The 222,645-nt window shown below is 42.1% G+C and overlaps 3 protein-coding genes and 2 non-coding genes across 6 annotated transcripts in view; 2 read left to right on the top strand and 3 right to left on the bottom strand.

Moving 5' to 3' along the window:
* Window positions 1-14,109, bottom strand: part of LOC145399652 (uncharacterized) — a 15,134-nt gene extending 1,025 nt beyond the window's left edge. The window contains exons 1-3 of the mRNA XM_080272231.1: window positions 13,986-14,109; window positions 3,297-3,364; window positions 1,393-1,587 (exon numbers count right to left, since the gene is read on the bottom strand). Of these exons, the coding sequence (XP_080128357.1) occupies window positions 1,393-1,587; window positions 3,297-3,364; window positions 13,986-14,109 (387 nt within the window). The remainder of the gene's footprint in view (window positions 1-1,392; window positions 1,588-3,296; window positions 3,365-13,985) is intronic.
* Window positions 14,110-44,918: 30,809 nt separating this feature from the next.
* On the bottom strand, window positions 44,919-60,426 carry Lrr47 (Leucine-rich repeat 47). Its single transcript, XM_080277175.1, has 7 exons — window positions 60,244-60,426; window positions 59,769-59,901; window positions 59,211-59,374; window positions 51,226-51,456; window positions 46,613-46,725; window positions 45,256-45,438; window positions 44,919-45,034 (listed from the first exon to the last, which is right to left on the bottom strand). Exons 1-7 carry the CDS (start codon window positions 60,424-60,426, stop codon window positions 45,016-45,018), a joined length of 1,026 nt encoding a protein of 341 aa, XP_080133301.1. The 3' UTR covers window positions 44,919-45,015.
* A 315-nt stretch (window positions 60,427-60,741) lies between these two features.
* LOC145418578 (5S ribosomal RNA) lies at window positions 60,742-60,860 on the bottom strand. The gene has a single exon (XR_013900715.1). It is a non-coding gene; the product is annotated as a 5S ribosomal RNA (ribosomal RNA).
* Window positions 60,861-64,557: 3,697 nt separating this feature from the next.
* Window positions 64,558-64,676, top strand: LOC145415946 (5S ribosomal RNA). The gene has a single exon (XR_013900187.1). It is a non-coding gene; the product is annotated as a 5S ribosomal RNA (ribosomal RNA).
* Window positions 64,677-74,614: 9,938 nt separating this feature from the next.
* Window positions 74,615-212,208, top strand: LOC145407535 (uncharacterized). Of its 2 annotated transcripts, none has more exons than XM_080279234.1 (12): window positions 74,615-74,640; window positions 77,741-78,003; window positions 88,549-88,634; window positions 92,860-92,976; window positions 98,198-98,320; window positions 109,490-109,612; window positions 124,210-124,377; window positions 124,626-124,774; window positions 138,379-138,518; window positions 138,753-138,931; window positions 184,208-184,306; window positions 208,969-212,208. In XM_080279234.1, exons 2-12 carry the CDS (start codon window positions 77,772-77,774, stop codon window positions 210,145-210,147), a joined length of 2,595 nt encoding a protein of 864 aa, XP_080135360.1. In that variant the 5' UTR covers window positions 74,615-74,640; window positions 77,741-77,771; the 3' UTR covers window positions 210,148-212,208. The 2 variants fall into 2 exon arrangements, with proteins under 2 accessions (XP_080135360.1, XP_080134850.1); XM_080278724.1 differs by having other exon boundaries at window positions 88,540-88,634.
* Window positions 212,209-222,645: the final 10,437 nt, after the last annotated feature.

Below are 222,645 nucleotides of genomic sequence, written 5' to 3'. Positions count from 1 at the left end.
CACTCCCTCTTCTGTCTTTCATTCCTTCATTCTTTCCTCTTCCTTCTGCCTGTGGGTGACTCTACACTGAGTGACAAGCCAAATGGTTTCCTGTACACCAGGAAACCATTTACTACGCTGGGTGGTAACCATATTACCAAATTTTGGCGCCTGGTGGTTTAGTGGGTAATTATTATGCTCCAATCGGATTGAGCCGGTGAAGGTTTATGTCCAAGGGATGGTTGGGGTTTATTGCTCACGTAATGCCACTCAGGGATGAGTGAGGCTGGTCACTCTCATCTTAAATGTCAGGATCAACTGCCTAGCCCCGGGTTCCTACGCTCCTCATGGGGCAACGTAGGACTGGATGACGGATGGATGGATAATGGTTTAGCAGACATCCAAACAAATTATCAAGTTTCCTTTTATCTAGTAGCCTATTTTACAGAATGCCTTTACAATCTTTCAGTTTTTCATAATCTGCCGTGGTTCCCCGACATTTTTATGTGGATTTTAAGCTGATAATCACTAGTAAAAAATCACGTCTCTCTCAGTCAGCTTTTTGAGCCTGGGTGAACTGAACAGACCCGTATGTTTTGACAGCACTCCTATGACTCTGTACAATGGCTTTACCTTCACTCAAGGATCTATTCTTGTTTTCATGCATGGATCATATGGGTGAATGCGTGTGTAAGGGGGGAGGGGGTAAGCTGAGTTAAGACAAATGCTGTTCGACTCGTCATCTCCCCTCCTCTCAAATTCCAGTAGATATGTGTCTTCACTGTAGTTCTGCACCACTGTCTCTTTAATATCGATATTACGCTGGACACTGCTCACTGGAAATCTCTGCCTGTATGCCCCCTCTTTTAAGGTAGGCACACAACACCCGTCTGGCTATACACAGATACATACACAGGCAGACATACAAGCACAGACATACGGAGACAGACTAAACACAGGCACAGGAGCAGACAGACAGGTACGTAGCAAGGGAGATACAGACGGGTCGGTCTTTTCACGAGGGCCACCGAGAGCCACTTTATTTTCCTCTTGTATGTTCGTTTTGTCTTTTTGGCATCGACGCACAGTACATAAATCACATTTAAAGAATATGAGTATTAACGTCTTGTTTGCAGAAAAAAAAAAAATGGAAAGGAAGGATCGATCTTTTCGCCGAGGACCACCGACAGCCACCTAAAAGGGTCGTCTTTTTCACCGACGGCCACCGGGAGTCACCTAACCTAACCTAAACTTGCTTTTCCAGTGGCCCTCGGTGAAAAGACTCACAGCACGGACACAGGCACAAACACAGAAACAGAGACCCGTGCTGTATATGCACACAAACAAATAAACAAAGAGGAAAAAGTGAAATTTTAAACACAAACACATAAACACTTCTCTAGCAAAACCCACCAAAACAGTCTGCTGGACGTTGACGAGCTGGAGGAAATAAAGGAGGAAGAAGAGCGGCGAGATCAACAGCGCCGACACCATTACACCGCCGGCAAAGAAATCCGCTGACGTTCCAATATCCACCTCGGTGTCGCTGGGGTCGCCAAATGTGAGCGGGACACCTTGGAACATACCGAAGGCCACTGATACGCTTACCTGTTGGACAGCGTAATAATATACAGAGTGGTCCATATATAACGCTCTTATTTCACTCAGCCGAGCGATTTCTGTTTTGCGGGGACGGCACTGTCAGCGTTATTAGCGTCTACATCGTTTATTCAATTCTTGCTCCTACTGCCACAGCAACAGACTAAGCCGTCTCCACAACACAAAAGATACCATAAGATGAGTTTTCAGTAGAGCGCTATTTACGAATCACCTGTTCTATAGTTCTTTCATCTTAGCTTAGCCCAATTTTTTCACCCCTTCTGCATCCTATTCCGCGTAGCTCTGTGACAAAATAAGGGCAAATTTCTTGTTCTACATCGTTTGCATAGCACTCTTCGTGAATAGCACCATATTCTAGTGTTAATTTATTGTTACAACTGAACATGCAAGAAAGGGAGACAGCAGTTTTGGGCCAAGCTAGAGTTCAGAGCACAGCCGTTTTATTTATTTTTTTTTAAATTCTACTCTGTCAAAGATTCCTAACCCCTGCAATCATACCATAAAATTCATTGGACATGCATGTAACCAAGGACATCCTTCCTGCCTCATAACTAAGGCCTATTACATGCAACCACGACTTAGTATTCAAGTTGTGGGAGTGGCCCAGTTCCGTCAGGTGAAAACAGGCAGACTGTATCGCTTCTTTTCATAGTTATCATTATCATTCACACCGAAGGCCACAGTTAGGCCTACATCCACCTTTTGGCAACAGTATTCAACGATGTATTTTTAACTTTCTCGTGGACAGAAGTCTAGTATTGTATTCTGTTGTAGTTAACTTTCAGCTGAGACTGAGTTATTGGGGTCTGGGTATTAATACGTACATTAACCCTTTCATGTTCGGGACAACTGTAGTAGTCTATCAAGGCTAATAACAGACGATTTTATTCAGCTGAGAGTGAGTCTTAGGATCGTGTGAGTTAAACTGGATTCTTGCTATCGTTACACGATTTTATTCATGTTACAGTAGACCACTTACAATGCAGGAGGTTAATTCTTTAGAGAGTAGGGTCTGCCCCAGCTGAATAAAATTTTCTGACAGCAGCCAAAATAAAACTGATGGTAGTAAGCGGGTCTCACGTCCAAAGGCTTTAACACCAAAGGTGCCAAGTCTTTCCCGAAGGTGATTACGAGAGAGGGTGAAGCCCTCGCAAGTTTCTCGTCAAGTAGTGGTATTTTCTCACATATGAGTGGCCCGACCCCGCCCGGCCGACCAGGCTTATATTTCAGTAACCACAAGGCTGGTCACTGCGTGGTTTGCACCATATGATAGCCCGATTCTTTAAAATTTGTTTTTGACAGGTTTTATCACATCCAGGCGGTGAGCGTGGCACGCGACACGGGCCAAGTGCAGCATGTCGAAAATCTTCAAATGAGGGCCACATGCCAGAGTTTGTCGTAAAGGCGTGAAACTTGGTAGGTACATAACCATCATTATACTCTAGGCATCCCCGGGGCGTAAGGCGACATTTCAGTGCTCTCGGACTGAAATGGTTTCGTCGCACCTCGCCAACAAGGCGTTTTCCTGGTTATATCGTTTATCGGGAGTCGTGAAGAAATCCTAGAGGGATGATGCGGTTGATGCTCTTACCAAAGTTGTCCCCCCCACATCTCTCTCTCTCTCTCTCTCTCTCTCTCTCTCTCTCTCTCTCTCTCTCTCTCTCTCTCTCTCTCTCTCTCTCTCTTTCCATACTTACTATCTCCAGTATCTTGAAGATCCCTGAGGCGCTACGTAGGTACTTCACCTCACACTTAGGCATCTTCTCTGCCGACAAATAGATATAATTCAGTCATTTTACTACAGTCGCCCAAATGCTCACCAGTATGATGTACAAAATGTTTTGGTAATTTATATGACGTGAACGATAAAATCCGCGTGTCGCAGACCATTAAAAGAAATGATTTAGCTGTTTTATAGGATAAGAACTTTCTATCAGAGTCACAAGTTAATAAATAAAATAGGCTACAGTATTTAGCTGGTTTACATAAATAATCTTCATTGTACGATTGTCTTATTTTTTCTTACTACCCCCAGATAATATTGCCTTCGGAAAGTCCTCTCTTCATAAATAATTTAATTCTTAGACTGAGATACTTTCCCATTTCCAAGATCTCGAGAACAGAACTGAACAATGGATTCCCAGCGCCATGTATTAAGGAACATATGGCACTAATTTTAAGTAAAGATGCAAGTCCTGGAACAGAAACAGGAGAGGAGAAAAAGAGATTGACAAGAAAAGGTAAAAGCTCAAATAAAACAAAGATAAGCACAGTAACAGCTAAGTCGCACCCCAGTTAAGGGTTAAAACTTGGCCGGTGATATTGTTATATTCTGACTAACGGCAAACTATTTTACTCGCTACTGGAGAGCTCCCGTGGTTTGAAGGCTAAGAAATTATCTCTGCTAGTAAAATCTGAACATCAGACATTTAGTGCCATAAGGTCATCTTTAACTCCTTCAGTCCTTGCCATCTCCAGACGTTCTTATTCAACTTACGATAGACTTTTCGAACTGGAGGGATTAGATACTGTCATCATTAATGCCACACCAATAAAGATCCTTCCTAAACTCTATTAAAATCATCTGAAAGCTGCTGGAATAGAGAGCAAAACACGTGATAGACTGAAGGGGTTAAGGATAGATGCTGGACCAATGACAGGTGGTGGAACAAGACTCGCAATACATTCAGCGTGGCAGAGATGAGTGAGTGTTTTTTTTTTTTTTTTTTTTTTTTTTTTTTTGAGATTTCGTAACACCTTTTCTGAAGCAAGTTCTTCTATACATTATAACTCTGTATCCATCTGTATGATACTGATGCAAACTATGTCAATGTGAAAACGAGATAAGCAGCGTACAAGAAAATGCAAAAATGTGGTATGTAAAATAAACTGCGTTGGAAGCACTGAGCTCTAAAGTATGGAGGGGCTATCTCTGCAGCGAGCATGTGACTTTGGCTGCCACAATGAAACACCCGCGCTCGTCGCCTCCACCATGGTAATGTAATTGGAACACTGTTCTTAACTTGCTGTTTCTGTTTCGCTGTTGCTCACATAAGCTGAGCAGTGGGTCATGGCACTACATTTTAGCTGCGCGGCGGACCATGGCACTATATTTTCCGAATTCATCGGCTGATTTCAAAAGGCGCGGGCTTCTGGTGTTGGGCATATAAAATTATCATCAGCGCCGTCGTGTGCTCTGGCGGCGGACACACAAACTACGCGACGCATGGGTAGCACCGCGTAATATATGTAGCCGCCGCCAGGGCGGCGCTGGTGTAGCGGCAGCCATGTTACACCACGCCTGATGCTTGCGTTTTTGTACTGAGCTGCTCTGTGGGTTTTTGAAAGCAGCCGATGATTCCGGAAAATATTGTGCCATGGTCCACTGTGCAGCTGACGGATACGAATATGGTCACAGAAATTCATCGAAGAGAGATGGCGTTACATATCACACGTAAGTGCTAGGCTACTGTCCCCTGGGGTGGTGTGGGAAGATTCTTCCCCAGTATCCCTGCATGAATGAGGCGACTAAAAGGGGCCCATTTATCTCCAGTCTTTCTCTCCATGTCCTCTTCTCATCGGTTCACACTCTCTTGTAGATATTTCCATGTTTCCTCAGGCCTTTATCAATCTGGACGTTCGGTTTCATGACACTGATAGTCTAAGGACTTCCCACACAATTTCAACACCATTACTTCGACGTAAAACAGCTTCAACATCACTATCATTCCAACGCTAATACCACACTGTCTTTTCCCTTTCTGCCATTACCTTTCTTTCCCTTAGTGCCATAAAGGGTAAATTCTGTACTGAAGCAACGTATGGCATTGTTTTATACTCATTGGCTAAATGTTGAACTAGGCCGAAAAAAAAAAAAAATCACAATCCACACATGGTATTATAAGAGGCGAGGTGTAGGTGTTTAAAAATGGCGCCCAAAATCACACGCTCGCGGCGGAGATAGCGTCTCCATACTATAAACCTCAGTGGTCGCTACCCATGAGAAAGCCACTCCATATTACAGAGCTCAGCCTCAGTGGTTGGAAGGTGCTACAAAACCTCCGATGTCGCTTTAAATGTGACGCTAATCTCTTCAACCCGAGAATGCCACTTCAATTTTATTCTTGCTATCTCCTGACGATGTTATATTTCTTAGGAGTGACTTTTCTAGAAAGGTTAGGTAAGGTCTTTATTAATCTCTTCAGTGACTGGATTTTTCATAGATGGAGGGAATTGCCTGGAACTAGTAAGAATAATATATAAATGACGTCACCGGACGGAATGGGCTATTGATGGGAGAGTGGCTACAGTTGTTCGTTTTCATGTGACATAGATCCCCAACCCCTATAAGCTCAGTTGACGGCCAAATGTAGTCAGATTAGAGGGTTGATTTGACCAGAAAACAAGATGACTCATTCCTGCCTCATAACACAGATTCCTGAAATTTCATGTAACCACGACTTAGCATTCAAGTTACAGAAGTATTCCAGTTTCGTCAGGTGAAAACAATCGGACTGTAGCCAGTAAGACTGTGAATCGACATGCATGCGGGGAAATCTGAATCCTCATTTACGATGATAATTTAAAGGTTAATGAATGAGAGGATAACTTAAAATCAATATAGTAATTAAGAGAATACAGTGAAGGCGAATGAATCTAAATTATTGGCTTAATATTGGGACCTTCAGAAACGACGACAGAAATGTAAGGGTTCGTAGATAAGAAAACAGCTTAAGATCAACACGGGAACTAAGAAAGTAATAGTGTAGGAGTCTTAATTTATGTTATTTATTTACTTACCTTTTTTGTGGAAGAGGGGGTGAGACGTAAACTTCGGGCCTCCAAAAACGATGACAAATGTAAGAGTTAGTGGATGAAAAAACAACTTAAAATCAACACGGTAGCTAAAAGTAAAAATGCAAGCGATTTACCGTGCCTGGTGATGATAGTGCCAGAGAAAGTGTGATGATGAGCCTCGGTCAGCTGATATAGGTGTACTCCCCTTTGTTGTCGCGTGATAAGAAAAAAAACATTGTATCTTCCTTTTGTCTCACTTATCAGGTTGTGATTTAGGTGGAGCGTGTTTGGTTCCACGAATGACATGAAATGCTGTTCTTGATGTCCATGGAGATTTGTCTTGGAAGGTTTGGTTGCAGATAAACAAAACTGCATGACAACAGTTGATTTTGACGTAGCTTGTGCGTAGACTGTCTGATGTTAAAATCGAATCACTTCATCCTTGCCTGACCCTCAACACCCCTAAAAAGTTTGGTTTAAATCGGATCAAAGATATATGGGTTAACCTTGCCTGTGACCTTGGCCTCAGACTTATCATTCTCAAAACTGAACAATTTCATCCTGCCTGACCCCTAATCCGTCCACTAATCAGATTAAAGTTGAGTTATACTGTTTACACACACACACACACACACACACACACACACACACACACACCGCTCGCTGGCTCGGTGGTAACGTTCTCGCTTGCCATCTGGTAGACGGGAGTTCGCGCCTCGCTCAGGTTGCGAAAAATTTCCCTGACGAATTTGATGGTTACTGTCCCCCTTGAGCAAGGGGATGGGTGTGTGCGTGTGTGAAGGTCACAGCCTTGGCCTTAGATCGGACTATATGAGCTCTCAGCTCCCTTCCGGGAGGGTAAAAGCTGACGATCACGACCACCGAGTGATCATGACCGACCCGGTGAATTGCACACACACACACACACGAGCAAGGGGATGGGTGTGTGCATGTGTGAAGGTCACAGTCTTCCCCTTAGATCGGACTATATGAGCTCTCAGCTCACTTCCGGGATGATAAAAGCTGACGATCATGACCATCAAGTGATCCTGACCGACCCGATGAATTACACACACAGACACACACACACACACACACACACACACACACACACACACACACACACACACACATTGACATAATTGTATTAAAAACATGTAAAACTTTTTATTCCAATTGTGATAAAAACCGCCGGCAACTTATCGTGAATTCAGCTGTTGTATGATTTTCGTGCATCTGATATCTTTAAAAGGGGTGTGGATGTACTGTATAGGCTACTCAGGAAGGAGTAAGTAAAATGCAGAGGTTAGTAAAACTTTCTCTGTACAAATTCCGTTTGGTACTGGCCTGAGTAAAATACCTCACTGTGTCTGTAACTGAGAGGGGTTAATCTAGTCTTTATTACCTTTAAACGCCTAATCTCCGAGCCGAACCAAATTCTCCTCTCCGTTACATACACCTCTCCATCTCATCCCTCCCGGTCATCCTCGATTTCCCCTTCCCCCTTCCACCCTCCACCTTACCCACATGCGCCCTCCCAGTCAATCTTTCATCCTCCACTTCAAGACAGCTCTCTCCCTGCCTTCTTCCAACCTCCTCTACCCGCACCGGCACACACTCTATTCTCTACTAGAACCATACTTCCCCAAATAAATTTATTCAGGTCAGATGAGAATCCTTGTAGTGGAGAGGGTAAAAATGAATGAATGAATGAATGAATAAATAAATAAATAAATAAATAAAGTTATGAGCGACATCCCGTATTCACCCCATTTACGTCCACCAATCATGAGCGTGGATTGGTACGGCCTCATTAAGTGGATGGGGTACAGTATCGTAGTAGAGCAGTTCCGTGTGAGTGGGAGTGAGGGTGACAACAACAACACACTGAGCTCTCTCCAACTTACTCCCTGCTCCATGTTCAACACACTAGAGCTCTGAACTACTCCCTACTCCGTCATTCAAGGTATGCTTAGTGCAAACTGATAGGTAATGCACGTTTGTTCTAACCTGACGAAGGTTTCTAACCTCCTGGTTCAGTTGATGGCCAAGTTTAAGTTAGATTGGAGGGATGATATGATTAGTAAGCAAGAAGACTCATTCCTACCACATAACTAAGGGTTATCGAGTTACCTGAGACCACGACTTGTTATTCAAGTCATGGGAATATCCATTTCCGTCAGGCGAAAAAAAAAAAATCAGACCAACTATACAGAGCAGTTACTCCCTCTCCTTTTCAAATTTAACTGTCACAACAAGGACGTATTATTTATGTCATCCCTATTAGATGCTGGAGAGGGATATCATCCTGCGGCAGCACCAATATACCCGGGCATCTCCACTGCCTGGTTACATAAACTTCCCTCAACTCACTCCCCATCTTCAGAAGGAAGATGGCTGACTGCAGGAGAATGATTACTTGGCTTGGAAAGGTCCACGGTCCAGTGAACCTAGGGCTACAATTATCATTATTTTTCTTGATATCTCCTGACGCCTTTATTCGTTTTAGGAGAGATCTTTGGAGCTGGGGAGATCAGTATAACCTTCATTAAACAACTCATAAACAGGAGGCTCTCCTAAGCTAAGTAAAATCGCTTGGTAGTAGCTGGAATATAAGATATACAGTATAAGATGTCCTTTGATGTCAACTCTCACTACAAGAGATTTTCCTTTCAAACTGTCTGGCGGTAAGAAAAATACATTTCAACCCTTTCAGTCCAATGTCGTATTTTGTGTTTTATTCTTGCTACTTCCAGACAATTTTATTCATAATGCTGGAGAATAGAAGGATGTCTAATAACTGCTCTTTTCTCTAATCCACTACAACGAGAGGTCATCATCAGTATAGGTAACATTGTCCAGCGGTGACAAAATAGGGTACAATTTATTCCCCTCTGTTCGATGTCTTGCTTTTTTTCTTTATTCTTACTGTCTCCTGATTATTTTATTCTGTTAGGAAAAACTTCTGTAGTGATAATGGAGGTTATGACTAACTACTCCTGTTCGAAAATGTTCTCCTAAGTTGAATAAAATCGTCTGTATGAAGCAAGAATAATTTTGAAAGATACGCCACCTGGTGAAAGAGTTAAGCTAATTATTACCGTGTTTACTGTACTCTGATGAAGATCTAAACCTTTTTTTTTTTTAGCTTCGTTGGTGGGTAAGTGTTGTCAGACTGGATAGTAATCAAGAAGACTCATTCCTTACCCATAACTAACTTTCATCGTCTTTCATGTAACAACGACTTAGTCTTCAAGGAACAAACAAACAAACAAAAAGATGGGTGTGTTCCGTCGAATGAAAACAAGGCGGCTGTGGTAGTAAGAAATTAAACACCACGTTCTACTTGTTACTTCATTATTCAAGATCCGGTGGCTCCAAAATTAACTTCCTTCACTACGGGAAGTCCTCCTTAAGCTGAATACAATCGTCTGTTGGTATCAGGAAGAACATGTGCCTACCATACTCTCCTCATCACTTCTGCTTCATTATTCAAGGTAATACTGGACAGACATTTATTGCAAGTGGTCTTCCTATAGCTGAATAAGATCATCTGGCGGTACCAAGAATCAAAAGATAAAGACATCATAACACTGAAAAGAAATTAAACCCCACAGTCTACTCCCTACCATCTTATACAAGGTAACATCGTACTCCTATAGTCTTTTTACCTTAACTTGGCCCAGATTTTCGTCCTTTTGCAGCTTATTTCACATAGTTCAGTGTTTGGAAAAAGCAATACTACGGCTCTACATCCTTTCTATAGAACTGTTTGCTGACTACATCATATTCCAGTGTTAATAATTGCTAGAGCTCAACATTCAAGGAGAGATGGCAGTTTAGTCCAAGTTAAAAGAAAATAGATATATGCTATCTCTCTTAAAATAACGTCCCTAACTACGAAACCTTTCGTAATGCAAAAGAAAATCATGTGGCGTAACAAAGATAAAAACAAGAAGCGGTGCCAAGGCACAGCAAACCCGTCCCCGGCTGTCATTTTAGTAATGTATAAACACAACAGGATATCTAGTCAAAGATGTCAAAATTTCAGATTTGGAGTAAATCGGATGAAAATTGATTTTATGCCCATTTGAAATTTTAGGCCCGATCCACCTGACATTGACCCCCCTACCGCTAACTAGAGGGTGACCCCCCTGATGTAATGAGGCATGTTACAGGATGCAGATTTGAAAGATGCACTTTTAATATTTGGTTTCATGTCGATATGACGAATTTGAAATGAGTTATGGCGAAAAAATGATTTTTTAAAAACATTTTTTGGGCCTACAGCCTGGGCCTTGGCCCAGTTTGGCCCAAAATTTAATCAGTTGATCCGAAGGTCATAGCCCATCATCCCTGTAATTTTATTCAAACTCCCACGAGTAGTAAAGTTGTTAACAGACAGACAGACAGGCATATAAACAAACAAACAAAGAAACAAATAAACGATCATACAAACCGAGTGAAAACAACACCCGTCACCGGACTGAAGAGGATGATGAAGGTTGTCTCTAACCCCACCACTTCAACAGTCTCATTTCACCAAAGTAAAATCGTCTGGTAAGAACAAAAAAATCATCGGATTGAAGAGGTTAAGCAAAGTGAATTGAGCAGACTAATGGATTCTTAGTTCCTGGGATCAAAGACCATATGACATTAATTCAAAGCAAAGATATATGGCCAGCAATGAAACACAAACGGTAAAGGAGACGTAGAAATGGCTTTCTCGTAGAAGTGGTTTTGGCGTAAAAAAAATGATCTTTGCATAGATGTGGGGTTGGCACTGAAATGGTTTTGACACTGAAGTGGTCTTGGTGTTGAATTGGTTTTGGCATAGACGTGGTCTTGACATGGAAGTGATCCTGGCATAGAAGTGGTGCTGATGTAAAAGTGGCCCTGGCCTTGAAGGTGGTTTTGGCATTGAGGTGGTCTTGGCATAGGTGTGGTCATGGCATACAAGTGGTCTTGGCACAGAAGTGGTTTTGGCATAGAATTGGTCTTGGCATAGAATTGGTCTTGGCATTGAAGTGGTCTTGGAGTTGAAGTGGTCTTAGCATTGAAGTAGTCTTGGCATTGAAGTGGTCTTGGCGTTGAAGTGGCCTTGGCATAGAAGTGGTCCTGATGTAGAAGTGGTCTTGGCAATGAAGGTGGTTTTGGCATTAAGGTGGTCTTGACACTGAAGTTGTTTAGATGTTGAAATGGTCTTGGCATTGAAGTGGTCTTGGCAAAGAAGTCGTCTTAGCATAGATGTGGTCTTGCAGTAGAACATGACGTAGAAGTTGCCTTGGCAATGAAGTGGTCTTGACATAGAAATGTTCTTGGCGTAGAAGTGGTCTTGGTGTAGAAGTGGTCTTGGCGTAGAAGTGGTCTTGGCAGAGAAATGGTCTTGGCATAGAAATGGTCTTGGCGTATAAGAGGTCTTGGCATTGACGTGATCTTGGCGTTGAAGTGGTCTTGGCATAGAAATGGTCCTCGTTTATAAGTAGAAGTGGTCTTAGTATTGAAGTGACCTTGGCATTTAAGCTGAAGTGGTCTTGGCATTGAAGTGACCTTGGCATTTAAGCTGAAGTGGTCTTGGCATTGAAGTGACCTAGGTGTTGAAGTGGTCTTGGCAGAGAAATGGTCTTGGCAGAGAAATGGTCTTGGCGTATAAGAGGTCTTGGCATTCACGTGATCTTGGCGTTGAAGTGGTCCTGGCACAGAAATGGTCCTCGTTTATAAGTAGAAGTGGTCTTGGCATTGAAGTGACCTTGGCGTATAAGTAAAAAGTGGTCTTGGCATTGAAGTGACCTTGGTGTATAAGTAGAAGTGGTCTAGGGATTGAAGTGACCTTGGCATTTTAGCTGAAGTGGTCTTGGCATTGAAGTGACCTAGGTGTTGAAGTGGCTTGGAGATGAAGTGACTTGGTGATGAACTGGCTGGCAGTGAAAAGAATGAAATGTTCAACATGTCATAGTACTGAAGATATTATCCCCTTTAATCTGAAGTATTTTATTTTATTTTATTATTATTATTATTATTATTATTACTATTATTTTGCTGCCATCAAACAAGAAAGATGTCTAGTGGTGGAGAGGTAAACGTAGGTCGTGTCTGAGTCACTCCAGTTCGAAGTCCCTCCTAACACGAATTAAATCATTTGGTAGTAGGAGACATAGAGAATGTGTTGTCAGAATGTTGGAGATAAGCACCACACTTACTCTATTATTCAATCTGTCCATCTGTGTGTTCTTACCTAACTGTTCTGACCTAATTGTATCTTTACAGGAATGAGTCGAGCTCGTACTGACCCGTGTATTAAACCATTTTTATCATACATATCCTTAGATTTATAAATAGTTTTGGCACACACTATTTCATTCGGTAGTGCATTCCACCAATCAATTGCCCTGTTTGGGAAACTGAATTTCCTTACGTCTTTATCGCCTCTCGTTTTATGTTTTTTTTTTTTTTTTTTTTTTTCAGTGTCCTCCTGCTGTTGCTTCCCCATAGGTTATAACTGTGTTCATTTATGTCTGTTTCCTCTTTCTCTGGGATGCATTTGTATAGCGTAATGATGTCTCCTCTTTTCCTTCTCTCCTGTAGTTTTGGTGGATTCAGTTTTTCTTGTCTTTCTTCGTAGCTTAAATCCCTTAAGCGTGGTACCCATTTTGTTTCTGCCCTTTGTGCTTTTCAGTCTTATCTATGTGTTTTTTTAAATGAGGATTCCAGACTACTGATGCACAGATAGTAACATTGGAAGTGTGTGTGTGTGTGTGTGTGTGTGTGTGTGTGTGTGTGTGTGTGTGTGTGTGTGTGTGTGTGTGTGTGTGTGTGTGTGTAGCCAGATGCTTCAATTTCGGAAACTGTTACGACAAACGACTCCCCTCCATGTAATTCTGCCCTCCACCTTCAGGTTTCCCTCTCATCAACTCACACACCCCTCACTCAAAATGCCTCTCAACCCCAACTGACCATATCATCCTCGGTTTCCCGCTTCCCTTCCCCCCCCCCATCCACCTCATTCTCGTTCACTCTCCTAGGAGGAGGAGGAGGAGGAGGAGAAGGAAAAAGAATGGAGAGATCAAAGACAAGTGAAGAAAAACGGCAGATATGATGGTGATGGAAATGGAAGGAGGCGAGGAGCGGGAAGGAAAGAGGAAGCAAGAGGGAAAGAAAAGTTTGAGGAGGAAGAAGGGGAAGGGAAAGAAAGTGGAAGAAAGAAGAGAAGGAGGCTGAAAGTGGAGGGGAAATATTGATGAGGGGAGGGGAAGGAGAAGAGAGGAAAGAAGGTAAAGAAAATAATGGGGGAAAGGAACGGGGAGGGAGGAAATTAAAATGTGGTAGTAAGAGAAGAGGAAGGGGGAGAGAGGTGAGTTGGAATGAAGCAAAAAGGGAGAGAGGTGAGATGGAGGGAAGGGAAGGGAAAGTGAGAAGGCTGAGAGGTGAAGGAAGGAGGTAAGCGAAAAAGAGAGAAGACAGTGAGAGAATTGGATCTGAGAAAAGAAGAAGGTTTAATTGACAATGCATGGGACACTGATGTACACATTCTGTTCTTAAAGTCCCGTCCTTCTCCCAGACTACGATACACAACCGTCAAGTTTACAAACCATGTCCCTTTTTCAGTTCTAGGTACGAACAGTCTGGAGTACTGAAAACCGTGTCCAGACTTTCCATGGCTGGTCTGGGACGCAAACCCAGGACTTCTCGGTTGCGAGCCGTAGCCAGTGGCATAGCACGGGAGAGCCAAAGTTGAACCAAGTCCTATTTTTTGGGACACATTGCTACACAGCGTGCACAAACCAAATTATCCTTAATTTTAAATACGGGGACCAGTGGTGGGCCATGGGTCTGACTAGAAGGGGACGGGTCCCCCGTCCTCCCCACTGCCCTCCCCCCCCTCTGTAAATTTATCACTGGGTATTAGGAAAGTTGATTGTCAGGCCACGTGGGAGAAAGAAGAGGAGAATGGTGGGAGTGAAAGACGAGGAGGGAGGGTAAAGACGAGGAGGAGAGAGGAAGCAGTGAGTGCAAGATAGGAACTACCGTTCCAGTGCAACAGTCCTAGTCCTTTTCCACTAACCCGACCTACAGTGATATATTCAGTCGCCACTACCCTGTTTACTGCAACAACAACAACAACAACTACTACTACTGCTGCTGCTACTACTACTACTACTACTATCACTACTACTACTACTACTATTATTATTATTATTATTATTATTATTATTACTGACTTGTGTAGTGTGCATATTCATGGACAGGACACACCACTAGACACGATCAGGCAATTGTGTACCGTGCAGAGCACTCCTTTTCCGGTATGAGATTCACAAACCAACATATGAATAATTCTTTGTCGTATCTTGGATTTATTTTTCGAGGAAAGAGAAACATGGAAAGGTCTGTTATATTCTTTCTTAAAATAATAATAACAATAATAATAATAATAATAATAATAATAATGCATCATGAATCTGTGAATGTGGGATTCTAATCTTACCCAGTACGATGGGTACTACGCAGAACCTATCTATCTGTGCGGATAGGCGATTTCTTCGTATCCACGGTAATGGTGTGGACTGGTGTAGGTTAGCAGGTAGAGTGGAGCGTGGTGCCCTGCCAGGCATCTCAGACTGAGTTTTTCCCTTTAAGTTTAGCTGTCTATCGTTCAACTGTTTGGAAAGGGCAGCTTTTGCAGGCGTTAAACCTGTGGTGTATTCTTATTGCATAAAAATTCTGTGATTGTGTGTGATGTGGAAGTGAGTGTGATTGTGTGTGGTGTTGTAGTGTGTGGTATGATTTTGTGTGGCGTTGTAGTGTGAGGTGTGACTGTCTATGATACGGTTGTGAACAGTGAAAGAGTGTGAGGTGTGTTTGAGAGTCGTGCGGCAGTGTGAAGTTTGGTTGTGATTGGTGTGGCAGGGTGTGGTTATGGGTGATGTATCAGAACTGTAACTATTAAATGTGAAAATGGGTATGGCGTGACAGTATGAGATATGGCAACATATGGTGTTTCTGTGCAGGAAGTGATAGGTAGTGTCGTTGTGTATGGTGTAGCATGTGGTGTATGAGGTGTGGTCGCGTGGAATGTTGCAATTTGAGGGGTATATGAGGTGTTTTAGTGTGTCATTGTGAGCAGGGACATTTTTTTTACGATGTACGAGACTCTGGAGCTGGTATGATGTTGGAGTTCTCGCTGTAGCCTATTAAGTGTTGGGTTGTGCACGAGTAACTATAGGGCAGCATTTCCCAACCACGTGCCAGTCATTGGTGATCGTATACTCAAATAATTTTAATATTTGTCAAAGTTCACATGTTTCAAACTTTGCAAATTTCCTATCTAGAATCATAGGCATAGCAATTCTGTGTCTTGATTTTTATCTATTACATAAAAGGATGCATATGTATAATAATAATAATGATGATGATGATGATGATGATAATAATAATATAATAATAATTATAACTGAAAGTGCCCACACCCACGGGAAGCCCAGGGAGGGGTGTCGCAACACCCACCCCAGGGAGGACCCACGGCCCAACACCCACCCCAGGAGGAAACCACGGGGAGGCGCACAGGGAGCGCTTAAGACCCGGACGAAACGGGCCATGTCCCTTGCGACCCTGCACCCCTCTTCCCCGCAACGCAGCCACCAGCAGGAACGCCGCCCCGGCAGACTACACTGTAGCCGGGCCAGCCCTCGCCTGGATCGGTGTGGGACTTGTCTCGGTACAGTCACAAGCAGCACCACGGTAGTGGTCACCAGCCGCAACGGGAAAGAAGAGAGGGCCACCACTCACACCGGTAAAGAAAAGAGGGCCACCAGCCTCTCTTTAGCTGCAGCCTCCTCCTCAACGAGCAGAACAACGGTGACAGCCACCAGCCGCACTGGGGAGGAGAAGACGGCCACCGTCTGCTCTTCGGCTGTTGTCTCAAGGGTCTGTGGAACTGCGGTGACGGCCACCAGTTGCACCAGGAAAGCAGGGACAGACTCCGTACGCCCTTCATCCACTGCTCTGGTGACTACCCCTCTGGAGTAAGTCCTTGGCTCAGCCTACCACCCATCCAGGGGCCAAGCGGGATGCCTTTTTCTCTCTCCCCACAGATGCAGTTCCCCTGAGCTGCAGCTGGAGGAGCTTTGGGGAGGGCCCATCACGAGCCTGGGGATCAGTGCCCTGCAGCCAGTGTGTGGGTGACGCCCTCAGCTGACAGACTCTACAAGGAAGGGACACCTCAGGCAGCTCTTGACGGCGGCTCGACCCAGCAGAGACCGCAGCCCCCAGACCCCCAGGGGTACCCCTAGGACTCTGGGGCGTGACCTCCCCAGCCCCACCAGCTGGCAGTCCTCCTCCAGGAGCAGGCGGAGGCAAGCACGCCTGCTTGCCCTGTTCGGTCCCAGCCCAGAGGACTGCCTTCCTCACAAAAGCCCCACTAGGGGAGGGCCTCTCTCTCCATGCCGACTAGCAGCCCATGCCGGACGACCCAGCCTCCAGCAGTAGTCCAATGCCTCCTACGGGAAGGCTTACCTGACAAGCCACCTCCCACGTCCGGGCGTCACCTGTAAGCAGCCCAAAGCCACAGCAGCCCAGGCCAGAGACAACTAGTCTAACTGTGTCCCCCTTAACCTGTTTGTGTATATTATTAATATTGTACTTGTTCTGATTGTAACTAAGGTAATATACGTGTAAGGTTGGTCAGCCGAGTTTTTATGCCCTCTTCCTCTTTTCGTGTATTCTAGTTCCGGTCCTGAAGAGAACCCCAGCGCAGTAGCTAGTGTTCTAAGGACGAGAAGTCGACCTAAGAACGTCTAGTATAACAACAACAACAACAATAATAATAATAATAATAATAATAATAACAGACCTGCGGGGCTCCTTCTTGCACAAGATCTGAGACTGTGGCTTGTAACCAGCTTCATTACGACCGTGTGAGGTGTGGTAGTGTGAAGCGTTATTGTGAGGAGTGGCAGAGTGTGGTGTGAAAGTGTGAGCTGTGACAGTGGGTGGTACGTCAGTGTGAGGCGTAAGCATGTGATACGTGGACGTGTGAAATGCGGCGATGTGTTGTGACTGTGATCTATGCATAAGATGTATTGGCGTGAGGCTTGACAATGAACAATGTGGCAGTGCAAGGTGTAGAGGTGTCTTTTGTTATACAGTGACTTTCTAAAGCACTGTTCATAAAGGTGGCCTGAAGAAAGGAAATCTTTGTTTTTATAAATAGTGTTTCCTGTGCATTGTAAAACAAGAAAAACGACACCTGCAATCTCTTCATCCACCCCAGCCTTATCCACCACCCCTACACATCCCAAAAGGTGTCCTTTATCTTTGGACATACTCCAGACTCACCCTAGATGCACACCACACGCACCTCAGACACAGTCAGACATGGACCAGAAGCACACTAGACACAACAGATATAGTACACAGTACTCCCCACTTCTCATGAACCCCCTCCCCGTGTGACGCTAATAAAACTCTGCGCCTCCAATTTGCTAGGTTTCATGCATCAAAACGGTACGTGACTCTGTGAATGATGGAGTGAGTGAGTAACAAAGTTACGGACACAATGGGTTTGGCCACCCCTGGGTGTACGGTAAAAATTGCAGGATGTATTTTTTAATGAAGAGGGTGAGGGTGGAAGAGATAATGAAAGAAAAGAGTAGGGGAGAGAAGAAAAAAACATACAAGAATGGTGATGAGGAAGGGGAGAAAAGATGAAGGGAGGGAAAATAAAGAAAGGAGAGAGGAAAAGTTCAGGCAGAAAAGAAGAAGGGAAAGAAAATGTGAATGGAGATCAGAGGAGAGATGATGTCGGTGGGAGACTGGGAAGGAAAGAAGAGAAAGAAGGGAACAGAAGAGGCAAGGGAAATGAGGAGAGTAATCGCGAAGATAAGGGAGGAAGAAGGGAAAGAAGTGCCGCAGTTAGCACTGTATCCCTACATCTGTGGGGGAGGACTTTAATAACACTGGTATGCCAGTACAGGGACAGCCAATCCTCACTATAAACTCAAGGATCTTTTCCAATATATGATAGCTTTTGGTACTGTATAATAGGACAAACTGACACATCAGCTTCACAAGTAGTGTTAGAATTTCAATAGGTGATCTTTCTGCAGCTACGGTAATTCATTATGGATAAGCAATACCAAAAAGGATGTTTATAAAGGTCACTTATGACAAGGACTTACTGATTAGAGAGAGAGAGAGAGAGAGAGAGAGAGAGAGAGAGAGAGAGCTATAGTACATTAACTTTAACTTGAAAAGATCTCTATCCCTTTTCATTTCATTTAATGACCAAAAGCAGTTAGTTTGGAGGATTGACGTGACACATAACCAAGGATACTCACTCCTACCTCATAACTAAGGGACGTCGAATTTCATGCAACCAGAACTTGTCAAGTCGTGAGAGTTGGCTAGTTCTGTTAGATATAAATAAAACTCATTTAAGGTCTAGGGTTTGCATGGGTCAAATGCTACTTTAAGTGTAATAAATTTGAATGAGGAATGTTTTAGATTCATGACTTAGGGGTTAAAAGCAACCTTACAGTATAGTGAAGCAAGTGCAACTTCAAATGAAATACAGTCGTTCATTCATTAGCAACTTAATAATGAAACAGCATTGAATGTAAGTGAAAAAAAAAAAAAAAAAAGCTGAGTTACTTGAAAACAGCACACGGGATTATGTGGAAAAACAGAAAGACATATGAGGAAGTAAAGGATGTGCTGGAAAGCCTAAGAAGTACCCTGTTTGGCCATGTGGAGAGAATGAAGAATGAGAGACTGACTAGAAGAGCGTACGAGTATATGGGTGAGAGTTAGGTGGAGAAGGGAGAGGAGGACGAGGAGACGGGAGAGGGGGCGGAAAAGACCAAGGATGAGATGGAGGGATGGGATGGGAGTATATGAGAAAGGGGGATGTGAGTTTGAGAAATGGTAGTCCAATGGCAGAGGACAGGATGATAAGGTGATTCATTGATGGGAATCACATCTGGCATAAAGGTGGCTGCCTATAGACAGATAGATAAGACAAAGGTGTTAATGCTTCAGCAGTTTGAATTAATAAAACAACTTCAAGCATACACAGATACAAAATAAAATATCATCTTTCTCACAGATGCAACAGTTGATGTGGGTATTCGTGGTGTTTGTGGGTGTGAGTTGCCTCCTGCACCTACAGTCCATAGTCCATGCCCGTCCCTTACCGCCCTCAGCCCATTCCCACCACTCGGATCTCTCTGTCCATGCCCGCTCCTCACACCACATCCAGGAAATGAAGGGGCGGAAGCTACTGTGGTTTTGGGTGAGTACCTTTTTGTGACAGTTTACAACTATTTTCCCCATGCAATACTAGTGAAGGAGGTAGGGTGATTATCTCCCCGTTAATCCCCACCACTTTTGTCTTACAGTCAATGCCTTCTCACACCACACCCAAGAACTGAAGGAGAGGCACTTGCTGTGATTTTGGGTGGGTAAATATTTCTGCATGGTATTCTTCGGTCTTAACCTTTTTAACTGCCAGTACTCTCACCATGTAATGCCACTCAGAGAAGCAAGCTGGCCTTATACCTTTTCATGTACTAGACTGACAGCCTAGTCCCGGCTAGGGGTTAAAAAAGGACTGGTCGTTAGTAATCATTAGTACTGTACCCCATCTGGAGAGGGAAATAAGGGTTGGGACGACGACGACGACGACGACGAAGACGATAATGATGATGATTATAATGGTGTCCTTTGGTTATACTATTAGTGCTGTTTTAGATTATGAATCACCGAGCAAGTATTAGGGAAGGAGGCCATGATGATGATGGTTTAATAATGTCTGGTGGGTGTATGTGCGGAAAAGCATGGGATCAGGAATATAACTGATGCAGAATAGAAATAGGTGAATGGTATGTACGGGATACGTATGTCAAGGGCTGTTCTAAAATTTGTCAGTCGGCAAAACGGTCCCTTCTGCACAGGTATTCCGAGAGTGATTTAAGCTGTTATGACCTCAGGCTCATCTGTATGTGAATCTGGTTGACTGCAGACTGAAACTACCTTTCTCCTGTAGCCCCCTGTCCTCTTCTGGGGGGATAGGGAAGGAGGTGAGGGACGTTTGTATAACCATGCAGTGAAACAACCTGGTTATATGGGCGCTACAGGTACCACATTAAGGTGTCTTTCCAGCAACTGACTTTTGTAGATAAAAAATATAGGAGACTTATTTCTGTGGGGTGGAGATGAAAGTATTTAAGGCTTAACTGATGACAGAATGGGATCACTTTACCAACTGTTGACTGGTCTACAACTTATTTACTCCCCCTTTATATATATATATATATATATATATATATATATATATATATATATATATATATATATATATATATATATATATATATACCCATAATATATGAAGACAAACGACACAAGGGAGCCCAAATAAAAGCGGTTCCTAAAGCAATATTAAAAACTTTCTTGATTTGAACAACCTCTGCATTGTTCCTGTATGAGTCGTATTGTGTCATTCATAAAGGCTCCATCATTCTTGCATTGTCGGTCTTGGTCACATAATGGCAGCTTTCCACGCTTTTCAGTCTCTGGTAGCCTCCCTGTTCAGTCCCTTACCTTTGAGGTCACATTCTATAACCTTGTTCCAGGTCATTTTTCGTCTGCTTCTTGCAGCCCTACCCTTGTTCACACCTTTCACCTTCCGCACCCAGCTGTCATCCTCCATCCTCTCAACATGCTCAAACCATATAAGTTTACTCCTCCTCATCACAACACCAGTACATTCAAGTTCTATCCTTCCTCTCGACTCTTCAGTCACAATTCCAAGCCTTGAATTCAAGGAGTGAGAACGGTGGAAATGAATTATTTGAGAGGAGCATGTGGAGTTACATGGAGAGACAGACTAACAAATGAGGAAGTGAAAGGAGCGTTATGGTGTGGATTTGGATGTGACAGAAAGTGTTAGGAGAAATACACTGAGCTGGTTTGGCCATGTGGAGAGGATGGAGAGCGACAGACTTCCGAGGTGAGTGTGTGATTGAAGTGGAAGGGGGGAAAAGGGAGGGGGAGGTCAAGGATGAGATGGGGGGATGGAGTGGAGATGTATGAGAGGGAGGGGGGTGAGCTGTGGGAAGGGCAGCGAAATGGCAGAGGACAGGGCGACATGAAGGGGATTCGTTTCTGGTCACTCCTTACGGGACCGAGGCGTTTGGCAATAGATAGATAGCATTCAAGGACACACTACACGTCTATCTAATCATTGCCATTTCTGTATGTTTGAGCCCACAACTATCTTCTTCCTCTACTGCCCAGGTCTTACTACCATACAGTAATACACTTTTAACACGTGACAAATATAATGATTCATTAGCACGGGGGGGGGAGGGGGCCTCCCAGTGTTAGGAGAGGCAACAGCACCTGAACTTTCTCCACCCACTCCTTAACATAGCTCTAGCTCCATCTCCAGCATAAACCATATGTCCCCTTAATATCAAAACTCCTCCACACACTCAAGAAATTCCCATTTCAGTCTCTACATGCTGTTCCCGACACACCACACGCACAAAATCAGCATTATTTTGCAGTCTACCTCTAATTACTACCTCTTATGCAATTACTACCTCTTATGCATCCACTTCTCACAAACACTGCACTAGATGTAGCGATATAGCACTTCCCATGTCAGATAGTTTTACTGGACTATGAATGAAGCATAGGAGCCCGAGTGTTTGTACTGTTGATTAACCCAATAATAACAAGGAAAACTGTAGTATTCTATTTTTTTCAGCTAATGGTAGACCATTTTATTTATCAAAAAGTTAGTCTAAGGAGCTTGAGTGTTGAAGTGAACCTGACCTCTCCCTAAATAATAAAGAACTTGAGCACTGATATATATATATATATATATATATATATATATATATATATATATATATATTAAAATGCAGTACAGTATCACCGAGAGCAACCCAACACCCCCAGAAGGAGCCCATAGAGGAGCAAATACAGCGCGACTGGACTCCGGGCGACAGGGACATAAGTTCACCCGGGCCGTGCGCCCCTATGACCCGGAACTCGCCCTCCGCCACCATAGCAGGAAAATGAGACTATCTTCCAGACGAGCCGACCACCGACAACCGCGAGGTGGAGCTATTACTATAGCTCCAGTCAGCACCCCTGAGACGGCCGGTAGCCACTCAACCCTCCTACAGAAGACTGCCTGCAGCTGCTCTGGAGGTAACAGGGAGACAGCCTCCGCTCCTGCCTTCGTCAGGAGACAGCCAGAAGCCACTCTGAAGGTGTCCTAAATGAGACGACCAGTAGCCGCTCGACCCTCCTACAGGAGACGGCCTGCAGCCGCTCCGGAGGTAACGAGGAGACGGCCGGTAGCCGTTCTGAAGGTGCCCCTCAAGAGATGGCCAGTAGCTGCTCGACCCTCCTACAGGAGACAGCCTACAGCCGCTCCAGAGGTAACAAGGAGACGGTCTGCAGCCGCTCCAAAGGTGCCCTTGAGTCAGCCTGTAGCCGCTCCCTTCCCCTGGCCACGGCCAGTAGTCGGGCCTTAGCCACGGCCGGTAGCCGCACCCCTAGAAGGCCACGGCCAGTAGCCGGGCCCTATGGCAGGAGACAGCTGGTAGCTGCTCCTCCATCAGGTGCTGACTCCTGTCCACAAAACTACAACCTGGAGGGGGACCCCAGCCTGGAGGAGTATTGGAGAGGCCCTGTAGTTACCACCAGGTTCTTCTTACTGCAGCCGGTTCCTGAGAGGACCCACCTGATGGACCCTGATGGAGGCCAACACCGCAGCTCACTCCTGACGGCATCCCCAACCGCCGGAGACCGCAGGACCCCTGGGCAGGACATCCTTTCGCCCAGACGCCGGAGACCTTCATCCTCTGTCAGGCACCTGAGCAAGAGGTTCAAGCAGCTTTTCAGCCCCACCCCTGAGGGCCAGACTCCTGCCCCAAGCCCTGAAAGTGCAGGACCCTTCGCCACCAGCAGCCCCAGACGAGAGAGGACGCCCTTACGCTTGATCCCGTGGCCCCTGAATACGGAGGCCCCTGGCGGAACTCAGCCCTGTCAGTAGTAAGGCTGAGTCGTCTCCACCGCCCTTGTACCTGACTGCCAGTACGCCCAGTCCCGACAGTGAGCGACAATGAAAGTACAGTGTCCGTGACATAGTGAAGTAACGGTAGAACAGTGAGTGTCAGAATATGGAAAGTCAGTGCGTGAAACATCAGTAATAATATAAAAGAAAGGTGGAATAAGTAAGGCAGCAGTGAAACAGTGAACACGGCAAGGCAGTGAAATAAGGGTCTATCTCATCACAACACCATCATATACAGGTCTCAGTGCAAGAGTAATTATTAACGACCCGACAGTCAAACCAGTTAGCCTGCCAGCAGTGAAAATAGTGCCACAAACTCCACCAGTATACAGAACCTAGACTTTCCCAGAATAATAGTGTTTAGCTTCTCTGCCCTAAGTGCTATTCACCTTACCCGATCGTGTCCAAAGTAGTATCCTGTGCGATATTAACACCCGATATCTAAGCCTTAGAATTATAATTCCCCCTGGGGGTACGGGGGGTTTTCAAGAATACTCCCCCAGTATCCCTGCTTGTAGCAAAAGGCGACTAAAAGGGTTGGCGGAGGGTTAGAGCCCCTCCCTGGAAAACAACTAACTAAAAAGACAAACAATAAGCCTCGGACAAGGACTGACCAAAAGATGACGACCAAGGACCGGACAAAGGACATGGTAATCGGAACAGGGAATGTAAGGGGAGCGAACGATGAGGTGAAAGAGAGAGAGAGATTGTCCCGGTGCTTGAGGGTGCGAAAGTTGATGTATGAAGAATAACTGAAACTAAATGGAGAGGTGAAGGTGTGAGAGACTGGGAGTATGGATGGGGTATATGTGCAGGAGTAGGTGAGAATGAGAGGGCAAAAGGAGGAGTATGTATAGTTGTGAGTAAAAGATGGAAGAATATCATAAGAGAGTATGGATCAGTTGGGATTGTGTGGGTAAGATTGAAAGCTGGAATACAAATGTGGGAGATTGTATGTGTGTATGCGCCAACGCAAGATCGTGCAAGAAGAGTGAGAGAAGAGGTCTGGACAAATGTGGAAATGTGCATGGAAAAGTTTGGATGGAATGAGAGAGTGTTTTTGATCGGTGATATGAATGGTAAAGTAAGGAATGTGAAGGTGGATGGAATAGTTGGTGAGTGGGGTGTGCCTGCTGAGATAGATGAGAATGGCAGTGCGTTAGTGGACATTTGTGCTGGGAGGGGGTTGGTGATAGCCAATACCCTCTTCAGGCACAAAATGATCCACAGGTATACATGGCAAGTGATGAGAAGGGTGGGTGGTGAACTGAATGAAAGGAAGGCAATGATTGATTATGTGTGTGTGGATGAAAGGATGCGAAAATGTGTAATGGATGCAAGAGCTTTATAGAGGTTGGGGGAGTGGACTTTCTGACCACTACTTGGTGGTGGCCAGAATCAAGATCCAAATAAGATGGAGAAATAGAAGAAGGGAAGGACGGGATGAAAGAGTATTTGTAAGGAGAGTGGAAAGGTTACAAGAGGATGAGAAAAAGGCAGAGTATAAGAGAGAAGTGGAGGAACGATTGGGCAAATATGAATTAGAGCAGATGAGGGACATGGAAGGTGTGTGCAGGATATTCACAGAAGAAATATGTGCAGCATGTGATGTGGTGTGTGGGATGAAGAGAAGACGGAGGGGGGTGCAAGGAACAGCGTGGTGGAATGAAGAGGTGAGACAGGCTGTGGCACAAAAGAAGAAAGCATACAATGAATGGGTGAGAAACAGGGGCGTGGAAGAAGTTGAGAGGCGGAAGAGAGAGTTATACGTAGAAAGAAAGAGAGAGGTGAAAAGATTAGTAAGAGAAAGTAAGAAGAGAGTGGATGAGGAATTTGGAAGGAATTTGAGTGTAAAGTGGCGGGACTGTAAGAAACTGTTCTGGAAAGAGGTGAAAAGAGCAAGACAGAGTTGAAGTTAGTAGGGGAGTGAAAGATAAAAATGGTGGATTACTAGTGGAGACGGGAGAAAAAGTGAGCAGATGGAGAGAACACTTTAAGGAATTGTTGAACATATAGGATGGAAATAATGCGAGTATAAGTGGCTGGGGAATGGCTGGGAGAAGGAGAGGTGAGAAGACAGGAAGAAATCAGTAGGATAGAAGTTGTGGAAGCAATGAAGAAAATTGGGGAAAGCCCAAGGAATTGATGGAGTGTGTGGTGAAATGCTGAAGCATGGGGGAGAGATAGTAGTAGAATGGATGTGGAAAATGTGCAGATTGGCCTGGGAGGAAGGTAGAGTCCCGGAGGATTGGAAATCAGGTATAATTATTCCCTTGTACAAAAGGAAAAGGGGAAAAGGAAATGTGTGGTAGTCATAGGGGCATTTGTCTTCTTAGTATAATAGGAAAAGTGTATGGTAGGATACTTATTGACAGAGTTAGAGAATGAACAGAGGAATTAGTTGGAGAACAGGGAGGCTTTAGGAAGGAAAGAGGTTGTGTAGATCAGATATTCATTCTTAGATCTTTAGCGGAAAACTTTTTAGAGAAGGGAATGAAGTTGTATGCGGCTTTCATGGATTTAGAGAAAGCATATGACAGGGTGGATAGACAAGGATTGTGGAAAGTATTAAGAATTATGGAGTAGATGGGAAGTTGTTGAATGCTGTGAAGAGTATGTATGATCGTGCTAAGGCTGCAGTGCTTATGGATGGTGAACTGAGTGAATTTTTCTCTTTGAAGGTTGTGTTGAAACAGGGATGTGTCATGTCTCCATGGTTGTTCAATCTGTACATGGATGGGGTAATAAAAGAGGTACAAGGTAGGGTAGTGGATGTTGGAGTGGCCCTGGTGAGAGAGGGTAGTGTTTGGAAACTCCCAGTACTGTTGTTTGCAGATGATACTGTGTTGTTGAGTGAAGACGAAGGAGAGCTGCAAGGCTTGGTGGATGAGTCTGGGAGAGTACTGTATGTAAGAAACGGAATCTAAAGGTGAATGTAGGGAAGCGTAAAGTGATGGTCTTTGAGAGAGGTGAAGTCAGTGAACGTACAGCGAGGTTGGATGGTGAGGAATTGGAAAATGTGAGTGCGTTTAAGTACTTGGGTAGTGTGATGAGTAAGGATGGAGGTTTGGAGGGTGAAGTGCTTGAAAGGGTACAGCAGGGAAGAAAGGTTGTTGGTTCCTTGAAAGCAGTGATAAGAAGCAGGGAAGTGAGCATGGAAGTGAAAAAGTTACTACATGACAGTATTGTAATACCAACTCTAACGTATGGAAGTGAAGGTTGGACGTTGCTGGAAGGACACAAGTCAAGAGTGAGAGCAGTGGAAATGAGTTATTTACGAGGACCCTGTGGAGTCACATGTAGAGACAGGCTGACAAATGATGATATAAACGAGCGTTGTGGTGTGGATGTGGATATGATAGGAAGCGTTAGGAGGAATACACTGAGGTGGTTTGGCCATGTGGAGAGGATGGAGGGTGAAAGACTGACGAAGAGAGTGTACTCGTATGTGAGTGAGGTGGAGGGGGGAAGAGGGAGGGAGAGGCCGAGGATGAGATGGAGGGATGGGGTGGAGAGGTATATGAGAGAGGAGAGTGTGAGTTGGGAGCAGGGCAGTGAAATGGCGGGGGACAGGGCGACATGGAGGCGATTTGTTTGTGGCCACCCCGAACGGGATTGAGGCGTCTGGTAATTGATAGATAGACAGATAGAATTATAATTGTCCAGCATAACTGTATTTGTGACATCTACCCGTTCCACTGTAGAATTTAGCAATACACATGTAAGGTTGCTGCCTTGAGTTTTTGTGTCCTACAGGGGGTATCACACTGTACCTGAAATCATGCTTTGCCGATGGAACGCGTTCTGATTTGCTGGAACCAGGTACAAACCCTATTACACACGTTCCTCGAACGCTGCCGATGGTTGGCAAAAATGTAAACAAAGCACACCAGAGTCTGTCCCACCGTCTCACACATATCAGATGCAACATGGCTTTTCTTGAATTTGCTGAGGGGAGAGTGATTGCTGCATTGGCTCTTGCAGTGGTGACACTTGAGAAGAAAGAAGTAGTGGCGGCCAAAACCACGAGAAGGTGGCTCCGCAGCCGCCTTCTCGTGACAAGGGAATGGCCTTAATTATTCAATAAGGGTGATTTCAGCAGCCCTTTTCCATACTATCTGCCCAGATGCCATCATATCTGCAGTGTTGAATGAATGGAGAGGTACATACTAAAATACACACCTCCGCCGCCACCTGACCAACCACCGTGCCACCCCCCACCCCATTACCGACCCGCAGCCCCACCACCACCCAAGGAGGACACCACGGCAGGCCAGGTCAAGTCAAGACTGACCCAGAGCGAGAAGGGCGCTGGGATGCCCCTACCTTGAGTCCCTCTTCCGCTCAACTCAACCATGCAGGAATGAGAGACGACCCTGCGAGCGGAGCAGCCTTCACCTGGTTCGGGTTGGGACTGCTCCAGGTACAGTCTCAAACAACACCGCGGTAATGGCCACAGTATGTGCTGGGGAGGGAGCGGCTACAGTACGCCCCTCAGTTGTTGCCCCCTGTAGCGCCGGCACAATGGCCACAGTACGTGTGGGGGAAGAAGCAGCCACAGTACGCCCTTCAGCTACAGCCACACTTGGAGATAGCCTCGGAGCGTTAGCTATTGAGTGCGCTCCGACTGGCAGAGGAAGGAGGAGTGGAGCCGCAACAATGGCCACAGTATGTGTCGGTGAGGGAACAGCCACAGTATGCCTCTCATCCACTACCTCCTCCTCCTACGGGAGTAACACCGCGGTAACGGCCACAGTATGTACCAGGGAGGGAGCGGCCACAGTACGCCCCTCAGTTACTTCCCGTTGGGCAGGCAAAGCCGCGACAATGGCCACAATACGTATCGGGGAGGGAGCGGCCACAGTATGCCCCTCATCTGCCTCTTCCTCCTTCGGGAGCAGCACCGCGGTCACGGCCACAGTACGTACTGGGGAAGAAGCGGCCACAGTACGCTCTTCAGCTGCTACCCTTAGGGACTGCAGAACCACCACAACAGCCACAGTACATGTGGGGGAAGGAGCGGCCACAGTACGCCCTTCATTCGTAGTATCTAGGGTTCTCCCGGAGGAGAAGGCTCACTACCTCTCGGCTGCATGGGACGCCCTTCCCTCTCTCCCTCCAGGTGTGGTTCCCCGGTGGTGCTTCTGTTCCAAGAGTGGTGGCGAGGTCCTGTCCCAGTCCTGCAGCCGACCCCTGGACGACACCGGCTCCTAACGGACACCCAGTGGAGGAGGCGCTGCAGTCCACTCCTGACGGCACCCCGCTCTGTAGGCGACTTTAGCACCCGGACTCCCAGGGCCAGTCAGCAGGCCCCAGAGCAGAACCACTTGGGCCCCACTCTCCCACGGCCCTCTGCCCGGAGTAAGAGGTGGCAGGCCCGCCTACTGAAGCTGTTTGGCCCCAGCCCCGAAGGCCACTTACCAGGTCAAGGCTCCCAGACAGGAGGGCCTCCCTGCACCCCACCGACAAGGCCCCAGCACGAGGGCCACCTATATCAGGTCGAGGCCCCCAGACGGGAGGGCCTCCCTGCACCCCACTGACAAAGCAGGCCCGGGCAGTGACGCCCGTGCGGGTGGTACATTGCCTCCTGTAGGAGGGCTCCTCAGAAGGACCCTCTCCCACGCCTGGGCGCCAACTCTGTTAGCCAGGGGCATAGTGGAGACTTCAACGCACCTCCTGAGTCGCGCCTAAGTAAGCAAAAGAGACAGTGACAGGAACCATGAGAACATAATATAAAGTGACGAACAGTGTATATCAATGCAAGGTCAGAAATCAAGGGTCAGTGAGCACGGATTGTAAGACAGTTGTGATATACAGAAATACTGTGACTATACTAGTGGCGCCCCGAAAAAGACTAAGTCCAGCCGGCAGAGGCAAACCCAGTGAAACTGTGTCGCCGCGCCATATGAAGTGTATATACCTCATACCAATTAATCTGGCCAGGCATGTATGGCAACACTGTTCCTGCCGAGATTCTGATTGGCTGGAGGTGTTTGTTCGATTTCGTTGTTGCTAAAACTGATACTCTTTTTATTATCAGATATGATACTGAGTTTGTCGACAGTACAATCGTCAAACGCAATAAGAAATCCGTTATATACTTATCAGCAATGAAATTTTCGTAGGAAGATAGAGATATGAGTCAACAAAGTATTATAACAGTCCAAGTCAAGGTCAGCATTCGAACAATTCCTTTAAATCTCCAACACTCCGTAATATAACAGAAAATTAAAGGAAACCTGCTTAGTCTAAGCGTTGGTATAACATTTAAATTTTAAGATCAGTCTGCACCCTTAAATCGTGCCACAACTCTGGATAATTAAAAATTCTAATGAAAAGACGAGTTCTGCGGGGAGGGAGGTCTGCTCTTTCCTCTTCCGTCTTTCTTTCCCTTATTCTTCCTCTTCCTTCTGCCTACAGGTGAATTTACACTCCTACTTCTGTCTTTTTTTCCTTCATTCTTTCCTCTTCCTTCTACCCCTTGGTGACTCTACTGTACATTGAGTGACAAGTCAAATGGTTTCTTTTACACCAGGAAACCATTTACTATGCTGGGTGGTAACCATATTACCAAATTATGGTGTCTGCTGGTGGTTTAATGGGTAATTAAGACGCTGCAATTGGATTGAGCCCGGCAGGTTTATATCCAAGGAGTGGTTAGGGTTTATTGCTCAAGTACTGACACTCAGGGATGGGTGAGGCTCGTCACACTTATATCAAATAACATGACCAACTTGCCTAGCACCAAGCTCCTACGCTCCTCATGGGGCAACATAGGGTTGGGTGATGGATGGATGGATGATATAGGTATCAATACATCTATATCTCTTGCCAGACGCCTTAATCCCTTATACGGGAAGGCCATCTATATCTATCATTCTATATCTATCTATCTATCTATCTATCTATATATATATAAAATAATGGAAGTGACAGGGTTAATAATAATTTACTGAGTTCAGCCAATATATTGTTTCAGAAGGATGATGAGGATGGTGTCACAGGAGAATCACAGTCCCTCACCACCAGGACTTTACCTTCAACTTCCACATCAGCACCCTCTTCCCTTATTACACCCTCCGCTACCACAGACAGACCCAGCCGATGGAGGTCGTGGCTTTCAAATGTGGGAGATAAGATCAAGGGGACAGCCAGTGTAGTCAAGGAAGGAATAGAAGTTGCTAATCAACCATTTGTTATGGGGTTTAATAAGGTTGGGGAAGTTCTCATTAGAGGTGGAAATGCCACTAGAGAACACATTGTTGGTACTGGACATGCTATCCAAAGTGGAGCCAAGAAACTAGGCTCTGCTATTAAAAGTGGTGCCCAAAGTGTAGGTTCTGCAATCAAATCTGGGTTCAAGAAGATTCGTCTCAAGTTTTCTGGAACTGGGGAGAAGTTTCGCATTGTGGCCAACCGACTAAGGGAAAAATTAGAAGCTGGTGATGAGAAAGCTTTTGAACTCATGAGGAAATTAGGAATAAACATTCACTTTGCAGGTAACAAAATAACTGGCTCAACAGTGGATGAAAATGCTCAAGATGTGACTGAAATTCTCAAGAATGAGGGCTTGCTGGCCAACAAATCTTCCTCGTATTCCAGCCATGCTGTGGAAGATGGTGAAAATGGAGACACAGCAGCAGGGACCCATACAGAAAATGGCGATAACATGTCTTCAGAAAATGCAGAAATAGTGCCAGAAACTGATGGCATAAATGGCGAAGATACAGAAGAGATTTACCACTCTGCTGAGGAGCATTTAGATTTAGGTTCAGAGGATGAAGTAAGTGGAGATGATGAGACAGATAATGGTGAATATTCTGATGATGGGAGAGGAATAGGGGCTGTATCAACCAAGACCACAAACATCAATCAACTTCCAACAACTGCACAACCAACCACACAATCAGTAACAACTACCATCCCTCCTCATGCACAATCAACAACTACTACAACCATTACTGCTTACAAACATACCACCACTACAACATCTATTCCAACTACATCAGTCAATGCCACCACCAACAATCCTATACCTATGGTACCAACTGCCAAATCAACCACATTAAAATCAACTGCCACTGTATCAACTGCAAGGACGCCAGCAACTACAACACCAGAGTCAGTAACCACTCAGAAATTAACAACCACTACTACGGTTGCTGCTACTTCTAAAACTACTACCACAGGACAGACAACCACATCTACAACCACCCCTAAAACAACCACCTTTGCAACTTCCCCTGAGACAACCACAGTGACAACAACAAAAACTACCAACCCAACTACAACCACTCCAAAGCCAGAAACTACAACTAAATCAACCATAACAAAAACTACCTTGACTCCAACAACTACTACTTCAGCGACAATGATCACTACTCCAACTACAACCACAAGCACTCCAAAGCCAGCAACTACAACTAAAACAACAACTACCTCAACTATGACAACCACTACCCCAACTACAACAAAGCCAACCACAATTACGATGCCCTTGATCCACACGGTCCCCTCCAACAATGATGCATCAACCCTCAGTCCTGATAAAACCATTGAGGAGCCTTACGAGCCTCCTCCATTCCCAGATGTGTTTAGTGACCACAGAGTCCGTGATCGACTGAAAGATCTATATGACAATGGGGACTTCAGTCATGCTGAGTTGGCCGAAATTTTTAACTTTGACGCTGAAAATTATGAGTACTATTATGACTATTAGGGAAGGAAAGCTAACCTTTGCACATGTAAATGTGAACATGATGTATAGTTAATTTTTATAAGAGGGGAATGCTTATTATTCTCCATATTATTCTAGCAAAGACAAATGTTCATGTATAGTAGCTTCGAATGGAAAGTTTGTCTCAACAAAATTAACCTCTGCTTTCTCTTCACTTCTGATGCAGTTCATTTATGTCTTACTGAAATACTGCCACTCACACCACCACACATTGGTTCATGGACTTTGCTTCAATAGTTTGGACAATTTCAGCATAACCTCAACAGGTGGCTGGGAGTGATTATGATTATGATGATGGTGATTATATATTGTAAACTAGAAAGCACCCAAAGGGCACATACCTCCGGTAACACCAATAAAATTTATGTTTTACTGCTGTAATTCCTCTTTCCTACCAGACGAATAGTTTTATGGTATCACATGGTCAATTACAGCCTTGTTTCATAATCTCAGAGTCCATATGTATGCCAACAACAATAAAATTTAAGTTAATTCCTGCATCTGGATCCAAATCCACCTCAAAATCTACTCAACTCTTCCTTGACCCACTACCCACCTATCCACCAGATTTCTAAGAAATCTGATAACAGCTTTTTGACATATCATGTAAACAGACAGAAACAGGTGAATACATAACTTCCACCCAATTTCACTGGCAGAGACAATAAATTCCCATTATACCAAAATCCTTGCCACTGAACCTCCTTCGATACTGGACAGGAGGATATCCACTGGACAATTTCCTACTATACTGTGATGGAAAATCACATCATGAGAGATACAGTATGTCCACACTTCACACCAAGAAGTAGGTTATTCTGCAATTAGATTGCTGCTGGACTGTCAAACATGTCCCTACAGGTCATGCATTTCATGTGACCCATAAACAGAAAATAAATCAATGTTTTTGTAAGTGATAGGTATCTCAGTGTAAGTTTCCAGCACCCAGGTACACTTTAGGTTACACATTTTTTTTTTTTCCCTGAGTGGGAAATTTTTGAAGTACCTCACAACTAGATCTCAGTTGAGCTTTTCAGTTGAGTTTTTTATTTCTTGACTGCTTAATACAGTACATATTTCTTTACCTTTGACAAAAAAACTTTGTCTTATAATATATATATATATATATATATATATATGGAAAATGTGCAGATTGGCCTGGGAGGAAGGTAGAGTCCCGGAGGATTGGAAATCTGGTTTAATTATTCCCTTGTACAAAGGAAAAAGGGAAAAAGAAGTGTGTGGTAATCATAGGGGCATTTGTCTTCTTAGTATAATAGGAAAAGTGTATGATAGGATACTTATTGACAGAGTTAGGGAAATAACAGAGTAATTAGTTGGAGAAGAACAGGGAGGCTTTAGGAAGGGAAGAGGTTGTGTAGATCATATATTCAATCTTACATCTTTAGTGGAAAAGTTTCTAGAGAAGGGAAAGAAGTTGTATGCGGCTTTCATGGATTTGGAGAAAGCATATGACAGGGTGGATAGACAAGGATTGTGGAAAATATTAAGAATATGTGGAGTAGGTGGGAAGTTGTTGAATGCTGTGAAGAGTATGTATGATGGTGCTAAGGCTGGAGTGCAGGTGGATGGTGAACTAAGTGAATTTTTTTCTTTGAAGGGTTGTGTTGAAACAGGGATGTGTCATGTCTCCATGGTTGTTCAATCTGTACATGGATGGGGTAATAAAAGAGGTACAAGATAGGGTAGTGGATGTTGGAGTGGCCCTGGTGAGAGAGGGTAGTGTTTGAAAACTCCCTGTACTGTTGTTTGCAGATGATACTGTGTTGTTGAGTGAAAACGAAGGGGAGCTGCAAGGCTTGATGGATGAGTTTGGGAGAGTGTGTAAGAAACGGAATCTAAAGGTGAATATAGAGAAGAGTAGAGTGATGGTCTTTGAGAGAGGTGAAGTCAGTGAATGTACAGCGAGGTTGGATGGTGAGGACTTGGAAAATGTGAGTACGTTTAAGTACTTGGGTAGTGTGATGAGTAAGGATGGAGGTTTGGAGGGTGAAGTGCTTGAAAGGGTACAGCAGGGAAGAAAGGTTGCTGGTTCCTTGAAAGCAGTGATAAGAAACAGGGAAGCGAGCATGGAAGTGAAAAAGTTACTACATGACAGTATTGTAATACCAACTCTAACGTATGGAAGTGAAGCTTGGGCATTGTTGGAAGGACACAAGTCAAGAGTGAGAGCAGTGGAAATGAGTTATTTAAGAGGAGCCTGTGGAGTCACATGTAGAGACAGGCTGACGAATGAGGATATAAAGGAGCGTTGTGGTGTGGATGTGGATGTGATAGGAAGCGTTATGAGGAACACACTGAGGTGGTTTGGCCATGTGGAGAGGATGGAGGGTGAAAGACTGATGAAGAGAGTGTATGTGAGTGAGGTGGAGGGGGAGGCAGAGGATGAGATGGCGGGATGGGGTGGAGAGGTATATGAGAGAGGGGGGTGTGAGTTGGGAGCAGGGCAGTGAAATGGCGGGGGACAGGGTGACGTGGAGGCGATTAGCTTGTGGCCACCCCAAACGGGATTGAGGCGTCTGGCAATATATATATATATAGATAGATAGATAGATAGATATCTATATATATTATATATATAAATACATATATATATATATATATATATATATATATATATATAGAGAGAGAGAGAGAGAGAGAGAGAGAGAGAGAGAGAGAGAGAGATAGATATAGATATAGATAGATAGATAGATAGATAGATATAGATATAGATATAGATATAGATATATACACATATATATATATTTTTTTTTAGTTTTACGCCGTCCCCCTTTTTTGGATAAGGGCTAAGGCATTGCCCCTGGGTAGAGGACTTTGGTTTGGAGTGTGTAGCATTTTATGACCAGATGCCCTTCCTGACGTCTACCAATGACTCTTTGGTGGATTCGACCCTCTGACCCTTCGGCCAGAGCAGAACGCTTTAACCGACTGAGCCACGGCTGCTACATATATATATGTGTATATCTATATATATATATATATATATATATATATATATATATATATATATATATATATATATCTATCTATCTATCTATCTATTGCCAGATGCCTCAATCCCGTTTGGGGTGGCCACAAACAAATCGCCTCCAAGTCGCCCTGTCCCCCGCCATTTCACTGCCCTGCTCCCAACTCACACCCCCCTCTCTCATATACCTCTCCACCCCATCCCTCCATCTCATCCTCGGCCTCCCCCTCCCTCTTTCCCCCTCCACCTCACTCATATACACTCTCTTCATCAGTCTTTCACCCTCCATCCTCTCCACATGGCCAAACCACCTCAGTGTATTCCTCATAACGCTACCTATCACATCCACATCCACACCACAACGTTCCTTTATATCCTCATTCGTCAGCCTGTCTCTGCATGTGACTCCACAGGCTCCTCTTAAATAACTCATTTCCAATGCTCTCACTCTTGACTTGTGTCCTTCCAACAATGTCCAAGCTTCGCTTCCGTACGTTAGAGTTGGTATCACAATACTGTCATGTAGTAACTTTTTCACTTCCATGCTCACTTCCCTGTTTCTTATCACTGCTTTCAAGGAACCAGAGATATATATATATATATATATATATATATATATATATTCTTTCATTTCCGGAACTGCATCTCCCTGGAACTCGCTTCCCCAGAGTTGTTTTCCTCCAAATTTCAACTCACAGCCGTTCAAGTCTAACTGTTACAGATATTTTATGAACAGAGGACACCAGTAATCTGGTGTATGGATTATTTTCTTTTATTCATTTATTTTTCCTTCCTCTGTTCTGTTATATATATATATATATATATATATATATATACTGTATATATATATATATATATATATATATATATATACACTCTGGCGGGGGACAGGGCGACTTGGAGGCGATTTGTTTGTGGCCACCCCAAACGGGATTGAGGCGTCTGGCAATAAATATATATATATATCCATCAATCCATCATCCAATCCTACATTGCCCCATGAGGAGAGTAGGAGCCCAGGGCTAGGCAAGTTGGTCCTGACATTTAAGACGAGAGTGACCAGCCTCACTCATCCCAGAATGGCATTACATGAGCAATAAACTCCAACCATCCCTTGCATATAAACCTTCACCGGCTCAAACCGATTGGAGCACCAAAACTACCCACTAAACCACCAGGCGCCAGAATTTGGTTATATGGTTACCGCTCCTAATTCTACTGACTATCAAAAATTCTTTGACTATCTTACTTCTACGATGGAACACATTCAATCCATTTCTCCTTTCTCTGAACTCTACATGCTAGGAGATTTCAGTGTTCACCACCACCTTTTGCTCTCCTCTCCTTTCACTGATCCACCTGGTGAACAAGCCTACACCTTTTCTATCCTTAATGACCTAGAGCAGCTTGTACAGCACCCTACCCGTATCCCTGACCGCCTTGGAGAGAGCTCCAACATACTGTACTTGACCTTTTCCTTACAACTAATCCTTCTGCTTACACTGTTAATCTTTTCTCTCTGTTGGGCTCCTCCGATCACAACCTTATCACCTTAACCTGTCCTATCACTACGATACGGCCTGCGGATCCTCCAAAGAAACTTAGTCTGTGGCACTTTGGAGCTGCGGATTGGGAGGCCCTCAGGCAGTACTTCTTTGATTTTCCCTGGAATGATTATTGCTTCCATGGCCCGGAGCCATCTGGGTGTGCCTTGCGCATTATGGAGGTTATTCTCTCAGGCATGGAAGCATACATTCCCTTCTCATAACCTTTGACTAATGCAAGAAAGCCTTGGTTTAATCAAGCTTGTTCTAATGCTGTCCGCAACAAGGAGAGAGCCCATAAAAGGTACCAGAGCCAACCCACCCCTGAATCACATCTTTTATATGTTTCTGCCCGGAATCGTGCTAAGTCTGTTCTTCGCTCTGTTAAAAATAATTTCATCCATACTAAATGCTCTCAACACTCTAACTCGAATTCTTCCTGCTCCTTCTGGCACCTTGCCAAAAACCTTTCTAACAACTTTACCTCATCATCCTTCCCTCTTATTTTCTACTCTAATGGCACTGTAGCTATTTCTTCTACTGATAAAGCAGATCTCTTCGCTCAGACTTTCTCCTCCAATTCCACCTTAGACGATTCCGGTGCTGTTCCTCCATCACTTCCCCACTCTGACTTCTTCATGGCTGACATTAAAATTTCTTCTGCTGATGTATTTTATGCCATCACAGGCCTCAATACTAATAAGGCATATGGGCCTGATGAAGTCCCTCCTGTTGTTCTCAAGAACTGTGCTTCTGTGCTTACACCCTGCCTAGACAAACTCTTTCGCCTTTGTCTATCAACTTGTACCTTTCCTTCTTGCTGGATGTTTGCTCTCATTCAGCCAGTCCCAAAGAAGGGTGGCCATTCCCAACCCTCTAACTATCGTTCAATTGCTTTAACATCCTGTATCTCAAAAGTTTTCGAGTTTGTTCTTAATAGAATCTTTTTGAAGAATCTTTCCTATCACAACCTTCTTTCTGATCGTCAATATGGGTTTCATCAGGGACGCTCCACAGGCGATCTTCTCACCTACCTTTCAGACTCCTGGTCATCCTCCTTTTGGGACTTTGGCGAAAGCTTTGCTATTGCACTTGACATCTCAAAGGCTTTCGATCGAGTCTGGCATAAATTTTTCATTTCCAAACTGCCCTCTTACAGTTTCTATCCTTCTACCTGTGCCTTCATCTCTAGCTTCTTTGCTGGTCATTCTATAGCCACTGTTGTAGACGCCCATCGTTCTTCTCCTAGATCTATTAACAGTGGTGTTCCTTAGGGCTCTGTCCTATCACCAACTCTCTTCCTTTTATTCATCAATGACCTTCTAAGCTGTACATCTAACCCTATCCACTCATAAACTAATGACTCCACCCTTCACCTTTCCATTCGATTCCCGCAACATCCATCTCAGCAGTTACTTCAACAAACAAGGGATGAGGCTATGGCACACCTGATGTCTGACTTGGCTCGTATCTCTGACTGGGGTAAAAATAATCTGGTTGTTTTTAATGCATCAAAAACTCAGTTTTTGCACCTATCAACCTGACAGAATCATCCACAGGTATACCCACTAATGTTTAATAATATTCAGCTTAATCCTGCATCATCCTTGAACATGTTTGGGGTTTCATTTACTCAGGACTTATCTTGGAAAGATCATATTACATGTATATCTCTTGTAAAATCTGCTTCCAGGAGATTGGGTGTGCTAAGCTGACTCCGTTCCTTCTTTATCCCTGCACAATTATTGACTCTATACAGGGGTTTTATCCGCCCCTGTGTGGAGTACAACTCTCATGTGTGGGGAGGCTCCCCACATACAGCTCTTCTCAATAGGATGGAGTCAAAAGCTTTTCGCCTCATTAACTCTCCTCCTCGTACTGACTCCCTTCAACCTCTGTCTCTTCAATGCACTGTTGCATCTTTATCTCTTTTCTATCCCTACTGCAATGGTCACTGCTCTTCTGAACTGTCTGCATGCATTCCCCCACCTCTACGACGGGTTCGTAGCACCCGTCTAGCAGCAAACTCTCATCCCTTTTCTGTCCAACTCTCTAATGCAAGAGTTAACCGTTACTCCCAGTCCTTCATTTATGCAACAGGTCAACTCTGGAACTGTCTCCCTCTGTCTGTATTTCCTGCTTCGTATGATCTCCAGTCTTTCAAACACATTGTGTCCAGGCATCTCGAAATGATTGGATCTTGAATTTGGCTCTCGCTTGTATTTTGTTTTTCTCTTGGAAGGAACAGTTTTGTAGGCTCGTTGCCTTTGGTTCCTCCTTCCTCTCATTAAAAAAAAAAAAAAAAAAAAACAGCATAGTAAATGATTTCCTGGTGTACTGTACAGTACCTATAAAAAATTAGTGTCAGATTAAAGAAGTGGTAAACATTTTGCTGAAATATTTTTCACCAAATACATAAGAATATTTCTGTTAATTTCCGGTATATGATATTCGGTAAATGTACACTTTACTCTAAGCAGCAGAAAGACCTTACCAATTCAATTCATATCCCTCCAGTTTGTTTTCTGTATTTTTCTGAACATTTTCATCATCATCATCACCATCTAATCCTGTGTTGCCCCATGAGAAGCGTAGATGCCCGGGGCTAGGTAAGTTGGTCCTGACGTTCAAGATGAGAGTGTCCAGCCTCACTCATCCCTATGTGGCAATATGTGAGCAATTTCAGGGTGGTAAATTACCTTTCCTTGTTGAAAAATGCCCCCCCCTCCCCCATTATTATCATCACATTCCTTAAGCTGTACCTATCGCTGTTTCCAGCACCATGGAAAAACTTACTCAATGAACTCAAAGGAGGATTTTGCTTCCCAGTTTTCCAACTGTAGGTTTGGTTAGGTTAGGTTTGGCTAGGTTAATTCATTAGGTACAGTTATGCTAGATTAGGTTAGGTTTAGTTTAACACACGGGTTAAGACAGTCCCTTTCACCATTACGTTGACAAATCAAACAAGAGTTGTCACAGCAACAGCTAAAAACAATGGGGAAACAGATTTAACAAGGAACGTTTATTTACCACCCCAGAAATAATCAGAAATCTATAACAGACTATCAAAAAGATCAGCTGATTTGGTAAGGTGCTTCTACTGTTTAAAGTGTATGCTTACCTAATATTTACAAAAATTAATTCTCAGCATAAGAGATGATCAGTAAATCAATAACTGCATGGTAATATACTTTGCATTTAATATTAAGAAATGAAAATATAAACAGAAACAAAAGTATGCACTAGAATGGTGACAATAAAAGCGATCTCTAAGGAATTATCAACATACACCTTTAGAGATGGTCTTGAGAATAGTACCACTTGGATTCTACTGTATAATCACAGATTAAGTACAGGTACATGATTTCTTTTATTGTTATGAAAACATTTTTATACTTAAAAAAAATATACATACATATTAGCAGGCAGTGTTATTCCATGGAAACCATAAGAATAACATGATGCTGATTATATACAAAAAATCTCTGCACAAGTTGTGCATGAAAAGGAGGTGGTCCCAATGTTTTATATAGTAGGAATATATGAATCATGCAAGTATGATGGGTGTTACATTTACACACAGTATAATCAGATACAGTACTAATACAGCAGTAGATAAGCATAACTATTGAAAAGTTTAAAAAACACCTCGCTGGTAAAAAAAAAAAAAAAAAAAAAAAAAAAAAAAAGCTAAACTGCATAAGTTCATAACAGTGTACTATACTATGAAAAATTATTAAAATATCAGAAGTAATTTACAGTACTGTTTTCTATACAGCAATCTCTTTGGTTATACTGATTTTTGTTTTAAATGCAAAATGAAAATCTGGACTCCTGCCATTACAGGGCATTTTCCGGTTGAAAAACATTATTATCGCACATCTAAGCTGGTTTCTATCAACAATGATATGTAGTATCTTTGATTTCTAATGGCCTTGAGGGATTCAAGAATGAGGCCCTTCTCGAGGAGTTAATTCCAGGTGATGGAGTCCACTGATGCTCCACCCCCTAGCCCGGAAACCCCTTCCCTCAAGCCCACCTCAAGTCCCTCTATGGTATGTTTGTTCCTTATTTTGCCCTTTTCATCACTCTATTAACCTAAACATGCATATGCGAGTTTCTGGTACTTACTATAGCAGTATGTATGTATTAAATGGGTCTAAATTGTTGTAAAAGGGAAAATTTTGTCTTGCACTCGGAGTGTTTGGTACTAATTAGGATAAATCTCATTGGCTGTGTATTTGTTAAAGCACAAGTCCAATATCTTGTGCCACATTTGGTACCATTTATGCGTGATAATCAAGGGATCAGTGAATACAGTATGTAAGAATTTTTGTCAGCCTGCATATACTGTAATATACTGCAATGTGGTGCTATATAAGCAATGAATGTGCCATTGATAAACACATGATGCATACTCATAAATACTGCAATGAAGTCATGTTATGAATTTAAAAAATATTTTAGATGCCAACAGTTATTGACAAGCTTTAATTTTCATGATCTAGTTCATGTATGTTGTGGTCATTAAAAAAAAAAAAAAAAAAGTATAATCATTCATCAAACCAAACTAGTAAGAGTTGACACCATCTGCTACAAATAAACACACACTTCTTCTATATAACACAAACAAACATGATGCACACATGAAAAAACACACACACTTTCTACTTTAAAGGCTGAATTTATCCGTCTATCTATCTATTGCCAGATGCCTTAATATCGTAGGGGATGGCCACAAACAAAACACCTCCATGTTGCCCTGTCCCCAGCCAGTTCACTCCCCTGTTTCCAACTCACCCCCCCCCCTCTCATATACCTCTCCACTCCATCCCTCCATCTCATCCTTGGCCTCTCCCTCCCTATCCCCCCCCCTCCACCTCACTCACATACATTCTCCTTGTCAGTCTCTTGCCTTCCATCTTCTCCACAGGGCCAAACCACCTCAATGTGTTTCTCTTAAAGCTTCCTATCACATCCACATCAACACCACAATGCCCCTTCACTTCCTCATTTGTCAGTCTGTCTCTCCATGTGAATCCACAGGCTCCTCTCAAATAACTCATATCCACTGCTCTCACTCTTGACTTGTGTCCCTCCAACAAGGTCCAAGCTTCACTTCCATACATTAGAGTTGGTATCACAATACTGTCATCAGCAACTTTTTCACTTCCATGCTCACTTCCCTGTTTCTTACCACTGCTTTCAAAGAACCAGCAACTTTTCTTCCTTGTTGTACTCATTCAAGCACTTCACCCTCTAAACTTCCATCCTTACTCATCATACTACCCTAGTACTTAAATGCACTTACATTTTCCATTTCCTCTTCATCCAACCTCACTGTACATTCAGTAACTTCAATTCTCTCGAAGACCATAACTTTACTCTTCCCTACATTCACCTTTAGATTCCATTTCTTACACACTCTCCCAAAATCATTCACCAAGCCTTGCAGCTCCCCTTCGTCTTCACTTAACACAGTATCATCTGCAAACAACAGTACAGGGAGTTTCCACACACTGCCCTCTCTCATGAGGGCTGCTCCAACATCCACTGCCCTACCTTGTATCTCCTTTATAACCCCATCCATATACAGACTGAACAACCATGGATTTATGAATGTTATACTGAACATAATTCACCTACTGCATAGCATATAACACATCAATATAACTGAATTCAATGCACAGAAGTTCAGGGACTACAAATATCCATTTCCTTTATAAAAATCTGACTACATAAGGTACATACACACCATATAAATATACACATGCAGTATACATACAAATTCAAGCAGCTATGTCTCCATTATATGCCAGGGAGGTGTTCTAAAACATCAACTTATTTGCATGCATGTGGCATTATAACCTGAGAGAAATTGGTAAATCAACTTTAAGAGGATGCAGTGGAACTTTAACAGGCCATCCATCCATCCATCATTCAATCCTATGTTGCACCATGAGAAGCATTAAAGCCTGGGGCTAGGTAAGTTGTTCCTGACATTTAAGATGAGAGTGACCAGCCTCACTCATCTCTGAGTGGCATTATGTGAGCAATAAACTCCAACCACCCCCTGGATGTAAACCTGCACAGGCTCAATCCAGTTGGAGCTTCTTCATTACCCACTAAACCACCAGGAGTCATAATTTGGTTATATGGTTACCACCCAGCATAGTAAATGGTTTCCTGGCTTGTCACTCAGTGTAAAGTCACCCATAGGCAGAAGGAAGAGGAAAGAATGAAGGAAAAAAGACAGAAGAGGGAGTGTAAAATCACCAGTAGGCAGAAAGAAGAGGAATGAATGAATGAAAGAAAGACAAGATGAAGGAAGGAGAGAAAAGGGCGGATACCCAGAGCATCACTACATCAAGTAAGTAGCTTTAATAGGCAAGTTTTGACAAAAGTACTGTGAACTTAAAATAATAAAAAATAAAAACAAAAAGGGCAACATAATGAGGACGTACGCATATATCTGCAATGCAATGCAAATCTACTCAAGTTCTGCAGAATTTTTCTAAACATTTCTTTGAGCATAGTGCAGCAAGGGCTGGGACCAAGGTGTTAAAGGAATTCCCTAATGCAAGGGCCGATGCTACTCTTTTTAAATCTAGTTGTATGCAGGCCAGGATGTGGGATTCATAACATATTCTTCCACACTGACACTTCAACCATGACTGAAGGTATGTTACCAGCGTAGCGGGTATGTCTCCTGCAGTTGGACGCAAGCTGGGAAGAGAAAAGCCAACTTCAGATGACTATCTATTTACCATCCAATCATTTATTGCTTCTTGAGGAGCATAAGGACCAAATGCCAGACAATGTAGTCCTGATTTTAAGGTGAGGATGACATGTAAAAAATTATCTAAGTTGCACTTATGATCAGCAAATCCCCAAATATCCCTCGGACACATCTGGTTGGAGTTCTTTAACCAACTAGATTAGGGGTTCTCAACCTTTCTCCCACCAAGTACCCTACGAGTTATCAGACCACTGACCCACATCCTCATAAATCTGATTATGAATACAGAATGGTAATATAATAAGACTAATTCTATGTACAATGGTACTAATATAGTATAATGGATATTATCAAATGGTTGGAAATGTAATGACTTTATTAAGCAGTTAAGCATTAACATAAATGTCAATGTACAATGAAACTACGAAGGGGTAAAACTGTAGCTGTTGTAGTTTATGAATAAAAAAAAGCATTAAAACTAACTCAGAGCACAACGGTACTATACTGGCTACTGTACGACTACAGAAATTATAATTACCATACTTCATTTGGCAAGTAAGCATTAACACAACGTTTTAATATTACAACCAGTAATAAACTTCCATCTGAAGGCTGTGCCAGTTTTGTGCACACAAGTTTCTCAATTCGAGGAGCAGTATTAGACAGGCATACTAGAAGGTCATGTATCATGTTATGCCGTGCCCAGATTTTGGTTTTCATGTTTAACAAAGCTGAAAATTCTTGCTCACACAGGTATATACTAGGGAACATCATCAAAGATCTGACAGTAAGATGAACTACATCAGGGTAAAGCTCACTCATTTTAGATCAGAAATTGGTCAAGGAAAGTGTTTCAAATGCATCTTTTGCAAAAGAGTCATTCCCCACCTCTAGGAAATCTTGCATATTATCTGGGAGAGGGGGTACATTAACAATGAATGGATTTATTCTTACTACCTACAAATGATTTTATTCAGCTGTCAGGAAACCTGTTGTTGTGATGGGGTAAATGAAGGCTGCACCTTACCTATCCACTTCAGTAAGTCCCACCAAAGATGACTAAAACTGTTTGTAGATAGAACAAAAATAGGTGGATGAAGACTGAAGTAATTATAATGGCTCACCTGCTTCTGACACAGAACACTGTCATGAGTTCCCTTACCAATGGCATTTTGTTTATGACCCCAGATCCAACAACTGACTAAACTGGCTATTGTTGTTGCTGATCAACCCCAGTATGTCTGGCCAAGCAGATCAATCAACTGCAGGCAAGCAACCACCCCTGCAGGGCCATCTTGTGCGGCAACTAGTATTCCCTTGCCGGTGACAGCACCTTGCCACAGTAAGGCATGGGGAAAAGTGTGGAGGCTTAGTTCCTAGGTGGATGCCGTGTCTGCATCTCTCCACCCAGTTATCAGGGGCAACACATCAGGCTCCACCTCACCCTGTAATCTGGTTATATGGTTACCACCCAGCATTATAAATGATTTCTTGAGTAACCAGAAAATGTTGGGCTTGTCACTCAGTGTTGTACCACCTGAAGTGGAAATAAGAGTAATAAAAAGTGACATGAAGGGAAGGGGGAAATAGGAAGAGGTGAGGAGACACAGAAAACGAGAATGGGGAAGGAAGAAGATTACAGTACTTCCCAAGTGAGTGGATGATGGTTGCCACCATCTATTGGCTACACAGCAAGAACAAAGCAGGACAAAAAATATATCGAACTGAATGAGTTAAAATAAAAGGACAGTGACTTACCCTCTTCTGATGCAGTACGCTGCCATGAGTTCCTTTAATTTAGGCACTTCTTCTAAGACCCCTGAGCCTATGACTCCAATCTTGCTGGTGAAGGGATTACCAAACACATCCAGGGTGTCAAGCTGGAGGCACATCATAGATGCAGGCACCTCCACCAGTCTGTTGTTACTTGCTGACATGGTTCTGAGGAGGAGGGAGCAAAAATAAGTTACAGGCAGCCTTCATTTAAATACAGTGGTGGATGCGTTCTAAAGTATGGCAACGTTCACTGACAGTGTTCTGCGGAGGAGAGGGCAAAATGATTTATAGCCAGTATTTCCTCTTCCTTCTGCCTGTGGGTGACTCTACACTGAATGACAAGCCAAAAGGTTTCCTGTACACCAGGAAACCATTTACTACGCTGGGTGGTAACCATATAACCAAATTTTGGCGCCTGGTGGTTTAGTTGGTAATTATTGTGCTCTAGTCGGATTGAGCCGTTGAAGGTTTATATCAAAGGGGTGATTGGGTTTATTGCTCACGTAATGCCACTCAGGGATGAGTGAGGTTGGCCACTCTCATCTTAAATGTCAGGTCCAACTGCCTAGCCCCGGGCTTCTACGCTCCTCATGGGGCAATGTAGGATTGGATGATGGATGGATGGATTCATTGCAAGCTGTTGATCAACCCCAGCCTGTATGACCAAGCAGACCCATCAACTACAGAATGCAACTGACCCTGAAGAGCCAGCCTGTGCAATGAACTAATGTTGCCTTATGGCTGACAGCCCTTCATCAGAGCGAGGTGTGGGGAAGTGTATGGACATTTAATTCCTGGATGAACACTGCATTTGCATCTCTCCACCCAGTCAACATGGGCATCATAGCAAGCTCCACTTCACCCCATAACGTGGTTTTAGGGGTACCACCCGTGTTGTAAATGATTTCCTGGGTTACATGAAACCAACAGACATCACTCGGTACAGAACCACCTGAAGTGGAAAGGTGCATATTAAAAAGTGACAGGAAGGAAAGGGAGAAGTAGGAAGACAGGAGGACAAACACAGCATTACGATGAGAGAGAGGTAGGAAGAAGAAGGCTGCACTGCATCAAGTGAGTGCAAGGTGGTCCCCACCACCTTCTTCCATCATTATAAGTATTATATATTCTAAAATATTACAATTTTTTACATACAACTGATAATTTAAATTAGGTGAAAACGATTAATCAGGTACATAAGTACTAGTGAAACAAAAGTTTATATTATAGTACTGAAGAGGTCCAAATGTAATGTTATTCATATACTCTAGATCAATACCATCCAATGGACTGAATATACAGTACTCCAATCCAAAATTAGTGACACTGGTACTGATACCTTAATTTGTTCAGCTTTCCTAGTGAAAAAGGGAGCCTTTCAAGCAGGTTCCCCGCCAACTTAAGCCTGGTGAGGGACTGTAGGTGGCCCAGGGTGTGAGGTAGTAGTTCAAGCTGGAAATGCAAGTGAGAGGTTAAATAACAACGCTACAGTGGAATTACGATATACAACATGGCAGTAATGGATGGTGGTCTCCCTCATCTGATTTTTTCTTTTTTACTCAGAATAAAATTCTAAAAAGAGAAATACCATTGAACAAGTTCATCTACGTCCACTGTAATATAAATAAACTAGGCTCCTCAGTTCAAAATTTCACCATGGTAACTGACTCAACATACAGCCATTAACTGAGATACCTGTACAGTCAATATAAGAGTTCTGACAACAACAATGATAAATAAATTGATGCATGGACTTCCTTTCTCCTGGATCCTACCCTAACCACTAACACTGAGCACCGCAAATGTTTGTTTATCATAAGGATGATGCTCAAGGTCAACAATTTTCCAGACATGCCTTTTCACATAACCTTTTGATGGTATGCAAAAGCATGGCATTAAGGTTACAGATGCAAATGAATAGATGCTTGATTAGGAAGGATAGATAAAATATCTGGCCTAAGTACTTAAGTACAGTGCAATAAACTCCTGATTACCGAGTGCGGCATTATCCGGCATAGCCAATGGCTGAATTAAAATGGTATCCGGCAGTAAGCGTAAAATCTTTGACATTATCCTGCATGAAGGACCCTTTTTTCTGGCTAAGAGTACATTATTATCTTGCATGAGTCAGTTGTTGACATCAAACATCCAGTCATAATCACAAAAAAATTGAAAAAATAAAAAAATAAAGAAATACACAAAAAGAATGGAGTTATATTGTACTGTAATGTGAAAGTGGTGGAGTGTTGAGGGAGGGAGGGAGGGTTGACAGTTTGTGGGTCTTGCAGCGAACGGGGAACATGTTGGTGGTGGGTAGGGAGGGGAGATCCAGTGGTAGGATGTACAAGAGTTCTGATTGGTTAAGGCAGGGGAGGGACAATTCTAATGCAGTTTTCATTGGCTGGCAGCAGGTACGCAGAAGTTCTCTCACTCTCCACTGTATTCCTCTGCTGCTATGCTGCTGATATACACTTGAGCCTACATTGCAATCCATGTCTCTTCCAAAACAGTACTGTTATTAAATGGCAACATTGTGATGGGTTTCCCTCCACCACCTGGCTGACCTTCTAGTGTTGCTGTGGCTCTCTGACATGTTGCATTGCTGCCCCCCCCCCCCTCTCTCTCCCGCCATGGAATTCCTCACCTTCTTTGCTGTTCCTCTCCTCATGCATCAGCTTCTCCTTCTCTGAAGTGTACATTACTGTGTTCTGAAGTGCACTGTACATTACTGTACTGCATTGTACAAGTGACTGTTAGATTTGGCTAAGGCACCGATGAACGTGTATTGAAAAGAAAAGCCGATTAAATTGTGTCACCAAACAAGAAGAGTTGATGAAAATGTGTTTATTCTACTAAACAAAATAATCATGCTACAAAGGAGTCGTAAACACAAAATATAAAATCATTTAGACAACTGTTTCTTCCCAAGTTAAGTCTGTCCTTGTACTATGTGATGACACTTTTGTTATGTTCTGTGGTGGACTCATCTACTAGAATTTCAGTCGATGAAAGTACTGTACAGTATGGTGCACACAGTACAGCACAGTGAAGCATGCTTCATTTTACTGATGTTTTTTCTTTTCTTTTTGATGTTTTGATTGTTTTTGGTGTTACTGTACAGTATTCTCCAATAATGTCTTCACCACCACCATCATCATTATCATTGCCACCATCAACAAGAAATGTGTTTCTGTACAGAATATTACAGATTACTTCAAAGTATCCTACAATATTTCAATACTGGGAATGTCTTTTAGCTGTCTTTCAATGATTTATAGTGTTTACAATGTGTGTGTTTATACAATACAGGCCTACCCCGATATCTGGCAGAGTTGCACACCAGTGGGAGTGTTCAGTCAGCAAGTATGTCAGATATTGAAGCAATTTTCCCAATAAGATACTGAAGGAAAGCCAGAGATGCATTCCAGGCCCAAACCCAAACTCTCATATACCTTACTCAATCAACAGACTCTAACACAGAAACACCATAGGTAATGTTATTATCCTCATAAACAACATTATTGCTAAGAAACACCACAGGTAATGTTATTATCCTCATAAACAACATTATTGCTAAGAAACACCACAGGTAATGTTATTATCCTCATAAACAATACTTCTGCTACAAAATGAGACACCAAACATCACATACAGTGCAGTAAGATGATGAGATGTCCAGTACTGAGATGCTTCAGGGCAATGACAGCCAGGCAGGCAGTTGGCAGCGCAACAAGCAGGAGTGGGGAGGGCAGGGGGATGAGGAGGGAGACAAGCAGGGGTGGGGAGGGTGGGGGGACTGGAGGAAAGTAAACTGGGTGGGGGAGGGAGACAAGTGGGGGTGGGGGAGGGTGGGGGGATGGGGAGGGAGATAAGCAGGGGTGATGGAGGGTGGGGGGATGGGGAGACAAGCAGAGGTGGGGGAGGGAGACCAGAAGAGGTGGGGGAGGCAGACAAGTGGGGGTGGGGGAGGGAGACAAGCAGGGGTGGGGGAGGGAGACAAGCAGGGGTGGGGGAGGGAGACAAGCAAAGGTGGGGAGGGAGACAAGCAGAGGTGGGGAGGGAGACAAGCAGAGGTGGGGAGGGAGACAAGCAGAGGTGGGGGAGGGAGACAAGCAGGGGTGGGGGAGGGAGACAAGCAGAGGTGGGGGAGGAAGACAAGCAGAGGTGGGGGAGGGAGACAAGCAGGGGTAGGAGAGGGGGAGGGGACAGGGAGAGAGACAAGCAGGGGTGATGGAGGGTGGGGTGATGGAGAGGGAGACAAGCAGAGGTGCAGGAGGGAGACAAAAATCCCAAACTGCCCTACTACCCCTCCCATCTCACTCACTCACTCACTCACTCATTCACTCTCTCTCTCTCTCACTCACTCACTCACTCTCCCACTCACTCACTCATTCACTCACTCACTCACTCACTCATTCACTCACTCACTCTCACACTCACTTACTCTCTCATTCATTCACTCACTCTCACTCACTCACTTTCTCTCTCTCTCTCTCTCTCTCACTCACTCTCACTCACTCACTCACTAACTCACCCACTCACTCACTCTCACTCTCACCTCACATACACACACACACACACGAGACATGCAGGAGTGAGGGAGGGTGGAGGGATGGGGAGGGAGACGACCAGGGCTGGGGGAGGGAGAAATGCCTGGCAGTGCTGAGCGTGGTGGGGGATGGAGGAGGGATGGAGGGAGGACTGGGAGAGCCTCATGCATCACATTTGCATTCAGACTCACTCGTTTCAAACCTAGGGAGGGGTCAAGTGTTTGGATTAGTGAATTAATGGTCGTTCCGACTGTGGGAATGTTCCCCCATTTCTTTTGTTCGGTCTAGCGAATCGTCAGCTAGCAATGTACTGGATCGCAGGGTATGCCTGTACTGCCAGGTGAAAGAAAATGGGTCTCCTGGCTGGGGGTACTTTGCTATTATCTGCACCATCAACATGAAATTGCTTCTGTATATAATATTACAGTGTATATACTTAACAGCACACTACAGTATTTTGTTATTAGGAATGCCTATTAGCTGTTTTTTGACATTTTAATGCATTCTGTAGGGGCTAGACAGTGGATAAGTGTTATAGGGCTGGGGGATAGGGGCCCTAAGGGGGGACTTTTGCATAAACTGGCATTTTGACAGTATTCAGCAAGCCTTTGGCTCACTTTTGCCAGATAATTGAACGTTTACTGGATATACTGTAGCTGCAAATAATCATGGTTGCACCCCCTTTTCAACCTTGTAGTCAATGGAATGACTATTCCAGGAGCGTGTTAAGTTCATCTGATTAAAAAATCTACAAAGAAATAATGTGTGAACAGTTTTTGCTTGTCAGATGGAACTAAGATTTCAATGGCCTGAATAACAACTGAACAACTGTGTGGCATATCTGATTGGATATTCTGTTGATAAGTTCTCTTTCTGTGGATTCTTCATCTTATTTCTGGATCATACCTTCCCACTACTGCATGGGTACTGTATTAGGATTAGGATGATGACATGAAATTGCATCTTTAGAAAACAATACAAAAATTAAATACTCAATTAAATGGTTAATGGGAATGTTTTGAAAGTGGATAATGCTATCGAATGTATCCAATAACATGACAATATGAAACAGATAAGAGAAGTGAACTTTAAAAACTCACTGGAGGATGATGACAGTGCAAATACATTTTTAGAAAACAACACAAAATTAAATAATGAAATGGTTACTAGGAATGTCTTAAATGTGGAAAATGCTATTGAAAGTATCCAATAACATGACAATATGAAACACAGACAAGAAAGGTGAAATTTAAAAACTCACTTGATGCAACTAATATACCAATAATTATTATTAATGATGTCTAGGAGGTGAGGAGTATGACAGAGAGAAATGGAAACATTGTACAGGGAATGCAAGTAAGAGAGCTACAAGGAAGGTGGAGGTGAGACACTTGACACCAACCTTATTATTAGAGAGATCTAGAACGTGGAGTGTATGTTGGACAGAACCTGAAAACACAGTATGGGAAATGGAAGTGAGGCAATTTGAAGGAAGATGGAGTTCAGTGAGGCATTTCATCTGTCCCAGTGACTTCGGAAGCTCACGAATCAAGTTCTGGCCGAGGTGGAGGTAGTGGAGTCTTTTAAGTTTGGTCATTCGTGCCTCGACCCATGTCAGCTCTATGTCATTGATCTGTTGGTAATGAACCCCTTCAGTACAGTTACATATTTTTCATTTCATTGCTGTTCTCCCCTTATGATTTTATTTAGTCTAGAGGAGACTGTCTGAACTAAAGGAGTCAGATACATGATGAATTAACTCTATTTTACAACTGAATGAAAACAGTGTGATAAAAAAAAAGGAAAAAGAGATGCCAATGTGCTGAAGCTCCCATATGTACATGTTGTTAACAATTCAACAACACAAGGAACTTAGAAAACTATCAAATGCTTTGTGCATTATGGTATCTAGGTTTGAAGGTCTATGCCAAAGACCAACTTTGTTAAGTAAACTAAATGATTCTTGCAGCACAATGATTTTTGCCACATAGGGCAGAATACTGGTGGCTATATTCAAAAGGTATTCTAAAAATGCCTCCACGAGCATGCATGAACGCAAGTATGCACACACACACACACACACACACACACACACACACACACACACACACACACACACACGGGAACTACAAGAAGAATGTAATATGCATCATGAATGGAGCAATATATGGCAAATGGAATTCAATGTGGACAAATACCATGTAATTAAGTTTGGTAAAAGTGGAAAAACACCAGACTGGGATAATAAGCTAGGGAGTTCAACACCACACATATCAAAGAAGCAGAAGGACCTAGGAGTGATTATCAATAACAGACTATCTCTAGCTGACCACATCAATGTAAAGGTACAGAACATGTATATGATGCTTACAAATATGAGAAATACCATTCACATATATAAACAAAGACATCCTGAGAAAGATAATAACATCATTCATCAGGCCAACCCTGGAGTATGCATCAGCAGTCTGGAATCCAAATCTCAAAAAACACATAGATAAGACTGAAAAAGAACAAAGGGCAGCTACAAGCTTACGGGATCTAAGCTATGAAGAAAGACTAGAAAAACTGAACCTACCAACATTACAAGTTGGAAAGAAAAGAGGAGACATGATTATGTTGAATAACTGAATTACTGGGAAAGAGAAAATAGACATCAGTGAGTATATATCCCATGGGGAAGCATCAAAAAGAGGACATTGCAAAAAAATGAATAAAAAGAGGGGTGATAAGATGTAAGGAAATTCAGTTTCCCAAACAGAGCAACTGATCAGTGGAATGCACTACTGAATGAAATAGTGTGTGGCAAAACTATTCATAAATTTAAAGATACATATGATACAAATGGTTTAATACACGGGACAGTATGAGCTTGACTCATTCCTGTAAAGATGCAATTAGGTAAGAACACACACACACACACATACATATGTGGAGCCAGAGCGAGCAGACATGTCTCAACCACGTCTGCAAACCTTAAGTAGTATTCAGGAATTATGTTTGTCCTGTCTCCTGTAGTCATCTCTAAGGTTTAAAGTATTGTCTGTTAATATAGTCTGCCAAAAATGCAAAGAGCCACTGTCAGTAAATATTTATGTATACATGAATGTTCACAGGAATCTTGATAACAGCTGTTAGTACTGTACCCAACCATCAAACATGGCTGACAATGTAAACACTGGGGGACCCGAATTTCCAGGATTTGACAGTGAAACAAGTGTGATGGATTTAGTTAAAACATTGATTATGAGAATTAGTGAACTGGAAAAGAAAGTGGAGGATCCAGTATCAAGAAACATGCCAGAAGATACCAAAAACACTATACAGAGTCTGATACAGGCCAATGAGACAGCAAACCAGGAGATCGCGAATTTGAAACAAGAAAATATCAAATTAAGGAGAAAATTAGAAGAAAGCAGTAACAAAACGGAGACGGTGAGTACTGTGTTCATCCATTCGTCCATCATCCAATCCTACATTGCCCCATGAGAAGCATAGGGGCCAGGGGCTTGGCAAGTTGGTCCTGACATTTAAGATGAGAGTAACCAGCCTCACTCATCTCTGAGTGGCATTACATAAGCAATAAACCCCAACCATCTCTTGGATATAAACTTTCACCGGCTCAATCTGATTGGAGTGCCGTAAATACCCACTAAACCCCTAGGCATCATAATTTGCTTATATGGTTACCACCCAGCATAGTAAATGGTTTCCTGGTGTACAGGAAACCATTTGGTTTGTCACTCAGTGTAGAGTCACCCACAGGCAGACGTAAGAGGAAAGAATGAAGGAAAGAAAGACAGAAGAGGATGGAAGGAAAGAAGGATGGAGGAGAGGAAAGGGCAGACACCCAAGAGCAGCACTACATCGAGTGAGTGGATGGCAAGCGCCTCCACCGTACTGTGTTTGAAGAGCAAAAGATAAAGTGGGCACATATGGAGGGAGAACGGAAAGAAGTGGTCAGCTTAAGGGAAATCATTCAGGAGGAAAGCGAAATGAACAAGAAAAAAATGGAAGAAAATGTAGTGACAATACTGAAGAAGAAAGAGAAAACAGTGAGAGAAACTGTAGAGAGGAACAGACGTCTGGTAATATTTGCAAACAGGGAGGAAGAAGAAAAGGTTAGATCTGTGAGATTCGAGAGAGACTTGAATCAAGTGAGAAAAATATTGGGCAAGATCGATCCTGAAGAAGGCAAGTGAGAAAAAGAAATTGAGGAAGTAAGGAGGATGGGCTGTATGAGAAAGGGGAAGGAAGACCAATGAGAATTCAGCTGTCATCAGAAAGTGTAGTAAACGACATACGTAAAGCGACCTGGAAACTAAGTAAAGTGACAGGGATGGAAAATATTATAGTATGAACTTTATGCTCCCTCTTCTGTCTTTCTTTCCTTCATTCTTTCTTCTTCCTTCTGCTTGTGGGTGACTCTACACTGAGTGACAAGCCAAATGGTTTCCTGTACTCCAGGAAACCATTTACTATGCTGGGTGGTAACCATATAACCAAATTTTGGCGCCCGGTGGTTTAGTGGGTAATTACAGTGCTCCAATTGGATTGAGCCAGTGAAGGTTTATATCCAAGGGGTGGTTGGAGTTTACTGCTCACGTAATGCCATTCAGGGATGAGTGAGGCTGGCCACTCTCATCTTAAATGTCAGGACCAACTTGCCTAGCCCCGGGCTCCTATGCTCTTCCTGGGGCAATGTAGGATTGGATGATGGATGGATGGATGGATGAAAAGATATGAAGGAAGAAGAGAAAGAGAAGTTCTAGAATCTTTGAAGGAACAAGTAAAGGAAAAAAAATGACAGGAGGAAAGAGAAAGAATGTAATTTTTTTTTTTTCAAGTGATGGATATGAAAGTAAAAAAGTGGTATGTGAGGAACTAGAAGTGAAGGAAACAAGGGGAATGGCTGTGAATATGAAAAAGAGAATAATGAGAAAAAAAAGGGAGGAAGTAAAGCTAAGAATCATGTACAGTAATATAGATGGGTTAATATCTAAGCAAGGAGAAATTGGAGACCTTATAAATGAAAAGAAACCTGAAACTGTTTGCTTGGTGGAGACTAAATAGCCCCGAGATGTTGATACAAAATTCTTTGAATGGAACAATTATACTATTTGGAGGAAGGACAGGGAATGCAAGTTTGGGGGAGGTGTCAAGATTTTAACTCGTACTGATTTAAGAGCAAAAAATGTAGAAATTGAAAATACCACGGCTGAACTTCTGGAATAGAAATAGAAGACTGTTTTGAAGAAAAACTTGATGTAATTATATTTTTTATGCTCCCCCAAACTAGAGCATGGACAAAAGAAGATTATGAGTTAATAAGAGAATCCATTATTAAGCTAAAGATGTTAACTGAACAAAGAAACAGAATAATAATCATGGGGGATTTTAACTGTTGAGAAGTGATTGGGAAGTATGGATGCTGAGAGCAATGGGGTATTATGGGAAAATAAATTAATGGAACTGGTGATGGAAAACATTTTAACTCAATTAATTAAAGAAAATACAAGAATTAGAGGAGACGACGAACCATCAAGACTGGACTTGATATTCACAAACGACCCAAAGATACGAAGAACATAACCTACCAATGCCGTTTTGGTAAAAGTGATCATCTGGTTATTGAAATGGAAGTAGTGGGAGTAAGGGAAGGAGAAAGAGATGCAAAACACAGAGAAAATAGATATAATTATGGGAAGGCAGACTTTGCTTACCTGAGGAACATTTTCCAAAATGTACATTGGAGAAAAATGAATGAGATCACAAATATTGATGAGAAATATGAGTTTCTGATAAAAATATATAAACCAGAAGTTAGTAAATATGTCCCAAATTCTCCACAGCAATGGAAAAGAAGAAAGAATGGTTTACCAATAGGTGTAAAATGGTACTTGAGACAAGAAAAAGAGCATGGAATAAAGTGAGAAGAAGGTATAATGAAAGGGCTTGGGATGAGTACCAGCAGGTAAGAAATGAATATGTACGGGTGCAGAGCTAGGAAGAAAGGAAATACAAAAAGATATTGTAACTAAATGTAAAAAAGAGCCTAAACTATTTTATAGGTTTGTAAATGGTAAAATGAAAGTCAAGGAAGGTATAATATGATTGAGGGATGGAAATGAAACTTAAAGAGAAGAAGAATTGTGCAAAATAATGAACAACAAGCTGCAGTCAGTCTATGTGCTGGAAGAGGAATTTAGGGAAACTGAAATGGAACCCAGGATGACGACAATGGTGGAAAATGCAATTAACATGAATGAGGTGCTACAGTTGATGAGGGACTTGGATGTGAGGAAAGTAAAGGGACCAGATGGTGTGGCTGGATGGATCCTGAAGAAATGTGCTGACCAATTAGTGTGGCCTGTTTATGTCATCATTAAGAGCTGTCTGGAAAATGGACAGATACCTAAGACTGGAGAAGAGCAAATATTGTGCCAATCTTCAAGGGAGGAGATAGGGAAAATCCACTCAGTAATAGACCTGTATCACTTACTAGTGTTGTTTTTAAAACTTGTGAGAACATTATTAGAAAAAGATGGATAAAGTATTTAGAAAAAAATGAAGTGATAACACCAAGACAATTTGGTTTTGAGGAAAGAAGATCTTGGGTTACTAACCTATTAAGTTTCAATATTAGAGTAATAGATGTCATACAAGAGAGAAAGGGATGGACAGACTGTATCCATATTGATCTCAAGAAAGCATTTGACAGGGTGCCCTATAAGAGACTGCTGTGGAAGTTGAAGACTATTGGAGGGGTGCATGGGAAACTAATAAAAAGGATGGGAGATTATCTGACAGGAAGGCAGATGAGAACAGTCATAAGAGACAAGGTTTCTCAATGGAGAAATGTGACTAGTAGAGTACCCCAGGGTTCTGTCTTAGCCCCAACAGTGTTTCTGATATATATAAATGATTTGCCAGAAGGTCTGAATAGTTACATGAGTATATTTGCACATGATGTTAAAATCATGAACCATATTAAATGTATTGACAGTTGTAAAATATTGCAAGAGGACTTGGACAAACTCCACAGCTGGAGCCAGACTTAGAAAATGGATTTCAATGCCAAGACGTGTCATGCATTAGAAATGGAAATGAGTGAAAAAAGACTGCACTGGACATATAAAATGGACAATGAGATAATTCGTAAAAGAAAAGATGAGAAGGACCTGCGAGTGATTATTCAGGATGACTTGTCACCAGAAAAGCATATAAACAGAATCATTGGAGGCACTTACAGATTACTAACCAACATGAGAGTGGCTTTTAATTATATGGATGAGGAAATGCTGAGGGAGCTGATAGTGACCATGATAAGACCAAGACTAGAGTATGCAGCTGTGGTATGGTCACCTCATTTGAAGAAGCACATTGATAAACTGGAGAGGGTTCAACGGCTGGCAACAAGGATACCATGCTTAAGGGAACCGACCTATGAGGAGAGACTAGAAAACCTGAAGTTACCAACACTGAACGAGAGAAGGGAAAGAGGTGACTTGTCACGATGTTTAGAAATGTAAGAGAACTGGAAACGGTAAATAGAGAGAATTTTTTTGTACAGGATGATGGAAAAACAAGAGGCCATGACTTCAAGTTGAGGAAAAACTGATGTCTTAATGATCTTAAAAGGTTCAGTTTACCGAACAGAAGCATAGGTATTTGGAACAACTTAGACGAAGAGGTGGTGCAGGCAAAAAACAATCATGTGTTTAAAACTCGACTGGAAAAACGTAGATATGGAGACAAGATAACACAAGCTTAGCTCAATTCATGTATACTACGAATAGGTAAATACACACACACACACACACACACACACATAAACATTCTTAATTCTAGAAATTTAAGAAAATTTTTTAGTCTACTATACTGATTAAAGATTCATGATTTTTTTTAAATTCAAACACACACACACACACAAACATTCTAAATTCTAGAAATTTAAGAAAATTTTTTAGGCTACTATATTGACTAAAGATCCATGATTTTTTTTAAAATTCAAACTACTGCAGTATCTTATACACTGATATATTTCAACACATACACTAATACTTCATAAAGTGTCCAATAATTCAGGCATACATTAAGAAATTAAATTGTGCAAATTTATATAGCATATATCCACACAATTCTAAACAAGTATGGTAATCTGTTCTTTTAGTCTTGAACTGGATCAAAACTTAGATTTTGATAAGTTAGTCAAGTAGGTAGGATTCTCACTTTAATAGTTCACAGTCCCAGATATGTAGTAGTAGCAACAGTAGTTGGAATCTCAGGTTCATTTGAAATGTGAACTGGGTGGACTGCAGACTGAAGATGCCCCTCACTTGCAGCCTGCCACTGCCCTTTCAAGGGGATAGGGAGGGAGGGGCAGAATGCTTTTACAACTGGACAGCCCCACCATCCAACTACAGCAGTGCCACCACATGAAGACATCTCTCTCCAGCATCTCCCCCCCAAGATATATAATGGATGTTAACCCCTTCTGTTTCATGATGTACTGTATTTTCCATTTTATCCTTGCTACTTACCGACAGCTTTCTTTCAGTTTAGGAAAGAGTTCAGGTGGTAAATGGGTTAGAGAAAGTTGCATCTAGCCCCTCCAGTCTAAAAAAAAGTCTCTCCAAAGCTGAATAGAATCATCTGATAGTAGTAATAATAAAAAAGACCACTGTATGGAAGGGGTTAAAACATGCGAACATCTTGCTGAACTTTACAGTACTCTTTTCACTTTAATCTGGCCTAAAATTGCTATTTTTCTACTCTCAATGCTCAGCTGTTCCAAGCAAATAATACAAGAATAGCATGCTACTCAAGAAGTGATATGGAGAGAAGTTAGAGCCACAGCATTGTCTTATTCTGCCACTTAACTATGCAAACTATGCTGGAAAATGAAGAAAACCTTGGCAAAGTTATGGAGAAAACATTATATTGCAATTAACAAAAACCAAGTGAAACAGACTCTCACTTTATCTGCTTAGATCCCAAACTCTTAACAATATATCTAATCAAGATACTAAACCCTACCTACCCAACTTTTTAGTGGGAAAACTAAGATGAAAAATGACTGATCAACTGATTGATCAATTGGTTGATTGACTGACTGATTAACTGGATGATGATGATGATGATGATGATGATGATGATGATGATGATGATGACGAAGATGACAACAACGACAACGATAACCATCATCATCATCATCATCATCATGGTGGTGGTGGTTGTCAGTATGATGATGAGTTACAAAGATGATGATGATGAGGATGATGGTTACAAAGATGATGATGATGATGATGATGATGATGATGATGACAGTGATGGTTACTGAGATGATGACAATGCTGAAAGTAAGAGCTCACAAATCAACATTACCCTGAGACTTTCAAGGGAATATGGGAAGGCAGTGGTGATGGGATATTCTTGCTTGGTTGTAATCACCATTTTTGTCTTCGGTCTCTCGACCTGACTCTGTTTCACTGGGGTCAGGCTGGAGAGGTGAAGTTTCTTGATGTCTTTATTCTGAATCCCAAGTTTCACTGCGGTAGATGGAAAGAAAAAAAAAATGGGTTACATAATGTTTGGACTGTTATGGAAAAACAAGCTTCTAATCTGTTTTACAACTTTACGGTTGTCTGAATTTTGAATATACAGTATAACAATACATTTTGAAAGAATTTTTACTCAAATATGGAAATCTGTTACAACTGAGAATGGCAGTATTTCTATACGCTGGTATAATTTTTCAAGTGATCACTTCACAGTACTGTGCAATTAAGATACATAATGAGCTTTACTTCAGGATGTGTTGTTCCATTCTGACAGTGGACTTATTCTTGTGTTGGATCCTGACCATTTTCTCACAAACTGAAATAAGCCTTCAGCTAGAGAAACTGAGAAACCATGTCTACCTGCAATAACATGTAAACCTACATGTGTGCAAGAAGCTCTTTGCTAACACAGGGTCAGCTTTCACACACAGGTCATGCTCTGGCACCTTGAAGCGAATGGTAAATTTTCCCTCGGACAAAAACTTTGTAAACACAGACTGTATGTTGCCTTCAACCTGTGGGATGGTAAAAACTTCAGCCATAGGTCATATGCGATAAAGAGATGCTATCTCAACACATAAATATATCACACAAATACTCGGCTGAATACTGTATAAGTACCATTATGCAATGCAAAATACAGTACAATACTTCCTCATTGCAAAACAAGTACAGAAAGATAATAAATCAACAGCTCCACATGATAAAACTTTTGCAAAGCATCAACATCCTAATAAATTATTTTACATCAACATCTTAACACATCTTAACACATCAACATCTTAACACTTCTTTGATCGCACTGGCTTTTCCCTATGTAAACATGCAATAAAGTAGAACACACTACAGAAATTAACCTTGTACTTTGTGCCCTGCTTATTCTGTGCAGTACACAAATGAATGAAGAGACTGGATACATCCACTTTTGATCCTGGTGGACAACCTATGCCAAGTGAGGAGCGAGTTCCACCACGTTTGTTGTTTAAAGAGAGTGATGGTAACATGCGGTTGCTGACCAGCACTTCACAATTGATCCTCATCTTGTCATCTTTAAAGGAATATGGCAGAAAAAATTCCATTAGCACAGGTGAAAAGCAAGACATCCTTAGGAGACCTGAAGTTGGTATTCTAATGGGACCTAACCTGGACATTAAAATGAGACCTACGGTAAGCACATTTTTTTATTTTCCCAATTCAAGATAAGTAGATGTGAATAAACCTATATGTGATAAAAATAATCCATCCATCCATTGCCAGACGCCATGTATCCCAAACGGGGTGGTCAAGGGCTTAGAGTTAATTGTTTTACAGGGAGGGGCACTAATCCTCCACCAACCCCACTTGACACGTAGGGATGCCAACAGCATCTGGTGTTCCCAGGCGGTCACCCATCCAAGTACTAACCAGACCCAACGTTGCTTAACTTCGCTGATCGGACGGGAAGCAGTGTACTCAACGTGGCATGGCCGTTGGCTATTTTCCTATTAAAAGCTGCCGATGTTGTGCTGATTCGGTAAATGGCCGGCAATTTGGGAATTCATCACACCGGCATATGATTTGGTCCCCTCTTTGAACAGCCAATAGGATTGAGAGAAAGAAGACACATAGGCAGGTACCGGTACTAAGGGACGCTACCTTAGGAGCCAACCACAAGCAAGCTCTCACTGTGAGAAAAAAATGGGAGACTTGTGAAATACTGAGTGATTTAAAGAGCTGATGTCTTGTGCTGAACAGCAGATACCTATACAGGGTAGATGCACAGTTTAGCTGTAAAGGACAGAGTTTCTCGTGGAAAACACGCGAAAACTTGCTTATGAACCATGAGGAACAGCTGATGCTGTGGGAAAAACAGGAAATACAGGTATCTTCCGGTGCATTTTCAAAATAATTTCCCACAAAATCCGCAAACCCATGAATAGCAGGGGTTGACTGTACGATGATGTAGGGGAAACCTGGCATGCTGATCCCATGATTTTTTTTTTTTTTCTCTGTATTGAAAAATACATGAACTGAACTCAGTAAGAAATGTTTGCTCATTTGTTTCAGCAATAATAATACCCAGTAAAAAATAGAAATTCATTCGATCCTCAAAGCAAATGCTTAGATACAGAGTATCAGCACGGTTTAATGAAAAAAAGTGCAATCTAAATCTAAAACATATTATGCTTGCATCTGCCAGATTCTGTTCATAAGGTAAGAATGAAATGAAGCCATCTGTTGTGGACCAGAACTCAAAGTTACATGCAAAGGTGCTGGGAAATTGTGCTTGGGTGACAAGACAAATGGCCTTGATTTAAATTTTTGGGATTCCCCAGGAATATAAGTAAATACAGCCAACTGCTGTGATGGACAATGATGCATGATGGTTAACCCCTTAAACGCGGCCGTGTACAGTCGCGTCCCCCTGAGTGGCGGGGTTGTATCGCGGTCTGAGTACCTGTAGGAAAATATTCGCCAAAAATCAGAGATTAACCCTAGAACATTATACTTGGTATGGCAGATAGTACTTACATTCAGCTTTCTCCAGAGACAGGTGTTGAGCCTTCGTGGACTATCCAAGGACTTGTGGAGACTTGCAAAGTTGGGTAACCAAATCTTCACTTTCACACCTCCAGCAACCCGGTTTCCCCTCTACCACAGCCTCATTCTGTCACAGTAAACTTTATACTACAACTTAAAGGTAGTTAGGAATCCGTATTTGTACAATAAGCACTGAAAATAAGGCTAAAATCAACGGAGCGTACGGCTGACATGCAGTGCGGCGGCAGTCTTCCCGTCACTCAACAAACATTTCTATTTTCACAGCTAAAAACATGTATACTACATTATTTTCAATCATATTACTTCCCAAAAGATCACCACAGCGCGCTTTTTATTCTGCCTTACGCTCGTCACTTTATTCTCGTTCCTGTCGGCCGCTTGCACTGACTCGGAAGAGCTAGAATTCGCCATAATGTCACTTTGAAAGCTTGCGGTAAACTGACGCTAAACAGGGGCAAACCATGAGAAAAAAAGCTAGTGTTACAACTGGGGAAACAAGCATTTCCTATTAGCATAAACTGCTTGTGAGAGGAGAGCGTAGATTTACAGTTCTGAGCACTCAGAGCACTGCCATGTATCACAGCCAGGCTGGCAGGGGTCGTGGTGGGGGGGAGGGACGGGGGAAAAACGCGATACTTGGCAACAACGGAGGTCAGTGGTACAAAGGTCAAGTGTGCTAAAAGTAGCTAAAGGGTGGTGGTACTGATAGACAATACCAGCTGGAGCCTGCCTGCCCGCGGTTATTCAAAATTTACTAGAATCGCAAACGCGACGCTCCACCGTTATGTCCTTTTTGCCGAGCGTTGCAAACGCGACGATCCGCGTTTAAAGGGTTAATGCACTGACAGATACAAGACAGCTTATTGTATAGCATTTTTTTAAACTAGCCAGGTGGTTGCCAGGATGAGTCATGTGATATGCTCTAGCCAATAATGTGAGGTCCTGTCTTGCAAATCAATTTCACTATGGCTTCTTTTAAGTACAGGCGGGTACCGATCTTACGAGCTAATAAGGAGCCAGGATTTTGCTTGTTAGCCAAATTCTTGTTAAACGAAGTGAAGAACTTATGGGGAAAATAGAGTTAGGGAGCAAGGCCTCTGAGAAACCACCTCAAAACCACCAAACTGGCTTTCTGATCATTTTAAGCTGGAATAAGGGGTTAATACAAGAAGGTACGGTAATACACCTAACAGCATTAGAAAACAGAAGAAAAACATATTCAACAATTTCTGGGCGACAGATAGAAAGCCGAGCACGCTTAACACTGGGAGCACTAGGGGTCGCATTGGAATGCTTAGAAGATATGGTGATAAAGTAATCCTGGTCACAGAAAAAAGGCACGCTTCAAGACCGACCATGACTGGGCAAGCTTGGCTGGAAGAATGTTTACGAAGATAAGGCGGGAAGAGGTTTGCAGAGCTAGCATGCTACTCGTTTCCTAGCTGCCGAGGTAAGCAGGGTGGACAGTTGCAGCACGACCCTCGTCTCGATTCTCGTAAGTGAGAATTTTTACCTGCTCGTTAAACAGGTGGTGGTGCAAATTCCAAGACCTCGTATTAGCGAATTCTCATTAAGTGATTGCTCGTTAACTGGGACTTGCCTGTGATGGTCTGAGTCTCTCCCATTCCTACTCTTGTTTTTTAGGAATTTCAGGACTATAATTAAGGTAAGGTTGGAATCTGTTTTGGTTAGGACTGGATTGTTCAGGGTCTCAGTTAGGTTAAGTGGAATCAAGTAGGTAAATGTTTAACCCCTCCATGGCCATGCCTCCGGAATTTGTCGGGACCCACAGGCCAACCATGAGGCCAATTTTTCAAGTTCTGAAAACATTTTTTTTTTCTTTGCCAAACTGAAGACAAACATCAGACATACCTGGCAGTGCAATTTTGAGCTTCCTAGACCCATCGTGAGCTGTGCAATGGAGCATGGAAGTTGAGCAAATTTACGCAGATGATATCAGTGACGAAGAATTTTTTTTCTTACAATTTTTTTTTTACACCTCAAAAAATTTCAATGGTGCTGAAATGGTTTGAAATGACTAGATATCTGTATTATGAACAAAATCAGTGCATAATATGGTAGGTTTCATTTAAAAATATATATATATTATTTTATTCACATTCTTTGATGCTGTGTTTATGCAAGTATTGAGTTATTTCTGTGGTCTGGGTGGTTTAGTTTGTGTCCAAAGAGAGGCAAGAGATGATATTTTTAGACTCTAACCAGACAGGTGCCCTCCTTTGTGTGAACAGGCCGAACCGCAAAGTCTAAAATTCGATACGACTCGTGATTATCACCTTCCACAAGGGAATTAGTATGATGGGAAGAGATAGTGTTACATCCATACAATCATCACAAGAACACTTCATTTCATATGTTGCTGAAATGCGTGGGCAAAGCAAGAAATATGTAAAATGAACATTTTCAGTAAATAATACATGTACCGGTACTTATAAATAAAAATATCATAATTATGAAAGTTTTCCCTCTTCTTTATGTTTTTATGTTCCCTACATGACAGCAAGTGGGTTGGCAGAGGGTTCGTGCCCCTCCCCGGAAAACAACTAACTAAAAATACTGTACAAACAAGAAGCCTCAGAACACTACTGATTAACAGGAAACGACTAAAGGCCAACGGCCATACCACGTTGAGTACACCGCTTCCCGTCCGATCAGCGAAGTTAAGCAACGTTGGGTCTGGTTAGTACTTAGATGGGTGACCGCCTGGGAACACCAGATGCTGTTGGCATAACGTTCTCCCTACGTGTCAAGTGGGGTTGGTGAAGGATTAGTGTGCCTCCCTGTAAAACAATTAACTCTGAGCCCCTGGCCACCCCGTTTGGGATACATGGCATCTGGTAATGAATGAATGAATGAATGACTAAAGACCAAACAAAGCTCATGGTACGGATTGCAACATAGAATGTACGAGGTGCGAATGATGAGATGAAAGAGAGAAAGATTGTCCACATGCTTGAGGGTGCGAAGGTGGACATATGTGGAATAACTGAGACTATATGGAGAGGCAACTGTGAGGGAATGGGAGTATGGATGGGGTGGGAGTAGATGAGAATGAGAGGGCAAAGGAAGGAGTATGTATTGTTGTGAGTAACAGATGGAAGGAGAATATAAAAGATTATGGATCAGTTGGCTCAAGGACTGTGTGGGCAAGACTGAAAGCAGGACTACAAATGTTGGCGATTGTGTGTGTGCATGTGTATGTGCCAATGAAAAAGCGTGCAAGCAGAGTGAAAGAAGAGTTCTGGGCAAATGTGGATGCGTGCATGGAAAAATTTCAATGGAATGAGAGTGTTTTTGATTGGAGATATGAATGGAAAAGTAGGTAGTTGGTGAGTGGGGTGTGCCTGCAGAAATGAGAATGGCAGTGCTCTAGTGGACATTTGTGAGGGGAGGGGATTGGTGATAGTCAATACCCTCTTCAGACACAAAATGATCCATAGGTATATGTGGCGAGTGATGAGACAGGTGGGTGGTGAACTGAATGAATGGAGGGCAATGATTGATTGTATGCATGTGGATGACAGAATGAGAAGGTGTGTAATGGATGGAAGAGCATACTGTACAGAGTTGGGGGATTGGATATTCTGACGACCATGTGGTGGTGGTAAGCATCAAGGTTCAAATGTAATGGAGGTATAGAAGGAAGGATGGACAGGAAGTAGTAGTCCATACAAGGAGAGTGGAGAGGTTGCAAGAGGATGGAAAAAAGGCAGAATCTAAGATAGAAGTGGAGGAGCAATTGGGTAAATACGATTTGGAGCAGATGGGGGAGGTGGAAAGTGTGTGCAAGATATTCAAAGAGGAAGTCTGTGCTGTATATGAGGTGGTGTGTGGGGTGAAGAGAAGACAAAAGGGAGTGCAAGGAACAGCATGGTGAAATGAAGAGGTGAGACAGGTTGTGGCACAAAAGAAGAAAGCATATAGTGAGTGAATGGGAAATTTGGGCATGGAGGAAGTTGACAGACAGAAGAGAGAGTTATATGTAGAGAGGAAGAGAAATGTGAAAAGATTAGTAAGAGAGAGTAAGATGAGAGAGGATGAGGAATTTGGAAGGAATTGGAGTGTAAAGTGGAGGGAATGTAAGAAATGAGGTAAGAAAGGGTGATAATGAAGTTAGTCATGGAGCGAAAGATAAAAATGGTAGACTGCATGTAAAGAAGGGAGGAAAAGTGACCAAATGGAGACAACACTTCCAGAACTGTTAAACATAGCGAATGAAATTGATGCGAGGCTAAGTGGCTGGGAAATAGTTGGGAGAAGGATGGAGGTGAAAAGAGAGGATGAAATCAGTAGGATGGAAGTAGTGGAAGCAATGAAGCAAGTCAAAATGGGTAATTGATGGAGTGTGTGGTGAAATACTGAAGCAAGGGGAGACACAGAAGTAGAATGGATTTGGAAGATATTAAGACTGGCCTGGGAGAAAGGTAGAGTCCCGGAGGATTGGAAGTCAAGTATAATTATTCCCCTGTACAAAAGAAAAGGTGAGAAAGAAGTGTGTGGTAATCACAAAGGCATTTGTCTTCTTAGTGTAATAGGAAAAGTGTATGGTAGGATACTTACTGACAGAGTTAAGGAAATAACAGAGGAATTGGTTGGTGAAGAATAGGGAGGTTTTAGGAAAGGAAGAGGTTGCATAACTCAGATATTCATTTTTAAAACTCCACCGGAAAAGTTTCTAGAGGAGGGAAAAAGTTGTATGTAGCCTTCACGGATTTGGGGAAAGCATATGACAGGTGGATAGACAAGGAATGTGAAAATTATTAGGAACATATGGAGTGAATGGGAAGTTGCTGAATGGCATGAAGAGTATGTATAAGGGGGCTAAGGTGGCAGTGCACATGGATAGTGAATTGTGTGGATTTTTCTATTCGAATGTGCCACTGAAACAGGGATAAGTCATGTCTCCATGGTTGTTCAATCTGTATATGCATGGGGTTATAAAAGAGATATACATGTATAAGATGCTACCCAAAAGTTTCAGTAATTTGAATATTGTAGGAAAATAAGTTACCTTACCTCCTAGTTCTCACTGTCGCCTTTGAAGCAGTCCCCCTGGGCATGTATACAGTGATTCCAACGTTTTTTCCATGTGTCCATGCATCCCTGGAAGGCTTCAGGTGTGATGGTCTTAAGCACATCCTACAATTCTGTCTGGATCTCCTCAATTGAGTCAAATTGACGCCTTTTCAGTTGTAATTTCAGCTTGGGAAACAGGAAAAAGTCGCAGGGGGCAAAGTCAGGTGAATAGGGTGGGTGGGGAATGACTACCGTATTAGTGGAAACCAGGAACTGCCAGACAACTGATGTGTGGGAGGCGGCGTTGTCATGATGCAGGACCCAGTCCATGTTCTTCCACTGTTCTGGATGTTTGCAGTGGATGTTCTCCCTCAGAAGCTGCAATACTTCGCAGTAAAACTTTCCGCTGACAGATTTACTGGGTAGGATGAATTCCATGTGAACAATCCCTTGGATATAGAAGAAAACGATCAACATCGACTTGACATTGCTGTGAATTTGACGGACTTTTTTAGGCCTCTCTGAATTGGGAGACTTCCATTGCGATGACTGCTGCTTTGTCTCCGGGTCATAACCATAAACCCATGATTCATCACCAGTTATGACCATGGAGATGAAGGTGGCGTCATCTCTGACCTGATTCTTCAGCTCCCTGAAAACTGCAATGCGATGTGCCTTCTGCTCGTTACTCAGCAGTCTTGGCATAAACTTTGCAGCAATGCCTCTCATGTCCAGCATGTCTGACAATCACACTCCCATATGACAGTCCGATATCACAAACATCATGGATAGTTTGTCTACAATCAGCAAGGATAGCCTGATGAACATTTCCGATGTTTTCTGGTGTTGTTGCCATTGACGGTCGTCCAGAATGGTCATCGTCTTCGATAAATGTTTGTCCTTCCTTGAACTGTTTATACCAGGAAAATGTTCTGCTTTGGGACATGGCATTGTCACCAAAGGCTTGCTGAAGCAACAAATGAGTTTCTGCAGCCGTCTTGTTGATCTTCAAGCAGAACTTGATGCAGGTTCTTTGTTCCGTGAGGTCTGCCATTGCAAAACCGCCAAACCACCTACACATCACGTTACAATAGTATGCATATCTCAACAACACGTCTGCTCACAGACATGGCCGGGACCACACTGACGCACAAGGGGTGCTGCTGACTCCTCCTAGCGGCAAATGGCAAAACTGCTAACGGATTGCTCCCTCTGTTCAAATTACTGGAACTTTAGGGAAGCACCTCGTATACAAGGTAGGGCAGTGGATGTTGGAGCGACTTTAATGAGAGAGGACAACTTTTGGAAACTCCCTGCACTGTTGTTTCCAAATGACACCATACAGTATTAAGTGAAGACAAAGAGGAACTGCACTGCTTGGTGAATGAGTATGGAAGAGTAAGAAACAGAATCTAAAGGTGAATGTAGGGAAGAGGAAAGTTAATGTCTTTGAGAGAAATGAAGTCACTGGATGTACAGTGATGCTGGATGATGAGGAAATGGAAAATGTGAGTGCATTTAAGTACTTGGGCAGTGTGATGAGTAAGGATGGAAGTTTGGAGGGTGAAGTGCTTGAAAGCATATAACAAGAAGAAAGGTTGCTGGTTCTTTGACAGCATTGATAAGAAACAGGGAACTGAACATGGAAGTAAAGAAGTCACTGCATGACAGTATTGTTTCCAGCTCTAAAACATGGAAGTGAAGCTTTGACCTTGTTGGAAGGACACAAGTCTAAAGCGAGAGCAGTGGAAATGAGTTATTTGAGAGGAGCATGTGGAGTTACATGGAGAGACAGACTGAAGGAAGTGAAGGAGCATTGTGGTTGTGGATGTGGATGTGATAGAATGCATCAGCAGAAATACACTGAGGTAGTTTGGCCATGTGGAGAGGATGGAGAGCGAGAGACTAAAGAGGAGAGTGTATGTGACTCAGATGGAGGGGGGGAGACGGAAGGGGAGGCCAAGGATGAGATGGAAGGATGGAGTGGAGAGGTATCTGAGAGAGGGGGGAGTGAGCTGGGAGCAAGGCAGTGAAACAGTGGGGAACTGGGCGACATAGAGGCAATTTGTTTGTGGTCATCCCTTATGGGATTAAGGCACCTGGTAATATATAGAGAAACAGATAGATAATGTTTATTCTTGTATGGAGTTATTTTTTTTTACTCTGGGTGGATTAATTCATATGGAAAGGGAGAATAAGGAAGCTGCTTTTAGTCTACTGTGAGTGCATGGGCCAAACCATCTCAACCAAGATTTGATATGGCCCGACATTTGCATCTCAAACAAGCGAATTAATGGGACGGGAAGTGAAGGTTTTACATCCATATATGATACTGTACTGTACTGACCACGAGAACACCTCACATGTTGATAGAATGTTTGTGCAAAACAAGAAATATGTAAAATGAACATATTCAGTACATAAAAATATTACAGTACTTGCCTTCAGCCAACCAGTAATGACCCAACCCAAACTGGCCATGACCTCTTGCTTGTAAAAAATGAGGGGCCTTTTCAAACATGTTGACATTGTGCGAAAGGTGCACTCCTGCACAGTGGGATACAGTCTGGCACTGTTTTATATCTCGGCAAGCCTTTAGTTTTTCCACGGTACGGTGGACTTGCACAGTACGCGTGATCACAGTGCGCGAATCGCATAGTACATGAGTGACCAAAAATTATAATCATAAAATGCATGAGTTTAGCCCACAATTAGTGAGGCAGAGGCAAGGAGTGGCCCAAACCCACTATTTTTACAAACTATGCAACCCCCCTCCCTACACGACACGCCCATTGTGTCTTAGAGGCTCATGGGGAAGTTGCTCAAGAGGAGTCTACAGTAAGATCTCACCAATAATGACCTCAACAATAATGTTTTCAGCAATAATGGTAAGTTAGAACAGATACCCAGTTTCTATAATAACATTTAGATTTATTTGAATAATGGTTATTTCGTGAATGCCAAGTTGTTATACTGCAAATATGTCCATCACAAGATGAGGAATGAAACAGACAAACAAGAAGAGATGAAGGATATTGCCAAAAATATGAGCAGTAGTAAGGAAGAGATGGAAGATCCTCCCCTCACCACCTCCCCGACTCACCTGCCGCCGTCCCCTCCACCTCCACTGCCCCACCTGACTCACCAGCCGCCTCCCCCTCCACCTCCATAGCCCCACCTGACTCACCTGCTTCACCTGGCATACCTGCAACCCCCACCATAATGACTGCTGATGCATTCTTGAAGAAATAAAACATTCGACAGGGTGTAAATTTCTTCATCAGAGCCTGGAATAATACAACACTGGCAACCGTTAAACACATGTGGTGCGAAAGGTGGTGCGGTGGGGGCACTCTAAGTGTGTTACTGCGCCTTGAAACCCCTGCTATTTAAGGCCATCAGGCCTGTTTTAAGGTCTATCTGCCAGACACCATAATCCCATAAAGGGTGGCCATTTGACTTTGAGTTATTTGTTCTATGGGAAGGGGCACTAACCCTCCACTAACCCACTTGTTGACACATAGGTAGCACGTATGGTTTGGTTATATGGCTACCACCCAGCGTTGTAAATGGTTTCTTGGTTTACAGGAAACCATTTGGCTTGTCACTCAATGTAAAGCTACCTGTAAAGGAAAGAAAAGCAATAAGAAGTGACAGAAAAGATGGGAGAAATAGGAAGAGAGGAGGGCAGGCACAGAAAAAGAATGATAAAGGCTAAGGAAGAAGTAGTGACTGACCATATTTTTGTTATTTTAGCTGTATCTGTTGTATATGTCTTAAAAATTTTCCCTTGATTATATCTCTAAGGTTAAAAAAATATAAAAGTTTGAGAGGGTCTCACCCATATGTTGTTTTTCCCATAAGATTATGTACTGTATTCACAGTGCGCGAAATTACGGTGTGCGAAGTCGTGGAGCACCCATCCACTCACACACTTTGCGAGCCCACTGCACTATACTTAGTGAGGTGTCCAAAGCAAAATAGAGTTTGCCGGTCAAAAAAGAAAGAACATTATTGGATAACACTTTCTTGGTTCCTATACCAAAGGAAAGCAACATGTTGTCTGTCTGAAATATGTGAATGCCTGGCTGCAGGCATCCTTATCCCCATCAATGATAAGTTGGATGAGTATCATGAAGCAGCAATAGCTCCCAAAGGAAGGTGGATCTCCCAGTTTGAGAGGTTTTCAAGGTTAGGTTCTGTTGTGGTCATAGGAGGGTGGGGGATGAGCAAGGCCCTCCCTTAATTATCCCAAAATAGGTATATATTTTTTTTTACAGTAACTTCTTGCATTCAAAATTCAACATTTAACTATGTTGCAGATGTACCGTACCAAAATTACTCTCCTTGAAATTGTGAGTTTGTTACAATATAGTTGGAATCATCACACTCATTTGGTAAAGAACTGCCGATTCAATTTTGTATTGACTTTTAGTGCCCAGCATATTAGCATATGAAACAGGGGTGTGTAATGTCTCCATGGCTGTTTAATATATATATGGATGGGGTTGTAAAGGAGGTACAAGGTAGGGCAGTGGATGTGGGGGTGGCCCTAATGAATGAGGGTGAGATTTGGAAGCTTCCGGTGTTGCTGTTTGCTGATGATACAGTATTGTTGAGTGAAGATGAATGAGAGTTGCAAGGTTTGGTGAATGAATTTGGGACAGTGTGTAGGAGGAGGAAGCTGAAAGTTAATGTAAACAAAAGTAAAGTTATGGTGTTTGAGAGGAATGAAGTCACAGAGTGTGCAGTGAGGTTGGATGGTGAGGATATGGAGAATGTGAGTGCATTCAAGTACTTGGGTAGTGTGATGAGTAAGGATGGAACTTTGGGGGATGAAGTACGTGAAAGGGTACAGCAGGGAAGAAAGGTTGTTGATACAATGAAAGCAGTGATGAGAAATAGGGAGGTGAGTATGGAAGTTAAGAAGTCACTGCATGATGGTATTGTGATCCCTACCCTGACGTATGGAAGCGAGGCGTGGACATTGCAAGAGGGGAACAAGTCAAGAGTGAGAGCAGTGGAAATGAGTTACTTGAGAGGAGCATGTGGAGTGACGTGGAGGGACAGGTTGACGAATGAAGAAGTGAAGGAACGTTGTGGGGTAGATGTGGATGTGGTTGAAAAGATTAGGAGAAATACACTGAGGTGGTTTGGACATGTGGAGAGAATGGAGAATGAAAGACTGACTAAGAGGGTGTATGCAGGTGAGGTGGAGGGAGGGAGAGGGAGGGGTAGACCGAGGATGAGGTGGAGGGATGGAGTTGAGAGGTATATGAGGGAGGGGGGGGTGAGTTGGGGGGAGGGGAGTCAAATGGTGGGTGACAGAGTGACTTGGAGGCGTTTTGTCTGCGGCCACCCTTTGCGGGATTAGGGCGTCGGGCTATAGATAGATAGATAGATATTAGCATATGTCAAAATATCAACTTTAAGAAAACTCACTACTTGTTTTTTATCTTTCAAATACCAGTAATCAGCAAGAGGTACAGAAAATCTTTGGGTAAATTTTCAGAAAACTACATTTCTCGATCCAGGAAATCTGACACAACCAAGTTGTAGACCATGTTATTCTGAATCTATTCTACTATACATTTGTTTTCAGAAATGTACATTTAAGGTAAAATTCTATATATTTTCTTGGATCTCCCCTCAGATTAAAACTTTTGCGTCGTTCTTTCTGCCTGTCACAACAGCTCCCGGGTGTGACGTCATTCCAATACAGCGCATGCTCAGATGTCACGGCCAATGAAATTAAAATCAGCCAAAAAGCGGGCCAATCAAATCATTGATAGCATTAGGAGATTTTCAAATTTCAAATATCCCTTACTTTAGTCAGTTCCACGATGGCTTCCACTTGTAGTGGGCATGCTGTGACTGAATAATGAGGCCATTGCTCATTTTCTTAAGAATAATCAGAGAAGTATGAATTTTTTTCACAGTCACGGTGTTCTGCCTTCCTCCCCGAAGTGTAAGAAGTGTGGAAGTGACCTACATAATAGACAGGACCTTCATCGATGGTACTCTAAGAATTTTAAGAGTTACACAAATTCAAAGAAGCGGAGGGCATGTGGGTTTAGAGGACTAAGGCAAACCCTCCTACCTCATTCTCCTCCAACAACATTTAAGATAAGGTATGGTTAGGTTAGGTTGGGTTGGGTTAATGTTTAGTTTGGTTAAGTTAATAATATGGGGGATCTGGGGGGGCAAAGCCCCTCAGTAAGGGTATATGATTCAACCCATGTCCTTGATTTCAAAACCAAAAATATGGTATAACTTTAGAAGTAACCAACGTTACCAATTTTCGTTATATTACGTCCCTGAACTATTCTAAGACTTACCACCTAGTTTGAGTTGGGGGAGCATATTGTGTAGGGGTAGTCATATAGTGGCTTATGTTAGGCTATTGCTCAGTAGCAGATGAATGTCGCGCCATATTGGCTGGTGCAGGCGTGTGCACTCGGTCTATGTCAGGCCCTAGGTTAGGCCTAGGTTAGGTTAGGTTAAGTTAGTTTGGGTTAGTTTAATGCAAAATAGTGTGATTTTTATTAATTCTGATCTTGATTTTGAGGGATAAACACTCTTTTGGAAATCGTACTCAAAATTCCAAACGGGGGATTTTCCCCCCAAAATCTATCTATCTACCTATCTATAGCCCAACGCCCTAATCCCGCAAAGGGTGGCCACAGACAAAACGCCTCCAAGTCACTCTGTCACCCACCATTTGACTCCCCTCCCCCCAACTTCTGAAAATTTACCAAAAATATTTTTTCTGGTCACTTTTAGTGTGATTTGAATGAATATGACCTTTATTTTTGTCGGAAATCACTCATTTTAGGGATAGGCTACCTAAGCCTATCTCCAAAACGTGACTTCTGACAAAAATGAAGGTCAAATTCATTCAAATCACACTAAAATTGACCGGAAAAAATATTTTTGGTTTCGAAATGGGAAAATGTAGTTTTCCTAAAACTGACCAACCTTTGAAATTATATAAATACCTAATGTCTCTCATTTACTGCAGCGCACATACTGTCCCCTCAAACTAATGTGCAAATATTCACTTAACACACTGCCAAGCAACAGCCAAATTTACTGTCTTCAAAATTCCTTACTACTAATATATAATCAGTCTGCACTTTAAAGAGAGCAACCACAAGCATGCATTAACACTCGGATGTAACCATCTGGATTATATGAGCATAATGAAGGATATCCATCATAAAAGCTTATATTTGGAACTTCACCTCATTTGGCGCTGTATCAATTTCTCCGGGTTATACTCGATACAGCAACTTCAACAAAATTTCAGTAAACCAGTAAAGTGCTTGACTAAATAAATATTATAAAAATTTATGAATTGCTTTGAGTAGTTTTATCGTTTTAAAGATAGCAATAATTACATCCACTTATAGAAGCGTAAATTAAAATAGATAACTAGGATTTAGGAATCTCTGCAATGTACAGTCTCACCGTAAACAAAGGAGATGTTAAAATAATAGCCTCAGAATTATTAATGAGCAAATATTACTAATGCAATGTATTTCTCACATTACACGACATAATTTGTGAAGAACGAAATCGAAAGTTTGGGTTATAAATGAAACCACCCAGAAACGAGATAAGCTGTATAGTATCCCGTCATACGTGCTGGGGACTGGAGGAGCATCGGTGTCAGTGTAAGTGAATTCCAACACGGATAATGTTATGTAATCGTTATGAAGACCTTGTTGATACCATTACACCACGTAGGTGTGGAGCCTGTTAGTGAGAGATGTAAAATACAATATACTGAGAGCGTGTATTAAAAGTAGCCAGCTGTGTAATTTAGCGATTATCAAGATTTTATAAGAATACGGAAGATATAAAAGACGTAAAACTAATACGGAAGATATAAAAGACGTAAAATAGAGAAAATATAAGTAACATATCGCATAAAAAAATTCCTTGTCCTGGTGGTTATGACACCTCAGTCAGTCACAGTGCAACTATAGGAGTATTATGGGGGTACAGTACAAGGACAGAACCACAACTTTGCATTTCCGGTGGATACCTTCCCATGAGGTTGTTGTTGTTGTTGCTGGCGCACTTTCCTGTCCAGGGGCCGGATACTCAAAACGAGCCTTTTGCCACGGTGCCAGTTGATGAACGGCGCCTTTTTGTACGGCAGGTCAAAGGCGCCGTTGGGGGCACACCCGACTTCCATACTCAAACATTTTTAAAGGCGCCGTTGGTGTGCCTTTCCGTGGAAAGGCAACTTTCCCTCAGAATACGCCTTTTGATACCCCAGTCAATCACAGAAGCTTTATAAATATACTCTTAGGAATTGTCTACCAATCGCAAAGCAGCATTTCCTCTCAGCTGACGAACGTAAACAAAACATGAAGTGAGGGTGCAGCGTAGTAGTCCTGGCATTCGTTTTCGTAGTGATATTTTGTGGGAATGGTGAATAAACAAGCTGGGATTCAGTCGCACTAACTTCAAAGTTTTATGAGGGACACATAACTATCTATCTATCTGTCTATTGCCAGACGCCACAATCCCGCAAGGGGTGGTCATTTGACTTTGAGTTATTTGTTTTACGGGGAGGGGCACTAACCCTCCACCAACCCACTTGTTGACACGTAGGGAGCACGTATGGTTTGGTTATATGGTTACCACCCAGTGTTGTAAATGGTTTCTTGGCTTACATGAAACCATTTGGCTTGTCACTCGATGTAAAGCCACCTGTAAGGGAAAGAAAAGCAATAAGAAGTGACAGAAAAGATGGGAGAAATAGGAAGAGAGGAGGGCAGGTACAGAAAAAGAATGGTAAAGGCTAAGGAAGAAGTAGGCAGCACTCACTGTGCAAAATAAAGATACTGTCTATTCATGTGTATAATTATAGTACCTTCATTAACACCTTCCTTAAATATTTCGTGCACACTTATATATATATATATATATATATATATATATATATATATACACGTATATAACAAGGACTTTATGTAACCTGTGATTTTGTGAAATCCCTTAGGAATTCGTGAAATTAGTTTAAATTAGGATGGGTTAATGAAGGTTAGGTTAATTTAGACTGTGGTTAGGTTAGGCTGGGACAATCTAGGTTAGGTTAGGTTAATTTAGATGAACAATTAACAACTTAGCATCTTTCTATATTAAATTTAACCTAACCTTACCTGACTAACCTTAACCTCGATTATCCCATCCTAACCTAACCACAACCCAAGTTAATCTAACTAACCTAAACTTAGCCTTCTTTATCCTAGCCTAACCCAACCGCAGCCTAAATTATCCTAACCCTAATTGGGCCAAATTAATTTTAACTCATTTCATGAATTCCCTAGGGATTTCATGAAATCACTGGTTAAATAAATCCCCTGAAACAATTATAATAACAAGGTATTTGTCTGGCCAGTATTCCTCTTCTCTAAGCAAGAAGTAGTTGCTATTTCATTTCCTAGACCTACTGGTGGAAAGGCAGCTGCTATCCCAAGAAGAGAAATTAGGTAAAAGATGGGAGAAACACCAGCATTACCGCATTTCAGTTTCAAGCCAAATTTTCCTTGATTTTGTCTGTCTTGTAGCGTATAGGCCCAACTACAAAAGCAGATATGAATCATGACATGTACCGGTACAACATTCCCATAAAGCTATATCTTTCCTGTCATAATTGATTTAGAATAATTAGGTTTAGTTTGTTTAGGTTGAGTTCAGTTGGTATAACAAGAGGAAATCTGAGGGGATAAATTTGTAGCTTTGAACAAACCTTAATACAACCTACCAATATCCTAAACTGGCTTAACCTGTCATAACCTTGGCTACCCAAATTTAACCTACCATATTCAAAGCGTAATTGTGGGGAAACCCGTCGTGGGTGGATTTTCCACTGTTGCATGTTACTGTGGTGGTAGGTGGTGGCGACCATCATCCACTCACTTGATGTAGTGCTGCCTACTTCTTCCTTAGCCTTTGTCATTCTTTTTCTGTGCCTGTCCTTCTCTCTTCCTATTTCTCCCATCTTTCCTGTCACTTCTTATTGCTTTTCTTTCCTTTACAGGTGGCTTTACATTGAGTGACAAGCCAAATGGTTTCTGTAAGCCAAGAAACCATTTACAATGGTGGGTGGTAACCATATAACCAAATCATACGTGCTCCCTACGTGTCAGCAAGTGGGTTGGTGGAGGGTTAGTGCCCCCTTCCCGTAAAACAAATAACTCAAAGTCAAATGGCCACCCCTTACGGGATTATGGCGTCTGGCAATAGGTAGATAGATAGCATGTTACTGTAATGGGTCTTTGCACCTCCTAGTTAGGTGCCATACCCTTAACACAATGAGGATTTGGTTTAATGCTCAAGGGATATTATGGGGGAAAGGTGACTGAAAAAAAAAAAAAAAAAAAAAAAAAAAAAAAGTGCTAGCCAAGCCAAAGTTAGACTGCCATAATCATCATTCTTAACCACATACTTCACAGTATTCACTTAGCAACCACAGCAACAAAAAACTCCCCTTGGGAGTACCACTCTGATTGGCTGGTGCCACATTCTACTCCCAGATAAAAATTTATTTGTGGTTCAGCAAAGAACTATGCAGTACCATACAGAGCTGTATAGTTTTGTCACAATACACTAAGTGAAATAAAAACCTGGAAGAATTATGATTTATTGTATTCTAGTATTGTTTGTCAGTGTAATACAGTATATCAGATATACTGTAGTGAATTACTGGAATATGATATAGGTCAGTGTAGCTGTAATGCATTTTTTTTTTAATTTCAGTTTATGGCTGGAGTCCCAGTATGAGGGAAATATGAGATGGTTGGTGTGTTGTGTTGCGTTGTCCCTGGTACATCTGGCCACCGGGGACAAAATGACAGACCCGAATGATGACAACATGAACTATAACCTGGGAATGTTGTATGAAGACTCAGGTGATCAGGTCGACCCTCATGACATGCTGGCATACCCTAGTGAGAAGAGAGGGCCAAGAGGAGCAGGATTAATGGGAGATGAGGAGCAAGGAAAGGAGATCAATAAGAAAAGTTAGTTTAATGGTATTTTTCAGAATTTCAGTAGTTTTGAAGTAGCAGAATTGATTGTCATGAAGACTGAAATGGAGTCTGTGTTAAGCAAGTGAAGGTAAAGGTTTTATTGATAAATGTATGACAGGATGCATGTCCTATTTCACTGGACTGTACTTTTATGTATTCCTGCTTCTGTTTCTGCATGTCTCACTCCACTTAATTTTAATGAGAAATGGGGTTTGGATGATCATGATAAGGAACTTTTCAGTCTTATTGTTATTAATAATCATCACTGTAATTTGTTGGTCTGTGATTCATTGATTTACAGATTCGCTTTGCCATGAGGAATGTGAGAAGTGTGAATGTGGAGAGCAAGAGGGTGGAAGTGGTGAATGTGTTCAAGAGTGTGAGATATGTCATGATGGCTGTGTGTGAAACAAAAATGAAAGGGTGATAAGTGGAGGAGTGGGAGGGTCTGAAATGTGTAAGATTGGGCATGAATGAGTGAGGAGGATGCAGGGAAGGAGTTGCTTTGTTGATGAATGAGGTGTGGCAGAGTGGAATGAGAGATTACATATGTGTCAGCTTGAGGTATATGTATGTCAAGTTCGAGAAGGTGAAAGTGGCAGTAATTGTAGCGTATGCACCGTGTGAGGACAGGAGTGACTTTACACTGAGTGACAAGCCAAATGGTTTCCTGGACACCAGAAAAACGTTTACAATGCTGGGTGGTAACCATATAACCAAATTATGGCGCCTGATGGTTTAGTGTTTAATTACAGCACTCCAGTCGGATTGAGCTGATGAAGGTTTATATCCATGGGGTGGTTGGGGTTTATTGCTCATGTAATGCCACTCAGGGATGAGTGAGGCTGGTCACTCTCATCTTAAATGTCGGGACCAATGCCTATCCCCGGGCTCCTATGCTCCTCATGGGGCAATGTAGGATTGGATGATGGATGGATGGATGGATTGTAGTGTATGCATCGTGGCGGTAATTGTAGCGTATGCATTGTGTGAGGACAGGAGTGAGAAAGACAGATTTGGGGATGAGCTGGATGAAGCAGTGGGAGAATGCCCCGGAGCTATAAAATGATCATAATGGGATATATGAATGGAAAAGTAGGCACTGGTCCTAAGGATAACCTAATAGGATGTAATGAAGTACCAGGAGAAAATGGTAATGGAAATTGACTGAAGGATATGTGTCAGGAAAGGAGGTTGTGCTTTTCTAACTCGTATCTGAAACACAAAGGTGCACATAAGTATGCATGGTATAGAGGGAACAGGGATTGTGTTGAAAGAAGCCTGATTGATTACATGCTTGTAGAGAGGTCAGTGCTGGGAATGATTGCTGATACGAGGGCCGTGTGAGGACGATGTGGAAATCTGTCAGATCATATGATTGTGGTGCAGTATGCAAAATCAAGCTGAGAGGAGTGAGGTGGACCAGGAGAGAGAGGAGCAATCAAGGAGAAAGACTGAAAGTTGAGAAGCTGAGGATCAAAGAAATGGGAGATAAATATGGGACCAAAGTAGAGGAGAAGTTAGAATCAGTGAATTGGAATGAAATTGATCTGGACAGCCTGTGGAATGCATATAGGGATTGCTTAGTTAGAAATGCTAAAGCAGTGTTTGTTGTAACAAGAGTACACTCAACCCCCTGCTATCGCGCCTAATTGGTCACAGCAAACGCGCGTGATATCTGAATACGCGATAGCTGAACTACGTTTGGTCTGGTTAGTACTTGGATGGGTGACCGCCTGGGAACACCAGATGCTATTGGTATAACGTTCTCCCTACATGTCAAGTGGGGTTGGTGGAGGATTAGTGCCCCTCCCTGTAAAACAATTAACTCTAAGCCCTTGGCCACCCTGTTTGGGATACATGGCATCTGGCAATGAATGATTGAAAAAATGAACTGAACAATCAACGGGAAAATTTCTAATTGTTTTTTCGGTGGCCCATTTTTCTAACTTTTAACCACTTTATGCCTGCGATTTCCTGCCAAACTCTCCTCCAACATGAAATAAAGCATTATTATATTAATAATAACAGTATAATGAATAAATAAACAACATAAAAGGCCATCAAACTTTTATAAGGATTAAGGCTTGGGTGGTTTGATAGGTTCCGAGGCTTGGGAGTTGCTTAATTGCCGCCAGATCTCTTTAGCTGTCTCCATGATTTCTTAGTGTCCACAGCTAAAGGGGGTATCACACGGTACATCGTATCAGGAACAGCCGAGGAAGATTTAAGTGGAACAAAACTTGCACACTATCACACACGTTCCTCACACTGTTGCCAGAGCCCTGTCTCAGTTGTAAACACGTGATTACTTTACCGACATCACAGTTTTCTCAGCATAAAATATTCTTTCGAGTTGAATGGGTTTTGTTAACACTGTTTTGCCCATTGTATCCTCGGCAGGAATCTGTTGACATGCATTCCAAATGCCAGTGGTATCGTTGGCAATTTTACCATGTTACCATTCCGATTAACCATCGTATCCTCGGCAAACCTCGTATGAAGTGCCGTGTGAATAAGTTTCGCTTAGCCTGTCTTCAAACTCGACGCGTGATAGCGGTCTTGGGGTGCGTGATAGCATGTATGGTTGTGCATTTGATGTGTGCGTGATAGCAGATAAACGCGATAGCTGAATGTGTGATAGCAAGGGGTTGAGTGTAACAACAAAGAAGGGTACAGCATGGTGGGATGAAGAGGTTAAGAGAGCAGTGGAGGAAAAGAGGAAGAAGTGGCTTGAGTGGTTACAGGAGAGGGGTTCAGTTGAAGTAAGAATTGAATATATTGAGAGCAAGAAGCTCATAAAGAGACTGGTGAAGAGGAAAAAGGAGGAGGTAAATGATGATTTAGGAAGAAAAATGAATGCAGCTACTCTGAAAATAGGAAGTTATTCTGGAAAGTGGTGCGGAAATGTAGAAGTGAACAAAGGAAAGAGATGTAGAGGTGTGAAGGATGTAGGTGGTAGATTATTAACCCATGGGGATGAAGTAAGAACCAGATGGAAAGAATATTTTGAAAGCCTAATGAATGGGAATAGAGAGAGCAGAACCACTGTAAACATTATTGGTTTTGGGGGTGTGCAAAGAAGCAATGCAGAGACACGAAACGTGCTGCTCACACAGGTGAAGAGCACTGTGAGTTTTTGAAGAATGGAAAAGCAGCTGGGGTTGATGAGGTGTATGCAGAGATGATTAAATGTAGTGGAGAAAGCGGAATGAAGTGCTCGTTGGAGATATGTAAGAAGGCATGGATGTGTGAAACTGTGCCAGCAGAGTGGAAAAAGGCTGTTATTGTACCCATGTACAAAAATAAAAGTGAGCGAAGTGAGTGCAAGAATTATCGTGGCATAGGTTTATTGAGTGCGACAGGGAAGGCAAATGGAAGAATTATGATGGAGAAAGTAAGAGAGATAGAAGTCCTAGTGAGTGATGAACAGGGTGACTTTAGGAGTGGCAGAGGGTGTGTGGATCATATATTTGCAGTGAGACAGATAGTGGAGAAGGCTTGTTAGAAGGACTATAAGGTGTTTATGGCATTCATGGATGGAAAAAGCATACGACAAAGTAGACAGAGAAGGATTGTGGAAGGTTTTGTGCATGTACAGTGTAGATGGTAAGCTGTTAGGTGTCATCGAGAGTTTTTATGATGGTAGTAAAGAATGTGTAAGGGTTAATGGGCATCTAAGTGAATGGTTCACGATCGGTGTGGGCGTGTGGCAAGGTTGTCAGTATGTATGTGGATCGGGTCATGAGAGAAGTAAAAACATGAGTAATGGAGAGAGGGATGGCATTGGTAATGAATGGTGATGGATGGAATATCTCAAATTTGTTGTATGCTGATGATGCAGTACTATGGTCCTTCCATTTTATCAAGATCGTTTGGGCGTTGTCCCTCACGGGAGCTCCCCTTCGAGCGACACTGCCGAATCTGTACCAAAACACACCTCTCTGTCTCATGTCAGCTATTTGCTACTTCTAAATGAAATTTATTTACAGTATATGTATATAAAATTCTCTAATATGGCTATATAGTGTAAGAAAATGCCTATTGTTTTTAACCCTTTAACCATGGGCTTGTTTCGCTTTTTCTTGCGGCACCCGCAGGCATATTCGCGCTCTGACAGACTCTCTAAAAATATTTGCCAAAAATCAGTTATTAGTCCTAGAATATTAAAATCACATATGCTTATGGCACATACCTTCAGCTTTCTCCTGGGGTGTTTGTTGAGCCTTCGTCATGTACCGTAGGACTTGTGGAGACCTCTGAAGTTGGGTAACAAAGTCTTCACTTTACACTTCCTGACAACCCGTAATATAATTACCACAGCCTGATATTATCACTAGAAACACTATTCTATGATTCTCAAATAGTTTGGAATCCATATTCCATTAAAAAAAAACTGTGAAAGCAATGAAAATTACGAGGGCGTATGACCTTCCTACTTGCGCTAGTTCGCTGCTGGTGTTGTCATTTATTATTCATAAAAACACTCACAGTTTATATTTCTGTTACTATATAACACTTATATATATCTACAGTCTATATCTATAAGTTTCCTTCAGTAATAGTAGTTTATTGTCACTGTAGGCATTCAATTTCTTTCAGTAACATACGTAGCTTTCACTTTCTCGTCCTGTATACTAGCATTGAGAGTGAATGTCACTTTCACCTTCACTCTTATAACTCATAGTATTCATACATACTAGAGTGAAACTTTCACTTTCATTACTTCAAGTATATATACTCGTATTCTTATAATACTACTCATTTACATTTCTATTTACGTTCTCTATTTTATTTACATTATTTACATTTCTATTTTATTTACACTGTGTTATCCACTGTCACTTGAAGTAACTTATAAAACTATTTTCCACTGTTCACTTATATTTACATTCATTGCTTCACTTGCTGTTTACACATTATTTACAATTCCACTTGCACTGTTTTACTCAACAGAAAGATCATAATCACTCTATTTCAATTGTCAGCCCTTTGCCTCTTTCCACACGAGGTTTAGTAGGGGGTAAAGGTCACAGGGCCCTTTGCATGGGGCCAAAAAGTGGCCGTAGTTAGTAGGAGCGAACTGACGTACTTTCACCTTGGAAGATGACAGTGAACTGATAGGGATGGGCCGGGGTGGCCTACCTAGGGAAATGCATTACTGCAAACATCAGCCTCTTGAGAGCAGCTAATATATAGCAGTCAAATGATTGGCAAGAAATCTAGACAATACATTATAAATTAGGTAGTTCCAGGTGAATGTAAATATCACTTAGGCTTCTCCCTTCCCTCCTTATATATATTTTTAGTACGAGAATAGATTATACGGCATATTTCAAGGGGAAATAAACAGTGAAAATTAGCAAACGAGTGCACGTGAGGTGTTGTCAGGTGATAATTAGCCAATTCCAGGTGTATGGTACTCTCACTTACCTTATTTCTTTTTGGTATATATTATTTGGTATCAGAATAGGGTATAGGGCTTATTTCAATGGATGAAATCAGTGGAAAATTCCAGGGAAGATTTACCTAGCGTAGCACGGCCGGGCAGGCGAGAGGAGAGGGTAATGGAGGGAAGGTAGGGAGGGGAGTCAAGAAGGGGGAGAAATGGCTAAATTGTCAACAATGGATGGGAGTACAGATGAGATTAGGAGTGCTGAGTAGTGTTGGACATTGGCAGTACTGATAGATGATACAAGCTACCACTTGAAAGCCTGGGCGAATTCAAAATAACACAGAATCACAAAAGTGACGCCCCGCGGTATGATCCCTTGCTCCCAAGCGTCACGAAAGTGACGCCCTGCGGTTAAGGGGTTAATAATAACAATGACTTGGCAACGTTGCTTTCCAACGTTGTCGCGCTTGTAGGTGAGTCAGTGAGGGTAGGTCAGGTGTCAATCCGCAGGCCACTTTCTCTGACCGCCATTAAAAGATAAGCTTCTACCCCTACTACTCGCCCTCGTCTGCTCCACAGTTGAGAAAAAGAACTTATTTACAGCATAAATAAGTATTTTTTAGAAGAGAAGGCAAACAGGGGACCTATAATTGATCCCTCAAAAGCTGTTGCTCGAACTGCATAGGCCACCAACGTGAGTGAAGTAACAGTCAGACGAATTTGCTATTCCTTCAGTCAAGCCTGCATTACACAAAAGTCACCAGAACAATCTATAATAATTCATAAAACTGTATAGACTTTTTATAGAAATAAATCACCATAAACTGTAGATTTTATATGCAGAGAGAGAGAGACAGAGACAGACAGACAGACAGGCAGACAGATGAAGTCAGGAGGTTTTTCCTCAAATTCTAATAATTCATAAAACCGTATAGACTATTTACAGAAATAAATCTCCATAAAATGTTGATTTTATATGCAGAGAGAGAGAGAGGGAGAGAGAGAAAGAGAGAGGGCTGGGAGTGAGGGTTAACCCTTGTCTCTAATCTGATAATTGGCCCAGTAGAAACTGTGGCAACGTCGCACGTAGGGGAAGTCCCGTGAGGGACAACGCCCAGACGATCTGGATAAAATGGAAGGACCATACTTGCAAATACCCGACAAGAAATTGGTAGATTAGTGTAGAGCTTTGCTGATGTGTGTGAGCGACGTGCCTTGAGAGTAAACGTAGAAAAGAGTAAAGTGATGGTTATTGAGAGAGCAGGCAACTCCCAGTGTGATGTTACAGTGAATGGAGAGAGACTGGAATTGGTGAGATTTCAAATATTGTACTGGGGTACAGTGATAGAAAAGAGGGGAAAATGTGCAAAAGAAGTGGAAAGTAGAGTGACACAAGGCAGGAAAGTAGCTGGTGCAGTAAAGGTCTTGATAAGAAACAGAGGTTTGAGTGTTGCAGCTGCACGAGGCTTACATGAAGGAGTGTTAGTGCTACCTTTAACATAGGGATGTGAGACTATGGTGTGGCATGAAAATGAAAAGTCAAGAGTGAGAGCAGTGGAAATGGGACTGCTGAAGAATGTATGTGGTGTACAGAGAGTGGATAGGATATGAAATAATGTGATTCATGAAAGATGTGGAGTGAGGAAGTCTGTGGACACCAGAATCAAAGAGAGTGTACTGAGATGGTATGGTGATGTGGAGAGAATGGATAACTATAGAGTGGTGAAAAAGGTACTGTGTACCTGAGCAAATTTGAAGGCGGGAGGAGGTGAGGTAGGCCAAGGAAAAGATGGAGGGATATGGTGGATGAGTGTGTGAGGAAGAGAGGTATGGAAGTCGGTGAGGCTAGGGGACTGACAAGAGATCGAGCTGGCTGGATGGGCATTGTGAGGAAAAGTGCACATTCAGGGATTTGGCGCCCCATTTTAACGTGACATCATCTGGGTTGGCTCTGTCGGATATGTTTATATGAAGCTACAGAACGTGGTGAATGTTTTTGGCATATCAGATAGAGGCAGGATTCCGGGGGCTTGAATGATGAGTGAATGAAAGCTTGGCCCATTGGATTGGGTAGATTAGGGCTGTCTGGACATTGCTACTTCTCACCCTGCCCGAGGGTGGGAAAGGAGGTCTGGATGATGATGATGATGATGATTTAAAAAATGGTGTAAGGTAAATGGTTCTCTATTGCTTTGGCCTTTTTGGTGTTTATGTCTACTATTTTGTGTCAAAAAATTAATTTAGTGCGTTGTGATAGCTACAATGTTTTATTTAAAAAAAGGAACTTTATTTTTTTGCTCAGAAATCCTGATCCTATAACTTTGTGCAGTGTCCAAAAACTCAGAATGTTGTAGGCTATCCTTGTGAAAAGTTATGCAGTTTTACCAGGTCATGCCAAGGGAGGATGACCTTTGATGAGAAGGGAATTTGGAACCAAAGAAAAATGACCGCATAACCATAGGCTAATAGGGAGAGACTCTTTCCTTCCTTTATTCTTTCCTTTTCCATCTGCCTGTTGGTGACTCTACACTGAGTGACAAGCCAAATGGTTTCCTGTACACCAGGAAACCATTTACTGCGCTGGGTGGTAACCATATAGCCAAATTTTGTCACCTGGTGGTTTAGTGGGTAATTATTGCTCTCCAGTCGGATTGAGCCAGTGAAGGTTTATATCCAAGGGGTGGTTGGGGTTGAATGCTCATGTAATGCCACTCAGGGATGAGTGAGGCTGGTCACTCTCATCTTAAATGTCGAGACCAACTGCCTAGCCCTGGGCTCCTACGCTCCTCATGGGGCAATATAGGATTGGATAATGGATGGATGGATGAAATATAAAGGGTTTACATTTGATCTGTAGCTAAGTTGTTAAATAGTGATATAGCAAGAGTTAACCTTTGCTCCCAGTCCTCCATGCATGCAACAGGTCAGGTCTGAACTTTTTATTTTGTTTTTTTATTTATATATATTTTTTTAAATGCAAAAAGGAGGAACCAAAGGCCAGGATCACGCAAACCATTCTTCCCAAGAAAAAACAAAAGCAATACAAGAGAGCCAACTTGAAACTCTGTTCATTTTGAGATGCCTGGACACACTGCATTTGAAAGACTGGAGATCATGGGAAGTAGGAAATACAGTCAGAGGGAGACAGTTCCAGAGTTGACCTGTTGCATAAATGAAGGACTGGGAGTAACAGTTAACTGTTGCAATGGAGAGTTGGACAGTAAAGAGATGTGAGATTTTGCCAGACGAGTGCTATGCGCCCATCGTAGTGGTGGAGGGGTGCAAGCAGATAGTTCAGAGTAGCAGTGACCAGTGAAGTAGCAATAGAAAAGAGATAAAGATGCATCAGTGCAGTGAAGAGACAGAGGTTGAAGGGAGCCAGCAAGAGGAGGAGAATTCATGAGATGAAAAGCCGTTGACTCCACCTTATTGAGCTGTATGTAGGGAGCCTCCTCACCTGCGAGTTGTACTATACAAGGGGGTGAATAAAATCCATGTATAAAAGCAACAACTGTGCAGGGGTAAAGAAGGTATGGAGTCGGCTTAACACACCTAATCTCTTGGAAGCAGATTTTAAAAGAGATGTAATATGATCTTTCCAAGATAAATCCCAAGAGAATGAAACCCCAAGTATGTTTAAAGATGTTGCAGGATTGAGCTGGATATTGTTAAACATTAGTGGGTACTCCTGTTGAAGATTTTGACGGGTTGATAGGTGTAAGAACTAAGTTTTTGATGTGTTAAAAACAACAAGATTACTTTTACCCCAGTCAGAGATACGAGCCAAGTCAGACATTAGGTGTGCTATAGCGGCATTCCTTGTTTGTTGAAGTAACTGCTGAGATGAATGTTGCAGTAAGTGAGTGGAAAGGTGAAGGGTGGAGTCATCAGCAAATGAGTGGATAGGGTTAGATGTACAAATCAGAAGGTCATTGATGAATAAAAGGAAGAGAGTTGGTGATAGGAGAGAGCCCTGAAGAACACCGCTATTGATAGATCTAGGAGAAGAACGGTGGCCTTCTGCAACAGCAGCTATAGAACAACCAGAAACCATCATAGTGGAAAAGAGGAGTGAAAGATGATGAGGTAAAGTTGTTAGAAAGGTTTTTGGCAAGGTGACAGAAGGAACAGGATGAATTTGAGTTGGAGAGTTCAGAGCATTTAATACGGATGAAATTGTTTTTAGCAGAGCGAAGAACAGACTTAGCATGATTCCTGGTTGAAGCATAAAAAAGATGAGATTCAGGGGTGGGTTGGCTCTGGTACCTTTTGTGAGCCTTCTCCCTATTGTGGACAGCATTAGATCAAGCATAATTAAACCAAAGTTTCGTTGCATTAGTCAAAGGACATGGGAAAGGAATTTATGCTTCCATGCCCGAGAGAATAACCTCCGTAATGCACATCTCACACTAAGATGGCACTCAGCTGTGGAAGCAATAATCATTCCAGGGAAAATCAAAGAAGTACTGCCTGAGGGCCTCCCAATCAGCAGCTCCGAAGTACCACAACCGTCGTTTCTTTGAAGGATCCACAGGCTGTACTGGAGCAATAGGACAGGTTATGGTGATAAGGTTGTGGTCAGAAGTGCCCAACGGAGAGAAAAGATTAACAATGTCAGCAGAAGGATTAGTTGTAAGGAAGTGGTCAAGTATGTTGAAACTCGCTCTAAGGCAGTCGTAGATACGGGTAGGGTGCTGTACAAGCTGCTCTACTGTAGATCATTAAGGATACAAATGCTGTTGGCTTGTTCACCAGGTGGATCAATCTGTATATTCAACTGCCTATGACCTCCAACCTTTCAAACACTGTGGCCAAGGCATCTTGAAGTCAATGGATCTTCAATTCTGGTTCTCAATTATCATATTTTTGTTTTTTCTTGGAAGGAACAACCTTTCATGCTTCAAGCTTTTGGTTCCTTCTTCACTGCATAAAGAAAGTGTGTTGTTTTAACCATTATCCAGATGTATAATAGCTTTCTGTAATTAGCTAGGCTAAATGGACTTGAATGAGTGGAGTGATAAATGGACAAGTGTAAGATAATAAATGGACAAGTATGAGTAAAGTAACAAATGGACAAGGTGAGTGAAGTAATTATGTAGTAAAATTATACTGTATTTGACTTCTGTTTTCAGGAAATTTAGAAGCAGATCAAGAGCAGCTGAAATTCATGCAGACACAGCTGCTGGACTGCAAGGCACTAGTGTCTCAACTGGAAAAAAGTGTTAAGGTAAATTTAAATGACTTTTTTTTTTTTTTTTTTTTTTTTTTTTTTTTTAAGGTGAAGCTCCTTCTTGTATTTCCAAAGTACAATATACCAGGTATGGTGTATCATTTCATTAAGTTTCGTATATAAAGGCTCCAACATCATTTCATTTTGTTTCGTTTATAAAGGCTCCAACATGCATGCATTGGCCTATGTCACCTAACGGTGGCTTTCCATGCTCCTCAGTTTCTGGCAGCCTCTCTCTTCAGTCCGTTATGCCTGAGGTCACACTGTATGACTTCATCCCAGGTCATTTTTGGTCTGCCTGTCACAACCCTACTCCCAGTGTTATTACTTCTCACTTTCTGCATCCAATTGTCATCCCCCATCCTCTCCACATGCCCAAACCATCTCAATCTGTCACGCCTCATCACAACACCAAATACACTTTAGTCCCACCCTTCCTCTAAACTCATCCATTGTAAACCTGGCCCCTCCAGGTTTGCATTCAAGGACACACTGCACATTCATCTACTCATTGTCATTTCTGTACGTTTGAGCCTGCAAATATGCTCATCCTTCACTGCCCAGGTCTCACTACCATACAGCATTACACTCCTAACATGCCTCATACAGAAATCCCTCAGCATGGAGGGAGAGCCCTCTCAATGTCAGGGGAGGGAACAGCTCCCCGAAGTGTATATATATATATATATATATATATATATATATACACAGTAACCTCTCAAATAATGCGAGGGTTAGGTTCCTGGAGAGGTGGTGTTAGTTAAAAACACGTTTTTTTTAACATAATTTTCCCATAAGAAACAATGGTAATATTGGGGGTTACGTTCCTGGACTCTGGGAAAGTCTACCCATTTGGGGAGTTATGCTACTCTAAACTTAAAAGCAACAATATTAATTTGAAGGAAAATCCACGTAAAAAACAAAAACAGTATACTGTATTTGGGGAGAAATAAACAACATTTAAGTCCTAGTTGGGCCGAAGCGTTGTTTACTCCTCCCCAAATACATACTGTTTTCGTTTTTTATGTGGATTTTCTTTCAAATCTGCTTCATTCATGGCATTGTGAAAGTTCCTCAACATTATTAATGCATTAGTAGGTCATAAAAACACTAGAGTAAAAGCAATATTTTCATTACAGTAAGTAGGTCACAAACAATAACAACACACCGCCTCACGTCATCTATGCATCACTCGTCGTCTGCTGCTGTCCTTCCTCACCCCACTACCCCACCTCTCGCCGCTCCCCACTCTAAATTTGTTGTCCCTCCTGGCTCTGCTGTCCTTCCTCTTCCTCTTCCTCTGACTTCCATGCTACTGGTGATGAAGTTAACTCCCTGAAGTTTTCTGTGTTCTTCATAAAGAACTGCTCTCTTTTGATCTGAGTAGTTTTCTTTCTGTTCTGCAGCATCAAGTTGTAACAATTTAGATATGCCATCACTTTCCTGGCCAAATTTTGTCCGAAAATGAGCCAATTGGCTCAGAATGGGGCCAAACTTCATTTTCAAATATTATAGTTTGATAAAACCAGTTTAAGCAACAGACAAATAAAAAATTGTATTTATGCATAAACTGCCACACACGGTCTTTCAACCTGGGACTGTCCAAGGTGCGCGCGGCTAATTTGAAATGATCACGTATGTGAAAAGTTGCGTTAAATCGAGAAACCCTTGTTAGTTAAACATATCTCCTTAAATATTTGCTCGTGTTAAAACGAAAACGCGTTTTTTTAAACTCGTGTTAGTTGAGGGGTTACCGTATATATCTATCTATCTATCTATCTATCTATCTATCTGTCTATTGCCAGACGCCTCAATCCTGTTTGGGGTGGCCACAAACAAATCGCCTCCAAGTCGCCCTGTCCCCCGCCATTTCACTGCCCTGCTCCCAACTCACACCCCCCTCTCTCATATACCTCTCCACCCCGTCCCTCCATCTCATCCTCGGCCTCTCCCTCCCTCTCCTCCCCTCCACCACACTCACATACACTGTCCTCATCAGTCTCTCACCCTCCATCCTCTCCATATGGCCAAACCACCTCAGTGTGTTCCTCCTAATGCTTCCTATCACATCCACATCCACACCACAATGCTCCTTTATATCCTCATATGTCAGCCTGTCTCTCCATGTAACTCCATAGGCTCCTCTTAAATAACACATTTCCACTGCTCTCACTCTTGCCTTGTGTCCTTCAACAACGTCCAAACTTCACTTCCATATGTTAGAGTTGGTATCACAATACTGTCATGTAGTAACTTTTTCACTTCCATGCTCACTTCTCTGTTTCTTATCACTGCTTTCAAGGAACCAGCAATCTTTCTTCCTTGTTGTACCCTTTCAAGCTCTTCACCCTCCAAACTTCTGTCCCTACTCATCACACTACCCAAGTACTTAAACGTACTCACATTTTCCATTTCCTCACCATCCATCTTCACTATACATTCACTGACTTCACCCCTCTCAAAGACCATCACTTTAGTCTTCCCTGCATTTTCCTTTAGATTCTGTTTCTTACACATTCTCCCAAACTCATCCACCAATCCTTGCAGCTCCCCTTCTTCTTCACTCAACAACACAGTATTATCTGCTAACAACAGTACAGGAAGTTTCTAAACACTATCCTCTCTCACCAGGGCCACTCCAACATCCACTGCCCTACCTTGTACCACTTTTATTACCCCATCCATGTACAGATTGAACAACCATGGAGACATGACACATCCCTGTTTCAACTGAACCTTCAAAGAGAAAAATTCACTTAGTTCACCATCCACACACACTGCAGCCTTAGCACCATCATATATACTTTTCACAGCATTCAACAACTTCCCATCTACTCCATATATTCTTAATACTTTCTACAATCCTTGTCTATCTACCCTGTCATATGCTTTCTCTAAATCCATGAAAGCCACATACAATTTCTTTGCCTTCTCTAGAAACTTTTCCACTAAAGATCTAAGAATGAACATCTGATCTACACAACCTCTCCCCTTCCTAAAGCCTCCCTGTTCTTCAGCTAATTCCTCTCTTCTTTCCCTAACTCTGTCAATAAGTATCCTACCATATACTTTTCCTATTACACTAAGAAGACATATGCCCCTATGATTACCACACACTTCTTTTTCCCCTTTTCCTTTTGTACAAGGGAATAATTATACCTGACTTCCAATCCTCTGGGACTCTACCTTCCTCCCAGGCCAATCTGCACATCTTCCACATCCATTCTACTACTATCTCTCCCCCATGCATCAGCATTTCACCACACACTCCATCAATTCCTGGGGCTTTCCCCAATTTGACTTTCTTCATTGCTTCCACAACTTCTATCTGCAGATTTCTTCCTGTCTTCTCACCTCCCTCTTTCTCCCAGCCATTCCCCAGCCACTTATACTCGCATTACTTCCATCCTCTGTGTTCAACAATTCCTCAAAGTTTTCTCTCTATCTGCTCACTTTTTCTCCCTTCTCCACTAGTAATCTACCATTTTTATCTTTCACTCCCCTGCTAACTTCACTGCCACCCTGTCTTACTCTCTTCACCTCTTTCCAGAACATTTTCTTTTTTGACCCAAGCTCAAAATGTCCGGGACTTGGGGTGTCCGGGACTTAAAGGGATTACTGTACATACTGTGTGTGTATATATATATATATATATATATATATATCCTGTATATACATATATGTGGTATTCAGAGACAAGGGCAATTTTTAACTCATGCAGTACCAAAATCTCACATCCATATATTTAAATGGGCACTAATTCAGCTTCACACATTGGTTTTGCAGCCTCCATATTCAGACCTCTGCTTCTTATCAAGCCCTTCATAATACCAGCCACCTTCATTCCTTGTGCTTCTCTACTTTCAACATCTTTTTTTACACGTACTTCTCATTTCTAGTACTGCACCTGGGTAATTAATGTCTTTTACCAATGGATTTTTTCTTTCACGAGCATTGCATACTATGTTACATTTGCTAACAATCATTGCTTCATTAATCCTCATTTTCTCTCAAAACATGCAACAGTTCAAAAGTATGGAATAATTTTTGGTACCCTCAGGTCTTGATTCCTCCCTCCCCCTAAAGTCTGCCCTATGATGCATACATTATTCTGTGCAGCATTGAATGTTTTTTGGCTTTATGACTGTTTTTTGTTGCATATACATGAATACCTTTCATGCATGAGTTTTGTGCTATAATTGTTTCTAATTGTATCCTACAGGTGGAGCAACAGAAATCATCATTAATGGAGAAGAAACTTACAACAGAATCACCCATTGATATGCAAGCATTCTACACCCGTCTCATCCATCACCTTTGGAATATTCTGGAACTGGAGGTGAGAGAGGATTTCAGTAGAGAAATGAATAGTAAGTAGGTAATACATGAAATTGATATATGTATTTATGTATGGTATTGTACATGATTGGTGCAGTGAAAAGATGCAGTAAGGAAGGAAAGTATTAGGGACATTAACCCATGGATTGTGTGCCACAGCTCAGGCTGGGTAGCATTGCGTTGCGAGCCACAGCTCAGGTTGTGCTGGCCGAGCATCACAGCTAACTAATCCATCCAAACGCAAACTTATGCATGGCACTATGCAAAGATGGAGAGAGAGAGAGAGATTTTTTTTTTTTTTTTTTCACCAGATGATGTCCTGAATGTTTATCTTCAAGTTTATAATAAACTAATTTTTTTTTTTTTTTTTTTTTTTTAACTCCCCTACGTAAACTTACGTATGGCCCTATGCAAAGACGGAGAAAGATTTTTTTTTTTTTACCAGATGATTCCTTGGATGTTTATCTTCAAGTTTATAATAAACAAAAATTATTATTTATTTTATTTTTTTCATAATTTTTTGCGTACTACAAGGTGGGATAAAAAAGGTAATTGCGCAGTCCAAAGGTTAAGAGAAGTTATGTCATCATCATCATCATAATCAGTGTCATTATCATCACCCCAACCTTAATTTCCACTATAAAGATGGAGTGAGAAGCAAAGTAAGAAAAAGAATTACAAATTATTGGAATTTTCAGTTTGATATGAGAATGAAGGATAAGTTCTGTGACAGTATATGGGAACCAGTACTGATGCACAGTAGTTAAACTCAGAGTGGGGAAATAAGTTACATTTTGGAGTGACCTGAAATAGATCCATCTATCCATCCATCATCCATTCCTACACTGCCCCATAAGGAGCGTAGGAGCCCGGGGCTAGGCAGTTGGTCCTGACATTTAAAATGAAAGTGACCAGCCTCACTCATCCCTGAGTGGCATTACATGAGCAATCAATCCCAACCACGCCTTGGATATAAACCTTCACCGGGCCAATCTGATTGGAGCGCAATAATTACCCACTAAACCACCGGGCGCCAAAGTTGGTTATATGGTTACCACCCAGTGTAGTAAATGGTTTCCTGGCGTACAGGAAACCACTTGGCTTGTCACTTAGTGTAGAGTTGCCAACAGGCAGAAGGAAGAGGAAAGAATGAAGGAAAGAGAGAAGAGGGAGTGTAAAGTCACCCGTAGGCAGAAGGACAAGGAAAGAATGAAGGAAAGAAAGACAGAAGAGGTTGGAGGGAAAGAAAGATGGAGGAGAGGAAAGGGCAGACACCCGACAGCAGCACTACATCGAATGAGTGGATAGTGAGCACCCCCACCTACCACAATCTAATTACAGTAATTAATCTATCTATCCCGACGCCCCAGTCCCACAAAGGGTGGCTGCAGACAAATTGCCTCCAAATCGCTATGTCACCCACCAATTGACTGCCCTCCCCCAAACTCGCTCCCCCCTCCCTCATATACCTCTCAACTCCACCCGTCCACTTCATCCTCAGTCTTCTCCTCTCTCTCTCTCCCTCCCTCCACTTCACCTACATACACCCTCTTTGTCAAACTTTTATTCTCCATTCTCTCCACATGTCCAAACCACCTCAGTGTATTTCTCCTAATTTTCTCAACCACATCCACATCCACCCCACGACGTTCCTTCACTTCTTTGTTTGTCAACTTGTCCCTCCATGTCACTCCACATGCTTCTCTCAGGTAACTCATTTCCACTGCTCTCACTCTTGACTTGTTTTCCTCTAGCAAGGTCCATGCCTCGCTTCCATACATCAGGGTAGGGATCACAATACTGTCATCCTCAAAAGTTCCATCCTTACTCATCACACTACCCAAGTACTTGAATGCACTCACATTCTCCATATCCTCACCATCCAACCTCACTGTGCATTCTGTGACTTCATTTCTCTCAAACACTATAACTTTACTCTTGTTTACATTAACTTTCAGATTCCTCTTCCTACACACTTTCCCAAATTCATTCACCAAACCTTGCAACTCCCAACAATACTGTATCATCAGCAAACAGCAACACCGGAATCATCCACATCTCACCCTCATTCATTAGAGCCACCCCCACATCCACTGCCCTACCTTGCACCTCCTTGACCTCTTCTTTACCGACAGCTCCCCCAAATGTAAACATTATGTTTACTCCCCATACCGACCTGATAGCTCCCCCTCCCATGTGTGAGGGGTAGTGTATATTTTTTGCCACATTGAAACTATTCACTCTTTTTTATTTGTTTGTATACTGATGATCACATAAACCCAGCATGATGTTGGTAATAAAAAAATATTATTAAATAAATCATTACGGTATATAAGTTTACATATCTTATGCTAAAGTACTGTTAGCCAGGTAACTACTGTACAAACTGGCTTGAAAAAATATCCTGCACAGATGGATGGCTTATTTATTTACCTTGTAAGCTAAGCATGAAGTATGTGGACACACGTGATGGTGATGGCGACCTTGACCCACTTGTTGCCGAGAGTGCAGCGTCACTAAGCTCCCTACTATTTTCCTCCTCCTTCCTCACTCACATCAACTTTGCTATCATTTTCAGGATCACAGTCATCTACTGACACATCAGACACTGCTGCATCATCATCTGATACATCTAAATAAGTATCCTCATGAGGAATAAACTCGTCACTGACGGAATTTGCCAGAGATGCCATGAGAGAAAAATATCCTGTACACCCTCTCTCGTGGTCAAGTGCGTGGTAATTGACTCTCAGGCAGGCCAAGGGTGTAAATTTTACCATATGTCAGCAGAAAATATAGTACGATATCTGTAGTAGAAATTATAAATAAAATAATGATTGGTCTAAAAGAGGTTACATCACAGATGAGTGAACAAGCCATTGGTGCCACCGCAACTCAGTCATGACGTATCTTATGATGTCAGAATTCATCAGAACTTCGTCACAGTCTTTGTTGTCAAAACACAGAGCTGTTGCTAACATGAGGTCCTCAGAAACAGCCTTACCGGGCTACCCTGAGGCCCATAAGCTGCCATTCATTAGAGGGTGTTTTCCGGTGTCTCACGGGTGTTTACTGGCGATGTACGGGGGTACATCAAAACACATTTTTGGTAAAGAAGGGGTTAACAACCCCTTCCATGTTTATATTAAACAGCCATGGAGACATCACACATCCCTGTTTCAGTCCCACATTGAGATCAAAGAATTCACTCGGCTCACCATCCACTCAGCACCGTAGCCCTAGCTCCTTCGTACATTCTCTTCACAGCATTCAACAATTTCCCCTCCACTCCATATATTCTTAATACCTTCCACATACCTTGCCTATCTATTCTGTCATAAGCTTTCTCCAAGTCTATGAAGGCAGCATACACTTTCTTTCCCTTCTCTAGATACTTCTCCACTAAACATCTTAGAACAAATATCTGATCTACACACCCTTTTCCTTTCCTAAATCCCTCATGTTCTTCTCCAAATAGCTCCTCTGTTATATGCCTAACCCTATCAATGAGTATTCTACTATATATTTTTCCTGTCACACTAAGAAGGCAAATACCCTTATGGTTACCACATACTTCTCTCTCCCCTTTTCCTTTGTAAAAAGGAACAGTTATACCTGATTTCCAGTCCTCTGGAACCCTTCCCTCTTCCCAAGCCAATCTACACAACTTCCATATCCACTCCACTACAATCTCACCCCCATACTTCAGCATTTCACCACACACTTCATCGCTTCCTGGGGCCTTTCCCATCCTGATCTTCTTCATTGCTTCCACTACTTCCACCCTACTGATCTCTTCCTCCCTCCTCTCATCTCTTCTTCTCCCAGCCATTCCCCAACTACTTATACTCGCAGTGCATTTGCTCTCTACATTCAACAAATCCTCAAAGTGCTCCTTCCATCTCCTCAATTTCTCTCTCTTCTCCATGAACAATCTGTTATTTCTATCTTTAACCCCCCTACTATTTCCCTTTTCACACCGTCTTACTTTCTTTATCTCCTCCCAAAACAATTTCTTATGCTTCCTCCATTTTAAACTCAGATTCCTCCCAAACTCTTCATCCACTTCCTTCTTACTCTCTTTCACCAGTCTCTTCACCTCCCTTCTCCTGCTCACATATACCTCTCTCTTCTCTCTCTCAACTTCTCCCCTACCTCTACTCGCTAGCCATTCACTATATGCCTTCTTTTGTTCCACAGCTCTTTTCACCTCATCGTTCCACCATGCCGTCCCTTGCACACCCCTTCATCTCCTCACTCCACAACCCATCTCACATACTGTGCCTATCTCTTCCGTGAATGTCTTACATACATCTTCCACCCCTTCCATCTGCACTGATTCAAACCTTCCCAATCTTTCTTCCACTGTGCTCTTATACTCTGCCATTTTCTCACTATCTTGCAACTTCTCCACTCTTCTCACAGGAGCTGTTTCCTCCTGTCTTCCCCTTCATCTCTTCACCCATTTTCTTTGCAGCCTTACCTTGGCCATCACTGAGTGATGGTCCGAGATTCCATTCCCCCACCCTCTCCACACTCTTGCATCCAAAACTTGTCTTCTCATTCGCTCATCCACACACGTGTAATCTATCAGTGCCTTTTGTTCAACGAGTTCACCGTCCATCCTCCTCATGACTCTCCATGTATACCTGTGGATCATCTTATGCCTATGAAGAAATATTTGGAGAACTTTGTATGGAGGCTGGTGTCATAAGTAAATGTCAACAGAATTGCTTTTAATTTTCTCAGCCATAGGGAATGAATGGAAACCGAAACTAACCAATAGGGTGCATTAAGTGATGTGACTGGATGAAGAAAAGGCAGATTTATTAAGAGTGAAGTAGAGAGCCAAGAAGATAATTTTATAAGGAAGGATGGTGCATTTTGAAAAAACTGGTTTTTTTGCTGAATAGGGATGGATTTGCATGAAGATATTGTTAATCACGTCTTCTACAGTACTGTAAAAAATTATGACATTGGACAGTTCAGGTAGTCATGAGTTCCACATTGTTTTTTAACTTATAGTTGGCAAAAAGTAGCTTCATCTGTGCACATGCACATAGCTCGCTGTTAAATATTCTGACTATTGTAGCTTAGTCTAGGGCCCCTGCATGTTGTTTGGGGCTCCCATCATTACCTTTTTCTTTTTTTCCGTTTCTACAGAGGATGATACTAATATGTTCAGAACTGAGACATCTTCCAAACTGTATACATGTTTTCAGGAAGCATGGAACATCTTAAAGGATGACAGCACTGCCTTGTTGAGGCATCTGACTGTGCATGTGACTCGTAATGACCTGGACGCATTGCATGGATTCCTGCAGCATAGTCAACATATCCATCAGGTAATGTGTGTTGTAGTACTATGTAACACTAGCATGGATACCGCCTTTGCCTGGGTAAAACCCAATGGTCATGCATACCATGGGACTCTGGATGGTCACTCCCTCTGTGGGAGAAGACCTTTGAAATCCCATTTTACCCAGTGATCCTATGTTCCTCCATGAGTCCTTTTCCCCAGGAATATATTCCTCTTGGACTTATTCCTACCATGAACCTGTTTTCCCACAACCCACTCACCAGTCCTATTCACTTTCCCTACCCACCCTGCCCACACCACAAGTTTGTCAACTCATTCGACCCATTATAGCTAATACTGATATTATTGTAAAAGTAAATGGATCATTGGTAATTGACTACCATGTTTCCACGATGTTGACTTGATTATTTCTAATTAGTTTTAATCTTGGCCATCAGGGATGCCACTTGAGCAACTGTAATGTACCATACAAATTCATCATAAAAACATACACCTGTTAGAGCTGTTTAGAGTGTTTGATATCCATCTCCCTCGATTACCATAGAGGACAGACAAGCAGACAGATAGATAGATAGACAAACTGACATTCTCTTTTACATTTATACACAGATAAGCTTTTCACTCACTCTTTATTGCAGAAAAAGTAAAAGGATATTTGTTTCACACTTGACTGGAAATTGAAAGGAATGTAGGATTGTGTAACAGTTTTGTGAAGGAAAACGATGAAATATAAGATATTAGGCTTTTAGCGGGTGATAATTTGAAACCCAACATTAAACATAAACACTGAGAGTATATTTTTTGTTTTCATGTGGTTGTTATGTGGTGCTACCAGCAAAAAAGGTAAAATAAACTTCACTTCTGCTCAGTTATGTACTGTATATTTTATTCTTGGTCTCCTCAAATTATTTAACCTGCCGTGTGCCAGCTGACTTGGGACCTTCATGGCACCCAGTGCTGGCCAATTTTTTACCCATATTTTTTTTTCTTCCTTGATATATATATATATATATATATCTATTGCCAGACGCCTCAATCCCGTTTGGGGTGGCCACAAACAAATCGCCTCCAAGTCGCCCTGTCCCCCGCCATTTCACTGCCCTGCTCCCAACTCACACCCCCCTCTCTCATATACCTCTCCACCCCATCCCTCCATCTCATCCTCGGCCTGCCTCTCCCTCTTCCCCCCTCCACCTCACTCACATACACTCTCTTCGTCAGTCTTTCACCCTCCATCCTCTCCACATGGCCAAACCACCTCAGTGTGTTCCTCATAACGCTTCCTATCACATCCACATCAACACCACAACGCTCCTTTATATCCTCATTCGTCAGCCTCTCTCTCCACGTGACTCCACAGGCTCCTCTTAAATAACTCATTTCCACTGCTCTCACTCTTGACTTGTGTCCTTCCAACAATGTTCAAGCTTCACTTCCGTACGTTAGAGTTGGTATCACAATACTGTCATGTAGTAACTTTTTCACTTCCATGCTCACTTCCCTGTTTCTTATCACTGCTTTCAAGGAACCAGCAACCTTTCTTCCCTGCTGTACCCTTTCAAGCACTTCACCCTCCAAACCTCCATCCTTACTCATCACACTACCCAAATACTTAAACGTACTCACATTTTCCAATTCCTCACCATCCAACCTCGCTGTACATTCACTAACTTCACCTCTCTCAAAGACCATCACTTTACTCTTCCCTACATTCACCTTTAGGTTCCGTTTCTTACACACTCTCTCAAACTCATCCACCAAGCCTTGCAGCTCCCCTTCGTCTTCACTCAACAACACAGTATCATCTGCAAACAACAGTACAGGGAGTTTCCAAACACTATCCTCTCTCACCAGGGCCACTCCAACATCCACTACCCTGCCTTGTACAGTACCTCTTTTATTACCCCATCCATGTACAGATTGAACAACCATGGAGACATGACACATCCCCGTTTCAAACCAACTTTCAAAGAGAAAAATTCACTTAGTTCACCATCCACACGCACTGCAGCCTTCGCACCATCGTACATACTCTTCACAGCATTCAACAACTTCCCATCCACTCCATATATATACTGTATATATATATTAAGCAACGTTGGGTCTGGTTAGTACTTGGATGGGTGACCGCCTGGGAACACCAGATGCTGTTGGCATCCTTACGTCAAGTGGGGTTGGTGGAGGATTAGTGCCCCTCCCTGTAAAACAATTAACTCTAAGCCCTTGGCCACCCTGTCTGGGATACATGGCGTCTGGCAATGAATGATGAATATATATACACACACAATCCTCGTAAATCGCGTATTTATAAATCACGGATTCGTAAATCACGGCTAAGTGGCTGTCAGTCTGCCGGCATCCTTAAATCACTGTTAAGTCACGAAAATCGCGGACCTAGGCACCGAAGTGGGCCTTTTCGGAGGAGAATCGTAAATCCCAGCGTTCAAATTGAAAATCGTGACCCAACAACCAATCACCGCACGTCCCTGGCGGCATATGTGCATACTAATGCCACCATGTTGTTGTTGTTCTTGTCCCGCCAGTCCGCACACTACAGACCGTCACCGTGGAGTACGAGAGCTAACTGCCTTTTTTGTGCAACTTCCCTCCGCCTCCTACCTGCCATGGCCCCTCCCGACCCCCCAGTGAAGCGCTCTAAGCAGTATGGCGTCAAGAAGCTGCCGCAGTTGTTGTAGAGTCAACGTTTGGAGCTCATTCGTCATGTTGAGAGGGGAGGGAAGTTTTCAAAGCTGGTGAAAGAGTTTGGGAAGAACAAGTGCTGAGAGGTTCTAAGTTCTTCCCAACACCACCCCACTCCATTCACTTAAGCAATTTCGTCATAGGATTAAGGTGAGATCTCTTAACATTGCTTATTTCTATTAAATACATGCGCTGAATATTCCTAAATTTGTATCTTTGTGTTTGATGGTGCCTAGATAGGTATAGGTAGGGTGCTGTGGGGGGTGGTTGGCCAAAGTCCAGACCCAAATTCATTTTTCACATAAGAGTTATTTTTTATAAACCACGGAATTTGTAAATCGCGGCAGTGGTCCAGACCCAAATTGCCATGATTTACGAGGATTGAGTGTATATATATATATATATATATATATATATATATATATATATATATATATATATGATAGGTTAGGAATGATGAGAAAACATGGCAAACAACCATAAAAGTACTCACAGGAGCCTAAAAGGTCAATTCCCTCTCGGTGAGCAATTTCATTGGTCGCCGCTGATGCCAAGCGAGTTGAGGTAGATCTTGGTTTTCTTCATGGGTAAGTATCCCAAATGACCCAGCCACTCTCGGAAGATATATAGATGATGTGGGAACTGTCTCTAAGCATAATTATGTGTTGGGGCACATTACAACATTCGAGTGAGTGAGTGGCATTTTTCCAATAATGTTCGTATTATTGGAATTTCTAGTTTTCACATTAGTGTTTGCCCACTTGTATATATATTTACATTTGCATCTTTTTTTCACACGACAAATTATTCTTGCACATTGTACACACTAGAAGTGTCTTTTCTCGAACACAAAAGACACATTACGCAAATTATAAATGAAGTACTTACACTGCACTTCTTATTATGAAATCTATCTATCTATCTATTGCCAGACGCCTCAATCCCGTTTGGGGTGGCCACAAACAAATCGCCTCCAAGTCGCCCTGTCCCCCGCTATTTCACTGCCCTGCTCCCAACTCACACCCCCCTCTCTCATATACCTCTCCACCCCATCTCTCCATCTCATCCTCGGCCTCCCCCTCCCTCTTTCCCCCTCCACCTCACTCACATACACTCTCTTCGTCAGTCTTTCACCCTCCATCCTCTCCACATGGCCAAACCACCTCAGTGTGTTCCTCATAACGCTTCCTATCACATCCACATCAACACCACAACGCTCCTTTATATCCTCATTCGTCAGCCTGTCTCTCCATGTGACTCCACAGGCTCCTCTTAAATAACTCATTTCCACAGCTCTCACTCTTGACTTGTGTCCTTCCAACAACGTCCAAGCTTCACTTCCGTACATTAGAGTTGGTATCACAATACTGTCATGTAGTAACTTTTTCACTTCCATCCTCACTTCCCTGTTTCTTATCACTGCTTTCAAAGAACCAGCAACCTTTCTTCCCTGCTGTACCCTTTCAAGCACTTCACCCTCCAAACCTCCATCCTTACTCATCACATTACCCAAGTACTTAAACGTACTCACATTTTCCAATTCCTCACCATCCAACCTCGCTGTACATTCACTGACTTCACCTCTCTCAAAGACCATCACTTTACTCTTCCCTACATTCACCTTTAGATTCCGTTTCTTACACACTCTCAAACTCATCCACCAAGCCTTGCAGCTCCCCTTCGTCTTCACTCAACAACACGGTATCATCTGCAAACAACAGTACAGGGAGTTTCCAAACACTATCCTCTCTCACCAGGGCCACTCCAACATCCACTACCCTACCTTGTACCTCTTTTATTACCCCATCCATGTACAGATTGAACAGCCATGGAGACATGACACATCTCTGTTTCAACCCAACTTTCAAAGAGAAAAATTCACTTAGTTCACCATCCACACGCACTGCAGCCTTCGCACCATCGTACATACTCTTCACAGCATTCAACAACTTCCCATCTATTCTATATATTCTTAACACTTTCCACAATCCTTGTCTATCCACCCTGTCATATGCTTTCTCCAAATCCATGATAGCCGCATACAACTTCTTTCCCTTCTCTAGAAACTTTTCCACTAAAGATCTGAGAATGAATATCTGATCTACACAACCTCTTCCCTTCCTAAAGCCTCCCTGTTCTTCTCCAACTAATTTCTCTGTTCTTTTTCTAACTCTGTCAATAAGTATCCTACCATATACTTTTCCTATTATACTAAGAAGACAAATGCCCCTATGATTACCACACACTTCTTTTTCCCCCTTTCCTTTGTACAAGGGAATAATTATACCTGACTTCCAATCCTCCGGGACTCTACCTTCCTCCCAGGCCAATCTGCACATCTTCCACATCCATTCTACTACTATCTCTCCCCCATGCTTCAGCATTTCACCACACACTCCATCAATTCCTGGGGCTTTCCCTGATTTAACTTTCTTCATTGCTTCCACAACTTCTATCCTACTGATTTCTTCCTGTCTTCTCACCTCCCTCCTTCTTCCAGCCATTCCCCAGCCACTTATACTCGCATTACTTCCATCCTCCACGTTCAACAATTCCTTAAAGTGTTCTCTCCATCTGCTCACTTTTTCTCCCTTCTCCACTAGTAATCTACCATTTTTATCTTTCACTCCCCTGCTAACTTCACTTCCACCCTGTCTTACTCTTTTCACCTCTTTCCAGAACATTTTCTTACAGTCCCTCCACTTTACACTCAAATTCCTTCCAAATTCCTCATCCACTCTCTTCTTACTCTCTCTTACTAATCTTTTCATCTCTCTCTTTCTTTCTACATATAACTCTCTCTGCCGCCTCTCAACTTCTTCCACGCCCCTATTTCTCATCCATTCATTGTATGCTTTCTTCTATTGTGTCACAGCCCGTTTCACCTCTTCAGTCCACCACGCTGTTCCTTGCACCCCCCTCCGTCTTCTCTTCCTTCCACACACCACATCACATGCTGCACATATTTCTTCTGTAAATATTCTACACACACCTTCCACGTCCCCCATCTTCTCCAACTCATATTTGCCCAATCGTTCCTCCACTTCTCTCTTATACTCTGCCTTTTTCTCATCCTCTTGTAACCTTTCCACTCTCCTTGCAACTAGTCCTTCCTCTCGTCCTTCCCTTCTTCTATTCCTCCATCTTACTTGCATTCAAATTCTGGCCACCACCAAGTAGTGGTCAGAAAGTCCACTCCCCCAACCTCTATAAACTTTTGCATCCAATATACATCTTCGCATCCTTTCATCCACACACACATAATCAATCATTGCCTTCCTTTCACTCAATTCACCACCCCCCCTTCTCATCACTCGCCATGTATACCTGTGGATCATTTTATGCCTGAAGAGGGTATTGGCTATCACCAACCCCCTCCCAGCACAAATGTCCACTAATCCACTCCCATTCTCATCTATCTCAGCAGGCACACCCCACTCACCAACTATTCCATCCACCTTCACATTCCCAACTTTACCATTCATATCACCAATCAAAAACACTCTGTCATTCTTTCCAAACTTTTCCATGCACACTTCTACATTTGTCCAGAACTCTTCTCTCACTCTTCTAGCACAATCTTGCGTTGGCGCATACACACACACAATCGCCCACATTTGTATTCCAACTTTCAACTTTACCCACACAATCCTTGATCCAACTGATCCATACTGTCTTATGCTCCTCTTCCATCTTTTACTCACAACTATACATACTCCTTCCTTTGCCCTCTCTTTCTCACCTACTCCTGCACATATACCCCATCTATACTCCCATTCTCTCACACTTTCTCCTCTCCATTTTGTTTCAGTTATTCCACACACATCCACTTTCGCATCCTCAAGCACCTGGACAATCTCTCTCTCTTTCACCTCATCATTTGCTCCCCTTACATTCCACGTTCCAATTGCAATGTCCTTTGTCCGGTCCTTGGTCGTCATCGTTTGGTCAGTCCTTTTCCGAGGCTTATTGTTTGTTTTTTTAGTTAGTTGTTTTCCGGGGAGGGGCACTAACCCTCCGCCAACCCTTTTAGTCGCCTTTTACGACAAGCTGGGATACTTATGAAATAACTTGCACTAATGGATATATACATTTCAATAACATTCATAGGCATCTTTTTCACACATAACAGAGGTTTCTGACACTTTGAAGTGGAGGAGGGTGTGATATTCCTCAGAAAAAAAAAAGTTTTGCACCAGTTATCCCCAAAGGGCTAAGGCGTTTCCCCTGGATAGAGGACTTTGGATTGTAGTGTGTAGCATTTTATGACTGGATGCCCTTCCTGATGTCTACCAATGACCCATGGGTGGATTCGATCCTCCGACCCTTCGGTCTAGCCCACTGAGCCAAAAGCATGGGATTAGGTGCAACCCTACGTCACACTCCGCATATTGGTAGAAGACAGCATAAGTGTTAGAGAGGAGAATAATTCTCAATATTAGTTCCGTCGTAAAAAAAAATTCTTGAAGAAATAGATTCTCCTTGAGGTGGGAGTCACCTCTGGCACAGTACAGTCTGCTGTATCACTGCCTGTGAAGGGATGAATGATGGGAATGAAATTGTTCCCATCTTTCCACTCCCATGTGATTTCATCCCCTCCTTCGGTTTCACCCTCATCACCAATGGGGCCACCTCTGTTGCCGTCATCAGGATAGGGAGGAAATTCGGTAGTAGGTTGGGGAGGAGCATGGGGAAAAGAGCTTGCCTCCTCACTTTCCCCATTGCTCGCACTTTTCTTCCTCCTGCCTTTTCCCTTCCCTTTTACTTTACTTCCTGCTCCTTTCCCCACCGTTTGAGGCTGTGGGAAGGGAGTGCTGGGAGGTTCAGGTGTGGTGGAGGTGCTGGTTTGGGGGGAGACAGCACAGTGTGGGGCTGGAGGTGGCAGATATCGTCATGCACCACGTGAATAGAGCAAAGCATTGCTCACCTTGTACATTTTACTAAATGGTTCATCCACACTCCTGGGTTTTTCTGGGCAGTCCAACCTACGAAGGCAGCCTATGTTCACCAGAGGGGTCAGCCTCATACTCCTCATCACTAGAGGCATTGTCCATGGAGCGAGAGCAGCGTGGTGAGATGGGAAGTGGTTGTGGTAGTAGTGGTGGTGCGAGGTAATATATAGCCATGCAGACAGCCATATACGTCACCTTTCTTGTGGATAGAAAATCGTCCTTGCTGCTTGATTCCGACTCAGGTTGGACGTAGTCTCAATCAACATTATCATCGTCAGTGGGAGAATCAGTTTTTCCATCTTAGGGGATATTTGGGAGCTCGTCAATCTTTTGTTGGGGAATACCGCGATGCACCATGGTGCTCACTCACTCACTCACAAAGTGGAACTGCGTTGGCTGGGCCCTGCGCAGCAGAAGGGACGACATGATGACTCATAGCATGGGTGTTTGGCCTAAACAGGTGTGAGAGTATCCCTAGCAGATATCTTGCACCAGTATTGAATTTTTAAATTTTGGCAAATATTTCAATTTGATGACATTTATATACGTCGCTGGCATTTTGTGCACATGCAGGGCCCGACGTATATAGAAGTCATTGGCACGGGGCAGGTTAATTGAGTTTAGGAATGATTTTTCAGACTTGAGGGGTTAGATATACCCTTCATCAACCTCCTCAGTAAACAAGACCTCATGTAAGTTGAGGAAAATCATTTGAAGGAAGCAACATCTTGGTATATAGAGTACAGTGAGTCTTCGATATACGAAAGGGATAGGGACAAAAAAAAACTTTAGTAATTCAAAATTTCGTATATCGGAACAATTTTCCCCATTGGATGGGAAATTGTTGAATGCTGTGAAGAGTATGTATGAAGGATCTAGGGCTACGGTGCAAGTGGATGGTGAGCTGAGTGAGTTCTTTGATCTCAGTGTGGGACTGAAACAGGGTTGTGTGATGTCTCCATGGCTGTTTAATATATACATGGATGGGGTTGTAAAGGAGGTGCAGGGTAGGGCAGTGGATGTTGGGGTGGCTCTAATGAATGAGGGTGAGATTTGAAAGATTCCGGTGTTGCTGTTTGCTTATGATACAGTATTGTTGAGTGAATGGGAGTTGCAAGGTTTGGTGAATGAATTTGGGACAGTGTGTGGTAGGAGGAAGCTGAAAGTTAATGTAAACAAAAGTAAAGTTATGGTGTTTGAGAGGAATGAAGTCACAGAATGTACATTGAGGTTGGATGGTGAGGATATGGAGAGTGTGAGTGCATTCAAGTACTTGGGTAGTGTGATGAGTAAGGATGGAACTTTGGGGGATGAAGTGCATGAAAGGGTACAACAGGGAAGGAAAGTTGTTGGTTCACTGAAAGCAGTGATGAGAAATAGGGAGGTGAGTATGGAAGTTAAGAAGTCACTGCATGATAGTATTGTGATCCCAACCCTGACGTATGGAAGCAAGGCGTGGACTTTGCAAGAGGGGAACAAGTCAAGAGTGAGAGCAGTGGAAGTGAGTTACTTGAGAGGAGCATGTGGAGTGACATGGAGGGACAGGTTGATGAATGAAGAAGTGAAGGAACGTTGTGGGGTGGATGTGGATGTGGTTGAGAAGATTAGAAGAAATACGCTGAGGTGGTTTGGACATGTGGAGAGAATGGAGAATGAAAGACTGACTAAGAGGGTGTATGTAGGTGAGGTGGAGGGAGGGAGAGGGAGGGGTAGCCCAAGGATGAGGTGGAGGGATGGAGTTGAGAGGTATATGAGGGAGGGGGGGGTGAGTTGGGGGGAGGGTAGTCAAATGGTGGGTGACAGAGCGACTTGGAGGCGTTTTGTCTGCGGCCACCCTTTGCGGGATTCTTGAACTCTCTGCAAACTGCAACGCGATATGCCTTCTGCTCGTCACTCAGCAGAGTGACAAACTTTGCAGCAATGCCTCTCATGTCCAATATGTTTGACAAAATGTGTTGCATGCTCCCATATGCAGTCCAGCGATATCACAGACATCATGGATAGTTCGTCTACAATTGGCAAGGTAGCGTGAGGAACATTTCCGATGTTTTCTGGTGTTGTTGCCGTTGACGGTCGTCCAGAAAGGTTATCGTCTTCGACGGACATTCGTCCTTCCTTGAACCGCTTGTACCAGAAAAATGTTCTGCTTTGGGGCATGGCATTATCACCAAAGGCTTACTGAAGCAACTGATGAGTTTCTGCAGCCGTCTTGTTGATCTTGAAGGAGAACTTGATGCAGGTTCTCTGTTCCGTGTGGTCTGCCATTGCAAAACTGCCAAACCACCTACACACTACGTTACAGTAGTAAGTGTAGCTCAGCGACACGTCTGCTTACAGACACGCCCGGGACCACACTGACACACAAGGGGTGCTGCTGACTCCTCCTAGTAGCAAAAGGCAAAACTGCAAATAGTTGGCTCCCTCTGTTCAAATTACTGGAAGTTTTGGGTAGCACCTCCTACTTTTGCTGTTGATAATACCTCTGATGGCACTGATGGGGCAGGGTGGAATTGGGGGGAATGGAGGAATGTATCTTTCTCCTCTGATTCATATATCCAGTGAGATCAAAGTCTTATGGTCAAGGTTATACCTTCACTGATTGACCTTCCATTCTTGGTTTTTCTTAATACAGTGGAGTCTCTTTTATCTGAAAATCATGGGACTTTCAAAGTTTCATTTAATTGATTTTTTTATATAAAAGATACTGTAATAATATGTAGGATACAAGAGAACAGTATTGTACTCACACATCACCCATTTCTGGCGACGTCTAGCCCACCACCACCACCCCAAAAGCCAGTCAACCATCACCAAATCACTTAATACGCTGTAGTAACTACATATGTAACTGCACTTTTGTAACTGTGATGGAAACTGTCAGCTTAAATAAATCTTCACTCAAATAAACTTAAATAAACCTTCACCAAAACAGTTACATAATTCACTGTAAGCAATTCGAACAAATGATGTCTTAAACCTAATTGTTTTTTCATATTTTCTGTTTCCCTATTCAATCATTTCCACATCATCCACATCATCTTCCACATCATCCAAATCTTCCTAGGTGATGGATGCAGGTAAGGGAGTGGGCAACTCACTTGCTCTAGTGACTAGCGGAGCAACCTCAAACTAACGCTAGTGGTGCAAAACAAACCCGCCGTTTTAAATTTTCAGCTAGATTTCAGATTTTTGCGGTTAATCAAAAGGAGAATGTTTTAGCAAAACTTATGGTTAATGGCATATTACGGTTAAAAGAATTTCGGATAAAAGAGACCACTGTACCCAGACACCAAAACCACCATCCCAGAATAGGCACCTGGTCTATTTGGATTCAGATGCAGCAGGTTCAGTATGAAGGGACCCTCAAGCATGTGTGTTGTGTGTTTCATTTTTTCTTGAGTTACAAATACAAGTCATTACAGTACATTTATTTAGCTGCAATAAGCAAAATTCAAGAAATGATAGTGTATTTGCTCATGTTTGTTGCCTCTCTGGTATTTATTTATGTTGTAGATTTATTACATTTTTACATTTGCTTACAGATTGATCAGTTTGTGGAAAGATCTTTCATACTTGATGAACCACCAGATGATTTTGAGGTCAGTTTGATTCAAGCCTTCTTCAGTCTGGTGCAGAAGGGCCTAGAAGTGGGCAAGAATGTTGAGGTAAGGTATTGCAGTTTGAAGGAAGAAAGGCAGAATGCAAATGAAGTACCTTCAACATCCATAGTCCAGCCTTTTGTGCTTCTCTCTTCATGGGCTTTGAAAGTAAGTCTGGTGAATCCATAATAACCATTGCTGATGAGTGTTTAGTCTTTGACCATCTTACTTCTACGATGGAACACATTCTATCCATTTCTCCTTTCTCTGAAATCTCCATTCTTGGAGATTTCAATGTTCACCACCACCTTTGGCTCTCCTCTCCTTTCACGGATCCACCTGGTGAACAAGCCTACATCTTTTCTATCCTTAATGACCTAGAGCAGCTTGTACAGCACCCTACCCGTATCCCTGACCACCTTGGAGAGAGCTCCAACATACTTGACCTCTTCCTCACAACTAATCCTTCTGCTTACTCTGTTAATCTTTTCTCTCCGTTGGGCTCCTCCGATCACAACCTTATTACCTTAACCTGTCCTATCACTCCGGTACGGCCTGTGGACCCTCCAGGGAAACATCGTCTGTGGCATTTTGGAGCCGCAGACTGGGAGGCCCTCAGGCAGTACTTCTTTGATTTTCCCTGGAATGATTATTGCTTCCATGGCCGTGAGCCATCTGAGTGCGCCTTGCGCATTACGGAGGTTATTCTCTCGGGCATGGAAGCATACATTCCTTTCTCATATCCTTTGACTAACGCAAGAAAGCCTTGGTTTAACCACGCTTGTTCTAATGCTGTCCGCAACAAGGAGAGGGCCTACAAAAGGTACCGGAGCCAACCCACCCCTGAATCACATCATCTTTACGTTTCTGCCCGGAATCGTGCTAAGTCTGTTCTTCGCTCTACTAAAAAAATTTCATCCATACTAAATGCTCTCAACTCTCCAACTCGAATTCTTCCCGGTCCTTCTGGCATCTTGCCAAAAATCTTTCTAACAACTTTACCTCATCATCCTTCCCTCCTCTTTTCTACTCTGATGGTTCTGTAGCTGTTTCTTCTACTGATAAAGCAGATCTCTTCGCACAGACTTTCTCCTCCAATTCTACCTTAGACGATTCCGGTGCTGTTCCTCCATCACTTCCCCCCTCTGACTTCCTCATGGCTGACATTAAAATTTCTTCAGTTGATGTATTTTCTGCCATCACTGCCCTCAGTACTAACAAGGCATATGGGCCTGATGGGGTCCCTCCTGTTGTTCTCAAGAACTGTGCTTCTGTGCTTACACCCTGCCTAGGCAAACTCTTTCGTCTTTGTCTGTCAGCTTGTACCTTTCCTTCTTGCTGGAAGTTTGCTCTCATTCAGCCAGTCCCAAAGAAGGGTGACCACTCCCAACCCTCCAACTATTGTCCAATTGCTTTAACGTCCTGTATTTCCAAAGTTTTCGAGTCAATTCTTAACAGAAAAATTTTAAGGCATCTTTCCTATCACAACCTTCTTTCCAATCATCAGTATGGGTTCCGTCAGGGACGCTCCACTGGCGATCTTCTCCCTACCTTTCAGACTCCTGGTCATCCTCCTTTCGGGACTTTGGCGAAAGCTTTGCCATTGCACTTGACATCTCAAAGGCTTTCGATCGAGTCTGGCATAAATCTTTAATTTCCAAACTGCCCTCCTACGGTTTCTATCCTTCTATCTGTGCCTTCATCGCTAGCTTCCTTTCTCGTCGTTCTATAGCCGCTGTTGTAGACGGCCATCATTCTTCTCCTAGATCTATCAACAGTGGTGTTCCTCAGGGCTCTGTCCTATCACCAACTCTCTTCCTTTTATTCATCAATGATCTTCTAAGCTGTACATCTAACCCTATCCACTCATACGCTGATGACTCCACCCTTCACCTTTCCATTTGGTTCCCGCAACGCCCATCTCAACAGTTACTTCAACAAACAAGGGATGAGGCTATGGCACACCTAATGTCTGACTTGGCTCGTATCTCTGACTGGGGTAATAATAATATGGTTGTCTTTAATGCATTTAAGACTCAGTTCTTACATCTATCAACCCGACAAAATCTTCCACAGGTATACCCACTAATGTTTAATAATATTCAGCTTAATCCTGCATCATCCTTGAACATGCTTGGGGTTTCATTTACTTGGGACTTATCTTGGAAAGATCATATTACATCTCTTGTAAAATCTGCTTCCAAGAGATTGGGTGTGCTAAGCCGACTCCGCTCTTTCTTTACCCTCCTGCGCAATTGTTGACTCTATACAGGGGTTTTATCCGCCCCTGTGTGGAGTACAACTCTCATGTGTGGGGAGGCTCCCCACATACAGCTCTTCTCAATAGGGTGGAGTCAAAGGCTTTTCGTCTCATTAACTCTCCTCCTCTTACTGACTCCCTTCAACCTCTGTCTCTTCGCCGCACTGTTGCATCTTTATCTCTTTTCTATCGTTACTTTAATGGTCACTGCTCCTCTGAACTGTCTGCTTGCATTCCTCCACCTCTAAGATGGGCGCGTAGCACCCGTCTGGCAGCAAACTCTCATCCTTTTTCTGTCCAACTCTCTAATGCAAGAGTTAACCGTTACTCCCAGTCCTTCATTTATGCAACAGGTCAGCTCTGGAACTGTCTCCCTCTGTTTGTATTTCCTGCTGCCTATGATCTCTAGTCTTTCAAACGCAGTGTGTCCAGGCATCTCAAAATGATCGGATCTTGAATTTGGCTCTATATTGTATTTTGTTTTTCTCTTGGAGGGAACTGTTACTGCGGGCTCATGGCCTTTGGTTCCTTCTTCCCCGCATAAAAAAAAAAAAAAAAAAAAAAATCAGTCAGATCAGAGTCTTCAGTGTTGATTGCTATAGATTCAGTTGATTTATTTTCACAGTCCATAGAGAGTGAAGTAAGAGGGGCAAGAGGACTCAGATGTTGGTGGTACATTTAAAGGCAGGTTGGCAGACCACAGATGAATCAGATTTGGAGAAAGGCAGACTAATTATAAATGATTTTGAGGAAGGCAGGCAAATCATAAATGAGGTATATGTGGAAGAAGGTAGGAAAATCACAAGTGAGGTACAGGCAAACCCTGATTTACGATGCCCTGGAATAGTGATGCGGGTAGAAATACCACCCTACCCTGCTTAACTTAGGCTTACCCCTGATTTTGCAATGGGTTTTGATTTTTTCTACCGATTTTGATATTTTAGACTTAAATATTTTGTTCAGGTTGATTTTTAAACTGTTTTTAGACTTAGAATAATGAGTCTTAGTCATGGGTGGAGTGAACACTGTCATTTGGGGTACAGATTCTCGCCCATCAAACGAGGTACAAAATGGTGTGGACAACTAAGTGACTCAACAAAGAATATTTTGTGTTTGACCATTGAACATCTAACCTGTCATGGAATACAGAATAATAATACTTTTGAATAAATATTGATAATTATGAAAGCCTTAAAGAGTAAATATTTCATACATTGATGAAAACTGACATAGATAAATCATATATATATTTTTTTAACTAATTTCTTCACAGAAAATTTTTAAAGCACCTTTCCTATCACAACCCTTTTTCAGATTGTCAATATGGGTTCCGCCAGGGACGCTTCACTGACAATCTTCTCACCCACCTTTCAGACTCCTGGTCATCCTCCTTTAGGGGCTTTGGCCAAAGCTTTGCCTTTGCACTGGACATCTCAATGGTTTTTGATCGAGTCTGGCATAAACCTTTTGTTTTCGAACAGCCCTCTTATGGTTTCTATCCTTTTATCTGTGCCTTCATCTCTAGCTTTGTTTCTGGTCGTTCTATAGCTGCTATTGTATATGGCCACTGTTCTTCTAGAGCTATCAATAGTGGTGTTCCTCAGGGCCCTGTCCTATAACCAACTCTCTTCCATTTATTCATCAGTGACCTAAGTTGTACATCTAACACTATCCACTCATACGCTGATGACTCCACCCTTCACCTTTCCATTCGCTTTCTGCAGCGTCCATCTCAGCAGTTGCTTCAACAAACAGGGGATGAGGCTTTGGCACACCTGGTTCAACTTGGCTTATGTCTCTGATTGTGGTAAAAGTAATCTTGTTTTTAATGTTTCAAAAACTCAGTTCTTACAACTTTCAGCCCATCAGAATCTTCCACAGGAGTATCCTCTAATTTTTAACAAATTCCAGCTCAATCCGTCATCACCTTTATATATACTTGAGGTTTCATTCTCTCAGGATTTATCTTGAAAGGATCATACAATAATTCTTCAGTTATCCAACATAATAGAGCCAAAGGCATGTCAAGATATGGACGAAATCCGGATATGGAGCAATATCCTACATTGTACCTATACCTTACCTATACCCAACCTATATATACAGTACCCCTTCCAGTTATAGTAGTGTTCTCCGGTCTCTTAGCTGTATTTAGATATCAGAACACACATGGAAATATCCAGTATAATGCAGAACACTAAGAAAACAATGCATACAACAAAGATCCACAAATACCATACCTATATGTACGGTATCCCTCCTAATTGTGGCAGTCTTCTTTGGTCTTTCAGCAAAGTAGACATCAAGACACACATGGAAATATCCAATATAATGCTAGACACTAAGAAAACAGTGCTAAAACAAAAATCCAGAAAAAAATCAATGAAGACAAGAGTTGCAAAAAGAATTTTAACCCCCTCGGGAAATGTAAGTTTTCAGTAAGTTTCTGGGACACGAACAGAGCCAAGAACCCAGCTGTGGCTGCTTTCACACTCACAAAGAAAAACATTTCCACAGCCAAATTTCTATCTATCTATCTATCTATTGCCAGACGCCTCAATCGCGTTTGGGGTGGCCACAAACAAATCGCCTCCAAGTCGCCCTGTCCCCCGCCATTTCACTGCCCTGCTCCCAACTCACACCCCCCTCTCTCATATACCTCTCCACCCCATTCCTCCATCTCATCCTCGGCCTCCCCCTCCCTCTCTCCCCCTCCACCTCACTCATATACACTCTCTTCGTCAGTCTTTCACCCTCCATCCTCTCCACATGGCCAAACCACCTCAGTGTATTCCTCATAACGCTTCCTATCACATCCACATCCACACCACAACGTTCCTTTATATCCTCATTCGTCAGCCTGTCTCTCCACGTGACTCCACAGGCTCCTCTTAAATAACTCATTTCCACTGCTCTCACTCTTGACTTGTGTCCTTCCAACAATGTCCAAGCTTCACTTCCGTACGTTAGACTTGGTATCACAATACTGTCATGTAGTAACTTTTTCACTTCCATCCTCACTTCCCTGTTTCTTATCACTGCTTTCAAGGAACCAGCAACCTTTCTTCCCTGCTGTACCCTTTCAAGCACTTCACCCTCCAAACCTCCATCCTTACTCATCACACTACCCAAATACTTAAACGTACTCACATTTTCCAATTCCTCACCATCCAACCTCGCTGTACATTCACTAACTTCACCTCTCTCAAAGACCATCACTTTACTCTTCCCTACATTCACCTTTAGGTTCCGTTTCTTACACACTCTCTCAAACTCATCCACCAAGCCTTGCAGCTCCCCTTCGTCTTCACTCAACAACACAGTATCATCTGCAAACAACAGTACAGGGAGTTTCCAAACACTATCTTCTCTCACCAGGGCCACTCCAACATCCACTACCCTACCTTGTACCTCTTTTATTACCCCATCCATGTACAGATTGAACAACCATGGAGACATGACACATCCCTGTTTCAAACCAACTTTCAAAGAGAAAAATTCACTTAGTTCACCATCCACACGCACTGCAGCCTTCGCACCATCGTACATACTCTTCACAGCATTCAACAACTTCCCATCTACTCCATATATTCTTAACACTTTCCACAATCCTTGTCTATCCACCCTGTCATATGCTTTCTCCAAATCCATGAAAGCCGCATACAACTTCTTTCCCTTCTCTAGAAACTTTTCCACTAAAGATCTAAGAATGAATATCTGATCTACACAACCTCTTCCCTTCCTAAAGCCTCCCTGTTCTTCTCCAACTAATTTCTCTGTTCTTTCTCTAACTCTGTCTTTAAGTATCCTACCATACACTTTTCCTATTATACTAAGAAGACAAATGCCCCTATGATTACCACACACTTCTTTTTCCCCTTTTCCTTTGTACAAGGGAATAATTATACCTGACTTCCAATCCTCCGGGACTCTACCTTCCTCCCAGGCCAATCTGCACATCTTCCACATCCATTCTACTACTATCTCTCCCCCATGCTTCAGCATTTCACCACACACTCCATCAATTCCTGGGGCTTTCCCTGATTTAACTTTCTTCATTGCTTCCACAACTTCTATCCTACTGATTTCTTCCTGTCTTCTCACCTCCCTCCTTCTCCCAGCCATTCCCCAGCCACTTATACTCGCAAGACTACCATCCTCTACGTTCAACAATTCCTTAAAGTGTTCTCTCCATCTGCTCACTTTGTCTCCCTTCTCCACTAGTAATCTACCATTTTTATCTTTCACTCCCCTGCTAACTTCACTTCCACCCTGTCTTACTCTTTTCACTTCTCTCCAGAACATTTTCTTACAGTCCCTCCACTTTACACTCAGATTCCTTCCAAATTCCTCATCCGCTCTCTTCTTACTCTCTCTTACCAATCTTTTCACCTCTCTCTTCCTTTCCACATATAACTCTCTCTTCCGCCTCTCAACTTCTTCCACGCCCCTATTTCTCATCCATTCATTGTATGCTTTCTTCTTTTGTGCCACAGCCTGTTTCACCTCTTCAGTCCACCATGCTGTTCCTTGCACCCCCCTCCGTCTTCTCTTCCTTCCACACACCACATCACATGCTGCACATATTTCTTCTGTAAATATCTTACACATACCTTCCACGTCTCCCATCTGCTCCAATTCATATTTGCCCAATCGTTCCTCCACTTCTCTCTTATACTCTGCCTTTTTCTCATCCTCTTGTAACCTTTCCACTCTCCTTGCAACTACTCCTTCCTCTCGTCTTTCCCTTCTTCTATTCCTCCATCTTACTTGCATCCTAATTCTGGCCACCACCAAGTAGTGGTCAGAAAGTCCACTCCCCCAACCTCTATACACTCTTGCATCCTTTACATCTTCGCATCCTTTCATCCACACACACATAATCAATCATTGCCTTCCTTTCATTCAGTTCACCACCCACCCTTCTCATCACTCGCCATGTATACCTGTGGATCATTTTATGCCTGAAGAGGGTATTGGCTATAACCAACCCCCTCCCAGCACAAATGTCCACTAACGCACTCCCATTCTCATCTATCTCAGCAGGCACACCCCACTCACCAACTATTCCATCTACCTTCACATTACCAACTTTACCATTCATATCACCAATCAAAAACACTCTCTCATTCCTTCCAAACTTTTCCATGCACACTTCCACATTTGTCCAGAACTCTTCTCTCACTCTTCTAGCACGATCTTGCGTTGGCGCATACACACACACAATCGCCCACATTTGTATTCCAACTTTCAACTTTACCCACACAATCCTTGACCCAACTGATCCATACTGTCTTATGCTCTTCTTCCATCTTTTACTCACAACTATACACACTCCTTCCTTTGCCCTCTCATTCCCATCTACTCCTGCACATATACCCCATCCATACTCCCATTCTCTCACACTTTCTCCTCTCCATTTTGTTTCAGTTATTCCACATACATCCACTTTCGCATCCTCAAGCACCTGGACAATCTCTGTCTCTTTCACCTCATCATTCGCTCCTCTTACATTCCATGTACTCATTACCAAGTCCTTTGTCCGGTCCTTGGTCGTCATCGTTTGGTCAGTCCTTGTCCGAGGCTTCTTGTTTGTTTTTTTAGTTAGTTGTTTTCCGGGGAGGGGCACTAACCCTCCGCCAACCCTTTTAGTCGCCTTTTACGACAAGCAGGGATACTGGGGGAGTATTCTTGAAAACCCCCCTACCCCCAGAAATTGGTTATGTTGGTATAAGTTGTACAGAGTATACCATCATCTTCGCTAGTGTTTATGCTATAAGCTAATAAAAACACACAAAACTGATGAGTAAAAGTACAGAAATGCAGTGAGAATAAACTTGTTCAAAAGTAAGAATAGCTTCAAATAACATCCCAACATCCTAGCATAAAATATGGCCTGTACCATGCAAGTGCTAAGCATATGTCTAGATGCAGAATTTCACAAGCTTTCTCATGGTGTTTTCAGAATTTCAATACAGCCAGTAGTACAGGTATTTGATTAAATTGCCAAAAGCTAAAAAAAAGTTGCTCATGGCGATACAGGGCAGGCAGTGCACTAACCAGGGGTAGGGGAGGGCAGGGGTACAAGGAGGGAGACACTCCTGACAGTGCTGAGCATGGAGGGGGATGGAGGAGGGATGGGGGGATGGAGGAGGGATGTGGGAGAATGAGGGCAGCCGGGGGACTTTGACCATTCGGTGAGGAGGCGGTTGGACGTTTTTGCTCTGCTGGTGAGTTAAGGTTTCTGTTACCCACTCATGGCGGGTATGTTCCCAGTGATCCAGGCAGCCGGGGGACTTTGACTGTTTGGTGAAGAGGCAGTCAGCCATTTTTGCTCAGCTTGTGGGTTGGGGTGTGTATTACTCATGTGCAGCTGGTAGCATCCATGTGATCAGGGCAGCCAGGGAACTTTGACCGTTCGATGAGGAGCCGGACGGCCATATTTGCTGAGCTTGTGGGTTAGGGTCTGTATTACTCGCATGCACCAGTAGCATCCCAGTGATCCAGGTGGCTGGGGGACTTTGATTGTTTGATGAGGGGCCGAGCGGCCATATTTGCTCAGCTTGTGGGTTAGGGTCTATTGACTTGCCCTTGGCCTGAGAGGCCAGCCGGCCGCCAAATCAGTTTTTGGAATTTGTAGGCTGCCCAACCGGCGATGTTGGAAATTTTATGTTGAGGTACGGACAAATAAATCTGGATACAGATATAATAGAGCTAAGGCCTAACATTTGGATACAGAGGATGTCGGATACTTAGTGTCAGAATAATCGAGTGATTACTGTATTACTTCACTTGTCAAATCTGCTTCCAAGAGATCAGGTGTGCTTGGCCATCTCTGTGCCTTTTTTACCCCTGCACGGTTGTTGACTATACACAGGTTTTATTTATTTGCCCCTGTGTAGAGTACAACTCTCATGTGAGGAAGTTCCCCACATACAGCCCTTCTCAACAAGGTGGAGTCCTTTTCATCTCATTAACACTCCTCCTACAGGCTCCCTTCAGCCTCTGTATCTTCTCCATACTGATATATCTTTATCTCTTTTTCTATCGCTTCTTCAGTAGTCACTGCTCGCTCCTCTGAACTCTCTGCTTATATTGCTCCACCACTACAGTGGGTGTGTAGCACGTGTGTAGCAAGAAACACTTTTCCCTTTTCTGCCCATCTCTCTAATGTAAGAATTAACCTTTACTACTAGTCTTTCATTTATGCAACACGTCAACGCTGGAACTGTCTTCCTCTGTCTGTATTTCCTACTGTCTATGACCTCCAGTCTTTCAAATGCAGTGTGTCCAGGCATCTCGAAATTAACAGATCTTGAATTTGGCTCTCCATTATCTTGTTTGGCTCTCTGTTATCTTGTTATTATTATTTTTTTTTTTCCTTGGAAAGAACAAACTTACTGGCTTCTGGCCTTTGGTTCTTTCTTCCATGAAAAAGAAAAAAGTGTCAGAAACAAACATAAGCATGGATAGGTTAAGAGAAAATGATAACAAGGGCACAATAAGGGAGAATATTTAATCTGTTCTTTGATACATGTACCTCATCAAACCCTCGACCAGCCACTCATCTTGCCCTGTGTAGCTTTGTTTAGGTAAATGTATGGTTTAGTTTAAGCAGCAGCAAGACCTTACCAGTTCACTACCTAAAAGTTTGTTTTCCATATTTTTAAAAAATTACTTATATGGTCAAGTGGGGTTGGTGGAGGATTAGTGCCCCTCCCTGTAAAACAATTAACTCTAAGCCCTTGGCCACCCCGTTTGGGATACATGGCGTCTGGCAATGAATGAATGAATGACTTATATGGTGGTAAACGATTGACACAATAGTGGTAACGATGTTTACAATGTCCAGTGGTAGGACTGGACAGGAATCAGTTCCAAAATCAATTCCTGTTATTCTGAGAAAGCTACCTCTGAATCAGTTCCCAATTGGGGAACCGATTCCCATGATGTGATTCTACAGACCGCTGACTGACACTACAGTACAGTGACAGCGAGACAGCAATTTGCCACATGGTTGCATAGGTGTTGGGTGTCATGCCAGACAGTGGCAGTGCTGATGTACTGACGTCTGACTTGGCACTGTTGGCTGTTGACAGTGGCCAGCGGCCTACCGCACACCTACTTGCTCGGAGGCTTCCTCAGTTGCTTACAATCCTGACATAATTGGTGGAGAACTATGGTAGGACAAATCTAAACTTGTGGCTAGGGTGGGGCATGACCCTCTGTACAGTGGTGCTATGTTTCCCAAACCCGCGATGTGAAACGGCTGTTATATATGTAAAAGGCATCACAAATACGATAAACACATATGAATACAATGTTAACATGTGTATTATAATATATGAAAGAACAGTAAACTTATTATGCATGAAATATTTATATGGCAATACAGAAACTTGGCATAAATAATTTATAGTGTTGCTAAAAAAAAAAAAAGTAGTCACTTTTATTGGCTTTTACTGTATTTCTGGGGTGGGTAATAATGTCACAATTGTGATTATAAGATAATGTGCAGGAATATAAGTAAAAATATGCCAATTTCTTGGTAAAAGAAAAAATAATACATTAAACCCTCGTGAGCGGCAACACTCACACAGACCCAGACTAACTCGGCCAGAGCTTCCTTGTGTCACTTTACTTTGTGTCCTTACCTCCTGGGAGGTGTGAAAATAAAGTCAAATTTACAATATGTACAATATAATGTTAAAGAAAATAACCAAAATGTATCCTAAAACACCATAGATGAGAGAGAGAGAGACAGAGAAAGAAGGGGGGGAAGAAGGCAGGCCAGAGGAGGTGTTGAGGGATGGAGGAAGGGAGGGAAGGAAGAAGAGAGTGATTGAATGAAAAATCATGGCGCTGCACCAGCGAGGTCATCTGGTGACATATGCAAAACAATAATAAATATTTTTAAATATAATTAGATATAATAAAAAAAATAAAGAAATGAAAGTCACTCATAAAAGAAACAAAATTCCCCAGAGTGACGCACATCTCCCCCAGGGGAGAGAGAGAGAGAGGGGGGGGGTGGCATCACGCCATGGAAAACGTGGCAACACTGTACAGAGCTTCGTGCCCCACCCTAGCCACAAGTTTAGATTTGTCCTACTATAGTGTCCCAAAGACATAGCTGTCTGAAGGACAAAAACATTAATATAATTCTATTCCTTAACAAGAATATGAGTTAAAAGTTGAGCAGACACTGCTTTATATTATGCAGTCAGGTATTACAGAAAGAGACAATATTTGATAGCAAATATCACTTGTGTTGTTGTTTTCTCTCTCTCTCTCTCTCTCTCTCTCTCTCTCTCTCTCTGAGTACAGTAATACACAGCTGCATGATTAAAGTTTTTTAAAAGTTATATTATTTTTCAAAGGAAAGTAGATATTTGTTATAAAAAAACATATGATTTTTGTTATTAAAAAACATTGTGCCCCTCAAAATAATAAGGAATAGACATCTTTCACTACTTTCTGAGGTTTCTTGTATTCAAAAAATGTAAATGTTTTATGCATATTGCATGTGCTATTGTTCCAGGCTTCCAAGACAGCAGGGATGACATGGCAGAGATGAGAGATTATTAATTATCACCATAAGACATGAGTTACTTACTTCAGGAATCGATTCTAGCTATTCCATTGGCATTAAGAATCGGAATCATCGATTCCAATTTTATCAATTCTTGCCCAGCTGTATCCAATGGTGCCTGAGACACCATCTTGTGGTGTGCCAAGGACAAAGACACTGTTTTACAATACTATTTTTGGTATGATATTACCTTTATCAGTGCTGATTTATCCAGACTTAGCCTAAACGTTCATAACTTGACCTACCATATTTCTCGCCATATGTGCATTCCCCCCCCTCCCACAAAAAAGAAATGCTTAAAAAATATACCACAAAGGTCATGTTGTGGGATAGGCCAGTGGGTTGAGGTGGCTGGTATGAAGGTCACCAACAGGCAGACTCAAATCGCTTGATGGCCTTTCAGATTATTAATTAAAATTTCAGTAATGCAGACTTAAGTGAGTGTGTATTGTCATAAAAGTATCATGAATAAACAGAAAACTAAGCATTCTGTGGATTAGATATGCACATACATGGAACATTGAGTTTATTGCGTGTAATAATAGATTTCAGTAGTATTAGAAGGTTTGCCATAATGCTTGATCAACACACAGAGTGAATCAGGATGAACGTAGATATAATCTGTCTATCTATCTATCTATTGCCAGACGCCTCAATCCCGTTTGGGGTGGCCACAAACAAATCACCTCCAAGTCGCCCTGTCCCCCGCCATTTCACTGCCCTGCTCCCAACTCACACCCCCCTCTCTCATATACCTCTCCACCCCATCCCTCCATCTCATCCTCGGCCTCCCCCTCCCTCTTCCCCCCTCCACCTCACTCACATACACTCTCTTCGTCAGTCTTTCACCCTCCATCCTCTCCACATGGCCAGGGAAAATAAAATCATTAGTAAACAAGCATTTGCCACCATAAAAACGATTAGAATAGAACCAGGGAGATGAGGAAGTGAATCAGTAAGGTATTTCTGCTGCTTAACCATATGACATGGGTTTCAGAGGTGATTTTTGCATTTCAGTTTGCCTGATAAAATTCCCGGATATACAGTACTGTATTAGCCACATTAGTTAAGGGTCTACTGTATTGGATCAGTATCCAGATCATGGTACAATACACCTTCGATATACTGACCTTCTTTGAATAATTTCAGTTTTAAAGACCACCCTGAGCTGGCCAAATGTTATGTTCATTTAACAAGTTTTGTTCAGTAAAAGAATGGATGCGTGGGAAACACTGACCAGTGTGACGTCCCTAAACACACACACTCTCTCTCTCTCTCTCCTCCGCATCCTGCAGATCGTCGCCTCAGTCGTTGGGTGACCGGTGTAGTGAAAGGAGCAATAAATAGAGCATATACTGAGAAAAAGAGCCATTTTCACCTAGCTGTATGTTACTGTATATGACTGTATGGCTGAATGACTCTCTATATTAAATGATCTTTGTTCAGTAAAAGCTACGACGGCTGGGATGTTACCAAACAGTATTGTGTTCGGCTTTAACATCAAGGGTGTGGTACCAATTAGAGCATTGTATCAAGGGTGTATAGTAAACTTGCCCCGAACACGTTCTCGCCGAATGCGCTCACAATTATACACGGTTAGTGCTGGGATATGTATAAGACAACGTAAGATTAAAGAACCATTATGAAAACTATATATTTACGCAAGAGAGGCCTTTGAAAGGCCAAATCCTCGAACATCAGCTCAGCACGCACGGTTTGTTTTGATCACGTGGTGTGATTTGCTGTACTGCTTTTCCTCAGTGCTGTATTTGTAAGTTAAATATTTACAGTACTGTTCTGATAAGTTTATGTGCAAGTTAAAGTATTATTAAATAACGTTCAAGCAAGAAATAAAGTCTTATAACCAGTTTTCTGATAGGCGTCAGAATATTACCTTTTTTATTTGTTTGTTAAATACATTTGCTGTACTGCTTTTCCACAGTACTGTATTTATAAGTTAAATATTTACTATTCTGGTATGCTCTTGTAAGTTAAAGCACTTAAAGAAAGTTAAAGCATTAAATAAAGCCTTGTAACCAGTTATAGATTACACACGATCGATGGGTTCCAAGACAATTCGCCATCATGTCAATTCCCCGTCAAAACATGAACGATTCCCCGTCAGGACAATTCGCACACTGGATGATTCCCCGTCATTATATAAATATACTTATACAGTATTAATCAATACTTTTATAAATATACTTATTATTAATTAATCAATACTTTAATACAGTAACTATATTTCAGGGGGATCCATCAAAGTCTATGTTGTCTTGTTATTGTTGTGACGGCGAACTGGCTTGACAGCGAATAGTCCAGAAACCATTTTGCTCCCTAGACTCCCTAAACGTGGTATTTTGCTGTTATCTGCCATTGGTAATCAATATGAAGCACTTTAAGTGGTTAGAAGGTTTATTTAATGTTATAACTTACAAATACAGTACTGCACAGCAAAACTTCGACATACAAATACGTAAACACAAGGCAACATTCCGACGCCGACTGGTTTTGGCATCGGAATGTTGCCTTGTGTTTACGACGGTATTTGTATGTTGAAGTTTTGCTGTGCAGTGCTGTATTTGTAAGTTATAACATTAAATAAACCTTCTAACCACTTAAAGTGCTTCATATTGATTACCAATGGCAGATAACAGCAAAAGACCACGTTTAGGAGATCTAGGGAGCAAAATAAGGAGTAGTTAAAACTTACGCGGTTTCGCGCCGAACGCGCCACGTTAGGAACGAAACCCACGCGTTGGGGGCGAGCTTGCTGTACTGTAATTTAGTTTCTCTAAAAACTCACCTCAGGTGTGGTTGTATATCCTGTGCGTGGGACTCCTGTTGTTGGCATGCTGGGCTGTGCTGTTGTTTATACGGGACATCCAACGAGAGCTACGGTGGGGGCAAATACTGAAGATGATGGTGGTGTTGGTGTTCATTATATGCTGTTTATGGCACTGGCGACATATGCATAAGGTTAGTTATTCTATGTTGTTTATAAAACAATAAAATCCCTGATATATATTGCTTTGGTATTTGCACAAAAAAGAGGATAATAATTTTAACATGTCAGTACTGGGAAGTTAGCAGTGGGTATATTGGTACAGTCAATGCAATTTTCAAAACTTTTTCGTTGTCCAGTTTTTCACCATTTCAAATACAGTTTACACATTAGCTTTCCCATATATCATTTGCCAAAAGTGATATATACCATCCACTGCCAGCTTGCAGAGTCAAAACGCCATGCGCAGATGGTGAAGCGGGGATTCAGAGACTTACCCGAGGAGTGCAAGCCAGGAGGAAGAGGGACAGCTGGTAGCGTCTTCGATTGGATTAAGGTCAATGTATTTTTTGCACCGGATGTGTGTGAGAAGTAAGTACAGTATACAGTATTGAAATAAGTATTAAGTTATATATTTTCCTGACTTTGCCCTCCTGTAAATTGTCATATATGTGAGCAGTAGTGAGGTGATTGGTGACTACTGTTCCATCAGTACAACGATGTCTTTTATTTAACTCATGAAAGGGAGGTGGAGGAGTCTTTTATTTTTCTCATGAACGGGAGGTGGAGAAGTCTTTTTATTTTGCTCATGAAAGGGAGGTGGAGGAGTCTTTTATTTTACTCACGAAAGGGAGGCGGAGAAGTCTTTTATTTTACTCGTGACAGGGAGGTGGAGGAAAGATTTAGGAAGTGGAGAGATGGTATGGGGCATGAGGGCTTAAGAGTAAATGCAGATGAAACAAAAGTGATGGCATCTGGGGCTGGTGGGAGTACTGTCAAGAAAGAGGGAGAGTGGCCACGTGCGATTTGCCACAAGGGCGTGGGAAGTAATTCCATCTTGTGTAGTGTCTGTGATAAGTGGGTGCATAAGAGATGTAGTGGTGTTAGAGGTAGATTGCAAGATGATGCTGATTTCATGTGTGCGGTTCATCAGGGAGAGCAGGTGGAGACTGTCAGGCATGAAAGGATTGAACTTGCTGGTGAGTCTCTTGAGTGTGTGGAATAGTTTTGTTATTTGGGAAACATGTTATGTGCTAGGGGTGGGGCTGGAGCTAGCTCTGTGGCTGGAGTGAGGAGTGGTTGGAACAAGTTGAGGGAGCTGTTGCCTCTTCTGACATTGAGAGGACTCTTCCTCCGTGCTAAAGGATCTTTGTAGGACCCTCCCTCTGTGTTAAGGGATCTTTATATGCAGCATGTGTTAGGAGTGTAATCCTGTATGGTAGTGAGAACTGGGTAATAAAGGAAGAGGATATTTGCAGGCTTAGATGTACAGAAATGACAATGATTGGGTAGATGTGCAGTGTAAGTCCCTGAGTTTGAGGCCTAGGGGGGCTAGGTTTATGGTGGAAAAGTTGAGGAGTAGGATGGGACTGGAGTGTATTGGTGTTGTGATGAGGAGAGGTAGATTGAGGTGGTTTGGGCACGTGGAGAGGATGGGGATAATAATTGGGTGCAGAAAGTGAGAAGTGTTAATGTCGGGGATGGGGTTGCAAGAGGTAGACTGAAAAAGACCTGGGACAAGGTTGAGTGCGACCTCAGGGATATGGGACTGAATAGGGAAGCTGTCAGGGATCGAGCAACGTGGAGAATCGCCATGAAGTGACCAAGGCTGATGCATGCAAGCATGTTGGAGACTTCAAATACTAAACAAACTAATAATTACGGTGGAATCGCCTAAATCGTGCAATCCTAATTTGCGGATTCATAATATGCGGCAACATCATGCAACTGTTTGCAATATCAGCAACTCATGGAAATTGCATGAAATTTGCGAATGCAGTCTCAATAGTGACACTTTTCTGATGCCTCTTGTAATATGTGCCACAATAGGAGCCCCTGCAAACTCCTGAAAGTTGCCAGTGTTAGCTGGATCACTAAATAGTGTGGGGTCACTACCTGCTCAGAGGTGGTGTATCTTCCATTAAAAAAATTCTTATCGGGATTATTTCTCGTGCATAAAGCATTATACCAGTATTATTTTCATCTTAGATATCTTACTGATGCTCTAAACGAGATTTACTCTGAAAAGTTCTCCATAGAGTTTACTAAAAGCCATTAAAGCTTATTGTGTGTTTTTGCATTCAGCACATTTTTATCAAGTGTTATGAATCTCAGTTGTTGGAAAAATTTATCAAAAACTTTTCAAAGATCGTAATCTTTCATTTGGCAAACCCTGACATGATTCTATCCATTATACACTTAGTAATAGTAAGAATTGTATGGCCGAAATGGTACGTGGCCGAGATCAGCGACCCGAATTTTTAAAGGCGTGGTATTACTCTTTTATCTATCTATCTATTGCCAGACACCATAATCCCGCAAAGGGTGGCCATTTGACACTGAGTTAGTTGTTTTACAGGGAGGGGCACCAACCCTCCACCAACCCACTTGTTGACACGTAGGGAGCACGTATGGTTTGGTTATATGGTTACCACCCAGCGTTGTAAATGGTTTCTTGGCTTACAGGAAACCATTTGGCTTGTCACTCAATGTAAAGCCACCTGTAAAGGAAAGAAAAGGAATAAGAAGTGACAGGAAAGATGGAAGAAATAGGAAGAGAGGAGGGCAGGCACAGAAAAAGAATGATAAAAGCTAAGGAAGTAGGCAGCACTGTATCAAGTGAATGGATGATGGTCGCCACCACCTCTTTGAGAAAACGACTCATTTCTCCTACAATCTATTTTTCCACATATATTTTAGCTGTGCAGTCGACCACTTCACTATATTTTCCGGATTTATCGGCTGATTTCAAAAGGCTCGAGCGTCAGGTGTGGTGTATACACATCATCAGCCCCTCCCTGGGCCCCTGGCGGCAGGCTCACAAACTACACCACGCTGCCCATGAGAAAGTGCCTCCATATAAGCTCAGGAGTTCATACGATCTTCGATTGTTTAAGTACCATGTTTCCTTCATTTGTTATGTAAGATACAATTTTGTTATACCCATTTACCAGTTTTCCTTACAAATGTACATTCATCACTTAAAAACAGGACAGTGATCAATACTCAGGCAACATAATACTCGCATGTAGGCTGTCCCTAAACTGAGATGGATGCAACCTTCCGTTTTTTTTATATTCTGATAAAGAAGCCGTTTTTTTTCTCCAGTATTATATGTAGATAAATCAATATATATCCTATTTTCGGTAAAGTAACACAAAAATTGTGTAACAAAGGGTAGTTCAAGTTGACCCCACTTTTGCACTTTACATTAAGTTATCTGGCAAGAGTTGGCATCTTTTTCCAGTTTGTGGGGGCTCCCATTACCTCAAGCCTGCACATCTAGCCTGGCATAAACCAGTCATAGTCAAGCATGGTAATTACTAAACCAGTTATATTCAAGCACCCATGCCAAGGATGAATGACACATGTGCTTGACACCCCGGCGCCCAGCTCTGTGCATTGTCACCTCTTCGTTGTGAGCATGTGGTTCTGGTGTGGTTTAAAAGAAGATTTTTTTTCTCCCCTGTGCATCCTCTGCCTGCCCAGTGTTACCATGACCAGTCGTAACCCTCCAAAGCGTACAACTTCTCTGAGGAAGAAGAAGCCAGTGTTAACTCTCACCTAAAAGCTATATGTAAATGGGAGAATTAATAGCAGTGAGAAGAAAACCAAAGTTGCCCACCATTGTGGACTCAACAAGGTAATTCTTTACCAAATGGGCATGGCGATTCCACTTATATTATAACAAACTCAGGATCTCAAGTTAAGTAATTTTGGTACATATGCAATGCAGATAGTTAACTGTTGAATTTTGACTGCAAGGAGTAAGTGGAAAAAAACAAAATACAGTACAGTATACTTATTTTGGGGTATTTAAGGGAACAGGCAGGTCACCTGCGGTAGTGTTTACCTACGATTTCACCAACTGGCCTCGTTGTTTACCATCCACCCCTTCAACTGGACACATCAGTGTATCACGCATTCTAGATCATCATTTATAGCTTTCAGATGCAAGTTTATAAAACTGCCCAGTAACAGTGGTAATTCAGGAATAATAACAAGTAACCTGTGAAAGACTCATTTCAATAGAATTTATGGAAAGGCAGCACCCGTTTGTTAAAGAATTAATCTCAACAAATCAATGAATCCCACGATGACACGGAGGCAGCTGAGGGCAACTTTCTGTTGTCTCCACACTGGATTTTGAGGGGCTTCTTAGGGAGGTTGATGAAGAGGAAGCGGCACAGAGGTGGCAGCATGTGGAAGCAGCACATTCACCTCGTGCTGAGAGGCTGTAGTCCACCTCAAGCCTTGGAATCCCTCCCCCCCTCCTCTTTGTCCATTCAAGCAGTGTCATCAGTCAGAGTCAGGTAGGAATCTTACTGTATTGTTCATTCCCATTAACCCCTTAACCGCGGGGCGTCACTTTCGTGATGCTTGGGATCAAGGGATCATACCGCAGGGCGTCACTTTTGTGATTCTGTGTTATTTTGAATTCGCCCGGGCTTTCAAGTGGTGGCTTGTATCATCTGTCAGTACTGCCAATGTCCAACACTAGTCAGCACTCCTAATCTCATCTGTACTCCCATCCATTGTTGACAATTTAGCCATTTCTCCCCATTCTTGACTCCCCTCCCTACCTCCCCTCCATTACCCTCTCCTCTCGCCTGCCCGGCTGTGCTATGCTAAGTAAATCTTCCCTGGAATTTTTCACTGATTTCATCCATTGAAATCAGCCCTATGCCCTATTCTTATACCAAATAATATATACCAAAAAGAAAAACGGTAAGTGAGAGTGCCATACACCTGGAATTGGCTAATTATCACCTGACAGCACCTCACGTGCACTTGTTTGCTAATTTTCGCTGTTTATTTCCCCTTGAAATATGCCGTATAATCTATTCTTGTAATAAAAATATATATAAGAAAGGAAGGGAGAAGCCTAAGTGATATTTACATTCACCTGGAACTACCTAATTATTGCAGGCCACCACTCTGTATTCTACGCTAAGTAAATCTTCCCTGGAATTTTCCACTGATTTCATCCATTGAAATAAGCCCTATGCCCTATTCTTATACCAAATAATATATACAAAAAAGAAATAAGGTAAGTGATAGTGCCATACACCTGGGATTGGCTAATTATCACCTGACAACACCTCACGTGCACTCGTTCACTAATTTTCGCTGTTTATTTCCCCTTGAAATATGCTGTATAATCTGTTCTCGTAATAAAAATATATATAAGGAGGGAAGGGAGAAGCCTAAGTGATATTTACATTCACCTGGAACTACCTAATTTATAATGTATTGTCTAGATTTCCTGCCAATTATTTCATAGCTATATATTAGCAGCTCTCACAAGGCAGATGTTGGCAGTAATGCTCTGTCCCTATGTAGGCCATCCTGGCCCACCAGCATCAGTTTACTGTCGTCTTTCAAGGTGAAAGTACGTCGGATTTGCGTCTGCTAACTTCCACCACTTTTTAGCCCCATGCAAAGGGCTCTGTGACCTCTACCCCCTACTAAACCTTGTGTGGAAAGAGGTAAAAGGCTGACAATTGATAGAGAGTGACTACGATCTTTCTGGTGAGTAAAACAGTGCAAGTGGAATTGTAAATAATGTGTAAACAGCAAGTGAAAGCAATGAATGTAAATATAAGTGAACAGTGGAAAATAGTTTTATAAGTTATTGCAAGTGACAGTGCCTAACACAGTGTAAATAAAATAGAAATGTAAATAATGTAAATGAGTAGTATTATAAGAATACGAGTATATATACTAGGAGAAGGGATCTTTATTTTGTTTTTGTTGATTTGGAAAAGGCCTTTGACAGAGTCCCTAGAGAGGTGGTGAAGTGGGCAATGAGAAAGCTTGGCTTGGAGGAGTGGCTGGTTAGGGTGGTTATGGCCATGTATGTGGGTGCTCACACCCAGGTGAGAGTGAATGGAGATTTGAGTGATGAGTTTTCCGTGAATGTTGGTGTGCATCAGGGGTCAGTCTTGAGTCCCAAGTTGTTTATCATGGTACTTGAAGCCCTTTCACGTGACTTTAGAAATGGACTCCCGTGGGAGTTGTTGTATGCTGATGATTTGGTGTTGATTGCAGAGAATGAAAGGGAGGCGGAGGAAAGGTTTAGGAAGTGGAGAGATGGTATGGGGCAAAAGGGTTTAAGGGTAAATGCAGATAAAACAAAAGTGATGATATCTAGGGTTGGTGGCGGTACTGTCAAAGACGAGGGAGAGTGGCCATGTGCAGTTTGCCACAAGGGCGTGGGAAGTAATTCCATCTTGTGCGGTGTGTGTGATAAATGGGTGCATAAGAGATGTAGTGGTATCAGAGGTAGACTGCGAGATAATGCTGATTTTATGTGTACGGCGTGCCGGGGTGAGCAGGTGGAGATCGTCAGACGTGAAAGAATTGAACTTGCTGGTGAATCTCTTGAGTGTGTGGAAGAGTTTTGTTATTTAGGAGACATGTTGTGTGCTGGAGGTGGGGCTGGAGCTAGCTCTGTGGCTAGGGTGAGAAGTGGTTGGAAGAAGTTCAGGGAGCTCTTGCCTCTCCTGACATTGAGGGCTCTCCCTACGTGCTAAGGGGTCTTTGTATGCAGCGTGTGTTAGGAGTGTAATGCTGTAAGGCAGTGAGACCTGGGCAGTGAAGGAGGAAGACATTCGCCGGCTCAGACGTACAGAAATGACAATGATTAGGTGGATGTGCAGTGCGTCCCTGCGTCCAAGGCCTGGAGGGGCTGGGTTTACAATGGAAGAGTTGAGAGGTAGGATGGGACTGGAGTGTATTGGTGTTGTGATGAGGAGAGGTAGATTGAGGTGGTTTGGACATGTGGAGAGGATGGGGGATGATAGCTGGGTGAGGAAGGTGAGAAGTGTTAATATTGGGGGTGGGGTTATGAGGGGTAGACCGAGAAAGACATGGGACGAGGTCATTAAGTGTGACCTTAGGGTTAAGGGACTGAACAGGGAGGCTGCAATGGATCGTGCAGCATGGAGAGCCGCCATTAGGTGACCAAGGCCGACACATGCAAGCATGTTGGAGCCTTTAAAAACGAAAACGAAAACGAGTAATGAAAGTGAAAGTTACACTTCAGCATGTATGAATACTATGAGTTATGAGAGTGAGTTATGAGAGTGAAGGTGAGAGTGACATTCACTCTCAATGCTAGTATACAGGACGAGAAAGTGAATGCTATGTATTTTACTGAAAGAGAAATTGAATGCCTACAGTGACAATAAACTACTATTACTGAAGGAAACTTATGGATAAAGACTGTAGATATATATAAGTGTTATATAATAATAGAAATATAAACTGTGAGTGTTTTTATGAATAATAAATGACAGAACACCAGCGGCGAACGATGTGAAGTGGGAAGGTCATACGCCGTCGCAATTTTCATTGCTTCACAGTATTTTTTTTTTTTTTTTTGGAGTATGGATTCCAAACTATTTGAGAATCATAGATTAGTGTTTGATAATATCAGGCTGTGGTAATCATATTACGGGTTGTTGGGAAGTGTAAAGTGGAGACTTTGTTACCCAACTTCAGAGGTCTCCACAAGTCCTACGGTACTCGACGAAGGCTCAGCAAACACCCTAGGAGAAAGCTTAAGGTATGTGCCATAAGCATATGTGATTTTAATATTCTAGGACTAATAACTGATTTTTGGCAAATATATTTAGAGAGTCTGTCGGAGTGCGAATATGCCCACGGGAGCCGCAAGTCAAAGCAAAACAAGCCCGTGGTTAAGGGGTTAACCCTTTCAGGTCTTAAATAGGTCCCAAGGTCACGTTTGACAGACCTTTTTTTTTTTTTTTTTTTTTTTTTTTTTTAAGTCAAGGTTTGCAAATAAAGAGAAAAGTTTCATATTCATGCATAGGGAAGTAATACACATCTGCCTATAAAACATTAGAGCCCTACTTGCCATACAAGTGCTGCAAGAATGATGGGAAGTTGCATAGCAAGTGGTGTGTGGTAGCGTGTGAGTATTGCCGTCTCGGTGGGTAGATGATTTCTTGGTGTGTAGGCGACATGATTGCATTGTTTGTTTCCATGTTTTTCCATAAAAAACTGCACTAATATATGTACATTATATCTCACGTGATTTGTGAATGATTCTTGAGATGTTTTCTTTACAAACAACAAACTAAACAGATACAAGATCCCTCTTAAACTATCACTTACTTACTTACTAGTTACTTTGATCTTATTTTGCTTAGTACTGTCCAAGGCTGTGGGGGTGAGGACGTGGGGGTAAGCCTACGAGCTTGCCTTTTGTATGTACGTATGTTTATTTTGTTGTAGCTAACTATATCATCCTGTGTACATACAGGCAGCAGTTGAGACAGTGATCAAATATTTATTATTTCTCAAAATTGACGGTGTTATAAGTATAACCAGGAAATGTGAGAAACTCATGAAATATAAATCAGAAAAAGTAAGGAGACACTAACAATCATTTGTCAGTGAAAAAGGCAACACTCACTGCACATGTATGTCTGCACGATAACAAATAAATGCATGGTACGTGTATAAAAGGCATCAGAAACAACCTTAGAAACCTAAAATCATAAAACTGTATTTATTTTCCCTCAATTAGACACACTAACATCCAGGAAATGAATAACTATTGAGACATACAACGCCAAATCTCTTGCTTGCCTGTGACGTGGCAGCTATATGTGTAAGTGAGAGGCAGGGGGTGGGGGATTGGAGGGAGAGTGGAGGGTGGAGGGTGTGAGGTAGAGGGGTGGGAGATCAGTGGGAGGTAGGAGTGTGGAGGAAGTAGGGGATGGGGGATTGGAGGGAGAGTGGAGGGTGGAAGGGCAGGAGGTAGAGGGGTGGGGGATCAGTGGGAGGCAGGGGGGTGAAGGAAGGGGGATATGAAAGGGAGGTGGAAGGGCGGGAGGTAGAGGGGTGGGGGATCAGTGGGAGGTAGGGAAGTGAAGGAAGGGGGATATGAAAGGGAGGTGGAAGGTGAGAGCTATGTATCCTCCAGAGCAGTAAAAATATATTGCAAACAATATTCTTTTGCTAAATGAACTGATACCAAAATTGTAAAATATACTGCCAGATCAGCAGTACTGTATAATAGAACCAATATTTGCAACGAAAATATTGTGATCTGCAAAGGCCTGGTAGAAGCAGAGGGGGTCTGGGGAGCGGCTCGTATCCTTATTTCATTCACCAGCCTCACGCAACAGTTTTTATTCATGCCTAAATATGGTGCCACGGGAGTGGCTTGGAGACCTCTACCGAAAAAGCCACTATAGTGGCCAGGAGCCCTGAAAGGGTTAAATATGCTTTACTAATTTCTATTCCAGGTTGTTGTGGTAGGTGGGGGTGCTCACCATCCACTCACTCGATGTAGTGATGCTCTTGGGTGTCCACCCTTTCCTCTCCTCCATCCTTCTTTCCTTCCATCCTCTTCTGTTTTTCTTTCCTTCATTCTTGCCTCGTCTTTCTGTCCACGGGTGACTTTACACTCCCTCTTCTGTCTTTGTTTCCTTCATTCTTTCCTCTTCCTTCTGCCTATGGGTGACTCTACACTGAGTGACAAGCCAAATCGTTTTCTGTACACCAGGAAACCATTTACTATGCTGGGTGGTAACCATATAACCAAATTTTGGCACTTGGTGGTTTAGTGATAATTACAGCGCTTCAGTCGGATTGAGCCGGTGAAGGTTTATATCCAAGGGGTGGTTGGGGTTTATTGCTCACACAGTGCCACTCAGAGATGAGTGAGGCTGGTCACTCTCATCTTAAATGTCAGGACCAGCTTGCCTATCCCCAGGCCCCTACACTCCTCATGGGGCAACATAGGATTGGATGATGATGATATTAGTGTTCACTGGTGACCAGTTTGATGTAAGTTTGAGGGTAAGGGGGCAACTTTTCCAAGATGACAGACCCATTGGTAATTTTCCCCTTAAGTTTAGATATTTCTGGTTTATGGAATTCTCAAATCTCAGCATGTACTCAGCCCCTTAAAGTCGTGATTTAGAAGATTCCATCATTTTTTATTGTACTTAAAGGGAGACCCATCATAGTGAAAGGGTAAATAATCACCACCAATCTTGGGTGGTGGTGGTGGTGGTGGTAGTAGTAGCAATAGTAGTAGTAGTAATTGTAGTAGTAGGTCATCCTCCGTTTGTCTGGTTGAGTAGACCCATCAACTGCAAACAAGCAGTTGTCCATGCTGGGCTGGCCCATGGAGTGAACTGATGTTCTCCTGTGATGGACAGTGCTGTGCTGTGACAAGGCTTGGGGATATGCATGGAGGTTTGGTTTCTAGATGGATGCTGCATTTGCATCATTCCACCCAGTTCAACAAGAGTACCATAGTAGGTGGCACATTACCATATTATTTGGTTATATGGTTAACACCCAACATTTTAAATGGTTCGCTGGGTTACAGGGAACCATTAGGCCTGTCACTCAGTGTAGAGTCAGCTGAGGAAGAAATAGGAAGTTATACATCAAGTGAGTGGGTGATCGTCACCACCACCTACTAATGATCATGGGTAATTTGGAGTGTTAACCCCATCATTATGAGATGACTTTCATTAACTGAGTATAGTTGCATGGTATTTGAATGAACACCATAAAACATTATATGGCACACTCAGACCTTGAGTAATGCGGTTTTGAAGTTATGGGGGCACCAACTCCGCAATACACTTTGAGCGAAGCCCTGTCCACACAAGGGGTCATGTAGTGCTCTCTGTTGTGTATCATGTTGCCCAGCTTGGGTTTTCATGTCACAGAGGGTCTGTGCTGTGTGCTTGCAAATCTGGCTGAGGGGCATTTCATGGTGACAGTGCGTACTATGATTACCTCAATAGCTGTCTTGCCTCCATTGAGAGTAAGTCTTGTTTGCACCACATCTTCATTTCCTGTTCTTTTCCTTTTTGGCATAACATAGTGCCACAATGCTCCACATCAGTCTCTTGAACTGCTGCTGTGTTGGTATCCATCTTCCTCCTCTCACAGCTCAAAGGTAGCTGGCGTGTGGCCCATTGTGCTAGTGTGGACATCATTGGTCTCAGAAACATGAGTTGGGCATCATGACTCGCAACAGAGCATGACCTCTAGTGTGGACAGGGCTTGTCTCAAGGTTATGTGGTTCATTCCTGCACAGTGATGTCACGCGCTTGGCTTGCCATGTTTCATTTCTTCACTCAGCTTTCGTCATACACAGTCATCTTGACTCGACTCCCACGGTCTCACAGCTGCATTGCCACTTCACTTCTCATGTCTCACCACGGTCTAGCCCCGTAATTGTGGTGTACTTTTTTTGTGTTTTTGAATGTTGAGAGAGGTCATTGCCCTTAGCAGAGCTTTGGCAACAGCATCAGTAGTAGGGGAGTGGGGGGAGAATGTCGCGGAGATATGTAACATCATCATACCGGTACACTGCATAATTTTGTTACTTTTGTGTTAATGTTTTTAAATGTCATATGATGTTATAGTGATTACATAATGGTGGGTGTCAGTCAAGATCATTGTGGGGTGGGTGGGCAGAAGGGGTAAAAGTTGGACTTTTGGAAAGTGGTTAGGCTGAGTTGTGCAAGAATACATGTGAACATGTGTGAGTAACGTGGTTTTGAGTACCGCAGTTCATGTAAAGGCTATAATAACCGTTTTACTTGAGGTTTGAGTGTCTGTCTGTCTGCTTTTAGGTACTTTTTTTTTTTTTTTTTTTTTTTTTTTTTTTTTTTGCCAGATGCCTTAATCCTGTAAGGGGTGGCCACAAACAAAATACCTCCATGTCTCCCTGTCCCCCGCCATTTCACTTCCCCGCTCCCAGTTCACACCCCCCTCTCTCATATACCGGTACCTCTCCACTCCATCCCTCCATCCCATCCTTGGCCTTCCCCTCCCTCTTCTCCCCTTCACCTCACTCACATACACTCTCCTCATCAGTCTCTCATTCTCCATCTTCTCCACATGGCCAAACCACCTCAGTGTGTTTCTCCAAACGCTTCCTATCACATCCACACCATAACATTCCTTCACTTCCTCATTTGTCAGTCTGTCTCTCCATGTGACTCCACATGCTCCTCGTTAGAATAACAATGTCAGTGAAGGGCAGTGAGGTAGTTTATGTGCTCCTTAACCCGCCCCATCCCGACCACTTTTCCACCACTGACTCCCCCCAATCCCAACCATTTTTGGATTTTTTATTTTTTTTGGCTCAAACCTCCGCTTTTGGTGAGAAACATTGAAAAATCATTGAGAAATCACTCACCTGAGGTTTAAAATACTCGAAACAGGTAGCAGCACCACCTCACCTTACTGTGTTTTCTATCAGGCTGTCTCCAAAGAAAACGAGTACTATGGGAGTGTAACCATTCCATACCACTCATAAACGGTATTTATTTATTTATTTGGTACGAATTTATATGTTGTACGAGAAAATATTGGTTTTCACACAGTAATATAGGCAATGTAAGCATTGTTTCACTCATGACACACATCAACATACCTGACCTTTTTTGGCGACATTACCTGATCATCATTTCTGACTGTTTCTTCCTCTAATGCTATGTAAAGTTTGTCCTCCACGTTGTCATCGATTGGGGAATCACTCTGGCCCTGAATTTTGTACCTTGGCATGCCTTGGCTTTACTGGCCAGGTCACTGGTAACAGGTGAATTGCAGAGACAATGGCATGTGGGGGGGGGGGTCATGCTGGGTAAGGCATTGTCAATGCCTGGCATCTTGTAGAGGAAGGTGTCCCGTGTATGCGTACCAAAAATCACTTGCGAAAATTGAAAATTGTGCAAATTAGGGACCTTGCAATTGATTCGCGTTTATGTATGTCAACGGGATTGGCAGTGACAAAACGTGTGGACATTAATTCACTTTGACGGGACGCTGCGGTTTAATGATGTCACCTCGAAGATGAGTGAAGTTGTCTGATAGCAACAAGAACATCCCCCCCCACCTGTAATAGGGCAATTTGTAGCTCATTTATTGTGAAAAACTCTTAAAGTCAAGAAAATCATCTTGAGGTAACAAGAATAAACTGAGAAAAAAGTGTCATTGTATGGAAAGGGTAATTGAGATTGTTCTAAACTTTTCAGTATGAGAAATCTTTAAACAAGTTAAAATTATAAGCCGTGCACTCAACGTGGTATGGTAAGTGGGGGCACTCACCATTCACTCACTCGATGTGCCCTCAGGCATTTATCCTTTCCTCCCTTCCTTCCTTCTTTTCTTCCTCCTTCCTCTTCTTTCTTTCCTTTATTCTTTTCTCTTCCTTCTGTCCACAAGTGACACAACACTGAGTGACAAGCCAAATGATTTCCTGTACACCAGGAAACCATTTACTATGCCGGATGGTGACCATATAACCAAATTATGGCGCCTGATGGTTTAGTGGGCAATTAAGGTGCTCCAATCGAATTGAGCCGGTATAGGTTTATTTCCAAGGGGTGGTTGGAGTTTATTGCTCACGTAATGCCACGCAGGGATGAGTGAGGCTGGTCACTTTCATCTTGAATGTCAGGACCAACTTGCTTAGCTCTGGGCTCCTACACTCCTCATGGGGTGGCATGGGATTGGATGATGAATGGATAGATGGATCAGTTTATTCAGCACATGGTAGACTTTTTGAATTTTAGGGATGAGATAGAGATCTGATAAACCTCTTAAGTATGAGGGGCTTTCCCTAAGGTGAATAAAATCTTCTGGTAGCAACAAGAATAAACAAAAAAGAATGTCACCTTGATGCAAGGGATTAATGATCAACTATGAATCACAGGTACTTTAAGGAATTAACCCTCTCAGGGTGCAGAGAACTCAAGTTCTTTGTTCTATTTCAGCTAATGCTGGGCACTTTTATTCATCCAAGGGTGAGTTCACGTGTAGGAGCCATAGAGTTTTAATGATGGGAGTTAACCCAGTCTAGAATTGAAGAACTCATGTATTCTTTCATACTAAAGCCAGGTGATTTGATTCAGCTAAGAGTCTGTATAGGAGCATAAGAGTTAATGATCTGTCACTACTCCTAGGTACTTTGAAGAGGTAATGATAGACCCAGCAGAGGAGATCACACCAGCAATGGTGATTGCTGAGACCCTGGCCAAGTTCTGCCTCCAGCCACTGCAACACATTGGCTCTGAGGTGGCAAAGCTCATCACAAACTTCTATGGTGAGTTGTAATGTGTCACTTATGTCTCATCATCTGTTTATCTGTTTTATATATGTAAACTTCTGTGGTGAGTTCAGCCTTCCTCCATTATGTATTTTCATTACCATGCACACCATCTGTGCCTCCACTCATAACTTTAGATATTCCTTACTGCACAGACTCTCAGGGAACCCTGTTAAATGCCTTCTTCAAATTCTCAGAAACAAGATACCAGTAAAATTTTATCATTTCCAGGCAATGTACCCCCAATTTATCACGTCCCTGCAACAATAGTCTTCCTGGTCCTCCTTGTTGTTGTCCTCTTCTATGCTTTTGGCTATGGGATTGATTTTCCACTGTGGCTTGGTGGTATCCGACCCACATACAGGACCAGCGTGGCTGACACAAGTGAGGTAGACCGCATTACACGTGAGGTAAGGACAATGAAATTTAGTTTTTAGGTTTTAATGCTAACCCCTTTGCTGCATCAGGTCTCCTCAAAGCTGAGAGAAGTATGGGAGATGTTGTATGCTAATGAAATGGTGTTGATTGCAGAGAATGAAATGGAGGCAGAGGAAAGATTTAGGAAATGAGATGGAGTGGAACATAGGGGTATGACAGCAAACACAGATAAAACAAAGTGATGATATCTAGGGCTGATGGCAGTACTGTCAGAGCAGAGGGAGAGTGACCATGTGCAGTTTGCCACAGGGGTGTGGTAAGTAACTCCATAGTATGCAGGTTTGTGATTAAGTGGGTGTGTAAGACATGTAGTATTAGAGGTACACCAAAATAGTACCGATTTTGTGTGTGTGGTGTGTCTTGGAGAGCATTTAGCTAGAGATTGTCAAGCATGAAAGGATTGATCTTGCTGGAGAGTCTGTTGAATGTGTGGAGGAGCTTTGTTATATGGGGGACATCATTGTGTGCTGGAGGTATGGCTGGGGCTGGCTAAGGTAAGGAGTGAGTGGAGAAAGTTGAGGAAGTTGTTGCCTTTCCTAAGATTGACAGGGCCCTCCCTTTGTGCTAATGGATCTTTGTATGTTAGGAGTGTAATGCCCTATGGTAGTGAGACTGTGGCAGTAAAGGAAGAGGATATCTCTAGGCTCAAATGAACAGAAAAACAGTGATTAGAGGCCTGGGGGGGCTAGGATTGTGACTGAATAGTAGAGAGGAAGGATGGGACTTGAATGTATTGATGTTGTGATGGGGAGAGGTAGATTAAGATGGTTTGGGTATGTTGAGAGGATGAAGGATGACAGGTGGTTGTGGAAGGTGAGAAGTGTGAATGTCTGGGGTAGGGTTGCAAGAGGCACACTGAAAAAGTCCTGGGATGAGGTCCAAGAGTGTGCCCTCAGGGACAAGGGACTGAATAGGGAGGCAGCTAGAGATCGAGCAGCGTGAAGAGCCACCATTAGGTGTCCAAGGCTGATGCATGTAAGCATGTTGGAGCCTTTAGTAATGAAATGATACATCCATCTTTCCATCATCCAATCCTATGTTGCCCCGTGAGGAGCGTAGGAGCCTGGGGCTAGGCAAGTTGGTCCTGACATTTAAGATGAGAATGACCAGCCTCACTCATGCCTGAATGACATTATGTGAGCAATAAACCCCAATCACCTCTTGGATATAAACTTACACAGGCTCAGTCCAATTGAAGCGCCTTAATTACCCACTAAACCACCAGGTACCATAATTTGGTTATATGGTTACCACCCAGTGTAGTAAATGGTTTCCTGGTGTACAGGAAACCATTTGGCCTGTCACTCAGTGTAGAGTCACCCATAGGCAGAAGGAAGAGGAAAGAATGAAGGAAAGAAAAAGAGAAAAGGGAGTGGAAAGTCACCAGTAGGCAGAAGGAAGAGGAAAGAATGAAGGAAAGAAAGACAGAAGAGGAAGAGAGGAAAGGGCAGACACCCAAAACAGCATTACATTGAGTGAGTGGATGATGGCGCTCCCACCTTCCACCATGCGATACAGTGTAACCTTATTCAGGGGATTAACAGATCTACTATATACTGAATAAATTGACTTTGTGTGTGCACTGGTATCTGCAAAGTTGATGGATTTATGTACCAGGGTGATGAGTCCACCGCCACCACCGTCAGCCTGGTTTTATCGAGTGGTGGTGAAGTTATGAAATATTGGGGACATTGAGAGCAATCCAGGACCCACCAACTCACTTGATGTAGTGCTGCCTACTTCTTCCATAGCCTTTATCATTCTTTTTCTGTGCCTGCACTCCTCTCTTCCTATTTCTCCCATCTTTCCTGTCATTTCTTATTGCTTTTCTTTCCTTTACAGGTGGCTTTACATTAAGCGACAAGCCAAATGGTTTCCTGTAAGCCAAGATGCCATTTACAATGCTGGGTGGTAACCATATAACCAAACCATACGTGCTCCCTAAGTGCCAACAAGTGGGTTGGAGGAGGGTTAGTGCCCTTCCCGTAAAACAATTAACTCAAAGTCAGATGGCCACCTCTTACGGGATTATGGCATCTAGCAAGAGATAGATAGACTGTTGGTCCCTGTTGAATTATTGTATATGATATATGGGGGTGCTCACCATCCACTCACTCGATGTAGTATGGCTCTTGGGTGACTGCCCTTTCCTCTCTTCCTTCCATCCTCTTCTGTCTTTCTTTCCTTCGTTGTCTCCTCTTCTTTCTGTCTGTGGGTGACTCTACTCTGAGTGACAAGCCAAATGGTTTCCTGTTCACTAGGAAACCATTTGCAATGCTGGGTGGTAACCATATAACCAAATTATGGTACCTGTTAGGGTTTAGTGGGTAATTAGGCTCTCCAATCGGATTGAGCCTGTGCAGGTTTATATCCAATGGGTGGTTGGGATGTATTGCTCACATTATGCCACTCAAGGATGATTGAGGCTGGTCACTCTAATCTTAAATGTCAGGACCAACTTGCCTAGCCCTGGGCTCCTACGTTCCTCATGGGGCAACACATGATTAGATGATGCTGATGATGATATATGTGACTTCTGTTGGTCTGGCAGAATGGTTATTCTGGCACGGCTGTGGAGCCAAGGGTGCCAGAAAATCGGTGGTCTACTTGTAGGAAGAGAAATGCAGAACTACCTTTAGAATTGTTGTGCACACATCAGTGAAATGAAGCATTATGGTCATCTTGTCCAGATTCATCTGACAATGGTTGTCTGATAACCTGTATTGCATCACATTTTCCATTCTTTTTCTGGATTGTACCTACTCTATTTAGGCTATTAGTAGGAAGTTGGATTAGGGTGATTATGATTTACTGAAGGAAATAGTCATGGCCCATTTGCTGTGTGGCAAGGTGTACTGTTGTCCCTGTGGAAATAGTAGGCTTTGAAATATGGATGTGTTAGAGTTGTATGGAGGATGAGAATTTTGGACAGTTGAGGTAGTTATTTGGAAATTCTGAATCCTTCAGTGATGAGTTAATGAAGGTGCAACTCATTTACACTTCACATTCCAATGATATTTCTCTTACTTTTGTGGTTTTCCTTTGCCCTGTTTATGGCTCTTGCACACCTAATTTATATTGTATTGTATTATACAAGTATTGTATTATGTTTGGTAGGTGGGGGTGCCCATCATCCACTCACTCGATATAGTGCTGCTTTGGATGTCTGGTCTCTATCTATCTATCTATCTATTGCCAGACGCCTCAATCCCGTTTGGGGTGGCCACAAACAAATCGCCTCCAAGTCGTCCTGTCCCCCGCCATTTCACTGCCCTGCTCCCAACTCACACCCCTCTCTCTCAAATACCTCTCCACCCCATCCCTCCATCTCATCCTCGGCCTCCTCCTCCCTCTTCCCCCCTCCACCTCACTCACATACACTCTCTTCGTCAGTCTTTCACCCTCCATCCTCTTCACATGGCCAAACCACCTCAGTGTGTTCCTCATAACGCTTCCACATCAACACCACAACGCTCCTTTATATCCTCATTCGTCAGCCTGTCTCTCCACGTGACTCCACAAGCTCCTCTTAAATACAGGTAACTCGCACAGAACACGTGGGTTTCGTTCCTACCGTGCCGTGTTAGGTGCGAAATCGCGTATATTTAAACTACTCCATATTTTGCTTCCTAGACCCCCCAAATGTGTTGTTTTGCTGTTATCTGTCACTGGTAATCACTAGAAAGCACTTTAAGTGGTTAGAAGGTTTATTTAATGTTATAACTCACAAATACAGTACTCCACAGCAAAACTTCAACACACAAATACTGTACGTAAACACAAGGAAACATTCCGACGCCGATCATAGGTAATCATATAAATCAGGTTAACTGCCAGTGCTTTAACTTACAAGCACATATCAGAACAGTACATATTTAACTTAGAAATGCAGTGCTGTGATATCGAATGATTTCAGTACATAATCTGTTAGGAATGGCTGGAAAAAAAAAATGTTATGAATACATTTTCACCTTTTTTATATATGTTTATGGTAGTTTCGAGTTATTTTTTACGTTATCGTTGTGCCCATGCTTGGAAAAGGGAGCGAAAGAGTTGAATTTTCAGTCCTAAATGAGAAAACTGCACGTCCTCCAAGGCTAGACTCTTCCACGGGAGAATAAAGTGGAGGGTCAGTCCGATTAGCAATAAGGAAGTTGTGTCACAACTTCCAGCTCCCACACCACGAGTATGGCTAAAAATAGAATCGTAATGCAGTTTCAGAACTAACAATGTCTAATTATTACAAATACAGATACAAAGCAGAAATAAATACGTTTACAGACGGGGAAAACGTACTTCTTCCGTCATAACATGTTCATCTTTCTCTATCATTTTACCTTGTTATTTTCGCAACATATATTGCTGTCTCGTAAACAGGGTGGTTGTTTGTGTTTTGCAAGGGAGGAAATTGTATTTTCTGTCTGGGTCGAGATAATGGGTGTAACTATGTGTGGTTAGGCATGGCCACGAGCGAAAAAATCGTACATCCACTGATCACGATATCAGGTGGTGAACTGACAGATGACACATGAGAGGGTGAAGTCAAGGTCAGTCTCATGTCCCAGATTTTCGTTCACTTCCCGAAAGTTTTCACAGTTTTCTACAATTTGCATTGCATTAAATGATCCAAACCATTACAGCAAACCTGAGCAAATAGGTAAAGATACCAAGACAAAAATGTATTTTTCTCTTATTATAAGACTTTAACGAACAAACTAAAAAGGCAATATTCCGACGCCGATCATGGGTAATCATATAAATCAGGTTAACTGGTTACAAGGCTTTATTTAATGCTTTAATTGCTTACAAGTACATACCAGAACAGTAAATATTTAACTTACAAATACAGTACTGTAGAAGAGCAGTACAGTAAGAGTTTAACGAACAAACAAAAAAGGCAATATTCCGACGCCGATCATGGGTAATCATATAATTCGGGTTAACTGGTTACAAGGCTTTATTTAATGATTTAACTTTATTTAAGTGCTTACAAGTACAGTACATACGAGAACAGTAAATATTTAACTTACAAATACTGTACAGTACTGTGGAAAAAACGAACAAATAAAAAAGGCAATATTCTGACGCCTATCAGGTAAACTGGTTATAAGACTTTATTTCTTGCTTTAACGTTATTTAATAGTACTTTAAGTTGCACATAAACTTACCAGAACAGTACAGTACTCTAAATATTTAACTTACAAATACTGTGCTACTGTACTCGGGAATGTCTCACTCACTGAATAATTTCCCACCTAGATCGTCACACAATCAAAACAAACCGCGCGATGCGGTGATGTTCGAGGATTTGATCTTTCAGAGGCCTCTCCTGCGTTAATTTGTAGTTTTCATGATGGTTTTTTAATCTTACGTTGTCTTATATGTATCCCAGCCCTTACCGTGTATAATTGCGAGCGGTGACGTTCGAGGATTTGATCTTTCAAAGGCCTCTCCTGCGTTAATTTGTAGTTTTCATGATGGTTTTTTAATCTTACGTTGTCTTATATGTATCCCAGCCGTTACCGTGTATAATTGCGAGCGCGTTCCGTGAGATCGTGTTCCGTGCGAGTTACCTGTAACTCATTTCCACTGCTCTCACTCTTGACTTGTGTCCTTCCAATAATGTCCAAGCTTCACTTCCATACGTTAGAGTTGGTATCACAATACTGTCATGTAGTAACTTTTTCACTTCCATGCTCACTTCCCTGTTTCTTATCACTGCTTTCAAAGAACCAGCAACCTTTCTTCCCTGCTGTACCCTTTCAAGCACTTCACCCTCCAAACCTCCATACTTACTCATCACACTACCCAAGTACTTAAACGTACTCACATTTTCCAATTCCTCACCATCCAACCTCACTGTACATTCACTAACTTCACCTCTCTCACAGACCATCACTTTACTCTTCCCTACATTCACCTTTAGATTCCATTTCTTACACACTGTCTCAAACTCATCCACCAAGCCTTGCAGCTCCCCTTCGTCTTCACTTAACAACACAGTATCATCTGCAAACAACAGTACAGGGAGTTTTCAAACACTATCCTCTCTCACCAGAGCCACTCCAACATCCACTAACCTACCTTGTACCTCTTTTATTACCCCATCCATGTACAGATTGAACAGCCATGGAGACATGACACATCCCTGTTTCAAACCAACTTTCAAAGAGAAAAATTCACTTAGTTCACCATCCACACGCACTGCAGCCTTCGCACCATCGTACATACTCTTCACAGCATTCAACAGCTTCCCATCTACTCCATATATTCTTAACACTTTCCACAATCCTTGTCTATCCACCCTGTCATATGCTTTCTCCAAATCCATGAAAGCCGCATACGACTTCTTTCCCTTCTCTAGAAACTTTTCCACTAAAGATCTAAGAATGAATATCTGATCTACACAACCTCTTCCCTTCCTAAAGCCTCCCTGTTCTTCTCCAACTAATTTCTCTGTTCTTTCTCTAACTCTGTCTATAAGTATCCTACCATACACTTTTCCTATTATACTAAGAAGACAAATGCCCCTACAGTTACCACACACTTCTTTTTCCCCTTTTCCTTTGTATAAGGGAATAATTATACCTGACTTCCAATCCTCCGGGACTCTACCTTCCTCCCAGGCCAATCTGCACATCTTCCACATCCATTCTACTACTATCTCTCCCCCATGCTTCAGCATTTCACCACACACTCCATCAATTCCTGGGGCTTTCCCCAATTTAACTTTCTTCATTGCTTCCACAACTTCTTTCATACTGATTTCTTCCTGTCTTCTCACCTCCCTCCTTCTCCCAGCCATTCCCCAGCCACTTATACTCGCAAGACTACTATCCTCTACGTTCAACAATTCCTTAAAGTGTTCTCTCCATCTGCTCACTTTGTCTCCCTTCTCCACTAGTAATCTACCATTTTTATCTTTCACTCCCCTGCTAACTTCACTTCCACCCTGTCTTACTCTTTTCACTTCTCTCCAGAACATTTTCTTACATTCCCTCCACTTTACACTCAAATTCCTTCCAAATTCCTCATCCACTCTCTTCTTACTCTCTCTTACTAATCTTTTCACCTCTCTCTTTCTTTCCACATATAACTCTCTCTTCCGCCTCTCAACTTCTTCCACGCCCCTATTTCTCATCCATTCATTGTATGCTTTCTTCTTTTGTGCCACAGCCTGTTTCACCTCTTCAGTCCACCACGCTGTTCCTTGCACCCCTCTCCGTCTTCTCTTCCTTCCACACACCACATCACATGCTGCACATATTTCTTCTGTAAATATCTTACACACACTTTCCACATCTCCCATCTGCTCCAGTTCATATTTGCCCAATTGTTCCTCCACTTCTCTCTCATACTCTGCCTTTTTCTCATCCTCTTGTAACCTTTCCACTCTCCTTGCAACTACTCCTTCCTCTCGTCTTTCCCTTCTTCTATTCCTCCATCTTACTTGCATTCTAATTCTGGCCACCACCAAGTAGTGGTCAGAAAGTCTGGTGTTTCCTCTTTTCCTTCCTTCCTTATCTGTCTTTCTTTCCTTTATTCTTTCCTCTTCCTTCTGCCTACAGGTGACTTTACACTCCCTTCTGTCTTTCTTTCCTTCATTCTTTCCTCTTTTGCCTGTTGGTGACTCTAAACTAAACGACAAGCCAAATGATTTCCTGTACACCAGGAAACCATTTACTATGCTGGGTGTCAACCATATAACAAAATTACGGTGCCTGATGGTTTAGTGGGCAATTGAGGTGCTTGAGTTGGATTGAACGTGTGTAGGTTTATATCCAAGGTGTGGTTGGGGTTTATTGCTCATGCAATGACACTCAGGGATGAGTGAGTTGGTTACTCTCATCTTAAATGTCAGGACCAATTTACCTTGCCCCAGCAATGACCTGCCCCACCCAGTGCTTCATGCATGGATATTGGTTTGGAAGACTTTTTCAGTGCAGGGTGAAAATCCATCCATCCATCATCCAATCCTACATTGCCCCATGAGGAGATTAGGAGCCCGGGGCTAGGCAGTTGGTCTCGACATTTAAGATGAGAGTGACCAGCCTCACTCATCCCTGAGTGGCATTACATGAGCAATCAACCCCAACCATCCCTTGGATATAAACCTTCACCGGCTCAATCCGACTGGAGCGCAATAATTACCCACTAAACCACCAGCTGCCAAAATGTGGCTATATGGTTACCACCCAGTATAGTAAATGGTTTCCTGGTGTACAGGAAACCATTTGGCATGTCACTCAGTGTAGAGTCACCCACAGGCAGAAGGAAAAGGAATGAATGAAGGAAAGAAAGACAGAAGAGGGAGTGTAAAGTCACCCATAGGCAGAAGGACAAGGAAAGAATGAAGGAAAGAACAGAAGAGGATGTAAGGAAAGAAAGATGGAAGAGAGGAAAGGGCAGACACCCATACGTGTAAATTATGTTGGAATGGCTGTGTTTGTGAGGGAAAGTCTGTACATATCATAGACAGAATGTGGACAGGGTGCAGATGTGTGGAGATGGTACTGTGCCCTCTTCATCCCTCCAGCCTGGGTGTATTGCTCCAGAACTTAATTAAATCATCTGATGGTAGCAGTAATAAAATGTTTTCAAAATGTCACCAAACTTAAGGACATAAGTGAGGGTTTCTGACCTAAGCAACCTGGGGCTGTCTCTGCAAAGCTTAACCCTTAGACTTACCAATGACGACCTGGGTCGTCATGCATTTGTCAACCTTTGACGTCAGTATGACGACTTTGCCCGTCATCCGATGTATGCTGTAAAGAAATATTTAGGGAGTCGTCATTTTTGTTGGATGACAGACAAAAGTGGGTGGAACTAAGCCTGCCACAGCTGGTGCGTGCATGCTTACTTGGTTTGCTTGGCTCAGTGTGGTGTGAGGTTCCTCACAGGTAGGATGTACACCTCTTGACTTCTCGCCAAACACTTATGCTCCTTTTTCTCACGTATATACAGTATGCGGCGTTATTATTTAAGAAAATACAACAAATAATGCATTATTGGGAAGGAAATTTATTCTGCTACGTATTGAAGCAAAAAATATTATTACTTCTTGAGTAGTTTTTTTGGGGCGAATATTTTTTTAAAGGAGTGTAACTCTTTAGCATGTCAGCTAACTTCTACTCACTTTTTTTGCATTTTATTTTGTATATATTGTCTTTTTGAACAATGTACGACTGAGCAAAAGTCTTCATCTTCAAAATGAGACCAAAGTGACCTTTCTATGATGAATAGTAACTTTCCTATGAGCATCAGAAGTAAAATATCTCTACACGACTGTTCTGAAAGCTCTTGAGCAAGAGTTACGCGCCACAGCCAGAATTTACGCTCACCCCTTTATGGGATATGGTTAATATCATCATCTGGCAGCAGCAAGAATAAAATATAAAAGACATCAGCAGATTGAAGGGGGTTAAATGTCCATTCATGGGTGAAATTGATCACAAGTCTGGAAGATTTGTAGATGCAAGCACTATCCATCAGACTGATCATGGCTCCACCTCATTGTAAATATACCAGTAGAAATAGGGTCCTGCTGATGACAAGATAATTGTGTGATGGATTGCTTGTGATGAGAGGTTATATAAGACAGAAAGATCTTTGGATGAGTTTTATGATGAAAGATTGTCTGTTGTTTGAGTGAGGGTGTTATCATTTTGTGGTGTGAGGTGCCAGCACTACAGTGAGGACATGCTTTTTTTTTCTCTCTCTTAAGCAGAGAAGGGTGAGGACCAAATGATACTTTGGCAAGGCACATTCATGACCTTTTGGAAAGGGCAGTGTTTGTAGGATGAATATTTGGTGGGAATTTATAGAGAAGGATGTTTGGCCGAAGGTTTTGGATGGTTGTGGTGGTATATGATTGTAAAGATTAGTGCTGGGTGGTAGAGGAAGGATGTTGCTGATGTATTCTGTGTTGTGTTGGGAAGTTGTTTATTTTTTGTTTTGTGAAAGGGATGGTGCAGCTGAAGGATTCAAGAGTGCAAAGAGACATGGTAAGAGAGTAATTGACAGGAGAGGGCCATTGTTGAGTATGGACAGAAATGTTGATGCCCATTTGCTGACACCAAACTTCAGAGGACATGGCATTAAGCTGCAGATAGATAGATAGTCAGTTGGCAGATAAAGAAACAATAGGTCGGAAGGTAGATAGATAGAAACAGTAGAGAGATTAATACTGATAAGTTACAATAGAGTGAAAGGCAAAAGATAAATAGGTCTGTCACAATTATTGCATTATATCAGTAGCCCACCATTTGTCTCCTTCCTATACTTCTTGCTAACTCTGGTATATTTAATTATATTTATAAAGTATTTCTACTGTTGATGGAGTTAATGAAAACAGCATCTAACCCCTCAAGGTTGAAAAATCTTAAGCTAAATAAAATTATCAGACAGTAGCAGGAATGAAATACAAAATAAGTATGCTCAGATTCAAGGTGTAAATGTTGGAATGTAGGTGCGTTTATATATGTTCATTGTCCCACACAGTGAAAGAAATTGTACAGCTGTGTGGTGGGAGAGTGATGAGGTTGGAATGGATGTGTGAGATGGGAGAGTTAAGCATGACATTTACATTTTATGTTTTGTTGCTACCAGAGTATTTTATTCAGCCTAAAAGAGCATACTGGTAGCAAGGGAGTCAGTGAAGGCTGTGTCTTACCCCCTCAGTTGAAAAAAAGTCTCACATGAGCTGAATTGTCTAGAAATAGCAAGAATACAATTTTGAGGATGTCTTTCTGGTGAAGGGATTAATTATATCTTGCTAATTACTGTAAACCTGGCTGGTCTCTTACTAGTTTTATACCATATTCCTGACAGCCCTTTTAGTAAGAATTATGCACACACACACACACACACACACACACACACATATATATATATATATACTTTGTGTGTTTAACAGGCAGTAGTGTATATATATATATATATATATATATATATATATATATATATATATATATATATATATATATATAATATAGATATAGAGATATATCGATATATATATATATATATATATATATATATATATATATATATAGATAGATAGATAGATATATAGATATATATATATATAGATATATATATATATATATATATATATATATATATATATATATATATATATATATATATATATATATATATACTTTGTGTGTTTAACAGGCAGTACAGTGTATTAGTGAGTGTTGTGCAGTATAGTGTGTGTGTGTGTGTGTGTGTGTGTATGTTTTAATATAGATTCTGTATTATGAAGTGCAAGTCCAAAAACTCTTGGAAATATTTTTGCTGAATGTCAAGAGTAATGAGTATAATTAATCAGGGAAAATGTATTTGCAAATAAGGGATGAAATAATTGTCATTGACATGTTAGAGCAGAGATAATTGGTCTTCACTACAAAAAGTTATATTGACTAAAAGACTAAAAAATAACTATGAATAACAAAATTCAATAATCTACACATTAAAATGTCTATGCCAGGGAATGAAGGGCTAAAGATATAAGGAAAGAGAGAGAGAATGTTCCCCCAAACATCAAAATAAACAATAAAATACTGATAAAAACTTACATGATTATTTTTTCTTTTTACAATAGTTCTCCCTCATCCATTTTCTATGCAGTTTTCTTCTGTTTTTTGTGTGTGTTGTTAGCATCACACACAGCTCTCCCTCTCCCCTTTTCCTGTCTTGTGAATATTGCACCATTATGCAAGGTATTCCTGTCTTTACAGGAAATCCCACTAAGGTTTCTTTCTTAATCAGCCACCTGTTATGAAAATTTCCTATAAAAATTTCATTCATTCATATCATATACAGTATTAATTATTGATGTTTCTTGATGTCCATCAGGCCTTAAACCTTTTTCATATTTTTACATGATGATAACAGCAAGGTATTGAAATTCAGTTCAGTTGCATAGTTTGATGCATGAAGAGGACAGGTAGTTGCATCATTGTGTATTCCAGTACAGTAATAAATTTCAGTTTCTCCTTAAGCCTGTTGAATAGTATTGTAGATGCTTTTTGTGTGTTTTGAATAATGAATTGGCAATAATTGAAATAGCAACATACAGTCTATGTTACCCGTTTGGGCAAAGGAGGGCTCAAGTCAGAGCTACCTTCATTAACCCCTGCACCTTGAGGGGCTCTCCTAAGCCAAAAAAATTGTTTGGTGGTAGCAAGTAGCTGCACCCTGAGGCTCATCTGAACTTGGAACCCAGTGTACTGCAGGTTGAAGTTGCCTGGCTGCAGGCAACCATCCTCTGTTCAGGGGACAGAGAGGGGATTGAAGGATGTTGGTATAACCAGACAACTCCACTGCTTGGTCTTATTGGTACTACCTGGTAAAAGTGTCCTTCTCCAGCACCTGGTGGAAGCAGGAACATAATGTAGGGAAAGATATTTCATTGGAAGGATTAAAGGGGACAAATTATTTACCAGTCATAATTGTATCATTCCTGGTTAATCTAAGGAATGCTAGCTGTCGATATTTTAGTATTGTTTGTTGTTAGCACTTGCATTGTCACTGACAGAAGCTGTGGGAATGGTTGCATCACCATATTTTTTTTTTTTTTTTTTTTTTTTTTTTGTGAGGAAGAAGGAACCAAAGGCTAGGAGCCCGCAATAACAGTTCCCTCCAAGAAAAATAAAAACGTTACAAAAGAGAGCCAAATTCAAGATCCGTTCATTTCGAGATGCCTGGACACACTGCGTTTGATAGACTGGAGATCATAGGAAGTAGGAAATACAGACAAAGGGAGACAGTTCCAGAGTTGACCCATTGCATATGTGAAGGACTGGGAGTAACGGTTAACTCTTGCATTAGAGAGTTGGACAGAAAAGGGATGAGAGTTTATTTGCTAGACGGGCGTAGAGATGGAGGGATGCAAGCAGACAGTTCGGAGAAGCAATGATCATGGAAGTAGCGATTGAAAAGAGATAAAGAGGCAACAGTGCGACAAAGAGACAGAGGTTGAAGGGAGCCAGTAAGAGGAGCAGAGTTAATGAGACAAAATGCCTTTGACTCCACCCTATTAAGAAGAGCTGTGGGGCGAATAAATCCTGTGTATAAAGTCAACAACTGTGCAGGGGTAAAAAAGGTATGGAGTCGGCTTAGCACACCTAATGTCTTGGAAGCAGATTTTACCAGAGATGTAATATGATCTTTCCAGGATAAATCTCGACTGAATGAAACCCCGAGCATGTTCAAGGATGATGCAGGATTGAGCTGGTTATTATTAAACTTTAGTGGGTACTCCTGTGGAAGATTCTGATTAGATGCTTTTGACCGTACTTTAGCCATTTCACCACAATGATGCCCTTCATACATTATTCTTGCTGCCATCAGGCAGTTTTACTCAGTCTAAGAGAGGCTTTTTGAACTGAACAGGGCAGATATAGTGGTCATTAATCTCATCACTGCTAGAGGTCTTTCTTAATTTGGATAAAATCATCTGGCAAATCCAATTAATATGTCATCATAGCGAAGTAATTCAAAGGTGTCACACTATTCTCACTTGTTTAGGAGCTTTCGTACTATTTCTTGCTTGTTGATGTATTTTGCATCGTACAGTTCAGCCTTAATACCATGCAGTACTGTTCCTTTTTTTTTTTTTTTTTTTTTTTTTTTTTTTTTTAAGGCTTGCATTCATTGGCCTTAGTCACATAATGGCGGCTGTCCATGCTACTCAGTCTTTGGCAGCTTCCTTGTTCAGTCCCTTAACCCTGAGGCCACGCTCAATGACCTCATCCCAGGTCTTTTTCAGTCCATTTCTTACAACCCTATCTATCTATCTATCTATAGCCCGACGCCCTAATCCCGCAAAGGGTGGCCGCAGACAAAATGCCTCCAAGTCACTCTGTCACCCACCATTTGACTCCCCTCCCCCCAACTCACCCCCCCCTCCCTCATATACCTCTCAACTCCATCCCTCCACCTCATCCTTGGTCTACCCCTCCCTCTCCCTCCCTCCACCTCACCTACATACACCCTCTTAGTCAGTCTTTCATTCTCCATTCTCTCCACATGTCCAAACCACCTCAGTGTATTTCTCCTAATCTTTTCAACTACATCCTCATCTACCCCACAACGTTCCTTCACTTCTTCATTCGTCAACCTGTCCCTCCACGTCACTCCACATGCTCCTCTCAAGTAACTCATTTCCACTGCTCTCACTCTTGACTTGTTCCCCTCTTGCAGGGTTCATGCCTAGCTTCCATACGTCAGGGTAGGGATCACAATACCATCAAGCAGTGACTTCTTAACTTCCATACTCACCTTCCTATTTCTCATCACTGCTTTCAGTGTACCAACAACCTTTCTTCCCTGCTGTACCCTTTCACGTACTTCTTCCCCCAAAGTTCCATCCTTACTCATCACACTACCCAAGTACTTGAATGCACTCACATTCTCCATATCCTCACCATCCAGCCTCACTGCACACTCTGTGACTTCATTCCTCTCAAACACCATAACTTTACTTTTGTTTACATTAACTTTCAGCTTCCTCCTCCTACACACTGTCCCAAATTCATTCACCAAACCTTGCAACTCCCATTCATCTTCACTCAGCAATACTGTATCATCAGCAAACAGCAACACAGGAAGCTTCCAAATCTCACCTTCATTCATTAGGGCCACCCCCACATCCACTGCCCTACCTTGTACCTCCTTTACAACCCCGTCCATATATATATTAAACAGCCATGGAGACATCACACACCCCTGTTTCAGTCCCACATTGAGATCAAAGAACTCACTCAGCTCACCATCCACTCGCACCGTAGCCCTAGCTCCCTCGTACATATTCTTCACAGCACTCAACAATTTCCCCTCCACTCCATATATTCTTAATACCTTCCACATACCTTGCCTATCTATTCTGTCATAAGCTTTCTCCAAGTCCATGAAGGCAGCATACACTTTCCTTACCTTCTCTAGATACTTCTCCACTAAACATCTTAGAACAAATATCTGATCTACACACCCTTTTCCCTTCCTAAATCCCCCTTGTTCTTCTCCAACTAGCTCCTCTGTCATATGCCTAACCCTATCAATGAGTATTCTACCATATATTTTACCAGTCACACTAAGAAGGCAAATACCCCTATGGTTACCACATACTTCTCTCTCCCCTTTTCCTTTATATAAAGGAACAATTATACCTGATTTCCAGTCCTCTGGAACCCTTCCCTCTTCCCAAGCCAATCTACACAACTTCCATATCCACTCCACAACAATCTCACCCCCATACCTAAGCACTTCACCACACACTCCATCAATTCCTGGGGCCTTTCCCAGCTTAATCTTCTTCATCGCATCCACTACTTCCGACCTACTGATCTTTTCCTCCCTCCTCTCATCTCTTCTTCTCCCAGCCATTCCCCAACCACTTATACTCACACTGCTCTCACTCTCTACATTCAACAAATCCTCAAAGTGCTCCTTCCATCTCCTCAGTTTCTCTCTCTTCTCCACCAACAATCTATTATTCCTATCTTTCACTCCCCTACTATTTCCCCTTTCACACTGCCTTACTTTCTTTACCTCCTTCCAAAGCAATTTCTTACTCTCCCTCCATTTCACACTCAGATTCCTCCCAAACTCTTCATCCACTTTCTTCTTACTCTCCTTCACCAGTCTCTTAACCTCCCTTCTCCTGCTCACATATACCTCTCTCTTCTCTCTCTCATCTTCTCCCCTACCTCTATTCGCCAACCATTCACCATATGCCTTCTTCTTTTGTTCCACAGCTCGTTTCACCTCATCATTCCACCATGCTGTCCCTTGCACACCCTTGCATCTCCTCCTCACTCCACAAACCGCCTCACACGCTGCGCTTATCTCTTCCGTGAATATCTTACATACATCTTCCACCCTTTCCATCTGCTCTAGCTCATACCTTCCCAATCTTTCTTCCACTATGCTCTTATACTCTGTCATTTTCTCACTATCTTGCAATTTCTCCACTCTTCTCACAGGAGCTGCTTCCTCCTGTCTTCCCCTTCGTCTCCTCAACCACTTTCTTTGCAGCTCTACCTTGGCCATCACTAAGTGATGGTCCGAGACTCCATTCCCCTACCCTCTCCACACCCTTGCATCCAACACTTGTCTTCTCATTCGCTCATCCACACACACGTAGTCCATCATTGCCTTTCGTTCAACAAGTTCACCATCCATCCTCCTCATTACTCTCCATTTATACCGGTGGATCATCTTATGACGAAAGTAGGTGTTGGCTATTGCCAACCCCTTACCAGCACAGATGTCCACCAAAGCACTACCATTCCCATCTACTTCAGTTGGCACACCCCACTGACCAACCACTCCATCCACTTGTACATTCCCAACTTTGCCATTCATGTCTCCAATCAACAGCATTCTCTCGCTCCTCTCAAACTTGTCCATACATGCTTCTACTCTCGCCCAAAACTCATCTTTCACTCTTGCCACTCGATCCTCTGTTGGAGCATATACACATACAATCGCCCATGCTTGTATACCTACTTTCATCCTCACCCATACAATCCTTGCACCCACTGTTCCATACTCTCTTATATTCTCCTTCCACTTCTTGCTTATCATCAGACATACTCCCTCTCTTGCCCTCTCATTCTCACTGACTCCCGCACATATACCTACACCGTATTCCCATTCTCTCATCCTTTCACCTTTCCATTTAGTTTCAGTCAATCCACATATATCCACTTTTGCATCCTCAAGCACCTGGACAATCTCTCTCTCTTTCACTTCATCATTCACTCCTCTCACATTCCATGTTCCCACTCTCAGAATGTCCTTTGTCCGTTCCTTAGTCGTCAACGTATGGTCCGTCCGGGTCCGAGGTGCTTTAATTGCTTTTTTAGTTAGTTCTTTTTACGGGGTGGGGCACTAACCCACCACCAACCCTTTTAGTCGCCTCGTACGACAAGCAGGGATACTGGGGGAGTATTCTTGAAACCCCCCTACCCCCAGGGGGGACTGTGAACTTCACACACGCCCACACCCGTCCCCTTGCTCAAGGGGGACAGTAACCACCCACTTCGTCAGTGAAACTTTTCGTAACCTGAGCGAGGCGCGAACTCCCGTCTAGCAGATGGCAAGCGAGAACGTTACCACTGCACCAGCGAGTGTGTACCAGCGCTTGCAACTGCGTGAGTACAGCAGCTTACCAAGTGAGCCATTTAGGCACCCTACCCTTAACATTAATGCTTCTCACTTTCTGCACCCAGTCATCCCCCATCCTCTCAACATGCCCAAACCATTTTAATCTACCTCTCCTCATCACAACACCAATACACTCCAGTCCCATCCTACCCCTCAACTCTTCCATTGTAAACTTAGCCCCCCAGGCCTCGCACTCAGGGACACATTGCACATCTGCCTAATCATGTTATTTCTGTACGTCTGAGCTTGCAAATATCCTCATCCTTTACTGCCCAGATCTCACTACCATACAGCATTACACCCCTAACACATGCTGCATACAAAGATCCCATAGCACGGAGGGAGAGTCCTCTCAGTGTCAGGAGACGCAACAGCTCCCTGAACCTCTTCTGACCACTCCTCACTCAGTTCACAGAACTAGCTCCAGCCTGACCTCCAGCACATTACATGTCTCCCAAATAACAAAACTCCCCTACCAGAGACTCACTAGCAAGTTCAGTCCTTTCATGCCCGACAATCTCCACCTGCTCTCCCCAACACACCACATTCATGAAATCATCATTATCTCGCAGTCTGCGTCTGATTCCACTACATCTCTTATGCATTCAATTATCACGGACACTGCATAAGATGGAATTACTTCCCATGTCCATGTGGCAAATCACACATGGCCACTTTCCCTCTTCTTTGATAGTACTGGCACCAGCCTTAGATATCATCACATCTGTTTTATCTGCATTTACTCTTAAGCCTTTGTGCTCCATACCATCTCTGCACTCCCTATATCTTTCCTTTGCCTCCCATTCATTCTCTGCAATCATCACGAAATCATTAAGCATGCAACATCTACCACTCAAGTCCATTTCTGAAGTCACGTGAGAGGGCTTCAAGTACCACGATAAACAGCAAGGGGCTCAAAACTGACTCTTGGTGCACGCCAACATTCACGGAAAACTCATCACTCAAATCTCCATTCACCCTTACCTGGGTGCACATACATGGCCTTAATGACCCTGAGCAGCCACTCCTCAATCCCATGCATTCTCATTGCCCACTTCACCACTTCTCTAGGGACTTTGTCCAAGGCCTTCTCCAAATCAACAAAAACAAAGTACAGCCCTCATTTCTTTCCTACTGTATGTATAGTATTTTTCCTAACGCTGTCTGACAATGAATATGGCATCAGTGGCCCCTTTGCCTGGCATAAACCCAAACTACATCTCATCAGTATGTTACTAATACAAACCGCTGATTGAAGATATTAGAGAGTTAGAAATAACAAACAAGATGATATTAAGAAGTCTTGTAGTATGAAAAGTAAATCCCTAAGCCCCCATTGCCACCCATGAAATTCTAGCTGGTAAGAGATTTGTGATTGTACGAGTATAACTTTTTTTTTTTTTTTTTTTCAGTGTAGGAAGCTCTCCAAGTGCCTCTTCTTTACCAGTTGCTTTTTGCATATTGCATTCTAATATTTTCATTCATTTTATGTATGGAAACTAAGAATGAGAGCAATGGAAATGAGTTATTTGACAGGAGCATGTGGAGTTACATAGAGAAACAGACTGACAAATGAGGAAGTGGAAGAGTGTTGTGGTGTGGATGTGGATGTGATAGAAAGCGTTAGGAAAAATACATTGAGATGTGGAGAGGATGGAGAGCAAGAGACTAACGAGGAGAGTGTATACGAGTGGGGCAGAGGGGGGGAGAGGAAAGGGGAGACCAAGGACGAGATGGAGGGATGGAGTGGAGAGGTATATGAGAGAGGGGTGTGTGAGCTGGAGGGAAGGCAGTGTAGTGGCAGGGGACAGGGCTACATGGAGGCAATTTGTTTGTGGTCACCCCTGCTGGGATTAAGGTGTCTGGTGGCAGATAGAAACTGCGTGATTTATTTAAAGATAAAATGACTTCCTAGCACGTCATCCATACCAGTTTATATTTGTATAGTATATGATATGCTAATATTAGCCTTTATTATAAGTCAAGAGTGAGAGCAGTGGAAATGAGTTATTTCAGTGGAGTATGTGAAGTCACATGGAAAGACAGACTGACAAATGAGGAAGTGAAGGAGCATTGTGGTGTGGATTTGGATGTGATAGGAAGCGTTAGGAGAAACACACTGAGGTGGTTTGGCCATGTGAAGAGGATGGAGAGTGAGAGACTGATGAGGAGAGTGTACATGAGGTTGAGAGGGGGAGAGGGAGGGGAAGGCCAAGGATGATATGGAGGGATGGTGTGGAGAGGAATGTGAGAGAGGGGTGTGTGAGCTGGGAGCAGGGCAATGAAATGGCAGGGGACAGGGTGACATGGAGGTGATTTGTTTGTGGCCACTCCTTATGGGAATAAGGCGTCTGGCAGTAGATACATGGAAAGATAGGTATTCTCATAGTCAGTAATTTAAACCTTTCACTACTTTATCAGTAGATATGTATATAGTATATGTCAGTGATTTAACCCCTTCACTACTCTATAATATGTATGTAGCCTATATCAATAATTTAACCCCTTCACTCAGTTGACATAATTTTTAGTCTATTCCCGCTGCCTCCGACAGTTTTCTTGTGCTGTAGAGAGATCATTTATAGTGATGGAGTTTGAAACTATCTCTGTTAATCCCTTCTCAACCTGGTATCTCCTCATAGGCTCAGTAGAATCATTTGAAGTAAGCAAAAATTAAATAAACAAATATTCTGTAGCTATGGCACTGGATTAAAAGGTGTTAAAATTATAAATGACATACAGGGGAATCATGGGCTGTGTTGTACTGAAGTATGCAAAATATACCACCGAAGAATAAAGGCTATATTTTAGATGCTATAGTAGGCCTTTTAGCACCTTAATAGTTTATTTTGCCTATTGCACTTCACTGTTCAGTTGTATGTTATTGATGTTTTTTATAATATGTGTATACTATAATATCTATAAATAACATAGATGTTAATCAGCTGAGAGCAGAAAGACCTGTTAAAAAAAGTGTTACAAAACCTTCATAGCCAATGAGAGTTGGTTCGTTACAGCCCTGAAATTCACCCCTATCAACAGTCAGCTAATTAAGTCAGGAGAGTTATCAAACAAGAGGGGTTAGGTATAAATTTCATTAGCCCTTGACAACAAACCCCCCCCCAAAGTTAATAGTATTGGCTGGAGGTAGCAAGAATATAGAAAAAGTCACAGTGTTAATGTTGTAATGAGGAGGAGTAGGTTGAAATGGTTTGGGCATGTGGAGAGGATGGAGGATGGCATCTTGGTGTGGAATGTTAGAGGTGTGAATGCTGAGGGTAGGGTTGCATGAGGCAGGCTGATAAAGACCTGGCAGGAGGTCATTGAGTATTGCCTCAGGGATAAGATACTGCATTGAGAGGCTGCTAGGGATCGATCAGCGTGGAGAGCTGCCGTTAGGTTACCTCAGCTAATTAAGTCAGGAGAGTTATCAAACAAGAGGGGTTAGGTATAAATTTCATTAGCCTTTGACAACAAACCCCCCCCCCCCAAAGTTAATAGTATTGGCTGGAGGTAGCAAGAATATAGAAAAAGTCACAGTGTTAATGTTGTAATGAGGAGGAGTAGGTTGAAATGGTTTGGGCATGTGGAGAGGATGGAGGATGGCATCTTGGTGTGGAATGTTAGAGGTGTGAATGCTGAGGGTAGGGTTGCATGAGGCAGGCTGATAAAGACCTGGCAGGAGGTCATTGAGTATTGCCTCAGGGATAAGATACTGCATTGAGAGGCTGCTAGGGATCGATCAGCGTGGAGAGCTGCCGTTAGGTTACCAAGGCCAACACATACAAGCTTGTTGGAGCCATTATAAGTGAAAAAAATTTAAACTAGTGATTTGGAGAAGTTAATTATATTCTGCTGAGCTGCCGTCTTGCTATTTAGTGACTGGTTTTGCTCAGGCATCCCATCCTGGGTCTCCACTAATCTGCTTGCTGTACATCCTGAGTGCAGCCACCTGTTTTTGCATTATTTTTCACCTTTAAGCCAGTGTCATATTTTTAAATTTTATGCTTGCTGTCACCAGAATGTTTTATTCAATTGAAGACAGATGTGTAGTAGTGAAGGGACCATTGAAGATTACATCTAACTCATCCAGATCAAAAAGTTTTATCAAAGCAAAGTAAAATCATCTGTTGGTAGCAAGAATACTGTATAATATGAAATATATAATTAGACTGAAGGATTATATCTGCAGTATATCCATCATCCAATCCTACGTTGCCCCACGAGGAGCGTAAGAGCCCAGGGCTAGGCAAGTTGGTCCTGACATTTAAGATGAGAGTGGCCAGCCTCACTCATCCTTGAGTGGCATTATGTGAGCAATAACCCCAACCATCCCTTGGATATACATCTTCACCGGCTCAGTCCGATTGGAGTGCTGCAATTACCCACTAAACCACCAGGTGCCATAATTTGGTTATATGGTTACCATCCAGCATAGTAAATGGTTTCCTGGTGAACAGGAAACCATTTGGCTTGTCACTCAGTGTAGAGTCACCCATAGGCAGAAGGAACAGGAAAGAATGAAGGAAAGAGAGACAAAGAGGGAGTGTAAAGTCACCCGTAGGCAGAAGGACGAGGAAAGCTTGAAGTAAAGAAAGGCAGAAGAGGAAGGAAGGAAAAGAGGGAGGAGAGGAAAGGGCAGACACCTGAGAGCAGCACTACATTGAGTGAGTGGATGGTGAGCGTCCCCACCTACCACAATCAGATAAATTACCGAAAAATAACCATTAAAGTTTCATTGTTACCTATACAGCTGATCTGGCAGTTTCCTTCAGCTTACAGTATAATTGTGTGGAAGAAGTTGTGGTATTTGTAACACTTCCCAGATTTATAATGAGAACCCCCTGTACATGTTGCAGGGAATGGATTACTTGGCTGATATATGAGGCATTGAGTGGAAAATTGACAAATTGACCAAAAATCAGTTTTGAGAAAAATCAGTTAAAAATATACAGACATTGTTTTCCTTGTATCTTGACTATCAACCAGGCGATTTTGATTAAACAAACATCAAATGAAAGAGAATTTCATGATCTTTATGGCAACATTAAAAAAGTCATGATGAAAATAATGGAAGTCATGGGTATTGGTGGAAATGTCAAGCATGGTACCCATCATGTAGATTAATAATTAATTATTTTTGTGTTATTATGCATCACTGTATATATAAAAAACATTACGTAAAGTAATAAAAGTACCATTGTACTATGACATTTTGCTTTATAGAACATAAATAGCAACCACTATTTGAAATTTATGGATAACTTCAATTCGTACATACCTGTAATTGCAGAATTATAGTCAACCCCTGCTATTCATGGGTTCACATATTCACGAATTTTTCTGGGAAATTATTTTAAAAATTCACAGGAAGATGTTTCCTGCTTTTCCCACAGCATCATATGTTCTTGGTGGTTCATAATTATTTTTGCGTGTTTTCCATGAGAAATACTATCCCATACAGTTAAACTGTACAGTTACCCTGTATAGGTATGTGCCGTTCAGCACAGGACAAACTCTCATCGTCATCATACTTGGGTAAGTATAATACGCCGTACCCTACATACACTGTACCCAGAGGGCTTGTTTATCATTCTGTACTGTCTTTTTAGGAAGTATTTATGTGCCATAAAATGCATTTACAGGTCTCTTAGTGGGTCTGTTGGTAATAGGAATAGCTAAAACAGTGAAACCATTTGTTGGGGGTCTGGTACATAACCTCCATGAATGGCGGGGTCAGCTGTGCAGTACTTTAAATAAAAATAAAACCAACCACATACCTTTAAGAAAAATTTGTGTAGTATTTACCTTATGATGAGTTGAAGTTGAGCATTTGTCGTGGTAGCCATGCTAGGCGATGTGGATGAGTTTAGTAGTCAAGGAGATCGTCATCAGGCAACAACTCTTCTTCAACAGCAGTTAGCCTACTGCTGCAAGGTTTGCCATGACACTGTATCACTCACTGAGGAACTCATTTTGTTCCAAAAATACCACCAAAACCAACACAGGAGTGGAAACCTATAGAGTTCAAAGCATGTGAGCCAGCCAAGCACGACACTGCTGAGAAGGGGTTCCCCAGAGGGACTGTTGCACCTAGATTGGCTTAGAGAGGGGATTGTGTGATGGCAGAGCCATACAAAATTGAGTGGTTAATCACTTGATGCCACATGAGTCCCCCTTCTGGCTGGCTGCAGTTCACCACTTTTTGAGCAAACCAAACACCACCATCCTCCCATACCATGCTGCCAGAATAGTCTTTATTTTAGATGAGTCTGGTGCAGAGAAAAGTGATGAATCTGACTGGAAAATTTGTCAGATGAAAGAGTAAGGCTTAAAGATTCTTTTGACATAGATAATGGAAAATTGAGCATCTGATTGATTTGTCTGTTTTCTACCAAGTCCCTCACATTTTCAGAGAACACTTTTAATCTTGTAAAGGACAAAACCACAAGAACTTTCATCAAAATGCCTAATACATTGGTTTGTTTTCAGCAGTTGGAACTGAGTAGCTCCCACAGCTTGAGTACTGTACAGTACTAGCTAAGTTTTGACTGCATGAAATTTGATGAACTTTAGTTTTGGAGCAGGAATGAGTCTTAAATCAACCCTCAAATCTGATGACACTTAGTATTCAGTGAGGCAAAAGGGATTTGGAATCTTTGTCAGTATAGAGCAAATACATTACTGTACAGTCGTCATCATCATCATAGTGGTAATTAACCATATTCCCATTCAGTTATCATTCAGACTTCTTATTAGACATTTGTAGGTGAGCCAATCAGATTTATTCTTGTGCTTAATTTTACTTGGGTACTGCTTTGTATTTTGTTGAATTATATTGTTTTCTGTGTTTTAAGTTTACATTTAGAATACATGTTTTTAGTTTTTATTTAATCATGTGTCAAGTGTTCATTAATGCTGATTTCTGTATCCTGTTAGTTGCATGCTCAGAATGGGATTATCAAGAAGGTACTGTGTAGTAAATTGTTTTATGTACTGCAGTATATTTGTTTGATTTGTTTCTTTGTTTGTGTGTTTAGACCTGTATAAGTTAACTGTGTATGAAGAATGCCACATTTACTTACTTTTCTCTTCTTTCCCCCCATAAAATGTGGCCATAATCTGTATTATTAAAATCAGTCCATCTATATGTCTGTCTGCCAATCTCTATCTATCTGTCTATCTATCGATCTGTCAATGTTTCTTTGTCTATAGCCAAATGCCTTAATGCCTTAATCCCAGAAAGGATGGCCACAAGTAAACTGCCTTCATGTCAGCTTGGCCTGTACCTTCGGACTGCCTTTCTTCAGCTCATACCCCCCTCACTCATGGTCTGTACCTCTGCTACCTATCCCTCCATTTTATCCTTGGTCTCTCCCTCCCCCTCCTCCTCTCTGTTTCATTTACGTGCACTCTCTCTTAGTCAATCTCTCACTCCCTAGTCTCTCCACATGGCCAAACCATCTCAGAATATTTATCTTGATAATTTCTAGCACATCCACATTAGCACCATAGCACTCGACTTCCTCATTTGTCTGTCAGTCTTTCCTTGCAACTCCATGTTCTCCTCTCAGATAATTCATTTCCACTGATCTCACTCCAACAAGGTCCTCCAGCAAGTTCCAAGTTTTGGCTTCTTACAGTAGAGTGGGGATCACAGTATTATGCAGTGCCCCCCCCCCCCCTTTTTTTTTTTTTTCACCTCCCTATTTCTTATCAGTGTTTTCTGTGAACCTACATAATTTTTTCCTTGTTGTACCCTTTCATACAATTCCTCTCTGAACTTCTGTCCCTGCTTATCACACTAACTAAATGTTTGGGAACAATCACATTCTTTATTTCTTGACCAATTAACCTCACAGGGCACTCCTTCACGTCATTCTTTTCAAATACCACAACTGTACTTGTAGCTTCGTTCATTTTTAGTTTTAACGTTTTATACAAACTTTCATGCTCATTCACTATGCCTTGAAACACCAACACATTACACTTAACAATACAGTATTGTACATCAGCAAGCTACAGTACAGTTGATTTCCAGACTCTTCCCTTTCTCGTGAAGAACATGCCAACATCCACTGCACTACCTTGTATTTCTTTTATGACACCATCCATATAAATACTGAATAACCAGTCCAGTTTCATTCCAACATTCCAGTAAAAGAACTCACTGTTCGCATTTTACATGCGCTCTCTCTCTCTCTCTCTCTCTCTCCTCCAAGAAGAGAACCGAAGGCAAAAATCCTGCAAAGTTGTTCTCAAAATGATAAAAAGTGACAAGTGAGAGCCAGTTCAAGATCCATTCATTTATGTGTGGGCACATTGCTTTTAAAAGATGGGGTGTCATAGGTAGAGGGAAATACTATACAGAGTGAGGAAGACAGTTGCAGATTTGACCTGTTGCATACATGAAGGACTGAGAGTGTCAGTTATGGTAACTCTTTCATTTGAGTTGAAAAACAAAAAGGATGAGAGTGTGCTGCCAAATGGGTGCCACAAACCCACTGTAATGGAGGAGCATTGCAAGCTGACAGTTCTGAAAGGAAGTGAGTGAAATAGTGATGGTAACAGCGTGGCAGAAAGAGAGGGAGAGCCAGCCTGAAGGGAGTCTGTAGGAGGAGGGGTGGTGATGAGATGGAAAGCCTTTGACCCACCCTGTTTAACCCCCATACATGAGAGTTGTACTTCACACAGGGGCGAATAATATCCATATACAAAGTCAAGATATACCACTCTATTGTTATCCATTCTCTCCACGTGACCATACCATCTGAGTACACACTCTTCGATTCTGGTGTCCACCGACTTCCTCACTCCGCATATTTCACAAATCACATTATTTTGTATCCTATCCACCCTCTGTACTCCACGTACATTCCTCAGCAGTCCCATCTCCATTGCTCTTACTTTTCATTTTCATGCCACACCATAGTCTCACATCCATATGTTAAAGTTGGCACTAACACTCCTACATGTAAGCCTTGTGCAGCTGCAACACTCAAACCTCTGTTTCTAATCAAGGCCTTCATTGCATCAGCTACTCTTTTTCCATGTGTCACTCTACTTTCAACTTCTTTTGCACATTTTCCTCTCTTCTCTATCACTGTACCCAGGTATTTAAACTCTCTCACCAATTCCAGTCTCTCTCCATTCACTGTTACATCGCACTGGGAGTCACCTCTCTCAGTAACAATCACTTGACTCTTTTTTACATTTACTCTCAAGGCACGTCGCTCACACACATCAGCAAAACTCTGCACTAGCCTACTAAGTTCTTGGCCGGTACTTGCAAGCAGTACTGCATCATCAGCATACAACAAATTTGAGATGTTCCATCCATCACCATTCATTACCAATGCCATCCTTCTCTCCATTACTCGTATTATTACTTCTCTCATCACCCCATCCATATATATATTGAACAACCATAGGGACATCACATAACCTTGTCGCATGCCCACACCAATCGTGAACCATTCACTTAGATGCCCATTAACCTTTACACATGCTTCACTACCATCATAAAAACCCTTGACGACACCTAGCAGCTTACCCTCTACACCTTACATGCGCAGAACTTTCCACAATCCTTCTCTGTCCACTTTGTCATATGCCTTTCCAGATCCACGAATGCCATAAACACCTTACGGTCCTTCTCACAAGTCTTCTCTGCTATCAGTCTGACTGCAAATATTTGGTCCACACATCCCCTGCCACTCCTAATGCCACCCTGTTCATCACTCACCAGGACTTCTGATATTTTTCTTACTTTATAATAATTCTTCCATATACCCTCCCTACCACTCTCAATAAACTTATGCCACAATAATTCTTGCACTTACTTTGCTCACCTTTATTTTCGTACAGGGGTACAGCCACAGCATTTTTCCACTCTGCAGGCACAGTTTCACTCATCCATGCCTTCTTACATACCTCCAACAAGCACTTCATTGCGCTTTCTCAGTTAGACTGAATGATATCTGCATACACCTCATCAACCCCAGCTGCTTTCCCATTTTTTAGCTGCTTCACAGCACTCTTCACCTGTGCGAGTGTCACATCTCCTGGTACTGCATTGCTTCTCTGCACACCCCCAAAACCAATCATGTTTACAGCCACTTTGCTTTCTCTGTTCCCATTCATCAGGCTTTTGAAATATTCTTTCCATTTGGTCTTTACTTCACCCCCATGGGTTAATAATCTACCACCTACATCCTTCACACCATCACATTTCCTTCTGCTTTCACTTGTACATTGCCGCACCTTTTTCCAGAGTAACTTTCTATTTTTAGAGTAGTTCACATTCATTTATCTTCGTAGATCCTCATTTACCTGGTCGTTCTATAGCCGCTGTTGTAGATGGCCATCATTCTTCTCCTAGATCTATCAACAGTGGTGTTCCTCAGGGCTCTGTCCTATCACCAACTCTCTTCATTTTATTCATCAATGATCTTTTAAGCTGTACATCTAACCCTATCCACTCATACGCTGATGACTCCACCCTTCACCTTTCCATTCGGTTCCCGCAATGCCCATCTCAGCAGTTACTTCAACAAACAAGGGATGAGGCTATGGCACACCAAATGTCTGACTTGGCTCGTATCTCTGACTGGGGTAAAAATAATCTTGTTGTTTTTAATGCATCTAAGACTCAGTTCTTACACCTCTCAACCTGTCAAAATCTTTCACAGGTATACCCACTAATATTTAATAATATTCAGCATAATCCTGCATCATCCTTGAACATGCTTGGGGTTTCATTTACTTGGGACTTATCTTGGAAAGATCATATTACATTTCTTGTAAAATCTGCTTCCGAGATTGGGTGTGCTAAGCCGACTCCATTCTTCCTTTACCCCTGCACAATTGTTGACTCTATACAGGGGTTTTATCTGCCCCTGTGTGGAGTACAACTCTCATGTGTGTGGAGGCTCCTCACATACAGCTCTTCTCAATAGGGTGGAGTCAAAGGCTTTTCGTCTCATTAACTCTCCTCCTCTTACTGACTCCCTTCAACCTCTGTCTCTTTGCTGCACTGTTGCATCTTTATCTCTTTTCTATCGTTACTTTAATGGTCACTGCTCCTCTGAACTGTCTGCATGCATTCCTCCACCTCTATGACGGGCGCGTAGCACCCGTCTAGCAGCAAACTCCCATCCCTTTTCTGTCCAGCTTTCTAATGCAAGAGTTAACCGTTACTCCCAGTCCTTCATTTATGCAACAGGTCAGCTCTGGAAATGTCTCCCTCTGTCTGTATTTCCTGCTGCCTATGATCTCCAGTCTTTCAAATGCAGTGTGTCCAGGCATCTCGAAATGAATGGATCTTGAATTTGGCTCTCTTGTATTTTGTTTTTCTCTTGGAGGGAACTGTTATTGCAGGCTCATGGCCTTTGGTTCCTTCTTCCTCACATTAGAAAAAAATAAAAAAAATAAAAACTCCTTTTTCCTCTTCACTAGTCTCTTTCCGTGCTTCTTGCTTTCAACATACTGTATTCAGTTCTTATTTCAGCTGAACCCCTGTCCCGTAACCGTTTTAACCACTTCTTCCTCTTTTCCTATGCCGCTATCTTTTCCTCCTCATCCCACCATGCCGTACCTTTCTTCTTTGTTGTTACTCTTCCCACACCACACACCACTTTAGCATTCCTAACTAAGCAATCCCTATATGCATTCCACAGGCTGTCCAGATCCATTCCATTCCAATTCAGTGATTCTAACTCCTCCTCTACTTTGGTCCTGTAATCACCTGCCATTTCTTTGATCCTCAGCTTCTCAACTTTCAGTCTTTCTCCCTGATTGCTGCCCTCTCTCCTGATCCACCTCACTCCTCTCAGCTTGATCTTGCATACCACTATCATGTGATTTGACATACCTCCACATCGTCCCCTCACGGCCCTCATATCAGCAACCATTCCCATCCTTGACCTCTCTGAGCTAATTCGAAGGAGGGAGGAGGCGAGGGAGGTCAAGGAGAAAGTGGAGATATATGGTGGATGAATGTGTGAGGAAGAGAGGTTTGGAAGTTGGTGAGGCTAGGGAACTGACAGGAGATCAAGCTGGCTGGATGAATGTTGTGAGAAGAAGTGCATGATCAGGGATTTTGGCACCCCTTTTTAATGTGGCAGCGTCAGGATTGACCCTGTCTGATACGATTATGTGAAGCTACAGAACATGGTGAATGTTTTTGACGTATCCGATAGAGCCAGGATTCCAGGGGCTTGAATGAAGAGTGAATGGAAGCATGGTCCAGTGGATTGGGGCAAATTTGGGCTGTCTGAACATTGCTACTCCTCACCCTGCCCTAGGGTGGGAAAGGAGGTCCGGATGATGATGATGATGATGATGATCATGATGATACAAAGTCAACAGTTCTTAGTATCCCCCCCCCCCAGTCAACTGGGGGGAGGTTATTTCCCCCCTACCCTCTTTCCATGTCCCTGTACTCCACTTTGGCCCTTCCTTTGTGTCTTGTGGTGGTCTCGTCCCATCCCTTCATCCCCATCCACCCCCTCCTGGCCTTACCAGCTCCCCACCCCCCCACCCCCCACCCACACCCCCTAGCACCTCCCCGTCCTCGAATATTTTGCGTATTTTTTACGCTTTATGGCACGTGTTTTTGAATCATTACCTGTAATTTATTGGTGTCTCCATACAGATATGCACACCACAATTATTTTAGCTGTCTTTAGTCAAAACCCACTTGAAAAAGCATTTTATTTTATGCCGACACATGGAAGCGTGTTGGTGCCTTCAAAATGAAACGAAACGAAACGAAAACTAGAGTTGACAGCTCGGAGGGAAGGGGAGGGGGGAGGGGAAGTTAGGCGAGGGGAGGGGGGAGGGGAAGTTAGGCGAGGGGAGGGGGGAGGGAAAGTTAGGCGAGGGGAGGGGAGGGAAGGAGAAGAGAGAGGAGGGGAGGGAAGGAAAGGAGAGAGGAGAGGAGGGAAGGAGAGGAGAATGGAGGGGATTGGAGGTTTGAAGAAGGGAGAGAAGAAGAGGATAATTTTTACTATTTATCATATTTTTATTGGGGGGTTCATGACCAATTTCACTTGCTAGATTTGACAGCTCGGCGGGGAGGGAAGGGGGGAGGGGAAAGGGGAGGGGAGGTTAGGCGAGGGGAAGGGAAAGGAAGGGGAGGGAGGGGATTGGAGGTATGAGGAGAGGAGAGGAGGGAAGGATAATTTTTATTTATCATTTATTTGGGGGGGTCACTATTTTATTTTTTTCTAAGCACATTACAATGGTTTATAACATCTATACACACCAAAAAAAATTGATTTTGGTGATTTTTGTACGTATTGTTGCGAAGAAAACAGATGCGAGCGGCGTTTTACTTTCTCACTGGGGCTGCGATGGGTAACTATTATAAACTTTGACGGGCCATAGCTCAGTAATTATTGGGTCTAGGAGGGTGGGGTTTGCATTTTCAGGTGTGTAAATTCAAGCTCTATAAATTGGGCATAAAACTTTTAACCTTTGAGGAAGTCGAAAAATTGGCCTGTTTTTGCGTCCTGAGGGGCAGTCGAGGCTGGGAAATTGCGTACTCTAGGGGTTAATACACTCATCCCTCGATTTGCCGGACTAAAGGGGGGTAGACCAGTCCGAGAATGACAAAAGTCCGGCCCCACATACCATTCCCCGGACTATTATCATACTTTGTCAGAATTCTTCAATATTGACCGGCAATTACTCCGATATTCTAGAGCATTCTGGAATGTAGGCTACCTATACCAGCATAACTAACACAGTACATAAAATAATAACACCTGATGCAATAACAATAATAATAAGTGACACAATACTTGTATTTTGCTAGCTACAACTCTAAAAATGGTTGTTTAGACAGTTGTTGACAAGAATGTGGAGGATATGATAGAAGAACATCAGAGAGCTGAGGAAAAAGAGGAAATTGAGCAAGGAATGGAGCACCACAAGGTCAGCCAACCACTAATCAGCTGACCGAGATACAAACATGCAATCTTGGACTGAATCAGCAATTTTAATTGGAAAATATTTTAATCTTTATCACCATATAGGTTTGCACACCTAATTATTTGAAATTCAGTCAAAAATTTGTGCTTAATTTAATTATTAATAGAAAATCAGGATTCAGAGCAAAAATTTCTTAAAGTTAGCGTGTTTTGCCTCTAGCCTAACAACTCACCTTGACGGACTTTTTTTTTTGTAATAAATATCGATTTACAATGCAGATACGTTTTTTTTTTGCTCAAAATAAATAAATATGCAAAATAGAAGTCTGTCAAGGCATCCTGATGATCTGAAGGGGAAATATCTGCTAACATTGGCCAACCACTCATCAACTGACCGAGATATAAACGCTGACGATCTGAAGGGGAAATATCTGCTAACATTCGTGCATTTTAGCTCTGAAACCAAATTTTTAAATTAAGTTATATTAAGTAAAAGTTATTAGGTAGATTTCAGATAATTAGGTGTGTATGAGCCACTGTGGCGAAAAAAAATTACAATACTTTCCAGTGAAAAGTACTGATTCGGTATTTAGTCACATTGAGTTGGGTGAGCTAAGTGAGTAGGAATGGATCCCATTGACTTTATCCGTAAGAAAATATATATTTTTTTATTACCTATGAATATTATTGTGTCCAAGCCTTCCTTAAACTTTACTGTGTTATGCAATAAATTATTTATAGTGGCATTTGAGAAAGGTAAGAGGCAAGTGGGATATTGGCACGAGTTAGGAGCTGGTGGCATGAAGCAGGTTGGTGGCCAAGATGCGTTTCGTGTATGAAAAAAATCTTCTTATGCGTTATAAATGGCCTTTATTGAGTCAAAACCTTGCAAAAATTATACTGTGTTGTGCAGACTGCTTATAGTTTTATATGAGAGAATAATGGCCGGACATTTGTGAGAATCCCGGACTTGTACTGGCATATGTCCAGGATTTGATAATATTGTCCGGCCTCAGCTCGTGTCCGGGAAATCCGAAATCTGGAAAATGGGGGTCTGCCAAATCGAGGGTCGAGTGTATTAGTTTCTTGATGTCTTAAGGTAGAGCTGTCTCTCTATCTATCTATTGCCAGATGCCTTAATCCCATACAGGCAGGTCATAAACAAATCGCCTCCACATCGCCCTGTCCCTCGCCATTTCACTGCTGAGCTCCCAGCTCACACCCCCCTCTCTCATATACCTTTCCACTCCATCCCTCCATCTCATCCTTGGCCTCCCCCTCCCTCTCTCCCCCTCCACCTCACTCACATACACTCTCCTTGTCAGTTTCTCACACTCCATCCTTTCCACATGGCCAAACCACCTCACTGTGTTTCTCCTAACGCATCCTATCACATCCACATCCACACCACAATGCTCCTTCACATTCTCATTTGTCAGTCTGTCTCTCCATGTGACTCCACATGCTCCTCTTAAATAACTCATTTCCACTGCTCTCACTCTTGACTTGTGTTCCTCCAGCAGTTGATGCATTTAGGAGAATTTTTGTTACTACAGTACTTAGATCTGTATACATTTAGGTTTGCCATTTTTTGTAGAGTACCATTTCGGATGTATGATCAAAACCCTGACGGTGATAACACAGTGTAACCCAGAATCTATCAAAAGCACAGCATCTTGTAAGATCAACATATAGCTGCCTTGTTCTACGATGGAGGATCTCACCTCTAGCGACATCTTCAAGACAGTGGTTTTAGTGTCATTCTTAGTTCTTGTGAAGGGAAGGTTGAGGTTACAACCTCCATCCAAAAGTATCTTAATTTTATTGGTTTTGCTCAGAGTGTTTGGGATGAAGTCAGAGTCGCCCAGGGAAGAGGAAAGGCCCATCACGGTCATTTTGGGCAGCATTTTCTTTGGCTCTGATACGCTAAAAGTGCCATCAAAGCCAGAATAATCATTCGGTACCTCAGCTGCTTTACCTTTGGCCTCAGCTGATGGAAACTTCATTATTAGCCCACCAACCTTGGTCATAAGACAGCTATCAACCGGTACCGAGTCAAGTACACCTCTGATGTCTTTTGATCCCATTTGACTTGGCAGAGCCAATACAGCTTTGTATATGTTGATAGCCTTTAGGTATGAATACAGTAAAAGTCCCATTATTCGGCATCTATGGGACCGGGATGATGCCGAGAAATTGGATTTGCCGAATAATAAAAAACCTACCCACTCAGTACCTTAAATATATTGGTGAACACTGTCATCACCACTTATGGTATTACAACTGTGTTTGAAGAGCTGTACAATACTGTAATCCATACAGTACTAAAATTTATATATATATATATATATATATATATATATATATGATATATAAATTAGTGAACATATACAAGTGTAATGACACAGTAGGCCTACAAGTCAGATAACACTTCCTGGATGTCCAAAATGATACGGAATATTACCTACCAGCTCAGTACATCACTTGTATTGGTGAACCCATCACTACTTATATTATTACAAATATGTTTGGAGTGAGTACTGTATACAGCACTTTTTCCAAACACAAAATAAAATAGTTGGAAAATTGCATAAAAAAAGAGAAGGAATATGAATTGGTAAGTTCTTTCTGATGAAAGTTAAACGTACATTTAGCACTCATTGTTTTGTTCGTTTTTTTGTTTATATGTGAAAGGGGGAGTATTGATGGAAACAGTAATGTATTCCATTAACCCCTTAATAGCCTCCGGCATTGAACAACTCTTTACAGTACCGATGTCAGTGATGTTGAGTTAGTGAGCCATGAAAAAACTGTGAACAATTATGGGAATGGTACGTAGGTCACTGGTATGTTTACATGACTCTGCGCTATGATTCTAAGCAGTCAGGGGGTCGGTTAATCTCAGATGTTTCTGCCCATTTGGTAAATGCACAGTAACTTTGTAAAATCTCCCACGAATCATAGCAAATCATAGCATGGGTTTAGGAAGCTAAATAACATTGTTAGGTGCGCCAGGCGATTATCTTCACATCTTTAACCCTTACACCGCGGGCATGTTTCCCAATGTTTTGCATCTCCAGCGGGGTTATTTGGGCTCCGACAGACTCTCAAAAAATATTTGCCAAAAATCAGTTATTAGTCCTAGAATATTAAAATTACATATGCGTATGGCATATACCTTCAGCTTTCTCCTGGGATGTTTGTTGAGCCTTCGTCGATTACCGTAGGACTTGTGGAGACCTCTGAAGTTGGGTAACGAAGTCTCCACTTTACACTTCCCGACAAGCCGTAATATGATTACCACAGCCAGATATTAACACTATAAACACTACTCTATGATTATCAAGTAGTTTGGGATCCATACTCCAAATAAAAACCACTGTGAAAGCAATGAAAATTACGAGCGCGTATGACCTTCCCACTTGCGCTAGTTCGCTGTTGGTATTCTGTCATTTATTATTCATAAAACCCCTCACACTTTATATTTCTATTACTATATAACACTTATATATATCTACAGTCTTTATCCATAAGTTTCCTTCAGTAGTATTAGTTTATTGTCACTGTAGGGATTCAATTTCTTTCAGTAAAATACATAGCATTCACTTTCTCGTCCTGTATACTAGCATTGAGAGTGAATGTCACTTTCACCTTCACTCTCATAACTCATAGTATTCAGACATGCTAGAGTGAAACTTTCACTTTCATTACTCCTAGGGTATATACTCGTATTCTTATAATACTAATCATTTACATTTCTATATACGTTCTCTATTTTATTTACGTTATTTACATTTCTATTTTATTTACACTGTGTTATGCACTGTCACTTGAAGTAACTTATAAAACTATTTTCCACTGTTCACGTATATTTACATTCATTACTTTCACTTGCTGTTTACACATTATTTACACATTATTTACAATTCCACTTGCACTGTTTTACTCAATAGAAAGATCGTAGTCACTCTTTTATCAATTGTCAGCCCTTTACCTCTTTCCACACGAGGTTTAGTAGGGGGTAAAGGTCACAGGGCCCTTTGCATGGGGGTGAAAAGTCCCTGAAGTCAGCAAGAGCAAACAGACGTACCTCCACATTGGAAGATGAGAGTGAACTGATAAGGGTGGGCCGGGGTGGTGGCCTACCTAGGGAAATGCATTACTGCCAATGTTAGCCTCTTGACAGCAGTGAAATGATTGGCAGGAAATCTAGACAATACATTATAAATTAGGTAGTACCAGGTGAATGTAAATATCACTTAGGCTTCTCTCTTCCCTCCTTATATGTATGTTTATTACGAAAATAGATTATACGGCATATTTCAAGGGGAAATAAACAGCGAAAATTAGCGAACAAGTGCACGTGAGGTGTTGTCAGGTGATAATTAGCCAATTCCAGGTGTATGGGACTCTCACTTACCTTATTTCTTTCTTGTGTATATTATTTGGTATAAGAATTGGGCATAGGGCTTATTTCAATGGATGAAATCAGTGAAAAATTTCAGGGAAGATTTACTTAGCGTAGCACGGCCGGGCAGGCGAGAGGATTGGGTAATGGAGGAGGGGTAGGGAGGGGAGTCAAGAACGAGGAGAAATGGCTAAATTGTCAACAATGGATGGGAGTACAGATGAGATTAGGAGTGCTGACTAGTGTTGGACATTGGCAGTACTGATAGATGATACAAGCCACCACTTGGAAGCCTGGGTGAATTCAAAATAACACAGAATCACAAAAGCGACGCCCCGTGGTATGATCCCTTACTCCCAAGCATCACGAAAGTGACCCCCTGCGGTTAGGGGGTTAAGAAAATGGAAGAAATTTAATCCCTCCGAGTACATAGAGTAAGTTTCTTCCATTCTTCTGAAATCAATTTATTTTTCTTAAAGATGTGAAAATAATCGTCTGCCTCACCTAGCAATGCGTTATTTAGCTTCCTAAACCCATGCTATGATTTGCTATGAGTCACGGAAAAATTGATAAAGTTACGGTGCATTTACCAAATGGGCGAAAACATCTGAGATTAACCGACCGCCTGACTGCTTGGAATCGTAGCGTCGAGTCGTGTAAACATACCAGTGACCTTTGTTCCCTCCCCATAATTGTTCAGTTTTCTTTATAGCTCACACTAACTTGACATCACTGACATCGGTACTGTAAAGGGTTGTTTCAAGAATTAGCGAGTGGGCTTGGAATATAACCCTCGCTAAATTGGTAGGGGTGGTTACTGTACTGTATGGTACTGTGCAATATTGTAATCAATACAGTACTATACCTGAATCTGAAAAAATATAGAAACTAGTGAACATACAGAAGTGTACTGAAACAGTAGGCCTACAAGTCACAGATAACACTTCCTGGACTGCCAAGATGATTCTGGACATCTGCCGAACAATCAAAGATTTTCGTAAATGGGACTACTTCTCAAAACTGCCGAAATGACGGATCTACCGAATAATCAGCTGCTGAATAACAGGACTTTTACTGTACTGCACATTATATCATCATATATTTTTGCACATTAGAAACATTTAATTTTCTGGATAATTGCAGTTACACTGTAAGATAATTGGACAGAGATAATTAAGCTCTGTAAACACCTATCAGCTAATGCAATTTTTGTAACATGGCCATAAATGAATGGCAGGCCTATCAGTAATAGGAGGAGCCACAGAAATCAGAGTCAAATACAACACTCTCAATTTTCTGGTGTAATTCAGCCAAACCCTACGCCGGATATTGCATAGTACCCTCTCTCAGCTTAGTATTTAGCATTGAGCTGGATATTACATTACATTGTTACCCATCACTACCATCTGTCCTAAAAACTGTCCCATGAGTAAAAGATGAAAATTAAGCATAAAATACGATAAAATAATGGTAATACAGCACTGGTTGGCTACCATTTACAAGCTGGTTGATAAACCTCAATGCCAAATATTGCATAGAACCACCGGTTACGTCCCGTTTCAGTGCCGGATATTGCATGAAAAGAGGCAAGCCAATAGTGCCGGATGTTGTGACGACAGATAATTGAGAGTTTACTGTATTTTACTGTACACTTACCCCCCACTGTTCAACAGGGATGCATTCCATAAAAAGTGGTTGAATAATGAATTGATCGAATAATTAACCCACTTTTCCCATAAGATTGTTAAGAAATAGGGGGTTTAGATTCCTGACCACCTTCATCACTCAAAAAATATTCAGTAAAGATGGAAAAAATACCGGTACTGTATATATGCATGAAAGTGACACGAGTCTGTGGTATTTTCTTATAGACTTGCATTCTCAAGGAAAATGATTTTAGTACTACCTACATCTCAGATGACTGACATTTGATTTTCGATCAAAGAAATATTGGAGAACGAAAGAAATATATCTGCCTAGGGATATTAAAGAAAGCCGCCTGAACACCTTCGATAACGTCTTTATTGCCGATCCCACAGACTGGACATGACGTCATCACACCAAACACACTCAAATGTATTCATTTTAAAATCATAAATAGCAATAGAAGCATATCTGAAAGTACTGAAACCTAACTGGGAGGCTTTGCCCCCAGGACCCCCCAGTGATTATAACCCACCCTAGTGCAAACTAAGATATGCATTCCGTAAAACTTGCACGAAAACAGTATTGTGCATTAAGAGCATTCATTAATCATTGGTGCAGTTGTCACCAAGGTTGCCATTTGATATTTTTCATTACCAAATGTGGACCAATTTATGAAAAATTCGTTTGGTAATGAATCAACATGATCCATTACCAAACAGATTTTTCACATGTACAAAGTTACAGAGAATGGAGACGGTGGATTGTCTGCTCTCTTTGATTAACCTTTTGGTGTTTATGGGTGCGGTGCAAATTTCATGCAATCCTTACCAATTGACGCAGGCTGCATCAGCACACATTTCAACCACTCGTTACCATTTGACGCCGGTTGCATCTGACGAAATGGACCCTGTTTTTTTGCTTATGGAATGATTTCTGGGTGAGAACAAAGCACCACTTGCATCACCATGTATCCCTCCACCGTGCTCAACCCACTCCGCACTCAGCGTCGCCTCACAGCTCCAATCAGTGTGCTCCAAGCCTTGCTCGAGCATAAGATAATATCCTTTCATGTTCTGTAAAATTGACCCTAATTGACCTACAGTTATTCTTTATACACCAAAATGTAGCCAGATAAATTCCCTATAACTTTTTCTCAGTAACATTTACCATAAAAACTATATTCCTATGAGAAAAAAAATGAAAAAAATAAATAAAAGGCATAATTTACTTTCAGCTGATCTTTTTTTACAATTCCATAAGCAAGTTTTCGTTTTCGTTTTTAAAGGCTCCAACATGCTTGCATGTGTCGGCCTTGGTCACCTAATGGCGGCTCTCCATGCTGCACGATCCATTGCAGCCTCCCTGTTCAGTCCCTTAACCCTAAGGTCACACTTAATGACCTCGTCCCATGTCTTTCTCGGTCTACCCCTCATAACCCCACCCCCAATATTAACACTTCTCACCTTCCTCACCCAACTATCATCCCCCATCCTCTCCACATGTCCAAACCACCTCAATCTACCTCTCCTCATCACAACACCAATACACTCCAGTCCCATCCTACCTCTCAACTCTTCCATTGTAAACCCAGCCCCTCCAGGCCTTGGACGCAGGGACGCACTGCACATCCACCTAATCATTGTCATTTCTGCACGTCTGAGCCGGCGAATGTCTTCCTCCTTCACTGCCCAGGTCTCACTGCCATCCAGCATTACACTCTAACACACGCTGCATACAAAGACCCCTTAGCACGTAGGGAGAGCCCCTCAATGTCAGGAGAGGCAAGAGCTCCCTGAACTTCTTCCAACCACTTCTCACCCTAGCCACAGAGCTAGCTCCAGCCCCACCTCCAGCACACAACATGTCTCCTAAATAACAAAACTCTTCCACACACTCAAGAGATTCACCAGCAAGTTCAATTCTTTCACGTCTGACGATCTCCACCTGCTCACCCCGGCACGCCGTACACATAAAATCAGCATTATCTCGCAGTCTACCTCTGATACCACTACATCTCTTATGCACCCATTTATCACACACACCGCACAAGATGGAATTACTTCCCACGCCCCTTGTGGCAAACTGCACATGGCCACTCTCCCTCGTCTTTGACAGTACCGCCACCAACCCTAGATATCATCACTTTTGTTTTATCTGCATTTACCCTTAAACCCTTTTGCCCCATACCATCTCTCCACTTCCTAAACCTTTCCTCCGCCTCCCTTTCATTCTCTGCAATCAACACCAAATCATCAGCATACAACAAATCCACGGGAGTCCGTTTCTAAAGTCACGTGAAAGGGCTTCAAGTACCATGATAAACAACATGGGACTCAAGACTGACCCCTGATGCACACCAACATTCACGGAAAACTCATCACTCAAATCTCCATTCACTCTCACCTGGGTGTGAGCACCCACATACATGGCCATAACCACCCTAACCAGCCACTCCTCCAAGCCAAGCTTTCTCATTGCCCACTTCACCACCTCTCTAGGGACTCTGTCAAAGGCCTTTTCCAAATCAACAAAAACAAAATAAAGATCCCTTCTCCTACCAATATATTTTTCCTGAAGCTGTCGAACAATGAATATGGCATCAGTGGTCCCCCTACCTGGCATAAACCCAAACTGCATCTCATCAATATTCACTCTTTCTCTAATCATACCTTCTAAAACTCTCTCCATTACCTTCATTATCTGATCTAAAAGCTTTATACCTCTATAATTCCCTTTCCAGGGCATCACCCTTCCCTTTATACACATTTACAATTACACTCTTCAGCCAATCATCTGGGACAACACACTCATAAATAATCCTATTTATCAGGTCAGTGACTAAACTCACCCCTATATCGCCTGAGGCCTTCAACATTTCGGCAGTCAACCCAGACACACCTGCTGCCTTCCCCACCCTCATCCTGCCTGTTGCCTCACTCACAGTAGCAGTATCAATCAAAGGCCAAGGGCCAGACACTGGATCTGCTGGCTCCAAACCTTCCCTGTCCCAGTCAAACTCCTCATTCAACAACCGGTTATAATGCTCTCTCCATGCATCTTTAATATCCTCACTGTTCACCACTACCCTTCCTTCATCATTCTTCACACACTGCTCACCTATGATATCCCGATTATCCCTCTTCACCTGACCTGCCACCCTAAATATATTTTTCCTTTCCCCATGATTGAGGTTATCAAGTAATTGTCTCTGTGACTCAGACTTTGCCCTGTATACCTCTCTCCTAGCCCTACGCTTGGCAGCCAAATATTCCACTTTGCTACCACCCTTCTTCCATTCCCGGAAAAGCCTTCTTTTCTCCTTAATTGCAGCTTCTACACCCTCATCCCACCACCAAGTTACTTTATGTCTTGGTGGTCCTCTTGTCCAGCCGCATGTTACATTAGTAACTCTCAAGAAATTGTTCTTGAGGGCTCTGTACTGTTCATTAACGCCTCTGTCTACAGCTCCCTGTTCAGCCACCACTCTCCTCAACTCGGTATAGAAGGCATCCCTTACTACTTGGTTTTTCAGCTTCCATATTTTCCTCCTAGGTACATAAGTCCTCTTTTTCATCATTTGTTCTTTAAGCACCATATCACAAATCAATAGTTTGTGCTGCTGCACACACTCCTCACTTCCTATAACTTTAACATCCCTCACTAACCTCCTATCGGCCCTCCTAACCAGAAAATAATCTATCTGACTGCTATTTCCCCAGACTCATACGTAATTAACCTACTGTCTCTTTTCCTAAAATATGTGTTGCACACAATCATGTCCGTTGCTTCCCCAAACTCGAGTATCCTTTCCCCTTCTGCATTCCTTAGACCATATGCACATCCCCCATGCACTCCTTCATAACCTTGGGCTGCTTCACCTACATGACCATTTAAGTCCCTCCCAAAATCACTATCTCATCATCCCGCATACCACCCACTACACGTATTAAATCATCCCAAAATCTATCTTTCTCTGATTCATCCAATCCTGCCTGTGGAGCATATGCCGATATAATCACAGCTATCTTTCTTCCCAACAGAATTTTCACAACCAATATCCTATCGCTTACTCTCAAAACATTCATAACATATTCCACCCATTTCTCCGCAACCATCACACCAACACCTCCATATCCGTCTGTCCTCCCCTGCCAAAACAACTTATAGCAACAGTCCCTCCCAACAATCTTCCTGGCTGATCCACCCCTGTACCGGACTTCCTGCAAACACGCCACGTCCACCCACCTCCTACTGAATGCCTCAACGACTTCCCTGCTCTTCCCCTCAAACTTCCCACATTCCATGAACCCACCCTCATCCCCATGGGTGATTTACTGTCCTCAGGCTTGCTTTGAAACCTTTTTTGTTTTGTCATCTTCAGTATTAATAAATGGGGACAGACACAGCACAGGTCCCACTCACCGCACAATCCCATGTCCAGGCAATGGATCTGGGACCCCTAGCCCACCAGCTTACCAGTGGCTGTGGTAGTGGCCTCGGGGCACCCTGCCAGGACAGCTGCAGGGACACCCTCCAAGCGCGTCTTGGCACTGCAACTATCCCCGCCATTATACACCCACTGATAGGGCAGCCTCCTGGGACGCTACTCCCAGGTTCGGGCCCTCTCTATTGGGCGGAAGCGGCAGCCTGGGAACCGCAATGCCCTGTACCCTCTAGCACAGGCCCGAGCCCCATCTCGCCCTGGACCCATGATCTATGCCGGCGGAACCCCCGCCATGCCTCCCCCCAGAAGTCCGCCACTAGGTAGCGGGGGCAAAGTTTTCTGGCCGCATGCCCTTGCTGGCGCCAACCCCTGTAACGTAGTGGGATACGTTGTGTGAAATGTAAAGTGCATGTGGTGTAGTGCATAGATAGTTAGAGAAAATGTTTGGGAGAGTATGCTGGTCTACTCTCCATGTTACTGTCACACTGAAAAGGTCAGCAAAGGGGGATGGTTAGATAGCTAGTGAAACAGGAGCTCCAGCTCTCCCTATCACCAGCATTCCCATTCCCCTCGGGAGTACTACCCTGTTCGGCCCGTGCTACGGCCTCCTCCTACAAGTACAATATATTTATTCCGGATTACGGTGAAAGCAAAATTACGATTATCGAAGCATAAATAAGGGTGTGAGGATAAATTCACTTCCTGGGAGATGCTTCCCACTCACATTTAATCAACTCCTATTTTAAGTCCAGCTGTTATTCTCTTGTACAAAGGAAAAGGGAAAAAGAAGTGTGTGGTAATCATAGGGGCATTTGTCTTCTTAGTATAATAGTAAAAGTGTATGGTAGGATACTTATTGACAGAGTTAAAAAAAGAACAGAGGAATCAGTTGGAGAAGAACAGGGAGGCTTTAGGAAGGGAAGAAGTTGTGTAAATCAGATATTCATTCTTAGATCTTTAGTGGAAAAGTTTCTAGAGAAGGGAAAGAAGTTGTATGCGGCTTTCTTGGATTTGGAGAAAGCATTAAGCAACGTTGGGTCTGGTTAGTACTTGGATGGGTGACCGCCTGGGAACACCAGATGCTGTTGGCATCCCTACGTGTCAAGTGGGGTTGGTGGAGGATTAGTGCCCCTCCCTGTAAAACAATTAACTCTAAGCCCTTGGCCACCCCGTTTGGGATACATGGCGTCTGGCAATGAATGAATGAATGAATATGACAGGGTGGATAGACAAGGATTGTGGAAAGTATTAAGAATATATGGAGTAGATGGGAAGTTGTTGAATGCTGTGAAGAGTATGTATGATGGTGCTAAGGTTGCAGTGCATGTGGATGGTGAACTAAGTGAATTTTTCTCTGTGAAGGTTGGGTTGAAACAGGGATGTGTCATGTCTCCATGGTTGTTCAATCTGTACATGGATGGGATAATAAAAGAGGTACAAGGTAGGGTAGTGGATGTTGGAGTGACCCTGGTGAGAGAGGATAGCGTTTGGAAACTCCCAGTACTGTTGTTTGCAGATGATACTGTGTTGTTGAGTGAAGATGAAGGGGAGCTGCAAGGCTTGGTGGATGAGTTTGGGAGAGTGTGTAAGAAACGGAATCTAAAGGTGAATGTAGGGAAGAGTAAAGTGATGGTCTTTGAGAGAGGTGAAGTCAGTGAATGTACAGCAAGGTTGGATGGCGAGGAATTGGAAAATGTGAGTACGTTTAAGTACTTGGGTAGTGTGATTTGTAAGGATGGAGGTTTGGAGGGTGAAGTGCTTGAAAGGGTACAGCAGGGAAGAAAGGTTGCTGGTTCCTTGAAAGCAGTGATAAGAAACAGGGAAGTGAGCATGGAAGTGAAAAAGTTACTACATGACAGTATTGTGATACCAACTCTAACGTATGGAAGTGAAGCTTGGACGTTGTTGGAAGGATACAAGTCAAGAGTGAGAGCAGTGGAAATGAGTTATTTAAGAGGAGCCTGTGGAGTCACATGGAGAGACAGGCTGACGAATGAGGATATAAAGGAGCTTTGTGGTGTGGATGTGGATGTGATAGGAAGTGTTATGAGGAACACACTAAGGTGGTTTGGCCATGTGGAAAGGATGGAGGGCGAAAGACTGATGAAGAGAGTGTATATGAGTGAGGTGGAGGGGGGAAGAGGGAGGGGGAGGCCAAGGATGAGATGGAGGGATGGGGTGGAGAGATATATGAGAGAGGGGGGTGTGAGTTGGGAGCAGGGCAGTGAAATGGCGGGGGACAGGGTGACATGGAGGCGATTTGTTTGTGGCCACCCCAAACGGGATTAAGGCGTCTGGCAATAGATAGATGTTATAAATGTGTTATGAATGGAGGATGCTTTTAGGCACATGGACTTATTTTTTTATTTCCTTTGTTCTTCCCTCCTCCATTCATTGTCTCTTAAAAAAAAAAAAAAAAAAAAAAAAAAAAAACTGTCCAGTACGGGGGAATAGCGCAGTGAAAGGAGGGAGTCTCTCAGTGTGTGGGCTTAGGCGCCCAGGCCTGCCTCCCACCTCCCGAGTACTCGCTTGTGGTAGGATGCAGCCCGCACCGAATGGTAACATAAGGGTTAATCTGCTATCCTAAATAGTGTAAAAATAATCAACATGTGTTTCTAATTATAAGGAGAGTGATTATTTCCTGTTGTATATGTAATTAGTGAAGGATAAATGTTTGCTTTAAGAATTTGGTAATGAAAAGTCAAATTTGGTAATGAAAATTGAGGAGTTTGGTAATGTAGCAGAGTTCAAATTTGGCAACCCCGATCATCACCGATGCATACGATGGCAAAACACTTAGTCAGGTTGGTGAGCACATGACTACTCTTGACAGGGGTACTAGTTGGGGTCATGGGTGGAGCCATGGTGGTTCTGTAGCATTCCACAAGGCCAAAAAGAAATGCAGATGGATGAAGAAGCAACTGATCAGCAGGGCAGAGTGCAGGAGACAGACAGCTTAGCCAGTCTGTCCAGTGGCGTGTGATTTGAATTGTCGAAATCCGGGGATAACCATGTCAAACAACGAACAAGGGTATAGATTTATAAATGTCGGAACAATGAATTGTCGAATAACGATCTATGCTTCTTAAGGAATCTCCATATTGAGGGTCTCCAGGGTACAGTTAATGTTTTGTATGGACTGGGAGCTAGAACAACTCCTGAAACCAGCTAGTTACTGCCCATCTGTTGTTAGAAATTCTTGAAAAAAGAATGTGAGAAGTGTAATTTTTTTTTTTTTTTTTTTACGCCAAGTCCCCCTTTTTTGGATAAGGGCTAAGGCGTTGCCCCTGGGTAGAGGACTTTGGTTTGGAGCGTGTAGCATTTTATGACCGGATGCCCTTCCTGATGTCTACCAATGACTCTTGGGTGGATTCGATCCTCCGACCCTTTGGTTAGAGCGGAGTGCTTTAACCAACTGAGCCACGGCTCCCAGTTGTTGCCTGATGTTTCAGAATGATATGAGCAGCATTATTTATTTATTTTTATTTTTATTTTTTTTTAATGATGCATGGGTGTCTTTGTAGCCTGTGTATATTGTCTTCATCTGGTATTAAGAGACTGTTAGAGTAAAATCTTGCATATTCTTCTGTTGTGTACAGTAATTACATTTATGTATTATCTTTTTCTGTCTCTCCAGGGTGTAGCACAGTTGAACCAGGACCGTGAAAGGTTCTTGGAGGAATCTCGCAATATCCTGACAGACATCACACGAGCAGCCAGTGTGGTGCAAGGTCAGGTGGGTGGTGTGTACGTATACCTTAGTGTCCTTTATTTTGCCAGATGCTATTGTAGATGCCTTATGGTACCTAAGGTACTACAGTGCAGGCACTGATGAGCCTACACATGGTAGCACTGTGTGCCTTGGGTGGAGCAAAGTAGCTGCGGTATACATCCAGGAGCCAAGCCATCTCATTTTCTGGCTCCTCATCACAGGGAAGGACCCTGGTCTGACCCTGGCAAGGCCCTGTCTACCACACGGGGGTGTCAGTTTGCTCTATGGTGAATGTACTGCACTATACCTGTATGATAACCTTATAGAAGCATTGCTTACCTGTGATCGGTAGGTTTGCTTAGCCGGACAGACTGGGGTTAAGCAACAACAACAGTATCATGAGCAAAAATTCAACCACAATGCCTTGCCACCTCTGTACTCTGTCTTTCATATTCGTCGTTCCGCCCAGAACGTCAGAGAGTATCCTTCCATGTCATGTATTATCACATAAATTATATTTTATGTAACATCTTCTTTTGCCATAGCTTGTTGAGATAAGTTGAGCTTCTGATCAAGATAATTCTAGTCAAGATGAAGGTGTGAACTTCAGTCTGCTGATGTAGTCTCATTGTTTATTATTTCCATTTTGATTATTTATTTAGCATGGAAGATATATTTCAAACTGAATGGGTATTGAATACTGTACCCTTCATCAGTCTCCTCACTGCTAAATATCCTTCCAAAGCTGAATAAAGCCATTAGGTAGTAACATTTCATTTTGATTGAATTGAAAAATATATCACCAGCTTGAAGGGGTTAAGAGGGGACTGGAATTTTAATAAAGGCATGTACTTTAATATCACAAGGGGAGTAAGCTAGTTACCTACCTTTATGTGTTGTGGATGACAGTAATGCAGCCTTAGGTTCCAGCAGTTTGCGATGGGAAATATGACACTGGATGTTATATGTTTTGTACCTTACAGTAGGAGACATTCTTCAACCACTCTGTGCAGTACAGCAGGTCTTCATTATAAGCTTCCCTTTTTACATTTTCATCTATTCAATCCACATTATATTGCAGAAAAATCATATTTAAAAGATCCATTCCTGTCTGTAAAGATGATTTACCAGCTTTTCCCAATGGCAGTATCAGTTGTACTGAGAAAGTTGTTATATTTAAGAACACAGGGAATACCTGATTTACTGTGAGGTCTGCTTGTATACCACCTACCACTCAGAAAAATCTATCTATCTGTCTATTGCCAGATGCCCCAATCCCATTTGGGGTGGCCACAAACAGAAAAATACATCTGTATTTTTTGAGTGGTAGGTGGGGGCGCTCTCCATCTACTTACTCGATGTAGTGCTGCTTTGGGTGTCTGCCTTTTCCTCTCTTCCATCCTTCCTGTCTTTCTTTCCTTCATTCTATCCTCTTTCTTCTGCCTACTTGTGACTTTACATTCCTTCTTCTGCCTTTTTTTTTTTCTCTCATTCTTTCCTCTTCTTTCTGCCAGTGGGTGGCTCTACACTGAGTGACAAGCCAAATAGTTTCCTGATGTACAGGAAACCATTTGCCATTTTGGGTGGTATCCATATACTGTTACCAGATTATGGCATCTGGTGGTTTAGTGAGTAATTGAGGTGCTCCAATTGGATTGAGCCTGTGTAGGTTTATATCCAGGGGGTGGTTGGGGTTTATTTACAGCCACTCAGGGGTGAGCGAGGCTGGTCACTGTCATCTTAAATGTCAGGACCAACTTGCCTTGTCCCGGGCTCGTATGCCTCTCGTGGGGGAACATAGAATTGGATCATGGATGGATGGATTTTTCTATACTACTTTTCTTTAACTGCATAAATGAGATGTCTGTTATAAACTACTGCTTGTTACTTTCTTACATACCATTCAAATTACTACACTTAGTCATTGTTGAAATGATTTGTCTGTAAATTTTACAAAATGTGTGTCTACAGCTTTAATTCAGTTTTCAGTGTATCTGTAAAGTGAAACAAGGATGTGCAGTGTCCCCATGGCTTTTCATCATGTATGTTGGATGGGAGTACTGAGAGAGGTAAAAACTTGGGTAACAGAGAGAGGGATGAGAATAGTAATGAGAGGTGAAAGGTGGTGTATGTCAGATGTGATTTATGCAGGTAAGCCTGTGCTACTTGGTAATAGCAAACAAAAGCTTGGCAAACCAGTACAGACTTATGTAGAGGTCTGTGAGCATTCTGCCTTGAAATGTAGATTAGAGTGAAGTGGTGATTGTTGGAGGTGATTTTAACTGGGATGTACTGGAGAGAAACTTGATGTGGTGAGGGAGTTTAAGTGTTGTATTAGATCCAGTGACAGAGAGAAAAAGAAAGAAAGAAAAAAAGGTAAATTTACAGAGGATGTGGAAAGCGGAGTGGCATGAGGAAGGAAAGTCGCTGGTGCAATGAAAGCCTTGATATGATACAGAAGTCTGAGTGTGTTGGATGCAAGAGGGTTGCGTAATGGATTTTAGTAAACCGTATGAATATGAGACTGATGTGGCATGAAAGTGGAAAGTCAAGAGTTAGAACAGTAAAAATGAAATGCATGTGGAGTGCAGAAGGTTGAAAGAATAAGAAATAATGTAATTCATGAACTATGTGGAGTAAGGAAGTCTATGGTCAGTAGAGTTGAAGAGACTGTGCTCAGATGGTAGTCATGGGGAGAATGGGTATAATTAGGGTGGTTTCTGGAAAGAGTATATGTGAATGAGTTTGAAGGTGGGAGAAGCCAATATAGGCCAAGAAGAAAGTGGATAGTTATGTTAAATGAATGTTTGAGGAAGTGTGGTACTGTATGGAGATTGATGAGGCTAGTGAATGGACAAGGGACTGAGCTGCATGAATGGAGGAGCAGAGAAGGGTTGGCACCCATTTTATTAACTTGAGAGACAGCTGATTGACTCAGCCATTTAGGTAATATGAAGTTGAAATGTATGGATGGTTATTAGGGTGGTCCATATTACTAAGGATGGAAAAAATGATTGTGGAATATTTTGTTTGCAGGAAGTGTATGTTGTGAGTAAGAAGAAAGTGGATGAAGAGTTTGGGAGGAATCTGAGTGTGAAATGGAGGGAGAGTAAGAAATTGTTTTGGAAGGAGGTAACGAAAGTAAGGCAGTGTGAAAGGGGAAATAGTAAGGGAGTGAAAGATAGGAATAATAGATTGTTGGTGGAGAAGAGAGAGAAATTGAGGAGATGGAAGGAGCACTTTGAGGATTTGTTGAATGTAGAGAGTGACAGCAGTGCTTGTATAAGTGGTTGGGGAATGGCTGGGAGAAGAAGAGATGAGAGGAGGGAGGAAGAGATCAGTAGGACGGAAGTAGTGGAAGCAATGAAGAAGATCAAGTTGGGGAAGGCCCCAGGAATTGATGGAGTGTGTGGTGAAATGCTGAGGTATGGGGGTGAAATTGTTGTGGAATGGATATGGAAGTTGTGTAGATTGGCTTGGGAAGAGGGAAGGGTCCCAGAGGACTGGAAATCAGGTATAATTGTTCCTTTATATAAAGGAAAAGGGGAGAGAGAAGTATGTGGTAACCATAGGGGTATTTGCCTTCACAGTGTGACTGGTAAAATATATGGTAGAATACTCATTGATAGGGTTAGGCATATGACAGAGGAGCTAGTTGGAGAAGAACAAGGGGGATTTAGGAAGGGAAAAGGGTGATAGATCAGATATTTGTTCTAAGATGTTTAGTGGAGAAGTATCTAGAGAAGGGAAAGAAAGTGTATGCTGCCTTCATAGACTTGGAGAAAGCTTATGACAGAATAGATAGGCAAGGTATGTGGAAGGTATTAAGAATATATGGAGTGGATGAGAAATTGTTGAATGCTGTGAAGAGTATGTACGAAGGAGCTAGTGCTACGGTGCTAGTGGATGGTGAGCTGAGTGAGTTCTTTGATCTCAGTGTGGGACTGAAACAGGGTTGTGTGATGACTCCATGGCTGTTTAATATATACGTGGATGGGGTTGTAAAGGAGGTGCACGGTAGGGCAGTGGATGTGGGGGTGGCTCTAATGAATGAGGGTGAGATTTGGAAGATTCCAGTGTTGCTGTTTGCTGATGATACAGTATTGTTGAGTGAAAGGGAGTTGCAAGGTTTGGTGAATGAATTTGGGACAGTGTGTAGGAGGAGGAAGCTGAAAGTTAATGTAAACAAAAGTAAAGTTATGGTGTTTGAGAGGAATGAAGTCACAGAATGAACAGTGAGGTTGGATGGTGAGGATATGGAGAGTGTGAGTGCATTCAAGTATTTGGGTAGTGTGATGAGTAAGGATGGAACTTTGGGGGATGAAGTGCGTGAAAGGGTACAGCACTGAAAGCAGTGATGAGAAATAGGGAGGTGAGCATGGAAGTTAAGAAATCACTGCATGATAGCATTGTGATCTCTACCCTGACGTATGGAAGCGAGGCGTGGACCTTGCAAGAGGGGAACAAGTCAAGAGTGAGAGCAGTGGAAATGAGTTACTTGAGAGGAGCATGTGGAGTGACATGGAGGGACAGGTTGACAAATGAAGAAGTGAAGGAACGTTGTGGGGTAGATGTGGGTGTGGTTGAGAAGATTAGGAGAAATACACTGAGGTGGTTTGGACATGTGGAGAGAATGGAGAATAAAAGTCTGACTAAGAGGGTGTATGTAGGTGAGGCGGAGGGAGGGAGAGGGAGGGGTAGACCGAGGATGAGGTGGAGGGATGGATTTGATATGTATATGAGGGAAGGGGGGGTGAGTTGGGGGAAGGATAGTCAAATGGTGGGTGACAGAGCGACTTGGAGGCGTTTTGTCTGCGGCCACCCTTTGCGGGATTAGGACGTCGGGCTATAGATAGATAGATAGATAGATAGTATGTTGTGAGTTTAGGTGTAAACTCTCGAGACACCAAATTTTAGCTGAATTGGATGATATTTACTGGTGCCGCATCATACCCAAAGTTTGAGATTAAAAAGCAATATTATTTTTTTTTTTTTTTTTTTTTTTTTTTTTTTTTTTTTTTTAGTTGGAAAAAAGTGTTTGCTTTACTTCAGTGGAGGCTCCATTCTGGTATACCCGTATTTGTTTCTTTTTTCAGGGATTTTGCCTTTTGAGTTATTATTAATAACTTATTTACTATGAAGTGAAATGGTCAATGCCAGTGATGAAAAGCAGGAGCAGAACCAAGGTTTGGCTTGTTGGCCAGCCAAGCGAAAGATTACTTGGAAGTAAGTACTTTCTAGTGGAGAAGTGTTAGCGTGACTTTTCTGCCAGATGCGAACAGAGACATGAACACTGAGAGATTCAGCATGTGTTCTGTCTGAGGAACTAGGGGGATTCTGGGAGAGAGCTTACATTCCTGCATCTGAGCCACAGAATTGTATCCCCAGAATCAAATCACTCTATAAAGAATGGAGAAAGTTGGAGAAGAATAAGAACCAGAATACAGAAAGAGAGGCGACAAAGTGAGAGAACTTCTAAAAACAGATGAAAGATCTCTTTGACATTGCACACACAAATGCCTTCTACCTCATCAAAAATCACAAGGATAAGGAGTTTCTTGTGGTTTAGGGAGAAAAGGAGGCAAGGCTGTATCCTGGGTATTGATGTCAACCTCCACCAGATAGAAGGAAGACAGAGAGAGAGACAGCAGATTGAACAGGAGAGAGAGCATGAGGAATGTCATCAAGCAGTAAGAGAGGAAATAGTGGAGCTGGAGGAAAGCCCAGCTAGTGATGAAGATGAAACAGGTGATAATTATACAGATATAGCAAGTCCTTCCATTTCGGCTGCAGCTCCTCCTCGGAAACGTCAACGAGCACGAAAAACAGTTGTCACTTCTCAAGTAGCTGCTACTTTAGATCGGACCAAGGCTTCAGATCTGCCGAGATCGAATCAAGAGTCGGAGGGAATCTGCAAAATGGCTGAAGAAATCATTCCATCCAACTGTGCCACTTGTAGTGCACAGGGATGGAAAACTAATCTCCGATGTAACAGGAACAAATGTCACTGAACACTTTCCAATTCTCATCTCAGGTGATGGAGTTTCAAAGCTTTTGAATGTACCCAGTTTGGAATCAGAGACATAAAAGGCTATGGCCAATGTCATCACTGAAATCTTGAATGATTACAGTATATCTGAGTGTGTGGTGGGAATGGCATTTGACTCCACTGCCAGCAATACCAGACTGTCGGCAGGGGCATGCACCCATATTCAACAACAGATGCACATGGATCTCCTCCACCTAGCTTGTCGGAATCACATTTTTGAGATCCTTGTTCAAAAGGCCTTTACCATTTGCCTTGGACCGTTCCTCTGGTCCCAACATTCGCATAATCAAGAAGTTCAAAGCCAACTGGAATACTGTTGACACAACACAGTTTCAGACCTTGAATGACAATGAGGAAATACTGGTGAATGATAGTGAGCAATGTGATGAGCTCCAAGCATTTTCTATGAAACAGTCGCAAGAGAGCCAACCTTGAGATGATTATCGAGAACTGCTAGAACTGTCCATTGTTGTCTTGGGTGGCGTACCACCCCTTGGAACATGGTTTCAGTGCCCTGGTGTTTGCCACCATGCCAGATGGATGGCTAATGTTATATACAGCATCAAAGTCTATCTTTTCCATCATCAGACAAGCATCACACTGAAGCAAGGCTGAGGATTTAAGCAGTTTGTTGTGTTCATCACGAAGCAATACCTGAAATCATGGTTCATGGCAGCAAAAGCAGCTCTAGCTCCAGCAAACTGTCTGAAACTTCTTCAGGAATTGTCACTTTATCCTGATAAGGACATCTCACAAGTCTGCTTGAAAGCATTTGGTCATCATTTGTGGTATTTGTCAGAGCAATTAGTTGGACTGGCCTTTCTTGATCCAACTGTTGACCCTAAAGAGAAGCGAGTAATGGTGATGGCTCTGAAGGAAGAAGGAAGCAAAGATCAACTAAAGAGATCAACAGTTGAACTTGAGGCGACAACACTGAATCAGAAAACAATTTCAAGTATTGTGACCAGTAACACCAAGATCTTCATACTGCTTGGCCTTCCTCATTCATTCCTAGAATTCGATCCATCCACATGGGAGACTCATGAGGATTACAAGGAAGCTGAACACATCGTCCAGGGGCTACAGGTAACAAATGACTTTGCTGAAAGAGGGATAGCACTGATTCAGGAGTTTAATCCAGTGCTGACCAAGCATGAATATCAACGACAGTTTCTTCTCCAGGTCGTTAAGCAATACAGGCAAGTGTATCCAGATGCAAAGAAAGCTACAGCTGGCAGCAATTACAAACCATAAAACTAGGCAACAATGAGTGGGAGTTTGGTTCCCATGATACCCCCCCCCCAGTGAGGGGGAGACCTAGGTAACCCAATGGCATATTAACATTTCGTCATAATACTAAGACTTTGAACATGATGCAGCACCAGTTAAAATTATGTAATAAGCATGAAGATTTGCATACATCATTTTTTAATCAATAGGAATGAAGTCTGTTAAGAATAGACTCAAAAACTTTTGAGACACAGGATGTTAAAGCAGTTGCGTGATAGTTAGAGGGTTGGGAATGGTCACCCTTCTTTGGGAGTGGCTGAATGAGAGCAGGCTTCCAGCAAGAAGGAAAGGTACAAGTTGATAGACGAAGGCAAAAGAGTTTACCCAGGCAGGGTGTAAACACAGAAGCACAGTTCTTGAGGACATCAAGAGGGACCCCATCAGGCCCATATGCTTTGTTAGTATTGAGGCCAGTACTGTAATGGCAGAAAATACACCTACCTTACCTAATTGTTTCTTTACAGAAATGAGTCAGGCTCGTACTGTCCCATATTTTGAACCATTTTTATCATACATATGTTTCTTGTACACCAGGAAACATTTACTATGCTGGGCGGTAACCATATAACCAAATTATGGCACCTGGTGGTTTAGTGGGTAATTAAGCCGCTCCAATCACATTGAGCTTATGTAAGTTTATATCCAAAGGGTGGATGGGGTTTATTGCCAACGTAATGCCTCCCAGGGATGAGTGAGGCTGGTCACTCTCATCTTAAATGTCGGGACAAAACTTGCTTAGCCCTGGGCATCTGTGCTTCCCCTGGGGCAACATAGGATTAGATGATGATGGATGACATCTTTAAATTTATGAATAGTTTTAGCACACATTTTTAAAGTCAGTAGTGGATTCCACTGATCAATTGCTCAATTTAGGAAACTGAATATCCTTACATTTTTATCACCTCTCTTTTTGTACGTTTTTTTGCAGTGTCCTCTTGATGTTGCTTCCCCATAGGTTATATATTCATCTATGTCTGTTTTCTCTTTTCCTGTGATGAATAATCATGTATCCTCATTTCCTTCTCTCTTGTAATGTTGATAGGTTTAAAATTTCTAGCCTTTCTTCATAGCATAGGTCCCTTAACCTTGGTGCCCATCTTGTAGTGACCCTTTGTACCTTTTCAGTCATATCTATGTGTTTTTTGAGATGTGGATTCCAGACAACAGATGAATACTCCAGAGTTGGTCTGATGAATGACGTGATTATCTTTCTCAGCATGTCTTCATTTATATTTGTGAATGCAACTCTCATGTTAGCAAGCAGTGTGTGTACATGTTCTGCACTTTCTCATTGATACGATCAGCCGGAGATTGTCTGTTATTGATAAGCACTCCTAAGTCCTTCTCCTTTTCTGGTAAGTGTAGGGTTGAACTTCCTAGCTTATAACCCTAGTCTGGTCATTCTTTACTTTTGTCAAACTTGATTACATGGCATTTGTCCACATTGAATTCCATTTGTCATCTATTGCTCCATTCATGAAGCTTATTTAATTCTTGTAGCTCTCTACAAGAGTCTGAGTTTGTAATTTTCCCTTGAATGTTTCCATCAGCAGCAAACATATTTAGATAGCTTCCATTTCCAGTGTTGCTGCCTATGTTATATATACTAAAAACATAATTGGTGACAGCACTGAGCCTTGTGGGACTCCACTAGTCACTTCTCTCCATGATGAGTAGTTTCCCCTTAGTATTGTTCTCATTTCTCTTTTTTCTGAGAAAATCTTGCATTCAACAGTTCAGATTACCGTGGACTCCTCCTTGATGGTACAATTTTCATAAAAGTATTTGGTGTAGTACACTGTCAGATGCTTTCTTGAAATCCAAGTAGATACTGTCTACCTATCCTTCACTTTTCAGTAGTGTTTCTGCAACTCTGTCATAGTAACTTCACAGATTAGTAACAAATTATTTATCCTTTCTAAAACAGAACTGTCTTTCTTTTATTATATTGTGTTTTTCCAGATGATTTATCCATATTTTCCTTATCAGCTTTTCTAATATCTTACCTAACATGCTGGTTAATGAAACTAGTTGGAAATTGAGTGGGTTTTGTCTATTTCTATTCTTGAAGAAGGGAACAATGTTTGCTTTCATCCAAATATAAGGCAGTTTACCTTGTCTTAAGGATTCCGTGAATACTAAATGTATTGGTCTGCTTAACCCTTCTGCACATTCATGTAATACCCAGTCTGAAATCTCAGCAGGGCCATTTCCTTTTCCTTTGTCTAATTTTCTCAACTCCTCCTGGACCTCTTGTTCTAATATACGTATACAGTAATCCCTCCACTATCTGACGAAATAGAGCCAAAGGCATGTCCGGAAAGTGGTCCCGTCTGGATAGTGGCCCTCAGCCTCCTGGACTTGTACCTAGATAGGTAATGTGGGGTCTCAGAAACCCCAGTCCCCAAAATTTGATTTTTAAAAATATGAGAATATGGTCTACAGATCTGTCCGTCTCATTACCTTCCTGCCTAGTGATGCTCTTCATGGGGATGATGGGGTCATAGCTGTACCTGGCTCTGATTTTGCTCCATAGAGCCATTGGGGTATGTTAGACCCCAGATTACCTATAATGTAACCTAGTTGAGCCCTCTTGTGATTTTTTTATTTCAATTTGCTGTCTTTCTCCTTTTGTATACAGAAGGCCCCAACATCGGTCTACTGCAGGCCACCCAAGGAATCATGATATTACTTTTCAATTTTGCAAGATTTAGTTTTAAAATTTGCATACCTAAAATTTAATCATTTTGTATAAACTTTAAAAAAATATATATTTTTTTCAATTAAACTTTATTTTTTCTGGCCCTATTTAAAGATAAGGGGTTGAATTATTTGTGTATTGAAGCATTTTGAAATATCTGAAACGGAAGTTTTTTTTTTTTTTTTTTTTTTTTTTCCCCCTGTGGGGTCCGTCAGAGCCCACGTTACCTAATATGTAACAAAATGAAGATTACCTATCTCTAACCCAGCCTAACTTTGAAAGCCACCTAAATAACTCCCTACCAGACATACATAGCACCTATTTAAACCTATATAAGACCCTATTCACACAATAATGGACATAAAGCATGAAATAAATGAAAAGGAACCAAAGAATGAGCAATTTGAAGTGACTGTACCTCAGCCAGTACTTACAGCACGTCTGTGGCCACCTTCTCTAAGGCTTTGGCAGTGGTGAAAATGCTCTTGATCCAGTGTTGTGCTGCACTTACAGTAAAGCACTGTGAGTTATAACTGTTTAACACTGCGCATTCTGTTAATTGCAGCATGCCAGTTTCAACCGCCAGTTTGCACTCCACAGTTAATCCTTTGCACTCTAAATTATAATTTCTTAACACTGCACAACACTGTAAATTCCCGTGTGGTCTAGTGGTGAGGTATTGCAGTTTATTCACTGTTTATTCACATAAAATGAGCATGTGTGGCATCCATTGCGATGAGCATCTACTCACTATCGAAGTTAGGCAACTGTTGGTGAGGGGGAAACAGAGTTGCCAGATCGCAATGGCCACATTACCAAACTTCTCAATTTTCATTACCAAATTTAACTTTTCATTACCAAATTCATAAAGCTGGCATTTATTCTTTACTAATTATATATACAAGTGGAAATACACGTAATCACTCTCCTTATAATTAACAGCATGTTGATTATTTTCACGCTATGTAGGCTAGCAGATTAATCAGAGAGAGCATACAATCCACCATCTCCATCCTGTGTATCCTCATCTATCTATCTATCTATCTATAGCCCGACGCCCTAATCCCGCAAAGGGTGGCCGCAGACAAAACACTTCCAAGTCACTCTGTCACCCACCATTTGACTACCCTCCCCCCAACTCACCCCCTCTTCCCTCATATACCTCTCAACTCCATCCCTCCACCTCATCCTCGGTCTACCTCTCCCTCTCCCTCCCTCCACCTCACCTACATACACCCTCTTAGTCAGTTTTTCATTCTCCATTCTCTCCACATGTCCAAACCACCTCAGTGTATTTCTCCTAATCTTCTCAACCACATCCACATCTACCCCACAACGTTCCTTCACTTCTTCATTCGTCAGCCTGTCCCTCCACGTCACTCCACATGCTCCTTTCAAGTAACTCATTTCCAGTGCTCTCACTCTTGGCTTGTTCCCCTCTTGCAAGGTCCACGCCTCGCTTCCATACGTCAGGGTAGGGATCACAATACCATCGTGCAGTGACTTCTTAACTTCCATACTCACCTTCCTATTTCTGATCACTGCTTTCAGTGTACCAACAACCTTCCTTCCCTGCTGTACCCTCTCACGTACTTCATCCCCCATACATGTGAGAAATCCGTTTGGTAATGCATTACAGGAAACTCGCACGGAACATGATCTCACGGAATGCGCTCGCAATTATACATGGTAAGGGCTGGGATACATATAAGACAACGTAAGATTAAAAAACCATTATGAAAACTACAAATTAACGCAGGAGAGGCCTTTGAAAGATCAAATCCTCGAACGTCACCGCAGCGCGCGGTTTGTTTTGATTACGTGACGATCTAGGCGGGAAATTATTCAGTGAGTGAGACATTCCCGAGTACAGTAGCACAGTATTTGTAAGTTAAATATTTACAGTACTGTACTGTTCTGGTAAGTTTATGTGCAACTTAAAGTACTATTAAATAACGTTAAAGCAAGAAATAAAGTCTTATAACCAGTTTACCTGATAGGCGTCAGAATATTGCCTTTTTTATTTGTTCGTTTTTTCCACAGTACTGTACAGTATTTGTAAGTTAAATATTTACTGTTCTCGTATGTACTGTACTTGTAAGCACTTAAATAAAGTTAAATCATTAAATAAAGCCTTGTAACCAGTTAACTCGAATTATATGATTACCCATGATTGGCATCGGAATATTGCCTTTTTTGTTTGTTCATTAAACTCTTACTGTACTGCTTTTCTACAGTAATGTATTTGTAAGTTAAATATTTACTGTTCTGGTATGTACTTATAAGCAATTAAAGCATTAAATAAAGCCTTGTAACCAGTTAACCTGATTCATATGATTACCCATGATCGGCGTCGGAATATTGCCTTTTTTGTTTGTTCGTTAAAGACTTGCTGTCCAGCTTTTCCACAGTACTGCATTTCTAAGTTAAATATGTACTGTTCTGGTATGTACTTGTAAGTTAAAGCACTCAAAAAAGATAAAGCATTAAATAAAGCCCTGGTACCAGTTAACCTGATTTATATGATTACCTATGATCGGTGTCGGAATGTTTCCTTGTGTTTACATACAGTATTTGTGTGTTGAAGTTTTGTTGTGGAGTACTGTATTTGTGAGTTATAACATTAAATAAACCTTCTAACCACTTAAAGTGCTTTCTAGTGATTACCAGTGACAGATAACAGCAAAACAACACATTTGGGGGGTCTAGGGAGCAAAATACGGAGTAGTTTTAAATATATGCGATTTCGCACCTAGCGCGGCACAGTAGGAATGAAACCCACGTGTTCTGTGCGAGTTTCCTGTATTCTGATTCAGGGGGGTCTAGGGAGCAAAATACGGAGTAGTTTAAATACTGTATATGCGATTTCGCACCTAGCGCGGCACGGTAGGAATGAAACCCACGTGTTCTGTGCGAGTTTCCTGTATTCTGATTCATTACCAAACGAATTTTTCATTACCAAATTGCCCCACATTTGGTACTGAAAAATACCAAATGGCAACCCTGACAGGGGAGGAGGGAAAGGGGAAGAAGGAAGGGGTGAAGGGGCCATGGTGTAAACAGCTGTTTGGCGCCGTGCGGCAATTTCAAATTATGGGTGAGAAAAAAATCAAATTTGGGGGGGATATTTTTTCTTTTTTTGGCCATTTTTGGGTTCTGAAGGTCCAGGCCCACAATGTTCGGCAAGTGGGGTGTCCGGAAAGTGGGCGTCCAGATTGTACGGGGATTGTTGTGTTTGCTAATATGTGTGGGCAAGGTTGTTTATTTTAACCCCTCTCATATCGGCTTTCTTCTGTGAAAATGGTTTGGAATTTTTTGTTTAGTACTGTACAATTATCTTCATTGTGGGGGCACTTAGTGGTAGGTGGGGGTGCTCACCATCCACTCACTCGATATAGTGCTGCTTTGGGTGTCTGCCCATTCCTCTCTTTCATTCTTCCACTTCCTTCTGCCTTTGAGTAACCTTACGCTGAGTGACGGCAAATGGCTTCCTGTACACCATGAAGCCATTTATTATGCTGGGTGGTAACCATATAACCAGATTATGGCACCTGGTGGTTTAGTGGGTAATTAAGGTGCTCTAATCAGATGGAGCCTGTGTAGGTTTATATCCAAGGGGTGGTTGGGGTTTATTGCTCACATAATGCCACTGAGGGATGAGTGAGGCTGGTCACTCTCATCTTAAATATCAGGACCAACTTGCCTAGCCCCGGGTTCCTACGTTCCTTATGGGGCGACATAGGATTGGATGATGCATGGATGGATGGATACAGAGTTTCTCCTCATCCTTGATGGACTGTATTTCATCTTTGACTTTAGCTTTACTTCATATGTAGCTGTAAAACAGCTTCAGTTGATCAGTACTTTTATTTATAATGTCTTCCTCAAACTGCCTCTGAGCTTCTCTCCTTATCCTTGTATAATCATTTCTTGCCTGCTTGTAGTTGATATATGCCGTCTCGCTATTATGTCTTCTGCATCTAATCTACAGCAAATCTCTTTTCTCATTTTCTTTTTTATATTCAGTATTAAACCATTTCTTTATCCTTATTTCTGTTTCATTGTGCTGCAGGATATACATTTGTTTTCTTGTTCTGTAAAATTCACAGATTTTTTTATATACAGTAATCACTCGATTATCCGGACACTTCGTATCCGGACATGCTTCGTATACAGACATTAGGCCTTGGATCTATTATCTCCGTATTATTTGCCTTTATCTGAATATAAAAGTTCCATTATCGCTGGCTGGGTGGCTGACAAGTTAAAAAAAATCGGTTGGATGGCTCACCGGCCTCTCTGTTCATGTGCAGGGAATGGACCATAACCCACAAGCTGAGCTAAAGTGGCTGTCCGGATCCCTACCGAATGGTCAAAGTCCCCTGGCCACCCGGTTCACTTGGATGCTACCTACCGCTCTCAGTAATGGGCCGTAACCCTCAGGCTGAGCCAAAATGGCTGTCTGGGTCGCTACCGAATGGTCAGTCTCCCTGCCACCCAGAGCACTTGGATGCTAATGGCCATGCATGAGTAATACAGACCTTAACTTACAAGCTGACTGAAAACACCTGTCCGGCTCCTTACCGAAAGGTAAAAGTCCCCCAGCCAGCCGGATCAGTGGTAACATATTGGTCTTATGCGAGTAACACAGAGCCTAACCCACCAGCAGTGCTAAAGCACCTGTCCATCTCCTCACCGAACGGTCGAAGTCCCCTGGCAGCTCTCACTTCTCCATCCCTCCTCCTTTGCCTCTACTGTGTCAGATAATCAAGGGATTACCATATAACAATTATATCTTGTCCTCTTAGCTCCTTTTCCCAATGTATTTCTATAATGTATACATCTTTAGGTCATGATAGTTGCCCTTTTTGCAGTTTAGCCTCTTTTTGTAATTTTCATTATTGCTAACAGTATCATATGCTATTCTGAAATTACAATCTAACATCGCAGGGTCGCTTTTGCTGAAAGGAGGGCGATAAATTATGTTGTCAGTTGCATTTTCTTGCCTAGTAAATATGAGATCTAATAATGATGGTTCGTCTGGTCCTCATTTTCTGGTGTTTTCCATTACATGTTTAGGTAAGAAAAACTGTATAAGATCTATGAGTTTTTGATCCCAACATCTTCCATAGCTTCATACATCTAGAGTATTCCAATTTATAATTGTGTTGAAATCTCCATTTAGTATAATTCTTTTAGATTTTTGTTCCATTCTGTGCAGTAGAGTTCTTAAACTCTGTATTGTACAGTACTTCTGCCAGGTCTTCATATTCACCTCTATCCCATGTGTTAGTATTAGGTGGCATATACAAATTTTCAGCAATTATTTTCCCTTCAGATGTGTTAATCTCAACTGCAATTAATTTTGCTTGTGAGGATATCTAGTTCTGTCTCCTTGGCTTGGAGTTTTTTCTTTGTTAATATCATAACTCCTCCACCTTTTTTTAAATTTTGGTGCCTTCTCCATTTACTGTATTTATCAAAATTTAAGGAGTAATTAGATATCCTTTGGGGTTAATTTTGTTTCTGTTAGGCAAATAATATGAGGTTCCTTTTCTTTAATATAGATTATGGCATCTGGCAATAGATAGATAGATAGATAGTCATTATCTCTAATGATTTAGATATCATTCCATCTACATTTGAATTCATCAGCTTAGTCATGTTGTTTATGTAATTGACATTGGTTGAGTCTTACACTTTTTTTTCTTTTCTTATTTAGTCCCTGCTGTTTGTGTGTAATATTCATACATGTAACTCTACTACTTTGTTTTAAAAAAAATTACATCTCTCTTCATCTGACCTTTTACCATTTTTTATTTTTGCATCTTCTCACTTTTCCTTTAGTAATCCCCATTCTTCCTGAGTTTGATATCTTTTTATCCATACTTCTTTGAATTCCTGTAATTCCTTAATTTTGGTAGCATTTTTTAACACATCTGCAATTTTTGCATTTTGGAAAGTTACTTTCAGGAGCCATGACTTATTTCTCTCATATTTCCCTAGCCTTTTAAATCCCTCTGTGTCTTTGTCACAGATATCTTCTGACACTTAATATCTATCTATCGCCAGACACCATAATCCTGTAAGAGGTGGCCATTTGACTTTGAGTTATTTGTTTTATGGGAAGGGGCACTAACCCTCCACCAACCCACTTGTTGATATGTAGGGAGCACATATGGTTTGGTTATATAGTTACCACCCAGCATTGTAAATGGTTTCTTGGCTTACAGGAAACCATTTGGCTTGTCACTCAATGTAAAGCCACCTGTAAAGGAAAGACAAGCAATAAGAAGTGATAGGAAAGATGGGAGAAACAGGAAGAGAGGAGGGCAGGCATAGAAGAAGAATGATAAAGGCTAACGAAGAAGTAGGCAGCACTAGATTGAGTGAGTGGATGATGGTCGCCACCACTACCACTCACTTAATATATTCATTATATTTACCATTGTGGTAGGTGGGGGCGCTCACCGTCCATTTACTTGATGTCGTGCTGCTGTCGGGTGTCTGCCCTTTCCTCTCCTCCATCCTTCTTTCCGTCCATCCTCTTCTGTCTTCCTTTCCTTCTTTCTTTCCTTGTCCTTCTGCCCATGGGTAACTTTACACTCCCTCTTCTGTCTTTCTTTCCTTCATTCTTTCCTTTTCCTTCTGCCTGTGGGTGACTCTACACTGAGTGACAAGCCAAATGGTTTCCTGAACGCCAGGAAACCATTTACTACACTGGGTGGTAACCATATAATCAAATTTTGGCGCCTCGTGGTTTAGTGGGTAATTATTGCGCTCCAAATGGATTGAGCCGGTGAAGGTTTATATCCAAGGGGTGGTTGGGATTTATTGCTCACGTAATGCCACATAGGGATGAGTGAGGCTGGTCACTCTCATCTTAAATGTTGGGACCAATTGCCTAGCCCCGTGCTCCAACATTCCTCATGGGGCATTGTAGGATCAGATGATGGATGGATGGATATATTTACCATCTCCCTCTGGTCTCTAGAGATTCAATTTCGTATTTATTCTTCAGGTGTGCCAGTGATTACATAAATTTATTTATTTCAGCAGATGCTTGGATCAGTCATGGCTGTTTCTTATGATTTCTTTCACTTATCTTCTTATGCTCTTTCTTTCTACCTTGTTATTTATCTCTTGCTTGACTTTTGCGACCTCAACATATGTACTTTGCACTTCCTCATTTCAATTTCTCATCATTTCATTTGCTTGGGTTATCTTCTTCTCAGTATCACTGCATTGAGCTATCAGACTACCTGCTTGCCATATTATATCTGCGTGATTTTTGAACTCCTCCAAAACTTTCTCATGGCTGACTACTGTACTCCCCATTTCGCTAGTCTTCTTTTTCAGTGTTCACTTCCGTTGACAGCTCATGTATTGTTGTGTCTTTCCTATTTAGTTCCTTTACTAATTCCTCATTTTTTTCGTTCTGTAGGTGTAGTTCTTTTCTAATTTCCCGTATTTCCTGTTGAAAGTTTTTTCCACCTATTTATTATATGTTTCCATTTCATCCAGTTCTGGGTAGAAGTTATCATTCTGTTTTCTACTTTTATCCTTTCTTTTATCTGTTAACCCTGGTTAGGTAGTTTTTTTTTTTTTTTTACTATATTAGGTAAAGTGGGTCCTGACATACCCCAAGGAAAAAAAATAAAACAAAAATACTTCTGTTTGAGATATTTCAAAATGCTTCAATATACAAATAATTCAACCCGTTATCTTTGAATAGGTTCAGGAAAAATAAAGTTTAAATGAAAAAAAGTATATTTTTAAAGTTTTCAGAAAAGTGATTAAATTTCAGGTATACTAGTTTTAAAATTAAATCTTGCAAAACCGAAATGTAACATCATGATTCCTCGGGTGGCCTGCAGTAGACCGATGTTGGGACCTTCTGTATACAAAAGGAGAAAGACAGCAAATTAAAATAAAAAAATCAAGAGAGCTAAACTGAGGTACCATTATAGGTAAACTGGGGTATGACATACCCTAGTGGCTCTACAGGGCAAAATCAGAGCCAGGTACAGCTATGACCCCATCATTCCCATGAAGACTTCACTGGGCAGGAATGTAAAGAGACGGACAGATCCGTAGACCTTATGCTCATATTTTTACAAATTAAATTTCGAGGACTGGGGTTTCTGATACCCCACTTTACCTATCTAGGGTAGACACTTCTGGTAAGGACGCCATGTTACAGAAAGATACTTTCTACCTTCAGTCTGTTGGCATCTTTCTGCTACCTGTCTGTGGTTATGCAACACCTTTGATGTTTTGCCTTAGCTAAGTGAATTTCTTGTAAGTTCTGATTTTTCAGTACAGTATATACTTCCTTTGTACCTCACTTGTTTGCTTATAATATCCCTATGATATTAAATCATCTCTCACTTTAGCCTAGTATTGAGCTTGACCCACTAGGCTGTAGATACACTTAGGTAGGTATGCCAATTTGCGGAGTGCAACTCCTGCATGTCTACTTCCTGCTGTGTCTCCTTTGTTTATTTACCTAATTTGAGCTAAGCTCGTGTTGTCCCATCTCTTTTCTACAAATATTTACTATCCAATCTAGATTTAAACACATGGATGCCCTCTGCCTGCACTGCCTCTCCCTCTAAATCATTCCAATTGTCTTTAGTTCTGTTTGGGAAACTAAATTTCTTTACTTCACTGGGGTATTGACTCTTCTTCAGCTTGAATTCATGTTCTCATGTTCGTCCATCATCATTCACCTAGAAGACCTCTCTGTCCACGCTTTCCATTCCTCTTACTCCTCTAAACATTGCAATCAAATCTCCACTTTTTTTTCTCTCACTCAGGGCTGGCTGTTTCAGCTTTTCTAATCTGTCCTCATTAGACAACTCTCTCAAGCTTGATGTCAATTTTGTGGCTATCCTTTGTATTCATTCTGGTTTACTGGTATGCTTTTTCAAGTGCAGTGACCATACCACAAGTGCATAATCCAGCCTCGGTCTTATCATGGTCACTATTAACTTTCTCAGGATCTCTTCATCCACATGATTAAATGCCACTCTCATGTTCTTCAGTAGCCCTTAAGTTCCTTCAATAATGCTGTTTATTTGTTTCTCTGGTGATAGGTTATCCTGTATAGTTACACCAAGGTTCTTTTCTTCTTTTGGCTTCCTTATTATTTCGTCCCCCATCTTGTACGTATACCATGGTCTCTTATCACCGAGTCTTATTTCCAATACATGACATTTATTAGTATTGAATTCCATTTTCCACATCTGGTTCCACTTGCAGAGTTTATCTATATCCTTTTGCAGTTCCATGCAACAGTTTACTCCTTTAATATGTTTCATAATTTTTGTATTGTCAGCAAATAAACTCATATACCTGGTAAGTACTCAGCCTATCATGCATGTCATTTATATATATAAGGGATATAATTGGGGCCAACACCAAACCCTGGGGCACTCCACTAGTTACCTTTTTCCAATGTGAAAACTTGTCTCTTATTACAGTTTTCATTTGTCTTTTTATCAAATAATTTCCCATTGATTTCAACAATTTCCAATGTACACCTCCGTAGGTTTTTAATTTCCATAATAATTTTCTGTGTGGCACTTTATCAAAAGCATTCTTTAAATCCAGGTAAAAACAATCTACCCATCCTTCCCTTTCTTGAACAATGTCTATCACTTTACTATAGAAGCTCAGGAAGTTCATAACACAAGACGACCCTTCTCTAAATCCAGATTGCTTGGACGTTATTACCATATGCCCTTCAAGGAATTTTATCCATCTTTTTCTGATGACATTTTCACATAGTTTGCAGACTATACTAGTGAGGGAGACTGGTCTATAGTTAAGCGGGCCCTCCCTTTCACCATATTTATAAATCGGAACTATATTTGCACTTTTCCATTCAGTAGGTAGCTTCCAACTTTCTATGGAAGATCTTATAATATCATAGGTAGGCCTCACTAACTGGTCTGCACATTCTTTCAAGATACATCCAGCTACTTCATCCGGTCCCATTGCCTTTCCCACATCTGTATCTTTCATCAGCTGAAGTATCTCATTTCTCTCAACTACTACTGTTTCCAGTTTCAGGGGTTGCATCTTTCTTTCAGGTTCTAGGAATTCCTCTTCTGTTTCAAATACCGACTGCAATTTATCATTACCTCCGTTAAGGAGGTTATGTTTTCACCCCTATCCATTTGATTGTTTGTTGGTTGGTTGGTTTGTGAGCAAGATTACACAAAAACTACTGGACGGATTTCCTTGAAACTTGGTAAAAGAATGGGCCTTGGCCCAGAATACAGTCCATTAAATTTTTGTGTGGATCCGGATAAAGGCTCGGATCCAGGATTTTTTTTTTTCACTTTCTTTAACGTTGCAAGATAGGATGCTGGCGGAGGTATGCAGTCAACTGAGTGCCATTCTAGTTCATATGTTACACATTTTCTCTTCTTTTTCATATATTACATCATCATCTCAATCTCACTATGCTGTTCTTTGTTCTATCTATCTATCTATTGCCAGACGCCTCAATCCCGTTTGGGGTGGCCACAAACAAATCGTCTCCGAGTCGCCCTGTCCCCCGCCATTTCACTGCCCTGCTCCCAACTCACACCCCCCTCTCTCATATACCTCTCCACCCCATCCCTCCATCTCATCCTCAGCCTCCCCCTCCCTCTTCCCCCCTCCACCTCACTCACATACACTCTCTTCGTCAGTCTTTCACCCTCCATCCTCTCCACATGGCCAAACCACCTCAGTGTATTCCTCATAACGCTTCCTATCACATCCACATCTACACCACAACGCTCCTTTATATCCTCATTCGTCAGCCTGTCTCTCCACGTGACTCCACAGGCTCCTCTTAAATAACTCATTTCCACTGCCCTCACTCTTGACTTGTGTCCTTCCAACAATGTCCAAGCTTCACTTCCGTACGTTAGAGTTGGTATCACAATACTGTCATGTAGTAACTTTTTCACTTCCATGCTCACTTCCCTGTTTCTTATCACTGCTTTCAAGGAACCAGCAACCTTTCTTCCCTGCTGTACCCTTTCAAGCACTTCACCCTCCAAACCTCCATCCTTACTCATCACACTACCCAAATACTTAAACTTACTCACATTTTCCAATTCCTCACCATCCAACCTCGCTGTACATTCACTAACTTCACCTCTCTCAAAGACCATCACTTTACTCTTCCCTACATTCACCTTTAGGTTCCGTTTCTTACACACTCTCTCAAACTCATCCACCAAGCCTTGCAACTCCCCTTCGTCTTCACTCAACAACACAGTATCATCTGCAAACAACAGTACAGGGAGTTTCCAAACACTATCCTCTCTCACCAGGGCCACTCCAACATCCACTACCCTACCTTGTACCTCTTTTATTACCCCATCCATGTACAGATTGAACAACCATGGAGACATGACACATCCCTGTTTCAAACCAACTTTCAAAGGGAAAAATTCACTTAGTTCACCATCCACACGCACTGCAGCCTTCACACCATCGTACATACTCCTCACAGCATTCAGCAACTTCCCATCTACTCCATATATTCTTAACACTTTCCACAATCCTTGTCTATCCACCCTGTCATGTGCTTTCTCCAAATCCATGAAAGCCGCATATAACTTCATTCCCTTCTCTAGAAACTTTTCCACTAAAGATCTAAGAATGAATATCTGATCTACACAACCTCTTCCCTTCCTAAAGCCTCCCTGTTCTTCTCCAACTAATTTCTCTGTTCTTTCTCTAACTCTGTCTATAAGTATCCTACCATACACTTTTCCTATTATACTAAGAAGACAAATGACCCTATGATTACCACACACTTCTTTTTCCCCTTTTCCTTTGTACAAGGGAATAATTATACCTGACTTCCAATCCTCCGGGACTCTACCTTCCTCCCAGGCCAATCTGCACATCTTCCACATCCATTCTACTACCATCTCTCCCCCATGCTTCAGCATTTCACCACACGCTCCATCAATTCCTGGGGCTTTCCCCGATTTAACTTTCTTCATTGCTTCCACAACTTCTATCCTACTGATTTCTTCCTGTCTTCTCACCTCCCTCCTTCTCCCAGCCATTCCCCAGCCACTTATACTCGCATTACTTCCATCCTCTACGTTCAACAATTCCTTAAAGTGTTCTCTCCATCTGCTCACTTTTTCTCCCTTCTCCACTAGTAATCTACCATTTTTATCTTTCACTCCCCTGCTAACTTCACTTCCACCCTGTCTTACTCTTTTCACTTCTCTCCAGAACATTTTCTTACAGTCCCTCCACTTTACACTCAAATTCCTTCCAAATTCCTCATCCACTCTCTTCTTACTCTCTCTTACTAATCTTTTCACCTCTCTCCTCCTTTCCACATATAACTCTCTCTTCCGCCTCTCAACTTCTTCCACGCCCCTATTTCTCATCCATTCATTGTATGCTTTCTTCTTTTGTGCCACAGCCTGTTTCACCTCTTCAGTCATTTTACTATTAACAAACCTTTAGAACAGCTTGGGTTCTTTCTTGCTTTTGTTAACGATAACCTTCTTGCATTTTTGTTCTTCCTCCTTTTTTACTTTTACATGTTCATTTCTTACTTCTTTGTACTCATTCCAAGCTTTTTCAGTATATCTTTTTCTAACTTTTTCCCATACTCTGTTCTTAATTTCAAGTGCCTCTTTACATTTTTAATTAAACCAATCTTTCTTTCTTTCTGTCTTCCACTTTTGCAGCACCTTTAGGAACATAGTTTCTCACTCCCTTATATATTTTCATAAAGATATTTTTCCCCCTCTCCATTTCACTCCAGTCCATATTTCCTAAATATTGTCTTAAGTACTCAAAATCTGCTCTCTTGTAGTCATTCAGTATCTATTTGTCGATATGTGTCTTCTCTTTCTCCCATGTCCCCTTCCAATACCTCCATCTCCATAACCAGGTGTTCACTCCTTCCTAGGGGACAATGATACTGTAATTTCTGTATATCATTAGTTACGGTTTCTTGTAAAAATCAGATCCCATATTGATTGTGTATTCTCTCCCCTAATTCTTGTATTTTCTTTAACCAACTGTATTAACATATTTTCATTATCAGCTCCATCAGTCTATACCCACAGGTTTCCACCTTGTTCTCTGCATCAATTCCTTCCCAATCAACCTCTTGACAATTAAAATCACTCACTAGTAGTAATGTATTTCTCTGCTCAGTTATCTTCCTTAGCATATCTAGACTCACTGATTAACTGTTCATACTCATCCCTATTCCATACTCTGGTTCTTGGTGGGATGTATAGTAAGCTCCTACAGTGAGCGAGTGGATGGGCGGTCCTGGTCCTCGCACACTGTGAATGCATAATCTTATGGGAAAAATTACATATGGATGGTACCCTGTCACACCTTGACATTTTTTGACCCTTAGAGACAATAAAGGGAAAATTTTTCAGACATACACTACAGATATAGCTACAGTAACAAAAATATGGTCAGTCACCTTAACAGCAGTAGACCACAGGCCTGATGGACTTTAATAACAGGGGTTCCGAAACATGGCAACACACTTAGAGTGACCCCACCATCGCCCCGGCCGCACTACGCTTGTTTAACGGTTGTCATGTTGTATTATTCCAGGCTTTGATGAAGAAATTTACAGCCTGTCGAATGTTACATTTCTTCCAGAATGCAGCAACAGTCATTATGGTGGGGGTTGCAGGTATGCCAGTTGAAGCAAGTGAGTCAGGTGGGGCTGTGGAGGCGGAGGGGGAGGTGGCTGGTGAGTCAGGTGGGGCAGTGGAGGAGGGGAGTCAGGGGAGGTGGTGAGGGGAGGATCCTCCATCTCCTCCTCGCTACTGCTAACATTTTCGGCAATATCCTTCATCTCTTCTTGTTTGTCCCTTTCATTCCTCATCTATTTATGGATGTATTGGCAGTATAACAACTTGGCATTCATGATATAACCGTCATTCAAGTGAATCCAAACATTATTATAGAAACTGGGTTTCTACTCGTATCTTACCATCATTGCCAAAAACATGATTATTGACGTCGTTATTGGCGAGATCTTACTGTAGACTCGTCTTGAGCACCTTCCCCACAAGCCTCTAAGTCACAATTGGCACGTCATGTGGGGAGGGGGGTCGCATAGTCAGAGAAAATAACGGTTTTGGGCCACTCCTTGCCTCTGCCTTGCATATTGTGGGCTAAACTCGTTCAGTCAAGGATTTTTGGTTATTATTGTTGGTCACTTGCATACTATGCGATTCACGTACTCTTAGCTCACGTACTGTGGGAGCTTACTGTACATCACTACTATGACTAACTTTTCTCCATGTTCTTCCATTATTTCCACTCTCAATATTTCCAGTTTCGTATTTCCTAAATGTACCCTTTTTGCATTTACCTTTTTATCAGTCATAATCATTACTCTTCCTCCAAACTTTCCCTTTTTGTCTTTCCTCCACACAATATAGTCTTTCCAACCAAGCACATTTGCATTGAATTCACTTTCTAATATAGTTTCAGCAAGACATACCACTTCTGGCTTCTTTTCCCTAATACTGTCACCAGTTCAAGTTCTACTGTGTGTGTGTGTGTGTGTGTGTGTGTGTGTGTGTGTGTGATATTGTTTCTGATTGCCTTTCTTTTTGTTGTTTCCAGAGGGACCTTCAGCCACTGATGTTTATGTCTTCACACATCCTAGAGAACCAGTTAGAACAACTCATCTCTCAACGTCTGGGTACTGTCTTAAACCAGGAATCAGTCTCAGGGCTGCAAAGACAACTTCCAGAATCTTTACCAGTTCCTGACACTCCAGAACTGAACACTTCATCAGCAGTCAGTGCCAGTAGAAATCATCGTGCAGTCTTGGAACATCGTAAGATACACATAGTTTCATCAACACCCCTGCGTACCAGTTCAGAGACTGTAGAATGTTCAGGGGAAGGAATGTGTTTGAGAACGAGGAATGTACAAGGCTGTGAAAGAAACTGTGTGTCAGAGAATAAAGATCAAAGCACAGATGCCATTGTAGAAGCAGGTAAAGGAGTTACGGAACAAAACATTGAAAGCTGTCTCAAGCAAGAAGGTACAACAGAAGTTGATTCAGGAAGCATGAGTTACAGAGTAGGACATTCACCAGTATATAAGAGTAGCAACCGTCAGGTTGGACTGGCTGCTTCTACTGATGGAGTACATCACAGAATTCAGGGCCTCCCAAAATCAAAGATTTTGCCTCCAAAGAGGACCAGTATAGATGGAGGCAGCACAGGCAGTCTGGAGGATAGAAGGGAAGAGAGGTTGAATGAGAGAGAAAGGAGAAAACATCTTGAAAAGGGTAAATTAGGTCACAGTGAAGGGGATCTAGATGAGGGTGAGGGTTGGCGTGGGCGGTTAGGGAGACTGGGCAGAAAATTCCATAGCGCAAGTAGTGTGGATAGGGAACCCAGCCCGTCATCATGCTCTACGAATACCAACACAAGCACCCAGTCCCTCTTCCAAGACCTGTCTGCCAGGCATCCTTCAGAATCTGACCATGAAGTGATTGACAGGCCTGGAACATCAGGTGTAACCAGACTAAGTAACATGGATGCCTCAGGGAGTGATGCTTACCCTGATTCAGGTTCAACATCAGGGGAATTTTTCTTCCAGGTCAAAAGTCTATTGGAGGAATCTGTCAACTCCAGCCAGAATGAGAGCCAAATAGAAGTTACGAGTAGCTCTCCCGAGACCATACGGAGAAGGAATCAGGATGATCAGTCAGAGGAAGTGGAGCTCTGTGCATATGGGAGTAGGTTTCTGAGATCAGTTAAGGCACTTGACACTGATGACAGCATCTAAAGGATGCAGTTGAGGCTGATAATTATCAAAAATTATTGTGCAGTTAATTTAATCTCATTCATCAGGTGATATCACTTGGAATTTATTCTCTTTAATGCCAGATTCTTTTGTATACTGTATGTAAATTCTCTTAAACCCAAATGTTTACAACTGCTGATGCTGAAAACAGAGAATAATTGGGAAAGAAAATAATTTTTGTGGAAAAATTTTTAGAGAAAATTAGGAATGGTTTTTGACAGTGCTGTATAATGTGGCAGAAGTGGAAGTCAGTACTTGATCAGAAGTGTACTAGGATAACATTCACCTTATATAGAGGAATAATAGTGCTGTGTATAGATTTTCATATAGGGAAACTGTAATGGAAACTTCAGAAAAATAAAGTTGCAGTCAGACCTCTTCAACTAAGGTAGTCAGGTAAAAGTGCCATACATCGCATCATCCAATTTGTACATTCATGATAAAAAGTTTGCTGACACTTCCCTGCTGGTTATGACACTGAAAGGTGTTACATGAAACCTTTTTTGTGCAATAATAGTATGAGGAATGCAGCAAAAGAATATGAGAAGGAAGGATACTTGGACTGTTAGAAAGAACAAGAAATATGGAAAGTAGGATGTAATACAGGTACATGCAGAGGATTGCTGGCAACCTTTTGTTCGTGATACTACAGTACATAATGTCTGTAAAGAACCACCCCCCTCCCCATTGGTGGGGGTTGATGATTATGAATATCATTGACCGTGATGGAAGTAGCATGTACGTATTTCTTAAACTGTCACTTACTCTCATTTTATGTTTCCTTCATACATTTCTCCCATTCCAGTTTGACGTAGCATTTATTAGGTATTTTGGAAATGAGTTCACATGCATTAAAAGATTAAAGATAACAGCAGAAACCTCGTCTGTCGTACCAAAGAACAGTATTGCATTTTGTGTGTTAAAAGCACACTTCAGTAACCAGTTAAGTCTGTACTCCTTGCTTCAAGACATTATTGCTTTTATATAAACACATAACACACTGCTGTACTGTACTTAAGCTGCATGGGAAAGGGTTAATTCTGGCCATTCCTCCCTGAGGAGAAGCTCTGGTAGCAGTGGATCTCAAATGGATTGATACAGATTCAGACTGTTTGCATTACAGTGCTAAAGTAGAATTCAGATATATAATGTGTTTATCAGGTTATATAGGATGTTTATAGGCTAATTATATATATTTTTATATATTTTATAAAGTTTAAAGTACTCAGGAAATTTAAAATCAGAGTGTTCTTCCTTCTTCAAGCAATATATGTGATAAATTGCACAGGTAAAAGGAGACTTATATGAACTAAGGATGTTTAGGGTGGCCTAAAATATTATATATTATTGTTACTTAATGTGCTTCATTACTACTGAAGAGCTTTCCGGTGAAGAAATATGTCAAAGTTATCATGTTAACCTACAGTAGTTGCTTTTGTGTCTCAAAGCCTAGAGACCAAGATGTTGTATCCGAAAACAACTGTAATGGATATGTTATGTTGTGTGGTAAGAGTTGCAGCATGTCCATCAGTGCTTTCATTTATTGTGCTATTTTTATTCCATGCATTCAACTTTGCATTGGTTAGTATCTACAACTAGTGTTCACTACAGTTATAAGGCTTTATTATGTACAGTTATTGTTTACAAGTATTCTCAAGTACATAACTTAGGGAATACCATTCATATGCTTGGTGTGTTTTAATTTATTGGTAATTATTTTTAACTCCTTAATGTAAAGAAATGCAAAGTACCCATTTTATTTTCATCACGTGGTTGCTGTGTATAAGCTCAGTAAATGTTATTAATCCATTTCAGATTAGGAATTGATCATGCCTGTGAAATGTTTTTTCAAAGCATTGTATGTATGGAATCAGCTTATATATATATATATATATATATGGTGCATATGTGGCATATAAAGAATATGTGGGTTCTATGTGTTGCTTGCCTCTTCTGCCATCATAGGGAGCGTGATAAATGTTGAATACAATGAGATTTTTGTGAAAATGCTGGAAAACATTTAAAAGATGGTTCATACCGTGATCAAAGCTTCAAATTCTTAATAAATATTATTTCTGTTATACCTGTGTTTTTGTTTGAGTGTGTGTTTGTATTTTTTGTGGTAGATAAGGGCACCCATCATCCATTCATTTGATATAGTGTTACCTTCAGGCGACCCTATGCTGAATGACAGGCCATTTATGCCAAATCCCATTTGTGCCATTTTTTATGTTGAATGCTAATCATGTAACTAAATGGATTCCTTGTTATTTAGTGAGTTAAGGAGCTTCAACCAGATGTGGCCCTTAATGGATTACGTCTGAGGGGTGGTAGGGGTCTTTTGCTTGTATAATATCACACGGGGGGAAAGCCTGGTCACTTGCCTTAAATGTCTGAACTATGAAGCCTCTCCCTAGGCCTCAGTGCTCTTAGTGATATATTAAGGGATCCAATGAAAAATTAACTAGGGGAGTATATGAGTGAGATGTAGGGGAGGACAAGGAGGACACACAATGAGATGGAGGGATGGGGTGGAGAGCTATGTGAAGGAGGGGGTTGAGTTGGAGGAAGGACAGCCTGATGGAAAGGGATAGGATGACAGGGAGGCAATTAGTTCATGGCCAGTCTATGGAAGTACAGCATCCGATCATGGATATAGGTAGATAGTATTTTGAATGATTTTATTCACTAGATTTCTTGTAGCTTGAGTATTTAAACACTTACAACATTTGTCATTTTGAGGAAAGGAAGAGATGGTGTGTTACTCAATATACAAATCCCAAGCGTACTTCAGAGTGGATGAGGTACAGTATATCCAATAACTGAGTACTGTATATAGGTTGGTGGGGGTGCTCACCATCCACTCACTTGATGTAATGCTGCTCTCAGGTGCCTGCCCTTTCCTCTCTTCCTTGTTTCCATCCTTCCTCTTCTTTCTTTCCTTCATTCTTTCCTCATCCTTTTGTCAACGGGTGACACTACACTGAGTGACAAGCCAAATGGTCTCCTGTTTACCAGGAAACCATTTACTACGCTTGGTGGTAACCATATAACCAAATTATGGTGCCTGGTGGTTTAGTGGGCAATTAAGGTGCTCCAATTGGATTGAACTGGTGCAGGTTTATATCCAAGGGATGGTTGGGGTTTATTGCTCATGTAATGTCACTCAGGGATGAATGAGACCAGTCACTCATCTTAAATGTTAGGACCAACTTGCCTAGCCCCAGGCTCCTACACTCCTCAAGGGGCAACAATGGACTGGATGATGATGATGATGATTTTTATTACAAGGATACAAGTTCCACTCCAACCTACACCCAGACATGTATAATTTTAATAAACATGTGTGAAACATTTTAATCCATCAATCCATCCATCATCCAATCCTATGTCGCTCCATAGAGGAGCATAGGAACCCGGGGCTGGGCAAGTTGGTCCTAACATTTATGATGAAATTGACCAGCCTCACTCATCCCTGAGTGGCATTACATGAGCAATAAACCCCAACCACCCCTTGGATATACTGTAAACCTACACAGGCTCAGTCCAATTGGAGTGCCTTAATTACTGGTACCCACTAAACCATCAGGTGCCATAATTTAGTAATAAGGTTACCACCCAGCATAGTAAATGGTTTCCTAGTGTACAGAAAAACATTTGACTTGTCACTTAGCGTAGTCATCCATAAGCATAAGGAAGAGGAAAGAATAAAGGAAAGAAAGACAGAAGAGGGAGTGTAAAGTCACCCGTAGGTAGAAGAAAGAGGAAAGAATGAAGGAAAGAAAGAAGAGGAAGGATGGAAGAAAGGAAAGGGTAGACACCCAAAGCAGCACTACATCAAGTGAGTGGGTGGTGAGCGCCCCCACCTACCACAAAGATTTTAGTGTGAAGATGTAATCTATTCATTTGCAGGTGCTGATATTACAGTTATTGCTTTGGACATGTTGTGTGGTCAAGATAGTATGCAAATTGTACTTTTATGCAAATATAGGGATTGCTTAGTTAGGAATGCCAAAGCAGTGTGTGGTGTGGCAAGAGTAACAACAAAGAAGAAAGGTATGGCATGATGGGATGAAGAGGTTAAGAGAGCAGTGGAGGAAAAGAGGAAGAAGTGGCTAGAGTGGTTACAGAACTGGGGTTCAATTGAAAAAGGAAGGGAATATTTTGAGAGCAAGAAGCACGTAAAGAGACTAGTGGAGAGGTTAAAGAAGGAGGTAAATGATGATCTAGGAAAATATGAATGCAAAGTCCTTTGAAAATAGGAAATTATTCTTGAAAGAGGTGCGGAAATGTAGAAGCGACAGTGGAAAGAAATGTGAAAGTGTGATGGATGTAAGTGGCAGATTATTAACCCTTGGGAGGTGGGGGCGCTCACCATCCACTCACTCGATGTAGTGCTGCTGTCGGGTGTCTGCCCTTTCCTCTCCTCCATCCTTCTTTCCTTCCATCCTCTTCTGTCTTCCTTTCCTTCATTCTTTCCATGTCCTTCTGCCTACGGGTAACTTTACACTCCCTCTTCTGTCTTTCTTTCCTTCATTCTTTCCTCTTCCTTCTGCCTGTGGGTGACTCTACACTGAGTGACAAGCCAAATGGTTTGTGGTAACCATATAACCAAATTTTGGCGCCTGGTGGTTTAGTGGGTAATTATTGCACTCCAGTCAGATTGAGCCAGTGAAGGTTTATATCCAAGGGGTGGTTGGGGTTGATTTCTCATGTAATGCCACTGCCACTCAGGGATGAGTGAGGCTGGTCACTCTCATCTTAAATGTCAGGACCAACAGCCTAGCCCCGGGCTCCTATGCTCCTCCTGGGGCAATGTAGGATTGGATGATGGATGAATGGATGGGAATGAAGTAGACCAGATGGTAAGAATATTTTGAAAACCTAATGAATAGGAATAGAGAGAGTAGAGCAGCTGTAAACATGATTGGTACTGGGGGTGTGCAGAGACGGAATGCAGTGCCAGGAAACATGACCCTCGCACAGGTGAAGAATGCCGTGAAGCAGCTGAAAAATGGGAAAGCAGCTGGGGTTGATGAGGTGTATGTAGAGATGATTAAGTGTAGCGGACAGAGTGAAATGAAGTGCTTGTAGGAGATATGTAAGAAGGCGTGGATGAGTGAAACTGTGCCAGCAGCGTGGAAAAAGGCTGTGATTGTACCCCTGTACAAAAATAAAAGTGAGCGAAGTGAGTGCAAGAATTAACATGGCATGAGTTTATTGAGTGTTGTAGGGAAGGTATATGGAAGAATTATTATAGAGAAAGTAAGAGAGATATCAGAAGTCATAGTGAGTGATGAACAGGGTAGCTTTAGGAGTGGCAGAGGATGTTTAGATCAAATATTTACAGTGGGACATAAAGGAGAAGGCTTGTGAGAAGGACTTTAAGGTGTTTATGGCATTTATAGATCTGGAAAAAGCTTATGACAAAGTACACAGAGAAGGTGTATGGTGTAGATGTATGGTCTAGATGGTAAGCTGCAAGGTCAAGAATTTTTATGATGGCAGTGAGGCATGTGTAATGGTAAATGGGCACCTAAGTGAATGATTCACAATCACTGTGGGTGTGCAACAAGGTTGTGTGATGTCTTCAAGGTTGTTCAATATATATATGTGGATAGGGGGATGAAAGAAGTAAAAACACGAGTAACGGAGAGAGGGATAGCGTTGGTAATGAATGGTGATGGATAGAATATCTCAAGTTTGTTGTAAACTGATGATGCAGTGCTACTTGGAAATACCGGACTAATTTGCTGATGTCTGTGAGTGTCGTGCCATGAAATTAAACTTAGAAAAGAGTAAAGTGATGGTAAACGAGAGAGAAAGTGACTCCCAGTGTGATGTTACAGTGAATGGAGAGAGACTGGAATTGGTGAGAGTGTTCAAATACCTGGGTACAGTGACAGAAAAAGAGGGAAATGTGCAAAAGACGTGGAAAGTAGGGTGACATGGGGAAGGATGATAGCTGGTGCTATGAAGGCCTTGATAAGAAACAGAGGCTTGAGTGTGGCAGCTGAGAGAGAGTTACAAGAAGGAGTGTTAGTGCCAACTTTAACATATGGATGTGAGACTATGGTGTGGCATGAAAATGAAAAATCAAGAGTGAGAGCAGTGGAGATGGGACTGCTGAGGAATGTATTTGCTGTACAGAGAGTGGATAGGATTCAAAATACAGTAATATGAATTGTGAAAGGTGTAGAGTGAGGAAGTCCGTGGACACCAGAATCGAAGAGAGTGTACTAAGATGGTATGGTCATGTGGAGAGAATGGATAACAATAGAGTGGTGAGAAGGGTATATCTTAGCAAATTTTATGGAGGGAGGAGGTGAGGTAGACCAAGGAGGTGGAGGGATGTGGTGGATGAATGTGTGAGGAAGAGAGATATAGAAGTTGGTGAGGCTAGGGGACTGACAAGAGATCGAGCTGGCTGGATGGATGTTGTGAGAAGAGGTGCATGATCAGAGATTTGGCAGCCCTTTTTAACGCGACAGCGTTCGGACTGACTCTATTGGATACGTATATGTGAAGCTGCAGAATGTGGTGAAAGTTTTTGGCATATCATATAGAGCCAGGATTCTGGGGGCTTGAATGATGAGTGAAAGGAAGCATGGCCTATTGGAGTGGGCAAACTTGGGCTGTCTAGACATTGCTACTCCTCACCCTGCCCTAGGGTGGGAAAGGAGATCCTGATGATGATAATGATATGTAGATTAATCTTCACCACAGATTGGAGGTCCCACCTTTGTTCAATATGATTATTTGATGATGTTAAGTATAAATAAGAGAAAAGAAAGATATAGGAGTGATGTTAGTTACTGACCTGATAAATACGATTATATATGGGTGTTGTCCCAGATGATTGGCTGAAGAGTGTAATTGTCACTGTTTACAAGGGGAAGGTTGATGGGATGATTGGCTGAAGAGTGTAATTGTCACTGTTTACAAGGGGAAGGTTGATGTTTAGAAAGAGAAAATTATAGAGGCATAAGCTTTTAGACCAGATGATGAAGGTAATGGAGAAAGTTCTAGAAGATATGATTAGAGAAAGAGTGAATATTGATGAAATGCAGTTTTGGTTTATGCCAGGCGAAGAGATCACTGATGCCATATTTATTGTGCGACAGCTACAGGAAAAATATATAGGAAAGAAAAAGGAACTGTACTTTGTTATTGTTGATCTGGAGAAGGCCTTTGACAGAGTCCCTTGAGAGATGGTGAGGTGCGCAATGAGAAAGCTTGGGATCGAGTAGTTAGAGTCCTAATGGCCATGTAAATGGGTGCTCACACCCAGGTAATGGTGAATGTAATTTGAGTGATGAATTTTCTGTGGATGTTGGTGTGCATCAGGAGTCAGTCATGAACTCCTTGTTTATCATGGTACAGTACTTGAAACCCTTTCATGTGACTTCAGGAATGGACTCCCGTGGGAGATGTTTTATGCTGATGATTTAGTGTTGGTTGCAGAGAATGAAAGGGAGGTGGAGGAAAGATTTAGGAAGTGGAGTGATGGTATGGGGCACAAGGGCTTAAGAGTAAATGCAGATAAAATAAAAGTGATGGTATCTAGGGCTGGGGCAGTACTGTCAAAGAAGAGGGAGAGTGGCCATGTGAGATTTTTCACAAAGGGGTGGGAATTAAACCCATCTTGTGCAATGTTTGTGATTAGTGGGTGCATGAGAGATGTAGTGGTATTAGATGTAGACTGAGAGAATGCTGATTTCATGTGTGCAGAGTGTTAGGGAGAGCTTGTGGATATCCCCAGGTGTAATAGGATTGAACTTGCTGGTGAGTCTCCTGAGTATGTGGAAGAGTTTTGTTATTTAGGAGACATGTTATGTGCTGGAGGTGGGGCAGGAGCTAGTTCTGTGGCTAGAGTTAGGAGTGGTTGGAAGAAGTTGAGGGAGCTGTTGCTTCTCCTTACATTGAGAGGGCTCTTTCTCAGTGCTAAAGGATATTTGTATGTGGCTTGTGTTAGGAATGTACTGTAATGCTGTATGGTAATGAGACCTGGGCATTAAAAGAAGAGGATATTCACAGGCTCAAACATACAAAAATGGCATTGATTAGGTGGATGCGCAGTGCATGCTTGAGTACAGGACCTGGGAGGGCTAGGTTTACGATGGAAGAGTTGACAGGTTGGATGGGACTGAAGTGTATTAGTGTTGTGATGAGGAGAGGTAGATTGAGACGGTTTGGGCATGTGGAGAGGATGGAGGATGATAATTGGGTGCAGAAAGTGGGGGTAGGATAGTGAGAGGTAGACCAAAAAGACCTAGGATGAGGTAATTGAGTGTGGCCTCAGGGTTGAGGAACTTAATAGCAAAGCTGCCAGAGATCGAGAAGCAGGGAGAACCACCATTAGGTGATCAAGGCTGATGCATGCAAGCATGTTGGAGCCTTCAAAAGCAAAGACGAATCTTGTGCATAGAACTGTCTATTGGAAATAGAGTTGTGATAATTTTGAATGTTGCACCACTGTAAGCTAGCCTCAGGTTCCTGCACCTTGCAGGACATATAAGAACATATGAAAAGTGGATAACTGCAGTAGACTAGTTGGCTCTTTCAAAGCAGCCCAATCTATGGGACTAAGTGTAAAACTAGACTGAGAATAAGATGAGGATAGCAAATAAGGCAGCCTCACTTTAGTTTTACAAGTACAGTATATTTTTTCTCATGTAAATAAAGGATGTTATTTTACTCCAGTATGTCACTCTGATTTAGACATTAACCCTTTCACAGTGATGATGTACTGTCATGGTTTATTCTTGCAGCCTCCTGATGATTTTATTCAGATTTGTAATGATGTATAATAGTGAAAGGGTTCATGATGTCTATGTTATCTCCAGTTAAAAAAAAAAAAAAATCCCCCCAAAGCTTCATAAAACTGGTAGTAGCAAGAATAAGCTGAACTAATACAGTATTAGATTAGAATGGTAAACTGCATAATTCCTACCTGAGGTTCAAGTGTTTACTAATAGAGCTGGAAATAAATACGTCCAAAGGGTTTGAGCAACAGCATTCAAGCCAACAGTTTCTGCCACTACCTTTGGGTATTCTCTCCAAATTTCAATTTCATTTTCTCACTTATATGCAAGCCTCAGCCTCTACCAGTGTTTGGCAGTATTCTCCATAGTTTCACTGTGATTCTCTAGGTAATTTAGAAGTCTTAGCCAGCCACTAGTTGCAGAATATCCTCACTAATCTTGTTACAGATCTCCTCCTTAGTCTTGTTACAGATCTCCCTAGTCTTGTTACAGATCTCCTCCCTAGTCTTGAAACAGATCTCCCTAGCGTTGTTACAGATTTCCTCCCTAGTCATGTTACAGATTTTCTCCCTAGTCTTGTTACAAATCTCCCACATGTTTACATACCTTGGATGAAATTCAGGAGCAAGCTCAGGATCTGTTCTCTTATAATATGATAAATTTTTGCGAGAAGGATTAAGAGTATAGATTTTTTTTCTTTTTTTTTTTTAATTTAAGGAAACTTGTGAAAGTATTTTCATTTTTATAGGAGAAACAAGGAAAGAAGAGAGCAGAAGTTTCCCATACAAATCAAAGTCTATATTATGAGAGGGAACTAATCATAAGTTTGTGAGTTTGAGCATTTTTCTTATTAGCAAGTTATTGAAAGATTGTTGAATATTGATTCTTCCAGCTGTCACTTATCATTCTCAGTCTAAATAAGAGTTTCTAATGCCTTTTTAAAATTTATTACAGGTTAATAGCTAGAGGTTAAAGTTTTGCTAAAATTGCTGCACCATGGACTTATATGATAAGGTATTATCAGTAATATCATCCTGAGCATTCTCCCTCCTTAGATGGAGCGAAGTCCTCAGGATTAGTTTTTTTTTTTTCTACTAAATCAGTATTAAGATACAAAATTTGCTTAGTAAAGTTCCACTTCTACTTTTAAATGGAATTTTCCCAGAAAATGCAGTACACATTGCATGGAAAACATTCTGATACATGTACAGTATTTTGGAACATGTCTTTAATTTATAATGAGATCTGCCTGTATAGCCACTGTTGGAACACTGCTGGCTTAGAGTATTTTTTTCGAGAGATGAGTACTGTTGTTTGCCAGTCTGTTTTTAGAATCTTTTCCTAAGTGATTTATCTCTATAGTACATGTTAATCTTCCTTTGTATGCTGTTTTTGCCTTTCTTATACTAGCAAATATCTCATAAATGATGGACGTACAAGGGAATCTTCATGATCCCCGAAGATTGGAGAGTCAAAAATTTGTCCAGTATGTTCTGTTAAAAAACTGGATGTACATTTCAGTTAAAAACTAATTATAAAGAATATATTAATCAGGTTGTCAGCTGCAACCTCCACATCAGATACCTATATTCTCTAAAACAGTTTCTAAATAGATGATCCTCTTTAATATTGGTCCATACAATGGTTTTGTCTTGTGTTGCTTATTGCAACGCATCCTGGATTTGTCTTCCAAATTGTCTGCTAAAGAAGATTCAGTCTGTGTTGAATAGGCCAAAAAGATTTATCTTTGACCATTCCTCAAGAACCCCAACTACCTTATCTTTGAGTTACATTGGTTGCCAGTAAAGGCTAGAATAGAATTTAAACTGTGTCTCATTATTTTCAAGGGTATTCAGTGTGGTGAACCATCTGCCCATCCATCCATTATCCAATCCTATGTCGCCCCATTAGGATGGAGCGTAGGAACCTGGGGCTAGGCAAGTTGGTCCTGACATTTAAGATGAGAGTGACCAGCCTCACTCATCCCTGAGTGGCATTATGTGAGCAATAAACCCCAACCATCCCTTGAATATAACCCCAATTGGAGCACCTTAATTACCCACTAAACCACCAGGTGCCATAATTTGATTATAGAGTATGGTTACCACCCTGTGTACAGGAAACCAAAGTACAGTATTTTGCTAAACTCCTGAAATCTTTGCAGGTATGCCCAAGTGTGACATTATGAAGCAAATATGATTCCTTGCGCCTTAGTGACCCCTCAGCTGTTCACCAGTCATATTTCTCATAGTGAATATTTTCCTGTACTCCTCCTAGGTTATATTAATTATCATTGCCCATTGAGGCAACTGACTTCTGTTGAATCTTTTGAGGGGCGCTCAAAGCCTTTCTCTTTTTAATGAGCTATGATCTGGGGGGAGGTGTTGGGACAGATGATTAAAGGGTTTAAATTCCTGCCATGTCTACTGACTAAGTTTGTGTATGAGTGATATCATAGTTACCTGTTTAAACTGTGAAGTTGTTGAGTGCTAGCGAATTCCTTACTGGAATAGCTGGTGCTTGGAGAAACAAAATTCCAGATTATTATTATTATTAGGCATATTTTTTACTACTACTACTACCACTACTGCTACTGCTACTACTACTATATGGTGATACACTGGTAAGACAGGGATGAGAATATGGGTCTTGGAATTCATGTGGTGTGAGAAAGTTAGACTCTTGAATAATCTTTGACCTCATACACCCTTAGCTTGTCATGTCTTAGCCTCTAATTGGTCAAGTATATAGTCCTTAGTTCAGTCACTCACCTCAGGCCTTAAGAAATAGCACAATGAGACACTTTCTGTAACATGTACAGTACAGCACTACCTGTACAATACATCTATAATTGTCAATGTGCTTCAAGAAAGCCAGCCAAAGGGGCACAGTGGCTCGGAGGTAGAGCATCGAGCTTGTGATCGGTGGGTTGTGAGTTTGAGCCTCACCTGGGACTGCCATGCTGGGAGTGGTAACGCGCTCCTGTAACCTAGCGGGGCAATATTGCCTTGGTTGCCTAGCTTGGGGATTAAATCCCTTCAAGAAAGCCAAGGTTACTTATTCTTGGAATGGTCCTTTTAATCATCATATGATACATGTCTCTTTTAGAAAATCCAGGAAGTGGTAATGTAAAGTTACCAGGCAATAAGGAAGAATCCTTTGAGGGGAAGGTTCATGTCTAAGTGTCATTGGTTGTGTAGAAATTTGCAATGAGGCTGTTTTCTGACCATGTTTTTGTGCAATTTTTCACACGTTCAGTGAATCTTTGAGTTGCATATTATCCCTCATCTTGGATACAGGTTTGCTTGTTTGGTTTCTCCTAATGTGTGTTACTTTGTTCTACACACACACACACACACACACACACACACACACACACAGTGGCGTACCTGAGGGGGGGGTGGGGGGGCTGTTTGAAACTGCCCCCTGGGCCCCCAATTGAGGGGACCCCCAAAAGCCTTAAAAATTTATAAGCTCTTTCATTCATATTTAAAAATATATATATATTTGTCATCCTGCCAATCCAGGCTGAGATATTAGATAAGTTTTGAGAATGAGGGGGGCTAGGTTCTTTGCAGGGCCCCCCTCCCTGGAGGGGGGCCTCGCAAAGAACCTAGCCCCCCGGGCCCCAAAATCTCTAGGTATGCCCCTGCACACACACACACACACACACACACATATATATATATATATATATATATATATATATATATAT

This window comes from Coenobita brevimanus, chromosome 1 (genome assembly GCF_032717465.1).
Source record: "Coenobita brevimanus isolate Jiangsu-jjx chromosome 1, ASM3271746v2, whole genome shotgun sequence".
In the NCBI taxonomy this organism is placed as follows: Eukaryota; Metazoa; Arthropoda; class Malacostraca; order Decapoda; family Coenobitidae; genus Coenobita; species Coenobita brevimanus.
This window is presented reverse-complemented; position numbering and strand designations above follow the sequence as displayed.

What these genes read in the sequence shown, in the direction of transcription:
- Lrr47 (XM_080277175.1), bottom strand. Translation starts at nt 60,426, where the DNA reads ATGAGGATCAATTGTGAAGTGCTGGTCAGCAACCGCATGTTACCATCA. An exon ending in AGCAGGGCACAAAGTACAAG is followed by an intron (nt 59,902 to 60,243) that starts GTTAATTTCTGT and finishes ACCATCCCACAG; the next exon opens with GTTGAAGGCAACATACAGTC. An exon ending in GGAAAGCTGAACAAATTAAG is followed by an intron (nt 45,439 to 46,612) that starts GTATCAGTACCA and finishes CCTCCTCCTCAG; the next exon opens with AACCATGTCAGCAAGTAACA.
- LOC145407535 (XM_080278724.1), top strand. Translation starts at nt 77,772, where the DNA reads ATGAGATGGTTGGTGTGTTGTGTTGCGTTGTCCCTGGTACATCTGGCC. An exon ending in AAGTGGGCAAGAATGTTGAG is followed by an intron (nt 109,613 to 124,209) that starts GTAAGGTATTGC and finishes AACTCACCTCAG; the next exon opens with GTGTGGTTGTATATCCTGTG. An exon ending in ACTGGCGACATATGCATAAG is followed by an intron (nt 124,378 to 124,625) that starts GTTAGTTATTCT and finishes ATCCACTGCCAG; the next exon opens with CTTGCAGAGTCAAAACGCCA.